We start from the raw sequence: 288,358 nt of genomic DNA on the forward strand, positions 1-288,358 counted from the left end.
TATCAGGAATGTGTTACAATGATATTTATTTCAGACTGTTACACTTATGAAATCATTGATCGACAAGTTTCAGGTGCTTTATTTGCTTCGAAATATTAAATATTAAGCTATGCAGAGCTTTTGCATGAATCCCTCTTTTCCAACAAACGAAGCGGTCTTGCTGCACTGGAATTGTTTTCCTGAAATGTATGTCGATCTTTGAAACAAAGTGTGCTATCAGAATCCCCACACTTTCAAAATTGGAGAATGGTATCCTAGTGAAGACGGAAACTAGCAAATTTTCTGTATTTGTATGTGCATACTTCCAGTCCTAAGCAATTGTGTAGATATCGCTGGTCAGAGACTATTATGTGTAGCGTGTTGGTACGCAGTTTGAATTGCACTGCCGGTAGTTTAAGTTTTAACGCCACTTTGTGCGTCGTAGTTACTTGTTTATGTTATTGTTTGGGAACTTAATGTGTTTTGTGAATTGACCATTTGAAAATGACTTCGACTGCATTTCAGGTTAGCTCTAAAACAGTAGTAAAATCTTAAGAGGGAAAATGTTCCAAGATTCGTCAGTTAAGAAATATTGTAAGCGAATGTCTAACCGAAGTTACTTGAATTGACAGGTCGCAAACTGATACATAAATGTGCTTTACAATGATTTGTATTCAGTTGATATTTTAGCATTGCCTCTCGTTTATATATTTATTTGTAATTTGCACCCATTTTCAGCAGTCGTTAGGTACTAGCTTCCAGTAGCTAATCTTTTTGAATTATGCTCACATGGTGAGGGATATAATTGTTCAGAGGACGCAGGAGGAGTAATCATTGCCATTCCCTGAACAGTTATGCATTTATATATGTCTTGTTTAGGTGTCACTTGTTTTAACCTGACAGAAAAGACAATACAGATTAGTGAAGACACTTTTATTTCAGGATTTACCCGTAATCCTCCATACACCTCTTTTTCACTCTATCAATATTCTGCTGCTTCATGTAACGTTAATTACAGTAACTGTTATTTCTCAATACAAAATGATTAGGCTAAATTTTTTCTTCGTCAACATTTTCTCCGCAAATTCGTTGCTGATGCTTACTGTTAATAAACCAGATGGAACATTTGTATTGTGGTTCCAATGGTAATGTAATGTCATAGTAATAGTAGTAGTAATATATTCATCAAAGAATCGTTTTACAATGATATAGGACTGGATATGCTCTGTTGTATGTGTTTAATGAGAAGAGACCAGATGGCCCACTATGATTTTGTTGAAGGAGACATCCTAGCGTTTGCCTGATAATGTGATTTAGGAAAACCTAAGCCAGGATAGCTTGATAGGCTGTGCTGTAACAAATGCACATCTCATTTAATTATATCTAATGAGCAATGGACTTTAAGTTTTTAGTTAATTGTAACAAGTTGGATTAATAAGGTGAACATTAATTACACACAGCTCATTTAGTCTTTAGACACTTGTTGCTGTGTGTGCACACACCTGTGTATGTGACTTCTGAACAACCATGCTTTCTTACCATTTAATCCCTATGCCCTCTCTCCTTTTTGATGAGTGAGATGCTGAGTTCAGGAAAATGGTATGACATTAGTGTTACCCTGTACCTGCTTAGATGTACGAATTTCCAGTAAAAAAGCGTTAGGCTTATGTCGTGAGTGTATATTATGACAGGTGGTTAGATGTCATTTTTGTTTTAATAACACGTTTGAATTATGTAAGTAACCTTCATGTAGTATATGTATTTTTAAAAGCTATAATTCAACTTTCTTTTCAAATAAATGTATGTCAGTTATTTCATCTTGCTGGGCAAATTATGATTTCAGTCTATGTTACAAAATGTGATGCAGAGTTTTTTGTTGGGAAACAGAAGTCCAAGTTGGCTCCTGTTCCATGATTGTGGATAATAAACTTGTGACCTGCCTGCAATTGGTTTTTGTGCTGTGCACAACAACTGATGAACTCACTTGCTGCTGTATGGCTATTCTGCTGCTAAAATTTTCCTTACAATGAAGCTCACTTCTGCTTATTGTTACTCTTATTGTCATTTTCTGCAGTTTGGAAATAATATCCAGGTGTAGTGTATTTGGGCCACATGAAAAATATCCCATAGCAAATAACTGTGGGTACGTGAGACTTGTATGTCCAAGGCACTGGCTGTTACATGTTGATGATACAACCTAAAATGCTGATGCCATTGTCTTTGTATGTTCATTCAAAGTGAGCTGGCAATTAATATCCACTCTTAAGGACTTAATGCTCGCAGTGCTGCTTAGGCCGCTAGGTGGTTTATTTATGTCCAATGAGACAATTATTTTCCCATTTACTGCTGTATTTTGTGTTATTTCTTCTATTTAGATTTAGTACAATTGCTTGGTATTAAAGTGACAACTCTCAATGAAAATAGCAGGCTCATTTGTACGCCCTGATTTAGTTTTATGCTCTGCAAATAACTACCAAATTGTCAGAAAAAGTACTGTTTGTTGTGACTGAATGGAGTGAGAAATGTCATTACATCAATGCAATCAGTTATTCTAATTTGAGACTTTTTGTGAACAATACATAAGTTGTTGAAGTGCTGTTCTATTCCCAACCAGAAAATGGTCCTTCAAAATTTAAAACTAGCTTAATCCCAGGGCTTCTGCTGACATGGTAACTTGTCGTGATCTATCTCACTCCAGGTGTTGCTGATGAGTTAGTGTCCCTTCTTTGTATTCCTTCACCAATATTAATAAGTCAACTTGGGCCTCCTTGCTGGTTGCTGAGTGCTAGTGATGGGCATCGCTTCCGTTATCCCATAGGTGCACCACAACTCCAACAGCAGAGTGCTGTTGACGAGTTCACGTGTACAGTGATATTTCTACCCCATATCTCAGTAGCTTTTCAAAGTTCTGGTATCAAGCTGTTTTGGAATACTTTATCTTTTATATCACTTTGTGGCATTATATTTTGCTTTGTTTTACTGTTCATCAGGATTGGCATCAGTGTTTTTCTCGTCTTTTCTACAAAGGAAGGCAAGACATTGTTGGTTGCACTGAGAAAGAGGTCATAGAGATAGGCCTACTTATGAAGACTGGCAGTGAAGATGAATTACTCAGTGTCGATATAAGTGATAATGCCCCAACAGATTCTGACAGCAATAGTTGTAAACAGTCTGGCAGTAGGTGTAACACTAGTCTTATGTTTGAGCAAGATATCTAATAAAACAATGGAAAGTGGAGGTTGGAATAGCAGTGTTATGAAAAGGATAATTGCTACTCACTATAAAGATGACATGTTGAGTTACACACAGGCACAGCTAAAAGAATGTTAGGCCTACACATTGAGTTTTTGGCCAAAGCCATCTTCAGAAAAGGAAACATACATTCTCACAAGCAAGCACACCACATGCGCACATTACCATTACTTCTGGCTGCTCCAGCCAGAATACAGTGCAGTGTCGTGAGGTTGTGGGTGAGGGGTATATAAGTTCCTCTGAATCCAGAAAATCTGGAAGTAACAAATCTTAGAGTGACAGGCAGAGATACAGCAGAGCTTGCTCCAGAATATTCAGCACTGGGTTAGGCAGGCTACTCAAGCAAACCCAGCCCATGTAAACCTCAATACACACAGACTACTTTACACAAAGAGATACATTGCAATAATGATGCAACTCTCAACTTGGCATGTAACAAGCACATCCGCAGCAGTGTACAGGTTCCCCTCCTGATTCAGGATTTGTGTGTTTTCCTTAATATCCCATCCAGTCCTTAATGTAATTCCTCCTTGTTTACTTCTTTTCAGTAAACCTTATCAGGTGTTTAACATTGGCATCATTATAAATTAAATTCCTTAGTAAATATGTTTCTGAATTTGTTCCAGAAAAAAAAAAATGAAATTCAGAACCAGAGTCTAGTTGTGAATTATGAAGTAAAGAATAGATGTACTCCTTGATTGCATTACATTTAAAATGACGATTACATTATTCCTCTCTACCTTAATTGAAAAATAGGTGACACTAGTGCAGTAAAAATTTCCAGTTACTGATATGTGTGATGGCACTTTCAGTAACCACTATTATGTTACAATGAGTTATGCTGTACAGCACACCTTGGTCTCCAGGTGAAATGACGATTGGTTATCTAGCTACTGACAAACCAGAAATGACAGTGTTCGTCATTATTTTAGTTTTTCACCTGGAATGTGAAGGCAGATGAATTGTTTGAATCTGCTTTGTGTTGCACATTACATATCTAGTGTAATGGAAGCTGCAGTAATTTAAATATTCAGGCCACCGTGTATCGCCAAGAAACTGCTCCATAATAATGCAAGGTAGCAATTAGTAATTTTAAGCAGTATTTTTGGTTTAGGAGATAGTATGACAGAAAGAAGATGTAATTTGAAACACGGAGATGCTTGCTAAGATGTAACTTTGCTTCTGAACTGGCACACTGTATTAGCAAACATAAAAATACCTTTCATCAAAAGAATGACATTTTAATAGCTACTCAAGAAAATTCTCAACAGGAACTGTGTTAAACTTGAGGAGAATGAATTTTCAACTATGAATATTGGATGCACTTCTGTCTGTTATTGTCTCAGAAATAGTTATTTTCAGATGACATTCTTTTGTTGAATTTCTCCTTTGTGTTAAAACAAGACAGATTTTGCATTTTCATTAACAGCTTTTTATGAGATTGAATAGATGGTGTGGAGATAGAGGAATTATGGGATGGAAGGTAGAAATAAGAGATGAAACACAAAATGAAGATTTTTATTGAACGGTGGTTGGAGATGTGGGGGAGAGAAAGATCTTGTGGTAGAAACCTGTGGTAAACATGATTTCTGATGTGCGCAAAATTTTCTAATACTTCAGAGTGCTTGTTTCGTAAATAGTGTTGCATTTCTTTGATGATGTCATTACTGTGGACAGGACAGAACAATTTGCCAACATCAAATTTTTGTCACAAATGATTGTGGATGACAGTCCAAGAAAGTTGCATTCAAGGTAATGAAACGATGCTTCATCACCAAGATCAAGAAAATGTGTGTGTGTGTGTGTGTGTGTGTGTGTGTGTGTGTGTGTGTGTGTGTGTGTGTGTAATTAATGGCTGTTCTTAGAATCACAGCATCTGCTCGTTCTCTGCCTTTAGGAAACAAAATTGCGACCACTTTAAGCAACTCTGATTTCTTCCCCGTCCGTTTTGACCTTCCGCCGAAATGGCATTTCATCTCATGGTGGAGTAATGCTGCTCATATGGGGTGACATTCATAGTCAATCCATCTCTCTGACTACCTAGCTCTAAGCTGTTGCTGTTTGCCTTTTTCTTCCTCACCTGACCTTTTCCCTTAGTACCATTTACATCCCTCCACCATTTGATGTCACCAGGGCAGACTTCCTCCTGCTGCCTCATCCCTTTCTGCTAATTTGTGACTTCAATGTGCACCATCCCCTTTGGGGTTCTCCCAGAACCTGCCCTCTTGGCTGACCTTCTCAATCAACTTACCCTCCTCTGCCTTAACGTAGGAGCACCCACATTCCTTTCAGACGCCATGCACACACATTCCCATTTGGACCTGTCCTGTACTGCCCAGCTTGCCCATCATCTCGAGTGGTCCGTTCTCTCTGACACATACTGAAGTGACCTTTTCCTGTCCCTTCGCTGAATCCTACCTCACCTACCTGCACACCCAAATTGCAGCTTACTAAGGTGGACTGGAGGCTTTACTCCTCCCTGGCGACCTTCGATGAACAACATTTCCCCAGTTGTGATGACCAGATAGAATATCTTACAAACATTATCCTTACTGCCGCAGAATGTTCAGTTCCTCACACTTCCACATGTCCTCTTCATGTGCTGTGTCCCAGTCCCTTGTTGGACTAAGGCATGCCGCAACGCAATTCTCACGTGGAGATGTGCTCTCTGCATTTTTAACCATCATCCTACAGTGGCAAACTGCATTCATTAAAAAAAGTTGCGTGCACAGTGTCGTAGTGTTCTTCAGGATAGGGTAAAAGCCAGCTGGGTTTCATTCACAAGTTCTTTCAACAGTTCCGCTCCCGCTTCCTTTCTGTGGGCTAATGTCCGACAGCTCTCTCAGACCGAGATTCATTCCCCAATTTTCAGCCTGATAGTAGCAGATGATGTCATAGTGGACGCTCTTGCAATCTCCAACACCTTGGGCCACCATTTTGCAGAGATTTCGAGCTACCTCCATGACCACCCTGCCATCCTTCATCGGAACCGAGTGGAGGAGCCTCGGGTGATACCCTTCTCTTCTCAGAATCATGAGTGCCACAATGCTGTCTTTACTCTGAGGGAGCTAGAGCATTCTCTCACTTCACCCCCGTCCTCCTCCCCAGGGCCAGATGATGCTCACATTCATATGTTGCAGCATCTTCCTCTTGCAGGCAAGCATTTCCTGCTTCATACATACAACTACGTTTGGGCAGAGGGCAAGTTTCCAGACACTGGCGTGAAGCCACTGTCATACCCATACCTGAGCCCAGTAAGGACAAACACCATCCTTCTAGCTACTACCCCATTTATCTCACCAGCTGTGTTTGCAAGGTGAGGGAATGTATGATTCGTGTCTGGCAGGTGTGGTGGCTCATATTGCAATTTACTAACCACTACACAGTGTTGATTTCAAGTGTGATGTTCTGCAATTCATCATCTCGTCACTGTCCACCTAGGTCATGAATGGCCTTCTGCAGGAATCCCAGACAGTGGCCATGTTTTTTGATTTGGAGAAAGCCTACAATACGTGGCAGAGTGCTCGTATCCTCCGTACTCTCTACACGTGGCGCTTTCGTAGCTGCTTGCCACATTTTATTCAGATATTTTTAAAAGATAGAGTTTTCAAGATAAATGTGGGTTCTGCCTTGTCGGACACCTTTATCCAGGAAAGCAGTGTGTGTAAGAGTTCTGTCGTGTGCGTCATCCTCTTTGCTATCGCCATTAATCCTACAATGGCCTATCATCCGTTGGGTGGCCTGTCTCCCACCGGGCATCTCAGACTCCCTTTTCGTTGACGATTTTGCTATCTATTGCATAGACTTGTCATACTGAGTGGCGTCTTCAGCTATGTCTCGATCGTCATTACTCATGGAGCATTGCAAAACAGTTTTTCTGGCACACAATTGGTTTCTTCCACCATCTTTACATCTTGGGCCTGTTGCTCTTCCGTTCATTGAAACTATGAAATTCCTGGGGCTCTTGCTCAATAGGAAACTTTATTAGTCCTCCCACATCTCTTACCTGGCAGCCCTTTGTACATTCCCTCAATGTCCTACATGTCCTGTGGTACTTCCTTGGTAGCAGATTGTACCACCCTCCTCTGTTTGTACCAGTGCCTTGTCCATCCAAAATTAGAATATGAATGTTTTGTTTATGCAACTCCACGTCCATCCCTCTTATGCTGTCTTAATACAATCCACCATGATGGCATCCGTTTGGCCTCTGGCTCCTTTTACACTAGCCCAGTTGAGAGTGCGTATGGAGAAGCTGCCAAACTACCACTTTCTTACCGCCATGACTTTCTCCTCAGCAGATATGCATGCTGTTTGTCTGCCATGCATGGCTACTCACCTTATGCCTCCTCCTTTGATGACTCTTTTGATTGCCAGTATGGGGCACATTCCTCTTTTCTGTTACCTTCTATAGCTCGCTTTTGACTCTTGCTTCGGCAGCTTAACTGCATGCTACCTGCCACTTTCCTGATGGGTGTGAACCCTTCACCACCTTGGCTTCATGCAGCGGCATGTGTTCACCTTGGCCTTCATTCGCTTCCTAAGGACACTACTCGGTCCTTGCTCAGTTGCCTTTAGTTTCATGACCTTCGTATTGAACTTCACGATATTACCTCTGTGTACACTGATGGTTCTTGGACTGACCTTGTTGTCAGGTGTGCCTTCATCTTTAGCACTGATGTTTTTTGGTATCAGCTTACAGAACACTGCTCAGTATTGACAGAAGAGCCCTTTGCCCTGTATCGAGTCACACAGTACATCCTGTGACTCAGGCTTTTCAATTGAGTCATCTGCTCACACTCTGTGCTCTTCAAAGCTTCTCAGTACTGTACACCATCCATCCCTTAGTGCAACAGGTTCAGGAAAGCCTTCACTTGCTCACTCTTTGATGGTGATTTTTATATGGGTTCCTGGTCACATTGGTCTGACAGGAAACGAGGCTCCTCACTGATGCTGCTGCCGAGGCTGCTGTCCTCGTACCTCAGTCCACTAGTTATTACATTCCCATCTCTGTGTTGCCTTCTGTTTGCAGGTGGTGTCACTTTGGCGTCACCACAGGTCCTCCCTTCATGATAACAAGCTCCGGGTTATTAAGCCTCTCTGAGGCCTGGACGACCTCCTCTCGGCCCTCTCACTGTGAGGAGATCATTTTAGCTATGTTGTGTATTGAGCACTGTCTTTTCAGCCATCACTGTTTATCAAGTGATGTTCCCCCACCACTTTGTGCTTATTGCTCTCCACCTTTGACAGTCCACCATTTCCTGACAGAGTGCCCTTTTTTTTTTAAAAAAAAAACCATTTACCTTCTCATTTGTGCTTGCCATCTGAGTTATCAGCCATTTTAGTGAACGACACATGGAACTTCGACTGTGTTTTACTTTTTATCTGTCTTAGCAATATGATGAAGGACATTCAATTTTAATTCAGAACCTGTCTCTCTATGGTGTATTTATAGGCCTTTTTCCATGGCCCCGTTTTTAGCTGTCTTCTGTTCTGTCGATTGGAACTGACCTGTAGTCATATTTAGCTCCTGTCTTTGTCCTTGCGTTCTACTGTTCTGACGTGGGCATGTATGACCGTGGTTGTTTTTGCGTCCTAAAACAAACAAAACAAGCACCTTTGGCAGAAGCTGTCATGGTGAATTTTATTCTTTAAAACATTGTGTGTACATTCAAAGAATGTAATTCTCCTGGTGTACTTAATAATGAAATAGTTCGTGGATAAACGGGCAGGCATCAGCATCCAACGGGCACAGTATTTTGGCAATTGACCAAGTGCATTGATGAACTAACCATCTTGTGCTTTCAGGTTTTGCCCCTCCCTTTAATCTGCTGTCTGCACTCATTATAATCTCCTGCCCCCATTCCCCTATTTTACATGGTGCTCAGTCCCATGTTCACACCTAGTACATATATTGACTGAACCTCTGCTGTTCTCTGCCTATGTCCGAAGTCATTTTCTTGTGGGATAACTCCTGCCTCTTCATCAGCCTAATTGCGGGTTCCCGGGCCTTACTAAGGATGCAGACATTGTCATGATTTATCAGTGATTCCCTTACTTGAATCTGTATAGATTCCTTAAGGACATAGTCCCAGAAGTTAGATGTATGTGTCAGAACCTTAGTATGGCCGTAATCCAGTTTGTAATTCAGACTGCCAACCCGATAGGGTACTGTTATATGGTGTGCTATTGGTGTTATCAGTGACGATCTTAAACAATATGCACAGCCTGACCACACGTCTTACACAATGGTGAGGTACTCAATAGACTTCTGGATTTTTGCAGACCGAGAGTGTTTTTGACAGTACCAAGCAGTGCCTGTGCTTTAGATGGTGGGTGGTAGAACATTGTCGCTTGATGTTTCTGGAGAATTCATTTTATCTTTTCAGGCAATGTGTCACAAAAAGGAATAGATGCAGTGTCCACATTGTCCTGAGGTTCCTCCTATTTCCACTGGTTGTATAGTGGGTATAGGACATAGGGCTCTCTGAATTTGCCACTCTTTGTTTGTGGAATAGTTTGTTTAAACTGTTGATATTAAAAGATAACTGAAATGTAGACTCCTTTTATCAGAGGGCCTTTACAAGATTCCTTAGAACTTACTGGTCAGAAATTTGACACAGACCACCAGTCTTTCTAGGTATGTCTAGATGTTGACATACTTTCTTTTCAACAGTGGCCACTACAAGCGGAAAGGAGTAGCTGTGAGTAGTTCACCTTCACCGGGTGGAACATTTCACAGAGGAAGCCCTGGAATCAGACCAGTGGAAACATACTACACGATGTGTAGAAAAATCATTTATCATACGGCTTTGTGAACGAGACAATGTGGACGACTTACTCATACATCGCAATTCGATGCACCAGAATGTCAATTTTACCATGGACGTTAAAATGGATGGAATGCTCCATCTATGGATGTTCTGGTTAAAAGAATGGGCAGCATGTTGTGCCACAGTGTGAAATGGAAGAAGACGCATATCAATAACCACCAGGTAAAACATGGCCACTGCTTGGTAGTGTCAAAGACAACTTCAATTAAAGAAATTAGGCATCTGTTGGACGCCCTGCTGATGTGGCAAGATGTAAGTAGGTCAGATTAAGCATACTGTTGAAGACAGTTGCCCAGAACACCAACAGGACACCAGATTGCAGCAGCCGAACAAGACGACAGTCACATAACATCTCCTATCAGAACAATACGAAATGGACGGCGACTATACTAAGGTTCTGACACTGATGTGTAACTGCGGAGACTGTGGCATTAAAGAATGTACAAATATATGAGTAAGGGAATTGATCAGTCATGGTAGCAGCCACACACTAAGGCCTGGGAACTCCTAATTACTCTGATTAAGAAGAGGAAGGAGATGCCACAAAACAAACTGCCTTTGAGGTCAGGCAGAGGAAAAGCAGAGGTTTTGCCAGCACTTGTACATGGGTGTGAAGCAGGGATGGAGCAATGTGGTAGTGGAAGGAGTGGGGGAGGAGATGTTGGGTGTGAATGGTGGTTATAATGACTGATCAGAGAGGGGGAGAGAGTAAAAAGAGAGAAGTGCCGTGCCAGTTCTCAAGCAGTCAGTTCATAAGTGTCCCTGATGATAACAATATGCTTGCCTCCTGAAATAAGGTGCCCATTGGAAACTGACATTGGGCCATTGACTAATGTACTATTTCATCAGAAATAACATACTTTGCACAGAATATAAACTAAATGTAGGAAAAACTAACATGAAAATGATGGGTAGAATTGAAAACAGGTGTGCCCAACACGAAAGTTGGGAATGGAATAGTGGTAAGCCTGCAAGAACGATCCTATGTGGGATGAATTATAATGCAAGATTGCCAAACCAAGGAAGATGTAAGAAATAGATTTGTTCTGGTTAAGAGCTTTCACATGTAAGAGTGTGCTACTGATACAAAATATTGCATTTATGGAGCACAGTTATAAGGAGCTAAAATTCTCTCATTGGAAATTCGGAAGTTGTGAAACTGGAAGTGTGTAAAAAGTGGTCATTTGTTTGTTTGTTATGAAACCTAGTGGTCACTTATTGGCTTTCGTCAGTAAGGCAGCAGCCACCACCAAGAGAGAGCACAGGGAAGTAACAGATTTCGTGACATTTTACGAGTTCCTAACCAGAAGCGAATTATATAGTTTCATCTGTATGCTTTGGTAGCTCAGTTTTTGAATTTCTGCATGTTAATTTAATATTTAATAGACACACTTCTCACATTTTCGTCAGTGTCTACAATAGCCTAGAGTTTCGTAGCATATGTCGATAGTCATTTGTTTGCCACAGTAATGTAGCTTTCTGCCATCTTTAGTGTGAAGAGGGATTGTGATCACCGTGTGCAGATGTGAACTGAATTGGTGACACTTCGCTCTCAGCTCCCGGCTGTGTTGGTTTTCGTCACACAGCTTGATGCAGCATTGGCTTGTCAGCACTGTTATGGACCAGCCATGTGGATCCAGCAGGCATCTAGCAGAACCCATGAGTCCGCCGATTGGTCTACATCAGTGTGACCAGCCCAGTTACTGCTTGGTTGAATGGGAGGTTACCTCGGGGTGTAGAAGGCTGCAAAAAACCTCCCCGCTTAGTCTGACAAACAGGTTCCAGGTGCTATCTGTAGATGACAGTGTCCCTCACCCAGATGCAGTTGCTTGTCCTGTTTCAGAGGAAACCTCTGTCTGCAAGATCTGGATAATCAAAGAGGGTGGGGTTATTGGAACTCCAACGTTAGATGTACTTTGGAGTCGTGTAGGGACATAGCTGCCAAGGTGGTGGAAAAGGCCAATGTGCACTCAGTGTGCATATTGGGTGGAGTCGTTCCAGATGAGGTATGGGTGCTTTTGGATGCCATGGAGAGCAAATGCAGGTGGTGGATCATGTCAATACCAATAATGTGTGTCATTCTGTATCAGAAGAGCAGCTGTCAGAAGTGGTAATGGCTGCCAGTCTTGCTTGCGAGATGAAAGCAGAGCTCACCACTTGCAGCATAGTTGATAGGATGGATTGCAGACCTCTGGTATGTAACTGTAGCTGATTGGAGGGTCTGAATGAGAGGCTCAGATGGTCCTGCAACCATGTAGGCTGCAGAGTCCTCGACTTGGACCATAACGTGGTGGGGTTTTGGGTTCCACTAAAAATCAGGAGTCCATTACACACAGGTTCATGGTGTGGGTTCCTGTAGTCATGTCCTAGTTCATGAACCACGGGCAACATTTGAGTGGCCAAGTAAGTGGTCCCGACAGTCGGGATACCGGTTACTTCGGAATAAGGCTGGGCATCTCGGACATATTCTGAGTCGTGGTCACTTTTGTGCTCATACGGCAAAGACTACCAAATCCACCGGTTAGTCCCTCAGCCGTTAGGGGTAAAACCCAATGGGACTCGGGGCAAGTAAGGCTAGCAACCTGCTTCCCTGGTACTTTAAATATGATGCTGGCAACAATCAGAGCAAAATGCCTCGGACCTTTGGAGGTGACGGAGTCCCACCTCTAACTGACAAATCAGGGACTCCTAAGATACGACTTGGCAAACAAATGGTAATGAGATGGGGAGCTATTAATATCAATGGGGGCTACTCTGGGAAGAAGGTAGAGCTGGCAGAGGCTGCAAGTAAGATGGGGCTGGACATTTTAGCTGTTAGTGACATTCGGGTAAGGGGTGAGAAAGAAGAGGAAGTGGGAGAATACAAGATCTACCTGTCAGGAGTCAAAGCAGGAATAGCACAATGGGGCATAGGGCTTTACATCAGGAAAGAAATGGAACCCAGTGTAGTTGCAATAAGGTATGTAAACGAACGACTGATGTGGATAGATTTGACACTGTCTAGCAAGAAAATTAGGATTGTGTCAGTATATTCGCACTGTGAAGGGACAGATCAAGATAAGATGGATAGTTTTTATGAGGCACTCAGTGATGTAGTTGTTAGAGTAAAGGACAAGGACAGTGTTCTGCTCATGGGTGATTTTAACGCCAGGATTGGAAATCGAACAGAAGGGTATGAAAAGGTTATGGGTAAATTTGGAGAGGATATGGAGGCCAACAGGAACGGGAAACAACTCTTGGATTTCTGTGCCAGTATGGGCTTAGTAATCACAAACTCCTTTTTTAAACATAAGAACATTCACCGGTATACTTGGGAAGGCAGGGGAACCAGGTCTGTCATTGACTATATAATAACAGATCAGGAATTCAGGAAGGCTGTGAGGGACACACGTGTATTCAGGGGATTCTTTGATGACACTGATCATTATTTAATCTGCAGTGAAATTGGGATTGTGAGGCCAAAAGTACAGGAGATCAGGTCCATATGTAGGAGGATAAGAGTGGAGAAACTTCAGGATAAGGAAATCAGGCACAAGTACATAACAGCGATCTCAAAAAGGTACCAGTTAGTTGAATGTAGTCAATTACAGTCATTGGAAAAGGAATGGACAAGGTACAGGGACACAGTACTAGAAGTGGCTAAAGAATGTCTTGGAACAGTAGTGTGTAAAAGTAGGATGAAGCAAACAGCTTGGTGGAATGATACAGTCAAGGCAGCCTGTAAAAGGAAAAAGAAGACGTATCAAAAATGGCTACATACCAGAACCCAGGTAGACAGAGAAAGTTATGTTGAAGAAAGAAACAAAGCCAAACAGATAATTGCAGCATCCAAGAAGAAATCATGGGAAGACTTTGGAAACAGGTTGGAGACTATGGGCCAAGCTGCTGGAAAACCATTCTGGAGTGTAATTAGCAGTCTTCGAAAGGGAGGTAAGAAGGAAATGACAAGTATTTTGGACAGGTCAGGAAAACTGCTGGTGAATCCTGTGGATGCCTTGGGCAAATGGAGGGAATATTTTGAAGAGTTGCTCAATGTAGGTGAAAATGCGATCAGTAATGTTTCAGATTTCAAGGTAGAATGGCATAGGAATGATGACAGAAATAGGATCACATTTGAGGAAGTGGAAAAAATGGTCAATCGATTGCAGTGCAATAAAGCAGCTGGGGTGTATGAAATTAAGTCGGAACTCATCAAATACAGTGGAATGTCAGGTCTTAAATGGCTACACAGAATAATTGAAATGGCCTGGGAGTCGGGACAGGTTCCATCAGACTGGACAAAAGCAGTAATCACACCAATCTTTAAATATGGAAACAGAAAAGATTGTAACAACTACAGAGGTATCTGTTTAATCAGCGTTGTGGGTAAAATCTCAGGTATTGTTGAAAGGAAAGTGCGAGTATTAGTTGAGGACCAATTGGATGAAAATCAGTGTGGGTTTAGGCCTCTTAGAGGTTGTCAGGACCAGATCTTTAGCTTACGGCAAATAATGGAGAAGTGTTATGAGTGGAACAGGGAATTGTATCTATGCTTTATAGATCTAGAAAAGGCATATGACCGGGTTCCTAGGAGGAAGTTATTGTCTGTTCTACAAGATTATGGAATAGGAGGCAAACTTTTGCAAGCAATTAAAGGTCTTTACATGGATAGTCAGGCAGCAGTTAGAGTTGACGGTAAATTGAGTTCATGGTTCAGAGTAGTTTCAGGGGTAAGACAAGGCTGCAACCTGTCTCCACTGTTGTTCATATTATTTATGGATCATATGTTGAAAACAATAGACTGGCTGGGTGAGATTAAGATATGTGAACACAAAATAAGCAGTCTTGCATATGCGGATGACTTAGTTGTGATGGCAGATTCGATTGAAAGTTTGCAAAGTAATAGTTCAGAGCTAGATCAGAAATGTAAGGACTATGGTATGATGATTAGCATCTCCAAAACGAAAGTAATGTCAGTGGGAAAGAAATATAAACGGATGGAGTGCCAAATAGGAGGAACAAAGTTAGAACAGGTGGACTGTTTCAAGTACTTAGGATGCACATTCTCACAGGAAGGCAAGATAGTGAAAGAACTGGAAGCAAGGTGTAGCAAAGCTAATGCAGTGAGCGCTCAGCTACGATCTACTCTTTTCTGCAAGAAGGAAGTCAGTACCAAGACTAAGTTATCTGTGCACCGTTCAATCTTTCGACCAACTTTGTTGTATGGGAGCGAAAGCTGGGTGGATTCAGGCTACCTTATCAACATGGTTGAGGTTACGGATATGAAAGTAGCTAGGATGATTGCAGGTACTAGTAGATGGGAACAATGGCAGGAGGGTGTCCACAATGAAGAAATCAAAGAAAAACTGGGAATGAATTCTATAGATGTAGCAGTCAGGGCGAACAGGCTTAGATGGTGGGGTCATGTTACACGCATGGGAGAAGCAAGGTTACCCAAGAGACTCATGGATTCAGCAGTAGAGGGTAGGAGGAGTCGGGGCAGACCGAGGAGAAGATACCTGGATTCGGTTAAGAATGATTTTGAAGTAATAGGTTTAACATCAGAAGAGGCACCAAAGTTAGCACTGAATAGGGGATCATGGAGGAACTGTATAAGGGGGGGGGGGGGGGGGGGGCTATGCTCCAGACTGAATGCTGAAAGGCATAATCAGTCTTAAATGATGATGATGATGATGATTACACACAGGAGACGACTACAGGAGTAGCGGGGTTTTTGTGGTGTGGATTGGTCAGGTTTTCTCAGTTATAGGGTCTTGGAAAAACACAAAAAGGGTTTCAATCTCAAAGGGTGCAAGTCAGACACGGGTACAACTTAAATCTAGGAACCCTCAGTATAACAGTTGTAAATCGTCACAGCTGTGTAGGAAAAGTGCCAGAGCTCTAAGCGCTAATAGGAAGCACTGACACTGAAAATCGTTGTAGCCTCTCAAATCTGGCCAAAGCAGGAGATAAGTTCAGCCAAATTTTTTGCGAAGGACCTAACGTTATCCAGAAAGGTGGCAGTTATAAATCTGTTGCTCTTAGTATTAGTTTATCTTGTAGCGAAACTGAAATATATACTTCCTGTGAGTTAGTATGGGTAGGGGTTATCCTTGACAACTGGAATAAAATAATAATTGGATCCTTCTACTGACCTCCCAACTTGGCTGATACAATTGCTGAAAGGTTCACTAATTTCAGACATGTACTCGAATCATACAATTATAGTTTGTGATACCCTCGATATGTTGGCAAAAATATATGTTTAAATCCAGAGGTATGTGTAAAACATCATTAAAAATTGTGCTAAACTCATTCTCTGGATATTGTTTCGAGCAATTAGGTTTTGAGCACACTCGAATAGTAAACAGTTGCGGAAACACACTTGACCTCTTAGCAACAAATAATCTGAACTAATAACGAGCACAGGATTGTCGTAGCGAGAGTGAGTACCACCAAAATTAAACCAGTATCTATTCAAGAAAGCAAATAAAAATTTGCTTGACATCTTCCAAGTTAATAATGTAAGTGCAGACAACACGAATTCAGGGAAATAGTTTCAGCAGACTTAGAGATTTATACCAAATAAATTAACAAACACTGGGCTGATCCCCCATGGTATTCAAAACTAGCTACGGTCGCCGGTTCGAATCCTGCCTCGGTCATGGATGTGTGTGCTGTCCTTAGGTTAGTTAGGTTTAAGTAGTTCTAAGTTCTAGGGGACTGATGACCACAGATGTTAAGTCCCATAGTGCTCAGAGCCATATTCAAAACAAGTCACAAAACTGTTGCAGAAACACTGAAAAAAGCATGTCAAATTTGAACGAACGCGAAACGTCCAAGGTAGACAATCATTTACAGAAGCTCAAAGTTTAGTGCGGACTTCAGTGCAAGGTGGTTATAATTGTTCTGCAACAGAACTTTTGTCGTGAAACCTGGCAGAAAATCCAAAGAGGTTCTGGTCATATATAAAGTAAGTTAGTGGCAAGACACAATCAAAGCCTTCTCTCCATGATCCCCCCAATGAACCATGGGCCTTGCCGTTGGTGGGGAGGCTTGCATGCCTCAGCGATACAGATAGCCGTACCGTAGGCGCAACCACAACGGAGGGGTATCTGTTGAGAGGCCATACAAATGTGTGGTTCCTGAAGAGGGGCAGCAGCCTTTTCAGTAGTTGCAGGGGCAACAGTCTGGATGATTGACTGATCTGGCCTTGTAACACTAACGAAAACAGCCTTGCTGTGCTGGTACTACGAACGGTTGAAAGCAAGGGGAAACTACAGCCGTAATGTTTCCCGAGGGCATGCAGCTTTACTGTATGGTTAATGATGATGGCGTCCTCTTGGGTAAAATATTCCAGAGGTAAAATAGTCCCCCATTTGGATCTCCGGGCGGGGACTACTCAAGAGGACGTCGTTATCAGGAGAAAGAAAACTGGCATTCTACGGATCGGAGCGTGGAATGTCAGATCCCTTAATCGGGCAGGTAGGTTAGAAAATTTAAAAAGGGAAATGGATAGGTTGAAGTTAGATATAGTGGGAATTAGTGAAGTTCGGTGGCAGGAGGAACAAGACTTGGTCAGGCGAATACAGGGTTATAAATACAAAGTCAAATAGGGGTAATGCATGAGTAGGTTTAATAATGAATAAAAAAATAGGAATGGGGGTAAGCTACTGCAAACAGCATAGTGAACACATTATTGTGGCCAAGATAGACACGAAGCCCACGCCTACTACAGTAGTACAAGTTTATATGTCAACTAGCTCTGCAGATGACGAAGAAATTGAAGAAATGTATGACGAAATAAAAGAAATTATTCAGATAGTGAAGGGAGACGAAAATTTAATAGTCGTGGGTGACTGGAATTTGGTAGTAGGAAAAGGGAGAGTAGGAAACATAGTAGGTGAATATGGATTGGGGGTAAGAAATGAAAGAGGAAGCCGCCTGGTAGAATTTTGCACAGAGCACACCGTAATCATAGCTAACACTTGGTTCAAGAATCATAAAAGAAGGTTGTGTACATGGAAGAAGCCTGGAGATACTGACAGATTTTAGATAGATTATGTAATGGTAAGACAGAGATTTAGGAACCAGGTTTTAAATTGTAAGACATTTCCAGGGGCAGATGTGGACTCTGACCACAATCTGTTGGTTATGAACTGTAGATTAAAACTGAAGAAACTGCAAAAAGGTGGGAATTTAAGGAGATGGGGTCTGGATAAACTGACTAAACCAGAGGTTGTACAGAGTTACAAGGAGAGCGTAAGGGAACAAATGGCAGGAATGGGGGAAAGAAATACAGTAGAAGAAGAATGGGTAACTTTGAGGGATGAAGTAGTGAAGACAGCAGATATCAAGTAGGTAAAAAGACGAGGGCTAGTAGAAATCCATGGGTAACAGAAGGAATATTGAATTTAATTCATGAAAGGAGAAAATATAAAAATGCAGTAAATGAAGCAGGCAAAAAGGAATATAAACGTCTCAAAAATGATATCGAAAGGAAGTGCAAAATGGCTAAGCAGGGATGGCTAAAGGACAAATGTAAGGATGTAGAGGCTTATCTCACTAGGGGTACGATAGATACTGCCTACAGGAAAATTAGAGAGACCTTTGGAGAAATGAGAACCACTTGTATGAATATCAAGGGTTCAGATGGAAACCCAGTTCTAAGCAAAGAAGGGAAAGCAGAAATGTGGAAGGAGTATATAGAGGGTCTATACAAGGGTGACGTACTTGAGGACAGTATTCTGGAAATGGAAGAGAACGTAGATGAAGACGAAATGGGAGATACAATACTGCGTGAAGAGTTTGACAGAGCACTGGAAGACCTGAGTCGAAACAAGGCCCCGGGAATAGACAACATTCCATTGGAACTACTGACGGCCTTGGGAGAGCCAGTCCTGACAAAACTCTACCATCTGGTGAGCAAGATGTATGAAACGGGCGAAATACCCTCAGACTTCAAGAAGAATATAATAATTCCAATCCCAAAGAAAGCAGGTGTTGACAGATGTGAAAATTACCGAACTATCAGTTTAATAAGTGGCGGCTGCAAAATACTAACGCGAATTCTTTACAGACGAATGGAAAAACTAGTAGAAGCCGACCTACGGGAAGATCAGTTTGGATTCCGTAGAAATATTGAAACATATGAGGCAATACTGACCCTACGACTTATCTTAGAAGCTAGATTAAGGAAAGGCAAACCTACATTTCTAGCATTTGTAGACTTAGAGAAACCTTTGAAAATGTAGACAGGAATACTCTCTTTCAAATTCTGAAGGTGGCAGGGGTAAAATATAGGGAGTGAAAGGCTATTTACAATTTGTATAGAAACCAGATGGCAGTTATAAGAGTTGAGGGGCATGAAAGGGAAGCAGTGGTTTGGAAGGGAATGAGACAGGGTTGTAGCCTCTCTCCAATGTTATTAAATCTGTATATTGAGCAAGCAGTAAAGGAAACAAAAGAAAAATTTGGAGTAGGTATTAAAATCCATAGAGAAGAAATAAAAACTTTGAGGTTCGCCGATGACATTGTAATTCTGTCAGAGACAGCAAAGGACTTGGAAGAGCAGTTGAACGGAATGGACAGTGTGTTGAAAGGAGGATATAAGATGAACATTAACAAAAGCAAAACGAGGATAATGGAATGTAGTCGAATTAAGTCGGGTGATGCTGAGGGCATTAGATTAGGAAATGAGACACTTAAAGTAGTAAAGGAGTTTTGCTATTTGGGGAGCAAAATAACTGATGATGGTTGAAGTAGAGAGGATATAAAATGTAGACTGGCAATGGAAAGGAAAGCATTTCTGAAGAAGAGAAATTTGTTAACATCAAGTATAGATTTAAGTGTCAGGAAGTCGTTTCTGAAAGTATTTGTATGGAGTGTAGCCATGTATGGAAGTAAAACATGGACGATAAATAGTTTAGACAAGAAGAGAATAGAAGCTTTCGAAATATGGTGCTACAGAAGAATGCTGAAGATTAGATGGGTAGATCACATAACTAATGAGGAGGTATTGAATAGGATTGGGGAGAAGAGAATTTTGTGGCACAACTTGACTAGAAGAAGGGATTGGTTGGTAGGATATGTTCTGAGGCATCAAGGGATCACCAATTTAGTATTGGAGGGCAGTGTGGAGGGTAAAAATCGTAGAGGAAGACCAAGAGATGAATACACCAAGCAGATTCAGAAGGATGTAGGTTGCAGTAGGTACTGGGAGATGAAGGAGCTTGCACAGGATAGAGTAGCATGGAGAGCTGCATCAAACCAATCTCAGGACTGAAGACCACAACAACATCAACAACTCTCAATGATAGCAGTGGAAATACTACCGATGATAGTGCTGCTGAAACAACACAGCCTTCCAAAATTCCTTCACCAAAGAAAACGAAGTAAATGTTCCAGAAATAGAATCAAGAATAGCAGCCAAAATGAATAACTTAGAAGTAAATATCCTTGGAATAGTGAAGCAACTTAATTTTATTAAGTCTTGCGGTCCAGGTTGTATACCATTTAAGGTGCATTATCCAAGGGTCAGCACCCCCCCCCCCCCCCCTCCCCCGTGGCATGTGCTGCCTGCTCACTCAAAACGGCAATGCTGCAGAATTTCTTATGCAGTTGCCCTGTTTGCTGAGGCGTGGTTTAGGTGTAGCTGCGACACCAGCACTATGGGCTGGAGAGAAGGGCTGTCAGATTGAATCTGACTTTGAACTACTTCGAAATTTTACTACAAGAAGAAAATGACCAGTCACTATTATTGTGGCTCCTAAACTCAACGCCAATGACGAAGAAGAAGATTAACAGCGTTTTTGCAGCACATATCAGTGAAACTCTTACAATATTTTGAGTAACACGCACCTTGTAAATGACGCAAAATTCAAACTTTATTTCGGTTAGTTTGCGCATATTTCACACCTTACAGAAAGAAGTGCAGCCTATTCAAGAAACTCATCAGTTCAGCTGAGAATCTCACAGTAATGCTTATTTTCTCCTCTAATACACAAATATTTTGCTAAAGTTATTAAAATAATTTTTCTCTTTGTCACAGTTCTAATAGTTTAACAACTGGTAACATTTTAACGAATTATGGAACATTCAGTAGTCCGCCTTTTAGTATAAAGAATGAATGTTTCCAGATGGTAGTTGGACCCTACCTGCTACATGCTGTCACATTTCTCCTTTAAAGTGAAAACAGTGAAACATCTGGAAAACAGCTATTTATTAACGCTCTCGCATTTCATTTAGGTAATAACTTATACACAGTACTGGATCACCGTGATGAAAACCCTTAGTTACTCTCCCATCATTGACAAGTTTACAACAACGAAGAGAGAGAGAGAGAGAGAGAGAACTTAATGTAAACCGTATTCATTAAAATGGCAAGCTGTTTTAGTGAAAGTTAAAAACAACACATAGTCCTCATAAATAAAATTAATGCTGTGCACTCCTGAAGACTGGCCCACGCGTCTGATGCCTAACAGGTGACTGGGTAATGTGTAATTCTCAGCCCTGGGTTGACAGGTAGGATTTGCACGTACCCCCTGGTATAGACCAGGTCCAGGGAGGGGGTGATTGCCTGAGCTGCAACCTTCCCAAATTGCCAATTGGTCCCTCTGTCAGATGTTCGGGAAATGTGACCTCCCTTGTGGAGGGAGCCCCCAGTTGGAAAGAGTGTGCAATTGAAGATGCTGGCAATCACGGGGGAATTTCTCGCGATGAGTCAGTCGTACTCCCTATCGACGTCTGTGAGATGTAAACATAATGAGGCTACTGATTTGAAGACCGTTGCCACTGCACCGTGGTTCCTTGTGGTCTCACGTACTGAAGACGGTCAGTCCTTTGCCACAGTCAATCCGCTTATTATCCAGAAAGGTGTTGATGTAGTTGCTGGCCCTGTGTAATTCTAGTCTTGTTTACGGAATGGCACTTTGCTTTTGGAGACGGCTTCTGATTCTCAAACACAGCTGCTTGCTGCCTTGCTTCTCCATGGCTACCCTGTTCGTGTTGAGGCACATAGAACTTTGAATTCTTCCCGTGGTGTAATTTACATCAGGCTGCTTGATGATCTAATTGAGGCTGAAATACAATCTTACCTCTCTGATCAGGGTGTCATTGCCGTCAATCGTGTAATGAAAAAGGTTCCTTGGTGGCCACCCACACTCGTTTCCTCACCTTTGATTGGGTGGTGCTGCCGCCCAAGATCAAAGCAGGCTATGAAATCATCACAGTCCGGCCTTACATTCCGAATGCGATGCGCTGCTACTAGTGTCGTCATTTCAACCACACTGGAACATCTTTTTGATACCCAGCCAAATGTGTAACCTGTGGCAGGGATGCACACAAGGCAAATGTCCGCCTCCTTCTCCCCGCCGTATCAACTGGAATGGCGGCCATGCTGCCTCGTCTTGGTATTGTCCTGTGTATCTAGATGAGCGGGCTGTTTAAGAGATTCGGGTAAAGGAAAAAATGCCTTACCCAGTAGCTCGCTAGTTACTGGCTATCGCAAACCTTGTGTTCTCCCGTCTGGCACCTATAGTTCTGTTCTTGTTACCTCTCGCTCCATGAAGGACATGGCCACGCAGACATGCGACCTCAAATTCGGCTCCGAGGTTGTGAAATCGCCCAGTGTCGAGGTAGCATTGTCGTCCCCCCATCCCACTGTGCAACAAACCGTCACTCTCTTGCCTCAACTGGTGAAGCCACCCTCTACACAACCAGCAGGCAGGAAAGGACAGGAGTACTCTTGTGAAGACTTCCTCTGTCCCTCCAGCCAAACAACACCCAAGTCTTCCTCTAACCAGAAGGGTTCGAAGAAGTCCACTAAAGATAAACTGTCTTCTTCACCAAGTCGAAGATCCTGCTTGACGGTGTCACCACGTGGTCCCTTAGCCTGGCCAGCCTCTGTCTCGCCGGTGCGTACCACCAACCGTTTTTCAGCTTTGGACTCCACAGACCGACCGCACAAGCACGCCGATGCTTCTGTGGATCCCATGGAGCAGGATCCTCCTGGTTCTGTGCCCTTCAGTGGGTACGCTACACTGGCTGTCACTCGGTGGCTGCTGAGTTGACACCCCTACATCTCTTCCTCCTCATGATTGTTGTCGAGTGGAATGTTTGTGGCCTTCGGTCCCACAAAGAGGATTTACAGCTGCTTTTAACATCGCAGCATTCCCTTGTACTCTGCCTTCAGGAAACGAAATTGCGCCCTCACTACCGCTATGAGCTTTCAGATTACTTAATGATTCGTTTTGACCTTCCCCAGAGGTCGGCATTCCATCTCATGGGGGCGTCATGCTTCTCATATGGGATGACCTTCATAGTCAACCCATGTCTCTGACTACCCATCTTCAAGCTGTTTGTTTGCCTTTTCCTTCTCTGCCTAACGTTTTCTCTCTGTACCATTTATGTCCCTCTGTCATTTGCTGTCACCTGGGCAGATTTCCTTCAACTTCTTGGACAGCTATCCCCTACCCTGTGTTTGCTACTCAGTAACTTTAATGTGCATCATCCCCTTTGAGATTCTCCCAGGGCCTGTCAGAGGTGCCCTGTTGGCTGATCTTCTTAACCAACTTAACTTCTTTTGCCTTAACACTAGAGCACCCCCTTTCCTCTCCGACACCTCATACACCTATTCCCATTTGGACCTATCCTTTTGCACTGCCCATCTTGCTCATCGTCTTGAGTGGTCTGTTCTTTCTGGTGCCTATTCGTGTGACCATTTCCCGTGTGCTCTCCATCTGCTGCTCCTACCCCATCTGCATGCACGCCCAAATGGCAGCTTACTAAGGCTGTCTGGCAGCTTTACCCCTCCCTGGTGACCTTCGAAGAACAAGATTTCCCCGGTTGTGATGACCAGGTGGACTATCTCACCAATGTTATCGTTACTGCTGCAGAACGTTCCATTCCTCACACTTCCTCTATCTCAGTCCCTTGGTGGACTGAGGCATGCCGTGATGCAATTTGAGCACGGAGACATGCGCTCTGCATTTTTAACCGCCACCCTACGCTGGAAAACTGCATTCATTATAAACAGATGTGTGCACAGTGTCATCGAGTTCTTCAGGGTAGCAAAAGAGCTAGCTGGATTTCATTCACTAGTTCTTTTAACAGTTCCACACCTTCCTCTGTCATGTGGGCCAACCTCAGACGGCTCTCTGGAACCAAGAACCATTCCCCAATTTCTGGCCTGACAGTAGCTGCCAATGTCATCGTGGACCCTCTTGCTATCTCAGACACCTAGGCCCGCCATTTTGCAGAAGTTTTGAGCTCTTCCCACTATCACCCTGCCTTCATCTTTTGGAAAAGTGTGGAGGAGGCTCGGGCAATACCTTTCTATTCTCAGAATCGTGAGTGCTACAATGCCACCTTTACTATGAGGGAGCTAGATCATGCTCTCAGTTCATCCCGATCCTCCGCTCCAGGGCCAGACGCCATCCACATTCAGATGTTGCAGCACATCTATCTTGCGGGCAAGCACTTTCGCTTAACACTTACAATGGCATCTGGACTGAGGGCACATATCCTGGACGCTCCCCCCAGGGGGTCCACAACTCTTTTGTGGATACGTGCGTAGCGAGCACGGGACCCCGAGCTAATGTGGCCTTCCTTCCTTTCCGGGCTGCATACCTTCCCATTCCGCATCCTTCCCCCTCCCTATCTTCGCCCCTCCTCCCCTCACCTCTGGCTCTTTCCTTCCCTTTCTCCCCACCTGGGAGTATGGTTTGTGCCTACGTCCGGAGACGGACGCTCGTAAATGTACTGCATTCTTCGCCTTCCTTGCTTTTATGTCTTCTTCCCTCCTTTGTCCTTCTCTGTCTTCTTCCTTCCTTTGTCCTTCTCTTTTCCTTACCTCTTCTCTTTCCCTTTTCTCCGCTGCGGCGTTTGAGACCTCTCTTCCTTCCTTTCCCTTTCTCTTTCTTCCTCCCTGTGCGTGTCTGAAGGCCGACCCACGCCTTTCGTGCGTAGCCGGTGACGGGGTAACGCGTAATTCCCCGCCCCGGGTAGACAGGTAGGACATGTACGTACCCCCTGGTAACGGCCAGGCCCAGGGAGGGGTGATTACCCGAGCTGATACCTTCCGAAAATGCCAATTGGTCCCTCCGTCCGTTTGTCGGGAGGTGTGACCTGAGGTGTGAACAATCACCTAAGGCGGGAGTGCCCTCAGAGAGGGCCCCCACAAGGGAGGAGCGCGCCATCGGAGACGCCGGTAATCATGGGGGATTCTTCCGCAATGGTTTCCTCACCTTCCACTATGTCTGCTCACAAACGTAAGTATACTGAGTCTCAGCCACAGACGATTCTTCCATCGTTGCCACAGTTCCTTGTTGTTTCTCGGACTGATGAAGGTCACGACTTCTCCACGGTCAACCCTTTCATTATTCAGAAAGGTGTCGACGCAATTGCCGGTCCTGTAAAGTCTTGTTCCAGATTACGGAATGGCACCCTGTTGTTAGAAACACACAGTGCCCTCCAGGCACAAAAATTGCTGCGTACTTCTCTGCTCCACACCTTCCCTGTCCGGGTGGAACCGCACCGTACCTTAAATTCCTCGCGTGGAGTCGTTTATACACGCTCCCTCGATGGATTGTCTGACGAAGAAATTCAGCACTATCTGTCTGACCAGGGCGTAACAGCAGTTCATAGAGTAATGAAACGGGTTGACACGAACATCATTCCAACCCGCACTGTCTTCTTGACATTTGACACAGTTCAACTCCCATCGAAAATCAAAGCAGGCTATGAGATAATTTTCGTTCGCCCTTACGTCCCAAACCCTACGCGTTGCTATCGATGTCAGCGGTTCAATCACACCAGCCAGTCCTGTTCCAATCCGGCCAAATGTGTTACGTGTGGCAAGGATGCCCATGAGGGTGCTTGTCCACCTCCATCCCCTCGCTGCATCAACTGTATGGGTGACCGCGCTGCTTCCTCTCGAGATTGCCCCGTTTTTAAGGATGAAAAGCTCATCCAGGAAATAAGAGTGAAGGAAAAGGTGTCGACCTCTGCTGCTCGAAAATTATTCGCCAGTCGCAAGCCCACCGTGCCTCAGACAGGAAAATACAGCACTGTCCTTGCTTCTCCTCGGCCAACAAAGGAGGCAGCCACGCAGACTTGCGACCTCACCTTTAGTGCCACGGTCGTCAGATCGGCCAGCACAAAGATCGCCCGTTCAACCTCACCACTTTCGCCTGCCCACTCTATGGCTCACCCTTCATCGGGTTCTGCTAAATCTCGAGCCCAAAAGTCAGACCCCAAGCCTTCCAAAAAAGAGCATACTCGTGAAGAGTTTTTACGTACCGCAACTTCCCAACCATCGGTTCCACCTTCATCTAAACATCATACTTCTAAGAAGGCTCAAAAGAAACCCAGTTCCTCTCCTTCTCCGCCAAGGCATGTCCCCTCTACAGCACCACCTGGCGGAAATCGCCCTCGGCCATCTTCTGTGTTGCCGAGGCGCACTGCTGGTGGCCGGTCAACCGGCCGATCGCTGGTGGCAGGGACTGCTCCTGACCAACCTATGGATCAGGATCTTCTGCCTTCGGCTGAATGCCATTCCATGCTGTCAGTTGCTAGCTCAGAGCAGTCTTTGAGTTGACAGCAACTTTGGTCCCATTCCTCCATTTTCTTTTCACCCCATGTCCATTATCCACTGGAATATCCGCGGCATTCGAGCCAATCGGGATGAATTGTCGGTCCTCTTACGCTCCTACTCGCCGGTCGTCTTCTGTCTTCAGGAAATAAAGCTGCGTCCCCATGACCGCTTTGTTCTCCCTCACTTTCAGTCCGTCCGATATGACCTCCCCTCTGTTGAAGGCACTCCAGCCCATGGAGGACTCATGATTCTTCTCCATGATACTCTCCATTATCACCCACTCCCCTTAAACAGTTCCTTCCAAGCTGTCGCCGTCCGTCTTTCCCTTTCTGGATACACGTTCTCTCTTTGTACTGTATACATTCCATCATCCACACCAATGGCACGAGCTGATCTCCTTCATCTTCTTGGTCAGCTTCCACCCCCCTATTTGCTGGTTGGGGACTTCAATGCCCACCACCCGCTTTGGGGATCTCCACATCCTTGTCCACGTGGCTCTCTATTGGTAGACGTCTTCCACCAAGCGGATCTAGTTTGCCTCAACACTGGGGTCCCCACATTTTTGTCTGCCTCCACGACAAAATTATCTCATTTGGACCTTGCGGTCGGTACTGTTCCGCTAGCTCGGCGCTTCGAATGGTTCGCCCTTGATGATACACACTCGAGTGACCACTTTCCATGTGTCCTTAGACTGCAGTCTCCACTGCCATATATGCGCTCGCGACGCTGGAAATTTGCCCAAGCCGATTGGACACTTTTTTCGTCTCTCGCGACATTCGATGACCGTCGCTTTCCCAGCCTCGACGATGAGGTCACACATATTACCGACGTTATTCTTACAGCTGCGGAACGTTCAATACCACACACCTCCGAATTGCCCCGGCGCCCCCCAGTTCCTTGGTGGAACGAGGCATGCCGTGACGCACTACGTGAGCGGCGATGTGCTCTTCGCAATTTCCGTCACCATCCTACTTTGGCCAACTGTATCCGCTATAAGCAGCTCTGTGCGCGATGCCGTCGCGTCATCCGCGATAGCAAGAAGGCAAGCTGGAAATTCTTTACTAGCTCATTTAACACCTTTACTCCCTCCTCGGAAGTTTGGAGTCGGCTTCGACGGTTCTCAGGCGCGCCTAGTTTCTCCCCGGTCTCTGGGCTCACTGTCGCGCATGATACCTTAGTGGACCCCGTCGCAATTTCTAACTCGTTGGGTCAGCACTTTGCTGAGATTTCGAGCTCTTCAAATTACCCGCCAGCGTTTCTCCCGCAGAAACGTGCAGCAGAAGTGCGACATCTTGCTTTCTCCTCTCCAAATCACGAAAGCTACAATACTGTTTTCTCCATGCGGGAACTCCAACATGCCCTCTCTTCTTCTCGCTCCTCCGCCCCAGGACCGGATGGAATCCATGTCCAGATGTTGCTGCATTTATCAACCCATAGTCTGCGTTACCTCCTTCGCCTTTATAATCGAATTTGGACCGACAGTACCTTTCCCAGACGGTGGCGGGAAGCTATTGTCGTTCCCGTTCCGAAACCTGGAAAGGACAAACATCTCCCCTCTAGCTATCGCCCCATTTCTCTCACGAGTAGTGTCTGTAAGGTTTTGGAGCGTATGGTGAATTACCGTTTAGCTTGGTGGCTGGAATCCCGCAGTCTTTTAACACCTGCCCAATGCGGATTCCGAAAGCATCGTTCTGCAGTTGACCACCTTGTTGCTCTCTCCACTTACATCATGAACAATTTTCTCCGGAAACGCCAAACAGTAGCAATATTTTTTGATCTGGAGAGAGCATACGATACATGTTGGAGGACAGGCATCCTCCGCACACTGTTCTCTTGGGGCTTTCGAGGCCGGCTGCCCCTTTTTCTTCGCGAATTTATGGCAGAGCGCACATTTAGGGTGCGGGTGAACACTGCTCTCTCCCGTACTTTCTCCCAAGAAAACGGGGTACCCCAGGGTTCCGTGCTGAGTGTTGTACTGTTTGCCATCGCCATAAATCCAATTATGGATTGTCTCCCTCCTGATGTCTTGGGCTCCCTCTTTGTGGACGATTTTGCGATCTACTACAGCGCTCAACGGACCAGCCTTCTTGAACGACGTCTTCAAGGATGTCTCGATCGCCTCCACTCGTGGAGCATCGAAACTGGCTTCCGTTTCTCACCCAATAAGACCGTTTGTGTCAATTTTTGGCGACATAAGGAGTTTCTTCCGCCCTCCTTACATCTAGGTCCTGTCAATCTTCCGTTTTCAGACGTCGCTAAATTCTTGGGTCTTATGTTTGACAGAAAACTATGCTGGTCCTCCCACGTTTCCTATCTTTCGGCTTGCTGTCTGCGATCGCTTAACACCCTCCGTGTCCTGAATGGTACCTCCTGGGGAGCGGACAGAGTGGTCCTTCTCCGCCTCTATCGCACCTTAGTGCACTCGAAATTGGATTATGGAAGCATAGTCTACTCCTCTGCTCGGCCGTCTATTCTTCGGCGTCTCGATTCTATCCACCACCGTGGATTACGTTTAGTGTCTGGAGCTTTTTACACTAGCCCTGTGGAAAGCCTTTATGCTGAGACTGCTGAACCTCCGCTGTCCAATCGGCGAGCAGTCCTCCTGAGTCGTTATGCTAGCCATCTGTCTTCCATGCCTGCTAATCCAGCCCACGACCTTTTTTTCTACGCCTCCTTTGATGTAGGGTATGCAGGCCGCTCCTCCTCCCTACTACCCCCGGGAGTCCGCTTCCGTCAACTGCTCCATTCTCTTTCCTTCCGCTTTCCTAAAACCTTCGTGACAACTTGGGGTACAGCACCGCCTTGGCTCCGTCCCCGGATCTGCCTGCTCCGTGACCTTTGTCAATTTCCCAAGGATGGTACCCCTACACTTGTTTATCGTCGGGCATTTGCTGCTCTATGTGCATAAATGACGGACGCCACATTTATTTACACCGACGGCTCGAAAACATCGTTAGGTGTAGGGAGTGCCTATATTGTTGGCGACACCCCAAATCGCTTTCGGCTTCCCGACCAATGTTCGGTTTATACTGCGGAGCTTTACGCTGTTCTCCAGGCTATCCACTTCATCCGCCGCAATCAGCGGATACAGTACGTTATCTGCTCAGATTCTCTCAGCTCTCTCCTCAGTCTCCAAGCTCTTTACCCTGTGCACCCTCTGGTCCACCGGATTCAGGACTGTCTGCGCTTGCTCCACCTGGGGGGCGTCTCGGTGGCGTTCCTCTGGCTCCCGGGACACGCTGGTATCTGTGGGAATGAGGCGGCCGATGTAGTGGCCAAGGCTGCAGTCTCTCTTCCTCGGCCAGCTATTCAGTCGCTTCCCTTCACCGATATACGGAGCGGTTTATGTCGCCAAGTTGCTCATTTATGGCATGCGCATTGGTCGGCACTCCCCCGTAATAAATTGCGGGAAGTGAAAGCCCTTCCTTGCGCTTGGACCTCTTCCTCCCGAACGCGTCGTCGGGAGGAGGTAATTTTAGCTAGACTCCGGATAGGGCACTGTCGTTTTAGCCATCGACATCTTTTAAGCGGCGATCCTCCCCCACTCTGTCCCCACTGCTCTCAGCTGTGGACGGTAAGACACCTTTTAATTGAATGCCCCTATTTTAATCCGTTACGCTCCCGTCTACAGCTATCGCCTGATCTATCGTCGATTTTAGCAGATGACACGCGCTCAGCCGACCGCGTTCTCCAGTTTATTAGTGACAGTGAAATGACGTCAGTCATTTGAAGCTTTTTTTGGGGACAACCACCCCCTTTCTGTAGCAGATTTTTAAGCATTCTTCTATTTTTAGTTTCTCCAATTTTCTGACTTTGTTCCCATTGCTGCTGGTTTTCAATTTCGGTTTTTTACTGTCTTAAGTCACGGGCTGGACGCTAATGACCATAGCAGTTTTGCGCCCTAAAACCACAAACCAAAAAAAAAAAAAAAAAAAAATATCCTGGACGCTAGCTTGAAGCCACCGTCGTACCCGTTTCCTAAGCCCAGTAAGGACAAAAACCTTCCTTCTGGCAACCGCCCCATCTCTCTTACCAGCTGTGTTTGCAAGGTGAAGGAACGTATAATTCATGCCCGGCTGATGTGGTGGCTCAAGTCTCGCCATTTACTAATGAATGCACAGTGTGAATTTCGAATGCGGTTTTCTGCAGTTGATCATCTCATTACTTTGTCCACCCATGTCATGAATGGTTTTCTGCAGGAATCCGACTGTGACCATGTTTTCGATTTGGAGAAGGCCTACGATACGTGCTGGAGAACTGGTATCCTCTGTACTCTTTACACGTGGGGCTCCTGTGGGCGCCTGCCCTGTTTTCTTCAGGCATTTTTACAAGGCCGAGTTTGCAAGGTGCTTGAGGGTTCTGCTTTGTCAGACGCCTTTATCTAGGAAAATGGTGTGCCTCAGGGTTCCATCCTGAGTGTCATCCTCTTTGCTATTGCCATTAACCCTATAATGGCCTGTCTCCCACTGGGCATCTCAGACTCCCTTTTTGTCAATGATTTTGCCACCTATTGCAGTTCTCCATGGACCTGTCTCACTGAGCGGCGTCTTCAGTGTTGTCTTGATCATCTTCAGTCCTGGAGCATCGACAATGACTTTCGCTTTTCCCCTGACCAAACCATCTGTATGATTTTCTGGTGGCAAATGGTTTCTCCCACCATCTCTCCATCTTGGGCCTGTTGCCCTTCCGTTCTTTGACACAATAAAATTCCTGGGGCTCCTGCTCGATAGGAAACTCTCTTGGTCCTCTTATGTATCTTGCCTGGCAGCCCGCTGTACGCAGTCCCTCAGTGTCCTCACTGGTACTTCTTGGGGTGCCGACCTAACCACCCTCCTCTGTTTGTACTGGTCCCTTGTCTGTTTGAAACTTGAATATGGGTGCTTTCTTTATGCATCTGCATGCCCATTCCTTTTATGCCATCTCAACACTATCCATCATCATGGCATCCGTTTGGCCACGGGCTCCTTTTACACCAGCCCGGTTGTATGCCGAAGCTGCTGAACTACTACTGCCCTACCACTTTCTCCTCAGCAGGTATGTGTGCCATTTGTCTACCATGTGTGGCCACCTCTCCAATGCCTCCTCCTTTGATGATTCCTTTGTCAGTATGGGGCTTGTCCCTCTTCTCTGTTACCTCCTGGAGTCCGCTTTCGCCACTTGGTACGGCGGCTTAACTTCACACCATCTGCGACCTTCCCAGTGGGTGTGAACCCTTCACCACCTTGGCTTGAGGAAACAGCCCATATTAACCTTGGCCTTAATTCACATCCTAAGCACACTACTCCAGCCTCTGTCTATCGCCATGGAACTTCGCGTGTTACCTTTGTATACACTGATGTCTCTCGAACTGATTGTGGGGCCGGGTGTGCCCTTGTCACTGGCACACATCTTTCGATATTGGCTTCTGGCACATTCCTCAGTATTTACAGCTGAGATTCTTGCCTTGTATCAGGCCACGGAATACATCCGGCAACACAGCGTTCCCAATTGTGTCCTCTGCTCAGACTCACTCAGTGCCCTTCAGAGTCTGTGTGCGTCCATCCCTTAGTGCAGCAGGTTCAGGAAAACTGTCAATTACTCACTCTTTGCGGAGCCAATGTCATGTTTCCGCGGGTCCCTAGTCATGTCGGTCTGCCAGTAAACGAGGCTGCTGACGCTGCTGCCAAAGCTGCAGTCCTCGTGCCTCAGCCCACGAGTACCTATACTCCCTCCAGTGATATCTGTGTTGCCGTCTGTCAGGAGGTGGTGTCCCTTTGGCAACGCCAATGGTCCTCCCTTCATGGGAATAAGCTTTGGCTTATTAAGCCTCTCCCAGCGCCTTGAACAACCTCCTCTTGGGCGTCCCACCGGGAGGTTGCGTATTGCACTGCCTTTTTAGCCATCGTCATTACTCTGTCACTTTGTACATATTGCGCCCAAATTTTAACTGTCTGCCACTTCCTGCTGGAATGCCTGTTTTTAACAGTTGATGTTCCAGCTTTGGTTTGCCATCTGATTTATCAGCTGTTTTAGCAAATGATACACGGGCTGTCGATCACATTTTACTTTTTATCTGCCGAAGCAATATGGCGAAGGCCATTAAATTTTTTGTTTTGGACCTCCATTTTTGTATGGCATTTTATTTTAGCCCTTTTCCATGTGCTTGTTTTTAGCTGTCTCCTATTCTGTCCATTGGGACTGACAGGACTGACAGGACTGACATATAGTCATTTCGCTGCTCTCTGTTCATGTTCTATAGTTTTGACTTGGGCACATATGACCCCAGTTATTTTTTGCGCCCTAAAACAAATCAAAACATAACTCTTCATGACATATGGCAAAGGAATTAATTTTTCTCCTACTGCAAAGAACTTGATGATAATTCTGGACCATCTCTTACAATGGACTGAACACACAGCTGCAGTCTATAAGAAGATACCATCATCATTCCATTCACTACAGAAATAAAGAAAAGTTTCTCTTCTCAAGCTTAAAAATAAACTTGTAGAACCACTAAGACTCTCCCTACTTGATTATTGTTTTTAGATTCTACAAGGACTTGCATATGAAAGCTCAAGCTGGCTGTAACAGGTGTTGAATGCATGTTTGTGGCACATTTTCGTATTTCAACCTTATAACTCCTGCTTACGAACTGTTATCATGGCTGATAAAATTCTCTCAAGATTTCAGCAGCATCAAGTGATTTAAAATTCATGAGCTTTCAACTGAGTACAGTTTTATGTCAGGCAGAATGTGCTCGCCACTGAACAGCGCTATGTAGAACACAAGAGATACATTTGATATCCTGAAATATCAGTGGTAGCATAACATGCTCCAGAAAATGGAGATTGTATTTTGTTCAAAGAGACATCAGTTATTCCATTGATTAGTAGTTTGTGGGATATTGTAATTAAAGAAGCGATAAGAGATAAAAATTTGTGAGAACACCCTCAGTAGAGGCTGTGGCCTGCAGCTAAGCACAGTTTGGGACCTGGCCATTGGAAGGTAGAACTGGGCACAGTGGGTATGCAACAAAAATATTACCTCATATGGCACTGCAGAAGTCACATCTGGCGTCACAAAAGACAGCGCGTCTGTCTGAGGATGGACCCATAACAACAACAAAAAATCACCACTTGACAATGACTGTCTAGTACTTGGCCAAAAGCTCTTGGATTTTAAGACACATGATGTGGCTGAAAGCTTGAGAGAATTTTAGGAGTATATACTGCCTCAAAACTGTGCATTCATACATTGTCATGTATACTTGCCTGTAAGTGTAGAGACCATCATACCCTTTGTTTGCTCCAGCTTCTTAAAATGGCACTAACTATCATTTATCTTCAACTCTTAGACTGTTATCTGAACAGCTCAACAGAAATACCTATTCTCAACAAAGAAACATTCTTTGTATATCAGCGCACAACACAGCCTGATTCAGGAATGAACTTCCTTAAAACATCAGGTAAATTAAATGCCTTACAAAGTCCAAAGGTAAGCTACTGATCCACTTGTTATCACAAAAGCATGCTGTCCCTGCGATTGAAACTGAGCTCCATTTTGGGGAAACCTGTTTCGTTCGGTTCAAGAGGAGGCAAATGCAAAAGGGTAGGGGTCTATTAATTTCCGGCATTTCAAATGTACAGCGAATACTAGTACCCCTCTGGGAAATGGCAGTAAGAGACAGAAAGGACCCCAGGTGCATTCAGTGTGTATGCCGTGGGAGGGGGGGGGGGGGGGGGGCGGACTCATTCAACATATTGAAGAGGCTATCTCCAGCAGCCATTGAGAGATCAGTGTGCAACCAACTGCGGATTGTGGCACACATTGGAACAAATAGTGCCTGTTTGTGCTCCGAGGTCATACCTGAGTCATTCCAGTGACTGGCAGAGAAGACCAGCCTTGTGCATGGAGATTCAATGAAATTCACAATTTTGCGGCATTGTCCCCTGAACTGATTGTAGCCCTTTGGTTCTGACTCAGTTGGGAGGACTGAACCAGAGACATTGGAGGTTCTGTGACAACTAGGGTGTGACTTCCTGGACTTGAACTGTAGAATTGAGAACAGTAGGGTCCCCACTAAATGGGTCAGGTGAGCACTAAACGTCAGAGGCTGCTACTCAGGCAGCTGATGTATGGGGTGCACACAAGGGTTTTTCAGATGAGGCGACTGTCTATTTATTCCAGATAACAATAGTTGTAGGAAACTCACAAATATCATTGTAGGATTGAAAGCTATGTCCCCCACAGGTGAGAGTATTAAAATACTGTCAAACTGTCGCAACAAAGTACCACAGTTTGAAGCGCTCATGAAAAGCAATGAAGCTCACATCATACTAGGTCCAGAAAGCTGTTTGAAACCTAAAATTGATAGCAGTGAGAGTTTTGTGGAAAATTTAAGTGTATTTCAAAAGGATCGACAAATGGGAAATGGAGATGGTGTGTTTGTTGCAGTGGAAAAGAAACTCTAATCCACTGAGACAGAAATTGAAGATTCGTGTGAAATTTTTGAGGCAAGAAACACTAACAGGGGTGGACATAAAATGATGATTAGAACCTTCTATTGCCTGCTAGACTCTCATCTGATGTAACCGAAAACTGTAGAGAAAACCTCATTTTACTTGTACGTAAGTTCCCTAACCGTACTGTAACCATTGGTGGAGACTTTAACTATCCAAACAGTTTTTTTTTAGTGTAGAGTGTGATAATGCATTGTGTGAAACAGCACTATATGCCGTTTCGGAAAACTACCTAGAATAGAAAGATAGAAACCCTACTCACGATTGAAATGTATTAGATCTAATGGCAGCAAATAGACCCAACATCTTTGAAGATGAAGATGTCCACGTCGAAACTGTTATCAGAGACCATGACACAGTTGTGGCAACAGTGATTATCAAAGTACAAAGGACCACTAAACCAAGCAGAAAGATATATATGTTCAGTAAACTACATAAAAGGTCAGTAGTGTCATATTTCATTGGGGAATTTGAAACTTTCAGCATAGGGCAGGAGCACGTAAAGGAACTATGGCTCAAGTTTAAAAGAATTGTTAACCACCTATATTTACCTAGTAGAAATGTCTAAAGAAACAGAGAGTACTGCATAATTGGTGTAAAACAAAGCATAGTGCTATAGACAGAGAGAAACGCTGAACGAAACGCTTTTGGCTGTCAAGAGATCAGTGCATGATGTCGTCAATGACTATCATAGCAGAATATTGTTAAGTGATCTTTCACAGAACCCAAAGAAATTCTAGTTGTGTGCAAAGGCTGTTAGTGGCACCAAAGTTAGTGCCCAGTCCCTAGTGACTGGGACAGGAACTAAAACTGAGGGTAGCAAGACAAAAGCTGAAATGCTTAACTACATTTCCAAAAGTTCTTTTAAAAAGGAAAATCCAGGAGAATTGCCCCAATTTAATCTTTACACCACTGAAAGATGAATGAAATAAGTATTAGTGTCAAGGGTGTTGAGGAACAGCTGAAATTGTTAAAATTGAAGAAAGCTCCAGGACCCAATGAAATCACTGTCAGTTTCCTCCTCTTGTAACTGTAATCTATCATAGATCCCTCAAACAAAAAACTATGCCCAGTTCAAGGAAAAAAGCACAAGTCACATGTCTCTACAAGAAGGGTGTAGAAGTGATCCATAAAACTACTGTCAAGTATCCTTGAGATCAATTTGTTGTATAATCATAGAACATACTCTGAGCTCAGACGTAATGAGGTATCTTGAACAGAATGACCTCATCAATGCCAACCAGCCAACATCGAGCACGTGAACCCCAACTTGGCACTTTTCTCACGACATACTGAAAGCTTTCGGCCAAGGCAGTCAGGTAGATGCAATATTTCTTGATTTCCAAAAAGCATTTGACTCAGTACCACACCTATGCTTATGGTCAAAAGTTCCATTATATGTCATATCAAGTGAAATCTGTGACTACACTCCTGGAAATGGAAAAAAGAACACATTGACACCGGTGTGTCAGACCCACCATACTTGCTCCGGACACTGTGAGATGGCTGTACAAGCAATGATCACACGCACGGCACAGCGGACACACCAGGAACCGCGGTGTTGGCCGTCGAATGGCGCTAGCTGCGCAGCATTTGTGCACTGCCGCCGTCAGTGTCAGCCAGTTTGCCGTGGCATACGGAGCTCCATCGCAGTCTTTAACACTGGTAGCATGCCGCGACAGCGTGGACGTGAACCGTATGTGCAGTTGACGGACTTTGAGCGAGGGCGTATAGTGGGCATGCGGGAGGCCGGGTGGACGTACCGCCGAATTGCTCAACACGTGGGGCGTGAGGTCTCCACAGTACATCGATGTTGTCGCCAGTGGTCGGCGGAAGGTGCACGTGCCCGTCGATCTGGGACCGGACCGCAGCGACGCACGGATGCACACCAAGACCGTAGGATCCTACGCAGTGCCGTAGGGGACCGCACCGCCACTTCCCAGCAAATTAGGGACACTGTTGCTCCTGGGGTATCGGCGAGGACCATTCGCAACCGTCTCCATGAAGCTGGGCTACGGTCCCGCACACCGTTAGGCCGTCTTCCGCTCACGCCCCAACATCGTGCAGGCCGCCTCCAGTGGTGTCGCGACAGGCGTGAATGGAGGGACGAATGGAGACGTGTCGTCTTCAGCGATGAGAGTCGCTTCTGCCTTGGTGCCAATGATGGTCGTATGCGTGTTTGGCGCCGTGCAGGTGAGCGCCACAATCAGGACTGCATACGACCGAGGCACACAGGGCCAACACCCGGCATCATGGTGTGGGGAGCGATCTCCTACACTGGCCGTACACCACTGGTGATCGTCGAGGGGACACTGAATAGTGCACGGTACATCCAAACCGTCATCGAACCCATCGTTCTACCATTCCTAGACCGGCAAGGGAACTTGCTGTTCCAACAGGACAATGCACGTCCGCATGTATCCCGTGCCACCCAACGTGCTCTAGAAGGTGTTAGTCAACTACCCTGGCCAGCAAGATCTCCGGATCTGTCCCCCATTGAGCATGTTTGGGACTGGATGAAGCGTCGTCTCACGCGGTCTGCACGTCCAGCACGAACGCTGGTCCAACTGAGGCTCCAGGTGGAAATGGCATGGCAAGCCGTTCCACAGGACTACATCCAGCATCTCTACGATCGTCTTCATGGGAGAATAGCAGCCTGCATTGCTGCGAAAGGTGGATATACACTGTAGTAGTGCCGACATTGTGCATGCTCTGTTGCCTGTGTCTATGTGCCTGTGGTTCTGTCAGTGTAATCATGTTATGTATCTGACCCCAGGAGTGTGTCAATAAAGTTTCCCCTTCCTGGGACAATGAATTCACGGTGTTCTTATTTCAATTTCCAGGAATGTAGATTGAGGACATTTTAGTAGGGAGGACACAGCATGTTATTTTGGATGGAGCGTCACTGTCCAGTGTAGAGGTAACTTTGGGTGTACCCTAGGTGACCCTTGCTGTTCATGTTGTTTATTAATGACCTTACTGACAATAGTAACATCAAGTGTTTTGCAGATGATACGGTAATATATAATGAAACACTATTTGAAATAGGCTGCATAAATAAGCGGTCAGATCTTCATAAGATTCAAAGTGGTGCAAAGCTAAGCAACTTGCTTTAAATGTTCAGGAATCTAAAATTGTGCACTTCACAAAATGAAAATAAATAAATAAATAAAGTATCCTATGACTATGATATCAATGAATCACTGTTACAATGAGCCAACTCCTGCTGATACCTGGGTGTAACACTGTGCAGAGATGTGAAATGTAATTATTACATTGGCTCAGTAGTTGGTAAAGCAGGTGGTAGACTCTAGTTTATTGGTAGAATATTGGGTAAGTGCAATCAGTATACAAAAAAAGATTGCTTACAAACCACTTGTGTGACCCTGCTCTAGAATACTGCTGTAGTGTGTGGTACCTATACCAAATAGCACTAACAGAGGATACTGAACTTAAACAGAGAAGGGCAGCATGAATGATCACAGGTTATGTTACCCATGGGAGAAGGTGACAGAGATGCTGAAGAAACTTAACCTGCAGTCTTGAATATAGATGTAAACCAACCCGAGAAAGTCTATTAACAAAGTTTCATGAACCAGCTTTAAATTGGAATCTAGGAATATGCTACAGTCCCATACATATGGTTCACATAGGGATTGTGAGAATAAGATTAGAATAATTACAGCACACAGAGGCATTCAAACAGTCATTCTTCCTGTGCTTCATATGTGAATGGAACAGGAAGAAACCCTAAGAACTGTTACAATGAGATGTACCCTCTGCCATGCACGTGACAGTGGTTTGCAAAGTATAGAGATAGATGTAGAACTTACCTGATCTAGAACTTCACCCCCGTTGGTCTTGTATGCTGTTTTAAATAAACCTCCAGTAATTAATGGGCTTGATTGGCATTCATTAAAAAAACCGCACAACACTGCAGCAAATAATTCTTGATCCCTTCATATTTATTGACGTACAGCATTCCGTTTCTTATGGGCAACTTACAACTGGTAGGATTCTCAATATTTGAACCAGATTGGTCAGCCACACTCATTAATAAAGTCACACAGTTTATTGGTGGCACATTAACTCAAAGATATACAAATATGATAGACATACTTCTTCAGCGTACTGATCCATAAATACATATTAACATAATGATAGCTTAATTTGGTCTATAAATATACATTTCAACTGTCTACTGACTACAAGGTATACATTTTGGTAGTGAAACAGAAACTCGCACAGTTGTTTTCATTTCAGTTACTTATTGCAGACTGCCTGTTGTGTTGTGCATGATGCCTATTTATAGATGAGTGTAATATGAAAAATCATAAAATGTTCAATTACAGAGATGTTGCCTCTTTAATATTAACGTAACAGATAGCAGCTTTAGAGGACACAAGGAAGTTGCTCTTTTTAACTATGAACTTTAGAATTAAAAAATAGCCAACATAATAGATCCTACTTTATGAGGATGATTTCTGTTTACATGGGGATTCCCAAAGCTTGCTATAAAGTTCAGGTAAAGAGAAATTTTCCTTACTGAATAATTAACAAACTAACAAGTTATTCTAGTAAAATTAAGCATGTCTGGAATCAGGAAAATCTGAACTATAAAATTAAGGTACTGAGTTTTAGAAATAATCTCTATTTAAAATTGGAACTTTCTAAATAGTGCAGATTTTTAATATAAATAGCTTCTAAAATATGAACTGTTTGTAAAAGTAAAACATTTGTTAACCTCTTTACTTTGAAGATAAAAAAAAAATTCACGGGAAATTATCCTTTTTGTATTTCTAGCAAAATGATAAACAAGCATGACACAAATGCAAATGAAATATTTTATGATGATTCATTAAGGCATAAAGGAGGTCCACATATGTGAACAAAGTCTAAATTTTTGTGAAAAAGTATGAGTTGTTGCTCTGTATTTTCTTTCCATTTCCTTCAATAAAAGATTTTATTGAGCATATTTATATATTTTATTTGAAACAGTGAACTGTATATGCTAAAGCACAGAGAAAATAGGGTTTGTAGTGTTAATATTTTTGAAATGTATTATTTCCATTGCAGACTTTTGTTGGTACTCCTAAGCAACTTTGTAAATACAAAAAATAATAATCATACAATAATTTTGGCAATTAATAATTTGCTATTGTCAGTAAATAAATCTTTATGGTAAGTTTTATGATAAGCTTCAAATCAGTAACTTTTCACTATGCATAAATAATTCCACATTTGATGCATATGTCTCTTATCTTGGTATTGCAACAAGGTTTCATGCAGTTTGAGGGATTCCTTGCCTCAACAGTGTTTGGTAGTTGGCCAGCATTGTACAACCTAACTTCGGAAATTAGTTGCCACACAGCCGTTCTTGGCTTTTTATTCATATTTTCTACATCATCTACACCTTCACTGTCAGGGGAATTCCCTGTATTAGGATGTCCTCTTCTCCTAGCTATTGCCACAATATCTTCACTTTCTTATTGTTTACCTTTCAATTTCATCAAGTTCAGCCAACAGTCTCCAGACAAAACTGAGAGATCGTCATCTCCTCAATCACAAAATTCCACGTTTTTGTCACAAGAAGAGCTTACAATTGCTCATCAGTTAACATTCCTCACATTGCTGTAGAGTGTAGAAATAAGTTATTTCCATATTCCATTATCAAAGACAAAATTAAAATTAGTAAATCTGCATTGCGACCTGAGGTCCACATATGAGGACTTCCAAAAATGTATTTCATAGTAGCAAATAAAATATATACAAATGTGACCCAATTTTCAACATCTAGAATAGTTACTAAACATTAGGTAGAAAACTTAGAATTTCAGTATAATGTTTAGTCATAATAATTATTTATATAAGAAACCATTTTCTGCACATGACCAGCTGTAAACTACCACACCCTGGTTTTAAAGCCAAGGCTTTAGAAGGCCCACACTTGTGGGCCATCTGTCTGTAAGTGAAAAAATTTGCCTATTTTATGGAGAAAAAAAATGAACAGAGGTTCACATGTGTGGACCAAGGGAATGAAGAGGTTAAAAAAATGGGGGGGGGGGATTTTAAAATTTTTGGAGAGCAACAGCTAATTGCTTGCTAGAAATTTAATCTCCATGTATTTCTCGTAAATTGCGTATCAGGAATGATTTTTTATTTAAAATATTCCTACAATAACCAAATATAATATTATTAATAATCTGAAAACTATCCTGCAAATAATGGATTTTAATGAGATAAAGACAAAAGAAATCAGGTATTGCGTGTAATTATCATATACACGCTAATAATAAAACTACATCTTAAGATAGGGAAAAAAGTATGTCAACATCAGGAGTGTATAAGTACAAAATAGTCACACCTTGCTATGTTACATCCCTTATACCTGTATGCAGCTCACTCTTGTCTGGCAAACTCACCTCACCTCCCCTCCACCAAGTGAGGTTGTGCAGTGGTTAGAACACTGGACTTGCATTCGGAGGACAACGGTTCAAACCTGCATCCGGCTATCCTGATTTAGCTTTTATTTGATTTCCTAATGCTGGGATGATTGCTTTCAAGGGGCACAGCTGACTTCCTTCCCTAATCCGATGGGACCAATGGCTTTGCTGATTGGTCCCCTCCCCCAAATCAACCAACCAACCTCCCCCCCCTCCTCCCCGTCTCCACATTTCCATCCCCCTTGTTGCATGGTTTTCTATTGAAATAATGTCTTTCTTAACATCTATTGTCACTACCATTTCCAGTCCTCTCCTCTTTCATTATTATTTTTTCGAGTAAATTAAAATGTAACAATGCAACAGAAAATGGAGCAAAATGGTTCAAATGCCGTATCTTTGACACGAAACAAAGGATGTCATTAGGAAAGATAAATATATTAAGTTATCAGGCATCATCCAACTGGGAACTAATTACATGTGTTGCCTCGTGAGGTTCCATCGTAGGGCATTTACTGTTTCTAGTGATACTACCAGAGGCCAAGTTCCTTTTGTTTGCAGGGGATAAAAACACTGAAGTAAATAGCAAATCAAGTATAGTTTTAGAAAGATCTGTTAATGAAATTTTCATGTTTTGAAATGGTTCCTAGCCATTTCCTTCTCACAAAACTTTGAAAAAACAATATGCAGTTTAAAACTTTCAAGAGGTTTCCCACCAGTATAAGCATAAAATATGACATACAGGTAGAAGTTGACAGTGTTAAAATCTTGGGATTAAAGCTTGATAACAAACCCAATGGGGAAGAGGACACCCGAGAACTGCTAAAGTGCCTACGCAAATCTCTATTTGCAATGTGAATGTTGTCAGACATAATTGATATAAAAGTAAAAAGCTGGCATACTATGCTTTCTTCATTTCCATAATGTCAAACAGCATAATTTTTTGGGGTAACTCATGAAGCCTAGCTAATGTTTTACAGGTTCAGAAATATGTGACAAGAATTGTTTGTTGTGTGAAGTCAAGAACATTCTCCATAGATATATTTAAGTAACTAGGGATGTTAACTATTGTTTCTCAACATATTTATTCTTGAAAAATATCAGTTTTTCATACCAACTTCTCAGTTCATGGAATCAGTGCTACAAATAAGAATGATTTGCACAAAGTTAGTCACATAGTTTGGTCAAAAAAGACGTCCATTATTGAGGATCAAACATTTTCAGTAATTTGCCAGCAGCTGTAAAAAGTTTAACTTCATTAGAAGTTCAGTTAAGAGAAGTCTAAAGGATTTATTGATGACCAACTCCTACTTCAATGACAGATTTCTTAGTAGAACTAACTGATGTGTGTATATGTTACTAAAAATATCAAATATATGAGTATTATTACAATCTGACTTAGTACAACTTCATTGCAGTAATGCAGTCATTGTAATTAAGTGTTGTAAACTGATTTTTGTGTTTCATGATGCATGGTTGCAATAGCCTAAGAATTATCATATGCTCCTCGACTGTATTAAACATTTACATGTTTTGTAATAAGTGTGGTATTTCATGTTACGTGAAAATATGCTTAAGGGTTTTTTTTTTTTATATATATATATATATATATATATATATAAAATCCACACCCATGACGACCATTTCACTTGGGACCTGTGGAAGGCACTTTAAAATATTTCTCTTTCTTTCTAGATGTTCATTTTGTAATGTTTCTCTTTTGAGATGTTCTACATTTTGTGGCTCTCCTCACTACGGAGCTACTGGAAGGAAAAGTAAATGTAATCCAATCCATCCCACCTGTTCCTGATGATATTACACATGGGTTCAAAAGTGCTGAGCTAATCAATATGGTTGTATTTGTAATCGTTGCTACTATTATCATTATTAATGCCAGTGTGTGTGAGCTAAAAATAATAATAGGCCTAAATAAATGAAATAAACTGTACTTTAATTTTTTGCATATTCCGTGGTTCTTATTCATAACTTGCTGTGATAAAGAACATATCAGTAGGTTTACAAATGAGACATTTTCTCAGAACAAGTATGGATACATGCTGTGCATTTGTTACTAAATATAGTTCAGATTTTAATCTACAACAAAATTTGATAACTGTAACAAAGCCACATACATACTACGTATTGAGAAATTAGTGGGATGGAAGAAGCTGTCAAGCAGAAATCATTTCAGTTTGTTTTTAAAAGTTTCAGCATCTTCAATTCACAAAATACATGCTAAAATATTTTTATGGTTGCATACTTTCCTCCTTTCTGCACAAAAGTAAGGATCAACTGTAATTAGTGGAGGCTGTTTTTGTTCTTAGTGTTATATTAATGTATGCTGCTATTGTTATAAAATTGTATATGATTATTCTCAGCGAGCTTCATTAGAGAGAAAATATATTTAGAGTGTGTTAGTATACTTAATATTTTAAACAGTTGCCTACATGAAGTTTTGTGATGTGCATCAAATGTTATCCTTGCAGCACATTTGTATGCAATTAATACTTTGTGTCCCTGTGTGAAACTGGCCCTGAAAATTAATTCATATGACATTACTGAAGTGTGCAAAGCAAGCTAATTTTCTAATGCTTTTATTACCAAAATAAAAAATTACATGTAGAGCTTATGTTGATTTGAGACGTAATTCGTGATCAATATGTTTTACACATTTCCTTTCCCCTTCCTGTATTGTTATAGAAAGTGATATGCCGTACTTTTGACAGAATTCTATGAACTGCTTCTTCTATGTTAAGCGATTGTTCACTGAGAACTAATCAGTAATACTTTGGAATATTTCTCTTATGGTTCCTAGAGTTGTTGCAGCTGTTGCTAATGGTGCTTTTGTCATCAGTAAAGAACACTATTAATGAGCTTTCATCATCAGTAAATAAAACTATTTGTACTTTATTTGTGTAAGATGGAAAGTCATTTACATGTACCAAAGACAGTGAATGAACCACGTGGAACTCCAGTAGATATTTGTACCTGCTCAGTGGAAGATACAAAGTAAACCACTTACTCATTGTACTACATAATGCAACCCACAAATTCATGTGACATTTTTTGTTACTTTGGGCATCTAGTAGCAGTGTTCCTGCATTTGTGATGCGAATTCAGCAGAAGTATATGCATGGTGTGTGGTTTCTGTACCTTGTAGTGTGGAGCTGATTCTGGCTAGTATGGCTGCTCACAGATTCACAAGCTGCAGTAGTCATGAATAAAGTTATCCAGAAAGATGAGAATTTCTTTCATCCAGTCAATGGTCACAAAAAATTTTGCCCTCAGATTACAGATTTTGGTCAGTGGTGACCATTTTCAGACCTATAGAAAACTGTAGCACATGAGGGTATGTTTTGAACAGATTTGATGGTCACCACAGATTGAAATAGTCAGAGAATTTTTTTTGTGAGTGTGGACTGGAATAAAACACCCACTGATTATTGTCCAGCACTAAATTGGCGATTCACTGCTCTGTGGCCTATCTGATCAGTTACAATGGGCAAAGTCTACAGCAAACCATGTGACAATCATGTTATTGTACACGGCAGTTCACTAATGTGGCAGTAATTTCAACCAAATTAGATATTTCGAATGTGTGATAATACTATCATAGTGAGTCAAGAGACTGAGTGACGGAAAGATCTGAACATGGTTAATGGTCTTAGCAATAGTAAATATTTCCCAAAAATTTATTTCTGTGTTGCACCTTAAGACAGTGAAATTTATGTATTTATTTTTATATGTTACATAGTGCACTATTATATATAATTGAGTCTGCTTCCTTTTCTCATTAATAACAGATCACTATATCTCCGCAGCAGAAGCGCAAAATAAGTGATGATGACAAAAGTGAAGACTCATATGAAAGTTGTCTCATACTGGCACCATTCAACAAATGCCCGACACTACATTTTGATAATGTGAAACTTGGTACTGTTGCAGTGAGGGTTCTTAAATTGGTGAACCCTTCTCATGTTTCATTGGAGGTAACATTATAGACTACTATGCTTTATTTTATTGCAGTTTTTGATCCTATTCTGTGGTCAGCATGTTTCCTTTTTTTTCCCCAAGGATATAGAATCTTAGTAGCTCTTAGTTTTAACAGACAAATAATAGCCATCCATCGCTTATGTGTGTTACATTTGACAATTCTCTTGGTACTTGTTGCAGGTGCAATTGCAATGTTATGTAAACATGAACAGACATAGGTACAAATGTAATGGATGGACATTTATTTAGAGCATTTGTGACATTGTTCTCACCTTTTTTTTTTTTTTTTTTTTTTCAACTTTATGGAAGAATATCTGTATTCAGAATACATAATGTCAATGTATTTGAAAGTATTAGTGAGAAGTATACATCATATTTTGCTGTAACTACACAGTGAGAATGAAACTAAAACAAGGTATTTCCTCTAGTTGGTTATGGAACTGAACATAGGTAGGCCATTTAAGTACACACACATTAAGCAACAGCAGAGTGGGTAAAAAGTGGGACACCAAATAAGATTAGATATGCTTCTTTTTCAGTAGAAAAGGCAGTTAAAAATAATTCTCCTGTTTTTATCTGGAAAACCTTATATCCATGTTTTCACATATATAACTGGTTCCTTGATTTGATAAATATGAAAAATTTTGTTATCCATTAGGTAAACATACTTGGAACTTCAAATGTATGATTGAGTAAATAGAAAACCTTGTCCCACCCTTCCTCACTTGTGGGAAACATTTTATTGTGAGTGTTGGTACAGATGGAATGGTGGATGTAAATTTCTGCTCTTAGAAGAGATATTGCATAATTTAAGCAGATGTCTTACCTGTTTCATTACTGTGGAACATTTGATCTGTTTCACAGCCATGGGACATTCCACCACCACCTGTCCCCCATCTCCACACTGTTGTGCACCTTTGGATTGAATGGGCTATTAAACTCACTGTTTACAAGTTGTCCGGTTTGTTTTTGGGTTTGCCAGAGGTTGCTGAATTTCCTGTGTTATAGCTTCTGTTTACAGACAGTTGCATCTTCCGTTCAGTACATGTTTGGACTATGTTTTAGCAAATATTTGTTTGTAAAATATTTAGTGTTTGATGTTCCTCCCAAAATTTAGTTGAACTTTGGAAATTCCAAACCAGTTTTGAGACTTTTAGAAGAGGGTTACCAGTAGTACAGTAATTTTTCATTACAAATGACCAATGCATTTCCTTTGAACATAATGTGTAGTAATAGTAGTTGTTAAACAACATAATGCAATAAAAATTTTAGTTACTCTTCTATGAGAAACAGTGTACCAATAGAGATGGGTAATGTGCAGCACTGCTGGGTAAATTAGGATATAGTGCCAAATAAATGAGAAATGTGGGGTTGTGGCATATGAGTGACAGTGTACCTGCAAAAGGACTAAAGTCAAAATCAGTACTAGTTATCTCTGGTTCACATCTCTATTGATTTACACTGTTATGGATTTTTTGTCAGTGAAGCTTGCTAGTAAGTTTATTCTCAGAATATATCTCATTGTTAATATTTAGGGTGGTTGTTGTTGTTGTTTTTGTTGTGGCAGTCTTCAGTCCAGAGACTGACGCAGCTCTCCATGCTACTCTATCCCATGCAAGCCTCTTCACCTCCAAGTGACTACTGCAGCCTATATCATTCTGAATCTGCTTAGTGCATTCATCTCTTGGTCTCCCTCTATGATTTTTTACCCTCCACACTTCCCTCCAGTACTCAATTGGTGATCCCTCGATGCCTCAGAATGTGTCCTAGCGACTGATCCCTTCTTCTAGTCAAGTTATGCCACAAACTCCTCCCCAATTCTGTTCAGTACTTCCTCATTAATTATGTGATCTACCCATCTAATCTTCATCATTCCTCAGTAGCACCACATTTTGAAAGCTTCTGTTCTCTTCTAGTTATCATCCATGTTTCACTTCTATATATGGCTCCACCCCATACAAATGCTTTCAGAAAAGACTTCCTGGTATTTAAATCTGTACTTGATGTTAACAAATTTCTCTTCTTCAGAAATGCTTTCCTTGCCATAGCCAGTCTACATTTCGTATCCTCCCTACTTTGACCATCATCGGTTATTTTGCTTCCTAAATAACAAAACTCATTTACTACTTTAAGTGTCTCATTTACTCCTCAGCATTACCTGATTTAATTCAACTACATTCCATTATCCTCGTTTGCTTTTGTTGATGTTCATCTTATATCTTTCTTTCAAGACACTGTCCATTCCGTTCAGCTGCTCTTCCAGGTACTTTGCTGACTCCGACAGAATTACAATCACTGGCAAACCTCAAAGTTTTTATTTCTTATCCATGGGTTTTAATTCCTACTCTAAATTTTTCTTTTGTTTCCTTTACTGCTTGCTCAATATATAGATTAAATAACTTCGGTGATAGTTTACAACCCTGTCTCACATCTTTCTCAACCACTGCTTCCCGTTCATGCCTCTCAACTCTTATAACTACCATCTGGTTTCTGTACAAATTGGAAACATCATTTTGCTTACTGTATTTTGTCCCTCCCATCTTCAGAATTTGAAAGAGTATTCGAGTCAACATCGTCAAAAGCTTACTCTAAGTCTACAAGTGCTAGAAACGTAGGTTTCCTTTCCCTTAATCTATCTTCTTAGATAAGTCATAGGGTCAGTATTGCCTCACATGTTCCAAAATTTCTACAGAATCCAAACTGATCCCTGAGGCCGGCGTCTATCAGTTTTTCCATATTTGGGGTAGCCTGAGATAATTATCAGACATTTAAATTTTGGGTAATTAACAGACGGCCTCCAAATTCCTGTAGGAATCTGAATTCCTGTCAAACAAATTTTATTTTCTATTAGAACAGTCTTTTTCATATAGTTATATGTATTTTGATTCTAATTGTTTTTGTATACTGGGTGTTACAAAAATGTACAGCCAAACTTTCAGGAAACATTCCTCACACACAAAGAAAGAAAATATGTTATGCAGACATGTGTCCGGAAACTCTTACTTTCCATGTTAGAGTTCATTTTATTACTTCTCTTCAAATCACATTAATCATGGAATGGAAACACACAGCAACAGAATGTACCAGCGTGACTTCAAACACTTTGTTACAGGAAATGTTCAAAATTTCCTCCGTTAGCGAGGATACATGCATCCACCCTCCGTCGCATGGAATCCCTGATGCGCTGATGCAGCCCTGGAGAATGGCGTATTGTATCACAGCCGTCCACAATACGAGCACGAAGAGTCTCTACTTTTGGTACTGGGGTTGCGTAGACAAGAGCTTTCAAATGCCCCCATAAATGAAAGTCGAGAGGGTTGAGGTCAGGAGAGCGTGGAGGCCCTGGAATTGGTCCGCCTCTACCAATCCATCAGTCACGGAATCTGTTGTTGAGAAGCGTACGAACACTTCGACTCAAATGTGCAGGAGCTCCATCGTGCATGAACCACATGTTGTGTCGTACTTGTAAAGGCACATGTTGTAGCAGCACAGGTAGAGTATCCCATATGAAATCATGATAACATGCTCCATTGAGCGTAGGTGGAAGAACGTGGGGCCCAATCAAGACATCAACAATGCCTGCCCAAACGTTCGCAGAAAATCTGTGTTGATGACGTGATTGCACAATTGCATGCGGATTGTTGTCAGCCCACACATGTTGATTGTGAAAATTTACAATTTGATCACGTTGGAATGAAGCCTCATCCGTAAAGAGAACATTTGCACTGAAATGAGGATTGACACATTGTTGGTTGAACCATTCGCAGAAGTGTACCCGTGGAGACCAATCAGCTGCTGTGATAGTGCCTGCACAAGCTGTACATGGTACGGAAACAACTGGTTCTCCTGTAGCACTCTTCATACAGTGACGTGGTCAACGTTACCTTGTACAGCAGCAACTTCTCTGACGCTGACATTAGGGTTATCGTCAACTGCACGAAGAATTGCCTTGTCCGTTGCAGGTGTCCTCATCGTTCTATGTCTTCCCCAGTCGCAAGTCATAGGCTGGAATGTTCCGTGCTCCCTAAGATGCCGATCAATTGCTTCGAACATCTTCCTGTTGGGACACCTTCGTTCTGGAAATCTGTCAGGATACAAACGTACCACACCACAGCTATTGCCCCGTGCTAATCCATACATCAAATGGGCATCCGCCAACTCTGCATTTGTAAACATTGTACTGACTGCAAAACCACGTTCGTGATGAACACTAACCTGTTGATGCTATGTACTGATGTGCTTGATGCTAGTACTGTAAAGCAATGAGTCGCATGTCAACACAAGCACCGAAGTCAACATTACCTTCCTTCAATTGGGCCAACTGGCAGTGAATTGAGGAAGTACAGTACATACTGACAAAACTAAAATGAGCTCTAACATGGAAATTAAGCGTTTCCGGACCCATGTCCACAACATCTTTTCTTTATTTGTGTGTGAGGAATGTTTCCTGAAAGTTTGGCCTTACGTTTTTGTAACACCCTGTATGTTTAAAGCAGCATTTGTTTAGGAAAAACCCAAAACTTTTTAATTCAACAAATTGTAAATTAATTTTTCAGTGTACCAGTACATCAAATGTACATAATTTTCTCGCAGAGTTATCAGTCTACATCAAACACTTTTCCAGACGTTATTGTGGCAGAGAAGAGAATTTTTAAAAACTAAGTGTTTTCATATGCTTTGGGGTAATTTTAAGACAGCATATTGTGGTTAATCCTGCAATATAAACTTGATTTATTCAAAGCAGAAAGAGCTACGAGAGAGAGAGAGAGAGAGAGAGAGAGAGAGAGACTTCATATTAAAGATGTCCCAATCTTAATGAGATGAGTTTCTGCCTAGATACATTGAAAACAAGTGAAAGATCTGATTTAAGTTGAAATGAGATGTTTTAAAGTGGCAAGGATAGGGTAAATATTGAGTGTTGTTGAAGGAACTAGTGGAAGTTGTTTCAAAATAGTTTTTCTTTTGATGCACTGAATCTGGGGATTTCCTCACAGTGATGAATGATTTGTGACGGTAAAATGCTGAAAAGAAATAACTCAAAATATACTTAGGCACAAAATATGTAAGTATGCTTGTATGAGAATAGGACAGGTGCTCAGCCATGGCCTTGGTGAATGAATGGTCTTGCCATTTGCCTGAAATGATATAAGAAAACCTAAATCAGGATAGCTTGACAGACCAGTTACCATCCTCCTGAATATGAAATCAGTGTCTTAACAACTGCACTGCCTCATTTGTTTGGCTCATGTTGTAGAGTGTTCTTAGATTTAGACACAATTTGCTGCAAATAAAAAAAATTACAAAATAATATATAACATAATTCAGCAATTCATAGTTGCACGCTCTAAGGGCATCTGATGATGGCTCCTGGATCCTGAACATGATGCATTGCCACTTGCACCAACTCCATTCTGTTCAGAAAACTTAATACAATACTAGACCTGTGAACATGCAACTATGTCCTGTGCACATCTTCATCTCATACTCAGTCCACCTGAATTTGAGTCAGCATCCCCCCTTTCTCCAGGATGAGTGAGATGTTGAGCTCAGGAGAATGACTAGACATTACTATGATGCAGTATAGAATTTGGCACGTACTGTGAAACAACTCTACATGAATCTCAAAAATATCACAGTGCTCTTTAAAATTTAGAAACATTAAATTGTGGCTATGAAATATTACTTACACATAAAGCTCTGTACCTTTTAATGCTCATTGTTTCATAATTGTCAAATAAATACCCAAATACAGTGACTTGGCAGTATACATTTAGTTTTGCGGTTATCTTGTGCTGTACTCGTAGAAGTCCTTTAAAAAATCCAGACAGCACCTCCCTGAAAACTACTCTGTTAACAACCCACCTCGGCTTTGCATGGGCAATAGTAAGTACCTATCGCTGAATGATTTGCGTAGCGTAATGATAATTTTTTTTATGGACCACTGCTTTGAGTTATGGCTCAAATTCTTGTGTGAGCTGCATCCCCTTGGCTGCCACTAGACTCCAGAGCCAGTCCAGCACAAGATAAATATCACGTCTTCTCTCATTTCTCCCCAGGGGCTCAGCATTCGTTTGTTGGGCATGGGCTTGGTGACACTGCGTTTCTGAGCTGGAGACTGGTAAGCGCTGCCAGTTTTCTGTTATGGTAACCTCTGGTCATACTTCAGTGACCACCGTGTGGTGCAGTGGTGGAATGTTACGTGTTTCAGAGAATGGGGGCCTTGGCTTCACTGCCTGGACCGTGAGGAACGTACACACCTCCAAGTGTGCTGCGTACATAAGGTGAATGGCTGTTGATATAAACAGTCTCTGGGGCAACTGCCATGCTGCAGGTGTAAAGGCTTGCTCAGCCATGCAGGGCTCTGTCTGTCTGTTTCCCTAGCATCTCGTGGTATCCGTATAGAAAAGTCTCATCGGACTACTACTACTGACGGGATGGGTGTAGGTAGCACCTACACCCCACTCATCAAAGAGAGAGCTTGGTTGGTGAGTCATCTTGAGAATAAGTCTTGGAATCATAGTAACAGGACACTAGTGTGCTAGAGCATTTTCATTGTAGTCAAAAGATGGGGGAGGCTTTGAGGTCTCTGCTTTCTATATTCACAAGGTGTTGGAGGGTAATGTTGGGTCCCTAAAAAGTGCCAAACGACTGTGTAATGGAGCACTTCTAGTTGAAACTGCTAAATCAAACAAAGTATCTAAGCTTGTGGGTTTTAAGGCCTTAGGCGAGACTACCCACTTGAGGCTGAGTTACATTACACTCTCAGCTTCTGTAAAGGTGTAGTTGCCTGCTCCAATATAATGGAGATGGACCCTGTGTGTTATGTGAAGAGTGGAAAACTATGGGCATCATGGAAGTTCAGAACTGTTTGAAGAGTGTCAATGGCACATAGGAAAAATCTGCAACGTTTATTGTAATGTTTAGCACTCCAGAATTACTAGAACACATCCTTCCAGGCTATATCCATCTTAAGGTTCACTCATTTGTTCCTAAACCGATGTGATGCTTCAGATGTCAAGGATTTGGCCATACCACTATGGGGTGTAATGGGAGGGCAATGTGTGGAAATTGTGGATGCTCAGCTCATGAATTGGGTAATTCTTGTACACTTCCTCCGAAATGTATAATCTTCTTTGGAGATCATCCAGTATGGAGCAGAAAGTGCGAGGCTTCACAAAAAGGAAGGGAAAATTCAGAGTTGAAAGTCACTAGCTGAATATCCTACAGTGCAGCTAAAAAACCTTTCAAAGCTGTGCAACCTCTGGTTTTTGCTACTTCTTTTGCGTTGGCCCTTTAACAGCGAATCATCAAGTTTGACGCCTCCACACAAACTCTTGCCACAGATTCCTGTATGAGCACATGCACTTCTCAGTGTACTTGTGAGGGAAAAACTACACTTGAACTGGAAATCATTCTGGGTGGAGATTTTAATTTGTCGGATGTAGACTGGGAGACTCAAACATTCATAACAGGTGGCAGGGACAAAGAATCCAGTGAAATTTTTTTAAGTGCTTTATCTGAAAACTACCTTGATCAGTTGAACATAGAACTGACTCGTGGCGATAACATATTAGACCTTCTGGTGACAAACAGACCCGAACTATTTGAAACAGTTAACGGAGAACAGGGAATCAGCGATCATAAAGCGGTTATTGCATCGATGATATCAACTGTAAATAGAAATATTAAAAAAGGTAGGAAGATTTTTCTGTTTAGCAAAAGTGACAAAAAGCAGATTACAGAGTACCTGACGGCTCAAGACAAAAGTTTTGTCTCAAGTACAGATAGTCGTGAGGATCAGTGGACAAAGTTCAAAACCATCGTACAAAATACGTTAGATGAGTATGTGGCAAGCAAGATCGTAAGAGATGGAAAAGAGCCACCGTGGTACAACAACCGAGTTAGAAAACTGCTGCGGAAGCAAAGGGAACTTCACAGCAAACATAAACATAGCCAAAGCCTTGCAGACAAACAAAAATTCGCGAAGCGAAATGTAGTGTGAGGAGGGCTATGCGAGAGGCATTCAATGAATTCGAAAGTAAAGTTCTATGTACTGACTTGGCAGAAAATCCTAAGAAATTTTGGTCTTATGTCAAAGTGGTAGGTGGATCAAAACAAAATGTCCAGACACTCTGTGACCAAAATGGTACTGAAACAGAGGATGACAGACTATAGGCCGAAATACTAAATGTCTTTTTCCAAAGCTGTTTCACAGAGGAAGACTGCACTGTAGTTCCTTCTCTAGATTGTCGCACAGATGACAAAATGGTAGATATCGAAATAGACAACAGAGGTATAGAGAAACAATTAAAATCGCTCAAAAGAGGAAAGGCCGCTGGACGTGATGGGATACCAGTTCGATTTTACACAGAGTACGCGAAGGAACTTGCCCCCCTTCTTGCAGCGGTGTACCGTGGGTCTCTAGAAGAGTGTAGCGTTCCAAAGGATCTCTAACGTCGATCAGTTGTAGAATTTTGGAACACGTATTATGTTTGAGTATAATGACTTTTCTGGAGACTAGAAATCTACTCTGTAGGAATCAGCATGGGTTTCGAAAAAGACAGTCGTGTGAAACCCAGCTAGCACTACTCGTCCACGAGACTCAGAGAGCTGTAGACACGGGTTCACAGGTAGATGCCGTGTTTCTTGACTTCTGCAAGGCGTTCGATACAGTTCCCCACAGTCGTTTAATGAACAAAGTAAGAGCATGTGGACTATCAGAACAATTGTGTGATTGGATTGAAGAGTTCCTAGATAACAGAACACAGCATGTCATTCTCAATGGAGAGAAGTCTTCCGAAGTAAGAGTGATTTCAGGTGTGCCGCAGGGGAGTGTCATAGGACCGTTGCTATTCACAATATACATAAATGACCTTGTGGATGACATCGGAAGTTCACTGAGGCTTTTTGCAGATGATGCTGTGGTGTATCGAGAGGTTGTAACAATGGAAAATTGTACTGAAATGCGGGAGGATCTGCATCGAATTGACGCATGCTGCAGGGAATGGCAATTCAGTCTCAATGTAGACAAGTGTAAGGTGCTGCGAATATGTAGAAAGATAGATCCCTTATCATTTAGCTACGAAATAGCAGGTCAGCAACTGGAAGCAGTTAATTCCATAAATTATCTGGCAGTACGCATTAGGAGTGATTTAAAATGGAATTATCATATAAAGTTGATCGTCGGTAAAGCAGATGCCAGACTGAGATTCATTGGAAGAATCCTAAGGAAATGCAATCCGAAAACAAACAAAGTAGGTTACAGTACGCTTGTTCGCCCACTGCTTGAATACTGCTCAGCAGTGTGGGATCCGTACCAGATAGGGTTGATAGAAGAGATAGAGAAGATCCAACGCAGAGCAGCGTGCTTCGTTACAGGATCATTTAGTAATCGCGAAAGCATTACGGAGATGATAGATAAACTCCAGTGGAAGACTCTGCAGGAGAGACGCTCAGTAGCTCGGTACGGGCTTTTGTCAAAGTTTCGAGAACATACCTTCACCGAAGAGTCAAGCAGTATATTGCTCCCTCCTACGTATATCTCGCGAAGAGACCATGAGGATAAAATCAGAGAGAGAAGAGCCCACACAGAAGCATACCGACAATCCTTTCCACGAACAATACGAGCCTGGAATAGAAGGGAGAACCAATAGAGGTACTCAGGGTACCCTCCGCCACACACCATCAGGTGGCTTGCGGAGTATGGATGTAGATGTAGAAGCTGTCAGCGATGGGCTTACAACCTAAGCCACATACAGTTGCTCACCATCAGAAGTCCACTAAGCCATCCCAAGCAACCAGCTAACTCCTCCCATACGTAAGAAAAAACATTCCTCAAAAAATAGTTCAAAATTTTAAAATTGGCAATTAAACCTTCAGATCGGTGAGCTCTCTCGCTCTCAGGTGGGGATTTTCTCTTTAGGATGTGAGGATATGGAGTTACACTTGGAGGAACTGGAGAGCCAGGCACCTGCTAACATTCTCCCTGACCTCTCGGGTAAATCTCTACCTCTGAGGGAGAAAGAAAAGACCAATCATTACTAATCAATGGCTCCCACAGGGACTTCTGTGTTTCAGTGGAATTTAAATGGATACCAGTCACATGTGGAAGAATTACAGCTCCTGGTACAGGAGAAACCGTTCTGTGTCTGCTTACAAGAAATTCATTTTAAAGTCACCAACACACTTGCGGTAAGGAGTTACCACCCCTACATGAAGAGTTATTACAGGAGGCAGGGCTAAAGGTGGAGTGGCTGTTTTCATTGAAGACAGATGTCACTCTTATCCTATCTCATTTACCACAGCCATACAAACAGTTGCCATGACAGTTATATCATAATTTAACATCACAGTGCTTTCTTTATACCTTCCAACTCATGGTCCTTTGTATGCAGGCGCACTGACAGAATTCTTCCAGGCACTCCCACACCCATTCCTCCTTGCGGGGGACTTCAGTGCACACAATGTGCCATGGGGCTCAGCTACTACTTGCTGCAGGAGTCCAATTATCAACTGACTCAGTGTTTGCTCCTCGGCTATTGCAGACTCTGTACAGTGGGAAGTGGCTACAGATATTCACATTCTAGTGACCACTTCACAATGTGGATCCCATGTACTGACTTGGGTGATGGTCGACAGGAGCCCAAGAAGATGGATGATTCAAAGGGCAACTTGGTTGCAGTACAGTCGACTGACTATTTCTGAACAAAAGGATTGTGCACAGTAGACGGTGGCCCATATGGTTCTGGGATCCAATGGGCTGCCTCAAAAGTCCATCCCCTGGTCTGCCTGTACCTTGGTGGAATGGTGACTGTCGCTTGGCAGTCAGAGCCAGACGAACAGCTCTGTGGAACTTCAAACACCAACCAACTACAGAAAACCTACATGCCTTCATATCTGCAAGAGCACATTCAAGGCAAGTGATAAAAGTTTTGAGTTTGGGAATCAGTAGGGTGGATTTCAGGTAAGGGCAGTACACATCTCCTTACGGACTTGTCGAGAAATGGGGCTTGATGGACACATTTAAAGACATGGCTCAGGTTTTAGCTGAACCCTTTTTTGCAGTCACTGCGTCATCCAGAAAAGCTCCTGCATACGACCATGGAGATGAGGAAGCCCCATTTCCTTTCACTATATGAGGAAGGCTACAACTTTCCATTCTCCATGTAGGAACTGGAATCAGCTCTGTCTGTGGCCAGACACTCTGCTCCAAGACCTGATTGAGGTTCATTATGCCATGCTCCTTCATCTGTGCCCTGAAGCAAAAGGACAGCTTCTCTCTTATTTCAATCAGATCTTGTTTGATGGATAGTACTCCATGCCTTGGAAGAAGGCAATATGAATTCCATTATGGAAACTGGGCAAGGGCTGTAGCATCCCTAACAGTTACCGGAGTGCAGCACGGTGTGTGGGACACAGTAGCACTCAAGAGTGGTAATTGCTAGCTTGAGCCTTGTTTTGGTCACTAATTTTTTGTTTTGATGTAGTTTGAGTACCTGTCATTTAAATATAAATTTCATCAAATATATTGTAATCAACACATATCTAATTGTTACTCTCCATGAAAACTGTGTCTCATCTTATTTCTATTACATATCACTAACGAAATTCCAGATTTCATTTTAAATATAAATTTGTTATTGCCTATCTTTTGTAAAAGGTAGTTCATAAAGACCATCTATATTAAAACAACATTAATAATTGTTTTATTTCATCTTAACGTATTTTAGACTTCATGCAAATTCTCATAGAATATGCACCTTTTGTAAAAATTTCCATCAGCTGGGAACCAAACATCGGCCACCCATGTGGCAGGTGATCATTCTATCACAGAGCCACGTGGCCCACCAATAACTCGTCCTATATTTTGGAAATTGAAGGTGCTCGGGAAACTTCAAAAGTTGATTTTATTCAATTCTTGAGAGTTGCACCAAACAGCTTTGGGTGATCAATATTTGAGGGCTGAGCTTCCCATATCATAAGTATAAAAAAATTACAAAAATCCAATGTCCGTGTGGTCCCCTTTTTAGATGTAATAATCCACATCCTATTTCTAATCTCCAGCCAGAGTGGGTGACTTCCATTGTCTTGGAAGTCGTACAAGTAAATTTATTATACATCTGACTATAATTACCATTTAGTGCCTGCTTTGGCAGTGAGATTCTGAAATTGTGATAGTTTTAACTTTATAAAGAATGAGTACCCTCCTTGTTGTTTCTCAAATGAATAAAGAAACTGTTTTATAGCTTCCCGTAGCCTGAGAAAGTCCTGTTCATCATTATTTTATAACAAAGTGCAAATTTATATCAACAAAAATAATTTATGAAAATATAATATAATTAGATTGATAAAAAGTCTCTCACTAAGCGGTACCAGGAGAAAACACATATATAACTTAAAAGTTGTGCAAGCTTTCAGAGCCTACAGCTCCTTCTCCTGGGTTGAAGGGGAAGGAACAGGGATGAAGGAAAAGGACTGGTGAGGTTTAGGAAATGGGGAGAATTATGGAGAAGTCACCCAGAACTCCTGGTCTGGGGAATCTTATCAGATAGAATGAGAAGGAAAGGGAAGAGTCTTCCTTCTTATACTGTTCTGTAAGACTCCATGACCCATGCTCCAGGCCACTTCTCCATAACTCCTTCCATTTCCTAAACTTCACCAGTCCTTTTCATTCATCCGTTATCCTTCCCCTTCAGCCCTTCTGTCAGAACAAGCTACTGCCTCCAAAACCTTGCACATTTTCTTAACCTATATGTACGATTCGTCCTTCAGCCACTTGGTGAGTAGATTCTTTTTGTCTATCCAGTTATCCTTATATATAAACGCCAGTGTCCTGGCTCACTCACTCACTCACTCATCATTGACCATCCCGAACGAAACGTTGAAGATAGAAACTTGAAATTTTCAGAGAGTGGTGATTTCACACTGTAGGTGTGTTTAAGAATGGATTTTTCGAAATGATGTATGAAACTTTCATTGTGCAAGCATTTTTGAAGTTAAAGCTATAAAAAATTGAATTCGGGCTTCTTGATTAGAAATAAAATGTTTTTCCGTGTTTTTGGAAATTCAACCCCCAGTGAGTGAGGGGGGGGGGGGGGGGTTGAAATAAGTGATGGAAAATTTTTAACATAATATTTCATTATATTAAAAAAAGCTAAGTCCATGGAAACTTCTATTTCACTTCTTGGTTAGACATAAAGAAATGTGCGTAAGGGGATGAAAATTTATATGGAAAAAGCACTACAAGAACGCAGATGGCATGATTAACAAACACCTCGGACTCCCGGCTACCAGAATCATATTTTGGTCAGAAGTACATTCAAAAAAGACCATGCTTTAGAAGCTTTAATTAGTGTGAAAAGTGTAGAAAGTGTTACAATTTGTGAACTAAATCAAAAAAGCTATTTGACAGACACCACAAGAAACTGACTTTGTCAGAATTGCATAGAAAAAGAAATACTTCATTAATACATTAATTTTTAGTAAGCATAATAAATGTTTATGAAATTATTTTAGATGTAATCAGTATGCAGACGTGAGCAAACCAACGGGTCCTAACTAAGAATATAGGCAGTTAATAAAGTTAGCACAGCTTGCTGTGTCTAGTCGAAGTAGATCAATCTAGGCATTCAACACGCCATTGCCGATAGTGTATTTGTAGTTGTTACTGTTGTGCTTTCAAGCAATTGGCCATGTGCATTTTTCATTCCTCTGTCATTCCTACTAATACTATGTTACTAACATTTATATCAGATAATTTGCAAAATAATCTTTGACTTAATAATTATGACTGACTTGATTGCTTTGTTCTAGGTTAAATTACTGGACATTCCTGAAAGAAAATGTGGACTTTTATTCAGTGCTGACAATTTCACTTTGTTGCCCTCAGAAAAAATCTGTGTCAATATTTCATGGGCTCCAATTGAACATGGTTCATGGCATCACACAGTGAAAGTAGTAACTGACAAAAAAGGCAGCTACAGCCTTAGAATTGTCTGCAGCTCTGCAAAAATACAGGTATTAAATTTGAATCACTGCTTTGCACGTAGAGTTTATTCTGTAAGATGGTTCACTATGAAAGCACTATTTATCTTTACAGAAGAAGAAGAATGCGTACAAACCATTAAGAGATCATAACCAGTCAACAGTTATATCCAAAAAAGTAAAAAAACCTTGGGTTTCCATTACTCATACAAGATATGAAGATCACGTAAATAGCAGATCTGAACAAAATATGGCATCGAAACAAAATAAATTTAAACCTGCACAAAGCTTTAATTTCAGCTCTACTGAAGTGCCTCAGTTTTCAGGTGTAAGGACACCACGAAGAGATACATATGTACTGAAAAATATGAAAAACAATGAGGGAAAGGAGAATGTACTTTATGAAGATAAATTTAAGTTACCCTCCAGAGTGAAAGTTCCAAAATCTGGAGTTAGACTGGGTTCCACAAACGATTTGTGTCTATCTCCATTACATTCTGTACTAACAGATGATGTATTTAAGTCAAATACTTCAGTTTCGCCTTCATTTGATATAAAACTTAAGAATTTCTGTTTCACCCCAGATTTTAACCTTAAAAAACATGTATCTCATGGATTTAATCAAAATTGTGTTCCTCCAGGCAAGAGACAAGACTTCTCAATGTGTAAGAACACGGTGACGACAACGACGACAAAAACAACAACCAGGGAATGGTACAATGGTAATGATTCTACATTTTCCTTTACAAAATCTACAAAGCTGAAAGAATATAGTTTTTCATTTGCCAGTACCCCTAGAAAAAGTGGCTCTTCATGCTCTGAAACATTTGATGATAGTTTAGAAGTCGATCCATCAACAGCTTCAGTACATTTTGATAAAGTTGTCACCCAGAGAAAATGTTCTGATGAAGTTAAAACCCCTCCAGGATTTTACCTCACGAAGAGAGATTTAAATACGGATTTTAATGAACAACCGTGGGGTGAAGCTACTTCAGCTGATTTAAATTTCGATTTTGAATCATTCAATGTACAGCCCATGTCGTGGCCCCCTGACTTGAGTTTTCAGAGCACACCACTAAAAAATCCCATATTGAAATTATCACCAATAAAACATGCCAAAATGGATTTTAGTTTTCCATTGGATTCAAAGGAATCTGAAATTGATAAGGGTAAAAGTAAAGACTCGTATGAGCTTGTTGAAGATGAAATGAATACCACCTATCTACTAGAACAGAAAGCAACACTCTCTGTGGTAGATGAAGCAATGGAAGATGAATACAGTGTTGCTGAAAAAACTGCAGAACCTGTTATAAAAAAAGAAATATTCGATGACTTTAACTTCAGTTTCCTAAATCATCAGAAATCAGTTTTCTCGTGTGGAGAGACTGGATTGCAAAATTCAAGCAACATATTTACTTCAAAAGTACTGAGTAATTCCCCATCCGAGAAGCCAGAGACTAATGTGCTTGGGTTTGAAGTGCTGGAGGAGACGGATGAAGAAACTTCAAAAACATCAAATAAAGGTGAGTATAAGTACTGCAAACATCATTGCTGACATAACTGAATAGCTGAAAACCGACATTGTTATACATGTGTGGACCATTTTCCTTATAGAGCATAAATATGAAAGAAACAGTGCAGCTGAGGAATGTAAGGGACCTCCAAGCAGATCTCAAGCAATTGCTTTACATTTTTCACCACCAAAACCCACCAGTGAAAGCAAGTTACCGACAAAAATGAGAAGTCCAGTAGGATTTAAATCTGGTGAGTGTTTTCAAACTTATCTAACATAATTATTTTTACTAATACTTGTGAAAATAGTACACCAAAGAACATAAATCTGACTGAAATGAACTTAATACCACCATTAACTACGTGGATATATTCGAGATTAAGATTAGATATCAGATTATGATTAGTTTTTCCCTGTGTTAGAGTATGATATTGTTCTGCAACTGTAAACTGAATAAAGCAGTAGCTCCTCTAGTTGCTACAGTGAAACCACTATTTTACGCTTTTGTGGGGTCCAGACTTAAAAACCCTTAAATTGAGGAAAATGTAGAATTAAGACCCCCAAAATACAAATAAAAACATGTGTAATTGTCATCTGTGATTAAAAATTGCAATCCTCACCAACTGCATAAAATCTTTTTTAGGGAAGGAAATGAATGTAATGAGTATACAATAATAGGTGGTAATGAATTTCATAAAGTGTGGGTCAAAGGACAGAGATATGATGAATGAAATGAGTTTGGCTGTCAAGAAAGCAATGTGTGATGCCTTCAATGACACCGTAGCAGAATATTGTCAAATGACATTTGTCAAAATCCAAAGAAATTCTGGTAATACGTAAAGGCTACTAGTGGCACCAAAGTTAGTGTCCAGTCCCTAATGAATGAGATAGGAACTGAAATTGAGGGTAACGAAGCAAAAGCTGAAATGCTCAATTCCATTTTCAGATGTTCCTTTACAAATAAAAACTATGGAGAATTGCCCCAATTTAATCTTCATACCACTTCAGATTTGGAGCCATGCCATATCCAGTGCCTTTTCCAGCTGCGCTGTGTTTCTTGGTGGAGGAGCCGTGCCGTGAACAGCCTGATTGAGAATTTCCCACAGATTCTTGATTAGGTTTAAATCTGGGGAGTACTGTAAATTCATCCTGGTGCTCTTTGAACCATGCACATAAACTAGAGATCAGAAGGAAACCCCGTATATTCGCTCTAAACTCGCCACCAAGTTTGATGGCATCATCTCCAAACACTCTGTCTCTGAGCCCATTGACTCGACTTCTGAGTCTCCGCTGCAGACCTGAGTCTGTGTCGGGTACAAATGGACTTCACTCCCTCAGATAGGAGAGGCAGTATATGAGTTTGCACATATAACTGCAGATGGGTGGTACACAGTAATGATTTTAGCTTTTTAGTCATTTTAAAATGCAAGTTGTAATCCCACAAAATGTCCAGTCTGTCTAAATGACAAAAGCAAGCATTGGGCATAATTATTTTTCTGTAGCATTATAATGACTGATCAGTTAGCAGTGAATATTCTTACGTTTGTACATCCATTTATGTAGATAACTTTTTCGAAGACTGCTGCAGATTTATTGTAATGTTCAATATCTAATCAGAGACTGTCCAACAATTAACTGACATATACACACTTTCTGGCATTACGGAGCCTGTAATGACAGTACCAGAAAACATAATACTAGGGGAAGTGCAACCCCTGAATAATGGTAATTAATTACAAAAATAAATTACTGAAACAAATGATACGCTACACAACTCACAACTGGCAAGTAAAGTGCACTTTCCATCACAGGGATATAAAAGTGCCATTACTCAGTGCCCAGTTTTTGTTTGACGCAGCACATGTGTTTTCTCTTGGTGGAGGTGAAATAAATAAGAATACAGTCTTTTGTTTGCATCGTACGAAATTAGTATGCTTTTCATTTGAAGCATGGACTATAGTATGAAACTTATTCCTAATATCACTCCTCCTCTCAGGGAACACATTTGCAATTTTGTACTTCCGCATCAATTCATCATTCTCTTATTTCCTCCACAGTCTCATAAAACACAGCTTTGTTAAAGGCCATCTGGTCCTGATAATTGGTCATTTTGCCTTGTCTGCTATTTTACAGCAGCAAGATCATGTAAACATCTTCCGTACTAACAGTAAGTCACTACTAGCCTTTCGCTTCTGTGTGCTTCAGTAAGAGAAAACAAGTGGACAAATATAAAATGACTGCAGTGCCACAGTTCTTGGGCTCGTCATACTCGTGGAATACAGTGGGAATGAAGGAAGCCCATTAGCACTGAGGTAATGATGGTACCTTGATTTGTGAAGTATGAAGTATGTAGCCCGCAACATTAGGCTCGTACTTACTCTGTTTCTGATGTGTAACATGCATTGTGGACTGTGTCCTCCTGGTAGGTGGCATCATGCTGAGAAAAAACAAACTGCATGTAGGGGGTGGACATGACTCCTAAGGATAGATGTGTACCTGGATTGATCCACTGAGCCTTCCAGAATGACAGGGTCACCCATGAGTGCTGTGAAAACATTACCCAGACCATAACACTCCCTGCTACAGTGTGGACCCCTCCAAAGATTGTTGCAGGGTATTTGCTTTCATTTTCTTCAAAGAAGGCAAAAACACCACTTTGGCAGTAGGATGTTTTTATTATTATTATTATTATTATTATTATTATTATTATTAAAACCACATCCAGTTTCTCCATAGTTCAGATGCATCCTCAAGAGATCTAATCAGGGATTAGAAAGGAAGTATTTTACATTTTTTTTTTTCACCGGCTTAGTAAATATTGTTATATCGGATAGGTTAATCCTATACATTCGACACTTGCATAAATTGTGTCTACAACATTATTTTATACAGTCCTGAAGCCTCTCCTTGTCCTTGATGTCACTAAAACCCATTAAAAGCATTTGTCAAATTTATCAAAAGGGCATGTCCCTAAAAGAAAATAAAGCAAGTATTTGGTGTGGAGATAATAAAACAGGCCATGAGAGGTGTGTAAAAATGTATATAAGCATGAATAAAAACAAGACATTTTATCAGCTGGAGGCAATGCAGGCACGGTCATAAGGAACACTGAAGTAGCTAAAGTCCTATGCAAGCAGGCAGAAGGATAACCGCCTTGGCTATGGTATCCAGACACCCAGTAAGATGGCTCTAAAGAAAGTGGGACTCCTGCAGCAGATGTTGAAGCATAAGAGCGGGAGGTGCTGTACATAAAAATAAATTTAAATTTAAATCATCAAGTGATAGAAAATGTGGACGATGCATGGGTAGCAGGTTACCTTTTTCAACCTCTTGTGGATGTTTCCCTTTGTCTCGTTTTCACAGCACAGGAATTCTATGAGAGCATGTTGCTTCTGACGAATGTCAAGTGTAGCAGCCATCTTGAAGACATGATGTGACGGTGCCACTCACAGGAACAGGTTGAACTAAGTTTGAAAACAATTGGGAAGGATGTATCTACACACTGTAAAACTTTCACACATGCAGAATGAAAACTGTATTTTTACAAAAATAGTGTGCACTTCTTTTGGAGTGACCCACTGTTTCTAGTGGGTCTGACAAGTGTGTTGATGTAATAAAGTCAAATGTAAGTCACTCCTGACTGAATATTCAGTAAGATGTGAATCTCCATGTGCTGCAGAACTTATAAATATCATGGCATAGAATTAGAGAACAAGGAAATATTCTTATTGGACATTCCATTTTGCATTTTGTATATGATTACACAAAATGTCAACATAGGTCACTCTGTGAGTTTGATGTTTCCAAACAATTACCTAGGCATGTTCAGTAGGCAACATAAATAAGGAGAGCAGTGGGACATGTGACTCTTCTAAATGTCTTACACATTCTCAACTATACATGACTAGACAGTGCACTACTGAGTATGGCACATGGAGTTGCTGAAGGTGAAAGTGTGCTTTGGACGCTCAAACCTGTCAGATGTACTGATTGCTTCTCGAATTCCTCTCAATAAGTAGGATTAAATATCACATAGTGTGATGAGGACCAACCAAGAGTAAGTGAAACTAAAGTAGTAAGTTACCAAGAGAGAAGGAAATTGGTGACTTCGTAACTGGTGGAGAGCACCACCAAAGAGTACGCTACTATGTTAGTAACTTAAGAAGGAAATAAGGTCAAAATTTACCCTAAAGCTGTAGCAGGAGTAAAGTTAGAGAGTAAGGTGTGTTCTTTGGTTTTTGTGTTTAATATCAAATTCTATGGATTACCTGGACTATGAAGAATATATGGAGGTGGAGCAAGAGGTAGACATTCCAAGAATGAGGGATTTAATTGAAAGGAGACCCATTAGTGATATATAACGTCAGTGACTTCAAAAAACAGTTTGTTTCGTAAGGAATCTTTTGAATCTCTGCTTAGTACACTGTAGCTGTTACTACAGCATAATTCGGACAGAAACTTTGCTTAATCTCCTAGGCTGCAACTTATTTGTAGACTATGGATCTTTAGACCTCATACATACCAAATCGTAGCAGAGGTTCTCATTATCATCAATCATATTTCTGCTGGTATAGCCTTTAACAGTGTGTCGAACAGTTTAATTACCTTACAGCCACTGTATATGTCTATTCCACAGACCAAGAAAATATATCAAGGAACAAAAGGGTGTTCTGTTGAATTGGTGGATTCCTAAAAGTCGTACAGGCCATAAATTGTGTACATATACCCATACTTTGTCTTTCTGGAACACAAACAGATCTATACAGAAATCCCAAGCATTTCTTTTTTATAAATACAAAAGTCATCTCTGATGCCAATATGAAGATTTGGAACATGGTAGCCATTGGCTGGGTTACGTGCACGGTGCATGCGTATCGGACAATAGCAGTTTCTGCGGAAGTTGAAAATGGACAATATGATGGTTTGTCTGCTGGACATAGTGATATTCTCTCTTCAAACATCTTATGACTCCTGTGTTTCAACCCACACAAGAGCCGAAGGGCACTACAATAGAGCCAGTATTGCTGCTGGAATTCTGCACAACTTCGGACTAGAAGTTGGAGATTCATTTTACACTGATTCTGTGAAGGTGGGTCGCATCAACGATTACACATTTCAGCCAGAAGCAGAAGCTGCGGGCCAAGCTGTCAGAAGATTTATTATACAATTATTTTAAGTAAAATTGTACCTAATTTGCTAATAACATAACAGGTTAGCGAAAAATCTTTTCCTCCTTAATTGAGTAAATAAGGCACTGGATTGTCACTAATGCAGTGAAATGTGACTCATTTTATTTATGTATAATTTTGTAGTTTTGTTTCTCTCTCTTGTTTTTTTCATTTTATTTTTTTGGTCCATGAAGCTATACTATAAATATATTTTGATTAGTTCTAAGAAAAACAAAATACCTGCTTTTATGATTTTGCTAATTCAAATAAATATTGGTAACTATAAAAATTAAATGTACTCATGCTGAAATAATAAAGACAAATATTATGTCATATGAAAAACAAGTACATATTAAACATTGGAAAAAATTCAAGAAAAATAAAATGTTTTATACATATAAAACTATTCCTATTCGTTTAAGAAACCTAAATTTCTTGATTTCATTGCCTGAAGAACCAGTATGTGATGTTTGCTTCATTTTGTTCTTGAATTTACAACTTCCATTTTAAGGCTATGCTCAGTTTCCAGTGATTTCTCTTGGAATTTCAATTATTTTCCTCCCATATTAAATGAATTTTTAAGAATGAAGATCGTCAGCTTTCTGCAGAAACTCCATTTTCTCCACGACAACTGCATGTTGTCTGCCTTTTTTCATGGGTGCATCTTCTGAAAAGTTCCCACCAGAGATTTAAGCCGAGATTCATGACAATGGGATAAAATTTTACCCTCAGCAGTTTCATTGCAATCTTCATAGTAGTTATAATCTTCAGTATTGCTTGAAAGGACCACATTATCTTCATATGTGTCATTACTATTAACTTCAGTTATCCCTTGAAAACTTGCGGGATCATAATGACCATTTGGCATATATAGTCCATCTTTGTTTCGGTTGCTCCACTGCCAGTTTGAAATTGTTCTCAATTACGTTTTAACTTTCATTTGCTTTGCTTTCACTTCCATATCTGTCCAGATTGCTTTATGCTGCTCTTGTGATCTTTCTACAAGAGGTTGTGTGTTGTATTCAAAATGTATTTTTTTCCCAGGCATCCTTGTTAGCATGTTGACAATATGCTTTTCAGATTAAGAAGTAATTATATACTTCATCATTATTTCAGCAAACTTCTATTTTTCACTTTCTGGCATATTTTCTGATCTTTTCTTAACACTTTAATTGACCTTGGCTACCTCCATGTTGCTGTTAGCTCATACATCAAGCTGCGAAAATATTATATGGAGCCATTTAAATTACCATGTGTCACCCACCAATAATGGTTGGTAGTAGATGTAGATGGTGCGGTTTAGAATTGAACATTAGATTCATCCTTTAATAGCATGTTTTTGTTTCATAATACGCTGATCTTATCATTAATACAAAAGCCTTTAGCTTCCTAGAATTTTAATTATGTGTTGTATGAAATGAAGTGTGGATGGTAAGCAGTTCAGACAAAAAGAGAATATAAGCTTTTGAACTGTAAGGCAATAGAAGATTGCTGAAGATTAAATGGGTAGATCATGCAACTAATGAGGAAGTAGGTAAAGCTAATATCTTTTCTTTTTTTTCTTTTTCTTTTCTGCTATCGGACTTTCGGATCCCAGTATGGGAGCTTCACATAAAGAACACACTCTGTTACAAATTAAACTTGGTCATGTGCCTAAGAATATGTGTTCCTTGTACTTTACAAATATTCGAGTGATTCAGTTAAAACAATGGAAGATGTTGCTTTGAAATAATAAAATATAAGACAAATTATTTTGTTTTATTGTCCCTTTAGCATTAACAGAGTTGCCTAATGATGCCTTCATTCATTCATTCTCGTTAAGTTATGCTTGTTTCCGATTCACAGTGAAGTAACCATTGCTACATTGAGTTTCCACACTAATTAAACAGATGATCACTGATCACAGAAGCCTTTTCATTTTGCACCATACTATCAGTAAGTTGGTCCTGACAATTACTGACTCACAAACAAGACATAATTTGAGCCATAAATTTCTTAATTAATCTCACACACCTTTCTGCAAATAAATAAATAAATAAATAAATTGGAATTATTGAAACACTTTTTTTCTACAATGAAACTTAAGACTTTCAACTCTGTTATCTTTCTACCAAATTTTTGATACTATTTATCTGCGACCACTCTGTGCTGAAGGTCAATGACGACTCTTCTACACACATCAAGGCAGCACATGACCACTAGCTCTGGGGTATTGTTGTCAATATATGGCAAGATAATGCTCCCTCAGAGAAAAGGTGCACTTGGCTCTGAAGGTCCCAGATGTCAGTGTTAAGTAAGGAGTATAATATAGGTACATTACAACATCCAAGATAATAGTATTCCTACAAGTACTAAACTGGACTGAGAAAAACGCAATGTATGGCACTGCTTGACTAAAATAAGGGATTGCTTGTTAGACACATTCTGGCAGTTTGGTTTTGAGGGGGAAATGTGAGGGTGGCAAGGGAGGGATAAAAATTGTAGAGGAAGTCCGAGGAATGAATACAGTAAGCAGGTTCGAATGGATGTAGGTTGCAGTAGCTGTGCGGAAGTGAGGGAGATTGCACAGGATAGGCTAGCGTGGAAAGCTGCATCGAAACAGTTATTGGACTGAGGATGACAACAACAACAACAAGGAATACATTTTGTGTCAAAGTAGATGTGTCCAAAAATGAATTGTCTCAGACAGCTTACTGCACTTACAGGTCAACTGCAACATTCACAAACAGAATGCTGCTGAACTTTGCTATGGCTGGTTAGAATGGAAGGAAGGTCGGGTAGGGTAGGTCGTGTTGTTGGCAACAGGGTCACTAAAGACTGAGCACAAGCTTGAATAGAGATTGAATGGGAATTGAGCTCTAATGTCTTTTTCAAAAAACTCACCTGAGTATTTAACTTATGTGATTTATGAACAATGGATATCATTCCTAGACTGGAAAGGTATTGCACTGTACAGATCACGGCATCAACACAAAAATTGAAATAGTATGTGAATCACTGGTGCCAAATAAAAATTTCAAAATTTCTATGGTTGTTACTTTTGATATTTTGTTTTTTATCATCATCATTATCACAATTATTACCTGTTCATACCATATGAGTACTTTTATTTAGCTTATGCGTTTGTAAAATGGCATTTGTTTTCGCAAATCCTTGAGCCCTGTATGCCCTCGCCAAAACCCATGCCCACGTACAGCTATCCAGTTATGGAAAAACAATTGCTGTTAGCAAGTTTCTCAAAATGCACAAGTCCAGAGCTAATAGTAGTAGGGTAAAGAATAACACAGGAAATGTGAGAAAAGTGCTACCTGACAGTGGTACATTGTTTAATTATGATGGCTTGTACAGTAATATAAGTACCACATTGCCTTAAATACAAAATTTAACACAAGGCATTCCTCTTTCAACTGAAGGCCATAACTGAAGGTTGTTCAAAAGTTTTCGAAATGTCGATAGTAACTTTAAAACACACATGCTTGTCAGTTGTTATCTTTGATAGCTTCTCATATATATTAGTTTTTGCATAAACTACAAATAACAATGAGTTCAGCAGAAACAAAATTAAAAGATAAAGAATGCAATAATTCTTCAATTTGAAATGAAACAAAGGATGATTGTTTATTTATATTCGGCAACAGCATAAAAGTGAAGGTGCTGAGCCTCACTTTTCATTTATGACAAATGCTCAAAAAAAAAAACTAACTTTTAGCTCTGGCTAATCTACATTTATGTAAAAATGTTTATCCCTTCTATGCCCAGCAAGCAATAGTTTTATTGGCCTACAAATAGTTATTTCAGTTCATTCAGAAAAGACTTAAAAGAAAAAGGTAAAAGTGATATGATTCTGAGCTTTGTACATGACCTGAGGATACATATCTGCCTCGTATCAGCAGTAAAGGGGTACCGGGTTAGATTGTGACAGTAGACGATTAAAATGTTAATGATAAGTTATAAGTGTTTGTGATTTATGTGCAAGTCCTAGTGTGGTTATTTTTAGATCTGCATATGCTGCCAGAGAATAGCATAACTTCTGTGTTTTTGTTGGCCAAGCAATTGGCCATTGTCAGTGCATTACTCTCCAGTAGGTAGTTCAGCTTCATCGGCTTGCATTTTGACTATTTGCCGTACATTGGCTCCTCACTTTCTACTTTCTTTGAAAATTCCATTATGGTAATGAATAGCCACAAAAATGAAAATTTTATACAATGGTGAATTCTGCATACTGACCTGAATGATGTAGACAACATTGTTTCTTTAAATGTTGTACACGGTATTTGTCACATTACTATTCTTATTTTGCACAATTTCTGTACAAAAGTACTGAGAAAAGTTTGACTTGACACTCCGTAAAAAGTATAATGAAATTTCTGAACCTAAAATAAATTTGTGTATAGGACCGACATGCAAAAGGATCGCCAATCTCTCTCTCAAGAAGCCTTTCAAATCACCCTTGAAGATGAAGAGGACATATGAGGCATCTCTGAAATCAGGTATGTAATGCTTGGATGATAAGTGTTAAAGATCTGCAGATTTCACAAAATGCATGTTGTCTGTTATGGGTATTTGTAATTTTGAGAATATTTTAGTGAACACGTTTAGTAACATTTTTCAAATTATAGTTATTATATTAATGAAAACAATCAATTATTTTCAAAATTATTTAATTGGATAGATAAAAATCTAGTCACTGAGCATCGGCAGAACACACACATAAAAGATGGTTGTAACTGGCCAGCTTTCGAAGCCAGTGGATTCTTTTTCAGGCAGAAGGGTTGAAGGGAGGGAAGAGGGGGTGAAGGAAAAGTACTGGAGAGGTCTAGGAAAAGGGTAGATTTTAGGAAAGTCACCCAGAACTGCGGGTCATGGGAGACTTACCATACAGGATGAGTATTTCCTTTTCCTAACTTAGATGATACAGTTTTCATAATTTTATTCAAATTAAAAAAAAAAACTTCACACTCAGAGACAGCTGGTATAAAACGCAGTGATATGTGAAGATCTCTGGAAAACTTCGGTCTCTTCGGCATTGAGCAAAGAAACCATTTTTAGAAACTCTTATTGCTGGCGTTCCCTCTGTGATAATGCCTACAAGCTTCACAGTAAGTATTTCTCAGATAGGATGAGTTTCTCCATGGGAAAAAGTACGTCTCCAAATTTACTTTCAAAAGTTATTTTTCGACAGCAAAGTTACTAAAAATCATCCTTACAAACTCTGGCAACTTGAGCATTGCCTGTTGCATTACTGGACTCATGCAATTGCTCGGGGAGGGGGGGGGGGGGGCATAAAAGTCGGTTTTCAGTTGAGAAAAAACATCATTAGACATTGTTTCAACTCTTCTTGTGACCGTCCTTGATTAAGTTGAAGGTGTTCGGTGGTAGCCACTATTTCACACTTGTTTTAGAAATTCTGAAGCAACTCATCAGCAGCTTATTGAAACGCATCTTTTATGAATTTACAATGGAAAATCCAGGATGGAATGTAACAGTATTAGAGAAGAAAAGTTGCTACTCACCCTCACCATATAGCGGAGATGCTGAGTCGTGATAGCCACAACAAAAAGATTCATACAGTTATAGCTTTCGGACATTAAGGCTTTTGTCAACAAAACACACACACACACACACACACACACACACACACACACACACACACACACACAAACAACACAGATGCAGCTCGCACACGTCTGCAGTCTGAGGCAACTGAAACCAGTTGCCAGAGATGTGTGTGAGAGTTGCGTTTGTGTGCATGTGAATCTTTTTGTTGTGCCTATCACAACTCAGCATCTCCGCTATATGGTGAGTAGCAACTTTCCTTCTCTAATATTGTTTTATGAATTTGCCATCTTCAAAAGATTAGCGCCTTTTCACCGATGCATGCAAAACACAATAAGAAGGAAGTGTGGCAGCAACAGTTTAGTGTACTGGTTTTGTGAATGGATTTTGCAGAAAACTTAATGGATTTTTAAGTTTCTTGATTTTCTTTTTTATTTCCTCAGTTCGTGGTATAAAGAAAACTTGTGATTCTCAGTTATGTGCACAGTTTTGAAATGTGTCTCAACGTTCGTCTTTTTCACAGATGCATAGGCCGTTTCTTTCTGTTGAGAAAAATTTGCGTTCTCGTTTGGAATGGACTGATAATTTTCTTATTTTTTTGTACATACGCAACTGATTATGCATGAAGTCGTTGCACTACATATTATTTTGTTGATATATGATCACGTTTGAAGATCTTAGTCGCAAAATCTCCCTGACGACCAGTCACGAAATTTGAGATAATATTCAATTGGATGTGGCAAATTGTGACAACATTCTTACAAAATGTCTCATTGCTGACAGCATACGCAACCTATTTACAGTATTTTACTTACATCTGTTCCATGCAGTATTACATTGCAGGAGTTGATAGTGCACTGTAATGTTATGAAACTCTGGGCTCCTCCCAAAAAGTTCTGAACCTATAATGTGTAAAGACACAGGAAATAATGCAGCAATTACTAGCACACAGATGGCGTCCGATTGAACTAATGTGAGAAATGTAGTTGAGTATTTCTTGAACTTTTCCCAGGATATTGCATATTCCATAATTTTTTGGTAGTGCATCCAGATATTATTAACTCTGGTACAGATATTTTGGTATGATTAACATGGTTTTAGGGGTTTGGTACCATTTCACATTTGTTAAAGAATAAAACAAACTTATGTTGAAAAAGTGCAGAATTTCAGAGCTACGAAAAACAGTTGTCGCTCTTATTCAACATTTTTTTCTTTTGCACTCTTACTACCTGCATGATGTACCAAATAAGCACTCACAAACTATCAGAAGTTAGCAATCAACGTGTTGCTAACCTCTGGATTAATGATTCCTCAGGAACCCAAAGCTGTTGACAGCATAAAAAAATGTAGACTTTCACGGCTGGAAATATCATGTCCATTATAATTATCCGGGCTGTTATGCCGTGGTTGGTTGATGAATTCAGTGTCAATGCCCAACGGAGGAACTAAGCCGGTTCCACGAACATGTGAACAGTATAAACTCGAGAATCCAGTTTACAATGGAGGAGGAGGTAGACGGCAAATTAAATTTCCTCGATGTGCTTGTTTTTATAAATGAAAATGGTAGTTTGGGCCACTCAGTATACCGCAAACCCACGCACACGGACCGTTATTTGCACCGGGATTCGAACCACCACCCACAACAGAAGCGGGGTGTTATCAAGACGTTAGCGGACAGAGCTAGAAATATTTGTGAACCTGAGTTGCTCGACGATGAGATGGAACATCTCCACAATGCACTAATGAAGAACAGATATTCGTCCGCCAAAATAAAACGTGCGTTGAGGCAGCCACACAGAAATCATACTGACGTACAGGCTACTGCAAAATCTAAGGTTTTCCTGCCGTTTGTTAAAAATGTAACGGAAAGAATAGGGAGGCTGTTGAGGAAGCGGAATATTACCGTTATTTACAAGCCCACCAGGAAGATACAGGAATACCTTAAGCCTGCCAAGGACGCTCGCAAACCATTGGGAAAAGCTGGAGTGTATAGGATCCCATGCAGCTGTGGTGATGTTTATGTGGGTACCACTAAAAGAACTGTTTCTAAACGTTTGGAAGAGCACAAGGGAAATTGTAGAAAAGGAGAAACGTAACGATCAGCTGTTGCGGAGCATGCTTTCCAGCCAGGGAACCACAATATTCGTTTCGAGGAGACGCAAGTACTAGCGGCCACAAGCGGATATTACGAAAGGCTCTACAGGGAGGCAGTCGAAATCGCTAAACACCCAACTAATTTCAACCAAAAGGAGGAGAGTGTGAAATTAAACGGTATATGGATGCCAGTGTTAAAGAAGATGTGTACCATTCGTCCTCTACTGGGTGATGGCAACGGCGATCGACGGCGACAGACAGCGGCCAATTGCACTGACGTTTTCAAAACACGTGACGTCATGCCGTGGCGCGGGAGCGCGCGGGCACGGAATTTAGCGGCAGTCAGTAGCGAGCCAGTGGGTGTGTTGGATCTTCCATTGAGCTACGGACCCCCTTGAAGATGTCTCCCGCAGTCGGAGACGAAACGTTGGGAATCGACACCGAATTCATCAACCGACCATGGCATAACAGGCCGGATAATTATAATGGACAGCATATAAAAAAAATTGTGTTATTATTTCTAGATGATCTTTTACTCGAATTACCAGTTCATCCTCCATGACCCCCCTGCGGATTCGGGGGTTAGAATAGGCCCGCGGTATTCCTGCCTGTCGTAAGAGGCGACTAAAAGGAGTCTCAAACGTTTTGGCCCTATGTGATGGTCCCCTGTTGGGTTTGACCTCCATATCTCAAAATTTTTCCGAAGAGCGAGCCGATTGGGGAAGGGCGCCTTACTTGGTGCACTGTGTCCATTTTGCGTTGAGAACTTTCGCCAGCTTATTCGTCGTTGCGTTGCAGTCCTGCCCGCTCTACATCTCTTGGGCATGGATACGCTCCTGCGTGCACTTTCTGCTGAGCAGTGTGCAGGGCCACTTTCTGCACTGACAGCGACCATGGACCACGTGTCACGTAACATCCAGCACAATAGCCAGTCCGTTGTGGTGGGGCCGCCATGTACCCTGTTGGCTGTAGCCCCCTGACAACACAGGGATCGCTCTATTGATGCCTGCGCCGTTAACTCCCCACGAATGCCAAGGAGTAGATGCCCATCTCCCTGGGGCATCAGGACTCCCGGCAATGGCCATCCTGCCAGGTGGCCCTTGCTATGGCTGGGTGGCGCCCGTGGGGAGGGCCCTTGGTCGGAGTAGGTGGCATCAGGGTGGATGACACGCAATGAAGCGTGGCACATCTTCTCTCGCTGGTGGCCAGCCACCAGCAGTCTCTAAGCGTTCGAGGGCCCATTTTAAAGGTAACGTTTATGACCCCAAATCGTTCCCCTCCCTCGCCACACCATGAGAGGAACAAAAGGCATTGAATGAAAGTGAGACGTATTCGCCCAGGTATCTTGTATGTACCAGAGCTGATGGCGAATCCTTTATATCCATGAAACCTCAGTTCTTTGTCGAGCATTTAGAGGACAAGTTTGGGGAGGTGGAGGGCTTGTCGAAAATGCAGTCCGGATCGGTGTTGATAAAAACGGCATCTTTTGCCCAATCACGAGCCTTGCTCGCTTGTAATAAGCTGGGGGATGTCTCCGTTACTATCACGCCCCACAAAAGTTTGAATATGGTCCTGGGCATTATCTTCCACAGGGATCTCCTTTTACAGTCCAATGACAAGCTGTGCGCCAACTTGGAGCGCCGAGGTGTCCATTTCGTTCGGCGCGTTCACCGGGGTCCGAGGGATCATCAAGTTGCCACTGGAGCCTTCATCTTGGCCTTCGAGGGTGACACATTACCTAAGAAGGTCAAGGTGATGGTGTACCGTTGTGATGTCAAGCCATATATCACTCCCCCGATGCGGTGCTTCAAGTGTTGGAAGTTCGGACATATGTCTTCACGCTGTGCTTCCGACCTCGTATGCCGCTATTGTGGTCGACCCTCCCATCCTGATACTCCCTGTACGCCGCCTCCCATCTGTGTGAACTGTGGAGAACACCATCCTCCTTGCTCGCCGGACTGTCCGATTCTACAGAAGGAACGGAAAGTCATGGAAATCAAGACCCTGGACCGACTGCCGTACACTGAGGTGAAACACCAATATGAACGGCTTCATCTGGTGCGTATGACATCTTCTTATGCCGCAACTGTCACTTCTGCTACAGTTCCATCAGCTCCAGTCAGCTCTCAGAGTCGAAGGACTACACCTGCCCCCTTGATGGTGGGGGGCACTAAACTCCCTGTTGCTCCTGCTACATCTACTTCAGGAGCAACACCCCCCCAACCATCGGGGACGGGTTCCCCCTTCCCAGCCGGAGAAGCGTAAGACTTCTTCGGCTCCTCTCCAGGAAGGGGTCCCTTGGGGACCTCCCTTCGCAAGTTACGACCAGTACAAAAGCTGACAGCCACAAGTGGCTAAAACGACCACCGGTCCCTGGTCGTAGGGACACACGGTCGTCGTCTGTCCCTGAGACCGACCCAGTGAAGCCCTCCCAGCCTGAGCTACCGAAGGCACAGCGAGAGAAACAGAAGAAGGAGAAGAAGAAGAAGAAGAAGAAAGTCCCCAAGGCTAATGACATTGCGGTGGCACCCATTGTTGTGGCGTAGCAAGACAGCCACGCCACTCAGAAGTAGCCGAAATGCACGCGTTACACACGCCGGCTGGCGTGAGGTCTGAAACAGGATACGTTATGAATGCTATAAAGAAAAGTCCGTAGCTCCATGAATACTTAACTTTAATCCATCATTTGTGTACAGCATTCTTGATGATACAAGTGAGACTCTTTAAATACAAGCACTGTAAGGCTAATGGCGCCTTGCTAGGTCGTAGCCATGGACTTAGCTGAAGGCTATTCTAACTGTCTCTCAGCAAATGAGAGAAAGGCTTCGTACGTGTAGTCGCTAGCAAAGTCATCCGTACAACTGGGGCGAGTGCTAGTACGTCTCTCTAGACCTGCCGTGTGGTGGCGCTCGGTCTGCAATTACTGACAGTGGCGACACGCGGGTCCGACATGTACTAATGGACCGCGGCCGATTTAAAGCTACCACCTAGCAAGTGTGGGTCTGGCGGTGACACCACACTCATCCCACCGCTTCCTACAAGCTCTGCGTCTGAGGATGAGGTGGAGATTCTGGCGTCCGCTGAGCACCTCGATCTCGCCAGTCCCTCGGACACAATGGATGGCTGTTGTACAGGTGGTGACTCAGTAGCAGCAGGGGCCCAGGAGGCATAATCTGCCTCCCCAGTCCCTTCACGCCTTTCCCATCCATGGACAATACCATCCTCCAGTGGAACTGCAGCGGGTTCTTCCACCATCTAGCTGAGCTCCGCCAACTTCTCAGCCTTCATCCTTTCCTCTGCATTGCTCTGCAGGAAACTTGGTTTCCAGCAATGCGCACCCCCGCCCTCTGTGGCTATCGGGGTTATTATAAGAACCGGGCAGCTTATGAAAGGGTGTCTGGTGGCGTCTGCATCTATGTCCTTAACTCTCTCTTCACAGCGAGTCTGTCCCTCTACAAACAGCTTTAGAGGCTGTCGCTGTTAGGGTGTGGACGCCACAAGCTGTTACTGTCTGCAGTCTTTACCTTCCACCGGATGGTGATGTCGCGCTCCATGTCCTGGCTGCACTGATAGCCCAATTGCCGCCACCTTTCTTGTTACTGGGCGACTTCAATGCCCATAACCCTCTGTGGGGTGGGTCAGTGGCAACAGGTCGAGGCGCCACTGTTGAGCATTTATTGTCGCAGCTCGATCTCTCGCTGTTAAATGATTGTGCGTTCACACAGTTCAGTGTGGCGCATGGCACATACTCCGCCATTGACCTTTCAGTCTGTAGCCCTAGCCTCTTACCGTCTGTCCAATGGAGTGTGCATGACGACCTGTGTGGTAGTGACCACTTTCCGATCTTTCTGTCACTACCACAGCGTCACTCTTCTGGGCGCCCTAGCAGATGGGCTATGAATAAGGCTGAAGGGGATTTGTTCTCCTCCACTGCCGCTATTGAGCCTCTCTCTAATGATGATATTGATGCGGTGGTTCAATCGGTCACCACTGGCATCGTTGCTGCCACCGAATCTGCCATTCCCCGTTCTTCTGGTTCCCCTCGGCGGAGGGCTGTGCCTTGGTGGTCGCCTGAGGTCGCTGATGCGATTAAAGATCGCCGGCGGGCGCTCCAGCGTCACAAGCGACATCCCTCCATGGACCACCTTATCGCCTTCAAACGGCTGCGTGCGCGGGCCCGCCTCCTTATCCACCAAGGCAAGAAGGAGTGCTGGGAGCAGTATGTGTCCATCATTGGCCTCCATGTCACTCCATCGCAGGTCTGGGCCAAGATTCGACGCGTCTTCGGCTATGACCCCTGCCAGCTTCCCTGCGCTCTCACTGAATGTAGCAGTTTGTACTGACTCCGACGTCATTGCAACCGCTTAGCAGAGCATTTTGCTATGAGTTCCGCTTCTGCGAATTACCCCCAGGCCTTCCGCTCCATTAAAGAGCGGATGGAACGTCGGAGCCTTTCTTTTCGCACCCACACTTCTGAATCGTACAACGCTTCATTCAGTGAGTGGGAATTTTACAGTGCCCTTGCTGCTTGCCCTGATACCGCTCCCGGGCCAGATCGCATCCACTGCCAGATGCTGAAACACCTTTCAGTGGACTGCAAGCGACGCCTCCTTGACCTTTACAACCGTTTCTGGGTCGAGGGTGAGTTTCCGTCGCAATGGCGGGAAAGTATTGTCATCCCCGTTTTGAAACCTGGAAAAAACCCTCTGGAGGTGGACAGCTACCGTCCCATTAGCTTCACCAACGTTCTTTGCAAGTTGCTTGAAAGGATGGTGAGCCGGCGCTTGAATTGGGTGCTGGAGTCTCGGGGCCTTCTGGCTCCGTCTCAAGGTGGGTTCCGTAACGGCTGCTCCGCCACCGACAATCTGGTGAGCCTGGAGTCGGCCATCCGGACTGCCTTTGTCCGCCGTCAGCACCTGGTCGCTGTCTTTTTCGACATGAGGAAGGCGTACGATACGACATGGCATCATCACATCCTTTCTACGCTTCATGGATGGGGTCTTCGGGGTCCTCTGCCGATTTTTATCTGCAATTTTCTGTCATATCGTACCTTCCGCGTGCAAGTCGCGGCCTCATGTAGTTCCTCCCACGTCCAGGAGACCGGTGTGCCACAGGGTTCTGTTTTAAGTGTCTGCCTGTTTTTAATAGCCATTAATGGGCTCGCTGCGGCCGTGGGAAATTCTGTCTCCGCTTCCCTGTATGCTGACGTCTTCTGCCTTTACTACAGCTCTACTGGCATTGCAGCTGTTGAACGTCAGCTACAGGGCGCTATCCGCAAGGCGCAGTCTTGGGCTGTAGCTCATGGGTTCCAATTTTCGGCAGCCAAGACCTGCGTTATGCATTTCTGCTGGCGACGTACTGTCCACCCCGATTCGCAGCTTTCTCTTAACGGCGAACTTCTTTCAGTGGTGGAATCACACAGGTTTCTGGGGGTGGTTTTCGATGCCCGGTTGACTTGGCTGCCTCATATCCGGCAGCTCAAACAGGCGTCTTGGCGGCATCTCAATGCTCTGCAATGTTTGAGCCACACCCGCTGGGGCGCCGACCGATCTACCCTGTTGCGGCTCTACCAGGCATTAATCCAGTCTCGTCTGGATTATGGGAGCCTGGCTTATGGCTCAGCTTCCCCATCTGCGTTGCGGGTGCTGGACCCAATCCTCCATAGCGGGATGCGCCTTGCCACTGGTGCTTTCCGCACCAGCCCTGTGGACAGCATACTAGTGGAGGCAGGTGTCCCTCCACTGCGGTTACGACGCCAACAATTACTGGCTGCTTATGCTGCCCATGTTTTTAAGATGCCCGGGTATCCAAATTACCGTGTCCTGTTCCCGCAGTCAGTCGTCCATCTGCCAGACCGTCGGCCCCGGTCGGGTTGTCCGATCGCCGTACGCGTCAAGGAGCTTCTCTCCGGGCTTGGGTTTTTCCCTGTTCCACATCCTTTCCGGGCACCTCTGCGTACACCCCCATTGTGTGTTCCTCGCCCTTGCCTTCGGCTCGACTTGGCACAGGGCTCGAAGGACTTAGTCCCTCCAGAGGCCTTCCGCCGCTGCTTTTATTACATCCTGGCCACATATCAGGGCTCTGGAATTGTTTACACTGACGGTTCAATGGTTGCTGGTCGTGTCGGGTATGCGCTAACTCTAGGGGACCATTCTGAACAACGTTCTTTGCCGGATGGCTGCAGCGTTTACACTGCTGAGCTGGTTGCCATCTTTCGTGCCCTAGAGTATATCCGCTCCTGCTCAGGTGAGTCCTTCGTTATCTGTAGCGATTCCCTGAGCAGTTATCTACATGTTATCTACATCTACTGAATAACGGGCTCTCGACGAGTGTTTCCCTCATTCTCGTCTGGTGATGGCTATCCATGAGTCCCTGCATACTCTTGCGCATTGCGGCCGCTCTGTGGTCTTCGTGTGGACCCCAGGCCATGTTGGGATACCTGGCAATGAGAATGTTGACCGCCTGGCGAAAGAGGCCACTAGTAAATCATCTCTGGAGATTGATTTGCGGGCAGTCTTACGCCGCGAAGTTCTTTCAGTTTGGGACCCTGAATGGCGCAATCTGCCCACGTCCAACAAACTCCGTCCAATCAAGGCGACGACGACTGTGTGGCGGTCATCCAAGCGGGTCTCCCGCAAGGAGTCTGTTGTCCTCTGCCGGCTGCGCATTGGGCACACTCGGCTTACGCACGGTCACTTATTGCGCCGTGAGGACACACCTCTATGTCGCTGCGGCTCTGTTTCATCTGTGGTCCATATTTTATTGGAGTGTCCACTTTTAGCTATGCTCAGGCAGTCGTTCGCACTGCCTGACACACTCCCTGCCCTTTTAACAGATGACTCTGCTACGGCTGACTTAGTTTTACGTTTTATTCGGGCAGGGGGTTTTTATCATTTAATCTAAGTCTTTCTGTTTTATCTTCTTGTTTTGTGTGGATTCTGGCCTCTGATTTTTAATGTGTTTTAAGTGGTTGGCTTTTCCTTTTTTATTTCTATGGTCGGCCACCCACCGTCACACTCTGTGTGATTTTAGTTCGTTTTGTCTGGTCTTTGTCTCAGTTTCTCTTGTTCTATGTCATCTGTGCTCTATTCTGTTAATCGTTTTTATTCTCTGTGGGTGTTTTTAGTACTTGGAGAAAGGGACCGATGACCGTAGCAGTCTGGTCCCTTTAATCTCACAAACCAACCAACCATCCTCCATGAATGCTTTTATTGACTAGTAGCATTTCTCCGAAACAATCTGCTGTAGTCATATTTTAAATGTCATGTCATTGTGTACTTCAACCAGTGCTACTAGATTGTGGGGTATCTCTATTCCAGTACAGGGATCTACATCTATTCCCTGCAAACAACAGTGAAGCGCATGGCAGAGGGTATGTTTTATTGTGTCAGTTATTAATGTTTTTTTCCTGTTCTATACACATATGAAGAGTCAGAACAACAATTGTTTAAATGCATGGGTGGGTGCTATGATCAATCTAATCTGTTGTCACGATCCTTGTGGGAGGGATACGTAGGGGGTCGTAGTATATTTCAGAGTCATTTATAGCCAGTTCTTGAAACTTTATAAGTAAGCTGTCTTTGAACAGTTCATGATTATATTAGTCTGTCAGTTCAGTTTTTTGAGCATCTCTGCAGTACTCTCCCATGGGTCAAATAAACCTATGACTCCTGGCAGATCAAAACTGTGTGCCGGACTCAGACTCGAACTCGGGACCTTTGCCTTTCGCGGGCAAGTGCTCTACCAACTGAGCTACCCAAGCACGACTCACACCCCGTCCTCACAGCCTTACATCTGCCAGTACCTCGTCTCCTACCTTTCAAACTTAACAGAAGCTTCTGTCTTCTCCTTACATCTGCCAGTACCTCGTCTCCTACCTTTCAAACTTAACAGAAGCTTCTGTTAAGTTTGGAAGGTAGGAGACGAGGTACTGGCAGATGTAAGGCTGTGAGGACGGGGTGTGAGTCGTGCTTGGGTAGCTCAGTTGGTAGAGCACTTGCCCGCGAAAGGCAAAGGTCCCGAGTTCGAGTCTCGGTCCGGCACACAGTTTTAATCTGCCAGGAAGTTTCATATCAGCGCACACTCTGCTGCAGAGTGAAAATCTCATTCTGGAAACCTATGACTGTTCGTGCTGCCCTTTTCTGTATATCGTCGCTAGGCAATGAAAACCTCGTAACTCAAATTGGTCAAATTTTACAGGAGAAACAAAAAACTAATTATAGAAATCACATGGGTACCTGATTAGTCAAATGTAGTGGTTTCTGCTACACAATATGGATCCGGTAATTGGTACATAAGATTTTAGTATGCACTTCAAATTGTCTGCCGGTTTTTGGAGTTACGAGGTTTTCACAGTTATTTTTTGGGTAGTGATGGAGATAAGAGGCATGTAACGAGTGCACGGTTAAGAATTGAAATGAATGAATGAATGTTTAATTTGTTTTAAAAATACTTACTTAAACTTTGCATTATTTGTGTATTGTGAAACATCTGTAAGGATACATTGTTACAGATATAAAGTGAAATGAATAATTTCACATTGATGAAAATATTGGAATCTGGATGTTAATAAAGTACAGTGTTTAAAAAAAAATAGAAACAATGTCGTTAGCTTTAATTAAATTTTTATTACTGTAAACATTTGTGCAGTTTATTAACATTTATTATTGTTAATATTACTGCTACTATCACAGTCATAGGTGGCTGTAAACAATCATAAGTGGCTGTAAACAAGTTTATTTTCGGCTGCAGTTTTTTTAGGCACAGACATGTTCTCTCATTATAAATGTGAGGCAGTGTGTCATAAAATGAATGTACATCCTTAGGAAGGACCAGCTTTAGTTGTTGCAAATGTGTAAACTTTTCTGCACTGATCTTTAGTGGTAAACTGTAGAGAGTTGGGTATGTTTGACATCCTTCTTGGAAGTGGTTCCCATGTATCGCTGAATTTCAATTTATATTCCATTTTTCCGGAGGGATCATACTTGAGACACCGGATATCAGTCACTGTGGGATCCCCAGTTTTGGATCCTGGCTGAATAAACGAATACAACGAGAGTTTATCATAGGACTTGAAAAACGTGTGGTCCAAATAATTGACAACATAAGGTCTAGGACTTTGTCTTGCGGTAGCACCAACTTCTACATAGCCAGCAGGAGTATAAATGTGTCTGTTTTTTAACTTCCTTTCTATGGTGGAGTGCATAGAATCACACTCCATTTGAGTGTGACCTTTCTTCAGAAATTTTTGCACTATTGTAATGCCTTTGTGATTGGCGAGATGAGCAAGTGCATTACTCATGACTGAGTTTCGATCCTGGTATGTGTATCCGTCGCTATAGAAAATAGCTTCTGAATCATTTTGGATGTACCTTTCTATAAAATGCACGAGTATACTGGCAAATTCCAAAGCTGTTAGTCCACCTTCACTCTCGTGCCAAAGGTAACAATAACCATCGTTACTTTTTAAGTGATAGATGGTAAAGTTGTGGACCTTCAGTTTGCTTTTATAGTACAGTGCAGATGCTTTTAGTCTGGGAGAAAGCAGAAGTGCTAAAGGTCCATAGTAAACAGTCAAGCTGGTCCTAATTTATCACTATTTTTCGCTCCCCTTGCATAAGTTTTTCGGGCCATATGCAAAGAGTATTCATTGGCTGAGAGATTGCCTGTCTGGTGAGAACAACAAAGATCGCACTGGTCCTTTTTAGGTGAAAATAAGTTAAGATTATTTTCATTGAATACCTCGCAGAACTGTTTGTAATCAGCTGGGATTTGTCCTCTTTTTTCTTACAAAATTCTATATATTCCCTATGTAGTTCTGATTTACTCTGCCAGTTAGGTTCCAAGTAGAGTTTTGTGGAAGAACAACGATTCCAGTTTCGGCAACTCTGCAAAAAAATCTGATGCTGATTGTCGTCCACCTGAAACTTCCGTTGGTCTGTCCTGCATTTGAGGTCCTTTTGCAAGCGTTCTTTCTGATGCATTAGATGCCCATGTTCCGACACTCCATTCGCCTAAGCACAAAGTATTCAGAAACATAGTCTTGCAGACAGTTTTTCTCTGTCGTCCTATTACAAAATTTTAATATAGTGTGTTAGAACGGTGAGATTATTAGATTCTGAATTATTTCTGTGTCTTTTAACTGGAGCGTAGTAGACATGGCTTCTAACAAAAATTTTTCTTTCACCCCAAGACATATCCTCCCAGAAATTATTAAATATTAGCTGTCTCTGCTCTTCTGTAATATCCTTGCAATTCCTGTTCCGATTTAAGGAAGAACGTTCACAAGTACATCGTGGTTTCATTTCCCTCCTACTTCTGCTCACTGTTGGTCTCTTTTTGCCAAACTCATCTTTTTGCATTCCTAAATAATCCTGTCCCCTCATACGTTTTTCTTTCTGCAAACTTTGAAGTGATTGATTACTTTTCCTTTTATGGCGCGCTTAGTACTTTTTACTCCCACATCAACTTCGTCATCGTTGTCTTCTGTGCTGTTGTTCTTGCTATGGTCATTTTTGTTTTTACCTGGATCATACGCATCACTACTGCCACTGGAGATATCATCCTTGCTGCTGTGTTCGAAAAGACTTTCAAACTCAGAAGTGGAATTCGCCTCTGTATTGGCTTCTTTTGCGCATTATCTGTAGTGTAAACAATAATGTCATCAGTACTATTTAAATAATTTAAGCACCTCAACTTTCACACAAGGATCTTACTTGAAGTTACAACAATATGAACTACGGTTTACCTTCATTTTGTAGGTCTACTCTTTCTTTTGGTGCAGGACAAGGAGGAACCTGACTAGAATCTTCTTCCGGTGATTTTATACGATATGATCCGTTGTCTGCTTGTTTCAGAAGGTGAAGAGTGAATTTACTCTTTTTACCCATAGCTGAAAACAAAGTATTTACTGTAGAATGTATAGGATTCTGTTAAGTTCTAAAATTAGAACCTCGTATGTACCGAGTGCAGTCTGCTTTACACACGATGAAAAACTCATAAGTCAACATTGTATTTAACGAGGTCATTATTAATTATGTATACTAAAACACAATACATAAATACCTAGAAATACTAACACGTAACTGTAGCAATAAAGCAGTGTTGGGTCCATCAGCCAAAAAGGTTACTATCACATCAAAAAACGTTTTAATCTCGGAGCATGCGTTCGCCCTGCACACTAACAATGGCGATTACCGGAGATGCGAGGTTTGCAGCACAAACTACAGATGGCTGGGGATGTGAGTTTTTCAGAATTGCAGCTAGATGGCGACACCATTCAAATCGAAGAAGGAAGGTTTGAACAGGCTATGTGGCATAATTGTCTACATTTGGTAATGGAGTTACGTGGATTTCATTGTCAGATGGAGCTACGAGGTTTTCATTGCCTAGCGACGATATGTTCGATATCGCCAGTTAGTTCTATTTGGTGTGGGCCACATACACTTCAGCAGTATTTTATCATGAGTTGCACAAGATATTTATCTTGTCAAAATCCAGCTTCTTTAAGACATGACTTCACTATAGATGTGTCATCTGCAACAAGTCTGAGGTTACCGTACTATTAATATTGTCTGCATGGTCATTAATATACAATATGAACTGGAAGAGTCGCAACACACTTCTCTGGGGCACACAAGAAGTTACTTCATCCAAGATAACCTGCTGCATCTTCACTATCAAAAAAATTCTCGGTGCAGCCACAAATTTTGCTTGATATTCGGTATGATTATACTTTTAATGGTAAGCATTAATATGGTAGTGTGTTAAATGCATTTTGTATTCAAGAAGTGCTGTACCTACTTGACAGCCATGATCCAAAGCTTTCAATATGTCACATGAGGAAAGTATGCTCCCTTCTGTAAAGAAGAAACATCAAGTTGCAGACAGGCACAATTAAGACACTTACATATAGCTTTCGGCAACAGCCTTCAATGTAAGTGTCTTTTAATTGTGCCTGTCAAAAACTTGACATCTCTTCTTTATGGTAAGTAGCAATCTGTCTTTTTCTTACATTGTTGATTTTCCTACCTATAGTTTCCATTGTCTGAAGAGTGTGTGTTGGGTACACATGATTTGATGTTGTTGTAATTGTGGTTGTTTGGCATGGAGGAGGTCATTCTGTTAGACACACCTCATTATGTTTGGGCTCAGAATATCTGTCATGACTCTACAACAAATTGATGTCAAGCATACTGGCTGGTGGTGTTTTGTGAATGAATTCTGCTACCCTTCTCGTAAATGGGTGTGACCTGTGCTTTCTTCCAACTCCTTGGTATGGTTTTTTGTTAGAGAGATGTAAAATAGATTATATTTAACAGAGGGGCTAACTCAGCTGCAAATTCATTATGGAATCTGACAAGGATTCCATTGGGCCATGGAGCTTTGTTCAGGTTTAATAATTTCAGCTGTTTCTCTCTACCACTAAGTTTAACACTTACTTCAGTCATCTTTTCGGTTGTACACGGATAAACTGGGGCAATTCTTTTGGGTTTTCCTTTGTAAAGGAAGATTTGAAAACGGAGTTAAGCATTTCTGCTTTTGTTCTGCTGTCCACAGTTTCAGTTCCTGTCTTGTCCATGAGGGTCTGGATGCTAACTTTGGTGCCACTAACAGCCTTCACATACGACCAGAATTTCTTTCCATTTTGTGAAAGATCATGTGAAAATATATTTCTACTCACTTGACAAACATGTTTCAGTCCGTATCTCTCTCCCTAGAGTCCTAGGCTCTGCTTTACACATATTATGCAGTAGCCTCTGTTTCTGTAGAAGTTTCTTTACAGTGACTGTATACCGTGGAAGGTCCCTTCCATTATGAACTGTTTTGCTGGGCACATATCTATCCAGTGAATGGTCAGCTAGTCTTTTAAACTTGAGGTATAGTTCCCCTACATGCTTTTGCCCAGTACTGGAAGTTTAGGGTTTCTCATTGAGATACAAATGTATGGCTTTCACACCTAGTCTGTTGGACACACAAATTTCTACTTTTTTTAGTAGCAGTTTATACTTTGGCAATCATTTTACCGTAGGCGCCTCATGATCACTGATACCAGTTTTGATGTGGACATCCTCAAAGAGGTTAGGTCTGCATGTTGCTGTTAGATATATTTCCGTCATGAGTGGGGTTCCAAACTATTTATCCTATGTAGTTTTCAGAGAAGGCACTTAGTAACATTCCTCAGGGTGTCTTGTCACACCCATCACTATCATAACTGTAATTTTCTGAATTGATAGTTGGGCGCTTAGTCTCCACCGATTAATACAGTGTGGTAGTAAGTGGCCGGGCCTGTAGGAGTGAACAGTCTTGTGAGAGTGAGAAATTGCTCTAAAGAGATGATACAGGGTGGGGCAATCAAACGGGAAGATAAAAAAAGACTAAAACAATGGAAACTCCAGGTTGGAATATCAGCAATGTAGGAAAAGACATATTTTTACTTACTGCTAAGACTATATGTTAAGTTTCAGACAGGCACTTAACCTTTTGGCCACAGCCTTCATCAGAAAATAAAAGAGAAACACACACCATTCATTCACACAAGCAAGCACACCTCATGCACACGACTGTCAACTCCGGCAGCTCCGACCAGAACACAACTATTACATGGAATTGAAGCAGCAATCTGGAGGGGGCAGGGTAGGGGAAGCGATAGCAGTTACAGGTGGGATGGACGGGGGATTGGGGGGGGGGGAGGAGGAGTGCTGTCTGGTAGTGTGTGCAGGGACTAGAATGCCAACAGGAGGTTGTGTGCAGAAAGGTGGGGAAAGCTGAGAGGAGCAGGGAAGGATGGGCGGACATAGTTGCAGAGGACCGCAATCAAAGAGCGTGGGAGACAAGAAAGGGGAAGAGGGAGGAGACAGAGGGGTTGGGAACTGTAGGGTGGAGGGTATGGGAATAGTATGTTGTTATAGAACGAGGCTGGGGTAGTGACTGGAGCAGAGAATGTGTTGTAAGGATAACTCCCAACTATGAGAAGTGAAGGAATTAGCATATTCCCTCAAAATATAAGAGGTAATAGAGATAAAGTTAGTGAACTGATGTCGACTCTGATATTATTGGTAGATTAGAGCATCACTTAAATAATTTGACCATTCAGAGGCGTCCTTTACTAGGATAGCTGGCTGTTTTTCAAGGAGTTCTTTGCAGAGTGGGGGAGTGGCCATGTATGTATGTATGGATGGATGTATGTTAAAAGAGAGAGAGAGAGAAAGAGAGAGAGAGAGAGAGAGAGAGAGAGAGAGAGAGAGAGAGAGAGTGAGTATCATTTTTGAGTCCACAGACGTATCATGACACTGCACTGAACAAGTATTTGAATGTTGAGTGTGGGCAGTTGAATTTCATGAAATTAAACTTTTAATTGTTGTTTACAGATACCCTAATTCTGCCTTCAGAGCATTTGTGCTCAAGCTAGAGAGGGTTTTTCATTCACTTTATGGGAAGTACCAAAAATTAGTTACATGTGATGACTTCAATATTAATTTTGTATATGATTGTGCAAGATAAAGGGTGTTGGAAGATCTCCTAAATTCATGTTCTGATGCGGACTGTGTTTTTTTCCAACCAGGGTGCAGGGGGACAGCAGCACAGCCATGGACAATATTTTGATTTGTACTTCATTACTAGATGGCTATTCTACTAGTAAAATGGTGAATGGCCTTTCAGACCATGATGCATAAATTGTAACTCTAGAAGGTTTTATAATCAAACAAGTGTTATATGTGATTACAAACTATGTATAAAAGCTAATCCTGTGGCAATAGTGCTTTTAAACCTTCTTAAGGAACAAGAGTGGCAGGATGTTTGTAGTGCAGATGACATAAATGACAAATATAATGCATTTCTCATGCTCTTTGAAAGTTGCGCTCCGTTAGAACCTTCTAAACAAGATACTAACAGTAAAAGCAGTCTGGTTGGCTGACTACTGAGATAAGGATACCATGCAGAACAAAATGGGAATTATATGAAAGCATTAGAAGTAGCCACAATTGAGCTACAGTAGCTCATTACAGACAGTATTGTACCAGGCTTAAAGATGTTACTAGGAAGGCAAAGAGTATGTGGTACGCAAATTAAATAGCTAATTCACAGGATAAAATTAAAACCATATGGTCAGTCGTGAAGGAGGTCTCTGGTCAGCAACACAAGGTTGACTATATAAAGTCAGTTCATAGTGAAACTGTTTCTGTTACTGGTAAGTCAGATATATGTAAAGTATTTAACAATCACTTTCTGAGCATTGCTGCTGAATTAAATAAAAACTGTTTCTACAGGAAATCATGTAACTCTCTTGGAAAATGCCTTTCTGAGTCTGATGTCTGAAATACTCCTCTGTGATATTGACTAGGGGCAGACTGAGTCAACAATTAAATCACTGAAGATTAAGGACTCACAGATATGACGGGCTGCCTGCACATGTTAGCCCTGTATGTAGCCATATTTGTAATTATGCCCTTAAGAATGGTCAGTTTCCTGAACGATTGAAGTACTCACTAGTGAAGCCGCTTTATAAAAAGGGAAGAAGGAATAATGCAGACAATTTTAGACGTATTTCTATGCAATCAGTATTTGCTAAAGTTATTGCAAAGGCTGTGTGTGTGTGTGTGTGTGTGTGTGTGTGTGTGTGTGTGTGTGTGTGTGTGGGCGTGCATGTGTGTGTGTGTGTGTGTGTGTGTGTGTGTGTGTGTAAGAATAATTCATCATTTTATTTCACATAATTTGCTATCAAATGTTCAGTTCAGTTTTAGAAGTGGTTTAACAATTGAAAATTCTATATTCTCTTTTTCTCTGTGAGGTACTGGGTGAATTAAACAAAAGGTTTCGAATACGAAGCATGTTTTTTGATTTAAGTAAGGTGTTTGAGTTGATCACAAAATATGGCTCCCAGTTGGAACATTATGGAATTTGGAGAGTAGCTCACAGTGGGTTCACCTCTTACTTTAACAACAGACAGCAAGAGGTCATTATTCACAGTGTTGAAAATCGCTGTGGTGTGGGGCCTGAGTGGACACGGTCAAATGGGGGGTGCCCCAGGGATCAGTACTGGGTCCATTCCTGTTCCTTATTTATATAAATAATATGTCCTCTAGTATTATAGGTGATTCTGAAATATTTCTGTTTGCTGATGACACTAGCTTGGTAATAAAAGGTTTTGTGTGCAACATTGGCACTGTTGCATATAGTGCAGTTCGAGATGTAAGTTCATGGCTTGTAGAAAATAAACTAATGATAAATCACAATAAGACTCAGTTTTTACAGTGCCTAACACAAAATTAATCAAAACTCAGTGTTTTAATTACACCGAATGGACATAGTGAAGCCGAGCAACTGTAATTGCTAGGTGTTCTGATAGATAGTAAACTGTTGTGGAAAGCCCACATCCAGAATCTTGTTCAAAGACTTAATGCTGTGATTTTTACTATTCAAATGGTATCTGAAGTAAGTTATTGTTCGACTTGGAAAATAATCTACTTTGCATATTTTCAGTTTTTTTACAATCGTATTGACCAACTAGGATCACGTTAACAACTTCAGTTCCTCTTCTTCCTTTGTTGTTTCCTATTTTTCCAGTATTCCCTCATTTTCTCCCCATGAAGTCTCTTCCTTTCTTGTGTCCATGTTGTTCCCAATTTTTTATTTCTTCTGCTTTGAAAGCCTTCCAAATTTAGTATTTTGTTTTTAAAACGGTTTCTTTCTGCTATTTCTGATTCTTCGATGTTGTTTATTTCAAGATCTTTTCTTACTTCTGTAATCCATGCTGGAAATGAAGTCCCATGCTTCTTTACAGAGCGTGGGGGAATGATGCGGGAGACCCGCACCGCCTTACTAGGCAAGGTCCTAATGTGGGTGGGTTGCCGTTGCCTTCCTCCGACCGTAATGGGAATTATAATGATGAAGATGACACAACAACACCCAGTCATCTCGAGGCAGAAAAAATCCCTGACCCCGCCGGGAATCGAACCCGGGACCCCGTGCTCGGGAAGCGAGAACGCTACTGCGAGACCACGAGGGGGCGGACTAATCCATGCTATTGTCGATTTATTCTTCCAGAAATATAGGAGTATTTGTTTTGTTAGTCTATTTCAATCCATTCAGTAGAGATGTCCAAAAAAGGTTAATCTTCGTTTGGCCATTACTTCAGATATTTTCTCTCAATTTTTGTAGATCTCCTCATTACTTCTTATTTTCCAACCATCTGCAGTTTTCATTGCACCAATTATTTTTCTAATAATCCTTCTTTCCAGTACATCTAGTTTGTCCATCTTATAGTTCGTTAGGCATTCAGATCCGTATAAACATTCAAAGGGAAGCAGTGGTTGGGAAAGGAGTAAGACAGGGTTGTAGCCTCTCCCCGATGTTATTCAATCTGTATATTGAGCAAGCAGTAAAGGAAACAAAAGAAAAATTTGGAGTAGGTATTAAAATGCATGGAGAAGAAGTAAAAACTTTGAGGTTCGCCGATGACATTGTAATTCTGTCAGAGACAGCAAAGGACTTGGAAGAGCAGTTGAACGGAATGGACAGTGTCTTGAAAGGAGGATATAAGATGAACGTCAACAAAAGCAAAACGAGGATAATGGAATGTAGTCAAATTAAGTCGGGTGATGCTCTCGGAATTAGATTAGGAAATGAGACACTTAAAGTAGTAAAAGAGTTTTGCTATTTAGGGAGTAAAATAACCGATGATGGTCGAAGTAGAGAGGATATAAAATGTAGACTGGCAATGGCAAGGAAAGCGTTTCTGAAGAAGAGAAATTTGTTAACATCGAGTATAGATTTAAGTGTGAGGAAGTCGTTTCTGAAAGTATTTGTATGGAGTGTAGCCATGTATGGAAGTGAAACATGGACGATAACTAGTTTGGACAAGAAGAGAATAGAAGCTTTCGAAATGTGGTGCTACAGAAGAATGCTGAAGATAAGGTGGGTAGATCACGTAACTAATGAGGAGGTATTGAATAGGATTGGGGAGAAGAGAAGTTTGTGGCACAACTTGACTAGAAGAAGGGATCGGTTGGTAGGACATGTTTTGAGGCATCAAGGGATCACAAATTTAGCATTGGAGGGCAGTGTGGAGGGTAAAAATCGTAGAGGGAGACCAAGAGATGAATACACTAAGCAGATTCAGAAGGATGTAGGTTGCGGTAGATACTGGGAGATGAAGAAGCTTGCACAGGATAGAGTAGCATGGAGAGCTGCATCAAACCAGTCTCAGGACTGAAGACCACAACAACAACAACATAAACATTCTGGTCGTACCACTGTGGTGTAGTGTTTTAGTTTTGTTTTTCTAGATATACATTTCTTGTTGTAAATATTTTTGGTCAAACCATATGCTCTTTCCATTTTGTTAATTCTTACATCTATTGCAGATTTTTTCTAGTCCGTTCTGTTGTATAGTTTCTCCAAGATATTTAAATTTATTTGCTCGCTCTATTTTACCTACTTGTGTTTCTATGTATTTTGGTGCATTTTTTGTATTTGTAATGAATTTTGTTTTTTCAGCTGAAATTTTGAGACCAGTTCTGTTTGCTAATTTTTCCAGAATGTTTATTTGAGCAACTGCTTCTGTTAGGTTTTCTGAAAGTATTGCGAAATCATCCGCAAAAGCCAAGCAGTTTACCTTAATTCCATTTGTTTTCCTTCCCAGAGTTATTGGTTCAATTTTGTGATTTTTTAGCTCTGAATTCCAGATCCTTACAATTTTTTCTAGAATACAGTTAAACAGTAAAGGTGATAAACCTTCACCTTGTTTTTCAGTTGTTTACAATTTATGGTATTATATTTTGAGGTAACTCTTGCCATTCTTAAGGGATATTTTTTTTGGCTCGGAAATGGGTGGTTCGAGCGATAAGTGGTGTAAGTTCTTGAATCTCTTGTCAACTCTTGTTTATTAGTCTGGGTAATCTGACATTGGCCTCTCAATATATATATATACTGTTGTTTCTTGTTGACAGTATCAACTTATTCCAAAGAAATAACAGCTTTCACTCAGTTAATACCAGGCAGGAATCCAATCTGCATTTGGATTGCACTTCCTTGACTCTTGTGCAGAAAGGTGTGCTGTATACTGCTGCATCCATTTTCAATAAGCTACCTCAAGAGTTTAAACATCTTTGCAGTATTCCACGTGCTTTCAAATTGAAACTGAAGAGTTAACGCATGGGTCACTCCTTCTATTCTGTCAAGGAGCTCCTTGAAAAAATTAAGCTGATTCTTGTGTTATTTTGTTGATTGCATTTACATAAACTTATGGCTTGTCTTTCTTGGGTTCATAAACATTTTATCTTATCTGTTATAACTTTTACATTGTAATTTCATGTACTGACAAATTCCATGAACTTGGAGATATGCTCCTCAATTTGGTCCTATGAAACTAAACGTGTAAAATAAAAATGAAATTCAGAATAGCTGGAGGAGGATAGTATCCAGATGCTTCAGGTAGTGCAGCAGACATTGAAGCCAAGTTTACATTCAGCTGCATGTTGTACCACAGAGTGGTCTACTCTGCTCATGACCACAGTATGTCGGTAGCTGTTCATTCTGGTGGACAGCTGATTGGTAGTCATACAAGTATAAAAAGATTTGCATTGATTGTACCAGAACTTTTAAATGACATGTGTGCTCCACAGGTGGCCCGGCCCCTAATGGGCTAGTATACACTTGTGGCAAGTCTGGAATTGGAAGTGCTGGTTGTGTGGATTGGACAAGTTTTGCACTTGGGTCTTCCGCAGGTATATGATCTTTGTGGCAAGGAGTAGAGACTGGGAGTGGCATAAGGATGGATCAGGTCATTGTTGCGGTTGGGTGGGTTGTTGTTGTTGTTATTGTGGTCTTCAGTCCTGAGACTGGTTTGATGCAGCTCTCCATGCTACTCTATCCTGTGCAAGCTTCTTCATCTCCCAGCACATACTGCAGCCTACATCCTTTTGAATCAGCTTAGTGTATTCATTTCTTGGTCTCCCTCTATGATTTTTACACTCCACGCTGCCCTCCAGTACCAAATTGGTGATCCCTTGGTGCCTCAGAACATGTCCTACCAACCGATCCCTTCTTCTAGTCAAGTTGTGCCACAAACTCCTCTTCTCCCCAATGGGTTACGAAACACCAATTTAGAAGGGACGGGAAAAATCTCAGGTAGAATGTCCCTCATTTCAGGCATGATGATAGGTAACTGCAGCTCTGGTGAAGAATGTGATTCAGTTGTTCCAGTCCCGAGAGGGTATTATTGGGTGATGAAGGGGGTAGGCATTTGTGGCTGGTTCTTGGGGTGGTGGGAGGATTGCGGGTGTGAGGGTAAATGGCATAAGAGATATGTTCGTGGCCTAGGTATGGGGGATACAGCCTATCTGTGGAGGCCTTTGTGAGATCATCAGTATACTGGGCAAGGGAGTTCTTGTCACTGTACATACGTGGGCCCTGGGTGACTATACCTATCAAAAGGCCTCACCTTCATCCCTACACACAAGTTTAACCACACTGGACTTGTCAGAAAGCTACTTGCCTTTTCCTGATCCCTGCAATGGAAACACTTCTGTGCACCAATCCCTCCAACCAAAGCCAACCTAATTCCAACATCGAACCCTGCCCCTCCCAGTTAATACCACCATCCAACTGTGATCCTCCTCTGCTGCCACCTAACCAACTGCTGGTTGCCTTCCAGGAATTCTTTACATGCAACTTAGCCTCCTCTTTCTTCACCAGGTCCCTCTCTCAGAACACCAATCTTTCAGCAGAAGAAGGAATTTCCATACACAACCTCAAAACAAATACTGTCCTAATCATCCTACCTGGAGAAAAAAGTCCCACCATTTTTGTCATGAATTGCAATGACTACCTCATAGAAGGCCTCTGCCTGTCATTCACCATACCAGGAGTCCACCATAACCACCGATCCCTTCCCAGAACCTCTCACCTGAAGCTGTTTTCCCTCCTCACCTTCATACCCCGCACATCCATCTTCTACATGCTCCCCAAAAACCACAAACCCAACAATCTTGGATGCCACATTGTGGCTGGTTATTGTGCCCCACTGAAAGAATTCTGGCCCTCATTGACCAGCACCTCCAACCAAATGCCCGTAATTTAGCCTCCCACATCAAAGATACCCACCACTTCCTTCACTGACTCTCCACCATCCCCACCTCTAGTATTCCTTCTTGTCACTCTTGGCACCACCTCCCTATACACAAACATCCTTCATGCCTATGGTCACTTCAACACTACCTTTCCCAATATTGTTCAGACTCCAAACCAAGTACCTCATTTCTCATACACCTTACTAACTTTATCTTAACCCATAACTACTTCTCCTGTGAGGGGAATGAGGAACATAAACAAATCTGTGACACAGCCATGGGCACCCATATGGCACCCGCATAGATAACCTGTTTATGGATCATCTATAGGAGACCTTTGTGACCTCCCAAAATGCCAAACCCCAAGTCTTTTCAGGTTCATTGATGATACCTTCATGGTCATGCCAAGACACCCATCTTCATCCTTCACTACCTCAGCACCTTATCTCTTATCCAGTTCATTTGGTCCTCCACAACCTGGTGTGCCACCTTCCTAGATGATGACTACTTTCTCTCTGATGGTTCCATGAACACCTCTGTCCACATTTAACCCTCCAATTACCAGTACTACACTCCTGGAAATTGAAATAAGAACACCGTGAATTTATTGTCCCAGGAAGGGGAAACTTTATTGACACATTCCTGGGGTCAGATACATCACATGATCACACTGACAGAACCACAGGCACATAGACACAGGCAACAGAGCATGCACAATGTCGGCACTAGTACAGTGTATATCCACCTTTCGCAGCAATGCAGGCTGCTATTCTCCCATGGAGACGATCATAGAGATGCTGGATGTAGTCCTGTGGAACGGCTTGCCATGCCATTTCCACCTGGCGCCTCAGTTGGACCAGCGTTCGTGCTGGACGTGCAGACCGCGTGAGGCGACGCTTCATCCAGTCCCAAACATGCTCAATGGGAGACAGATCCGGAGATCTTGCTGGCCAGGGTAGTTGACTTACATCTTCTAGAGCACGTTGGGTGGCACGGGATACATGCGGACGTGCATTGTCCTGTTGGAACAGCAAGTTCCCTTGCCGGTCTAGGAATGGTAGAACGATGGGTTCGATGACGGTTTGGATGTACCGTGCACTATTCAGTGTCCCCTCGACGATCACCAGTGGTGTACGGCCAGTGTAGGAGATCGCTCCCCACACCATGATGCCGGGTGTTGGCCCTGTGTGCCTCGGTCGTATGCAGTCCTGATTGTGGCGCTCACCTGCACGGCGCCAAACACGCATACGACCATCATTGGCACCAAGGCAGAAGCGACTCTCATCGCTGAAGACGACACGTCTCCATTCGTCCCTCCATTCACGCCTGTCGCGACACCACTGGAGGCGGGCTACACGATGTTGGGGCGTGAGCGGAAGACGGCCTAACTGTGTGCGGGACCGTAGCCCAGCTTCATGGAGACGGTTGCGAATGGTCCTCGCCGATACCCCAGGAGCAACAGTGTCCCTAATTTGCTGGGAAGTGGCGGTGCGGTCCCCTACGGCACTGCGTAGGATCCTACGGTCTTGGCGTGCATCCGTGCGTCGCTGCGGTCCGGTCCCAGGTCGACGGGCACGTGCACCTTCCGCCGACCACTGGCGACAACATCGATGTACTGTGGAGACCTCACGCCCCACGTGTTGAGCAATTCGGCGGTACGTCCACCCGGCCTCCCGCATGCCCACTATACGCCCTCGCTCAAAGTCCGTCAACTGCACATACGGTTCACGTCCACGCTGTCGCGGCATGCTACCAGTGTTAAAGACTGCGATGGAGCTCCGTATGCCACGGCAAACTGGCTGACACTGACGGCGGCGGTGCACAAATGCTGCGCAGCTAGCGCCATTCGACGGCCAACACCGCGGTTCCTGGTGTGTCCGCTGTGCCGTGCGTGTGATCATTGCTTGTACAGCCCTCTCGCAGTGTCCGGAGCAAGTATGGTGGGTCTGACACACCAGTGTCAATGTGTTCTTTGTTCCATTTCCAGGAGTGTACTTGCATTTCGACAACTGTCAACCCTTCCACACCAAAAAATTCATCCCATGCAGCCAGGCCACCTGGGGATAGTGTATCTGCAGTGACAAGAACTCCTTGCCTAGTATGCTGAGATTCTCACCAAGGCCTTCACAGACAGGAAATATCCCCGAGACTTAGTCTGCAAACATGTCTCCCATGCCATTCCCCCTCAACCCCACAATCCTCCCACCACACCAAGAACCAACCTCAAAGAAGTGCCCCCTTCATCACCCAATACCACCTCGGACTGGAAAAACTGAATCACATCCTTTACCAGGGCTTTGAAAACGTACCATCATGCCTGAAATGAGAAACATCCTACAAGAGATTCTTCCCACTCCCTCTAAATTGGTGTTCCGTCACCCACCCAACCTCAACAATGTCCTAGTCCAGCCTTAAGCCACTCCCAGTCCCAAGCCCTTGCCACAAGGATCATATCCCTGTGAAAGACCCAAGTGCAATACTGCACAATCCACCCAATCAGCACTTCCAGTTCCAATCCTGTCACAGGTTTATACTAGCCCATTAGGGGCTGGGCCACCTGTGAAAGCAGTCATGTCATTTAATAGCTCTGCTCCATTCCCTGCACAGCTTTTTATATTGGTATGACTACGAACCAGCTGTCAATGATGACTGGCCACCAAACGAACTGTGGCCAAGAATAAGTAGACCACCCCACCGTGTGTCACAACACAAAGCTGAACATAACAAGCTTCATTTAAACAGCTGCTTCACTACCTGAAGCACCTGGATCTTCCCCTCCACCACTGGCTTTCCTGAACAGCGCAGATAGGAGCTACCCTTAAAGCACAGTCTCTGCTTCCGTAGTTATGCCGGCCTCAATCTACAATTACATACTGTCCTCGCACTCTCCACCCAACAGTTTCCACCCCCAGTGTCCTAACATTTCCCCTCCTTTCTCATTTCCCGTCCTCTTTTATTGCCACCCTCTGCCAATGTAATTGCCCATTTTTTACCTCTCCTTTCCGTTTTCACTTTGTTTTCCCCACCTCCCTCACCTACAACCTCCTGATGCTGAGCCTGTAGATATTCTATTAATGTAGGTTGATTCTTACAAAGAAGAAGACAGCAACTGGCCACTATTAATAATGGTATTTATTTAAGTAAATAATGCTGTTAATAGCATTATTAATAGTGGCTGGTTGGTGTCTTCTTTGTAAGAATCAACCTACATTAATTCTACACAGCCATGTGCTCACCATGTCAGTTTTAGACAAAATAGCATGTTGGCATTGTAGTCCCCCCTAGTTCCTGCACACTCTTCCAGACAGCACTGTTCTCTCCCCCCACTCATATACTGTTATCCCTTCCTCTTTCATGTCCCTTCCAGACTGCTGCTTCCATTCCATTCCATGTAGTTACATTCTGATCCAAGCTGCCGGAGTTGGCTGTCATGTGTGTTTAAGGTGTGCTTGTTTGTATGAATGAATGGTATGTGTCTCTCATTCTTTTTCTGGCAAAGACCAAAAGCTTATGTGTAAGTGTCTTTTAATTGTGCCTGTCTGCAATTTAACATGTCATCTTTATGGTAAGTAGCAATCTGTCTTTTCCTCCATTGTTATATTTACATGTACATCTACATATATATGTATGAAAATACATGTACTCTGCAAGCCACCATTTGGTGTATGTTGGAGGGTTTCTTGCACTGCGAAAAGTCATTCCCTTGCCTATTCCACTTACAAATGAAGTGAAGGGGAACAACAATGTTTGTATGCCTTCTTGGGAAAACTAATTTCTCTTGTTTTTGTTGCCCATACACAAAATGTTCATTGGTGGCAGTAGAATTGTTCTGCAGTCAACTGCAAAGTCTGTTCTCTAAACTTTCTCAACAGTAATTTCTGAAATTTCAATATCTTCCCTCCAGGAATTCCCATTTGAGTTCACGTAGCATGTCTGTACCATTTGGGTGGTTACAGATCCTACTGGTAACAAATCTAGCAGCACACCTGTGAATTGCTTCAATGTCTTCCTTTAATCCGATGTGGTGTGGGGATCCCAAACACTTCAGCTGTACTCTGGAATGAGCCACAAAAGTGTTCTGTATGTGATCTCATATATGGAATAGTTATATTTGTCTAAAACTCCATCAATAAACTAAAGTCTACTATTTTCCATCCCTACCACTGTCCTTATTTGCTTTTTCCATTTCGTAGCATTTTTCATGAGTGGAAATTATTAGTTGCTCTGAAAGTTATTTATTTATTTATTTATTATTTTTTTATTAATACGGTGTTACTCAGAGGTGTCCTTGGTTTTGCACACAGTGTCAGAGAATATGATCCTTCAGATCATCTCTGGTGGTTAAATGGTCTTCCAGCAAAGCTTTACAATTTAGGTAAACTCAAAGAAAAATGAATAGAGGTGATAATTCTGCCGAATGGGAGGTTACAGAATATCTCCATTTCCCCTGATGAAATGACCAGGAAATGTGAAGCTAAGCAGATCCACTGACACTGCAGCAGAATGGCTTGTTGTGCTGGAAAGTGTTTCTTCATCTGGTTGATAGGCACAGAGTTCAGAGAAAATGTTCCCAACATGTCAGCATAATGTATAGTGTTTACCATTACCATTGTCAGCTTCTAAAATATAAAGTCTGGTTATTTCCATAGATGATGTAGCCTAACAAACTGTTAGTTTTTATGACTGGTGAGAGATTTCATGTAGACGATTTGGGTTTTCATGAGACCAATATCAAAAGTTCTGCTTGTTGACAAAACCACTAAGCTAAAAGTGGGCTTTATCACTCATTCTTTAAATGTTAATTCTCATTTTATCCCATAACATTCAATGTCAACTGGCAAAAGTGTATCTGGTTTATTGTAATCTTGATGTTTGAGTGCTTGCACAACCCTATCTTGTATGGATGATAGTGGAGATAATTTGTCAAAATCCTTCTTACTGATTGCTGAGACCAAGTTCTATGCTGTACAATCTAGCTGGTTTTGGCAGAAATCTCCATAAAGCTTCAAGCACACAGTCAGTATTCTCCTGGGTCTGGCTTGTGACTATCAGTGGCTTCAAGGTTTCTCACCGAAACGTTGATAGTGTTAGAAGATGGCATGGGAGACAATGGAGTTAAAATGAAACACACATTGTGCACTTTACAAACACTCCATGGCTACTAAAACTTTCACGTGTCTACATGCCCAAGATCTCACTCCCATAACCCCCTACCATGACAGCCAGCCTGTGCTTAACTTGTCTCGAACTGCATTTGAGACCCTCAATATTCAGTGGCCTTATGCCAAAAACAAAATTGAGAATGCTAGTAGATGACTGTTACTTGCTGAATGGATTAAAAGACACTGCCATGAATTAAAAACACTACTAATGTACAACAAATAAAATGGCTGCAAATTAAGAGGCTTCGCACAGAATATACCTATTCAATGGTAATCAAATGCAAATACTTCACAGGTGATTCTGAAAACTGGGAAAGCATGAGCCTTGATAGGCTTATGGGTCACCATAAGCTGTGAGCATGCCAAAGCCTATGGTGTTATATCCATAGAAAAGGAGGGGGAGAAAGGAGTATCAGAGGCAAGGCTAAAGAACCCCAAACAATTTCTTGCTCACATACCACATATGTATCATGCCTTCTGTTTGAATCTGACATAAGAGGAAGGAGTTAGTGAAGTAGACAGGTGATATATTGATGAAGATGATCAGTAAACCAACCTACCAGTGCTGGTAATGAAGGAAATGCTGTCGTTCCGTAAATGTTGCGGTACACAGCCAGTTTTAGGCATTTGCGTCAAAAACTCTTGGACTGAAAATGTGTAGTCTGCATGCGTTGCAGTCTTCAAGCCCAGTTACGACACAATAAGTCACAACTTCTGTCTACCAAAGCTACTCCTAGAATACAATTTTCACTGTAACAACCATTTTATGTCGTTAATGACATGCTGAAAAATGTAGTATAAAAGTTTCGTGATCATTGAAAAAAATAAAAGAAATTTATTCTATAATACAAAATGTTTTCATGTAAGCTGTTTGCATTTGTCCCTAATGACCTCGATGCTGCCGGGCATTAATCTCTTGTATTTGCAATAAAGAAAAATAGTTTTATGAGAGGCCCATTTTTTATTCAAGTGGCCATGTGTTACAACGTGTAAACCTCTTTGATATTTTGTATGGCAAAAACACCTCTGTGGATAGATTTCAGAGCGCCTGTGCTGCACACTATGTTTGTGTGCCGTGCTGGACATATTCACCCATTATGCTTCTTTTTATGTACTTTATCTTAAGTGTCAAGCAATATTTTCAGTTAATACTATCCATTTTATATGAGGTAACAGTTGTCTTGTTTTTTTTCAGTAATTGGCAGTATTCAAACAACTCAACGATGTGCTTTGAGAACAATGCTCTCATCACATTTAAAAAGTTAGTTCATGAGGTTAAAACACTAAAAAGTTTAACAACACAGTTGCAACATTCACAAAATAAAATGTAATAAAAATATATACCATTGATAAACGATAGAAAAAATAAGAAAAAATTGCCTCAAATACAGTAAAACTTCCAGGCAAGAGACCATTCAGTTCACTGAACTCTTACAGCTGATTACAAATTTTAACTATTACACCTTTAATAATTTTTATATTTGAAAGAATGGTTTAGCCACAGGGTCCAGCATTTCAGGAACTATGGCTGATATTTTTATCAGTGACCCAAAATATAAAGTTTTAAAATCTGACAAAGCCATTATGGGTAAAGTTGGGTGTTAGAAATGTTATGTAGGTGATACGTTGTTGCTTGTGGAGAGTTCTGTGGAAGATATAGAAGAAATTGTAAAAAAGTTAGATGCCCAGAGGAACATTGAGTTTACCACGGAGCATGAAACTGACGGCAGTTTGCAATTCCCCAATTTGAATATTAAAGGGGGGGGGGGGGCAATATGCACATATTTATCATTCACAGGAAACCGAGAACAACAGCTGGTGTAACTCGTGCCATCCTTGGCTTTACAAAAAAGCTGCCTTTCGTAGTTTAGTTCACAAGGCTGTCACCATGGCAGAGGGTAGGAAGGATAGAGACAGTTAAGAATGTAGTGATTAATTATGGTTACAATGTAAATATCATTAATAAATTGCTGTGTGAAGGTAATAAGAACAGAAATGAATAAACTGAGTGAAGAAATAATAAGGGTCTTCATGCTGTATTATGGAACAAAGAAATAATAAGGGTCTTTATGCTGTATTATGGAACAGTCTCGCCAAAGGTCATCAATATTTTTAAACTGCATCGTGTTAAGTGTTCCAGACAAACAGTCTAGTGAGGTATTACCTGAAACATGTCGGTAAAAATGTAAAAAAAAGTTTAAAAAATTGGGAGTTCATAAAACTCAGTGTATATCCTTTGATGCAAAGTATGTTGGACAGACAAGAAGAATATTTTCGATCAGATATGACGAACATTAAGCTACATTCAGACTGGGCAATTACGATAAATCAGCTGTTGTGAACCACATATGCAAAACAGGTCATCCCCTTAAGCGAATTGAAGAAGACTTGGAAATCTTGCATTTAGAAAAGGAAGGGAGGAAACTTGACTTGATTGAAGAATTGGAGCTATCACCATTAATGAAAAGAAATATGACAATATTCTGAATGCAGAAGGTAATGACAATGGGATGAGATTTCTTAATGTCTTCGTAGAATTTTTTTAAGGTTGATACATAATCATACATTTGCAATGCTTCTGAAAAAGTACCTATAAGTTGACTATAAACTTAAGAAATGAGGAAAACGTAGGTGACCAGCAGAGTAGCATTATGATTGAGCAAATAACTGTGCTTATGCTGTAATGCAGTAGACGTGTCAGTTCGCAGCAACTCCTTGAGCTCTGCATTAGCGTCAGCTTGGCAGTCCTGGAGCCCACAGCAAATCAGCAGGACACGGTCTGGTGCAGTGTGGGGTGAGATGGGATGGCCATTGACAGAAATTGTCAATTTCAGTGTAAGATGAGGACACATAAACCAAAGTGTTGTTATTCCACTTCATTTTGTGAATTCTGCAATTGCGTTGGCAGACTTTTAGCATTTTAAGCTCAGGAACCAAGTTCTACAACCTGATGATGAGAGCATGTATTTGAGTTGTGTGTTGGACAAATATTGCTGTTGAATGCTACCAATTATTACTGTAATATTTTCGTGTCATGAAACACATAATATTACCCAGTATGAAGGTACAATATTCGTGAGCTGTTCTTCAGTTTCGAGATGATTGCTAATCCATCAGCATTGATAAATGGCCTGGTTTTCTAAATATGTTGGTATCTGTAATTGTGTGCTGAATGTTAAGGAGATGTTAATCTTGTGTAACTTCTCTTTTGCTATCCTGTCATCTGATCTGATTGTGCTTGTACTTGTCATGGAGAGACTGTGGATTTGATTCGTACTAATCTTCGTTTTGTGCAAAACATGGTATTCAGAAGACCCCACTACCAGGTTATTCAGAGTATTAATAATGCTTACTACATTAAGCTTATGTACATACAATAAAAGAAAATATTTTCATTAAAGGAATTTAATAACCTTTATGCTATATCCACTGCACTGGTATTACCTGAACTGTGTGCAGAGTCTGTCAAAGTGGAGACATGATGCCCATGGTGCTATAGGACAAGAAAGAAACCACATTGGCCAACCTAAGCTTTTTATTATATACCATGTTTATATTTTTAATGGGGTTATTGGAAACGTTAAATGTGGGTGAAATCTTTCAATTACCAGCTGTTACTCTTTAGTTGGATTTGAGTCACTGTGTCAGGCGTGGTTATGATAATACTGTGTTAATTTTTTAACTGAATAATTAATTTGAATGTTTATTATTTATATAATGTTTATTTATGAAATAATGAAGTGTACTCATGGTAACAGTTGTTATTGCTCTAAGGTCCCACATGTGTGCCCAAGAGTCATCTGGGATATTGTGTACTGTAGTGGTGTCTGCACACATATACATCATTCTTTTGTCAGCAACATTTTATAACCTCATCAGATACATCTGCTGCTAATTCTTATATCTAAATTACTCATCAAAGTGGTTTATTTTTTGTTCCTTTTCTTTCCTTCAGTTTGTCTTGTCTTCTCCCCCTTCTCTTTTTTGAAGAAAGTTCGTACACTACACAATTTTTATAGATATAGATAATTTAGAAATATAAATGATTTTGTTGTAGAACAATTTTGTAATGGAGGAAACATGTAATGCATACCATTTTCCACACTTTGTTAAAAAATTTGTAGTATAGATGTCTTGAGCATTCACAAATTTGCTGTTTAAAATTAGTTTATATAGTTCTTCTTCATAAAATGTTTGTATAGTTGCATAGTGTATACACAGCTTATTCAGTCTGTAATTAGATAAATTGCCATAGTGCTGTACTTGCATATCTACTTCATATTCCATAAGATCCATACATCTGTATCTGTACATCTAATCCACTTCCTTTCTGTCGGTACATTCTCTCCCGTAGCATGCCCAATCAGTTTCTTAAACAACTGTATAATTAACAAATTGCTCAATTAAAGCAATCGTAAATGGGGAGGGCCAGTGCATGACATGCGTAAGGCTTAGGCACATGAGTTGTTTTATGACAGTTACGTGAATAAAAGTTTAAGCCCATTAAAAAGGTTAAAAGATCTGTCCTACCAAAAAGAATTATTATTCAGTTAGATGTTGGGAATATTGTGCATGCAGCCATTGCCACAAATGAAGACCTTTCAAATTCTAAATATAATAATTAAAATAAAAGATTAAAACTGTGGAACAGCCACAAGCTGAATGTAACTTGTGACTGCTACACAGTTTCATTTTCTTACAGTTGCTGTTCCCTTGCAGGCAAACACCTGCACTCACCGAAATAGAATAATTATCACCACAAATGTGTAGTTACTTAACATTAATATTTTTTGAAGTTTTCGGTCTACTTAACCGCACCTGTCAGTTCTGTGCGTTGTGTGTACATTCTGTAGTCCTGTAGCAATTGAGTAAAATATGTCTGATGTTACTTATGCTTCTGATTAGGTTTCTGTACCATTCCGTAATGAATCCTACTTAACTTCAAATCCATGATCCAGTGGGATTTTTTATCCAGTACTGCCTAAGCTTTGAACATACTGGGTTAATTACTAACGCAGAACTGTATCAGAAGCCACACAGATTCATGCAGCATGCACATGATTGCCATTATATTCTTACTGTTTTGCACTTTGGAAAAAGGACTAATAAGCTTGATTTCACAGCAGGCATTTCTGAAATCCACACAGATTTTGATAGAGATGACTGGAAGTAGAAGTGACTTTGGCTGTCTCATAACTGCACGGGTTGCACCTCAGTAAATAGCACGATTAGTTTCATGTAGTGATAGATAAAACGGTTAATATATAGTTTTTCTTTTTGTACACTATGTAAAAGTCAACATAGTAGTTCATTTTAAAATACATTATTGCAAGTTGCTACTTCAAATTAGTCTGTGACAATATTAGGAATATTCATAATATTGTCATTATTCCATCCTGGATTTTCTATTGTCAGATTAATCTGTTTTAGAGACAGTGTGATGACACTTATTTGTTGTTCTTCAGGTGTCAAGCAAGCCCTGAAAGAAAGTACTGGCATACATCGGGGTCATGCAACTACAGAAAATAATGTTGCTGGAGGTGTTATTGTTGTGGATCACAAGAAGAAGGTGCCACAGAAGAGAATGAAATGTGAAGACATAACTAACATGGCAACGTTTATTAGAAACGCTGTAAATACAAATATTTCTGTTTCTTCCCTTGATCCATTTCTGACATGGAACGCATATTATGACCAACAGTGGGTTGATGCATGTGAAAGACACTTCATAAAATGGCTGAATTCACTGCTAACACCACCAGCCACTTTAGCCTGCAACTCTGAATCAGTAACAGGTATGAATAAAAGCATCCCATTGTTCTTTGATACTTTCTGCATAGATGAGACTATTGTTGATTTTTTTTCAGTAGCACACTCAGTGCCAGTACAATAGCTTTACTTTCTCTATTGCTCCAACATAATATACAAGGAGAAGAATAACTTGTATTAAATAGGAAACACTTCCTGATGTCCTGCAAAATTTTATTTGGTTCAAACCAGTTTTTGGCTTCTTAGGCGATCTTCAGGTGAGAGATGTTGCAAAAACAGGTAAGGTCATATGCAGCTTACAAGGAAGGTACAAAAATGATCATGTAGAGTGTGTACATAGGAATGTATTACATTTTTTGTCATGCAGAAATAATTACATTAAAAAAGAAAACAGTACATTTAACAAATGATGAAAAATAATTTTAAATTTACAATTTCAATCTAATAATTATAACTTGATTTAAAATCGCGGAAACTGAAAATAGTTTGATCATTTAGTACTAAGCTAACATTTTGTGATGTTGGCTGATTTCAATATTTCCAGAAGTGTCACCTTGCTTTACAGAATGTGAAACTTCGCGTTCTACATCCTATGAGTGGTTTTCTGTTAAAAGATGATCTGCAAAGGTTGAGTCTTCCTTTCTTAATCTCCAGCTTATCACATGTTAAGATAATCTATTAGATACAGTTTTGCATGACTGACCAATATATAGCTACTCACAATGCTTCCATGTGATTTTTTAGACGCAACTCTATGCCAAGGGTTGAAATTTGTCCTAATCATTGAATAAAAAATTTTATATACTGCTAGTATTATAAAATGCAGGTCTGTTATTGAGAGCCTTCAACTTTTTGCCGGCAAATGGAATGATGGCTTCATATTGGCCACCATATAGAACTGGTGTAATTTCACACATTTTCTTTTTTTTGTGGTATATTATTATTCAGGGAAAACCTGTAGCAATTACTTCAAGTGATATCATCCCAGAAGAAGCTAAGTAGCTAGTGGTGTAGTGGTTGCATGGAGGGTCGTGAGTTCAAAACTCACCTGAACTTTAAAATTTTAATTTCTGTATTCGGTTTGAGTACATTCTAGAAGTATCCACAAATGTGAAGAATCATTGTACTGGAATGTCCTGTTGCTGTATAAATACTGTATGTGTTCTAGCTGGAGGCAGTTCGCTCCACTCCCTTGTATGTGTAAGTGCCGAATAAACCTTCGTTAAGTGAAGTTAGTGTTTGTCATTCATCTACTTGCACCTTCTTCTACATGACATTATTCTGGTGGAGGCGCTAGGTTCTGGAACCTGTGATAGCGCACATTATCGACGACACAGTGGCTCCCATCAGGCCACTACAGAGCCGCTGTTCACGTGGCGAGAAACCAGAGTCTGAGCCATATTCAACAGATTGCAATCTATCAGTGACAGAAGAAGAAAAGGACATTATGTTGACAGCAACTGTGTGCCACCACATTAGACATCCTCCTGGGTTCTATGGTGATGATGGCCAAGACCCAGTCAAGTAGCTGAAGGTTTATGAGCATATAGCCAAATTTAACAAAGGGGGTGATGCCGTGTGTTTGGCTAATGTATTTTTCTACTTGGAGGGCACTGCCAAGCAATGGTATGAGAACAACGAGGAGAAGTTCACAAGCTAGGAAGTATTCCAGGCGGAACTGAGCAAGTATTTTGGTGACACACGACGACAGAAGTACAAGGCTGAAGCTAAATTAAAATGCAGGGTGCAGCATCCAGGAGAAACAGCAGCATCCTACATTAAAGACATATTGGAGCTGTGTAAAATAGTGGATTCTAGGATGGAGTAGGAAGATATGGTCACACATCTCTTGAAGGGTGTTGCTGAGGACATGTATCACGCCCTACACCTGAAGGAGATTTCAACAGCAGACGATTTCAGAAAATGGTGCCAGTATATCAAGACAATGCATCAAGAAATAATTACATGCAAAAAATTTGAATGGCTTCCAAACATTCTATTGATGTCTGTGATGGAGGAAGAAACTGATTTCACAAGTGTTGTTCGTTAGATAGTAAGTTCAGAAGGCACTTGGATTGCACGGCGAGCAAAAAACTGAGACGCTTCAAGAGATCATAAGGGAGGAAGTGGAACAGACATTGAACCCGATCTTTCGCCTTTCATTTCTCTTTAAAACGGTAAAATAGTTGAGACCCAGGTGAAGTTACGTTCCTACAATGCTGCATGAGGAACATTTTTGGACACCAAGGAAGACTGACGTCTGGAGGACCCAGGATAACCAACCAGTATATTTCCACTGCAGATGACTGGGACATATGGTGCGCTATTGTCAAGAAAGGCGGCAGATATTTGATGACGCCTGCACCAGATGACAGCAGACCAATCTTAGCCGACGCCAGTTCCGGGACGACGAAGATGAACAAGATGATGTGAGTGCAGGGTGACAAAGGTCACCAAAGCTGCAAGGTAGCTGCTGGAGAGGACACTCTCCAACATGCTGATCGAGGTCTCCATTGCCATTTAGAAGATCCAGCCGATCATATAGCTGCTGCAACCAGGAAAACTAAAGGGTGCTACCTTCCTTGGAGGTGAGGCCGCTGAAGAGAAAAATCCTCTGCAGTTGATCGCTACAAAAATGGTAGGGAACTATGTTGATATCTTCATGGCTGGCTGACCAGCTCAAGCTCTTGTGGACTCTGGAGCATCATATTCAGTCATTTCGGAGAAGTACTGTCGCCAGTTGCAGGAAACCATATTCGTCGCCAACAAAACATCTCTGCTGAAGGTGGCTAATGGGAAATATGTAAAACCTACAGGAAGATGTCATTCGTGTGGTTATAAGTGGCCATACACAGCCCTTAGAATTCATCGTCTTGCAAGAGTGTAGTCATGACGTCATTCCCGGATGGGACTTTTTGAAAGCTTCTCAGGCAATTATAGATTGTGGTCACTCGAAGATTATGCTCAGTGAGATACAGAGGTAACTGTCATGTGTCATGTCATGCATCAGCCCATGGATCTTGTAGCGGAATATAAGAGAAGCATACCACTGAAGAATAATTTGGTCATTCCAGCCTCTGTCGTCTCGTTTAAGAACAGATTCGGTGAATTGTGCATAGTTAACTGACACCAAGAACTGCAGATCCTTCCAAGATGCAAGTGCGTAGCAAATGCTGAGCTCTGTTAATTGCAGAACAGCTGAACATCATAGAAATCTCCCATGCCGAGTGTGTGGGCGAAATTAGCGCTACCACTACGAGACAAGATCTTCTAGTTCGACTATCACCATACCTCACTAAAGAACAACAGAAGAAGCTACTTGCCATTCTTCAAGAATTCTCTGAATGCTTCAATCAACAGCTGAAGAGCAAATTAGACAAATTGACGGTGAAGTAACGAATTAGACTGGAGATCATCAACCAATAAGCCAGAGAGCATACCGTGTGTCAGCAATGGAACGTTGAATAATTTGCGACGAGGTAGAGAAAATGATGATGAGTGACATCATTCAGCCTTCGTAGAGCCCATTGTCGTCACCAGTGGTTCTCGTCAGGAAGAAGGATGGCAGTTGGCGCTTTTGTGTGATTACAGGAAGCTTAATAAGATAACTGAAAAGGAAGTTTACCGTCTTCCTCGAACTGACGATACACTAGATTTCTCAACCATGGACATGTACCCGGGATACTGGCAAATCGAAGTTGATGAGGCTGATCGTGAGAAAACTGCATTCATCACCCCTGAGGGCCAGTATGAATTTAAGGTAATGCCGTTTGGTTTGTGTAATGCACCAGCAACTTTTGAACGGATGATGGATAATCTTCTAAGTCACCTGAAGTGGACAATGTGTCTTTGTTATTTAGATGATGACATTGTGTTCGCAGAGACATTTGATGAACACACAAAAAGACTGAGGGCTGTTCTTAAGTGTCTCCAACAATGCGGACTGAAACTTAATCCAAGAAAGTGTCTCTTTGGAGCAAAAGAAATCAAAATACTTGGACACCTAGTGTCAAATGAAGGTGTGCGACCAGACCCAGAAAAGTTGAGATCTATAACGGAATTTTCTATTCCTAAAAGTACAGGCTGACACACGGGAGATGGACGGTTTTTAATGAAATAATACTCAGCCAACTTTAAAATTAATGCATGTTTATTTACATGAAATCAAAGTTCATTATTTGCCATTTTAGTTAACAAAGTTATTTGGGAAAAATAATGTTGTCAAGGTGATGTCCATCATTTTGAACGCAGGACTCAAGTCTCTTCTCAGAATCCTCCATCACACGGACTAAAATCTCTGCAGGGATGGCAGCAATTTCTTGAGTGATTGCATTCTTCAACTCGTCCAAATTTTGTGGTTTGTGGTTATAGACACAGTTTGTAAGGTACCCCCACAGAAAAAAAGTCACAGACTGACAAGTCGGGAGACCTGGGAGGCCAAGGAACATTGCCAAAACGTGATATAATTCAGCCAGGAAACATGCGTCTAAGAATTGTCATTGAATTGTCATTGAAGTGTTTGTGATGTGTGATGTTTCCCCATCCTGCTGGAACCAAATGCATTTTAAAGGGATTCGTCGTCTTCTTAGTTCTGGTTTCAAGAATGTTTTCAAGCATACAAATGTAACTAACCGAATTAACAGTAACTGTGGCCCCGTTCTCTTCAAAAAATAAGGTCCAATAATGCCAACAGAGCCAAGAGCACACCAGACTGTTACTTTTGGCGAGTTTAGAGGACGCTGGTGGATAAGGTGTGGATGCTCTGGATCCCAGTGACGTAGGTTTTGCTTATTCACAGTCTCATTTAAATGAAAATGAGCTTCATCGCTCATCAATAAAATTTCATTTTCATTCTATCCCTAAATCACTTGCATTCTGTAAGCGAAGTCTTCTCGTACAGCAAAATCAGTTTCCTTAAGTTGTTGGACAATGAGCATTTTGTTGGGATGGAATTTTAATTCTTCATGCAAAATTCGTCTAACCGATTCAAGATTGATTCATAACTCACTAGCGTGACATCTAGCTGACCGTCCTGGGCTACTGACTGCCGCTTGCCTTACCCTTTCAACATTTCCTGGTGCCTGGTGCCATTTCCTGTATGTTTCCAGTTGCTCTGAAATTTTTCCACCCATCTGAGGATTGTTTTACGGCTGGGAACAGCTCCATGTCAACAGACATTAAACCGCACTCGAAACAATCGCTGGGTAGCAATAATAGACTCACCATTTTTCACGAAACTGTCATAAACAAACACCCGATGTTGCAAGTCCCACTGCTCCATAGCGACTGAGTAATGGCGTCTTGTGTGGATCAGTTCTATTCCCACCACGACCACGTCCCACCACTGCGCCCTCAGTACTATGCAGTTCAAAACCGTCCGTCTCCCGTGTGTCACCCTGTATTAGAGATGTGAGAAGCTTCCTCGGATTACTTTTGTATCAAAGTCAGGTCACTCCAAGAGTTGTTACAAACCGATGCTAAATTTATCCGAGGTGGTGCTCAACAAGATTTTTACTATGTGCTGCAAAAAGCTCTGGCGACAGACCTTGTACTTGGTCCGTATGATGAGAGAGCACCTACAGAACTACACACAGATGGCAGTGGGTGTGGGATCGGTGCTGTTATGGTGCAGATTTTGGATGGAAAATAGAATGTTATAGCCTATGCTTCTAGGACACTTAGAGAGCCGAGAGAAACTACTCAACTACAGAAAGAGAGTGTCTTTCTGTGATCTGGGCCATGTGCAAATTTCGACAGTATCTCTATGGAAGGCCATTCGCAGTTGTTACAGACCATCATTCACTTTGTTGGTTGACGGGTCTTAAGAATCCAACAGGACGACTCGTCAGGTGGACACTACATCTTCAAGAGTATGACATTACCATAGTTACAAAAGTGGGAGAAAACACCAAGATGCTGACTGTATCTCAAGAAACCCTGTGCAAGACCATAAAGACTTTGATTAAGATAGTGACTGTCTCGCTGCACTCCAGGATCTCTCTGCTGAGCAGGATGCCAAGGTATCTCAAATTATGCTTGCCGTAAAGTGGTCAGAGGATGTGAAAGGACAGTTTAAGGTAGTAAATGGATTACTTTGGAAGGAAAACTTTGATCTGTTTGGAAAGAGGTGGCTACCAGTAATTCCTAAACACATGCACTAAGATGTTCTACAGAAATTCCATGACGCACCTTAAGCCGGACATTTAGGATTTATTAAGACATGCGATAGAATCCGCAAGAGATTTTTCTGGCCACGTTTATTTAGGAGTGTCAGTCACTGTGTGTCGCTGTCGAGAGTGCCAGAGGAGAAAGGCAGTCCCTCAGAAACCACTTGGCCGACTCATTCCACCAGCCGAAATGCCTTTCCAGTGTGTCTTCGGACAATTTCCAACGTCTGCTAGTGGTAGTAGATGGATTATTGTTTGCACTGATTATCTGACACGCTATGCCTTTACAAAAGCCGCGAAAACAGCCGAAGCATTTGAGGCAGCCAAATTCATCGTAGAAGACATTGTATTAAAACACGGTGGCCCAGGGTCATTAATTATGGATCGAGGGAAAGTTTTTAAATTGAATCTTGTGACAGAGATAAACCGTCAGTGCAACATTGCTCATCACATGATGACTGCCTACCATCCGCAAACTCAAGGGCTTACTGAACGCCTTAATAAGGCCTTGGACAATATCAATATTCGTCAGTGTTGAGCAGCGCAACTAGGATGAGGTGCTACCTTTCGTGACGTTTGCCTACACCACCACCAAACAAGACACCACCGGATTTACGTCATTTTTCCTGGTGCATGAGCGTGAAGCGCCTATAACAATAGACACTGTGTTTCTGTTACATCCTGATGACGTGACTACATCAGATAGGTGTTAGCCAGACCTGAGGAAGCTCGGCAGTTAGCTTGACTCTGCACGCTGTAGGCTCAAGAAAACGATTGCCGAAAGTATGAGGTGGTCACCGCCCTGTTGCCTACCAGCCTGGTGACCTTGTCGGGATCTTCACTCCTGTTCGGAAGGTTGGTCTCTCTGAGAAGCTCCTCAGGCGCTACTTTGGACCTCATAAGGTTGTAAGACAGTTGTCTGATGTTACTTATGAAGTAGACGATATCGACCCTGACACAGGGCGATGAAAGATCAGAGATACTGTCCACGTCCTTCGAATGAAGCTCTACAAGGATCCTGCCACCCAGGGTAAATTCAAAGCTCCAGAGACAGGCAACAAGCGGAAAGGTGATGAAGAGCTCAGCAGCAAGGGAAGTTCTAAGATCACCGCCACGGCGAACATCAGTCATCGGGAGTCAGAGTATGCAGGACCGATGACTCGTTCCTGAACTAGGATGACGTAACACCGAGACACTGTTCTCTTAAGGAGGGAGCAATGTTGCAGAAGACTGTTGCATGGAAGGTCGTGAGTTCAAAACTCAACTGAATTGTAAAATTTTAATTTCTATATTCGGTTCGAGTACATTCTAGAAGTATCCACAAATGTCAGGAATCTTTTTACTGTAATGTTCTGTAACTGTATATCTACCGTATGTGTTCTATCCAGAGGCAGTTCGCTCCACGCTCTTGTATGTGCAAGTGCTGAATGAACCTTCGTTAAGTGAAGTTAGTGTTCATCATTCATCTAATAACACCTTCTTTTAAGTGACGGTATGTTTCATGGTTTGTAGTTCTGTTTGAAATGCAGATTCAGATAATGGGACAGCTATGAGGTGAAGCACCATTCAATGGAAAGCTGCATATTTAAGACTGTGTGGGTAATGAGAACTTGGAGGGATTACTACACTTGTAGTTATGGTTTTTCTGTAAATGCTGAATAAGTGTGTCTTTATGCTAAAATATATATATATATATATATAATACAGGGAAACATTCCACGTGGGAAAAATATATTTAAAAAGAAAGATGATGAGACTTACCCAACAAAAGCGCTGGCAGGTCGATAGACACACAAATAAACACAAACATACACACAAAACTCTGCTTTCGCAACCAACGGTTGCCTCGTCAGGAAAGAGGGAAGGAGAAGGAAAGACAAAAGGATTGGGTTTTAAGGGAGAGGGTAAGGAGTCATTCCAATCCCGGGAGCGGAAAGACTTACCTTAGGGGGGAAAAAAGGACAGGTTTACACTCGCACACACACACATATCCATCCACACATACACAGACACAAGCAGACATATATATATATATATATATATATATATATATATATATATATATATATATATATATATATATATAAGGCCCAGGAAACTTGCAGAACAACCCTCCAGCTCCCTTGTGTACTGAATTTTCTTATGTTGGGAGTTTAAATATTGTAGTTATGTATCTAATTGTTTAGTTGTACCAGTTGATAAATACGATATGTTATCCACATATCTGAACCAACTTGTTGTGTTGAAATTCAGTGGTGCTTTCTGTAGCTCATTTTGTTCAAAATTGCCCAGGAAAAAATTTCAGATAATATAGGACCAGGAGAAGAAACCCATAGCTAGGCCATCGGACTGACTACAATGTGTGTTTTGAACTGGTTACAGTAGTATTAAATGTTCTTGTTGCAGTTGCAGGCTATTCCAATGTTGTATCAAAATTTCCTTTGTTTGCTGAAGCTTATTACAACTTTTACTTTATAGTGGATATTGTTGTACTTTGGAAACAAACATCTAAGCAACAGAAAATTGACTTGGCACAGAGTCGTGAAGTGGTTTCCTCTTTGTACAACACCAATGAGAGGCTGAACTCACTGCGCAAAGCTGCTCGTTTACTGTTCAAGTCGAATGAAGTTGTGGAAGTCTTGAGTAAAGTAACTGCAGGAATAGAGAAAAAAGTACTATGTATCCGTGATGATAAAGCACTCTTACAGGATATCGGTAAGTATGCTTCTGAAATTTAAAAAAAAGCTTAAACGTAACACACTTTTTGCTCTGTGAAAACATGTTTTTGCTCATTTTTTAGGTCTAAAGCAGTATATCTTAAAACTGCTTCTATGCTACAATCCTCTGTGGCTGCGAATAGGCCTAGAAACAATTTACGGAAAAAATATTTTACTATCATCCAACTCTGATGTGCAAGGCTTAACAGCATTTCTCGTGCACAATTTTCTGGAAGACCGTTACATCAAACAAAAATACAACCATTCTAAAGCTCTGCATATGTATGATACAGCATATGTTCAAGCTATGAAAAAGTTCATATTAAAGAAGTTTTTCTCTCTTGTGTACGTCCTAGATCGAGCAAAAGAGACAAAACTGATTGGTCATGATCCATGTTTGTTCAACAAAAATGCTATGTACAAGGTATGTATCTATAAACATGTAGTATTTTAATTTGTAAGTTACCATTGCCACTGTAGACTGCCTGCAACTTACTGCCCACATGACAAATTATGTCTTAATGTCTTCTCTCTCTATGTGGTGAGTAGCAGTCTATCAACAAACCCCAATGACTGTTGCTTTCCCAATACTTCCAAAGACTTGTCTCACTGTGAGGAGGCATTACTGTGTTTTGAGTGGTGGTTCATCCTCTGCACACAGCCTCTGAACTGGCTTGTCCAATTAGAGCATGTTGACCAGCTGCTGGCCTCATAATGATCAATATAGTATACACAGCTTATGATGAACCATTAACTGCATCACCATAGTTAATTCAGGACTTTACAAATGCTTGTTTGATCTGCAAAAGTGAAGATCTGTCAGAGCTCCAGGTTTGTCAGCTGAAACTCTTCAAAATGTATAGTGACTTTATTAAATTTGTTCTTAGGTCTTTTAGGTAAAGTGTCCATATATTCTTCAGGTTTCAGTTTCTCTATATGCAACTGCTGTCTGTTTGAAGTTTGAGAATCACAACATCGCATGGGATTTGGGAGATTGGGTTGTGCATAGAGACTGAGCTTACAGTTCAGAGACAAACCCATCACTGAAAATACCAAAGGGTGAGCTTTCACTGTTGCAGAATCATAAGGCTGACGACCTTGGTGACAAATATGGATGTAGTTCATAGACTTTTTTTGAGAAATCCAATTCAGGTTGCCACAGTTCCCATTCTCAAAGTTGTGTGCTAAGAAACAACTACCGTATTTACTCGAATCTAAGACGCACTCGAATCTAAGCCGCACCCGAAAAATGAGACTCGAAATCGAGGAAAAAAATTTTCCCGAATCTAAGCCGCACCTGAAATTTGAGACTCTAAATTCAAGGGGAGAGAAAAGTTCTAGGCCGCACCTCCAAATCAAAACAAAGTTGGTCCATTGTAATATGAGACACAATTTAGGTCGAATGAATGACGATACAGCTACAGGAGTTTGGTTCGAGTCGTAAGCTTAACAGTTAAGTTTTACCAGGTAGCCATTGCTATACGTCAGGCGCTCCGTCCGTATTTATACGGGTACCCTTCCTTTTCACGTGCTTCGTCCGGTTTGAATCGATTGCTTATTTTGCTTTGGTCTGATAAGTGCCGTTTTCTTTGTTATAGGTGTTAACGTCACTCTGAGCTGAAAATGCATTACTGTACTGTGTAATGCATTGTTTGTCTCATTCTGATAGTGCGTGTTTATGGCCTGTCGCCGCGCGCGGCATGGCTTGCTTTTGTGCGCGCTACCGCCGCTTAAAATTTAAAAAAAAGAAAAGAGAGGAATCGTCTCACTAGCGAAACAATGGCAAGAGACTGCTATTTGTTGTTACTTACACTGCTTTCTTTGATAATGATCAACAAGAACCAAATAATAGACTGCATATGATAGAATATGTTCTGAACGAGAGTTAGGCGAAAATTTTTCTCCGTTTGAAAATCTTTGCGGCCGCTTCTCTAGTACGTCAAATTCTGCACAGGAATTAGTCATCTTAGATTTAAAAATCTAATCAGTTGCCGTGCTTAATTTCTGACTGTATCACTATTAGGCATAAGAAAAATACGAATGTAAACATGACACGATACGTATATTCTTCCGCGTTTGCTGTTGTCTCACTCTAGTTTCGTAGTTTATTAGGCAGATAGGATTTAAATGAAATAGCAGCAAACACGAAAGAATATGTGGCATAATGTTTACATTCATATTATTCTTATGGTGAAGAGAATACTGCATGTGATTCACATTTCGTCAGGTTCCTATTAGCAACCACCTCTTCTCACAGGTAGTAAAAAATTCAACACGTAGAGTTGGCCATATTGACAAACATCCCAAACAGTCTTGCCAGTCGGATTTTTGTAGTACATTGAAATTCTGCTACATTCGAAGATGAACAATATGGAATTTGTATTTACTTCGTTGGATAATGTACGAAAATGCAGTGGTCGAAACTCGGGGCGGAGAAAAAAGCTCGTCTTCCACCTTTTTTTTTTAATTTATTTACTGACGCAGAGATTTTGCGCCAGTATTTATCTCTGTGCCTACAAAGCATCCCCTTGTAGCGCTACATATATTCGACGGCAGAAGTTAGTTGTGGCTGCACGTACCAACATTTTTCATAACTTCCGCCTGCTTTGCACTCGATTCTAAGCCGCAGGCGGTTTTTTGGATTACAAAAACCGGAAAAAAAGTGCGGCTTAGATTCGAGTAAATACGGTAAGTTTGATTTTACGATAAATGCTAAACCATTCGGCTTACACTGCCGTCTTCGAGAACTACAGTGTGTATCCATCCAAAGAGGACAATAGTGTCATATTATCCTTCCTGTGAATAGTTCTGAAGCTGCAAACATATAGAAAATTGGTGCAAATTTCGCAAGAAGAAAGCTTTCTTGATGTCTTACTACAGTCAAATACATAAAGCATCCACCTGCTTTTTGATAGGCTGCTTGAGGCTTCATACCTTTGAATTCTTGCACATGTAGATATTTCTCAATTGGTGTTGAGACAGCATTTGCGTCTGCCATATTAAGTTGGAGAATACGTACTAAAAGATCTCCGTGACTGATAAAAACTGAACTGTCTTAACCGTGTTTGGCATTAATATTGAAGAAGAGTCAAACAGCTTCTGCTTTAATCTAGAATTCCGTTTGCAATGTGCTCATAAAACCATTGCTGATGCTCTTTCCTTTGTTCGAGTAACAAGTCAGAAATTATCATTGTCCTCTGCATAATCTAATTTGTAGTAAATTGGCATTTGTCATTTAGTTACTGTAGCAGATATTGTAACTAACGTATTGTTACATTTAGTCTTGCCTTAAGAGGAATATAAATTATCTACATTCATTGTAAATTAAATCTATTTTTGAGTTTCGTAACAACTATAATTATTCTCAAAAAGTTTTAGGAAACCATTAATTTTTACCACTGATTTTTCTGTTGCCTAAACAGAAATCTCATTTTGTGTGTGCTTCAGTTCTTATAGCGAATTAGTAATTTTTTAGCTCAACAAGATTAAAAGATTATCAGCAGGCTTAAAGTTATTTGTTCACTGTCCCATAATATGTGTCAGTGGCCAAAATGCAGCCCCACTGTGAATGCTGTTCTTGAACATAGGACGAATTGGTTGACATTCATAAGCAGGTGGAAGTTGCCCCGACTGCCGTCATACGATTCACAACCGATGCAAACTGGTATATGTTGGAAGATCTCCAGAGTGTCATGTACCTGTGGTATGGGTACCAAAGGTATCCCAAGTACTCTGTGCATCCTGTCTCCTGTGCAGAAAGTGCAGGATTTGTCTTTACTTGTCCACTTAACTGTGAGTGATTTGTCAGTGGTATATCTAGGGATCCTGTACAGGGTAGATGAACAGGAAGAACTCAGGGTGTTAAACCGATCCTTGTACCCAACAAGTTCAAGGTGCTGTCTTTCACTGAAACTGAAACTGAGCCAGTGGAACTCACTTCACCTCTTTTGTGGAAACCTGTTCTGTCCAGCATCAGGAGCAGGCAATTGCAAAAGGGTAGGGGTTATTAATTGTTCGCAGTTGAAACATGGCAAATGACGGTACCCTTTATGAAAATGGCAGCAAGGAACAGGAAAGGACACAGGTGCACTCAGTGTGTATGCCTGTGGCTCTCATTCAACATGTTGAAGAAGCTATTCTGTCTGTCATTGAGGGAACAGGATGCAGCCAACTGCAGATTGTGGCACACATTGTAACAAATGATGCCTGTCATCTGGGCTCAGATGTCATAGTTGTATTGTTCCAGTGACTGGCAGAAAAGGTTGAGAGAACTAGCCTTGTGCACAGAGTTTTAGTGGAACTCACAATTTGAAACATTGTCCCCAGAACTGATTGTGGCCCACTTGGTTCTGTGTTGAGTGGAAGGACTGAAACATAGACTTTGAAGGTTCTGCGACAAGCTAGGCTGCAACCTCCTGGACTTCACCATAGGGTTGAGAACTGTAGGGTCCCTCTAAATCGATCAGGTGTTCACTACACATCAGAGGCTGCTACCCAGCTAGCTGACCGTGTGCATGGTGCACCCAAGTGTTTCTTAGAATAGAAGACTCTCCATCCAATCCAGATAACAATAGTTGCAGCAAACACAGAAGTATCAGTGTAAGGTCGAAAGAATTGCCTCTGGCAGGTGAGAGTATTAAAGTCCTAGTGGTTAACTGGCAAAACATTCACAACAAAATGCCAAGAGTCTGAAGAGCTCCTGAAAAACAATGAAGCTCACATAGCACTAGGTACAGAAAGCTGGATGAAGCCTGAAATTGATAGCAGTGATATTTTTGGAGAGAAGTTAAGTGTATATCAAAAGGATATGCAAATGGAATATGGAGGTGGGGCATTTGTTGCGTTAGACAAGAAACTCTAATCCACTGAGATAGAAATTGAATCCGCACATGAGACTGTTCGGGCAAAAATCAGCATTGGCTGGGCATAAAATGGTAATTTGACCTTCTGTCACCCACCAGACTCATCTCCTGATGTAACCGAAAACCTTACAGAAAACCTCAGTTCGCTGATACTTAAGGTCCCCAGTCATACTGAAATCATCAGTGGAAACTGTAATGACCCAACAGTCAATTGAGAAAGGTAGAGTTCTCTTTGTGCTGTAAGTGATAAGATATCCCTCTGTTAACTACAATCTATTGTTAATGAGGTATCTTGAACGGAACGATCTCCATGCCAACCAGCATGGATTCTGAAAACATTAATCATATTCTCATTCTTGAAAGAAAAAACCTTGTTTCACAAAGCGCCTAGCATCCAGCGCATGTTGGTCCATCGATTACTCATATGATTTTGAAAGCATTTTAACATTTTTGAACACCTAAGTTGATTGCTGAATGAATCATAAGTTGGGCTATGGGAGCTGAGGGGAATGAAGCAAAACGGATGACTGCCAATCACTGTCTGATTACATGGATGATTGGGTTTGTGAATAATTAGCATTGTTATATTTACTAGCGAAATCTATAGATTCAGACAACCAGAGTGGAAATAAACGACTAACAGGAATAACAGGTAAGAAAGATTACGTATTATCTTCTCGGTGTACCCAAGAAAATGAAATTTTGACAGAAAATTTTTGGCCACATCGCTTCACTTGTAAGGGCCAGTTGTACAGTCCCAGGCTAGCAGCTGCTTAAGTTCTCTTCTGGAAGCAGCATGGAAAACGTGTTCTATGAACATTTAACAACGCCTGACCGAAGAATAATTGCTGGGTAATGAAACCGATGATTCTGACAGGGTTAGTGAAGTTACCCGGCAATTAAGTTTTGACAATGGCAGGAATAGTTACAGAATTAGTGATAAGATTGTTTGTTAGAACAAGGAAAGAGAAAAAACGGGGACATTACACAAATTACGGAAGAATATCACGATTCCAAATTTATATAAAAATTTCGTACTACTACTTTTCACTGTTGTGCTTGAGAAACTGGAGCGTATAAATGAAATGTGAAACTGTTTCCTAACATAGGCCTAACAGGCATTTGATATTGGTACTTTGTGAATTATATTATGTCGTGTTATAAAAATGAACATTTGTGTCAAAACAGTCTCATCTACATCCATACTCTGCAAGCCACCTGATGGTGTGTGGCGGAGCGTACCTTGAGTACCTCTATTGGTTCTCCCTTCTTTTCCAGTCTCATATTGTTCGTGGAAAGAAGTATTGTCGGTATGCTTCTGTATGGGCTCTAATCTCTCTGATTTTATCCTCATGGTCTCTTCGCGAGATATACGTAGGAGGGAGCAATATACTGCTTGTCTCTTCGGTGAGGGTATGTTCTCGAAACTTCAACAAAAGCCTGTACTGAGCTACTGAGTGCCTCTCCTGCAGAGTCTTCCACTGCCGTTTACCTATCATCTTCGTAACGCTTTCGCGATTACTAAATGATCCTGTAACAAAGCGCGCTGCTCTCCGTTGGATCTTCTCTATCTCTTCTATCAACCCTATCTGGTACGGATCCTACACTGCTGAGCAGTATTCAAGCAGTGGGCGAACAAGCGTACTGTAACCTACTTTGTTTGTTTTCGGATTGCATTTCCTTAGGATTCTTCCAATGAATCTCAGTCTGGCATCTGCTTTACCGACGATCAACTTTATATGATAATTCCATTTTAAATCACTCCTAATGCGTACTGCCAGATAATTTATGGAATTAACTGCTTCCAGTTGCTGACCTGCTATTTTGTAGCTAAATGATAAGGGATCTATCTTTATATGTATTCGCAGCACCTTACACTTGTCTACATTGAGATTCAATTGCCATTCCCTGCACCATGCGTCAGTTCGCTGCAGATCCTCCTGCATTTCAGTACAATTTTCCATTGTTACAACCTCTTGATATACCACAGCATCATCCGCAAAAAGCCTCAGTGAACTTCCGATGTCATCCACCAGGTCATTTATGTATATTGTGAATAGCAACGGTCCTACGACACTCCCCTGCGGCACACCTGAAATCACTCTTACTTTGGAAGACTTCTCTCCATTGAGAATGACATGCTGCGTTCTGTTATCTAGTAACTCTTCAATCCAATCACACAATTGGTCTGATAGTCCATATGCTAAGTCAGTACATAGAACTTTACTTTCGAATTCATTGAACGCCTCTCGCATAGCCATCCTCACACTACATATTGCTTCGCGTAATTTTTGTTTGTCTGCAAGGCTTTGGCTATGTTTATGTTTGCTGTGAAGTTCCCTTTGCTTCCGCAGCAGTTTTCTAACTTGGTTGTTGTACCACGGTGGCTCTTTTCCATCTCTTACGATCTTGCTTGGCACATACTCATGTAACACATATTGTACGATGGTTTTGAACTTTGTCCACTGATCCTCACGACTATCTGTACTTGAGACAAAACTTCTGTGTTGAGCCATCAGGTACACTGTAATCTGATTTTTGTCACTTTTTCTAAACAGAAAAATCTTCCTACCTTTTTTAATATTTCTATATACGGCTGAAATCATCGATGCAGTAACCGCTTTATGATCGCTGATTCCCTGTTCTGCGTTAACTGTTTCAAATAGTTCTGGTCTGTTTGTCACCAGAAGGTCTAATATGTTATCGCCACGAGTCGGTTCTCTGTTTAACTGCTCAAGGTAGTTTTCAGATAAAGCACTTAAAAAATTCACTGGATTCTTTGTCCCTGCCACCCGTTATGAACGTTTGAGTCTCCCAGTCTTTATCCAGCAAATTAAAATCTCCACCCAGAACTATAACATGGTGGGGAAATCTACTCGAAATATTTTCCAAATTATCCTTCAGGTGCTCAGCCACAACGCCTGCTGAGCCAGGGGGCCTATAGAAACATCCAAATACCATGTCTGAGCCTGCTTTAACCATGATCTTCACCCAAATTATTTCACATTTCGGATCTCCGTCAATTTCCTTCGATACTATTTCACTTCTTATTGCTATAAACACGCCTCCCCCTTCACTGTCCAGCCTGTCTCTACGGTATACATTCCAATCAGAGTTTAGGATTTCATTACTGTTTACGTCTGGTTTCAGCCAACTTTCTGTCCCTAGTACTATATGGGCATTGTGACCGTTCATTAATGAGAGCAGTTCTGGAACCTTTTTATAGACGCTCCTGCAGTTTACTATTAGCACATTAATATTGTTATTCCCTGTTGCATTTTGCGTACTCCTGCCTTGCCACGTCTCAGGAGGCGTCTTGTCGGGCCTAGGGAGGGAATTCTCTAACCTAAAAAACCCACATGTGCACTCCACACGTACTCCGCTATCCCTGTAGTCGCTTCCGGCATGTAGTGCACGCCTGACCTATTCAGGGGGACCCTACATTTCTCCACCCGATAGCGGAGTATTGTTTATTTTGTGTGTGCTAAAATTGATGCAATATTACAAAGGCCTATTTTGTTTTATTGAGCAGACAGTGACAAAATAGACGTAATCAGATTGAGAAACCATACCAAGTCTTGGGTATTATTTGTGTTAACAGCTTTTTCAGTATTAGACAATGACATTTCAATTTTTCATGTAGCAAAACATTTGACGAACTTTGATGAGGTAACAGATCCTTTTGCAGAAAGGAAAGCACACCGTGTACAGCTGTAGCAAGATTAGAGAGAAAAAAATGCTAGGAGCTAAGGTTTGAAGAAATGTGTACTGTCTTATTTGTCTCTTATCTTAACTGTTTTTATGTATCCTATATTTAATTTTATGTCACACAAAACAGCAAGTTATTAGTTAATAGGCAACAAAGAGTGCAAATTCCCTGAAGAGTTCTAGTTCTCCCGGTTACAAATAATCCCATCCAATATTAAATGTGAGGCGAAGGATGTCAAACCTGCTGACTGGGAGTAGGAGAGGCACCACAGGGCATTTTAATTGCCACTATCCTGAACATACATTACAAAATATACACATTTTAATTCCACAGAGCGAAATACAGTGACGTGCGATAGAAGAATGCTGTCTGAAGAGGTGTGGCACTGCACTTTGTCACAGTTAAGATCAAATAACATGTGTTACAATTCCTCGCACACATGTGTTTTATGTATCAGACTCTTCAGAAAGATATGCGCTACAAAATTAACATATTTTTGAAAATTCGATTTTTAAAATATTTTTGACCTATCTCAGTTGCTCGTTACAGGGGGGAGGGGTTGCTATAAAGCATTGTCCCGGTTCGGAAATATCGTAGATCTAGGGCTGACGCATAGAGCAGTCTGAGTTATAGTGCAAAAGTGGGTAGTCTCCACGTGATCCGTGTTTACATCATTTACTGTTCTTGCTGCTTCCTCTTCATTAATGCTCTCATGTCAAATGAAAACAAAATGCATTTCTATGGCCGGAAGCTATCAAGTGAATACAATACATTCACATAATTACAAAAGGCAAAAATTTGTTCTTAGTTTCAACTGTTCGCTGCATTTCAAGTGCACGTTTTCATCTTCTAGCGTGTATGGCATTATGCCATAATAAAGAACCAAATATGAGATAATACAGTACTGGTACTCCTAGAAAATTAACATCCCGAAAACCACACTGAAAAGCTTAATATCAGGTTGAGGAATACTTCATTGGGAATCTGGACATATGAATGTGCACTTTAAATGTGCACCTTTTAGTATGGTTCACGAAATTCTGATGCTCTTGGAGTATCCTCTGACATCTTGTTCCTTTTATGACATAATGTATGATCTTTCAATGTTTTACACGTACATACATATGGGCTTCCTACGTCATGGTAGCTGCGCAAGCGCGGTGTCGCCTGTTATCTGTGCTCTCTGGCAACTGCTGAAACCAACCTATTTCTAACAGGTCGCGGGAAAATATTGTGAATGGTGATTTGAAAAGCGTTACTTTCAAAGTAAGTTTGCTTTCATGCAAGTTGAACTATGTGCGAGACTGTGCAATGAATTTCTTAAACCAAACAGCGTTTGACTCTCGTTAAAAATCAAATTTTTAATGACGAGCCATTTAGAAGAATTTAGAGTCCATAAGATCAGACATTTATCTCGTTATTAAAAATTTTACTGACACATTCGTGTGATATATATATATATATATTAAAGTGTAACGTGCCCAAAAAGATTACATTCTATGTGAAAACTTAGCTTCTCTCGCAGCTTATTAACCTTAGAGACCAATATTATATGTGAAAGCTTTGCTTTTATTGTAGTAGCACTGTATATCAATTTAAATCATTAAATTTGCTTGTTTGTGTGTTTGCACTACTTACAGTGATGTTGCTGATCAGCTGACTACATCACTTGTCCTGTGCTCTGAATATCTGCTGTCGTCAGCTGGCGAGATCATGTCACATGAGCTATGACAGGCTTACAAAAGCACATCGCAATCTCGTTTTCAATGCTTGAGAAAGTAACATGCGGTGTTTGATGGAATTAGAAATTTATACTTTCGTAATATGAAAATATGCAGGCTGCATGTTACTTCACATCAAAGATCTTCCTAAAACCTGTATTTTTCCCTGAGTTTCGGGAAATTCTATGTCCGTGTATAAAACCATAACCATTCAAAAGATAAGTTTACAGTTCCAAGGGAAAATATACTATCACTTAACACGGAAAAAGTGTGTTTTCACCTGGGAGAAAGTGTATTTTTAGCTGGGGAATCCGGGAAAAATCCTGGAATTTTTTTCATGACTGGTACAGTGGGACGTGTGCTCTGCCATGCAGTTTACAGTGATCTGCAGAGTATACATGTATATGTAGTTTTCAGGAGAAAATTACAAGCTTACCATAATTAAAAATGTGATAAAATAGACGTGGATCTTCACTACTTTTACAGTTAATCCAAAATTAAGCAGCATGAAATTTTTCAGACCATATCCTTGTGGTGTTATAATGGAATCGTTCAGGCTGTTCACTGTATGTTTCTTTCCTCGGCAGGTCATTTAGAAATGTTGACTTTGTTAGGCTACACCAGCTCTAAACTAATAGCAGCAATGTTCAACACTGCTCTGATCTTTTTTGTGCAGATTGTTCAGCATGACTTACTTGGGAACAGTGCCACAAGTTGAAATTTTGTTTTCAAATATCACAACCAGATTCAGCCACCGAGGCCATTTTCAGGCGATTATGAGTCTTTCGTTTTGGGGCTACCGTATTTACTCGAATCTAAGCTGCACTTTTTTTCCGGTTTTCGTAATCAAAAAAACCGCCTGCGACTTAGAATCGAGTGCAAAGCAGGCGGAAGTTATGAAAAATGTTGGTACGTGCCGCCACAACTAACTTCTGCCGTCGAATATATGTAGCGCTACGCAGGCATGCTTCACAAAGATAAATACTGGCGCCAAAACCTCTGCGTCAGTAAATAAATTTTTTTAAAAAAAGTGGAACACGAGCTTTTTTTCTCCGCCGCGAGTTTTGACCACTGCATTTTCATACATTATCCAACGAAGTAAATACAAATTCCTTATTGTTCATCTTCGAATGTAGCACAATTTCAGTGTACTACGAAAATCTGACTGGCAAGACTGTTTGGGATGTTTGTCAATATGGCCAACTCTACGTTCTGAATTTTTTCCTATCTGTGAGAAGAGATGGTTGCTAATAGGAATCTGATGAAATTTGAATCACATACAGTATTCTCTTCACCATAAGAATAATACGAATATAAACATTTTGCCATGTATTCTTTCGTGTTTGCTGCTATCTCATTTAAATCCTGCCTGCCTAATAAACTACGAAACTAGAGTGAGACAACAGCAAACGCGGAAGAATATACGTATCGTGTCATGTTTATATTCGTATTATTCTTATGCCTAATAGTGATGCAGTCAGAAATGAAGCACGGCAAATGACTAGATTTTTAAATCTAAGATGACTCTAATTTCTGTGCAGAATTTGATGTAATAAAGAAGCGGCCGCAAAGATTTTCAAACGGAGAAAAATTTTCGCCTAACTCTCGTTCAGAACATGTTCTATCATACTCAGTCTATTATTTGATTCTTGTTGATCATTATCAAAGAAAGCAGCAGTGTAAGTAACAACAAATAGCAGTCTCTTGCCATTGTTTCGCTAATGAGACGATTCCTCTCTCTTTTTTTTTTATTGTACGCGGCGGTAGCGCGCACAAAAGCAAGCCTTACCGCGGGCCGCGACAGGCCGTAAACACGCGCTATCAGAATGCGACAAACAATGCATGACACAGTGCAGTAATGCATTTTCAGCTTAAGAGTGACGCAAACACCTATAACAAAGAAAACGGCACTTATCAGATCAAAGCAAAATAAGCAATCGATTCAAACCAGACGAAGCACGTGAAAAAGGAAGGGTATCCGTATACATACGGACGGAGCACCTGACGCATAGCAATGGCTACGTGGTAAAGCTTAACTGCTAAGCTTACGACTCGAACCAAACTACTGTAGCTGTATCGTCATTCAATCGACCTAAATTGTGTCTCATATTACAATGGACCAACTTTGTTTCGATTTGGAGGTGCGGCCTAAAACTTTTTTCTCCCCTTGAATTTCGAGTCTCAAATTTCAGGTGCGGCTTAGATTCGGGAATTTTTTTTTTTCCTTTATTTCGAGTCTCATTTTTCAGGTGCGGCTTAGATTCGAGTGCGGCTTAGATTCGAGTAAATACGGTACATCGGCAGATTGCTCTAACAGTATCACACTGAACGGCGTGGCTGAATGTTTCATGGTAGTCAATACTGTTGCTTTGGGTGTAGCATCAGATAACAAGTAGAGCTTAATAATCAGAAATTTCCAGTAACATCTCATTTTAAAAAAAATTATAAAGATTGCCTTGCACTGTGCTGGTAATTCTGTTAGTCTATGTGAAATTTTCCACCTCCAACACAATTTTGTCTTTCATTATTCATTTCCATCTAATGAAGTTTGGAGACCTGATTGCTTCAGAATAGTTTCTGAGCTCAACCTCATGGACGGATGTCAACTTGGCCAGGGTGCGTGAACTCGTATGATCTGATCGAAGATAATCCGTGAAAATGATTGCAGAAGAACTGAACATCAATCAAGAAATGGTTCATCTAATAATAACTGAAGATCTTGGTATGTGAGAGATTTGTGCAAAAATGGTCCCCAAAAATCTCACACAACAACAGCGAGAAACACGGAAAAATGTGGCAGCCAATCTGTTAGAGCAAACGGAAATCAATCCAGAATTGTTGAGCTGTGTTATCACTGGTGATGAAAGATGGTTTTTTCAGTACGATCAAGAGACAAAACACCAAAGTTTGCAATGGTGCTCAAAGGGATCATCCAGACCAAAAAACCTTGCATGTCAAAGTCAAAAATCAAATGCATGCTTGTGTGCTTCTTTGATTCCAAGAGAATTGTTCATAAATAGTGGGTGCTTCCTGGACCAACAGTTAACCAATATTGCTACAAAGAAATTTTAGAAAGAGTTCTTCGTGTCCGTGCCAACATTGCTGATAATTGGATTCTGCATCACGATAATGCGCCATCCCATACTGCTCTGTCAGTACAGCAATTTTTAACCTCAAAACAAATTTCAGTACTACCACAACCACCTTATTAACCAGATTTTTAAACAAGACAAGATGTCCAAAAAGCTTTGATGAGGGTCTTACAGGATATTACAGAAGATGAGTTCCAGAAATGTTACCATCAATGACAGAAGCGCTGGAAAAAGTGAGTGCAGTCAGAAGGAAACTACTTTGAAGGAGACAACACTAAACTTCACTAAAATGGTAAGCAACCTTTTTTTTTCACATCAGTCTCATTACTTTATTGTCGCACCTCGTATGACCTGTGGACAACAAGGCTAAAACAACATCCTGAACATACATTACAAAATATACACATTTTAATTCCACAGAGCGAAATACAGTGACGTGCGATAGAAGAATGCTGTCTGAAGAGGTGTGGCACTGCACTTTGTCACAGTTAAGATCAAATAACATGTGTTACAATTCCTCGCACACATGTGTTTTATGTATCAGACTCTTCAGAAAGATATGCGCTACAAAATTAACATATTTTTGAAAATTCGATTTTTAAAATATTTTTGACCTATCTCAGTTGCTCGTTACAGGGGGGAGGGGTTGCTATAAAGCATTGTCCCGGTTCGGAAATATCGTAGATCTAGGGCTGACGCATAGAGCAGTCTGAGTTATAGTGCAAAAGTGGGTAGTCTCCACGTGATCCGTGTTTACATCATTTACTGTTCTTGCTGCTTCCTCTTCATTAATGCTCTCATGTCAAATGAAAACAAAATGCATTTCTATGGCCGGAAGCTATCAAGTGAATACAATACATTCACATAATTACAAAAGGCAAAAATTTGTTCTTAGTTTCAACTGTTCGCTGCATTTCAAGTGCACGTTTTCATCTTCTAGCGTGTATGGCATTATGCCATAATAAAGAACCAAATATGAGATAATACAGTACTGGTACTCCTAGAAAATTAACATCCCGAAAACCACACTGAAAAGCTTAACATCAGGTTGAGGAATACTTCATTGGGAATCTGGACATATGAATGTGCACTTTAAATGTGCACCTTTTAGTATGGTTCACGAAATTCTGATGCTCTTGGAGTATCCTCTGACATCTTGTTCCTTTTATGACATAATGTATGATCTTTCAATGTTTTACACGTACATACATATGGGCTTCCTACGTCATGGTAGCTGCGCAAGCGCGGTGTCGCCTGTTATCTGTGCTCTCTGGCAACTGCTGAAACCAACCTATTTCTAACAGGTCGCGGGAAAATATTGTGAATGGTGATTTGAAAAGCGTTACTTTCAAAGTAAGTTTGCTTTCATGCAAGTTGAACTATGTGCGAGACTGTGCAATGAATTTCTTAAACCAAACAGCGTTTGACTCTCGTTAAAAATCAAATTTTTAATGACGAGCCATTTAGAAGAATTTAGAGTCCATAAGATCAGACATTTATCTCGTTATTAAAAATTTTACTGACACATTCGTGTGATATATATATATATATATATATATATTAAAGTGTAACGTGCCCAAAAAGATTACATTCTATGTGAAAACTTAGCTTCTCTCGCAGCTTATTAACCTTAGAGACCAATATTATATGTGAAAGCTTTGCTTTTATTGTAGTAGCACTGTATATCAATTTAAATCATTAAATTTGCTTGTTTGTGTGTTTGCACTACTTACAGTGATGTTGCTGATCAGCTGACTACATCACTTGTCCTGTGCTCTGAATATCTGCTGTCGTCAGCTGGCGAGATCATGTCACATGAGCTATGACAGGCTTACAAAAGCACATCGCAATCTCGTTTTCAATGCTTGAGAAAGTAACATGCGGTGTTTGATGGAATTAGAAATTTATACTTTCGTAATATGAAAATATGCAGGCTGCATGTTACTTCACATCAAAGATCTTCCTAAAACCTGTATTTTTCCCTGAGTTTCGGGAAATTCTATGTCCGTGTATAAAACCATAACCATTCAAAAGATAAGTTTACAGTTCCAAGGGAAAATATACTATCACTTAACACGGAAAAAGTGTGTTTTCACCTGGGAGAAAGTGTATTTTTAGCTGGGGAATCCGGGAAAAATCCTGGAATTTTTTTCATGACTGGTACAGTGGGACGTGTGCTCTGCCATGCAGTTTACAGTGATCTGCAGAGTATACATGTATATGTAGTTTTCAGGAGAAAATTACAAGCTTACCATAATTAAAAATGTGATAAAATAGACGTGGATCTTCACTACTTTTACAGTTAATCCAAAATTAAGCAGCATGAAATTTTTCAGACCATATCCTTGTGGTGTTATAATGGAATCGTTCAGGCTGTTCACTGTATGTTTCTTTCCTCGGCAGGTCATTTAGAAATGTTGACTTTGTTAGGCTACACCAGCTCTAAACTAATAGCAGCAATGTTCAACACTGCTCTGATCTTTTTTGTGCAGATTGTTCAGCATGACTTACTTGGGAACAGTGCCACAAGTTGAAATTTTGTTTTCAAATATCACAACCAGATTCAGCCACCGAGGCCATTTTCAGGCGATTATGAGTCTTTCGTTTTGGGGCTACCGTATTTACTCGAATCTAAGCTGCACTTTTTTTCCGGTTTTCGTAATCAAAAAAACCGCCTGCGACTTAGAATCGAGTGCAAAGCAGGCGGAAGTTATGAAAAATGTTGGTACGTGCCGCCACAACTAACTTCTGCCGTCGAATATATGTAGCGCTACGCAGGCATGCTTCACAAAGATAAATACTGGCGCCAAAACCTCTGCGTCAGTAAATAAATTTTTTTAAAAAAAGTGGAACACGAGCTTTTTTTCTCCGCCGCGAGTTTTGACCACTGCATTTTCATACATTATCCAACGAAGTAAATACAAATTCCTTATTGTTCATCTTCGAATGTAGCACAATTTCAGTGTACTACGAAAATCTGACTGGCAAGACTGTTTGGGATGTTTGTCAATATGGCCAACTCTACGTTCTGAATTTTTTCCTATCTGTGAGAAGAGATGGTTGCTAATAGGAATCTGATGAAATTTGAATCACATACAGTATTCTCTTCACCATAAGAATAATACGAATATAAACATTTTGCCATGTATTCTTTCGTGTTTGCTGCTATCTCATTTAAATCCTGCCTGCCTAATAAACTACGAAACTAGAGTGAGACAACAGCAAACGCGGAAGAATATACGTATCGTGTCATGTTTATATTCGTATTATTCTTATGCCTAATAGTGATGCAGTCAGAAATGAAGCACGGCAAATGACTAGATTTTTAAATCTAAGATGACTCTAATTTCTGTGCAGAATTTGATGTAATAAAGAAGCGGCCGCAAAGATTTTCAAACGGAGAAAAATTTTCGCCTAACTCTCGTTCAGAACATGTTCTATCATACTCAGTCTATTATTTGATTCTTGTTGATCATTATCAAAGAAAGCAGCAGTGTAAGTAACAACAAATAGCAGTCTCTTGCCATTGTTTCGCTAATGAGACGATTCCTCTCTCTTTTTTTTTTATTGTACGCGGCGGTAGCGCGCACAAAAGCAAGCCTTACCGCGGGCCGCGACAGGCCGTAAACACGCGCTATCAGAATGCGACAAACAATGCATGACACAGTGCAGTAATGCATTTTCAGCTTAAGAGTGACGCAAACACCTATAACAAAGAAAACGGCACTTATCAGATCAAAGCAAAATAAGCAATCGATTCAAACCAGACGAAGCACGTGAAAAAGGAAGGGTATCCGTATACATACGGACGGAGCACCTGACGCATAGCAATGGCTACGTGGTAAAGCTTAACTGCTAAGCTTACGACTCGAACCAAACTACTGTAGCTGTATCGTCATTCAATCGACCTAAATTGTGTCTCATATTACAATGGACCAACTTTGTTTCGATTTGGAGGTGCGGCCTAAAACTTTTTTCTCCCCTTGAATTTCGAGTCTCAAATTTCAGGTGCGGCTTAGATTCGGGAATTTTTTTTTTTCCTTTATTTCGAGTCTCATTTTTCAGGTGCGGCTTAGATTCGAGTGCGGCTTAGATTCGAGTAAATACGGTACATCGGCAGATTGCTCTAACAGTATCACACTGAACGGCGTGGCTGAATGTTTCATGGTAGTCAATACTGTTGCTTTGGGTGTAGCATCAGATAACAAGTAGAGCTTAATAATCAGAAATTTCCAGTAACATCTCATTTTAAAAAAAATTATAAAGATTGCCTTGCACTGTGCTGGTAATTCTGTTAGTCTATGTGAAATTTTCCACCTCCAACACAATTTTGTCTTTCATTATTCATTTCCATCTAATGAAGTTTGGAGACCTGATTGCTTCAGAATAGTTTCTGAGCTAATCCAGTTCTGTTAACATACATCCTGTAAAATACATCAGTTTTCCAGTTTTTCCTTTTTCAAAGGTCAATCTTTGCTCTTCCAGACCCATCTGGTTTAACTGCATTTTCCACTTGAGGACTTAATGATCCACTAACATTTCTAACCCATCCCTGTTTAAGTCATTGTAATAGAAGTGTCCTTATCAGATGCTGTCTTAATTTCCTCATGTAGGAATATTATCAAGGTTTCTCCTGGAAATCCTGTCTCACACATCTCTGCTCAACCAGTTTTTGTCCAGAAGTGAGAACCATCAACATTTTCAGCATAGCCAACTAAGACTGCTTGTTGTCCCTTGGAATCCCACTTAAATATTACTCTTTTGGAGCATGTATATAACATGTGGTCCCAAAATTACAGTCTCTTCAGATGAACATTCTCTCCATGAACAGTTGATACGAAGTATTTCGATCAGCTCTGGGTGGCCCAGTTTGATTACGAATGTACACAGCAGTATCAGCTGCTTCTGCCCATAAAGCTTTCGGCAGATTCTTTGACAGCAGAATTGCCTGTGCAAGTTCAACAGTTCCATTTATACATTCAGTGCAGCAATTTTGTTATGGCATATAGAGGTTTACAGTAAGTAACTTTGTACCACTCATTTTCAGAAAACCTCGAACCTGTTTATGTCAAATTGGTGACCACTGCTGAACTCACACTTTTAACAGGACTCCGTAGTGTATTTTAAGAGTATGTAGGATTTCTTTATTCTTTCTGACTGCTTTATCCTTTTCTTTCAAACTCTGCAAATTCTTGAATAGTCACATATGAAGCAGATGATACAACTCAAACCTTTTATTTTCTATAGGTACACACAGATCTGCATGAATTATTTCCCAGGTTAATTGAAACACTGTTGGTGTCACTGGACACTCATCTTGTTGCTTCCCCCTCAACACATGAACCACAAAAGTAACTATCAAAATTAACATTGTTTCCATTTCTTGTCAAGAATTTGTATACATGGGGTTCATTTTGATAACCCTGTCACTGGAAGCCGGATTAGTGTCAGAAACACATGGTGTTCCAGGCTGGTTCACTTGAATTTCCACAGAACATACACCTCGTGCCTAAACAATGCCCCTTTTTTTGTGACTTAACAACTGTTTCAATGAATTGAGTGGCAACCCTTCGTCAATTTCTGATGTCACTCGAAACAAATTATTTCTAGCAGTGGGTGTAAAAAACAGACTGTACACATAAGTTAAATGCATTTCACTATTTACTAGGGTTCTGAAGTAAATTCTTTTTACAGTAACATTCATGATAGAATTCTTACCAAAACGTACTTCAACTGGTGCTGGAAAAGTGTAGAACATTTAAAACTTTTCACCATGATGTGTTGAGTGAGACATGGCCTCAGAATTGATGATGCAACCATTTGTATAGAGCTCAACATTTAGACATTCACTTATAAATGCTTTACTGGAAAGCGTAGAAAGCAGACGTAAATGCATCACCTTTAGTCTCTTCACTGTTGTGTTTGAACAGTCCCTTCTGATATGTCCTTTTTTTCACAACAACTGATGCAATTACAACATGACTTCTGGAATTCCTCGTTTGCTACTTAGGGGGATCCTTTCAATTCTTTAACCCCTTAACTGAAAAGGCAGAGAATACTTGCGACTTTAATTTTTACAAAAGCTTAAAAGTGCAAGAATACCTGTCTTGACAATATTCTGCTTAGAAATTTTAATCCTCGGAGAAAATTTTTGTATCGAGTTAGTCACAAATGTGGTCACAACAGAGCACAACAATGCAGCTTTGCTCAGTTTCCCAGATTCTGTTGGTCATCTGTAGTCAAGGTTAGATGGAGACAGAGTCTAGTTGCCACTTGGTCATGCTGTGTAAATATAATCTGGGTTGTTTTTCCCTTTGTCTTTTCGTTATGGAGAGTGACGAAGAGTTTTATATAGAATATAGTGGGACAGAAAGTGACACCTCAGACACCGACAGTGTCTGCGAAACGATGACAGATCAAGAAAGTGTTTCAAGCAATGTTAGTTTTTCCAGCCCCAGAAAATGTTATGAAATAGACATGACTGCAGAATTTCCTCCTGAATCACCAAGATTTCTGTTCACTGGAACACTTTCAGACTTCACAAAAAATGCCTCTTCAAATGTGATGGAATATGTAAGTAAAATAATTAATGACAAGTTAGTAAATATTGTAGTCACCGAGACTAGTAGATATGCTCGAGATAAGACAGTTGCTAGTTGAAAGGACACAGTGATGAGATACAAATCTTCTTTGGTACAATACTGTTACAAAATATAAAAACCAAGTTACCAGCTGTATTGGTGTAAACAGCCACTACCTGCAATGTGAATATTTCGCCAGTTACACAGCTACAAATAGTTAAAGAAATGCCTTCTTTCAGGCAGCTCAAAGTATAATCCTGCTAGCCATCCACAGCCAAAACTAAACAGAATCTGGCGTATTTTACAACATTACAATAAGAAATTCAAAATTATTTGTACTTCTGAGAGGGCTGTCACCAAAGATGAATTTATCGTAAGTAAATGGAGATTAGTTTGGGTTCAGTATCTGCCACTAAAGAGAGCAAGAATTATTATAAACACATATATGTTGTATGGGTACAAGTCTGGTGATGTATGGTCTGTAATTATATACACAGGTAAGAGCACAGTATTTTTAATGAAACCCCTTCTCAACAAAGGCTACTGCCTTACAGTTGATAATTTATACACTCTTCCAAGCTAGCATATCTCCTAATTGCTAAGAAGACTGACATATATGGCACTATGCAACCTTCTAGAAAATATACCACCAAACCTTTGCAGTAAGAAATTGAAGAAGGGTGATATTGTTGCATTTCAGAGGAGTAAATTTACAGCAATGAGATGAAAAAACAAGAGTGATATGTATATTTGGAACACTGTCCACAATGCAGAAGTGTAAAATATAAATACAAGGGGTAAACAGGTAGCAAAACCAGCAGGAGTCATATCATATAACGACACAATGGGAGGAGTGGATCAAGTTGACCAGCGTATATCAGACAATCCAGTAACACAGAAAAGAGGGTAAAAATACTGAAAAAAATATTTTTCCATATACTTGAACTGGCTGTTTAGAATTCATTCAATTTGTACAAGAAATGTGGAGGAGCAAAGGACGTTCTTGATTTTTATGTGGCAGTGATTGAGATGATGACAGCCGAACAGCACAGGAAGGAATTCTCCTTGAAAGTAGATGGTTGTCCATTCACGAGCACCAAACCCATTTGCCTATCTGACCGTCATTTCCCATCATTCATTCCACCTGCTGCAAAGAAGCAGAATCCTACCACAATATGTGGGATGTGGAACAGAGTTTGAGACAGGAATGGGAAGAAAAAATAGGAAGGACTCGTGCTATATTTGTGAGGATTGAAATGTAGCTCTGTATATTGTACCATATTTGAGAATCTTTTACACAGCCACAAAAATATGTGAATGTGTATTATTGAAATTTTTGTTGTTTATTGGAAACAGCACAGTTTCGAAAGAGATTGAACTAAAATGTTCTGTCCTAAGACATTTTATTCTGTGTGGAATTATGTTTCAAAAGCATCAACTGTACTTAGGGTTTTAATATAACATTTTTTCAACATTCTCTATTTACCCTTTAAGTTAATAATTTGTCAAACTATAGTTTGAAATAACCTATAACCATAATAAAGTTTAAAATTAAACAATAAAAAAATTGGAAATTTTTGTACCCACTTATACAGAAAAATTGTTAAATTAGGAGTTAATTTGATCCACTTTAGCTCTTGTTGTCATCAGTGCAGACAATGAATTCTAAGCTATGTTCCACTATTGATGTTGCTCTCTTTAGATGTGAAAACAGTCATAAACATATTGAGTGTGTGTTAATCATCTGACAGTGCCCACCAACCCTGTAGGAGATTTATGTAGCTATACAGCCATGTGCTCAGGAACTTAAATGTTGTATAAGTAAAATGAAGCCTTAGAGTTTGACTATGTACCTGACCATGTCATTGCCTTCATTAAAATTAAAACTATAACAGCAAAACAATTGCTCTTCCACCATATCTATGATGCATGATACACAGTAACATTAACGTGTTTTAATTAGTATCTAGCAAGTTTACATGCTACATGGGTGTGTACGCAATACGAGGTGCTACAATAAAATAATGAGACTGATTTTCTTTGCAAGATGTGGCAACCCTGCAGGCTTGCATAGGCACAATATCTTTGACCTTGCTCTATAAACTGCTTCTAATTCAAGCGGCACATCGATGCAACTGCTCAGTCGTTAGTTGTGCTGTAATAAATTAACACGTGTTTCTGTCACTCGTGACTGAAATGGAACCGCATAATATTGCGTAACGTTATGCCATTTCTTTTTGTGTTAAATTGGGTGAAAATGTGATGACAACATACGGTAAGCTTCAGAAGGCTTTTGGAGAGGAGGTTATGTCAAGAGCTCAAGTTTTTCATTGGCATAAAATGTTTAGTGAAGGCAGAACGAATGTTGATGATGAAGACCGCAGTGGACGACCGTCAACCTCATGGACGGATGTCAACTTGGCCAGGGTGCGTGAACTCGTATGATCTGATCGAAGATAATCCGTGAAAATGATTGCAGAAGAACTGAACATCAATCAAGAAATGGTTCATCTAATAATAACTGAAGATCTTGGTATGTGAGAGATTTGTGCAAAAATGGTCCCCAAAAATCTCACACAACAACAGCGAGAAACACGGAAAAATGTGGCAGCCAATCTGTTAGAGCAAACGGAAATCAATCCAGAATTGTTGAGCTGTGTTATCACTGGTGATGAAAGATGGTTTTTTCAGTACGATCAAGAGACAAAACACCAAAGTTTGCAATGGTGCTCAAAGGGATCATCCAGACCAAAAAACCTTGCATGTCAAAGTCAAAAATCAAATGCATGCTTGTGTGCTTCTTTGATTCCAAGAGAATTGTTCATAAATAGTGGGTGCTTCCTGGACCAACAGTTAACCAATATTGCTACAAAGAAATTTTAGAAAGAGTTCTTCGTGTCCGTGCCAACATTGCTGATAATTGGATTCTGCATCACGATAATGCGCCATCCCATACTGCTCTGTCAGTACAGCAATTTTTAACCTCAAAACAAATTTCAGTACTACCACAACCACCTTATTAACCAGATTTTTAAACAAGACAAGATGTCCAAAAAGCTTTGATGAGGGTCTTACAGGATATTACAGAAGATGAGTTCCAGAAATGTTACCATCAATGACAGAAGCGCTGGAAAAAGTGAGTGCAGTCAGAAGGAAACTACTTTGAAGGAGACAACACTAAACTTCACTAAAATGGTAAGCAACCTTTTTTTTTCACATCAGTCTCATTACTTTATTGTCGCACCTCGTATGACCTGTGGACAACAAGGCTAAAACAAAAACCCACGTTCTCTGTGATGAATCTAAACAATACACACACACACACACACACACACACACACACACACACAGAGAGAGAGAGAGAGAAAGAGAGAGAGAGAGAGAGAGAGAGAGAGAGAGAGAGAGAGAGTATATCCAAAATGCCTTATATGAGATATATTATGAAGGCAAAGAATTGGCATTCTGCTGCAGAGTGATAGGTAAACAGGAAAATAATTCAGCTGGCAAAGCAATCAGAGTTGTGCGTAGACGAGTCTCTGTAATGTGAGGTGCCATCTGGCAGCAAGCTGTCATTTTGCTGTTCAGTAAAAGGAATATGTGGTAGTTGGAAAAAGGGTAGTTGCAAGTAGGAAACAAGAAGCTGCTGACAATCAACACCATGGTGAACCGGTTATTAAACACACTATTGGAAAGAAGTTACTCCTGTTAGGTTGACAATAGGACATAGCCCATTGATGAATAGTTTCCTCCTCCAGAAAGGTAAACTTACATGGAGATATCCTCTCTGTTTCAACTAATAATAGGATAAGTGTATCATGTGAAAATGTTAAGGCACTACTCAGTATAAATGGCGGTCTTATGGTTCAATTATATAGACCAAAAGGTTGACTGACAGATGTAGCCGAAAACCTTAGAGATGACTTCGGCTTGCAAATGTCTATGTTCCCCAATCATACTGTCATCATTGAAGGATACTTCAATAATCTAACAATCAATTGGGATAATTAAAGTTTTGTAAGTTTGGGACATAAAAAGATATAGTGCAAAACATTACAAAATACCTTTTGTTGAAACTACATAGACCAAATGGTTTGAAAGTTGAATCACATTTAGAAAAACAGCATGCAGAACACACAAACTCACAGCACATAATAGTTGAAAGAACACGAATATGTTAACATACATACAGATTCCCAGTTTCACAATACATCATTGAAAGAAGATAATAGTGTGTACTTTGAAGTTCACAAGAAAGATACCGGACATCACTGAGCTCCCCTCTCCCCTTCAACTTCGAATGAGTTTCCAACTGTAGTCAGTCAGTTGCTTTTATCAGTCAATCAGACAGTGACATTGTTCTCACTTGCAGTATATTCCAAACTTACACTGTTGGCTCCCCTTGCACAAAGAAAATCTTTACAGCAGTATGCTTGATTCTTTCGAGCCCACGTGTCTAATGCGTAACAGGTGACTGGGAACGGTAATTCCCAGCTCCGGATTGACAGGTAGCATTCCACATACCACCTGGTACAGGCCAGGGAGGGGCAATTGCCTGAACTGGTACCTTCCCAGATAGCCGGTTCGTCCATCTGTCAGGTTTTTAGGAGGTGTGAACAATCACCGAAGGCAGGTGCACCCCCTTATGGGGGTGGGGGGTCGCAATGAAAATGGTAGATGCGTCCTTAGTACCCACATGCACTCTTTTTCTCACTTTTGGTTCAGCGGTGCTTCTGTCAAAGATCAAAGCAGGCTATGAAGTTATCACAGTCTGACTGTGCATTCTGAACCCTATGTGCTGCTAGCAGTATCATTGTTACAACCACACTTGAATGTCCTATTGACTCCCGGCCAGATTTGTAACCTGGGGTAGGGATGCTCATGTCCTTCCAATCAACAAATGTTGGAGTCTTCCTCTGTTAGCCGGAAAGGTTCCAAGAAGTCAAAAGCAAACAAACTTCTCCTTCGTCGACTTGGAGATCTTCTTTCACGGTGTCGCCATGTGACACACTCGCCAGCCGACCACTGTGTCGCAGGTGCACACCACCTACCATTTCTCTTGGCACCTTTGTGGATATCATGGAAAAGGATCCTCCAGCCTTTGTGACCTGTAGCAGAGTCTCTGAAAGCTGGCACTCGGCAGCAAGGTGACTACCCTTCATTTGTTCTCTGCTTCCCATTCCCCATTATGACTCTTCTCCAGTGGAAAATTTGCGCCATTAGATCCGACAAAGAGGCTGCTCTTGAAATCGCAGTGTCCTCTTATTTTCTGCCTCCAATAAACAAATTTGCGTCCTCGCGACTGCTTCGACCTCCAGCATTTCCTTCTGGTCCGCTTTGACCTTCCCCCAAGAACATCATTCCATTTCATCGGGGAGTCATGCTTCTCATCCGGGACGACATTCATACCCAAGCCATCGCACCGAACACACACACTGCAAGTTAATGCAGTATGCATTATCCTTCCTCATTTCACCTTTTATCTTTTCAGCATCTGCACTCCCCCATCATTTGATGACACCAAGGCGGACTCCCTCCAGCTTATTGGTCAAATTCCTCACCCCTTTTTGCTGCTCAGTGACTTTAATGTGCACCATCCCCTTCGGGGCTCTTCCAGAATCTGTCCAAGAGGTTCTGTTTTGGCTTACCTCAATCAGCTAAGCTGCATCTATCTTAACACTGGAGAACCCATGTTCCTTTCAAACTCCAAGTGCACCTACTCCCATTTGGACCTCTCATTTTGCACTGCCCAGCTGGCCTGTCATCTTGAGTGGTCCGTTCTCTCTGACAAGTACTTGAGCAACTATTTCCCTTGGCTATTTGTTTGCTGACCCCCTACCCCACCTATACGTAAACCCAATTGGCAGCTTCCTAAGGCTGACTGGCAACCTTCAACAAAAAACATTTCCCCAGTTGTGATGACCAGGTAGAGTATCTCATGAATGTTTGCACTTCATTTTCAGCATGCCATGTCCCAGTCCCCTGGTCGACTGAGACATGCCACGATACAATTCATCCGGAGACGTGCAGTGTTTTTGACAGTCATTCTACAATGGTGAAATGTATTCATTATAAACAGCTGCGTGCGCAGTACCATCGCATTCTTTTTGATAGCATAGAAGCTAGCTAGATTTCATTTACTTGTTCTTCTAACAGTTTTACTCCCTCTTCAGTTGCAGGGGGCAACCACCGTTGGCTCTCTGGCTCCAAGGTCCATTCTGTGATTTCTGACGTACTATAGAAAATGATGTTGTTGTGGATCTTATTGCTATCTCCAGGGGAGGGGTGGGGGGGGGGGGGGTGTCTGCTGTCGACTGCATTTTACTTTCTATCCATCGTAGCAGTATGGCAAAGGACATTCAGTCTTTGGTTTGGAACCTCCACTGTCTCTGCAGTGTCTTTTGTGGACCTTTCTCCAAGAGGTAGACCTTGTTTGTAGTTCTCTTTCCTTCTGTCTATTGTGCTTAACTTGTAGTTGCTTTTAACTTTTTTGTTTTAGTGTTGTAAGGTTATTACATGGAAGCTAATGACCTCAGTTGTTTTTGTGCCCTAAAGCAGAATGAAACAGTCTCTTTCGTCAGCCATCAAATATGTCACGATGACATCTAAATGATGAATTTTCCAGTTTCATTCAACTGCTATTCCCATTAGTAGTCACATACTTTCCATTTTTACCACAGGACTGTAACATTTCCCAGAATTAGTTCCTGGGCTTTGCTCATTACCTAAAGCTACCACTCATACTCTAGCAGTTGTCCTATTTTAATAACATTTGCACATGAAAACCCATTTTGTTTGTATCTTCTGGTTTTGTTAGTTTGTGGTACAAATGTCCACATTTGCTCACCAAGCAGCAGCAGCAGCAGGAGACAGCACACATGAAAGATATGGAACTGCCCATCTTTCGGAGCCAGTGACTGCTCCTATTAAAGAAAAGAAAGAAAGAGCATTGAAGAAAAGGACTGACAAGGTTTAGGAAATGGTAATAGGTACAGAAAAGTTGCCCAGAACCCTGGTTCAGATGAGACTTACTGGACGGGATGAGAAAGAAAGGCTGACTGTTGGTGGTTACACGGGGTGAGATTTAAAATCTGAGAATGTAAAGGTAGGGTAATAAGCAAAAAATTAATGAGTACTGAGATTACTACGTTGCTTATTACGTATTGCCCACCATTAAGTTCTCAAATCTTGTACAGCGCAGACACCAACAATAAGTCTTTTCCCTCATCCCATCTAGTAAGTGTAAGTAAGGGTTCTGGATGACTTCTCCATAACTCTCACCACCTTTTTAACTTTGACATTCCTTTCCTTCATCCCTCTTCGTTTCCCTTTGAGCCTCCTGCCAGAGGGAGCTACTGGTATCAAAAGCTTGCGCATTTTCGTATTTTTTTGTGTGTTCTCTACTGCTGCTTCTTGGTGAGAATATTTTTATCTACTCATACTCCATTTTATGTAAACATTGATTATTTTTGTTGATATAAGTATCCAAGTTTTGTTTTGTTTTGTGTTTCCCAGTACTTCTGATTGCTTCTTGCCGTTTGGTTTTATCGCCAGCTGGCACAGCTTTCTGTGTGTCTGTGGATCTTTTTCTCTCTGTTTGCTCTCCTTCTCAACTACACACACATTCTTCTTTTATTTGTCTTATAGTCAGTAGCCATTTCGGTGGGTTGACTTGTTGCTCAGAATGTGTTCTGTAGTTTTCGTTTATTGCAAGCATTTGTACTTCAGAGTTATCATCTGTTGTGAAGTAATCACTTTCAGCACTTTCACCCTGTCCTCCATTCTCATTTTGTGTGTCAAAGTGTGTGGAAGTCATGAATGTATCCCAATCTTCACTTTGCTAGTTGTCTGGTGCTTCTCTCGTTTCCATAATTTATATATTCTTTAATGCACAATCATTTGTGGTGTTTCTGATCTTCAGATCAACAACTTTTGTAGCACTTCTTTCAGTTTTGCTTGAAAGATATTTTCATCATATACATTATCTCTGGCAATTATTAATCAGCAGAATTTAACAATTTCTGAATACCCAACCATTACATGAGGTTGTCCTTTTGGTTCCAATTTGTTATGCTGGTTTTTCATTTTTGCCCCTGCACAACATGTGAATAACCACAGATGATCAGTGTTTGGTTCTCGTTCGTGTCATTGTTTACAGGGACTTCCTCCATCATTTGCTATTGTTGGCCATAGTGTTCACAAGTAATTTGCTGCTGCTATTGCTTCATCCCAGAAATTTTGTGACATTCCATGCTCCAAAAGCATACAGCACACAGTACTTGGAAGCATTTGGTTGAACTGTTATATATATTGCATTCCCCCGTTACTCATACACTCACCTGCTTTGTCCAGGTGATCCACTCACTGTAGTGGAGACATATCAATTCCTAGGACTTGGCTCCCTCATCTTTGTCAGCTTAAGCAGAAGTGCTGGCAGCACTTCAATGCCCTCCGTTGCCTCAGCAACACCAATTGGGGTGCAGATTGCTGTACGCTGCTGCAGCTCTACAGAGCCCTTGTCCAATCCTGAATTGACTATGGGAGTGTGGTTTATGGTTCGGCAGCGCCTTCAGCATTGCATTTACTTGACCCGGTGGACCACTGTGGGGTTCGATTAGCGACAGGAGCTTTTAGGACGAGTCTGGTGACCAGAGTGCTGGTGGGGGCTGGTGTCCCTCCACTGCAGATCAGACATGCACAACTGCTCACCAGTTACGCAGCGCTCATTCAAAGTTCCCCTGCACATCCGAATTACCGTGTCCTTTTCCTGCCTGTGGAAGTCCATCTCCCGCATCGGCGGCCCAGATCGGGGCTAATGATTGTGGTTCGCATGTGGTCCCTTCCCTCCGAACTGGAGTTCGTCCCTTTACCACCTCTACTTGCGGTCCATTCACGTACGCCTCCATGGTGTACACCTCAGCCACAGCTTCGTCTAGACCTTTTGCATGGCCCTAAGGACTCCGTTAACCCCGTCGCTCTTCACTGTCAGTTCTTCTCGATTCTTGACATGTTCTGGGGCTTTCGCTGGGCCATACTGTTGCCACAAAATGGCCCAAAGTGAGCTGATGGATGTGAGTTGTGACTCTCCTGCTTTTAAATCGCACAAATAATAAATTTGTTAGAAAGAACAAGAAGAGGAATTGGGCTTTCTGGATGCATCCATTCTTAATTAGTCAGAATGAATCATATAATTCAACTTTTCAATTGATGCTGGATACATGTCTGTCCCAGAATTTTAGTAAAATGTTAAAAAAAAAGATTTCAAATATCTTGTCCAAGCAATTCATAGAAAAATTGCAAACCTCAATAACAAGAGTAAAACGGCATAGATTTTTGCTCAGACATGTGAGTGCAATGATGTTAGTGAGAGAAGTAGGAGATGGAGGTGAGAATTAGAGAGAAACATTTACTGACAAGAACAGAGAGAGGTACTGCCCGGCAATTTGAAATACTCTCCACTCTTGGTGGGCAACATAGCAACCTGACTGCAATATGTCCACAGCTACCTGAAACATCAGATGTATTGCCCATCCATATTGCAAAATTGCCTTCTATTTGCAGTCACATTGCAGCAATGTTGAGAGTAACATTATTTTGGCCAAATATTTCCATAAAATATGGCCCATCTAATTGTACATTTAGCTTTATCAAAGTGGACGTGGCCTAGCCATTCGTGCCATAAATTCATTTCCTGACCAGTGATAAGATTTGCAACAGGGCCATGTTCATGCATTGAAATGCTGGAGTTGTCTTCACTAATGTAGTACAAATTGCCTTTGTTTGGATCTTCCACAATTATTTCCCCACTTTATTTTATGCTACTAGTGCAGCTATTTTGTTAAAGATTAATTGCCTGAGGGACTTTAATCAAATTACACATAATGCCTGGAATGTAAAACTTCTTACAATGCCAAAACCAGTACTTTTAAATATCCACCACCAGCTGCGTTTACTGACCTCACCTTTGATGAAAGTGACAAATTTTTCACGTTGTTAACTCCAGTGGTCTGTTGCTCCACTGTCCGAGATCCACACATTGCCCCTTTTGTTTTCCCATAATGTTGTGTACGTTGCCTGTGAATATGTAACAGTGTCCAACATGATCACATTTAATTCGTTTGTAGGAGGACATTTTGTCATTGTGTTTTGCTGTCAGTAATGAACGTTCACTAGCAGTTATTGTTACAGTGTTTGAAGCTCTTTTGTCTGCCTCCTTTTTATGGTTTGTTAGCTAACTGTTTGAAATGTGATTACCAAATGGTAGTCAATATTTTCCAGTAGGTCTGTGCCCTTGACAATCAAAACATCGTGGACCATGGTCATATGTTTTTTGTGTGTAATTGCTATGACTACTGTCACACTGACTATTTCCATATCCTTGTCCTCTTTCAACACTTTCACCCTGCTGTGTTTGGCCTCTTGTAGCCATTGAAACTTTTAATGCGCTGTAAGTCATTCTTCTTCTAAAAGACTGTGTTTGAATTTTCTGAGAGAGAGATGTGTCTCATCATAACACAATCCATCTGTGATCCTCCCTGCTCCCACCTAACCACTCCCTAGTCACATTCCATGAGTTCCTTACCTTCAACTTGGCCTCAGTATCTTTCCTCAGGTCCATTCTTTAGAACACCAACCATTCAGCAGAATAAAGGAGAGCCATACACAACCTCAAAACAAATTCTGACAGTCATCCCACATGCAGATAAAGGTTCCACCACTGTCGTGGATTGCATTGAATATCTTGCAGAAGGCCTCTGACAACTATCTGACTCTTCTACCTATCCTCTGTCAGAGTGATCCTATCCCTGAAGTCCAACGTAACTTCCAGTCCCTACTTAAAGCCTTAGACCCTTCCCAGAACCTTTCCTTTGAATCCATTTCTGTTGTCACATCTATAACACACAACGCACATCACACCCACCCTCTACATGCACCCCAAAATCCACAAACCGAACAGTCCTGGATGCCCCAATTTATCTGGTTATTGTGCCCCCACTGAAAGCATATCGGCCCTCAGTGACCAACACCAGCAACCAATTGCCCTTATTTGGCCTCCCATGTCAAAGATATCTATCAGTTCCTTCACTGACTCACCATCATTTCCATCTCTTTATCTCGTGTATCCCTACTCACCACTGTTGACGCCGCTTCCCTGTACACCAACATCTCTCACCCATGATCTTACCGCTATTGAACACTACCTTTTCCAACGTCCTTCAGACTCCAAACCCACTACCTTTTTCCTCCTTCACCTTATTACTTAATTCACAACTACTTCCCCTCTGAAGGGAAAGTATACAAACAAATCCATGGCATAGCTATGTTCACCCACATGGGACCTTCATTTGTCAACCTGTTTATGATCCATCTAGAGGAGACCTTCCTAGCCTCACAAAATACCAAACCCTTAGTCTGGTTCAGATTCATTGACGATAACTTCATGATGTAGACTCAGGTCCAAGACACCCTACACTAATTCCTTCACAACCTCCACACCTTCTCTCCCATCTGTTTTACTGGATCCTCCTCAATCCAGTGTGGCACCTTCCTGGATGTTGGCTACCTCCCTCCTCTGACAGTTCCATCCACACCTCTGTGCACATTACACCCGCCAACCATCAACAGTACCTGCATTTCGACAGATGTCATCCCTTCCATGCCAAAAATACCTTCCATACAGCCTGACCACCTGGGGATGGCATAACTGCAGTGATAAGGATGCTGAGGGTCTCACCAAGGCCGTCACAGACAGGCATTATCCCCCAGACCTAGTCCACAAACAGCTATTTCCCTCACATCCCCAAACCTCCAACCACCTCTAAGAATCAGCTACAAAGGAGTGCCTCCTTGATCACCCAATACCTCCCCAGACTGGAACAACTGAACCATCCTTTGTCAGGGCACTGATTACCCATCATTATGCCCTGAAATGAGTGATATCCTACCCTAGATCTTTCCCACCCTCTCCTAAAGTGGTGTTCCATCACCAACCAACCTCCACATCATCCTAGTCCACCCTTATGCCGCTCCCAATGCCATTCCCTTTACACAGGGATCATAACCCTGTGGAAGACCCAGGTGCAAGACCTGCCGAATCCACACACCCAGCACTTCCTATTCCAGTCCTATCACAGGCTTATCCTATCCCATCAAAGGCCGGCCAACTGCGAAAGCAGCCTTGTCATGTACTAGCTCTGTTGCAATCATTGCACAGCTTTTTATATTGGTGTGACCTTCAGCAAGCTGTCCACCAGGGTGGACAGTCACCATCAAACTGGCCAAGAGTAAAGCAGGCCACACTGTGGCACAACATGCAGCTGAACATAACGTAGTTGATTTTAACAGCTGCTTCACAACCTGTGCCATTTGGATCTTCCCCTCTACCACCGGCTTGGACTATGTGGAGAGAAGTTACCTGTACAACATGTTCTCTGCTCCCGGAATAATCCTGGCCTCAACCTATTGTGTGTGTGTGTGTGTGTGTGTGTGTGTGTGTGTGTGTTTCCTCTTCTGGAGAAGGCTCTGGCTGGTAGCCAAATGTGTAACTGTCTTTTTGTTACGCCTCTCTACAACTCAACATGTCATCTTTACGGTGAGTAGCAACCCATCTTTTCCTTACAATTACAAGTCTGGTATATTTAAAATTGTGCTTGTCTAATGATGATGTGAAAATATGGTTGTCTCAAGACTATAATTTATTACATTACAATTACTCTTTGGGTTTATAGAGACTTATGGTTTGACATGTTCGAATTTGCATGTTGTATAAGTAAGAGGCTGAACATCGTTGCAGCAGATGGAGCATCCAAGTCAGCTACCAAGTTACACTCCTAGAGTCCTAAAGTTGAAATGCAGAGGTTGTCAATATAGCTTGGATTGCTGATGAGAAATAGCTGAAATAGCTAAATGTTAGCAAAGCTCCAGGAGTCGGCAGAGCCTAGGTCAGATTATCTGTAGAAATGATTGATTTAGTGCTCGTTTCAGTCGAAGCATAAAGTAGACCCCTCAAACCAAAAACTGCAGACAGAGGTCGGAAGAAAGCAAGATGAACTGTTGCTGAAGTAATCTACAAAACCATCAACCAGTATCATTGACATCCCTCTGTTGTAGAACCATAGAATGTGTTATGACCTCAAATATAATGATATATTTTGAACAGAGTGGCTTTTTTCTGTGCCATTCAGTGGGCATACCAAACCTAACTCCTTTTTCATTCTCACGAGGTGTCTTGAAATCTGTGGAAGGAGACTGCCAGGTGGATGCAGTATTTCATTACTTCCAAAAGGTAAAGTGTTACATCAACATTCATGATCAAAACTAGAATCATAACAGTAAAACTGTCATCAATGCAAAACTTCATTTTAAACACCACAGTTCTTTATTAGACATGGTCCTATTGGAAGTAGTATATTGTTGCCTACCTCAGAACTTTGAACTGACTTATCCAGCCAGAGGTGAAAGAAGTGGTAAGTGACAGATGAAAGTTCTATGACTGTTCAGGAATTGAACTCTTCAGGCCTTTGAATCCAAAGTCTCGCACTTCACCATGGAGTCACACCTACAGGTATCAAACAAAATTTGTGACTGGTTTGAGTATTTTGTGGTAATTCAAACACAGTATGTTATGTTTGATGGACTTACTGGAAGTAGTAGTGTGAGGTGTGTCAAAAGGAAGTGTGTTAGGGCTAGTGTGTGTTTATAACCTGCCAAACAATATTAATAGTAACCTAGAGTTTTTCATATGATGGAGTTACCTATAATAAAGTACTATACAAAGAAGCTGCACAAATATTCAGTTAGGGCTTGATAAGATTTCAAACTGGTACAGAGACTGGCTACTTTCTTTAAATGTCCAGAAACACAAATATGCTCTTCACCAAATGCAGAAACTTGACTCCTGTAACTACAATATCAGTGAGTCACAGTCTATCAGACAACTTGTAAATAGTCTATCAGACAACTTGTAAATATATCTGGGTTTCAAAATTTGTGGAAATATGAAATGGAATGTTCATCTTAGTCCAATAGTAAGTAAAGTTGGCAGCAGACTTCTACACACAGTAGGTCACTATGCAGATAACAGGTCTGTGTTGCATTGACTAGGCTGGTTTTTTAGCTTAGAGTGTCTTGGGGAAAACATAAAAAGGGTGCAGGTCGAACAGGGAGAATGTAGATACATGAACCATTGGTACAACAGTTGTAAATTGTTGTAGATGTATTGAGAAAGTATCAGAGCTCCAAGTGCTAGTAGAAAGCTCTGATCCTCAAATTGTTATAGGCAGTGAAATCTGGCTAGAGCCGGAGATAAGTTCAGCTGAAATTTTTGTGAACAATTTTACAGTGTTCCGGAAGGATAGGCTGTACACCGTTGGCAGTGGCGTGTTTGTTGCTGTTACAAGTAAGTTTATCATGTACTGAAATTGAAGTAGATATTTCATTGATTTAGTATGGACAGAGGTCATTCGTGGCAACCAGAATAAATAATAATTGGATCCTTTTACTGACCTCCCATCTCGGATGATACAACTGCTGACAAAATAACTTGAGTTTGATTTCAGACATAGACACGAGTCATATGATTATAGTTGGTGGTGACTTTAAGTTACCCTTGATATGTTGGCGTAAATACACATTTTAAATATAGTCGTACCTATAAAACATCATCCAAAATTATGCTAAACGCATTCTATGATAATTATTTTGAGCAGTTAGTTCATGAGCCCACGTGACTTCAATGCAGGATGCTTATAATAGTTTCCACAATGGAACTTTGTTGTGAAACCTGGCAGAAAATCCAGGGAGATTCTGATCATACATAAAGTATGCTAGCAGAAAGATACAAATAGTGCCTCCTCTGTGTGATAGCAGTAGAAACATGGAGGCAAAAAAAAAGAAGGGAGATGGCTTTACAGACTTGTGCTGTATGATGTTTTTAAGCTAGAGTGGGCAGGGCCTGCCAGCATTTTAAATGGACCAAAACATATGCAGACTACTGTTTACGAGTGCTTCTTGTTCGTTATTTCTGTCATGTGCATGCAACAACTGTTTTAAACGCTAAAAGTTACAGACCTTACATGAATAACAAAGTGTCAGGAAAGCAATTTTGAACATTTTCTGTTCTTAATTGCATATTTGCTCCAGTAATATGACACAGTCAATGACATCATGGGGAAATGGCACCGTGGTTAACTATGGGGATGTGAAGGCAGTGAACCTTATGTTTTGGGCTTGTTACGATGCAAACATTGGTTTCTAGTTTGTGACATAATGCCACCACTCTTCTCTTTTACCTCAATGAATGGCAGTACTATCAACGACAGTGTTGCGAAAGCAGAGTTACTAAAAACAGCCTTCTGAAATTGCTTCACCAATGATGACGAAGTAAATATTCCAGAATTTGATCAAGAACAGCTGCCAATATGAGTACTTAATAGTAGAGATCCTCAGAGTAGTGAAGCAACTCAAATCACTTAATAAAAGTAAGTCTTCGAGTCCAGACTGTATACCAATTAGGTTCCTTTCAGAGTATGCTGATGTAGTAGCTGCGTACTTGACAATCATATACAACCGCTCGCTTGACAAAATATCTTTATCCAAAGACTGGAAAGTTGCACAGGTCACACCAATATTCAAGGAAGGCAATAGGAGTAATCCACTAAATTACAGACCCATATCATTAAAGTCGATATGCAGCAGGATTTTGTCCATATGTTGTGTTTGAGCATTATGAATTACCTCGAAGACCCCCCTGCGGGTCCGGGGGTTAGAATAGGCCCGAGATATTCCTGCCTGTCGTAAGAGGTGACCAAAAGGAATCTAATATGTTTCGCCCCTTTATGTGATGGTCCCCTGTAGGGTTTGACCTCCATTTTTCAAAATTTTCCCGAAGAGCGAGCCAATTGGGGAAGGACGCCTTACATGGTGCATTGTGTCCATCTTGCATTGAGATCTTTAGCCCACTTTCTCGTTGTCGCATTTCAGTCCTGCCCATTCTCCGTCTCTTGGGCGAGGATACCTTCCTGGGTGTGTTTTCCACCATGCACTATGCAGTGTCGTGTTTTGCGCCTTCGATGACCACAGACTTCATTGCACCTCATATCAGCACGGTAGCCAGCCCATAGTGGTGGGGCCGCCATGCACCCTGTTTTTTGTAGCCCCCTGACCTCACAGGGATTGCTCTGCTGATGCCTGAGCCATTAACTCCCCACGTATGCCAAGATGTAGATGCCCATTCCCCTGAGACGTCGGGACTCCCAGCAATGGCCATCTCTTGCTGGTGGTGAAACACCATCAGTCTCTAAGCATTCACGAGCTCAATTCAAAACACAGAAGTAAGACTCCAAATCGTGCCCCTCCCTGGTCATACCATGGGAGGAACGTATGGTTAAGGGTGGCAGCAGATCTTACTCGCGCCGGTACCTTGTATGTTCGAGAGCTGATGGGAATCTTTCATGACGATGAAGCCTCAGTTTTTTGTTGAGCATCTAGAGGACAAGTTTGGGGAGGTGGAGGACTCGTCCATAATGAGATCTGTGTCAGCCTCGATCAGAACAGCACCCTCTGCCCAGTGACGGACGTTACTCGCTTGTGACAAGCTGGGGGATGTTTCTGTAACCATCTCACCCCATAAGACCTCAAATATTGTCCAGGGTATCATATTTCACAGGGACCTTCTTTTTAGTCTGACGATGAGCTGTGTGCCGATTTAGAGCAGCGAGGTGTACATTTCGACTGGCATGTCGACTGGGGTCCGAGGGATAATCAGGTTGCAACTGGTGCCTTCATCCTGGCCTTCGAAGGTTATACATTATCCGAGAAGGTCAAGGTGATGGTCTACTGCTGTGATGTAAAGCTCTATATCCCTCCCCTGATGCGGTGCTTTAAGTTCTGAAAGTTCGGCTATATGTCTTCCCGCTGTACTTCCAGCGTCACATGCTGAGATGCAGACGCCCATCACATCCCAATACTCTATGTGCCCCACCTCCCATCTGTGTCAACTGCGGAGAGCACCATTTGCCTTGCTTGGGAGACTGCAGGATTCTCCAGAAAGAAAGGAAAATCATGGAGCATGAGACCCTGGACCGACTGACCTACACTGAGGCTAAGAGGAAATGTGAACACCTGCAACCTGTACATATGACATCGTTTTACGCTGCGGCTACAACAGTTCTGACACCATCAGCTCTGCCAACCCCAGTCACCTCTCAGAGATGGAAGACTACACCTGCCCCCATGATGGTTGGGGGCATTTTCCTCCCTGTTGCTGCCGCACCACCTACTTTGAGAGCATCATCAGAGACATCTGTCCCCACTTCTAAGGTGGAGAAGCGCAAATCTTCGGCTTCTTTTGCTAGGAAGGGGTCCCTTGGGTCACTCCCTTCCTAGGTTTCTGCGAGTGGGAAAGATGAAACCCGCCATTGGCTGAAGAACTCAAAAGCAGCTCATCATAGATATTCATGCTCATCCTCAATCCTGGAGACTGAGCCAGTGAAGTCCTCCCAGCCAGGGAAACACAAGGAGCAGCAAGAGAAACCCAAAACGAAGACCTTTAAGCTCAAGGAGGTTGCGGTGGCACCCACTCCACCGCTACGTACAAGCTCTGTGTCTGAGGATGCGGTGGATATTCTGGCGTCCACTGAGGACCTAGATCTCGCCAGACCGTCAGGCACAATGGATATAGACTGCTCAGGCAATAAGTTGGTGGCAGCAGGTGACCCTGAGGCGTAAACTGCCTCATTGAATGTTCCATGCCTTCCTAGTAACACGGTGACGTCATCCTCGGTGCAATTGCGGCGGTTTTCTCCACCACCTGGCTGAGTTGCGACAACTGTTAAGCTTTACACCTGCTTTTTGCATTGCCCTCCAGAAAACCTGGTTCTTGGAAATGCGGACCACTGCCCTCTGCAGCTATTAGGGATATTGCAAGAACCGTAGCGACCATAATCGAGTGTCAGGTGGAATCTGCATTTATGTCCTAAACTCGGACTGTAGTGAAACTGTGCGCCTTCAAACCCCTCTTGAAGCTGTGGCTGTCAGAATAAGGACGACATAAGAAATAACTGTCTGCAATGTATATCTTCTTCCAGATGGTGAAGTACCCCTGAATGTATTAGCTGCACTGATGATCAGCTCCCTAAACCTTTCCTACTTTTGGGAGATTTTAACGCCCTTAACCCCTTGTGTGGTGGCACCGTGCTTACTGGCCAAGGCAGAGATGTCAAAGCTTTACTGTCTCAGTTCGACCTCTGCCTCTTAAATACTGGGGCTGCCACACATTTCAGTGTGGCTTGTGGTAGTTACTCAGCCATTGAGTTATCCATTTGCAACCCAGGAATTCTCCCGTCTATCCACTGGAGAGAACATGATGACCTATGTGGTAGTGACCATTTCTCCATCTTCCGGTCACTGTCCCGGTGTCAGCCCAACGGACACCTGCCCAAATTTGCTTTAAACAAGGCAGAATGGGAAACTTTTACCTCTGCTGTCTTTGTTGAATCCCCCTCACATGGTAACATTGATGTGATGGTTGCGCAGGTGACTACAACAATGAATTCTTCAGCAGAAAATGCGATCCTTCACTCTTTAGGGTTCCCCTGGTGTAAGGCAGTCCCTTGGTGGTTGCCAGAAGTTGCTGATGCAATTAAGGAGCGTCGCCAATGTGTCAAACGACGGAAGCAGAAGTGTTGGGAGAGATACGTCTTGACCATTGGGTGTCATATATTTCCTTTCCAAGTCTGGGCAAAGATCAAACGTTTTCAAGGTACCAGACACCAACAGGTGTTCCCGGTGTTATCTACTGTCGCAAAGACGATTGTTGAACACTTTGCTCGCGCCTCTGCGTCGGAGAATTACCCCCCAGCTTTTCGCACTCTCAAACGGCCACTGGAAGTGAAAGTCCTCTCATTCACTATACGCCACAGTGAATCCTATAACGCCCCATTTACAGAGTGGTAGCTCCTCAGTGCCCTTGCACATTTCCCTGATCGGATCCAGGGCCAGATCATTAAACATCTCTAATCTGACTACAAGTGACACATCCTCATCATCTTCAACCGAATCTGGTGTGATGGCATCTTTCCATCACAATGGCGGAAGAGCACCATCATTCTGGTGCTCAAACCTGGTAAAAACCCACTTGATGTGGATAGCTATCGGCCCATCAGGTGCTGGAACATATGGTGTGTCGGCGGTTGGGTTGGGTCCTGGAGTCACGTGGCCTACTGGCTCCATTTCAGGGTGGCTTCCGCCACAGTCGCTCTACCACTGGTTATCTTGTGTCCCTCGAGTCTGCTACATCCGAACAGCCTTTTCCAGACGCCAACACCTGGTTGCTTTGCATACGCCACTACTTGGCGACATCATATTCTTGCCACATTGATTGTATGAGTGGGGTCTCTGGGGCCTGGTCCCGATTTTTTTATCCAAAACTTCCTGTCGCTCCGTACTTTCCGTGTCTAGGTTGTTTCCTACTATAGTTCCATCCATATCCAGGAGAATGGAGTCCCGCAGGTCTCTGTATTGAGTGTCTCTCTCTATTCTTAGTGGCCATTAATGGTCTAGCAGCAGCTATCGGGCCCTCCGTCTCACTTTCTCTTTATGCAGGTGACTTCTGCATTTCGTACTGCTGCTCCAGTACTGATGTTGCTAGTGTCACCTACAGGGAGCTATCCACAAGGCACAGTCATGGGCTCTAGCTTATGGCTTCCAGTTTTTCGCCATGAAGACGTGTGTCATGCATTTCTGTTTGCGTCGAACCATTCATCCAGGACCAGCACTTTACCTTAATGACAATACACTCACTGTAGTGTAGACATATCGATTCTTAGGTCTGGTTTTCGACTCTCGTTTGTCTTGGCTTCCTCTTCTTTATCAGCTTAAACGGAGGTGTTGGCAGCACCTCAACACCCTCCGCTGCCTGAGCAAAACCATCTGGGTTGCAGATCGCTCTACGTTGCTGCAGCTCTACAGAGCCCTTGTTCAATCCCCACTTGACTATGGGACTGTGATTTATGGTTTGGCGACGCCCTCAGCATTGCGTTTGCTTGACACACAGTTCACGTGCGATCGCTACTGTCTGAACTGGAGTCCTACCCTTCACCACCTCTCCTCAAGGTCCACTCATGTACACTTCCGTGGTGTAGCTGTTGACTGAAGCTTTGCCTGGACCTTTCGTCTGGCTCTAAGTACTCCGTTAACCCTGCAACTCTCCACTGTCACTTCCTATCGATTCTTTAAGTGTTCTGCGGCTCTGAAGTGCTTTGCACTGATGGCTAGATGGCTGATGGTAATGTTGGCTTCGCCTTTGTCCACAGAGGCCATATTGAAGAGCATTCCGTGCCCGATGGCAGCAGTGTATTCACTGCAGAGGCGGTGGCCATATCTTGTGCATTCAGTATATCCGTTCATGCTCTGAGGAATCGTGTCTTCTGTGTACTGACTCCTTGAGCAGCCTACAAGCTATTGACCAGCGCTACCCTAGCCATCCTTTGGTGGTGTCCATCCAGGTGTCTGTCTATGCCCTGGACCGGTCCCGTCGATGGTGGTGTGTGGACCCCAGGGCACATTGGAATCCCAGGCAACGAACTTGCCAACAGGCTGGCCAAACAGGTTACATGGAAATCACTTCTGGAGATGCGCATCTCTGAACCTGACCTGCGTTCTGACTTACACCGTAGGGTATTTCAGCTGTGTTAGATGGAATGGCATAACAGTACACACAACAAACGGTGTGTCATTAAGAAGACTATGAATGTGTGGAAGTCTTCCATGCGGGCCTCTCACAGGAAATCAGCTGTCCTCTGCCGGCTCCGCATTGGCCACACTTGGGTGACCCACAGTTACCTCTTACACTGTGAAGACCCTCCTCAGTGTCTGTGCGGCACCCAGTTGACAGTGGCCCATATTCTGATGCACTGTCCACTTTGACTGTCGAGCGACAAAATCTTGGGTTATGAGACTCATTGCCACTCATTTTATCTGACAACATTTTATTGGTTGATTTAGTTTTGTTTTATTCGTGAGGGTAGGTTTTATCATTTGATCTAAGTTTTAGCACATGTCTTTTGCCCTTCTGTGTCCTCCACCATAGTGTTTTTATGGTGGACTTTTAATGTGTTGCGGAGTGGCTGGCTTTTCCTTTTTATTCCCGTGGTAAGCCAGCCACTGTAATCAGCTTTCTTGTTTTACTCTCTTCTGTTCCTAGCATCTCTCTGTTGTTTTCTTGTCCTCTTCTGTTCCTTGTGGTGTTCGTTGCCTTTCCTTCACTCTTGTGATTTTTCCTTTGTTTCTGTTTTGTATTATATGTCTCTTCTGTCTTATTCTCACACTTGTGACATTGTTTTATTAGGAACAAGGGACCGATGACCTCGTAGTTTGGTCCCTTCCCCCCTCTTTTAAACCAACCAACTAACTTTCCAAAAAGAGAACGGTCTGTTGATACAGTCATCTACGCACACAAAAACTGTTGAGTGCTATTGGGGAGGGATTTCAAATTGATTCTGTATTTTTAGATTTCCAGAAGGCTTTTGACACTATACCACACGAGCAACGTGTAGTGAAATTGCATGCTTACGGAATATTGTCTCTGTTACGTGACTTGATTCATGATTTCCTGTTGAAGATGTCACAGTTCATAGTAATTGATGGAAAGTCTTAGAGTAAAACAAGTGATTTCTAGCATTCCCCAAGGTAGTGTTATAGGGCCTCTGCTGTTCCTTATCTGTACAAACAATTTGAAGGCAATGTGAGCATCTGTCTTTTCATCAGAAGGTCAAAACAAATTGCAAAACAATTTAGAAAATACATCTGTGTGGTGTGAAAATCGGCGGTTGATGCTAAATAATTAAAAGTGAGAGATCATCCACATTATTTCCAAAAGGAGTACATTAAACTTTGGTTACAAGATAAATCAGTCATATCTAAATGCCATAAAGTCAACTAAATACCTAGGAATTACAATTATGAACAATTTAAATTGGAAAGAACACACAGAAAATGTTGTTTGGAAGGCAAACCCAAGACTGTGTTTTATTGACAGAAATGTAACAGATCTACTGAAGAGACTGCATACACTGTGCTTGTCCATCCTGTTTTGGAGTACTGCTGTGCGGTGTGAGATCCTTACCAGATAGGACTGATGGTGTACATCAAGAAAGACCAAAGAAGAGCAGCATGTTTTGTACAGAAATAGAGGAGTGTGTGTCACCGACATGACACAGAATTTGGGGTGGACATCATTAAAACAAGGACGTATTTCATTGCAGCAGAATCTTCTCATGACACTTCAGTTACCAACTTTCTCCTCTGCATATGAAAATATTTTGTTGATGCTGACCCACTTGTGGAGAAGTGATCATCATAATAAATTTAGGGAAAGGGAAATCGGAGTTAACACATGGAGATGCAGGTGTTCACTTCTTCCACACACTGTTCGAGATTGGAATAACAGAGAATAATTGTGAAGGTAGTTCATTGTAGTAAGTGTAGACGTAGATAGATAGGGTACTGGGACAATGCGACCAAATCATTCTACAGAGAAGAATAAATAAAAAACATTAAAAATGTACCTCAAATTTGTGGAACCTATTCCAGACAAGACTAGGGGGGGATATTGTATAAATGGTCATTAGCTTGTTTGACTCACTGTAAAACATCGAGGAGGTAATGGAAAACCTGAACTGATAGATGCTTGAAGGAGGAAGCCAACTATTCTACAAAACCTTACCTAAATATTTACAAAAACCGGTGTTAAATGAATAAATTAAGAGTATACTACAGCTTGCTCATAATTTTACACCCATAGTGTTAGAGATGATGAGGTTAGATCAGTTAGAGCATTCACAGCAGTTAAACAGCATTCTTCCTGCACTCTTTATGTGATTGGATACCCTAATATTCAGCACTATTGGAAGTACTCTCTGCCGTACACTTCAGTGGTTTGTACAGTATGTATGTAGATGGAGATAGAGACAGGGTTAGGGAGGATGGGTTCATCCTGTACTTTTGCATAGAAAGGTAACCTGCCTCACCACCATTTTAAAATGGGGACTGTGGATTGCAGTAATATTGCCTGAGGATGAGGGTTTCATTGCTGAATTTACTAAACTTGTATTCATGTATGGTATGAAGTTATGCTCATGAGATGACATGCATGTATATAGTATTGTCCTTTCTATTATTTAATCTAAGTTCAGTTTATTGAAAATGTAGTACTTTGCTGCCAGCCATTTATTGAGTGTTTGTTGATTGCATACTTCCTTCATCTTTATACTTTCAGTCAAGTCGTGATGTGTTGCTGGCGTTTTCTAGAGAATTTTTATCAGCTGTTGGTGACGTCACAAAGTGTCTGCGACATTTTGGTTACATTGTAACTCATGAACAGTCATATCTGAATGAGTTTGATTATGCTGTGACCAAGCTTCTTGATCTTCGGGATGGTATTCGCTTGTGGTAAGTGCTTCATGCAACTGAATGACACTGCGACTGCATATATGGATGGTAAAATCAAATTTATTATTGTTTCAATTTACTAAAGGCCATGATTTCACTTGATTTCACTTCATTCCCAGTCGTGTTATGGAAATAATACTGCAAGACGAAACCATCATGTCAAAGCTTAGAGCACCGGCTTTGTCAAGGCTGCAGAAAATACACAATGTAGGACTTGCGTTTGCATCTCTAATTTCGGCAGGCTTTGATATAAAAAGCAATATTACATCACGTGACATTGTAGATGGTCACAGAGAAAAAACGCTTTCGTTACTGTGGCAGATACTCCTGAAGTTTCAGGTAAATAGTCAAATCATTGTTTAATAAATGAATTTGAGTCTATATGTTCTAACTCTATTGTTATGTTTTTTGTTTTTTTAGCTACCTAAGTATGAGGCTGCTGCAGTGAAGCTACAACGGTGGTGGAGAAGAAATTTGATCAGAACTAGAGTGAAGAATATAAGAAAAATAAAATCAGCTATTACAATTCAGCAGAAATTTAGAGCAACAAAGTTAATGAAGTATGAAAGAAATATTTTTCTAATGAAAAAAGCTGCTGTAGTGATACAAAAATGGGCCAGGAAAGTACTGCCTGTGAAACAACAGAGGAGAATTTTTATTAGACAAAGGGAGAGTGCAATAGTTATTCAGAGGTGGTGGAGAGCAATTTTAGTACAGCAGCATCGTGAGGTCTTCAATAAAAGAATGGTAGCTAAAGTACTTTACATTCAGAGATGGTACAGATCACAAATGCATATGCGCAAACAGAGGACTTGGTATCAAAGATTGCTTTTGTCGGTCAGATTGGTCCAGCAGAGATTTCGAGCCAACAGAGCAATGAAGCAACAGCAAGTTGCTTTCCAGCTCCAAAAGGCTGCTGCTATAAAAATACAGTGTTGGATTAGAGCTGTCTATTTAATGAGAAAAGAACGCACATCATTTCTAGAGCAAAAACAAAGTGCAATTGTTATACAACTATGGTATCGAAATATGTGTTCTACAAAAATACAACAACATGAATATCAAAAACTGAGATTCACTGTTCGATTAGTTCAGCAGAGATTTCGAGCCAACAGAGCAATGAAGAAACAGCAGGTTGCTTTCCAGCTCCAAAGGGCTGCTGCCTGCAAAATACAGTGTTGGATTAGAGCTGTTTATTTAATGAGAAAGGTACGCACATTATTTCTAGAGCAAAAACGAAGTGCAATTATTATACAACAATGGTATAGAAATGTGCATTCTACAAAATTACAACAACATGAATATCAAAAACTGAGATTCACTGTTCGATTAGTTCAGCAGAGATTTCGAGCCAACAGAGCAATGAAGCAACAGCAGGTTGCCTTCCAGATTCAGAAGGCTGCTGCTATGAAAATACAGTGTTGGATTAGAGCTGTTCATTTAATGAGAAAAGAACGCATATCATTTCTGGAGCAAAAACGAAGTGCAATTATTATACAACAATGGTATCGAAATATGCTTTTAACAAAATTGCAGCAACGTGAATACCAAAAACTGAGATTCACTGTTCGATTAGTTCAGCAGAGATTTCGAGCCAACAGAGCAATGAAGCAACAACAGGTTGCCTTCCAGATTCAGAAGGCTGCTGCTATGAAAATACAGTGTTGGATTAGAGCTGTTCATTTAATGAGAAAAGAACGCATATCATTTCTGGAGCAAAAACGAAGTGCAATTATTATACAACAATGGTATCGAAATATGCTTTTAACAAAATTACAGCAACGTGAATACCAAAAACTGAGGTTGACTGTTCAGTTAGTTCAACAGAGATTTCGAGCCAACAGGGCAATGAAGCAACAGCAGGCTGCTTTCCATCTCCAAAGGGCTGCTGCCTGCAAAATACAGTGTTGGATTAGAGCTGTTTATTTAATGAGAAAGGAACGTACATCATTTCTAGAGCAAAAACGAAGTGCAATTATTATTCAACAATGGTATCGAAATATGTGTTCTACAAAATTACAACAACATGAATATCAAAAACTGAAATTGACTGTTCGATTAGTTCAGGAGAGATTTAGAGCCAACAGAGCAATGAAGCAACACAAGGCTGCTTTTCAGGTACAAAAGGCTGCTGCTATGAAAATACAGTGTTGGATTAGAGCTGTTCATTTAATGAGAAAAGAACGAACATCATTTTTGGAACAAAAAAGTAGTGCAGTTATTATACAACAGTGGTATCGAAATATGCGTTCAACAAAATTACAGCAACAAGAGTACCAAAAACTGAGGTTAATAGTGATACACATTCAGCAGAAATACAGGGCTACATTGTTGATGAAATATGATAGAAATATTTATCAGAGGAAAAGGTGGGCATCTGTTATTATTCAGAGATGGTTTCGAGCCACTCTTAATATGAAACGTCAGCGTGATTTGTATTTGACACAGAGACGTTATGTTATTACTATACAGAGATGGTTCAGGAGTGTTTGGTCCAAAAGAGAAAGAGAAGCAAAACGAAAAGTACTAGTTCCAATATCCCAATCAGAAATTGAAAATAGTGCTGCGGTCAAAATACAGGTACATTATGTTACGTTACCAGTAGTTTATATTGTTCATAAATGTGTCCACATAATTTACAGGACTGTAGGTACTATACATTTCTATTCTGCCTATTTTTACAGGCCCTTTGGAGGGGTTTTGCTGCACGAAAGCGGCTGCCTAGTAACTGCTTAAGTCTGAAAAATAGAGGTGTTACCAGAAACCCCTCGCAACCTGTTCAGACATTGCGGTGGAAGTACACAAATTATCTGAGGTGCTTTGAACAGAATTCCCTGGGACAGATGATCATGCTCTTCATGTCTCTAAGTAAGTTCACTATTCAAATGATGTACGCTTTCATGGCCAGTAACGCAGCATTTTTGTTGTCCTTCCTAATAGATAACTGCAGTGGCCACTGCCTCCGGTTTTATCTGTCAACTGACTGGATTTGCAGTTCCTTCCTCACAACTTTATAGTGGTTGAACATGAGAACAACTATTGCATCATTATATAACAGGATTACAAATCAGACCTAGCTGTAAATATAGGGTTGAACAGCACAGAACTGCACTAGGTGTGGTCGTAATTAAAAATATATGCCCACACGTTCCAGGTGGTGAACCAACTCCAATTGACGTACTCAAATTGACGTCTGTGTTCCATGCTGGTACCATATTCATATTTTCGATATCATGTTTATTACTAACCGGCTAATGTGATTAATGGTTCACAGTCCCAGTGGCAGGTGGCCTACCTAACAGCTTTCAGGGGCAAGAAAAATTTGACTTTTCAATGCTTTATATAATTGGTTGAATTTAAAACACCATTGTAATTTAATCATTAAGAGGCGTAATCTTATGTTAAAAGAAGAGTGTAACTTAGTAAGACAAGTATTACAGTTGGAAACTATGTTTGTCTTGAGGCAGTATAGCTCACTAAACTTATAGTTCCCACTATATTCATTCAGTATTTGAGAATGAGAGCACATGGTGTTTTCCAATGAACTTTAAACCTAATTTCAAACCTTTAATAAACTTTTTCTCACATACTGCTATATGCTTAATGTCAAGTATTTAACACAGTTACTCATTTGTAAAATAAACACATGTCTGGAGCTGTTTTATATGTGGGAGTTGAGTTCTTTAAAGAATCGAGGTTTGACTGTTAGTATTCTGTTATATTGGTAATTGATGAGTTGAGTGAAACATAAGGAAATGCATTTTTTCTGTTTTATCTTTTTGCAGCTTCTTTGACTGAACTGTCTAGAGAGATATGTAAAGATTTTTCTGCAAGTGAATACCTACCAAAAGTTTTCGGTGAACTTAAACGATCAAATCGTTCATTTGCATATCAGAGACTCTGTTCACTTGGAACACAGTTACTCTTGAATCTGGCAAAATACCCAGAAAACAGGGACAACATTTGGCAGGTAATATTTCTTCATATGGTGTGTATTCGCAAAATAAATGTTCATCTTTTGGTAAATAAACTATGTTTCTGCAAATTTTGTGGTTATTTGTAATTCTAAATTTTTATACAGGTTGATGAGGCCCTAGAAATTATGTTTCAACTGATGACGCAGTCTGTGGGAACACAGTTCACAATATTCTCCAATTGCTGCAAAGTACTTTGGTTGCTTGCTGATGATCCTTTGAAAGCACAAGTAGGTATTCACTTCTTAACTTTTCATAATGTCTTCTCCTGGCACCACTGTTTGCTTTGCTTTCCATTTCTCTTTTCTTGTTGGACTCTTTTGTTAGTGTGCTCATATTCATGGGCTTAATATGCACTATGTATTGAAGAGCATTATTGTTACGTATTTTTTATTATTGAATCAATTTGTAAAGGGTGTTAATATAGTAACTTACATGTAGAACAATTAAAAATTAAGACAAATTCAGTTTGTACTCAATGTTTTAAAGTAGCATTGTCATCTCACATAAACTCCGAAGAAAAAAGAATAGAATATTTTAACTGTCAAAATAAATCATTAGTAGACTGTAAATTTTGCGAAAATATTCTGTATACATTTGGGATTCAAAGAAATTATTTCATGTGGAGAATGAAGTCTACAAAACAATAATCAGAAAAGTATCTAGTTAGTGTCAGATGCTTGAAAATGACTGATTTTTGGCCATTGCTCTGTTTTGAGCAGGACTACTTACAGGGAAGCTCCATATTAACAAACCTGCTTTGAAGGAATTCTGACTTTCAATGAAAATCTTCGTCATTCTTCCTGAAATTGTCACAAGAACAATGTGAGTTTGCAGAATGAGATTTTCACTCTGCGGCGGAGTGTGTGCTGATATTAAACTTCCTGGCAGATTAAAACTGTGTGCCGGACCGAGACTCGAACTCGGGACCTTTGCCTTTTGCGGGCAAGGTTCGCAGGAGAGCTTCTGTAAAGTTTGGAAGGTAGGAGACGAGGTACTGGCAGAAATGAAGCTGTGAGGACGGGGCGTGAGTCGTGCTTGGGTAGCTTGGTTGAGCACTTGACCGCGAAAGGCAAAGGTCCCGAGTTCGAGTCTCGATCGGGCACACAGTTTTAATCTGCCAGGAAGTTTCAATGTGAGTTTGGTTTGCTTTTAATAAACCTTGCTTTAAAAAGTGGGTCTTTAAGGAATTAACACTAAACGGTCTGCAAATTGAAGCCTACTAGTGCTGAAATTCCTAACATGTTTACACTGACAAGATATTGGCATCACATTTCTGAATGCTTGCTGCTGTTCCTTTAATTTTCAACCAGTCAACTGTAAGTTGTTAATAGTTATCACAATCAATTCTTGTCAGTTGGTAGGTTGCAGTTTTTGGTTGATAATTTTGAACTCTCAAGTCACCCATGTTACCAGATAAAACAGCTGCAAGGCCTATCCACTTTTTGGCTTAAAAGATATCTGTTTTAGTACAATTAAGATGGCAAGTTGAGAAAAAAATTCACATTATTTCTCATTTGGCCACAAATATGTAAATATAAGAAGATAACGAAACAGATAAGAATACAGAGCATGAACTATAGATTTCTGCACGCAGGTGATGTGATTTAATGTCGCGGAAAATGTTACGTTTATGGCCAATTGCGCATGAACTGGTAATATTGTGATATTTACCCAAGTGTTGGATTCTGCACTGTAAAAGAGTGGAAATTTTGTGTAGTTACAGCCAGTAAACCTAGAAAGCTTACAATTCAGCAGAAAACAGTAGTTCTTATTGTTGAAGACAATCATAACATTAAAATCTTGCATGGCAGAGAAATACGAGGGCAGTTCAATAAGTAATGCAACACATTTTTTTTCTGAGACAGGGGTTGTTTTATTCAGCATTGAAATACACCAGGTTATTCCCCAATCTTTTAGCTACACAACACTATTTTTCAACGTAAGATGGGACCTGGATAAACTGAAAGAACGAGAGGTTGTAGAGAGTTTCAGGGAGAGCATAAGGGAACAATTGACAGGAATGGGGGAAAGAAATACAGTAGAAGAAGAATGGGTAGCTCTGAGGGATGAAGTAGTGAAAGCAGCAGACGATCAAGTAGGTAAAAAGACGAGGGCTAATAGAAATCCTTGGGTAACAGAAGAAATATTGAATTTAATTGATGAAAGGAGAAAATATAAAAATGCAGTAAATGAAGCAGGCAAAAAGGAATACAAATGTCTCAAAAATGAGATCGACCGGAAGTGCAAAATGGCTAAGCAGGGATGGCTAGAGGACAAATGTAAGGATGTAGAGGCTTGTCTCACTAGGGGTAAGGTAGATACTGCTTACAGGAAAATTAAAGAGACCTTTGGAGAGAAGAGAACCACTTGCATGAATATCAAGAGCTCAGATGGCAGCCCAGTTCTAAGCAAAGAAGGGAAGGCAGAAAGGTGGAAGGAGTATATAGAGGGTTTATACAAGGGCAATGTACTTGAGGACAATATTATGGAAATGGAAGAGGATGTAGATGAAGATGAAATGGGAGATACGATACTGCGTGAAGAGTTTGACAGAGCACTGAAAGACGTGAGTCAAAACAAGGCCCCTGGAGTAGACAACATTCCATTAGAACTACTGACGGCCTTGGAAGAGCCAGTCCTGACAAAACTCTACCATCTGGTGAGCAAGATGTATGAGACAGGTGAAATACCCTCAGACTTCAAGAAGAATATAATAATTCCAATCCCAAAGAAAGCAGGTGTTGACAGATGTGAAAATTACCGAACTATCAGTTTAATAAGTCACAGCTGCAAAATACTAATGCGAATTCTTTACAGACGAATGGAAAAACTGGTAGAAGCGGACCTCGGGGAAGATCAATTTGGATTCCGTAGAAATGTTGGAACACGTGAGGCAATACTAACCTTACGACTTATCTTATAAGAAAGATTAAGAAAAGGCAAACCTACGTTTCTAGCATTTGTAGACTTAGAGAAAGCTTTTGACAATGTTGACTGGAATACTCTCTTCCACATTCTAAAGGTGGCAAGGGTAAAATACAGGGAGCGAAAGGCTATTTACAATTTGTACAGAAACCAGATGGCAGTTATAAGAGTCGAGGGGCATGAAAGGGAAGCAGTGGTTGGGAAAGGAGTAAGACAGGGTTGTAGCCTATCCCCGATGTTATTCAATCTGTATATTGAGCAAGCAGTAAAGGAAACAAAAGAAAAATTCGGAGTAGGTATTAAAATTCATGGAGAAGAAGCAAAAACTTTGAGGTTCGCCGATGACATTGTAATTCTGTCAGAGACAGCAAAGGACTTGGAAGATCAGTTGAATGGAATGGACAGTGTCTTGAAAGGAGGATATAAGATGAACATCAACAAAAGTAAAACAAGGATAATGGAATGTAGTCGAATTAAGTCGGGTGATGCTGAGGGAATTAGATTAGGAAATGAGACACTTAAAGTAGTAAAGGAGTTTTGCTATTTAGGGAGTAAAATAACTGATGGTGGTCGAAGTAGAGAGGATATAAAATGTAGACTGGCAATGGCAAGGAAGTCGTTTCTGAAGAAGAGAAATTTGTTAACATCGAGTATAGATTTAAGTGTGAGGAAGTCGTTTCTGAAAGTATTTGTATGGAGTGTAGCCATGTATGGAAGTGAAACATGGACGATAACTAGTATGGACAAGAAGAGAATAGAAGCTTTCGAAATGTGGTGCTACAGAAGAATGCTGAAGATAAGGTGGGTAGATCACGTAACTAATGAGGAGGTATTGAACAGGATTGGGGAGAAGAGAAGTTTGTGGCACAACTTGACTAGAAGAAGGGATCGGTTGGTAGGACATGTTTTGAGGCATCAAGGTATCACAAATTTAGCATTGGAGGGCAGTGTGGAGGGTAAAAATCGTAGAGGGAGACCAAGAGATGAATACACTAAGCAGATTCAGAAGGATGTAGGTTGCAGTAGGTACTGGGAGATGAAGAAGCTTGCACAGGATAGAGTAGCATGGAGAGCTGCATCAAACCAGTCTCAGGACTGAAGACCACAACAACAACAACAACAACAACAATCTCCATTCAATGCTACGGCCTTACGCCACCTTAAAATGAGGGCCTGTATGCCTGCACGATACCATTCCACTGGTCGATGTCGGAGCCAACGTCGTACTGCATCAATAACTTCTTCATCATCCGCGTAGTGCCTCCCACGGATTGTGTCCTTCATTGGACCAAACATATGGAAATCCGACGGTGCGAGATCGGGGCTGTAGAGTGCATATGGAAGAACAGTCCACTGAAGTTTTGTGAGTTCCTCTTGGGTGCGAAGACTTGTGTGAGGTCTTGCGTTGTCATGAAGAAGGAGAAGTTCGTTCAGATTTTTGTGCCTACGAACACGGTGAAGTCGTTTCTTCAATTTCTGAAGAGTAGCACAATACACTTCAGATTTGATCGTTTGACCATGGGGAAGGACATCGAACAGAATAACCCCTTCAGCGTCCCAGAAGACTGTAACCATGACTTTACCGGCTGAGGGTATGGCTTTAAACTTTTTCTTGGTAGGGGAGTGGGTGTGGCGCCACTCCATTGATTGCCGTTTTGTTTCAGGTTCGAAGTGATGAACCCATGTTTCAGCGCCTGTAACAATCTTTGACAAGAAATTGTCACTCTCAGCCACATGACGAGCAAGCAATTCCACACAGATGGTTCTCCTTTGCTCTTTATGGTGTTCGGTTAGACAACGAGGGACCCAGCGGGAACAAACCTTTGAATATCCCAACTGGTGAACAATTGTGACAGCACTACCAACAGAGATGTCAAGTTGAGCACTGAGTTGTTTGATGGTGATCCGTCGATCATCTCGAACGAGTGCGTTCGCACGCTCCGCCATTGCAGGAGTCACAGCTGTGCACGGCCGGCCCGCACGCGGGAGATCAGACAGTCTTGCTTGACCTTGCGGCGATGATGACACACGCTTTGCCCAACGACTCACCGTGCTTTTGTCCACTGCCAGATCACCGTAGACATTCTGCAAGCGCCTATGAATATCTGAGATGCCCTGATTTTCCGCCAAAAGAAATTCGATCACTGCCCGTTGTTTGCAACGCACATCCGTTACAGACGCCATTTTAACAGCTCCGTACAGCGCTGCCACCTGTCGGAAGTCAATGAAACTATACGAGACGAAGCGGGAATGTTTTAAAATATTCCACAAGAAATTTCCGGTTTTTTCAACCAAAATTGGCCGAGAAAAAAAATGTGTTGCATTACTTATTGAACTGCCCTCGTATGATTTGATGCTGTCGTCTTTATGTGGTATGATAAAAAAAAAATGAGGCCTTTGACTGCTGAAACTCGTAGTTCTTGTGCATTAAATAGGAAGAACATTCATGCTTCATTGTTTTCTGACTTAGAAACCATCCTTCCAAAATGCAAAAGTAATGTGTGTTTGGCCCAGCACAGTTTGTACTCGTTGAGACATTTTGCTAGCACCATGAAAAGGGTGTGGTGTCTGTCACTTTTCTCACCTTTATTCACCTTTTTCAAACTTTTTTACTCTTTTTAGGAAGCAAATGTTGTTTACTTTTATTTCCAAATTTCTCTATTCATGTTAGTTTAACTTTTTTTACTATGACTTCCAAATTGTAAAAACTCCATTAAGACAATTTTTATTACTCTGTGTGTTAGAAATTGAGCTTATGTCTCCCACAAACAGAAATACTATCAGCACAGGACACAGATTAGTACTCTCACACTACACATAACATGTAGCACATATTACTAACAATACAGATTAATGATTTACAGCTCAAAACTCAAGAAATTCGTCCCCACGTCAATTGCCATGGTAATACAAAATTCTCATTTCAAAGAGATACTCTAAACCAATAGGAAATTGGCCATTACTATTACACCGTTATTTACTAATATCATCAAACAAAATTAAATTGAAAATAATCATGTCAGAAAATAAAACTTACCACCACATAAAAATCACTAGAAATTCCTAAACTAATATATCCTTGTTGCTCAGCTCCTTGAATGAAACTTTCATTAACTTGTATTACTGTTCTCCATAAAAATCATTACATCGTAATGCATACAGCAGCATTGATATTTCATTAATCATTATCTCATTTACGTTATGTGTTAGTTCATTATGAGTCCCACCTGCGGGTTTGGGGATTAGATTAGGCCCGAGGTATTCCTGCCTGTCGTAAGAGGCGACTAACAGGAGTCTCACACGTTTCAGTCTTTATGTGTTGTTCCCCTGTAGGGTTTGACCTCCATTTTTCAAAATTTTCCCAAAGACTTAGCCAATTGGAGAAAGTCGCCTTACATCGTGCATCGTGTTCATCGTGCCTTCAGATTTTCAATCCACTTTCTCATTGTCACAATGCAGTCCAGCTGATTCTCCATCTCTTGGGCGAGGATACCTTCCGGGGTGCATTTTCCACCATGCACTATGCAGTGTTGCTTTTTGCACTACCAATGACCATAGACTTCTTTGCACCTCATATCCAGCATGGTAGCCAGTCCTTTGTGGTGGGGCCGCCATGTACCCTGTTGGTTGTAGCCCCCTGACAACACAGAGATCGCTCTGCTGATGCTGTTAACTCCCCACGAATGCCAAGGAGTGGATGCCCATCATCTTGGGGCATCGGGACTCCCAGCAATGGCCATCCTGCCAGGTGGCCTTTGCTGTGGCTGGGTGGCAAGTGTGGGGAGGGCCCCTGGTCAGTGTGGGTGGCATCAGGGCAGGTGACTTGCAATGAAGCGTACTACGTCATCACTTGCTGGTGAACAAACACCAGCAGTCCCTAAACATTCCAAGTCTCAGTGCAGTGCAAGAAAGTACGACCCAAAATCATTCCCCTCCCTGGCCACAACATGGGAGGAATGTCAGGCTAAGGATGGCAGTGAGCCTTATTCACCCAGATACCTCGTACATACGAGAACTGATGAGGACTCCTTTGTTTTGATGAAGCCACAGTTTTTTGTAGAGCTTTTAGAGGACAAGTTTGGGGAGGTGGAGCGCTTGTCCAAAATGCTCTCTGGGTCTGTTTTGATAAAAACAGCATCCTTTGCCCAGTCACGGACTTAACTCGCTTGTAACAAGTTGGGGTATGTTTCTGTTACCATCATGCCACATAAAAGCTTAAATATGGTCCAGGGTATTATCCTCCGCAGGGACCTTCTTTTGCAGTCTAACGACGAGCTGTGCGCCAATTTAGAGTGGTGAGGTGTTCATTTCATGCTGCGCGTCCATCGGGGTCCGAGGGATAATCTGGTTGCCACCAGTGCCTTCATATTGGCACCTTAGCAGAGAAGGTCAAGGTGACGGTCTACCACTGTGATATCAAGCCATATATCCCTCCCCTGATGTGGTGCTTTAAGTGCTGGAAGTTAGGCTACTGTCTTCCCTCTGTATCTCCAGCGTCACATGTCGAGATTGTGGCCGTCCATCATATCCCAGTAATCCATGTTCCTCCACCTCCCATCTGTGTCAACTGCGGAGAGCACCATTCACCTTGCTCGCCAGACTGCAGGATTTTACAGAAAGAGAGGAAAATCATTGAATACAAAACCCTGGACCGACTGACCTACATTGAGGCTAAGAGAAAATATGAGCATCTACATCCTGTGGCTATGACCTCCTCCTACACCGCTGTTACAAGAACAGTTATAGCCCCATCAGTTTCACAAATTCCAGTTGGCTTTCAGAGCCAGAAGGTTACACCTGCCCCCTTGATGGTGGGGCGCACTTCTCCTACTTCAGGAGCACTGCCCCCCCCTCCCCCCCCCCCACCCCCAACTTCTCAGCCGGAGAGGCGTAAGTCTTCTTCGGCTCCTCTCGCCGGGAAGGGGTACCTTGGGTCACTCCCTTCCCAGGTTTCTGCTAATGGGAAAGATGACGCACGCCAGTGGCGTTGCACCCACACCACCGCTACCTACAAGCTCTGCATCTGAGGATATGGAGGAGATTCGGATGTCCACTGAGGACATAGATCTCGCCGGACCCTCAGACACAATAGATATAGACTGCTGAGGCAATAAGTCAGTGGCAGCAGGTGACCCTGAGGCGTAAACTGCCTCATTGAATGTTCCATGCCTTCCCAGTCACACGATGACATCATCCTCCAGTGGAATTGCGGCGGTTTTCTCCACCACCTGGCTGAGTTGCGGCAACTGTTAAGCTTTACACCTGCTTTCTGCATTGCGCTCCAGAAAACCTGGTTCCTGGAAATGCGGACCCCTGCCCTCTGCATCTATAAGGGATATTACAGGAACCGTAGCGACCATAATCGAGTGTCAGGTGGAGTCTGCATTTATGTCCTAAACTCGGACTGTAGTGAAACTGTGCCCCTTCAAACCCCTCTTGAAGCTGTGGCTCTCAGAATTAGGACGACATAAGAAATAACTGACTGCAATGTATATCTTCCTCCAGATGGTGAAGTACCCCTGAATGTATTAGCTGCACTGATGGTCAGCTCCCTAAACCTGGAGATTTTAACGCCCATAACCCCTTGTGGGGTGGCACCGTGCTTACTGGCCAAGGCAGAGATGTCAAAGCTTTACTCTTTTAGTTCGACCTCTGCCTCTTAAATACTGGGGCTGCCACACATTTCAGTTTGGCTTGTGGTATTTACTCGGCCATTGATTTATCCATTTGCAGCCCGGGACGTCTCCCATGTATCCACTGGAGAGCACATGACGACCTGTGTGGTAGTGACCTCTTCCCTATCTTCCTGTCACTGGCCCGGCGACAAGCCCACAGACGCCTGTACAGATGGGCTTTAAACAAGACAGACTGGGAAACTTTGATCTCTGCCATCACTGCTGACTCTCCCCTCATGGTAACATTGATGTGATGGTTAATCAGGTGATAACGACAATTATTACTACAGCGGAAAATGCAATATCTCGCTCTTTAGGGTGCCCCTGGCGAAAGGCAGTCCTTTGGTGCTCGTCGAAAGTCGCTGAGGCAATTAAGGAGCATCAGCGAGCTCTACAGCGGCATAAACGGCACCCTTCCCTGGAGCATCTCATAGCATTTAAGTGGCTCCGTGCCTGCGTTCACCAGCTTATAAAAAGACAGAAGCAGGAGTGTTGGGAGAGATACGTCTAGACCATTGGGTGCCATACCTACCTTCCCAAGTCTGGATGAAGATCGGACACCATTTTGGGTACCAGACCTCAACAGGTGTTCTTGGCATTACCATCAATGGCGTGTTACCTTCTGGCGCATACACAATTGCCAAGCGCTTCGCTCGAGCCTCTGTGTCGGAGAACGGCCCCCCCAACATTTCGCACTCTCAAACTGCGGATGGAAAGGAAAGACCTCTTGTTCGCTACACGCCACAGTGAACCCTATAATGCCCAATTTACAGAATGGAATCTCCTCAGTGCCCTTGCACATTACCCCAACACAGCTCCTAGGCCGTATAGGATCCAGGGTCAGATGATTAAACATCTCTCATCTGACTACAAGTGACTTCTGATCATCTTCAGCTGGATCTAGTGCGATGGCATCTTTCCATCATAATAGTGGGAGAGCACCATCATTCCGGTCTTCATACCCGGTAAAAACCGCCTTGATATGGATAGCTATCGGTCCATCAGCCTCACCAACATTTATTGTAAGCTGCTGGAACGTATGGTGTGTTGGCGGTTGGGTTGAGTCCTGGAGTCATGTCGCCTATTGGCTCCATGTGAGGGTGGCTTCTGCAAGGGTCGCTCTACCACTGATAATCTTGTGTCCCTCGAGTCTGCCATCCGAACAGCCTTTTCCAGACGCCAACACCTGGTTACCATCTTTTTTTGTTCACAAAAAGCGTACGACATGACCTGGCGATATCGTATCCTTGCCACATTATACGAGTGGGGTTCCCGTGGCCCGGTCCCGATTTTTATCCACAATTTCATCTTGCTTTGTACTTTCTGTGTCCAAGTTGGTGCCTCCCATAGTTTCCCCAATCTCCAGGAGAATGGGGTCCCGCAGGGCTCCGTATTAAGTGTATCTCTATTTTTAGTGGTCATTAATGGTCTAGCAGCAGCTGTAGGGCCGTCTGTCTCACCTTCTCTGTATGCAGACGACTTCTGCATTTCGTTCTGCTCCACCAGTACTGGTATTGCTGAGTGGCACTTACAGGGAGCCATCCGCAAGGCGCAGTCATGGGCTCTAGCCCATGGTTTCCAGTTTTCGGCCGCAAAGTCGTGTGTTATGCACTTCTGTTGGCGTCTTACCATTCATCCAGAATCAGAACTATACCTTAATGACGATCCACTCACCGTTGTGTAGACATATTGATTGTTAGGACTGGTTTCGACGCCCGATTGACTTGACTTCGTCAGCTTAAGCAGGGGTGCTGGCAGCACCTCAATGCCCTCAGCTGCCTGAGGAACATCAACTGGGGTGCAGATTGCTCTACACTGCTGCAGCTCTACAGAGCCCTTGTTCAATCCCACCTTGACTATGGGAGTGTGTTTTAATGTTTGGTGGCACCCTCAGCGTTGCGTTTACTCGACCCAGTGCACCACTGTGGTGTTCGCCTAGCGACAGGAGCTTTTAGGATGAGTCCGGTGACCAGCATCCTGGTGGAGGCTGGAGTCCCTCCATTGCAGGTTAGGTGTGTGCAATTGCTCTCCAGTTACATTGCACATGTTTGTAGTTCTCCTGCTCATCCGAATTACCGTCTCCATATCCCGTCCACGGCGGTTCATCTCCCTCATTGGCAGCCAATGTCAGGGCTTACAATTGTGATCCCTTTTCTCTGCACTGGAGTCCTTGCCTTTACCACCTATACTTAAGGTTCATTCACGAACACCTCCATGGTGTACACCTAGGCCGCAGCTTTGCCTGGCCCTTTCACATGGCCCTAAGGACTCAGTTAACCTTGCGACACTTTGCTGACACTTCCTCTTGACTGTCGACATGTACCGGGGCCATGAAGCGGTTAACACCAATGGCTGATGGTCACATTGGCTTTTCTTATGGTCATGGAGGACATATAGAACAGCCCTCCTTACCAGATGGCTGCAGTGTTTCCACTGCAGGGCTGGCGGCCATATCTTGTGCTCTTGAGCACATCCACTCATGCCCAAGCGAGTCATTTCTCCTGTGTACTGACTCCTTGAGCAGTCTACAAGCTAGTGACCAGTGCTACCCTCATCATCTTTTGGTAGGGACCATACAGGAGTCCATCTGTGCCCAGGAACGGTCCAATCATTCAGTTGTGTTTGTCTGGACCCCAGGTCACGTCGGCATCCCAGGCAACGAACTTGCCTACAGGCTGGCCAAACAGGCTACGTGGAAATCGCTTATGGAGACTGCTTCTCTGAATTTGACCTGCGTTCAGTATTATACTACAAGGTTTTGCAGCTTTTGGAGACGGAATGGCATAACCTCAGTACACACAAAAAGCTGCATGCCATTAAGGAAGCTATGAATGTGTGGGAGACCTCTGTGAGCGCCTCTCGCAGGGGCTGTGTGGTTCTCTGTCTGGTCAGCATTGGCCATACGTGGCTGACACAGGGTTACCTCCTCCATTGTTAGGACCCACCTCGGTGTTGTTGTGGCTCATGAATGACGGTCGTCCATCTCTTGCTGGACTGCCCACTTCTAGCAGCTCTGCGGCTGACTTTTAACTTTCCCAGCACCCTACCTTCAGTGTTGGGCAACAATGCCTCAACAGCAGGTTTAGTTTTAAGTTTTATTCGTGAGAGTGAGTTTTATCATTTGCTCTAAGTTTTAGCACATGTCCTCCTGTTCACGTAGTCCGGCATTCTCTGAGAGATTAATCACAGCGTCTCTAACCTTTCCCATCAATTGAAAATTCACTGTCGATATCTTGGGCATGTTATCTATCGACTCGTTCCGTTCTTCTTGATGAAACATCAGTTCTGCTGGTGTGAAATTTGTGGTGGTAGTGGGCAAATGGTTCATGATCTCCTTAAATTTCCCCAGGTAGCCAGTCTATGTGTTTTGTCTGGCATGGCAACATGTACGCATAAATCTATTTAGTCTCTTAAAAGTCAATGCTGTGGAATTCCCTTCAGGGTGGTACCTTGAGGTATTTGTTTATACCCACTATGGCTAATCCCTTTCTCGAAGCAAAACAGGTAAAATTGAAAGCATTATCCGACAGTACTGCACGTGGCTTGCCCATACATCGAACGAAGTCATTAGGTAATCACTTTGGAAATGGTGCACACATTGCCGTCCTTAACGGGTACACCTTTATACATGTTTTGTGAAGACATCAAAGAAAGCAACCATATACTTACAGCCGCCATTGGCCCATAAACTTCCACACAAGTGACTGTTAGGGACTTGTCTAGCACTAATGAATGCAGTGGACCTGTACTGCCTTGATTGTTTGGCTTCATCTTTTGACATAACTGACAAATGGCTCCATACATCGTGTATGCACAATATAAGCTTCTTTTCAAAGTCACTAGGAATCCAAACCCACCAATTCTTTGCATTTTCTCTCCTCCTATGAAATTATACTTCATCTACAATATTATATAACTTGTTTATTTTTTATTTGACACGTCTAGTTCCATCATAGCCATTGTCATCAGCAAATCTCAAAGGTCATGGAACATGTCAGTACATGAAATTACAACATAAAAAGAATAACAGATAAAATAAAATGTTTATGGACCTAAAACAAGGCAAGTCAGAAGTTTAAGTAAATGTAATCAATAATATAACATAGGAATCAGCTTAATTTTTCAAAGAAGTCATCATCAGAATAGGAGTAGTGACCCATGAGTAACTTATTCAGTTTTATGTGAAAGCACACAGATTACTGCTAAGATTTCTGAATTCTTGTGGTAGCTTATTGAAAGTGGATGCAGCAGTATTCTGCACGCCTTTCTGCACAAGAGTCAAGGAAATGTGATTAAAATGTAGATTGGTTTTCTGCCTAGTATTAACTGAGAGTGAAAGATGCTATTTCATGGGAATAAGCTGATACTGTTAATAAGAAACAACAGAAAAGAATGCATATATTGAAAGGCCAGTATCAGAATACTCAGACTAATGAGCAGGGGTCGATGAGAGGTTCGGGTTCTTGGGTTCTTACACCACTTTTTGCCTGAACCGCCTGTTTCTGAGCCAAAAATATTGTTTGAGAATGGGAAGACTTACCTCAAAATGTAATACCATAAATCGTAAGCAATTGAAAATAAGCAAAATGGACTTAATTCAGAAACCGTTTGAACAGTAAAAGTCGCAGCATTAAGTCTTTGAACAACATTCTGAACGTGGACTTTCCATGACAGTTTACTATCTGTCTGAAGACCTAGAAATCTGAACTATTCAGTTTCACCAATCATAAGCCCATTATGTGAAATTAAAACGTTGAGTTTTGTTGAATTGTATGTTAGAAACTGTAAAAACTGAGTCTTACTGTGATGTAGTGTTTGTTTATTTTCTACAAGTGATGAACTTATGTCTTGAACTGCTCTGTTCGAAACAGTGCCAAGGTTTCACTTAACATCCTTCACTACCAAGCTAGTGTCAGCAGCAGACAGAAATATTTTAGGATCACATGTAATACTACAGGGCATATCATTTATATAAATAAGGAACAGGAGTGGCCCCAGCAGTGATCCTTGGGGCATCCCCCAATTAAACATGGCCCACACAGACCTCATGCCATAGCCATTGTCAACACTTTGGAGAAGGACCTTTTGCTGTCTGTTATTAAAGTAAGAGGTGCATCAGTTGTGAGCCACTACCCATACTCCACAGTGGTCCAACTTCTGGAGCAACATTTTGTGGTCAACTCATATGCCTTAGTCAAAACAAAAAAACAAAAAAAATGCCTAGCATTTGAAACCTTCGGTTTAATTCATCCAGTACATCACAGAGAAAAGTGAATATAGCATTTTCATTTGATAAACCTCTTGTGAAACTGAACTGTGCATTTGATAGCAAATTACGTGAAATAAAATGATGAATTGTCTTTGCATACATACCAATAATTTTAGCAAACACTGATGACATTGGAATAGGTCTAAAATTGTCCTCATTATCCCTTTCTTCATTTTTGTATAATGGCTTTATTAGTGAGTACTTCAAGCATTCAGGAAACTGACCGGTCTTAAAGCAAAAGCTACAAATAAGGCTAAGTACAGGGCTAATATGGGCAACATGGTACTTCAGTGTTCTGCTAGGTATTCCATCATATCCACGAGTGTCCTTAGTCTTCAGTGATTTAATTATTGACTCAATCTACCCCTTGTTAGTATCACAGAGTAGTAGTTCAGACACACAGCTAATTTTTGGATCTTCCTGTAAAGTGAACCAAAAACCCTCTCTAGTACCGTTTTTTACGTACATGGCCACTCCCCCACTTTGCAAAGAACTTCTTGAAAGCAGTGTGGCTTCAGCTGCCAGAGGCTGCAGTTTGTGTGTGTGTGTGTGTGTGTGTGTGTGTGTGTGTGTGTGTGTGTGTGTGTGTGACAAAGGTCTAGATGGTCGAAAGCTTATATTGTGACAGTCTTCTTGGTGTGCCGATCTGCGACTCACCATCTCCACTATATGGTAAGTGGCAACTTTCCTTTACATAATATTGTTACATTCCGTCCTGGATTTTCTATTATTCGATTTATCTCTAATACCTCTTCTATTTTGATGAAATATGCTAATTCTTTAACTGCTTGGATACCTGACTTCCTTTGAAGATGATTCCTTTGTTAGAGACTCTTTCTTTAAGCAGGGATACCTGTCAGCCGACTTCAATCTAAAAAAGGTGCAGTCCTAACACTAACTATTACAGAAGTTTTCCCATGAGTAATGAGTAATTCCATCGTCGCCCACTGCACTGTCACCTATAAGCATTGCTAGCCCCCCCCCCCCTCCCCTTTTCCCATACCTATTGAGGTGCAGGGCATGCCCAGTGAAACCCGATCTGTTGATAGACTCAACTGGCACCACTGTAATATGAGCCATGCCCTCCGCCATCAGTGACTTCTCCAGCCTATTGTTAACAGCCCTAACAGCAGCATTAAGATGCAGCTGATTGTGGCACCAAAACAGTTATGCGAAGTGCATGTTTGTGCCTCCAGTTTGAGTAGCTATCTTTACCAGGTCACAATTTACAGCATACTCCCCGACCCTCTCAAGAATATTCCCACCTCCATCCAAAATCACTACCTGATCCTCCTTTATAAAAATCCCTACATAACTCTCCTATGTTAACAGACATCTGAGGCAATCCTGCACTAGGATTCAAAATGTTGGTGACTCAGTCCCCAACACTTCCCGCAACTGCTGGTCCACACCTGTGTCATGCGAACTACCTAGCATCAGAATCTTTTTCTTTCTGTTAGAATTTGCATTTGACTCAGGCTGAGGACTGCTACATGTTTCCTACGCCTACACCTACAGCTACAAGAGACTCCTCCTCATTAAACTCTGACTTCTGTGTAAGTGGTGATCCTGATGCCTCTGAAGTAATTTCCAAACTTCTGACCGATAGTAATCATGTTCTGGTGCAATCGAGCCATACTATGGAATAATTCCAAGTAATATCTTCGATTCAATTTATCTTGCATTAGCAAAGTAGTAAAATCCCCTGTTTGTTCTTCTACAGTTGTTTCACAATTTAGCCCTTCTGATAATTGAAATAGAGCTTCTTGCAAGACGTGAATGTAACAACTTAAAAGTTTGCAAAAATGTTAATGCTTGGTGATAACAATATACAGTTGTATGCGATCCATATGGATAATAGTTGAATTTCTGGGAAACCAAAATCACAGCCAATACTTCCTGCTCTGTTGTCATATGAGATCACTCACATGGAAACAAGGTCCTACTGGCGAATGCTTCGGGACAAAATGTCGGTATTCCATCAGTTGTCCTTGTTTGAAATAGATACACACCCAATCCGACCAAGGATGCGTCTGTCATCATACCAAACTGCAATAACAAATTTAGATGATATAGTAATCTTGAATTCACTAACACTCTTCCATCATTGACTGCTTCTTGACATTCATTTGCCCACTGTCATCTTATGTTTTTGCAAAGCAGGTTCAATAATGCTTTGGCGTTCAATGACTGATCTGGAATGAATCAGCGGAAAAATGAAGCAAGGCTGACAAACATTGTAAATTGTCTCTTAGTCTTTGGTGCTGGAAAGTTTTCAATTACACGTACGTTTTCTGAATCTGGTAAAATTCCATGTGAATCAAATAAGTGACCTAAGAACTTCATCTTTGCAAGTTAACAATTACTCGACTTTTTAAAAGCTTCCACTACATGAGCTAATAATTCTACATATTATTGCCAAGTCGATGTGTGTATCAAGTAAAGTAAGCATTCACAAATAAAGTCGGCCGACTTTGGAAGGTAGTTCGAAATACCTAGTCCCGGGTCTGTATAAACACTCCAGCAATCACATTAAGGATGACTGTAAGAAGTTTGAACAGATAGCTTCTTCCTGCATAAAGGAATGCTGTTCACTTCCTTGAGGTTTGTCCAAGGTTTATTTGCCAGTAAGAAGTATGAATGTCAATACTGGTCAAATTTTTGAATCAACTTGTCTTTATTCTCTGATTATGTGCATACAGGAATAATAATCGCACTCACTACCTGGGCATCAAAGACAAGGCGAATCTTGTTTCACAGAGGAAGACCGCACTGCAGTTCCTTCTCTAAATCCTCGCACAAACAAAAAAAATGGCTGACATCGAAATAAGTGTCCAAGGAATAGAAAAGCAACTGGAATCACTCAACAGAGGAAAGTCCACTGGACCTGATGGGATACCAATTCGATTCCATACAGAGTACGCGAAAAAACTTGCCCCCATTCTAACAGCTGTGTACCGCAAGTCTCTAGAGGAACGGAAGGTTCCAAATGATTGGAAAAGAGCACAGGTAGTCCCAGTCTTCAAGAAGGGTCGTCGAGCAGATGCACAAAACTATAGACCTATATCTATGATGTCGATCTGTTGTAGAATTTTAGAACATGTTCTTTGCTCGAGTATCATGTCGTTTTTAGAAACCCAGAATCTACTCTGTTGGAATCAACATGGATTCCAGAAACAGCGATCGTGTAAGACCCAACTCGCTTTATTTGTTTATGAGACCCAGAAAATATTAGATACAGGCTCCCAGGTAGATGCTATTTTCCTTGACTTCAGGAAGGCGTTCGATACAGTTCCGCACTGTCGCCTGATAAACAAAGTAAGAACCTACGGAATATCAGACCAGCTGTGTGGCTGGATTGAAGAGATTTTAGCAAACAGAACACAGCATGTTGTTACCAACGGAGAGACGTCTACAGACATTAAAGTAACCTCTGGCGTGCCACAGGGGAGTGTTATGGGACCATTGCTTTTCAAAATATATATAAATGACCTAGTAAATAGTGTCAGAAGTTCCATGCGGCTTTTCGCGGATGATGCTGTAGTATACAGAGAAGTTGCAGCATTAGAAAATTGTAGTGAACTGCAGAAAGATCTGCAGCGGGTAGGCACTTGGTGCAGGGAGTGGCAACTGACCCTTAACATAGACAAATGTAATGTATTGCGAATACATAGAAAGAAGGATCCTTTATTGTATGATTATATGATAGCGGAACAAACACTGGTAGCAGTTACTTCTGTAAAATATCTGGGAATATGCGTGCGGAACGATTTGAAGTGGAATGATCATATAAAATTAATTGTCGGTAAGGCGGGTACCAGGTTGAGATTGGTTGGGAGAGTCCTTAGAAAATGTAGTCCATCAACAAAGTAGGTGGCTTACAAAACACTCGTTCGGCCTATACTTGAGTATTGCTCATCAGTGTGGGATCCATACCCGATCGGGTTGACGGAGGAGATAGAGAAGATCCAAAGAAGAGCGGCGCGTTTCGTCACAGGGTTATTTGGGAACCGTGATAGCGTTACGGAGATGTTTAGCAAACTCAAGTGGCAGACTCTGCGAGAGAGGCGCTCTGCATCGCGGTGTAGCTTGCTCGCCAGGTTTCGAAAGGCTACATTTCTGGATGAGGTATCGAATATATTGCTTCCCCCTACTTATACCTCCCGAGGAGATCACGAATGTAAAATTAGAGAGATTCGAGCGCGCACGGAGGCTTTCAGACAGTCGTTACTCCCGCGAACCATACGTGACTGGAACAGAAGATGGAGGTAATGAAAGTGGCACATAAAGTGCCCTCCGCCACACACCGTTGGGTGGCTTGCGGAATATAAATGTAGATGTAGATGTAGATCTTGCTATGTTACCACCAGTAGCAGGATACTATAGGGGCTGCTGGAGGGTTTGATCAAATCCCATGAAATTATGTGATAATATTCTCTTCTACTGCCAATTTGGGCTTCCAGGGTATGGGATAAAATTTATGGCAGACGCGTTTGGTGTGGGAAGCTTTTGAGGTGACAAGTGTGTCCTTTTAAGAGACTTGGCCTTTCCTCAAAGAAATTGTAATAATTATTAATTAATTGCTGTTTGACTCTTCTGGTCGTGTGTGATATTCTTGGACCCTTCTGATTTCTTACAGAGTTGATCATTCAAGCTGCATATTTTTTCCTTTTGTTTAGTTCCATGAACACCTTTGGTTAATGTTAGTAATTAGTTATATGCATGACCCTCTGCAGTATTTCTCATGCTTAGTCTCCCTTATCAACAGGTCTACTTTAACTTTGGCACCATCTAACCTAATTATAAGCTTTCCAGTAGAGAAGTCAATTTTTCCATCCTCGCATATGCTTTCCCATCCTATGAATTAAGATTGCCAATATTGAATTACCAGTATACCTTCATATATCAACCAACACAATATGCCCCTGTTGAAGCACAAAAAGGCAGGTATGTCCTTTTTAAAAGATTCTGACAGAAAAGTGAAGAACCAGCTGCCTCAGTCCTCATTCTGACTTCCTCACCAACAATTTTGGCATACAAACATGTTACCACTCTTTTAACACAGAGCATTCTAAATCCTTTTACCCAATCTCTCTTTGTAATTACACCTGCCTACTTGACACCTCCATCTCACTGCTATATTTTTATATCCCCTTGTTTCCCGTTGATTTATAGTATATCCCAAAGCCATTGCATTCTCTCTCACTTACACTGTCTCCTTTTTTGTCTTTCATTCCCCCTGCCACTGTCTCCACCATACCTCGCCAGCTCAAAAATTCTGGGAGGTCCAAATTATTTTTACCCCTATACTCAATGTGTTCCAAATTTGAGCCAAAAATGCGCTCTCCCCATGACCTATAAGTTAAAGTTCACTGGTCTGGGAGGTTAAAGACACCCCAAGCCTATGGATGGTATCCACTCATTTGTAGTTTCCACTTCCACTGTATCCTCTCTCTTTCGTTCCAACTGTTTCTATCTCCAGCCATATCTCTAGCTCTTTTGCTGCTACTCCCTCTCACTGACCATCAATATCTCCTCTCTCTTTGGATCCCACTGCTATTGTCTTTATCTATCTCTTTTTCTTCTTCACTGCCACTTTCCCTCTGCTACCAATGACTATCTCCTCTTGGTTGCTTATATGCGAATATGTTCACATGGTAAAGCTTTAGGTGAGGGAAGTGGAATGGAAATTGATGCAGCTGGTTCTCCACTTTCCTGTCAGTCATTTAAAGAGGAATACATTCGCCTCTTCTGTGCTCCGACACGAACATTTTTCTGCTGGTTTCCTTCTTTTCCCTGCTACAACTGGGTGCTTTGCTTATATAAAATGAATTCATTAGGTCAGTAAAGTTTTGACAGTTAATTTATATACTTGACACTTTTATATACTTTGACACCTAAAACTTGCACTACAAATATTGTGGAAACGGAAAGCGCTATTGACGTGTGGTTTACATAGAATGTATTGGTAGTGAGGGGCTCTATTGTTATCCAGTCAACAGATTTTAACAATACTAAGAAAGTGTATTTTTTGTGCAATCATACATTTTTTTTTAAAGTGGAACAATGCCTATTGACATTGACAAACTAAAAGTGGTGTAAATTAGAAAGTCATTCATGTTTGTTGCAGGACTCTAATGGGAACATTTATGAGATATTGTATTTTGAAACACTTTCACACTGACACTTGTTTGTGCGTCAACTGGTATAGCTGCAATGTACAATGTCGTTATATTTGCTTACAGTGTGGTTGTGTGTTTCTTGAGTGCATTGCAACTTGCTAGACAATCAGGGTGTGACAGTCCAAGCAAAGATTGTGAGATGAAAATGTGATTTCACAATGCAGAAAAACATGACATGCTCATAGTGTGTGGAGAGCGTAGGAAGAATGGAGTTCGTTCTTTGTACGGTGTATGCTGCAAGATATCCCAATAGACACTGACCTTCATGGCAATTTTATATCAAAATCTTCAACCAGTTACGTGAAAGTGATAGTTCAGCATGTAGAAAACAACAAAAGAGGGGGAAATTAATGTTCTTGATGCTGTTGCAGTTTATTCACACGAGTCAGGAAAGTGTCCCACACATTCCTCATCAATATAGGTCCCATCGCAACCACATGTCTCTTCATCAAGAGCTACATGGAAATGATTGAGAATTGTGTTACATGGGCATAAAGATTGGATACTCCATATGTATCATATCTTGTTTAGTGATGAAGTGACACTTACCAATCATGGCCAGATAAACTGTCAAAACAAGCATTGTTGGTCTGTTGACAATGCCCACTGACTTCGTCATGTGGATCGTCAGTGTCCATGGACTGTAAACGTGTGGTGTGGGATAGTGAGCTATCAGCTCACAGGCCCATTTTTCATAGACGGAACACTGAAGGTGCACAAGTATTGCAGCGTCTTAAGAGACCATCTTCCATGGGTGCCAGATGATGATCCTCTTGGAACTAGGAGGAACTTTCGGTACCAATATGATAGCTATCCGAGCCCCTAGTGTACAAAGTATTACAGCATGTCTTCATGCAGTGTTTCTAAATCGTCAAATAGGGCACAGAGGACCTGTACCTTGACCCACTTATTCCCCAGATTTGACGCATGTAGACTTTTTTCTGTGGGGAAAGCTGAAAGACGCTGTCTACAAGGACAAACTAAGTACACCCAATGATATGCAATGACTTAATACTGCAGCCTGCTTGGATGTATCAGCTAAAACGCTAGCATGTGTGCAACAATCGTTCCATACCAGATTGGAAGTGCGTATTGAACATAACTTGTGATTGTCAGTTGTCTCAATACTTGTCAGAATCCACATAACTAATGTATGCACTTGCATTGTTCTTGACTGTGCTACCACAGATGTTGTACAAATATCAGTGTGGGAACTTTGCAAAATACAATATCTTGTAAACAACTTGTTCTAGAATCCTGCAACAAACACCACTGACATTCTGATTTACCCTACTTTTAGTTTGTTAATGTCAATAGGCATTTTTCTATTTAAAAAAGTGTGTGTTTGCACAAAGCATACACTGCCTGTGTACTATCTCTTTATTGGCTAACAATACGAGCTCGTGACTACCAATCCATTCTGTGAAAATTGACAGATCTACAGCACTTTCTATTTCCGCAATATTTGCGTTGCAAGTTTTAGGTGATTCACCCTGTAAACTTACACACATTTGTACACTTTGATACATATAAACAGGAAAAAAGTAGTCATAATATACGGTTAACGCAAAATCATTTGCTTTAAATTTTTTCTGAATACTTCGTTCATAAGTCGCAATTCGTCACTAAATGGTCAGCTTATGATTAGTGATAATATTTTTAGAAATAATTTACTGAATTTGCCATCTTTCCAGTTTTACATAATTTTTAGGTCATTTTGAGTTCTTTTCAGGTATGTTAAAACCCTTTTAGGCCAATTTGTGGAGTTCACTACCACTTTGGGCATATTTGTACAGATGTGAAGTGCACATTATACAGAGGGAGCACGTCACTAATTTCTATTGGTAAAAAAATGGCATCTTAAAAATGTAGTGTCATGACCTGAGAACCCTTGCAATGACCCTAGAATGCTCGCCATGTGTTCATTATTTCAGTTAAAAACTATATTTACACTTCAGACTGGACCTTACATGCTTAACGATGGTAACTTTTAACCACTAGATCTGGGTAACGAATAATTGTATCAAAAAAAGTTCCCTGAGAACATCATAAGAACACATGATAAAAATTTTGATGATTTGCCATGAAGAGAACTGATACGAGACCATCCCCACAACAGATTTTTTTCTTCTTCCCCCTCCCCTCTCCAGGAACTGCTCATGAACAAATGGTGCTTTCATAAGCTGCCTAAGATCCACTCCACGCGCCACACCACACCTATGCAAAAGAACCAACAGATTAGCTCAGTTTGTTTGGGTGGAGGAAGTATGTAATGTTTAATTTTTGTACTGTAGGATAGCTACAGTATGCCCATTCTTCTGTTGGGTATACAAGTAGTCACTATGCCAAGGGGTATCCAAAGCACTTGACCTCTTACCTCTGTGATCAATAGAATCCTAGATATGACACCCTTGGAAAAATCACATTTTGGCACATGGCTTTTTGCAGCACAGTGTACGGACCAATACATTTGTGTGAAAGGAAAAATGGCCACACCCCATCCAGGATCAGAACAGAGAATTTATTATGGTCTTAATCGGCGTCTTTGGTAGGATAGTATCAAAAATGAAATCAATTCATTTGTGCCATATCTGTTTATTGAAATAACCTGGCACATTTTAACATCTTTTTAAAACATTCTATCATTTTTAGTCACCTTTATAAAATATTGTCACCTTTCTCAAGCCACCAATACTCCTCACCCTGCATGGGCTTCATATAAAATATTTAATTGCTAAACCAATGTTTGGGAATAGAACCTATCATCAGTAGCATATATTATGTAGCTCTGTATCAAATTATTAGAATATAATTGACATGCACATAATTTAACGTAGAGGCAGATAATATATGCCGCTGGCGATGGCCCTCATGCCTGAATACCAGTATGGCAAATTAATATATTACATGATGTGTAGAATGTACGAGTCTGGCGACATACCACCTGACTTTTAGAAAAGCATCATCCACACAATTCCGAAGATGGTAAGAGCTGACAAATGCGAGAATTATCGCACGATCAGCTTAACAGCTCATGCATCCAAGTTGCTTACAAGAATAATATACAGAAGAATGGAAAAGAAAATTAAGGATGTGCTAGATGATGATCAGTTTGGCTTTAGGAAAGGTAAAGGCATGAGAGAGGCAATTCTGATGTTGCGCTTAATAATGGAGGTAAGACTAAAGAAAAATCGAGACATGTTCATAGGATTTGTTGACTTGGAAAAAGTGTTTGACAATGTAAAATGGTGCAAGATGTTCAAAATCCTGAAAAAAGTAGGTGCAAGCTGAAGAGTGAGATGGGTCCTGTACAATATGTAAAACAGCCAAGAGGGAATAATAAGAGTAGACGACCAAGAACAAAGTGCTCATATTAACAAGGGTGTAAGACAATGATGTAGCCTTTCGCCCCTACTGTTCAGTCTGTACATCAAGGAAGCAATGATGGAAATAAAAGAAAGGTTCAGGACTGGAATTAAAATTCAAGGTGAAAGGATATCGAGGATACAAATCACTGATGACATTGCTGTCTTAAGTAAATGTGAAGAAGAATTACATGATCTGCTTAACATAATTAACAGTCTAATGAGTACAGAATATGGACTGAGAGTAAATCAAAGAAGTAATGTGAAGTTGTAGAAATGAGAACAGTGAGAATCTTAACATCAGGATTGATGGTCATGAAGTAGGTGAAGTTAAGGAATTCTGCTTCCTAGGCAGTAAAATAACCAATGATGGACTGAGCATGGAGGACGTCAAAGGCAGGCTAGCAATGGGAAAAAGGGCATTCCTGGCCAAGAGAAGTCTACTAATATCAAATATTGACCTTAATTTGAGGAAGAAATTTCTGAGAATGTACGTCTGGAGTACAGCATTGTATGGCAGTGAAACATGGACTGTGGGAAAACCGGAACAGAAGAGAATCAAAGCATTAGAGATGTGGTGCTACAGACGAGTGTTGAAAATTTGGACTAGTAAGTAAGTAATGAGGAGGTCCTGTGCAGAATCGGAGAGGAAAGGAACATATGGAAAACATTGATAAGGAGAAGGGGCAGGATGATAGGACATCTGATAAGACATGAGGGAATGGCTTCCATGGTACAAGAGGGATCTGTAGAGGGCAAAAACTGTAGAATAAGAGATTGGAATACATCCAGCAAATAATTGAGGACATAGGTTGCAAGTGCTATTCTGAGATGAAGAGATTAGCGCAGGAGAGGAATTCGAGGTGGGCCACATCAAACCATTTGGAAGATTGATGACAAAAGTGGTGTTCACGAGATGTCTTTTAACAAATTCTCCTTCAATGACTTCATGAAATGAGAAGTGAAAACATTCCTATAGGGAGAAATACATTTTAACGAAGCCCAAAGTATGGACTGGAAGCACAGGATTGAAGATTTCTGTGGATCAGACATCTGGCTGGATCATTAGAATAAATGTCAGAACCGATGTTAATCAAACTTAAAAGGTGAAACTGAGCAGTGGACAAGGGAAGTATTAAACATTGGAAGAATAATATTTTACCAGAGTTGATACACAGACTCAATCTTGGAAACACATTCTGGTAAGGGGAAAACATGTCACTGAGGCAAAAAAAGATAAGAAAGAATGACTGCCCTGCTATTAAGTGGTTGCAGTGGAGTTGCCTTCAATAATATTTAGAAAATTTAAACATGTATATTAGCAATGCATGGACGACGGCTGAAATGTTCACAAAGTTTCTGAGTAGTTTTTATGCCAGCATATGGGTGTGGCATGAGGAAAGACCATTGTTATTATTAGCAAATGAACTACACACCCGAAGGTCATAACATTTCTCAGGAATGTTAATGTTGTTTTGTCCTGCAAATTGCACAAGTCATCTGCAACTTGTAGACTTTGATACAGTTCATTCCGTGAAAGCTAATACAGAATGGCTTTCCTTCCCATGATGACAGAATTTGCCGGCAATTAATATTTTACAGCCTCTACATATGTTGTCGTTGATCCTATAACCCAAACTGATTGTGCTGCAGTGTTTCACAAATGCTAATCTTTGTTCAGAATCAGTCACTGAACATCATGATAATGATACTTTCTCTGAATAAGAGTGGAATGCTGTCAAAGATATTGCAGCAAATGTGATATTTCAATGCTTTGTTGTGAGATCATTCTGACAACTGAATGCAAGACATACATCTGTGAACAGTATGATGCTTTTTTAAAGGAGCAAGAGAACTAGGTGGAGGTGTTGGTGATTAACGGTGATGGAGAGGCAGAGATTTCACCCGTAGCACTTCTTGATGCTGCTCTACAGAGCTTTGGCACAGTTAGAAATTATTTTTCGTTCTTGAGTGTAGATGTCAGTGTACTATGCTAGCAGGAAAAAGCGAACTATATTTCTCAATTTTTTACAAGAAATAAAGTTCAACATTTAAGGTTATTTTCTTGTGCACTATTAATGAATATATATAATTTTTTTTCATGTAAACTGTTTCTCTTCTTTCTATGTGCTGCCTTTAAAGACATCTATTCCAGGTTTTACATATGACTTAAAATTGAATACAGTAGGGCTACAGTAATCGAGCCTTGGTATTTGGAGGTTCTTTGTAATTTGAGCTGGTCGTAAGAAAATTAAAATTTTACATAAAATGAGTAAAAACACAATTTTCATACATTGTCAGCATATATCTTCTATGCACTTTCAAATGTGTTACATTTTGATCTTGCTTTCAGTTTTCCACATACAATACGGGTAAAGCTGTCCCATTTGATGTTGTTGTTCATAATGCACAGAAATAACATTGGCCTCAGATTGCTAATGCAGTTCTGTTAGAGATGGACAGGTACCATTAGGTTTTGAAGAGTATTCTTGCTCTTTCTTCGTTGACCCTTCACTAACTGGGACTACCTGACAACCAGTTCTACAGTGCCTACCATCCTTATTGTCATCCCTGTTGTTGTGCCTACTCAGCAACAGTGCTCATCAAAATGCAGTATGCCTGAATAACAATACAGTGCAGATTGTACAGTGTTGGTTGACCTTTGTTGTATGTACTGTAGTTGGTTGTGTACTGTAGTGATGCCACATGTCTCATGTTAATTTTAAAGTGTTGTATGTACAGTGTAATGTACATATGTAACTGTGTGTTTCTTAATGTTTTAATTCATACATTAAAATGAGTGGCAGGAGTAAGAGAAATTTGTGCCATTGAATGTGAAACTAGAGGCTGTGAAATAACTTTACAAAGGAGAAATATTAAAATACTTGCTGCTGAGTATGGGGTTGGTGAAGCGACAGTTGGAGACTGGCATAGAACAGAGACAAAACTGAGAAGTTTTCATCAAACAAGTGTTCTATTTCATCATTTGAATGGAAGTCAGTGAAGAAATCAGAATTTGGAAGATTGAGTGAAGCTTTGTTAGTATGGTGTAGTCAACAAAGACAAGAAAAAAATCCAATTTCAGTACCTATTATGCAAGAAGTACTTTTTAGAAATGAGTTAAAGGAAGGTGAGGACGATCTACAAGTTCAGGATGGTTCAATAGGTGGAAAAGGGATACGGTGTAAGGCAGCTTGAAGTTTGTGGTGGAAAACTTTGTGTGGCTTCTCAAACTGTTACACAATTTGGTGAGAAAATAAGAGAAATTATACAAGAAGAAAATGGTACTACTGATCAACTGTATAACTGTGATGAAGCAGGGCTAAATTATAAAATGCTTCCGTCTAAAACTCTAGCCTCAAAAGAAGAAAAGGCTGCTCTGAACTACAATACTTTAAAGTGAGGTTAACAATTCTTGCTGCAAAGAATGCAAATGGAGACCAAAACAGAAAATGATGGTAATAGGGAAGTCTGCTAAGCATAGACGTTTAAAAAATATCACTGCTTCTGCACTGCTTATTATGTTTCCACCAAAAATCTGCTTGTATAGAGAAATGGTTTTTTGAAGATTTTGTTCCAGAGACCAAAAGATACCTAAAGAAAAAGTGCTTACGTTTGAAAGCAATCTTTACACTTGGCAACACTGGTTCACACACTGATGAGGGAGACAATATTAGATTATTGTACTTACCTCTAACATGGCAAGTTCAATACAGCCTAGGGGCCAAGATGTTGTACAATACTTAAGAAAAAAAAATCTACAATAAAAGATGCAGTTTACTGGATAGCCGATTCATGGTCTTAAATAAAGGCAGAGACACTAAAACGGTCATGGAACCAGATTTTATGGAATGAAACGGATACCTCCAGTAGAGTTGAAGATGACCTACTGTTGCCAGAACTGATGAAAAAGCTTTCTGGATGTGAAACTGCAAATGCAAGCGATGTTTAGAATGGATGTGATCAACAGTTTGAAGTAACTGATCTTGCATTGTTGAAATGGTTAGTGAACCCACTGAAGTCAGTGACAATATGGAATATCCTGAAGAAATTGTACCAGTGATCACTAACACTGAGGGTTTGGCAGCACTGGATGTGGCATTGCATTATATTGAGCATCAAGCAGAAGCTACTCCAACTGACACCATGCTTCTTACAATAGGGTTGACGTTGCTATTAAAAAAGAGGTTCTATTTTTAAAAAAGGAAGACTATGGACAATTTCTTTAAAATGTAACCTGTATTTTTGCAACTCAGAAATGTGTGCCGATGTATGTACATACAACACAGATATGTACTACATTGGTTTATAGTTACTTTTTAATCATTATTATGCTCATTTAATATTTATTCATTTGATTTAATGATATTTCCATATTATCTGAGTTTTTTGTAATTCAAGGTAGCCTCAGCCCCAATTAGCTTGAATTACCAGAGCTCTACTGTATCATCAGAATTCCATGAAAAATCTGTGGGACTAATATGTATTAGGGCCAAGTCCATGACCTCATGATCGTGGAATACTATATATTGTAAGGTTACAGATGTAGTTAGTCTTTGAGATAATTATTTTTACCTTACACGTAGCATCCTAGTGCTGCAGCACTGCCACCAAGTGAAATCCCAGTGATTGAGAAGATTGGTTTGGCATCAGCTGATATGCGTGGCAAAGAAGGCAAGGAGTAGTGGGGAGTTGTGGCTGGATGTCAGATGTTGTTGGACAATAAATGGCCATTTGCCATGAGAAGTTTGATAAATCCGTTAAATGGTAAAGTGTTCATGGACGGAATTGAGAACTCACCATTATTAGAACTTAGTTGTTAACAAAGATCGCTAGGAGGAATGATTACCTCAGAAAAGTAATAACAAGCTGAAATAGGACTGAACATCAGTATGTGTGTGTAGAAACATTGAGAACGTGTATTGTGCCTTGTACTAGAGCCAGTAAACCTTTGAGTTTTAGGAAGTAAGTGTCTTCTTGCGAAACCTTTTCACATTTGCTATAGCTAACTGAGTGTGAAGATTTCTAACAGCAAGTGTGGTGATCTTGATAAGGCACTTACTGGTACACGGTCCCATTTTTAGTCTTCAGGTGCATGTTCATTGGGAGTAGGATGCCCACTGTAAGCTGTGTAGCATAAACATTGATATGATCGCTGTGGTTATATCAGCACAGCTGGTTTTAGGAAGAAACTTGGCTGTGGTAGGTATGAATAAGGAGTAGGCATCTTCCAGTATATGGCCTAAAAGTCTCTAACCCTGAAAATTTCACTTCTTCAGCATACTTAAGCTAAACCCCTGTTTAAGGAAAAACCTCGTTTATGGGAAACATTGTATCCCTGGACATTAGCTAAAAAGAGGTTTTATTGTGTAACTTTTTCTCCTGTTTAGAATAACTGTGGTGTCACCGCCAGACACCACACTTGCTAGGTGGTAGCTTTAAATCGGCCGCGGTCCATTAGTACATGTCGGACCCGCGTGTCGCCACTGTCAGTACTTGCAGACCTAGCGCCACCACATGGCAGGTCTAGAGAGGCAGACTAGCACTCGCCCCAGTTGTACGACGACTTTTCTAGCGACTACACTGACGAAGCATCGCTCATTAGCCGAGCAGATAGTTAGAATAGCCTTCAGCTAAGTCCATGGCTACGACCTAGCAAGGCGCCATTAACCGTATCTGAAGATAGTCTAATTTGTATAGTCAATAGTCATGTACCACAAGGATAAAGTAAAAGTTGAGTATTAATTTATATACGTCCTTTTCTTTAGTGCATTCATACTTATCCTGTTCCAGACTTCACGCCAGTCGGTGTGAGTTTACGCGTGCCTTTCGGCTACCTCCGAGTGGCGTGGCTGTCTTGCTACGCCACAACAATAACATCTTAACAATATTGTAGGGAAAGAGATTGTCTGAATTTGTTCTTTGCAGTTTCGAACTCACTCTTCTCTCAGTGACAAGTTCTCAGGGATCAAATTGATCAGCAGTGACATGTTTTTATACATTTTTGATTACAGAGAACATAAACAAATAAAAAATGCCGATATTCTGAAATAATCTGGCCTTCTTTTCATGGGAAACTTGGATTAGTGGCGTAGTGGAGGTGGAATAAGATGCATAATGTTGTGTTCTAGTCCTTAGTTTCCCAGTAATATCAGGAAAAAGATAAGCAGTTTTGACAAGAAGTGAATCAAAACTTTTGCAGTGTTATTCTGCAGAGGAATCCTGAAGATCAGGTATCTAGATTAGCTGTCTAATGAGGAGGTACTGAATTAAATTCAGGAGAAATGAAATGTTGCACAGCTGGACTAACACAAGAGATCAGTTGATTGGAAATGCCATGAGGCATCAAGAAATCATCAGTTTGGTAATTGAAGGAAAAGGCGGGGGAGGGGGGACATTTTGTAGAGGAAGATCAAGGCATGACTATAATATGCAGGTACAAATAACTGTAAATTACGGTAGTTATGCAGAGTTTGTCTTGTAGAGGATAGACTACCGAAGAGAACTCCATGAAGGGGGTAATGAAAACAGATCACATTTGAAGAATTGCCTGAAAATACTAGTAAAATCAAATAAATAAGTGAAGCTGCATCAGAAGTTGTGATTATAATGGTATATAGTCTTTTGTTTTGAACCGCATGTCTGGGATGGTCTTGTAGGAATGTTTCCCCAACCCACCTTAAAAGTTTGAAATAGTAAAACAAGACATGGTGGGCACTGCACTAAGAACAATGTCCACATGCAGTGAAGAAACACATTTGTTCAATGACAGTTCTTCTACAAAACATGAAACTGTCTTGAAATTAACAAATGCTGACAGGAGTCACGTGCTGATGTGATGGCACCCGACAAAGGCACAACGCAGGAGAAATAATTACATTAAGTGAAGTCGCAACTTTGTCCCCGGGTATCACCAGCACAACACTGGCAGTTTACAAGACGAGGTGCGGAATTAATCATATCTGATTGGAGATGCAGTGTCAAACATAGGGGCACACTTCTCCTTTGCAGGTACATGCTCGGCTATTAGGGTGCCCTAGCCTTCACATTGCCTTCCTGTGCTGCAAGCCTATTGTTGCACTATCCCTTTCCTTCATATGGGCTTTCTGGTGCAGACTCTGCTTGTACCAGATATATAATTTAGAACCCTTGTCTTCCATTCACTTCTGGCACACTCTACACCTTTTCATTAGTAGAGACATGGTCCCAGTTGGTGGGTTCAACCTGCCTACACTTCTCAAAATATTTCAGAAATGTGGATCGTGCAGGAAATTCCTCCAATACGATATCACTTACGCTCCTCCCAGGCTTTCTGCATTGACCTTCAGTAAACTGGGGTTCCAGCAACATGGACCCCTGCCGTTTGTGGCTACTGGGAACATTTTAAGAATCACAACGAATGTGATACGGTGTTGGATGAAGTTTGCACATTTGTACGGGACTCTGTATATAATGAACTTGTGCCTGTTGATACAGCTTCAAAGGCTGTGGGTGTTCAGGTAAGGGCATTTGAGGATCGTACTATATGCAAGGTTTACCTCCCTCCAAATTGTGAAGTGTTGCATTGTTCTTTCAGCTCCTCCTGCCATTCCTAATTCTCGGGGACGTCAATGCCTATAACCCTTTGTGGGGTGGGACCACGGTTACTGGCTGTGGTAAAAATATCAAAAACTTGCTGGATCTTGACCTTTTTGTCTTTTGAATACTGGTGCCCCCACACATTTCAGTGTGGCACATGGAACTTACTCGCTCATTTATCATTCTATTTGCAGTCCTGATCTTCTTCCATCCATCCACTGGAGCTCAATGATGACCTGTGTGGTAGTGACCATTTCCTGATATTCCTGCCCGCCCTCAGTGTCACTCCCCATAACACCCACCCATATGTTATCTCAATACTTTCAATTTCACTGTTCTTACTTCCCCATACATGGAGGTATTGACCCACTTGTTCAGAGTACAACAGCAACCATTCTGTCACCAGCCGACTTAGTGATTCCTGGGGTGCCCCCATTAAAAGATAGTACCTTGGTAGACCTAAGAAATCGGCGAGCCCATAAGAGATCGCAGGTGGACTCTCCAATGCCACAAGCAGCATCCATCGATGGTGCGCCTCATTGCCTTCAAATGGCTCCATACTCAGGTCCATCATATAATGAAATGACAGAAGCAAGAATGCTGGGAGCAGTACATATCAACCATTGGACCATGTACCTCTATGTTGCAGGTTTGGGTGAAACTCGGATGCTCTATTGCTACCAGTCCCCTGCAGGTGTACCTGATATGTCCTTGAGAGCTCTGGCTTTACTGACTCAGGCATGGTTACCGAACATTTTGCTCTGCATTATGCTGAAGCCTTTGCATCTGAGAACTATCATCCTACCTTCTGTGTCCTCAAATAGCGGTTGAACTGAATGCGCTTATCCTTCACTACAAACCACCTGGAGCCATGTAATGCTCCATTCAATGAGTGGGAATTCTTCAGTGTCCTAGACCATCGTCCTGGTAACAGCCCTAGGGCCAGACCACTTCCACGACCAAATGTTCAAACACCTATCGGCAGATTGTCAGCATCATCTCCTTACATCTTCAACCATATCTGAGCAAGGGTGAGTTGTCATCTCAGTGGCAAGAAAGCAAGCATCATCATCCCTGTCCTGAAAAATTAGGTGAGCATCACCTAAAGATGGATCGCTATTGCCCAGATAGTCTCACTGATGTTCTCTGTAAGTTGATTAAAGGCATGGTGAACCAGCAGCTGTGTTGGATCATTGTGTCTCAGGGCCTTTTGGCTCTGTCACAGGCTGATTTTCGACAAGAAAATTCCACTGTTGACAGATTTGCTTGAAGTCTGCCATCTGGATAGCTTTTGACTTACGTTAACACTTTATAGTTGTCTTCTTTGACCTGCAAAAGGCTTTTGGCACCACATGGCAACACCACATCCTTGTTGCTTTACCCAAGTGGGGTCTCGTGGGCCTCCTTCAGATTTTTGTCCAGAACTCCTTGTCTCACAGTACTTTCCAAGCTTGATTTGGCACTACCCACAATACCCCCTTTCTAGTGGCCATCAACGGTCTAGCAGCAGCTATAGGTTGTTCAGTATCACCCTCCTTATGTGTTGAAGTTTTTGCTTTTACAACTGCTGCTCTAGTGTGGGTGTCACTGAACACTGACTTCAGGGCACCATTCAAAAGGCACAGTCATGGGCCCTCACCCATGGTTTTTGGTTTTCAGCCATCAAGGGTCACATCATGTTCTTCTGTTGACGTCATACTGTTCATCTACAACCAGGACTTCACCTTGATGACCAGTTGCTCAATGTGGTGGAGACTGCTTTTTGAGACGGGTCTTCAGTGACTGGAGGATGGGGCTTCCCCATCTTGGCCAACTTAAGCAAAAGTGCTGACTACACCTTAATACACCTTGCTGCCTCAATAACACTAGCTGGTGTGCAGACTGCACAATCTGTCTGTGGCTTTACAAAGCCCTGACCCTGTCCCATCTTGATTATGGGAGTCTGGCAAATGGTTCAGCATAGCCTCTCTAGAACCAAATACACCATTGGGAAGTCCGTCTAGCCATAGGTGCCTTTTGCACAAACCTTGTGAAAGCCTAATTGTTGAGGGTGGACCCTTCCACTGTGAAACAGGTGCCAGCAGTCCAGGAAGCAATTGTGCACATCCCCATGGCATGTACCCCAGCCTCAGATCTGTTTAGATCTATCCTTTGGGGTGAAAGATTCAGTTGACCCCATGGTTTTCTGCTGCTTGTTCCTGGCTGCCCTTGAAGCATTTCCAGGTTTGAAAGTGGTATACACTGATGGCTCCTGCACAAACCAGTTTTGCATACACACATGCAAGTAGCAGTGAACTACGCTCCCTGCTGAATGGATGCAGTGTCTTCACTGCTGAATTGGTGTCCATCAAACGAGCTCTTAGCCATGCTGCTCCTCACACCAGCAAGATGCTTCTAATCTGCAATAAGTCCCTGAGCAGCCTTCAGGCTATAGACCGGTGCTACCCTTGTCACCCATTAGTCATGACTGTCCAAAATCTTTCTGACCTCCATCAAGCTGGATGGCTATTCATCTTTGTTTGGACCACTGGACACATTGGGATCTCAGGGAATGTACATGACAACCAGTTGGCAAAGTTGACTCCGAGGACGCTGACCTCAGAAATGGTGGTCCCAGGACTGGACCTTTCCTTGACTCTGCACAACCAGTTATTGGAGGCCTGGAACTCTGGGTGGTCTGTCCTGGACTCCCCAAACAAACTGAGGGCAGTAAAGGAGGCCAGGAACATATGGCAGTATGTCATGCTTATCACAGGGGATCCACCATTGTTTGACAGCTTCACTTTGGTCACTCTTGGCTACAGCTTTGTATTGGCCACTCTTGGCTGACCTATAGCAACATTCTCCAACGTGAGGACTCACCTTACTGCCAATGTAGTACTGACCTGACATGGTCCCAGATACTGCTAGACTGTCCAAATTTGGCTGCTTTGTGGTGGTATCATAAACTTCCTGACACACTACCTCTGGTGTTAGTGGAGATGCCAGAGTGGTTGGCCAGGTTTAATGTTTCACCCATGAAGGTGGTTTCTACTCATCTCTGTAAGATGGGGCACTTTGGGCTCAGTGACTGCCTGAGGGCTTGGGGGGGCACCCCTCACCTGCTCTGGCCCAGGGGACCTATGGTGGCCATTGTGCTCGATGGGCCATCCTGGGCTCCTTATCCTTCCCACCTTTTTATTCTCTTTATTCTTTTCTATTTGGTGTTTTAATGTATTGCCTGTCCAAAAATTTTATCATCTTGTACGTGCTACTCATTTTCTTGGGGTAATAGAGGGTGAGGTAGTGCTGGTTGGATGCAGAGGGTATGTCTTCCACTACATACCAGGCTCTGGGGACCCTCAACTGCGTTCAGGCCATAATGACGTGCCCACCTTACTCCCTCTCACTCTTCTGTTACTTCTTCTTGCATTAATGTCTGTCTTATTGTATCTAGATCACAATCAGGCTTCCCAGGATTTGCTTCTTGTATCCTTACTCCTGGTTTGATACATTAGGATACCCCCAAGAAAACCATCCAACCAATGAGATATTGATTTACATGCCCGGCTGCGTAGCAGGCATAGAGCCGATGCGGATGTCTTGAATTCCATAATAAGTGTCACCACTTGGTGTGTCCATTGTGATGTGAACACAGACTAGATGATGTTGACGGAGCAAGGAGCAGGAGAAGACTGAGTGAGGCTTGGTCAGCAGAGGCCTCACGTGGGACTGAGCTATTGCAAGTAGCCAGTGACCATAGTAAGCAGGCATCCAGTGGCACAGCAGGGTTTGCAGCTGATGTACATTGAGGACAGAGTCCAGAAGCGATGTACATGCATAGTTGGGAGCGTTCTGGGACATGGTTGAGGGTGGTGCTAAGTGCCTTGTAGTCCAGGGAAGATTTGATGGTGCCAGTGGGGTTGAGGCAGTCAGCGATGACATCAGTTCTGGTGACATGATGTATTTCAGTAGTAAATTCGGAGATGGCTGACTGCTATTGGAATTGATGTAGGGAGCACTACAAAGGCAAACATTATAAACTTGTGGTCAGTGAAGACCGTGAAGTGACACGTGTCCATCGACGATGAGCAGTATTTGATTACCTTGTAAATGGCAAGGTGCTCTCTGCCATATGCACTCCATCACTGTTGAGCATCAGAGAGTTTGCTGGAGAAGAAAGCAAATGGCTGCCAGGTGTCACTGGTGTGCCGCTGCAGGATAGCGTCAGTGACCATCTGGATGGTGTTGACCACAACAAGCGTGGTGGTTGTGGTATTGAGGGTGGACAAGCAGGGTAAAGTCCACTAAGTCACACTTGGCAGCAGAGAAGTCGTCTTCCATTCGCAATGCCCGTGGCACCAGGTTTGTTTCGCCACCATGAAAGATGTTGGTGAGTAGCTGCTGCGTAGCAACAGCATTCCTCAGATGGTGCGGACGTAGGTTAACATGCCAAGGAAGCAGCAGAGGTCCTTGAATGTCTCTGGGTGTGGGAATTCAAGGATAGCTTACCCCTTGGCTAGCAGGTGACATGAGCTGACAGTGGAGGTGGTATAGCCCAGAAATACCACTTCACTGGCATCAAGAACACGGTTTGCTTTATTGTTATTGATTCTGACATTCTGGAAGTGTACAGAAATACTGCGGAGGTGCTCATGGTGTCCCTTGGGCTTCACAAGATGTTGTCCAAGAAACATTGCTACATTGTGGCAGCATTGTGGAGGCCATAGGTCTTGAAGGCATTCTTGTAGAGCCCAAATGTAATGGTGGTGGCAGTTTTCTGGATGTCTTCAGCTGCAACTTGAGTCTGAGTGAAAGCCTTGACACAGTAGATTGTGCTGAAAATAGCAGCCCCAGCCAGCACATTGTCTTAGTTGTGTAGCAGCGTCACCATGTACCTGTTGGAGATCGCTAGGTGCCAGGAACCATCCTTCTTGGCAGGGTGAAGGGTGGAAACCTATGGGCTCTTCAAAGGATGCAACATGCAGGTGGCATGCAGCTTGTCAAGCTCGGCCTTGGTGGTCTTGAGTTTGTGTGGTGGAAGTGGCTGTGGCCGGCAAAAGATGGGTGGTTCGGGGGTGGTGGCAGTTAAATGACAAACCACCTAAGGCATGACAGATGTGTCAAATAGGAAATTTGGTAAGGTGGTCAGGATATGGGCCGGAATACACCACCTGCTTCATGCGACTAATGCAGTCACTCCCAGTATCGCTGTCAATGAGGCATTGGCTGGCAACGTCAGGGATCAGGCAGTAGTGTCCAGTGAAGTCTACTCTGATAAGGTCAGTGACAGCGGAATGGTGATTCTGCTGGGGAGATCCTGTTGCAGGCTGAGGTCGAGTACATGGCGATTTGTGTGACAGGTGGCGATGGCTAAGTTATTTGCTGCTGGTCAGGAGATTGGGTGAGGTGGTAGTGTGGTCCTGTAGGAGCCACTGTGGGAAGGTAGACAATCCGGAGTGTGTGTTGATCAGGCATGGCATGGCAGAGCTGGGAGACTGAACGACAGCTGGGCATGCCTAATCCTGGCAGCTGTTGGCATTTGATACTAAGAACAGAGCTCACAGCGTCTGGGCCAAAGTGCTCGTGGTACCAGCAGAGACCAGCTGTGTCACGGGAGGTATTGGCAGGGTGGCTAGAACTGTGACAACAGCAGCTGTTGTGCTGGTAGCTGGTGCTGTGTGGAGGGCAGTGGTTGGAATCGAGATGGGCCATGGTTGGTTGCCTGCAGAATTAACATGCCAGTGCTGAGGCAGGGGAGTTCCCAGCTTCTGGGCTCGTTGCTTCAGGTTGGTGGGGAGGAGAGCTGCCACTGACATCATTAGAGGTGTGTCAAGTGGTGACAGGGAGCACTCGGCGAGGTGGCTGCCAGTGTGATGACCAGTTGACTGCCAGGTGAGAGTGAAGCTTGCACCCAACACTTGTGGTTGCAACCAGTGAGGCCATCATCTTGTGCATCATCAATGAGTTCGGTGGGATCAATGAGAGAGATTTTTGTATGATGTCACAGCTGTCGGTATTGGAGCCGGAGAGGAGCTAGGCAGATGTTGTATAGGTAACTGTCTAAGACCATATGTCGATCCATCAGGCTTCAGAGGTGGCACAGGAGTTGTGAGGGTTACCGGTCCCCCACACTGCTATAGGGAAAGCAGGAGCTAGACACACTGCATTTCAGACGACTTTAGTTGCGCCATGAGACAGTGCAGGAGCGTCTTGTAGCTATCGGTCGCTGGGGGCTACGAGGTGATGGGTACCTCCATTGCATGTGTCTGCTCGGAATAGCTGATCACCATAGCGAACTTTATGGCATTCTGTGTGATGCAGCAGCTCTCGAAGCTAGCATTTGTTGAGGAAACCCACAGGTACAGGTCCCTCAGATTGACGGGCAGCAGGTGGGGTCACAGCACGTCCCAATGGATGGAGTTGTAGTGTGACCAGGCGGGATGGCAGTGGCGGAAGTGGGGGCTGGTAAGGGCATCAGTGTGGAGTCTGGCACCAGGGCCTCTGCCAGTGGTCACAAATTCATATAAACCTTGTTTCACAAAGGGCCTAGCTTCCAGCGCACATTGGTCTATCGATTATTCGTATGACTTTGAAATGTGTCCCTGTCGGTTTTTGAACATTGTTGAACACATTCTAAGTTGATTTCTGAGTGAATCATAAGTTGATTTGTGAATGCGTGCATAGTGTACGTGATGTCTCTGTCAGTGGAATCCTCATCACATCTAGAAATAAACTTTCCTGCAGACAAAAGGGGCTATACGAACTCAGCAGAGTATAGCCGAACGAAAGAAAGCCGACCACTGTCTGATTATGTGGTTGATTGGGTTTGCGAATGATGAGCGTTGTTACGATTACCAGCGAAATCCATAGATTCAGACTACCAGAGTGTGAATAAACAACTAACAGGAATAACAGGTAAGAAAGATTACGTATTATCTTCTTGGTGTATACAAGAAAATGAAATTTTGACAGTAAATTTTTGACCAGATCGCTATACTAGCAAGGGCCAGTTGTACAGTCTCCAGCTAGCAGCCGCTTTAAGGTCTATTTTGGAAGTAGGGCAAAAAACGAGTTGTACGAACACGTAACAATGCCTAACCAGAGAATAATCGCGGCATAACTGAACTGGCGATTCTGGCAGAATAAGCTTTGACATTGGCAGGAATAGATACAGAATTAGTGATGACAACATCGTTTGTTTGAACAAGGAAGGAGAGGAAACGGGGACATCACACAAATTATGGAAGAATAAGACGATTCCAAATTTATATAAAAATTTCGCACTACTACTTTTCGATTTCATGCTTGAGAAACAAGCGTATGAATGAAGTGTAAAACGATTTCCTAATGTAAAGCTTTTTGCTTATAGCAGGCCTAATAGGCATTTGATATTGGTACTTTGTGAATTATATTCTGCCGTGTTATAAAAATGACCATTTCTGCCAAAATAGTCTCGTTTATTTGGTGTGTGTGTTACAATTGCTGCAATATTATAAAGGCCTATTTTGTTTTATCTACATCTACATTTATACTCCGCAAGCCACCCAACGGTGTGTGGCGGAGGGCACTTTACGTGCCACTGTCATTATCTCCCTTTCCTGTTCCAGTCGCGTATGGTTCGCGGGAAGAACGACTGTCTGAAAGCCTCTGTGCGCGCTCTAATCTCTCTAATTTTACATTCGTGATCTCCTCGGGAGGTATAAGTAGGGGGAAGCAATATATTCGATACCTCATCCAGAAACGCACCCTCTCGAAACCTGGCGAGCAAGCTACACCGCAATGCAGAGCGCCTCTCTTGCAGAGTCTGCCACTTGAGTTTGCTAAACATCTCCGTAACGCTATCACGGTTACCAAATAACCCTGTGATGAAACGCGCCGCTCTTCTTTGGATCTTCTCTATCTCCTCCGTCAACCCGATCTGGTACGGATCCCACACTGATGAGCAATACTCAAGTATAGGTCGAACGAGTGTTTTGTAAGCCACCTCCTTTGTTGATGGACTACATTTTCTAAGGACTCTCCCAATGAATCTCAACCTGGTACCCGCCTTACCAACAATTAATTTTATATGATCATTCCACTTCAAATCGTTCCGCACGCATACTCCCAGATATTTTACAGAAGTAACTGCTACCAGTGTTTGTTCCGCTATCATATAATCATACAATAAAGGATCCTTCTTTCTATGTATTCGCAATACATTACATTTGTCTATGTTAAGGGTCAGTTGCCACTCCCTGCACCAAGTGCCTATCCGCTGCAGATCTTCCTGCATTTCGCTACAATTTTCTAATGCTGCAACTTCTCTGTATACTACAGCATCATCCGCGAAAAGCCGCATGGAACTTCCGACACTATCTACTAGATCATTTATATATATTGTGAAAAACAATGGTCCCATAACACTCCCCTGTGGCACGCCAGAGGTTACTTTAATGTCTGTAGACGTCTCTCCGTTGATAACAACATGCTGTGTTCTGTTTGCTAAAACCTCTTCAATCCAGCCACAGCTGGTTTGATATTCCGTAGGCTCTTACTTTGTTTATCAGGCGACAGTGCAGAACTGTATCGAACGCCTTCCTGAAGTCAAGAAAAATAGCATCTACCTGGGAGCCTGTATCTAATATTTTCTGGGTCTCATGAACAAATAAAGCGAGTTGGGTTTCACACGATCGCTGTTTCCGGAATCCATGTTGATTCCTACATAGTAGATTCTGAGTTTCCAAAAACGACATGATACTCGAGCAAAAGACATGTTCTAAAATTCTACAACAGATCGACGTCAGAGATATAGGTCTATAGTTTTGTGCATCTGCTCAACGACCCTTCTTGAAGACTGGGACTACCTGTGCTCTTTTCCAATCATTTGGAACCTTCTGTTCCTCTAGAGACTTGCGGTACACGGCTGTTAGAAGGGGGGCAAGTTCTTTCGTGTACTCTGTGTAGAATCGAATTGGTATCCCGTCAGGTCCAGTGGACTTTCCTCTGTTGAGTGATTCCAGTTGCTTTTCTATTCCTTGGACACTTTATTTCGATGTCAGCCATTTTTTCGTTGGTGCGAGGATTTAGAGAAGGAACTGCAGTGCGGTCTTCCTCTGTGAAACAGCTTTGGAAAAAGGTGTTTAGTATTTCAGCTTTACGCTTGTCATCCTCTGTTTCAATGCCATCATCATCCCGGAGTGTCTGGACATGATGTTTCAAGCCACTTACTGATTTAACGTAAGACCAGAACTTCCTAGGATTTTCTGTCAAGTCGGTACCTAGTATTTTACTTTCGAATTCACTGAACGCTTCACGCATCACGCATAGCCCTCCTTACGCTAACTTTGACATCGTTTAGCTTCTGTTTGTCTGAGAGGTTTTGGCTGCGTTTAAACTTGGAGTGAAGCTCTCTTTGCTTTCGCAGTAGTTTCCTAACTTTGTTGTTGTACCACGGTGGGTTTTTCCCGTCCCTCACAGTTTTACTCGGCACGTACCTGTCTAAAACGCATTTTACGATTGCCTTGAACTTTTTCCATAAACACTCAACATTGTCAGTGTCGGAACAGAAATTTTCGTTTTGATCTGTTAGGTAGTCTGAAATCTGCCTTCTATTACTCTTGCTAAACAGATAAACCTTCCTCCCTTTTTTTATATTCCTATTAACTTCCATATTCAGTGATGCTGCAACGGCCTTATGATCACTGATTCCCTGTTCTGCACTTACAGAGTCGAAAAGTTCGGGTCTGTTTGTTATCAGTAGGTCCAAGATGTTATCTCCACGAGTCGGTTCTCTGTTTAATTGCTCCAGGTAATTTTCGGATAGTGCACTCGGTATAATGTCACTCGATGCTCTGTCCCTACCACCGGTCCTAAACATCTGAGTGTCCCAGTCTATATCTGGTAAATTGAAATCTCCACCTAAGACCATAACATGCTGAGAAAATTTATGTGAAATGCAATCCAAATTTTCTCTCAGTTGTTCTGCCACTAATGCTGCTGAGTCGGGGGGTCGGTAAAAGGAGCCAATTATTAACCTAGCTCGGTTGTTGAGTGTAACCTCCACCCATAATAATTCACAGGAACTATCCACTTCTACTTCACTACAGGATAAACTACTACTAACAGCGACGAACACTCCACCACCGGTTGCATGCAATCTATCCTTTCTAAACACCGTTTGTGCCTTTGTAAAAATTTCGGCAGAATTTATCTCTGGCTTCAGCCAGCTTTCTGTACCTATAACAATTTCAGCTTCGGTGCTTTCTATCAGCGCTTGAAGTTCCGGTACTTTACCAACGCAGCTTCGACAGTTTACAATTACAATACCGATTGCTGCTTGGTCCCCGCATGTCCTGACTTTGCCCCGCACCCGTTGAGGCTGTTGCCCTTTCTGCACTTGCCCGAGGCCATCTAACCTAAAAAACCGCCCAGCCCACGCCACACAACCCCTGCTACCCGTGTAGCCGCTTGTTGCGTGTAGTGGACTCCTGACCTATCCAGCGGAACCCGAAACCCCACCACCCTATGGCGCAAGTCGAGGAATCTGCAGCCCACATGGTCGCAGAACCGTCTCAGCCTCTGATTCAGACCCTCCACTCGGCTCTGTACCAAAGGTCCGCAGTCAGTCCTGTCGACGATGCTGCAGATGGTGAACTCTGCTTTCATCCCGCTAGCGAGACTGGCAGTCTTCACCAAATCAGATAGCCGCCGGAAGCCAGAGAGGATTTCCTCCGATCCATAGCGACACACATCATTGGTGCCGACATGAGCGACCACCTGCAGATGGGTGCACCCTGTACCCTTCATGGCATCCGGAAGGACCCTTTCCACATCTGGAATGACTCCCCCCGGTATGCACACGGAGTGCACTTTGGTTTTCTTCCCCTCCCTTGCTGCCATATCCCTAAGGGGCCCCATTACGCGCCTTGCAGACAGTGACAAAATGTAGGTAATCAAGTCGAGAAACCACACCAGTCTTGGGCCTATTTGTAATTAAAGCTTTTTCAATATTAGGCGACGACATTTCGATTTTTTCATATAGCAAAGCGTTTGATGAACTTTGATGAGGTAACAGATCCTTTCGCAGAAAGGAAAGCACGCCATGTAAAACTGTAGCTAGATTAGAAAGCAAAAATTGTAGGAGCTAAGGATTGAAGAAATGTGTACTGTCTTGCTTGTCTCTTCTCTTTAGTGGCTTTATGTATCCTGTACTTAATTTTATGTCACACAAAGCAGCAAGTTGTTAGCTAATAGTGAATAAAGAGTGCAAATTTTCTGAAGAGTTTAGAGAGAGAGAGAGAGAGAGAGAGAGAGAGAGAGAGAGAGAGAGGGGGAGGAGGAGGGGGGGGGGGTGCAGGATGTCAAACCGGTCGACTGAAAGCAGGAGAGGCACCATAGGACATTTTAATTTACACTGTCCTGAATATACCGTATTTACTCAAATCTAAGCCGCACTTTTTTTCCGGTTTTCGTAATCCAAAAACCCATCTGCGGCTTAGAATCGAGTGCAAAGGGGTCGAATATATGTAGCGCTACGCAAGCATGCTTTGTAGGCACAAAGATAAATATTGGCGCCAAAACCTCTGCGTCAGTAAATAAATTAAAAAAAAAGTGGAAGACGAGCTTTTTTTCTCCGCCGCGAGTTTCGACCACTGCATTTTCATACATAATCCAACGAAGTAAATACAAATTCCGTATTGCTCATCTTTGAATGTAGCACAATTTCAGTGTACTACGAAAATCTGAGTGGCAAGAGTGTTTGGGATGTTTGTCAATATGGCCAACTCTTCGTTCTGAATTTTTTCCTATCTGTGAGAAGAGATGGTTGCTAATAGGAACCTGATGAAATTTGAATCACATACAGTATTTTCTTCACCATAAGAATAATACGAATATAAACATTTTGCCATGTATTCTTTCGTGTTTGCTGCTATCTCATTTAAATCCTATCTGCCTAATAAACTAGGAAACTAGAGTGAGACAACATCAAACGCAGAAGAATATACGTATCGTGTCACGTTTATATTCGTATTATTCTTATGCCTAATAGTGATACAGTCAGAAATGAAGCACGGCAAGTGACTAGATTTTTAAATCTAAGATGACTCTAATTTCTGTGCAGAATTTGATGTAATAAAGAAGCGGCCGCAAAGATTTTCAAACGGAGAAAAATTTTCGCCTAACTCTCGTTCAGAACATGTTCTATCATATGCAGTCTATTATTTGATTCTTGTTGATCATTATCAAAGAAAGCAGCAGTGTAAGTAACAACAAATAGCAGTCTCTTGCCATTGTTTCGCTAATGAGACGATTCCTCTGTTTTTTTTTTTTAATTGTACGCGGCGGTAGCGCGCACAAAAGCAAGCCATGCCGCGAGCCGTGACAGGCCGTAAATACGCACTATCAGAATGCGACAAACAATGCATGACACAATGCAGTAATGCATTTTCAGCTTAGAGTGACGCAAACACCTATAACAAAGAAAACAACACTTACCAGATCAAAGCAAAATAAGCAATCGACTCAAACCAGACGAAGCACGTGACAAAAGAAGGGTACCCGTATAAATACGGACGGAGCGCCTGACGCATAGCAATGGCTACATGGTAAAGCTTAACTGCTAAGCTTACGACTCGAACTCAACTACTGTACCTGTATCGTCATTCAATCGACCTAAATTGTGTCTCATATTACAATGGACCAACTTTGTTTCGATTTGGAGGTGCGGCTTAAAACTTTTCTCTCCCCTTGAATTTCGAGTCTCAAATTTCAGGTGCGTCTTAGATTCGGGAATTTTTTTTTTCCTTTATTTCGAGTCTCATTTTTCAGGTGTGGCTTAGATTCGAGTGCGGCTTAGATTCGAGTAAATACGGTAGTTTGATGGCATCCAGTACAAAATATACACATTTCAATTCCACAGACCGAAATACTGTGACGTGTGATAGAAGAATGCTGTGTGAAGAGGTGTGGCGCTGCACTTTGGCATACTTATGATCAGATAACATGTCTTACAATCCCTTGGATACGTATGTTTTATGTATCAGAGTCTTCAGAAAGATGTGCGCTACAAAATAAATATATTTTTGAAAATTTGATTTTTTAAAATTTTTTACGTCCTATCTCAAACACTCGAGGGACGCCACTATCTACTATTGCCCCGGTTCGGAAATATCGTAGATATGGGTCTGATGCGCAGAGCAGTCTGAGTTTTAATAGGGAAGCAGGTAGTCTCCATGTGACCCGTGTTTACATTTGGTGATTTTGCTGTTTCCTCGTTGTCACTCACATCAAATGAAAACAATTGATTTCTTTGGTCGGGAGCTATCATGTGGATTAAAATACATTCGCATAATTACGGAAGGCTGAAATACGTTATTAGTTTCAGATTTTATTTTATTTCATTTCCATCTTTCTGACAGTCGAGCATTAATTGTCATGCAGAACAATGAAGTTATTTTTATCGATTTGCTGAAGAAATTTTCTTTTATTAATCTTTTCCACTGAGGCAGTGAATATATTTGAAACAAAGGGTTTAATTTCAAACTATTGGCTAGTTTCAACTGTTCGGTGCATTTCAAGTGTACGTTTTCATCTTCTAGCGCATATGGCATTATGCCATAACAAAGTACTGGTACCCAAGGAAATTTACATCCCGAAACCACATTTAAAAGCTTAATATCAGGTTGATGCCTACTTCACTGGGAATGTGGGACTCATTTAAAAATCAGATCTTTGATGACGAGCCACTTAGAAGAATTTATAGCCCAGAAGATCACACTTTTATGTCGTTATTAAAAAATTTACTGGCTCATTTGTGTGATATATCTTAACCCATTATATCCCAGAATTTTTTTAGATTTTGATAAAATTTCAGATCCACTACCCATATTGGTTAATAGTCACATTATGGATGTTAATTTATGATTATGGCCTTAAATTCACAATTTTTTTTTAACGTATGGTGTATCATACGATGGGCAGTAAGGGGTAGAATTCCTTACACAATTATACCACAAGTAGTATGTAGAATTTTTTGTGATTACCATTTATTACATTATCCCAGAGCTTTCACCTACAAACCAGGAACAGTCGCAGGGTGTCCTACAACCTGCATCATCTTTATCAATGTCCTCACCATCATTTGGCGGAACAAGTACACATTCAGGCTCTTGACATGTATCAGATATGTCAGACAAAGTGTCATTATCTTCTTCTGTCAAGAACAGGATATTTAGAACCTCTTCTAAGGCCCTCTCCTTTTCCAAATTACATCTGAAATAAATCGGACCAACTGCGTGAAAATGACCCTTTACTGCTCACCGTATGATATTTAATACGTAAAGATCTAAGCCTGTACCACAACAAAGCAGATAAAGTACCGTTTTCCAATTTGTGCTTATGTATTGTGCTTAAGTATTCAGATTACTAATCTGTAATAATATGAGTGAAATTATGAACCTGCACATCATAATTTTACAATTACTGAGTGCCTGTCCATGACGAGAAGCAGCAGAGTCAGTAGCACTAGAACAAATGGTTTTCACCAGGAAATAAACAATCCTGATCTCCACTCCTACTGTCAGTTTCAACAATGGACTTTCAAACTAACAATAAAACATAAAAGAAATATTTCAGTTGTTGACAAAAAGCTTCTAAAGACAAATATGCCTGAGAAGAGCAAGCGTATGATAAGTCATATGATGTGATATAATGGGTTAAAATGTAATACGTGCATAAAAGACCAACATTATATGTGAAAACTTTGTTTTTCCTGTAGCAGCATTATATATATTAATTTAAACCTTTAACTTTTCTTGTTCGTGTGTTCACGCTACTTAACAGTGATGGTGGTATCGGCTGACTACACCATGTGTCCGAAGCTCTGAATATCTGCTGTCATCGGCTGGCGAGATCACATGACATGAGCTATGACTGGCTTACAAATACGCATCACACTCTCGATTTTGACTTCGGAAAGTAACATGTGGGGTTTGGTGGAATTCGAATTTATACTTTCGTAATACGAAAATATGCAGCGTACATGTTACTGCACATCAAACATCTTTCCAAAAGGTGTTTAGTTTTCTAAAGTGCTGGGAAATTCTACGCCTATGTACAAAACCATAACCATTCAAGAATTGATAAGTTATACAGTTCCGAGAGAAAATATACTGTCAATTAACAGGGAAAAACTATGTTTCCACCTGGGAGAAATCTGGGAATTTTTTTCTCCTTGTCTGTGTATACACCCTGCTGTCACAATATAAGCTTTTGGGCAGTAAGGCCTTTGTTGAAAACACACACACACACACACACACACACACACACACACACACTGCAGCCTCTGGCAGCTGAAGTCACACAGCTGCCAGAGGCTGCAGTTTTGTGTGTGTGTGTGTGTGTGTGTGTGTGTGTGTGTGTGTGTGTGTGTGTGTGTGTGTGTGTGTTATCTATTTTTGACAAAGGTCCTGTTGACCAAAACCTTATGTTGTGACAGTCTTTTTGTTGTGTCTATCTGCGACTCAGCTTATCTGCTGTATGGTGATTGGCAACTTTCCTTTTCATAATATTGTTACATTCCATCCTGCATTTTTCATTGTTTAATTATTGTGTTTGGTTTGATACCAGTATTGTTGGTAGAGCCATAAGTAGTTTCCTTAACCACTGTATTTAATGTATTGCAGACCACATGGTTGTCATGGTTTAATTTCATTTGCAGGTGATTCATGGAAATCCTCAGTCCATAAACACAAAGAGACTTTTTAATTTCTATTATCAAGAGCAAAAGAAAATTAATTCACGCAGACCATCCTCTGCCTGTGGTGGTTCTACCAGCAAGACAAGCAATACTAGTGAAAGGAAATGGCCCGTTAGTGGTGGGTGTGCCAAGAAGACATACAGTGCTAGTAGAAGACAAGGTCCTGTTAGTGGTGGCTCAGTTAACCTTAATTACAGTGCTAGTAGAAGACTGTGTCCCGCTAGTCATTCATCTGTGAACAAAAGAGCAACCAATTTAAGCCAATTGGACAATTCTCTCAATGCTATTAAATACTTGCTTGAGAAATTAGGTTTATTGTAATCTGTTTGTAATTATGTTAATCATCTTTACACTAATGACTTCATTTATATCTGTCATTTGTAAAATGCTGCGCATTTCATACTTCCCCTCACTTGCAGGTGCTCTGCAAGTGGAGTTTTCCCCCCAGGTGTTACATTTTTATTGGCAAAGCACCCTGAATGGTAATATTGTAAACGTTATAAATACAAAATACTTTTTGATCTTTCAAATAATGTATACTTAAGAACAGTATTGCATATCAGTGAAACATTTTATGTAAAGTAATTGCTGCATTAATGGTCTTTAAGTGTTTTGACGAAAGTTGCTTTTTATTTTCATTGTCAGCAGAGATGGAAGTCAAACTTGTAGTTCACATTGTGGATCATTTCTTTGCATATTTTAGAAGCCCATTTTCCTATCAACTTCATATGATTTCTTTTTACATTTTATTTTTTGATTTATAAGTTTATACTGCACACAGTTTAAAAATCCTTAGTTACCATTCATGTTTTGCAGTAACTTCTGTAAAGTGTTTTGTGATTATTGTGCTTTGTTTCTACGAATGATGAAAAGGTGTTACGCATTTGCAGTACTCACAAACAAACAACTGAGAGTACATTGCCAATAAAGACAAAAGAAAAAGGTTCAGTAATAGTTTTTTTTTTTTTTTTTTTAAAGGAGATAGTGTGGTTTATGTTCAGTTTACCTTAATTCCCAATGCCCACTTTTTTTAGTGGTTGTGAGTAATAATTTACTTAGGAGCTTGTGTTAGTGCATGAACATTTTATTCATTATTATTCTGAAAACTGCAGTTTATTTAGCCTTTTACCCTTGTGTTTGATACGTCGTGTGGTGTACAATAGTGAACATGTAAGAAACTGTATATAGTGTACTTAGTACTATTTCATGTACAACAGACACATTTTAATAAATAAAATGTAAATTTTATGCAATGTAGAAACTACTTTTTTCTTTTAAAACTGCATTTTATTATTGTAAGTCTAATTTGAAATATACGAACATTTGTCAGGTTGTAACCCTACAGTGCACTTCACACAATGAAATTAAACAAATTTACTACAAGATGCTCCTTGACACAGAATACATTGCTCAGTCATCTTGGCGTTAGAGCATTAAGTGTACCTGTCTTCAGAGCTGTAATAATGCCATTATTATTCGTCAGATGAAAATTAAGAAAGAAATGCCTGATGAACAGTTTCTCTACAATATCATTTTGTTCTAAGCTCCATTTTGCCATAATCTGGAGAACTACCACCTCTTTGACATGATGTGAATTATGTAGAGGCGTCACCATGGGTCAAAGGATTCTTCTACTCCCAAACCATGTTTAGAGTGATGAATTGTAGTTGGCTGCGGAATGCTGAAACACTTCCTAAATTTTTCCATTCCAATGCTATCACTGTGTATAGGTTCGACTTAAAGCATCTTCTTGTCTGTCTGCACCAATCGTCAGCTGACTCTTATCATTCCCCCTAGGAAGAGTAATTTTTTATATAAAAGCTGTACTGTGTAAAGAAAATCCTGTATGAGTTTTGATGAGGTTTCTAAGTGGAGGTTATTTTTTTGTGGTCCTGCTTCATTGTACCAATAAGAAATATATTGTGCTGTAACATAGGAACTGATGAGGCAAAGACTTGTATTAGTGGTCCAGAAACATTCTACTTGCTTCCTTGTGGAACAAAATTTATGCAAAGCTTCTCAGTGACTGAAATTCTTAACATTTCGCTTTCAGATTTATCCCATATTCCTGAGAAAGATGAGAATTTTACTAATTATCCATTGGCTTTGCAAGGCACTAAAATTTGAAACCAAATTTCGTCAGTTTTTTTCTAATAAACTTGTTTATTGAATACCACCAATGGTATGGTTCCATGTCCTCATCCGAAGAGAGCATGGAACCCATAGATTCAGAAAATTCAATGAACATTCAGTTTTGGGTTGAGGTCATCAACCTGAACGTTTACAGGCTGGTGTTTATTTAATTTTTTATACTTTGGTTGCTAGATTACCTTTATTATTAGTTTTATTTAGGGTTTATGATTTTTCTAATACTTTATATTTTCCTTTATTGGTTGATTTTGGTTCTTATTATTTTATATTTTATGTATTTATAATTCTTGCTTTTTTAGTTAAGATACCAATATTTTTGGTTCATTTATGGCTTCCTAAGGCTCATGTTGAGGCCCATATTTCAGGTAGAATAATTCTTGCTGGTGTTTTATTAAAGTTAGGTGGTTATGGTATTTTTCGTGTTGTGAAGGTTATTTCTTTTCTTGGTTTAAAGTTTAATTATTTTTGATTGTCTTTAAGTTTATCTGGCGGGGTTATTGTTAGATTTATTTGTTTTTGTCAGGTAGATTTAAAGTCTTTAATTGCATATTCTTCTGTTGCTCATATAAGAATGGTTATTGGAGGGGTGATAACCATGAATTGGTGGGGTTGTATAGGTTCTCTTTCTTTAATGGTTGGTCATGGTTTATGTTCTTCTGGATTGTTTTGTTTATCTAATATTATTTATGAGCGTTTAGGTAGACGAAGATTATTAATTAACAAGGGTATAATTAATTTAATACCAAGAATGGCTTTATGATGATTTCTTTTGAGATCATCTAATACGGCTGCCCCTCCTTCTCTAAATTTGGTAGGTGAACTTAGATTATTAAATAGAATTATGTCTTGATCTTCTTTTACATTTTTTGCTTTAATTTTTTTTGTCTTTCTTTAGAGCTGTTTATACTTTATATATGTATTCTTATTCTCAGCATGGTAATTATTATTCTGGTGTTTATACTTGTTCTCTTGGTTATTTTCGTGAATATCATCTTTTACTTTTACATTGATTGCCTTTAAATATTCTTTGTTTAAAGGGTGAATATTTTTTTGTTTAAGTTGCTTAAGTATTTTAATTAAAAATGTTGTTTTGTGGAATCAATGATATGAATATTTTTCATCTTAGGCCGTGAATTTATTTTCTATTTGTTCTTTGAGTTTTTTTTCTTTATTTTTTTCTAGAACTATAATATATATATATATAACATTCAGTTTTTCAAACTGAAGGTTTATTTTAATCATAAACTTGCTTAAAACTTTATTTCTTTCTGTCCTTATCTTAAAAAAAAAAGTGCTGCTCTGACATCAGCAACTACTGTGTTTCCACCCTTAAATGTTCTGCTTTTGGCCCTTTTTCTGTAAAGGGCATTCCTAGTGTAACCTCATGTAATGTCTGAATCAACAGGAACCCACCAATAAGTGACCCTGTGCGTAACAAAAGCAGCCATTCCAACTCCAAATTATCTCTTCTGACAAAAAGAGGTTAAATGACGTCGGTTACGGCATCTCAAAACAAACACAGCACCGGCATATTTCAATGCTCATGCAGTCTTCACCAGACAGCACTCTATATTGTACCAGAACCTATGTCAGTACTATTGCCCAACCCACCCACTATAACCAGAGTGTCTACCTTGGTGAAATCATTACAAAGTGTTCCTAAATACTCTGTCATGTCACCTGTCACAGACTGACACTAGGTTAAAAAATTTGGTGGCTTGGTGTTCTGATTCTGGTTCACCCTACAAAAGTTGGCCTACACATCAAGCATGAAAGCTACCTCACAATAATACTTTACTGACTTTCCTACATTTTTACTTTTCAATTTATTGCTGCAAGTTTTCTGTGCCCTGTCTATAGTTATGTCTACCTGATGTTAATCAGTTTTTAACTAAACCAACAGGTCAAACTAATATTTAATATCCATCACATAGTTGTCAGATGAAGTTGTGAGGGGGGTTTCTTCTGTTACTTTTTGCCCATCCCAACCTCTCCTTACCCTTATCCCTCCTGAACCTGCCCATGTCTTACCTAGCCTTGTCTAATTCAGCCTGTAGGACTGCAATTTCACCTCCTGTTCTGCTAACTTGCTATCTCTATTATATATCCTACAAAATCACTGAAGAACCTCACTTACTTCACCAATTATCAAACCACTGTAGTTGCTCCAGTGGAAAAAAGGTAAAAATAAGCCCATTAAATTATTGTTGAACAAGAAACTGTTGGCCTATATGTCCATTCCAGTAGAATAATGGAACATGTTTTGTGTTCTCGTATTATGACGTTCTTAGATAATACAAATCTCCTTCATCATAACCAACATGGATTCCGCAAACAGAGATCATGTGAAACTCAGCTCGCCCTATTTGCCCAAGAAATTCACAGTGCCGTAGACACTGGCGAGCAGATTGATGCCGTATTCCTGGACTTCAGGAAGGCATTTGATACGGTTCCGCACTTACGTTTAATGAAAAAAATACGAGCTTACGGAATATCGGACCAGGTTTGTGATTGGATTCAGGATTTCCTAGAAGAAAGAACACAACATGTCATTCTTAACGGTTCAAAATCTGCAGATGTAGAGGTAATTTCGGGAGTACCGCAAGGAAGCGTGATAGGACCTTTATTGTTTACAATATACATAAATGACTTAGTTGACAACATCGGTAGCTCCGTGAGGCTATTTGCAGATGACACGGTTGTCTACAAGAAAGTAGCAACATCAGAAGACTCGTACGTACTCCAGGAAGACCTGCAGAGGATTAATGCATGGTGCGACAGCTGGCAGCTTTCCCTAAACGTAGATAAATGTAATATAATGCGCATACATAGGGGCAGAAATCCATTCCAGTACGATTATGCCATAGGTGATAAATCATTGGAAGCGGTAACGACCGTAAAATACTTAGGAGTTACTATCCGGAGCGATCTGAAGTGGAATGATCACATAAAACAAATAGTGGGAAAAGCAGGCGCCAGGTTGAGATTCATAGGAAGAATTCTAAGAAAATGTGACTCATCGACGAAAGAAGTAGCTTACAAAACGCTTGTTCGTCCGATTCTTGAGTATTGCTCATCAGTATGGGACCCTTACCAGGTTGGATTAATAGAAGAGATAGACATGATCCAGCGAAAAGCAGCGCGATTCGTCATGGGGACATTTAGTCAGCGCGAGAGCGTTACGGAGATGCTGAACAAGCTCCAGTGGCGGACACTTCAAGAAAGGCGTTACGCAATACGGAGAGGTTTATTATCGAAATTACGAGAGAGCACATTCCGGGAAGAGATGGGCAACATATTACTACCGCCCACATATATCTCGCGTAATGATCACAACGAAAAGATCCGAGAAATTAGAGCAAATACGGAGACTTACAAGCAGTCGTTCTTCCCACGCACAATTCGTGAATGGAACAGGAAAGGGGGGATCAGATAGTGGTACAATAAGTACCCTCCGCCACACACCGTAAGGTGGCTCGCGGAGTATAGATGTAGATGTAGATGTAGAATTGTATTTAAACAAACTACTCATGCAAGTTTCTGAATAAAACAACTTAAAATTTACACTTCCTCCTGAAATGTAAACTAAATGGACAGATACACACTACTGAAATTTCTGGAAAGAAAAAACAGTTAAATGAGATTGTTCACATTTATTGTTTTAAAAGGCAAACAAAATTACAACTGCAGCCCATCTTTATGATCTTTTTGTATTAAGAAATAATATGCAAAGAAAAGTGAAACCTTTAACAGTAGGCTTGAAAAAAGCTATAATACGAGTATTTACATGTAATCTGTAATAGACTAACTGTTACTTCGATCTAAATAATATATCTTTATGACAGTGTCTCACGTGGTGCAGAGCTATATAACAATGGGAGTCCTTATTGGGGTAAAGGTGGAAAGAGGAGATGAGGGAAGGAAAAGGTCTATGGAGGTGAGGTGGCAGAACACACGAGGTGGGTGTGGAGCTGGAGTTGGAACAGGGACTAAAGAGTGAAATTTGGGGCCAGAGGGGTTACGGAAACAAAGGATATGTTGCAGGGACAGTTGCCACCTGCAAAGTTCAGGATGCTGGTGTTTGTGAGAACAATCCAGGTGGCGCACAGGCTGTGAAGCAGCTGTTGAAGTCAAGCACATATCAGGTGGCATGCTCAGGAATTGGGTAGTTACATTGTCTCTTGGCAACAAATTGGCAGTGGGCATTCATGTGGACAGGCAGATTGTTAGTGGTCTTGCCTACCTGCAATACCATATAGTAGGTGCAGCTTTAATCTGTGTGATGAATGACCGGTACTGACTTCACGTGAAAAAGAAGACAGTGTTGCTGGACATGGCTAGCAGCACCATGTGCCTTGTCACTGCTGTTTGCATTTTGTAGCAACAAAAACAATTATCTCAACAACACAGAGATTGTATTTGTATGCCTGAATTTAATTACAGTTACTAATTGTAATATATAAACTCATAAAATTGGAAAGAACTATTTAGTATTTATAAGGGGCAGTCAAATGAAATTGTGATAGATGGAGAAAAGTAAGTATACTGATTACTTTCGAAAGAATAATCACCGTAACTGTGCTACATTTATCCCGCTAAGAGATCAGTTGATCAGTACCTTAATGAAAAAATATTTGTGGTTTCCTACAGAATCATGATTGTACCCAGGCATGCAGCTCTTCATCGGAAGCAAACCGATGACCACAAAAGACTCGGGTTCAAAAAATACAGAAATCACCTGGGGGAGAGGTCAGTTTTATATTGGTGAAACTTCCTCAGTGTACTTGAATCAGCTTTGGTAACGTGGGTGGGTTCCCGTGTCTGGGTTGCATTGCAGAACCGTTACAATGCTTGTGTCAGCAGTTGCTGGCAAGTGCTTGGATTTTGGCTTTGGGTCTTATGTTGAGCTCACATCACAACACTCCTCTTTGTCTCCTGGAATAGTTTCTGAAATCTGGCTGAAACAGAAGTGCTGATTCCTTTATATTTTATGCTTTCCAAACTCCCGATCCAGAATAAAAATTCTAGGTTAGCTGTCATATGCTTATATTCTTCGTTCCCCTTCTTATACTTACATTATTTCATTGTAATGAATTCCAGTCACTTGAGTTTTTTATTCTTTATGTCTGCACTCTCTCACTTGAGTTCTCCACACCTAAGTCTCTTTGTGGCCCAATCACCGCTCACTGAAACACTTGCAAAGCTGTCTCACAGAGGCGTTCGAACCTTCTTTTAGCCTATGGCTGTGACTCATTCATTTTGACAGAAAAGTCAAACTGTCTTGCAGGAATAAGGGTATAGGAATTTGCGAAGCATCCTACAGCATAATTTCACTAGTTTTTCCCACGTAACAGTACTCCTATGATAATGTTACTGACTTTCCATAAACACACACATGAATTCGCTAAATACAAGGAAACATAAAAAAAAAGAAAAATGTTACGTATATTGCTCATCCGTACCCCACGTTATCATACACAGGCAACATTATACACTCAAAATCAAAACCAGGCACTTCTCAGCCTGTTTGCTCATCCGTACCCCACGTTATCATACACAGGCAACATTATACACTCAAAATCAAAACCAGGCACTTCTCAGCCTGTATTTACTTATCTACACGAGCACTCTCTCGTGGTCATATCACTATGAGATAATAAGAATGATTATTTATAAAAGAAGGAAGTGTGAATACTTTTTCGGGCATAGTGACCAGGGAACTATCAAAACTCCATTCACTAAATTCATCATCATACGATATTTCAGTACTATCTCTAATACCTAATAATGTTTCATAATACAACATAATCACAACTCTAAATATACCACATTCACAATAGATCCTCAATACTTCATAATAAACCTCAAGATCTCAACTCATGATTATTTCTCACCTAGGGAGACTAGTCCAGTAAATCTCTCAGAATGAACTCCTTGATATCACTGACTTACTTTCTGGGTCACAATCACTTTCAGGCATGCACTTATTCCATGTTCTCCTTTGTCTGCATTGTACCACTGTTTACATCTATCTTATCACCTACGTTGCATCTGCGAACTATATAGTATACACTATTGCCCTTGCTATACATTCTACACCAACTAATAGTTATCCTGTTTCCTTAACTATTAACAGCGCTCACCGACATCCTACTTCTGTTGCACATTGTACAACTACTTCTACATAAATCACTGTGTCTGTGACAGGTACATACTTCACAAAATAAGTAACATGTTACGATACATAACATAAATGTTTCCTAAATTCGCTCCTGTCATCATATTGCAAACAGAAATTTTATGCAACAGTTCCTCTAATTCATTGCATAAGCAAAAAGTGTCTGTTATGCTCACTTGTAACCCTCTCACATGAATACAGTACAAACATAACATTAACATACATACACATCTATGCTGAGTAACTAATAAGACAAAACACAGATACAAATTCATATATGTATTCCACTCCACTTTCTGAAGACATATCATCCATACTAGTGCAAACTAGTAATTTCCTACTTTTCTATTTACAACACTCTGTGCCTGCAATCACCTCCAATCTACACTGCCTTTACCGCCTTGGAATCCATGGGTTTCCTGATATCAACCACACACTTTCCTAGCATTGTCTGGTGAAATGCCCTCTCCTTCAACATGCACAACTCACTGTACTGTGGCCCTATGACTGGGTAGGTTACATTGTGTACACACAACTAGCATCACTGGCTCGTCCCTTAGGCCCCTCTCAGGTACTAGAACTGTGTCCACACTGGACACAATGACAAACAGGACAGTAAGTACAGGCCAACTCTATGAACAACAGATACAAGGACCTACTAACTTTCTCACACTGTCGATGACAATAGCAGCTTTACCAATTCTGGTTCTGCCTCCAAAATGTAGCAGGTCGGATGCGCAATGATTGCTATTCTATTAGGGGCAGGTGTGTGTGGAAGAGCTGCTCTTGTAGTTGTTAAGATGATGTGGCTCTATCACCCTGGACGTTGAAGGTCTGATGGGTTGGCAAGGGCTGCAAAAAAATGTGAAGAGAAGGTGGTTGCAGCAAGACAGTGCACATGAAAACACTTTATTTTTTCAACAATCTATAGCAGTTACAGGTGCATGTTCCCATCTGGTAGTGCAGTCTGGAGACAACTCAAGCCACCCCTGTACCACAGCATGTTTAGACGTTGATCTCATGTTCCACAGAGGAGGCAAGTGGTGTCACAAGGACAGCAGTAACTACTGCCCCAGCAGTGTCAAGGCCTTGCATGACCAGCATACCACAGCAGTGGTGTTATTATGTTGTTGGCGCCACTGAGAAGCCTTTGTGCATTCTTTTCAACTGTTCACATTTTGTTTTAATCTTTCCTGAGCTGTGGATGGTCGGATGGTCTCACTGTCCTTTTTCAGTGAGATTTAAGGCCTCACATGGTAGCCACAGTTTAGGAACCTGAAAAGATGCTTCCTAGAAGCAGTCAGTATCTTAAAATCTCTTTACCTAAAATTAAGGGTGAGCAAATAGAACTTGTCTGCTCCATTTCTACGGGGCCTTCATCTGATCTCGACTTGAATATGATCTGCATGATCCTCTTACTTAAAAACATTGGATGTGTTGCACCATGAAGGAATTCAACTGGCCAATTGGGCATTTAGAACCAGCTCCATACTGAGCCTTTGTGCTGAGGCAATGACTACTCATGATGTAACAAGCCTATAAAACACTGCACACACATGGCATATTGCTGGTGAACCACTAATGGAAAGAGTTTTTAATAATCAACAACTAGCAGTGAAGCCATATGGCATTCGCACAAAGGATTGCCTTGCCTTAGAGATAAATGTCGCTGATTTTCAAGTTTACACCAAGGTTGAATATGTACTGTAACATGAACAAACAAGAGATCGGAAACTGCAATGCAAATGGGCTATTACTTCTTGGTCTATACTCTATGTGCTGAGCACGAGCTCTTCATCATCAATACGAAATTCCGCTTGCCTAACCGCTATAAGATCACATGGATGCACACACGCTCCAAATATTGGCATCTTATAGACTATACCATCACTCGACAGCGTGACAATAAGACATTCTCCTCACAAAAACAGCTCGAAACATCGATGATTGCTGGACTGATCATAAGCTTCTAGGTACCGTCTGAGGTTACCAAAGTATCATAAGCCACGATCCCACTTCCCAAATCCACGCCGTGCAGTATTAGCCGAGCGGTCTAAGGCGCTGTAGTGATGGAATGTGCGGCTGGTCCCGGCGGAGGTTCGAGTCCTCCCTTGGGCATGGGTGTGTGTGTTTGTCTTTAGGATAATTTAGGTTAACTAGTGTGTAAGCTTGGGGACTGATGACCTTAGCAGGTAAGTCCCATAAGATATCACACACACACACACACACACACACACACACACACACACACTCAAATCCACCATGCGAAAAATTAAACATCAACAACCTGCAGAACAAAGACATTCGCTCACACTTCCAAGACGAGCTGTCAGAACAACTTCACAAATCTCCAGCAATCACAGATGATGTCGAACAAGACTTGACCACATTAAAGAACATCATCAGAGAGACTGCAGAGAATATAATTGGTTTTGGTGTGCAGAAGAGAAGTGACAGGTTTGATGACAGCAGTGAAGAAATCCAAGCCATCATTAGTGCAAAGTGGGATGCTTACCTAACCCTTACTCAAGATCCGTCCTGAACAGAAAAGAAAACACACTTTCAAGAGCTCAAGCAGAAATGTCAGAGTGAAATACGAGCAATCAAGAACAAATGATGGCAATAAAAAGCCTCAGAACTCCAAAATCTTTCCGATTCGAGGAACCTGCTTGGCTTCTATGCTGGAATTAATGAGCTTTATGGACCCATCCGCTCCTCATCAGGAACACTGAAAGCTGCTGACAACACCAGCATCCTTACTGAAAGTCAGTACATCTTCAATCGTTGGAAAGAACATTTCAGCTTTCTATTGAACCGCACTTCTACTGCCGCTAGAGACTTTCTCAAACATATCCCACAGCATCCTCCACAAACCTGGATGGCTGAACCTTCAACTCTTCAAGAATTCAGCAAGGCACTCGATAGTATGAAACCAGGAAAGGCTCCTGGACCTGACAACATCCCGTTGGAACTTATTCAGGGTGGCAGTTTAGCTCTAAATCTAGGCTCTTCTCACTCATACTATTAATGTGGGAAACCCACAAGGTACCACCCAACATGGAGAGCTCCACAGTTGTCACCATCTTCAAGAAAGGCTATAGAAGCATCTGTGATAACTACCATGGAATATCCTTGCTCTCTGTCGCTGACCTTTTAAATCACCTTCAGAGACTGTACTTCCTGAGTCTTAATGCGGGTTTCGCCCATCAAGAAGGACGATTGACATGATTTTCTGTGCACCACAACTGCAGGAGAAGTGCAGAGAACAACAGAGGCCTTTTCTATTAGTTTTTATCACGTAGAAAAGGCCTTTGATACAGTTCCCAGAGAAGCCATGTGGATGGTCTTAAAATGTTTCAGCTGCCCTGAACATTTTGTTGACCTGATTGAAGCTCTCCATGATGACGTGACTGGGGAGTGGGCTCGAACAAGGATGTGTTCTTGCACCAACATTATTTGTCTTGTACCTGGCAGCTATGCTTAATGAGACATCTGTAAACAATGCTGGGGTAGAACTAAAGTACAGGTTCGATGGAGGATTATTTAACCAATCCAGTCTCCACTCAAAAAAGTTCACAAGTACCACTTGTGCAACAGATCTGCAGTATGCTGACGACAATGTCTCTCCAGCTCATTCACCTGCTGAGATGCAGCAGTCTGTTAATTGTTTCAGCAAGGCGTACAAACTATTTGGTCTTTCCACCAATATTCAAAAGACAAAGGTGCTAGCACAGCCAGCTCCTGGCTCTTCCCTTCCCGATTTCAACATATCCATTTCTGATGCACCGTTGGAACAAGTGGACCATTTCCTTTATCTAGGAAGCATATTGCCATCTAATTGCTCATCTGAAAAAAACCTGGGTAACAGAATGTAGCATTTGGACGTCTCAGAAAACGCGTTTTTTTTCTGAATAAAGACCTAACATTGTACAGCAAGCTGATGGTGTATAAAGCTGTTGTCATTTCAACACTGCTCTACAGTTGCGAAAGCTGGACGTTATACCACCGCCGTCTGAAGAAACTAGGACGCTTCAACCAACAGAAGCTAAGATACATCATGAACATGAAATGGGATGACTTTATATCAAGTACCACTGTTCTTGAGAAAGCGAAAATGAATTGTATAGAAGCTCTTATTATTGGGCACCAACTAAGATGTGTTGGGCGCGTCCAGCGGATGAGAGATGACAGACTCCCACGTCAAATGCTGTACAGTGAAGTGAGCACAGGTATAAGGCCGCGAGGTGCCCCTCTTAAACTCCATCAGTACACGAAAAATCTAGAAATCTTGAACATCGACCCGAATAACTTGTCCACCATAGCAGAAGATCGCAGTCACTGGCGCTCAACTACCTCAAGTGTTCTTCAGAACTTTGAACGGGAACGTCGAAGACTGGAGAATGACAAACGCCAGAGATGTTATCTCCTCCAGGCCCAGTCATGTCCTCCACCTTCCATTATATGTAATTTCTGTGGGTGCAGGTTCCACGCTAGGATTGGACTACTAAGCCATCGAGGACATTTCCACGACTGAACCGTGACAAAGGAAATCTCAGGGGAGAAACGAAAACTCGGATACGAGTATCAGCCGACGAGGACGACACCAAGGTTGGAGCAGATATCCAACTTGGCTTTTACAGAGGCCCTCAATTATTTTAGGCTTAAAGCGTTATAAGAAAGATTGCACTCCAGATTTTACATTCCAGTCTCTGGTTTTGAACATTTTAGATAGGTATCATAGTATTAAAGTTCGGTGTGTACGCTGATAGCTCTAAACTAGAGGACTCTCTTGGCTGATCAGTAGTGTTCCCCAGCCATGTATTCAGGATTTGCCTTCCCCATTAACACACTGCATTTTCTGTAGAGTTTCAGGCAAACCTGAAGGTACTCGAGCAGATGAGGTATCTTTAGGGCAAACAGTTTCTCGTCTGCTACGAGTATCCTTAGGTTGTTGTTGTTGTGTTGTCTTCATCATCATTATTCATCCCCATTACGGTCGGAGGAAGGCAATGGTAAACCACCTCCGCTAGGACCTTGCCTAGTCAGCGGTGCGGGTCTCCCGCATCGTTCCCTACGCTACTCGGAGTATGGGACCTCATCATCATCATCATCATCATCATCATCATCATCATATATACATACTATCCACTTCTGCTGATGTCATTTTCTTGAAGACTTTTCAAGCCCGCCTTTTCGGTCATTGTGTATGGATTTCTTGCATAGTAGAATTTCTTAATTAGAAATTTTGTCACTTTATACAGGGCGGTCCATTGATAGTGACCGGGCCAAATATCTCACGAAATAAGCATCAAACGAAAAAACTGCAAAGAACGAAACTCGTCTATCTTGAAGGGGGAAACCAGATGACGCTATGGTTGGCCCGCTAGATGGCGCTGCCATAGGCCAAACGGATATCAACTGCGTTTTTTTAAATAGGAACCCCCATTTTTTATTACATGTTCGTGTAGTACGTAAAGAAATGTGAATGTTTTAGTTGGACCACTTTTTTCGCTTTGTGATAGATGGCGCTGTAATAGTCACACACGTGTAAGTAGTGGTATCACGTAACATTCCGTCAGTACGGACGGTATTTGCTTCGTGCTACATTACCCGTGTTAAAATGGACCGTTTACCAATTGCGGAAAAGGTCGATATCGTGTTGATGTATTACTATTGTGATCAAAATGCCCAACGGGCGTGTGCTATGTATGCTGCTCGGTATCCTGGACGACATCATCCAAGTGTCCGGAACGTTCGCCGGATAGTTACGTAATTTAAGGAAACAGAAAGTTTTCAGCCACATGTGAAGCGTCAACCACGACCTGCAACAAATGACGATGCCCAAGTAGGTGTTTTAGCTGCTGTCGTCGCTAATCCGCACATCAGTAGCAGACAAATTGCGCGAGAATCGGTAATCTCAAAAACGTCGGTGTTGAGAATGCTATATCAACATTGATTGCCCCCGTACCATATTTCTATGCACCAGGAATTGCATGGCGACGACTTTGAACGTCGTGTACAGTTCTGCCACTGGGCAGAAGAGAAATTACGAGACGATGGCAGATTTTTTTGCACGCGTTCTATTTAGCGACGAAGCGTTATTCACCAACAGCGGTAACGTAAACCGGCATTATATGCACTATTGGGCAACGGAAAATCCACGATGGCTGCGACAAGTGGAACAGCAGCGACCTTGGCGGGTTAATGTATGGTGTGGCATTATGGGAGAAGGGATAATTGGCCCCCATTTTATCGATGGCCATCTAAATCGTGCTGATTTCCTACGTAATGTTCTACCGATGTCACTACGAGATGTTTCACTGCATGACAGAATGGCGATGTACTTCCAACATGGTGGATGTCCGGCACATAGCTCGCGTGCGGTTGAAGCGGTATTGAATAGCATATTTCACGACAGGTGGATTGGTCGTCGAAGCACCATACCATGGCCCGTACGTTCACCGGATCTGACGTCCCCGGATTTCTTTCTGTGGGAAAAGTTGAAGGATATTTGCTATCGTGATGCACCGACAACGCCTGACAACATGTGCGAACATTAACGGAAGGCGAACTACTCGCTGTTGAGAGGAATGTCGTTACACGTATTGCCAAATGCATTGACGTTGACGGACTTCATTTTGAGCATTTATTGCATTAATGTGGTATTTACAGGTAATCACGCCGTAACAGCATGCGTTCTCAGAAATGATAAATTCACAAAAGTACATGTATCACATTGGAATAACCGAAATAAAACGTTCAAACGTACCTACGTTGTGTATGTTAATTTAAAAAACCTACCTGTTACCAACTGTTCGTCTAAAATTGTGAGCCATATGTGAGCCGTGGTAAAATTTGCTGTTTTGAAGAGCGCGCCGCAGTGCGTAGTGTAAAGCGGTCGCCCTCCGTTTCTGGCAGTGGGGCCGCTGCGGCTATCGCAGCTTTGGTGTCTCCATCCTCCGGTGTGGTAGGAGATGCTTGTGGCGGTGGAAGGTGTAGTTTCTTCTCCTTTCATCTTATCAGAAGTAGGAATCGGACTTGCAATGCAAACTTTTGCTGAGTCGTTTTCTTGAAGACTTTTCATGCTCGCTTTTTTCGGTCATTGTGTATGGATTTCTTGCATAGTAGAATTTCTTGATATGAAACTTTGTTACTCGTAGCTTACAAAGTCTCTTGTTGACTGTGGCATCTGCTGAATCAAGTAATTGTAATATAATGATTAGTGTTGTACGTATTTGTATTCGCACTCAAGAGTAGTAATTATAGTTAAATACACACATAAAAAAGTTTTGCATCACCTTGGTTCCGGAACCTGTACAGAAAATTGGAATAGAGAGAACATAAACATCATTTCCGCCCTTTTTATTGCTTATGAAAAGCACACTTTGCATGTTGTACCACCACACAGCGGGGCCTTCAGAGGTGGTGGTCCAGATTGCTGTACACACCGGTACCTCTAATATCCAGTAGCACGTCCTTTTGCATTGATTCATGCCTGTATTCGTCGAGGGGTACTATCCACAAGTTCATCAAGGCACTATTGGTCCAGACTGTACCACTCCTCAACGGCGATTCGGCGTAGATCCCTGACAGTGGCTGGTGGTTCACGTCGTCCATAAACAGCAGTTTTTAATCGATCCCAGGCATGTTCGGTAGGGTTCATGTCTGGAGAACATGCTGGCCACTCTAGTCGAACGATGTCGTTATCCTGAAGGAAGTCATTCACAAGATGTGCACGATGGGGGGTGTGAATTGTCGTCCATGAAGACGAATGCCTCGCCAATATGCTGCCAATATGGTTGCACTATCGGTCGGAGGATGGCATTTACGTATCGTACAGCTGTTACGGCTCCTTCAATGACCACCAGTGGCGTACGTCGGCCCCACATAATGCCACCTCAAAACAACAGGAAACCTCCACTTTGCACACGCTGGACAGTGTGCCTAAGGCGTTCAGACTGACCACGTTGCCTCCAAACACGTCTCTGACGATTGCCTGATTCATGGTATATACACTCCTGGAAATTGAAATAAGAACACCGTGAATTCATTGTCCCAGGAAGGGGAAACTTTATTGACACATTCCTGGGGTCAGATACATCACATGATCACACTGACAGAACCACAGGCACATAGACACAGGCAACAGAGCATGCACAATGTCGGCACTAGTACAGTGTATATCCACCTTTCGCAGCAATGCGGGCTGCTATTCTCCCATGGAGACGATCGTAGAGATGCTGGATGTAGTCCTGTGGAACGGCTTGCCATGCCATTTCCACCTGGCGCCTCAGTTGGACCAGCGTTCGTGCTGGACGTGCAGACCGCGTGAGACGACGCTTCATCCAGTCCCAAACATGCTCAATGGGGGACAGATCCGGAGATCTTGCTGGCCAGGGTAGTTGACTTACACCTTCTAGAGCACGTTGGGTGGCACGGGATACATGCGGACGTGCATTGTCCTGTTGGAACAGCAAGTTCCCTTGCCGGTCTAGGAATGGTAGAATGATGGGTTCGATGACGGTTTGGATGTACCGTGCACTATTCAGTGTCCCCTCGACGATCACCAGTGGTGTACGGCCAGTGTAGGAGATCGCTCCCCACACCATGATGCCGGGTGTTGGCCCTGTGTGCCTCGGTCGTATGCAGTCCTGATTGTGGCGCTCACCTGCACGGCGCCAAACACGCATACGACCATCATTGGCACCAAGGCAGAAGCGACTCTCATCGCTGAAGACGACACGTCTCCATTCGTCCCTCCATTCACGCCTGTCGCGACACCACTGGAGGCGGGCTGCACGATGTTGGGGCGTGAGCGGAAGACGGCCTAACGGTGTGCGGGACCGTAGCCCAGCTTCATGGAGACGGTTGCGAATGGTCCTCGCCGATACCCCAGGAGCAACAGTGTCCCTAATTTGCTGGGAAGTGGCGGTGCGGTCCCCTACGGCACTGCGTAGGATCCTACGGTCTTGGCGTGCATCCGTGCGTCGCTGCGGTCCGGTCCCAGGTCGACGGGCACGTGCACCTTCCGCCGACCACTGGCGACAACATCGATGTACTGTGGAGACCTCACGCCCCACGTGTTGAGCAATTCGGCGGTACGTCCACCCAGCCTCCCGCATGCCCACTATACGCCCTCGCTCAAAGTCCGTCAACTGCACATACGGTTCACGTCCACGCTGTCGCGGCATGCTACCAGTGTTAAAGACTGCGATGGAGCTCCGTATGCCACGGCAAACTGGCTGACACTGACGGCGGCGGTGCACAAATGCTGCGCAGCTAGCGCCATTCGACGGCCAACACCGCGGTTCCTGGTGTGTCCGCTGTGCCGTGCGTGTGATCATTGCTTGTACAGCCCTCTCGCAGTGTCCGGAGCAAGTATGGTGGGTCTGACACACCGGTGTCAATGTGTTCTTTTTTCCATTTCCAGGAGTGTAATATTGTTCAGGATATTAGCTGTCAATAATGAATGCAACAACTTGTGGTATTTACTTCAAACTTAGTTCGAAGTGAATAAATGTTTCACAGTATAATAGTACTGGTTCATCAATTACTACACCATTCAGCACCATAAATCTCTGTTCAGTAAATACTGTAATTGGGACGCATAGTCTGCATGATAAGTTAAGAGCACTCGTGCTCGCGTCCTTCTTCTTTGAATGTAAATGCCAGACAGACATGGACGTTAAGACTCCTCTCTCGGATCGCAAAGTCACTAAAAGAGGAATGAAATTTAGCCAAGAATGTGGCATATGTGCTGCGGCAGTTACTTAGCTGCAAAGATTACTCACTGAATGAGAGAAAGTATTAATACGCTGGAAAAATCGCGTTAATGTTGTAAGGGTCCTGTCCGAGACATCTACAGTCATGAGGATGGTGCCAAGCAGGGATGTGACGAGGAGGATCTGTTTATGCTCGAGAGCGCCGAGAAGACATTATTCACAGCGACATATTTATTAATCTGAAGTACAAAATTGTCTTTTCAGGGCGGTGGCAGCCCGGTTGGGCTGGTGGTGGGCGGACCCCATCAACAGCAGCAGGCAGGCGTCCACAGCTCAGTACTACTGTGTAGAGGATGGCTCTTGTGACAGCGACAGCCCACTGTCATGGACGGTTGGTCGAGACCCACGCAAAAGACAGGCCGTCGATTGTACATCAGCGCGCGTGGCGTTGCGGATCTTACGAGTGTCGGCAGTCGTCTCCGGTTGGGAGCGAGCAACTATTTCAGACCAGTTTAATAACTCTAGACTGCGTTAAACACATGCAAGCCCTCGACGGCATACAACGAAGTTAAAGACTTTTAGTGGGTACCATTTCAATTACGTATTGATTTCTAGTGAGCCCTATACGGAGCCGAGTGTTCGCGAAGTGTGGCGGACAAGCCGACTAGTGTGACGTCACAAGTTCGTTGCAGGGCCCGCATTTCTCGTGGGCTCCGAGGTCGGCGCCCCTGAGACGTAGTTGGCGAGACCCATGGGGCAGGGCGATGGACAACAGCTCCGCGACCTGATCTCTGTATCACTGTCGTCGACGTCAAAGACGTATGCCCACAAGACTCGCCCTCCAGCCAGCCTCCAGTGCTCGTTGTAGTGTATAGTTCCATCCGCGACCTTAATTTAGGAGACAAGAGACCAGTAGCACCAGCGTTTGGTGCAGGAATGTAGCGAGCAGTAACAGTGGCTCTCTCTCGTGACAGCGGATGGTGAACAACTTCTTGACCCCGCTGATCAAGCCACCACTAGACCAGCAGACTGGTGGCTGTCTCTGCACCCCATCAGTGGTGACCCAGCAATTGGCGCTGCAGTGCGTAGCGGCAGAGTCTCCAGTGAGACTTGCAACTCCATAAAAAAGATCGTAGATGATTAGGCTGTGTTTGTGGGAGGAGGGAGCACCCCTCCCACAAACACAGCCTAATCACAGCAGCAATGATCAGCTCTCTTAGCGCCTTCGGACTCTCGTAATTTCGTCTTTCAGACGCTCTTTTCTGTCGTATTAGTGGATGAATACGCACTGTTGCGTTGTAATTGGGCTTTCTTTGGACACTCTGCTCTGCGACCAGCGTGGCGGCATCTGTCTGTTGCCATGATGTCACTGTCCTTCGTTTGCAGACTTGGGCACTTGACCAGTCCTGCTTGTCGCAATCACTTCGTCCTGCCCGGTATTTCCCCTAACTGTCAATCTGCCGGCCATCGATTCAGGTGGCTTGGTAAGTGAAGTACTGTAACAAATTTTTAGTGTTTGTCTGCGGTACTATTATGAGGTGCAACATCTCCCCCTTCCTCCAGAAGAGTCGCCTCAAATGTTTCAGCTTGGAGTGTTTCAATAAGAATGTCATCATCCACATTTTGCAGTAACAGTTACACATTGTCCAATTTAAATATCCACGGAAGCAAATCACGTTATTTCCTGGCTTGTCCCTTACTCCTGAAGCACTGTATGCTGTGTCCAACACATCGGGTGACCTTATTGAAGCTATTTAGTACTCACTGATACAAATTTTCCATGTAATTACTAGTTTATGTCTTAGTAATATATTACTATTACTTAGCTTTATTTATAAACTAATCAATGAGTATTTGATGCACACGTAAATTCGAGTGCTGTACTGACTTTCGGTTGAAACAGAATTGGATTACAGATATCGCAGTCAGAACACTACAGCGCTGGAAGATTTCATGTTTATAGCTGTGATACTGTGATGTCAAAGAAGGGAGGGCAGAAAGGTGGAAGGAGTATATAGAGGGTCTATACAAGAGCGATTTACTTGAGGACAATATTATGGAAATGGAAGAGGATGTAGATGAAGATGAAATGGGATATTGATACTGCATGAAGAGTTTGACAGAGCACTGAAAGATCTGAGTTGAAACAAGGACTCGGGAGTAGACAACATTCCATTAGAAGTACTGGCAGCCTTGGGAGAGCCAGTCCTGACAAATCTCTACCATCTGGTGAGCAAGATGTATGACACAGGCGAAATACCCTCAGACTTCAAGAATATAATAATTCCAATCCCAAAGAAAGCAGGTGTTGACAGATGTGAAAATTACCGAACTATCAGTTTAATAAGTGACGGCTGCAAAATACTAACGCGAATTTTTTACAGACGAATCATAAAACTGGTCGAATCCGACCTCAGGGAAGAACAGTTTGGATTTCGTAGAAATATTGGAACACGTGAGGCGATACTGACCCTACGACTTATCTTAGAAGATAGATTAAGGAAAGGCAAACCTATGTTTCTAGCATTTGTAGATTTATGTCTAGCTCTGAGCACTATGGGACTTAACAGCTGAGGTCATCAGTGCCCTAAAACTTAGAACTACTTAAACCTAACTAACCTAAGGACATCACACAAATCCATGCCCGAGGCAGGATTCGAATCTGCAACCGTAGCGGTCGCGCGGTTACAGACTGAAGGGCCTAGAACCGCTCGGCCACTCCGGACGGCTTGTAGACTTAGAGAAGGCTTTTGACGGTGTTGACTGGAATACTCTCTTTCAAATTCAGAAGGTGGCAGGGGTAAAATACAGGGAGCGAAACGCTGTTTACAATTTGTACAGAAACCAGATGGCAGTTATAAGAGTCGAGGGACATGAACTGGAAGCAGTGGTTGGGAAGGGAGTGAGACAGGGTTGTAGCCTCTCTACGATGTTATTCAATCTGTATACTGAGCAAGCATTGAAGGAAACAAAAGGAAACTTCGGAGTAGGTATTAAAATCCATGAAGAAGAAATAAAAACTTTGAGGTTCACCAATGACATTGTAATTCTGCCAGAGACAGCAAAAGACTTGGAAGAGCAGTTGAACGGAATGAACAGTGTCTTGAAAGGAGGATATAAGATGCACATCAACAAAAGCAAAACGAGATGGAATGTAGTCGAATTAAGTCGGGTGATGCTGAGAGAATTAGATTAGGAAATGAGACACTTAAAGTAGTAAAGGAGTTTTGCTATTTGGGGAGCAAAATAACTGATGATGGTCGAAGTAGAGAGGATATAAAATATACACTCCTGGAAATTGAAATAAGAACACCGTGAATTCATTGTCCCAGGAAGGGGAAACTTTATTGACACATTCCTGGGATCAGATACATCACATGATCACACTGACAGAACCACAGGCACATAGACACAGGCAACAGAGCATGCACAATGTCGGCACTAGTACAGTGTATATCCACCTTTCGCAGCAATGCAGGCTGCTATTCTCCCATGGAGACGATCGTAGAGATGCTGGATGTAGTCCTGTGGAACGGCTTGCCATGCCATTTCCACCTGGCGCCTCAGTTGGACCAGCGTTCGTGCTGGACGTGCAGACCGCGTGAGACGACGCTTCATCCAGTCCCAAACATGCTCAATGGGGGACAGATCCGGAGATCTTGCTGGCCAGGGTAGTTGACTTACACCTTCTAGAGCACGTTGGGTGGCACGGGATACATGCGGACGTGCATTGTCCTGTTGGAACAGCAAGTTCCCTTGCCGGTCTAGGAATGGTAGAACGATGGGTTCGATGACGGTTTGGATGTACCGTGCACTATTCAGTGTCCCCTCGACGATCACCAGTGATGTACGGCCAGTGTAGGAGATCGCTCCCCACACCATGATGCCGGGTGTTGGCCCTGTGTGCCTCGGTCGTATGCAGTCCTGATTGTGGCGCTCACCTGCACGGCGCCAAACACGCATACGACCATCATTGGTACCAAGGCAGAAGCGACTCTCATCGCTGAAGACGACACGTCTCCATTCGTCCCTCCATTCACGCCTGTCGCGACACCACTGGAGGCGGGCTGCACGATGGTGGGGCGTGAGCGGAAGACGGCCTAACGGTGTGCGGGACCGTAGCCCAGCTTCATGGAGACGGTTGCGAATGGTCCTCGCCGATACCCCAGGAGCAACAGTGTCCCTAATTTGCTGGGAAGTGGCGGTGCGGTCCCCTACGGCACTGCGTAGGATCCTACGGTCTTGGCGTGCATCCGTGCGTCGCTGCGGTCCGGTCCCAGGTCGACGGGCACGTGCACCTTCCGCCGACCACTGGCGACAACATCGATGTACTGTGGAGACCTCACGCCCCACGTGTTGAGCAATTCGGCGGTACGTCCACCCAGCCTCCCGCATGCCCACTATACGCCCTCGCTCAAAGTCCGTCAACTGCACATACGGTTCACGTCCACGCTGTCGCGGCATGCTACCAGTGTTAAAGACTGCGATGGAGCTCCGTATGCCACGGCAAACTGGCTGACACTGACGGCGGCGGTGCACAAATGCTGCGCAGCTAGCGCCATTCGACGGCCAACACCGCGGTTCCTGGTGTGTCCGCTGTGCCGTGCGTGTGATCATTGCTTGTACAGCCCTCTCGCAGTGTCCGGAGCAAGTATGGTGGGTCTGACACACCGGTGTCAATGTGTTCTTTTTTCCATTTCCAGGAGTGTATATTGGCAATGGAAAGGAAAGCGTTTCTGAAGAAGACAAATTTTTTAACATCGAGTATAGATTTAAGTGTCAGGAAATCGTTTTTGAAAGTATTTGTATGGAGTGTAGCCATGTATGGAAGTGGAACATGGGCAATAAATAGTTTGGACAAGAAGAGAATAGAAGCTTTCGAAATGTGGTGCTACAGAAGAATGCTGAATATTAGATGGGTAGATCACATAACTAATGAGGAGGTATTGAATAGGATTGGGGAGAAGAGGAGTCTGTGGCAAAACTTGACTAGAAGAAGGGATCGGTTGGTAGGACATGTTCTGAGGCATCAAGGGATCACCAATTTAGTATTGGAGGGCAGCGTGGAGGGTAAAAATCGTAGAGGGAGACCAAGAGATGAATACACTAAGCAGATTCAGAAGGATGTAGGTTGCAGTAGGTACTGGGAGATGAAGCAGCTTGCACAGGATATAGTAGCATGGAGAGCTGCATCAAACCAGTCTCAGGAGTGAAGACCACAACAACAACAGCTGTGATGTGCCTATCACGATGTCCCTGCATGTGCCGGAGCATTTGCTCTGCTGTTATTCCGGCTCTATGTATTGACACTATTTCATCATGCGAACGTATGATGTCGGCGGTTAGGATACAATATAGAAAGGTTATGTTTTGGATAGGCAGCATCTCTAGCAGCTTCTCCGGCCAGTGCAACGTAGGTTTGTCCACTTAACGATGGTTGTTCCAGTGACCGTAGCTTCAGAAGAGATGTCGTGCCTGCTGTGTCGCAAGCCACATCGCTTGGTATTCCGCTGCTCCGTAACTCCATTCTGTATATGTCGTTTAGTTTTCCGTGTTCATAACAGTTTTACAATTACTATTTACGGCAAAAAGTTGAATTCTTTCTGGAAATGAGGACGCGGCATTTACAGCTCACTTTGACATTCTCTCGCTTCAGCTTGTTCCCGGAACAGCTGTACCCCGCATGTCTGTACGCCTGTCTGTATCATCCTATTCGTGCATATCGTTAAAATTTCCCTTTGTCAGCGCTGTAAGTCTTCAAATGACAACAGAGTGTAGCTCTCCATTTGCTCCAAATTGTTAGCACTGTCTTCGTTTGTACCTGTACCAGTCTTCCTGCAATTTCCTACTCCACTGGGTAGGGGTGTACTTTGCACCAGGATCGCCACTGCCCTATGGCACCTGAGAAAAAGGAACATTTATCCATTCCTCTCCCACCTCAAAAGGTGGGACAAAACATTTCCTTGGCCACTTTTCCATCCGTTGTCCTATTTGCTCCTGGCTCTCTAAAGCTTTCGTATTTGTCCAGTTCAGCCATTTCGAAACGTCTCGCAACCATTTCGCGAATTTTTCAAGTTTGTCACTTCCAGGTTTCCGTTTTATCCTCTGAAAGGCGAAGGCGTTTTTCTTCCACATACACTCCTGGAAATGGAAAAAAGAACACATTGACACCGATGTGTCAGACCCTCCATACTTGCTCCGCACACTGCGAGAGGGCTGTACAAGCAATGATCACACGCACGGCAAAGCGGACACACCAGGAACCGCGGTGTTGGCCGTCGAATGGCGCTAGCTGCGCAGCATTTGTGCACCGCCGCCATCAGTGTCAGCCAGTTTGCCGTGGCATACGGAGCTCCATCGCAGTCTTTAACACTGGTAGCATGCAGCGACAGCGTGGACGTGAACCGTATGTGCAGTTGACGGACTTTGAGCGAGGGCGTATAGTGGGCATGCGGGAGGCCGGGTGGACGTACCGCCGAATTGCTCAACACGTGGGGCGTGAGGTCTCCACAGTACATCGATGTTGTCGCCAGTGGTCGGCGGAAGGTGCACGTGCCCGTCGACCTGGGACCGGACCGCAGCGACGCACGGATGCACGCCAAGACCGTAGGATCCTACGCAGTGCCGTAGGGGACCGCACCGCCACTTCCCAGCAAATTAGGGACACTGTTGCTCCTGGGGTATCGGCGAGGACCATTCGCAACCGTCTCCATGAAGCTGGGCTACGGTCCCGCACACCGTTAGGCCGTCTTCCGCTCACGCCCCAATATCGTGCAGCCCGCCTCCGGTGGTGTCGCGACAGGCGTGAATGGAGGGACGAATGGAGACGTGTCGTCTTCAGTGATGAGAGTCGCTTCTGCCTTGGTGCCAATGATGGTCGTATGCGTGTTTGGCGCCGTGCAGGTGAGCGCCACAATCAGGACTGCATACGACCGAGGCACACAGGGCCAACACCCGGCATCATGGTGTGGGGAGCGATCTCCTACACTGGCCGTACACCACTGGTGATCGTCGAGGGGACACTGAATAGTGCACGGTACATCCAAACCGTCATCGAACCCATCGTTCTACCATTCCTAGACCGGCAAGGGAACTTGCTGTTCCAACAGGACAATGCACGTCCGCATGTATCCCGTGCCACCCAACGTGCTCTAGAAGGTGTAAGTCAACTACCCTGGCCAGCAAGATCTCCGGATCTGTCCCCCATTGAGCATGTTTGGGACTGGATGAAGCGTCGTCTCACGCGGTCTGCACGTCCAGCACGAACGCTGGTCCAACTGAGGCGCCAGATGGAAATGGCATGGCAAGCCGTTCCACAGGACTACATCCAGCATCTCTACGATCGTCTCCATGGGAGAATAGCAGCATGCATTGCTGCGAAAGGTGGATATACACTGTACTAGTGCCGACATTGTGCATGCTCTGTTGCCTGTGTCTATGTGCCTGTGGTTCTGTCAGTGTGATCATGTGATGTATCTGACGCCAGGAATGTGTCAATAAAGTTTCCCCTTCCTGGGACAATGAATTCACGGTGTTCTTATTTCAATTTCCAGGAGTGTATTATCTCGTACGCAAGGCAGGTCTAATAAACAAGGGACAGAAGCCGCCAGTTGGGGCTCCAGCCTGCAACGGGTGCCAAAGGCACCATGTCTGTAAGATTTCTGTACGGGTCATGTCACAATTAGTAGAGGCCACTTGGTGTGTCATGCTTAGAGGGCCGCCAGGGGCGCACAAACACAAGATTTGCGTACACTGCGTATAAAATGTAATAATGAAAACTAATACAGGTGAAAGCTTCCTAGGGAAAAGGGAGAGGTGGAGGGCGCTAAATGATAAGTTGCCTGTATGGAAAAAATGTCCTCAAACCGGCCCTGCTCGTATAGTGAGAGACCGGTGGCCGCGTCTGTCTGGAACTGTATGCAGATGTCAATTAATTTGCATATACATCCCAGTTGTCAAGATTACTATTAACATAGCAGCTCAAGATCTTCGAAACCGTGTGATCAACTTGCTCTTTTCTCTCATTGGCTTGAGGCTGAAAGGGGATTGTCCGCAATTTGCGAATGGGGAGCAGTCGACTCAATTCCTTCGTCAGATCTAACATGAAATTAGTGCCCTGATCTGTGATTACGGTACCTGCAACAACAAATTTGAGCAACCAGTTGTCCACCATTGTTTGGACAACTGTACTCACATGTTGGTCAGGGACGCAATCATCACAATAAATCTTGACCTATTGCATTCCTAACATCTGAAATGGCTGAGAGGCTTCTGGCAACCTGTGTAATGGAATCGGTCAGTTTCTGAGATCAGCCCGTTGTGCACATGGTACACAACTGCTGAGATGATTTTAGACATGTCCAGACTAAGCGCCTGCAACTCTCGCTTCCCGCGAAGCAGACCGGTACAGTGGGCCCCGGACCGAGTAGGGGTCAGCCTGGCCGGGCGTCCCGGAAACACAGACTCTTCCCAGAGACCACCAGGAGGCGTCCACGGCGCCGCAAGAGGTCGCTACAGCCGCGGACCTCTTTCCTTCCGCTCGACACTGCAAATAGAGCCAGCCATATTCATGCGCCAAGCAGTATTTAGGCTGGCGCAGGAGCCTGGAGAGGTGCCTACCCGGATACCCTTTCCACCCAGGTCGATAGCCACCCCTTCACTTACCACCACCCTGACGATGTCACCCACGTCGCCTCCTTTCTCCAGCAGACCTTGTCTGAAGCCGTGGAGGCCCACGTCCCTACAGTCCCCGTCCACCCCCACCGTCCTACCTTACCCGCACAGGCCGTCCTCCTCCTCCGTGAATCCCGTCGTCTCTACCGTGCCTTCCTCCGCACGCGTGACCCAGACACACTACGACGCCGCCGGCAACTCCAGCGTCACATTCGTAGTTTGCTCGCGGCTAAGAAACGCCGGGACTGGCGACAGATGTGCACCCGTTTAAATGCTACCCTACCTATCAACTCGTCCAAGTTCTGGTCAGCCTTCCGTCGCCTTACCGGAACTAAACCCTCCCCCTACTATCCTCTTCTCCATGATGATCACCCTTTCCCTGACTCCCTTAGTAGGGCCAATCACTTTGCCTCTTACCTCTCCGATGTCTTTTCCATCCCCGATGATCCCCAGTTCGATTACTCCCTCTTCCCGGATGTCGGCGACCGAACTGACATCTCTGTCCCTCCCCTCGCTCCTGGTTTCCAGTACTTGGACAACACTGCACAAACGGAACTCAATGCCCCTATCACTACACAGGATCTCATTGCTACACTCCGCACAAAACGCAACACCGCTCCTGGTCACGATCGTGTCACCTACCGTCACCTTCGTGAAGCTCCTGTCTCTTTCCTCTCCACCCTGGCCAGGCTCTACAATGTAGTCCTGTCCACCGGTTACTACCCTGACCTGTGGAAAACCTCCCGTATCCTCATGTTCCTTAAACCTGGCAAACCGCCGTCCGCCGTCTCCTCCTACCATCCCATCAGCCTTACCTCGGTCTTCAGCAAGGTCCTGGAATCTATCCTCACCCGCTGCATCCATCAGCATCTCCGCCAGCACCACCTCCTTCCCGTTACCCAGTGCGGCTTTCGGCCGTCCTTCTCTTCCGACGATCTTCTCCTTCACCTCACTCATCTCCTTTCCGACCAGCTTAATTCCCGTCGCTCCGCAATCTTCCTCTCCCTGGACCTCGAACGCGCTTATGACCGCGTATGGAATTCCGGTCTCCTCTTCAAGCTCCAAACCTTCGCCCTTCCCGTTAACTACGTCCGCCTGATCGGATCCTTTCTCTCCCGCCGTCCTTCCTATGTCACCATCCATAACGCAGATCCCTACACCTTTTTCCCCTCCGTCGGTGTGCCCCAAGGCTCCGTCCTCTCCCCCCTTCTGTACCTTTTGTACACGGCGGACATGCCGCCACCGTAACCCCCCGTCCACCTTCTCCAGTTTGCCGATGACACCGCCTTCCTTGCCCTTGCCCCCACCCTGCAGCGCTCCCAACACCTTCTCCAATCCCATCTTGACCGGTTCACCGCTTGGTGCAACCAGTAGTTGCTCAAGGTCAATCCCTCCAAAACCCAGGCGATCATTGTAGGCAAAACCACCCCTTCCTTTCGCCTCCTTGATTTCTGTCTCACCATCTAGGGCCGTCCTATCGCCCTCACTCCCACCCTTAAGTACCTTGGCGTCACCCTCGACCGTCGCCTCTCCTGGACTCCCCATCTCCGGACAATCCAAGCCGAGGCACGCTCCCGACTCCATCTCCTCAAGCTCCTTTCCGGCCGTATGTGGGGTCTGGACCCCTCCACAATCCTCCACACCTATAAATTCCTCATCCGCCCTATCCTTTGTTACGCCCATCCGGCCTGGGTCTCCGCCCTCCCCCCTACCTTTTATAAATCCCTCCAAATCCTTGAGCGCCATGCTCTCTGCCTCACCTATCGCATCCCTCCCCTCCCCCACGCGGATCCTGTATGATCTCATCCCCTTCCCCCACCTCCTCCTTTTCCTTGAAAGGATACGGATCCTGTACACCTCCCGCAAACTCGATCCTCCTCATCCGCTTGTCTCACCCATCCTCTCCCACCCCCGCCCGCTGCCGCGCCTGTGTTCCCACGTCCCACCCGGTCTCCATCTCTCCACCCTCCTCACCCTCTCCCAAGGTGGCTTCCGCCAGCTCCCCCTCCCTGATGATGTCCTCCTCCCCTCCATCTACCCCTCCTATCAACATTGATCCTCCCCCCCCCACATCCTGTGTCCTTTCCTTTGGGCACCCTCTCTCCCTTCTCTTTCCTCTTTCCCCATCCCCTCCCTCCTTACCTCTTCCCCCGAGCTTCCCCTCCCCTTCCTCCCTCCCCCCTATCTCCCCTGCCCATGGCGTCTGCTCTCCCCTCTCCCTCTCCCACCCCCCCTCCTCCTCTCTTGGCAGGTCCCCAGACTCATACACGGATAGTGAACATTCGCGCGCCGGAGATCAACGCCTCGTGTTCTGTGTGTGCCGTCGTTTTGTGCTTAAGTGATTCAGTGTTATTCGTTTTGTGCCCCTACGTTCACGTGTGACAATTTTCGTCTCTGTCTCGACGTGTCTGAACAATTTTATCTTGGACTCTACGCCCGTGAACGGCACCTTGTATTTTAAAAAGTGTTTGTCTCCGTTTATATGTCCACCATGTTTTTTCTTTAAATGTCTTCATTTGTATATTTGTGTTCTCTGCGGCTAAAGAGCGGCGTCGTCTGCTTGCTGCATGGCCTGCCTGTAATACAGGTTTCAAAATAACAATAAAGAAAAAAAAAACCTGGAGAGGCAGTTCACGCCGAGCGAGCCCACTGGTGTCATCGTAGCCGCCGCGTCATCGTCCACCGCCGCCAGCGTACCGGAGCCTTCCTCGCAGGGTCTCTACTCGTCCTCGGACTCAGGTGACGGCAACGTGGACTCCGCGCCGCTCTTCACGAGACGCCCGGGGCTTGGTTTGGTGAGTTGTATGGTTACTACATACAGTATGTTTGGAAGAATCTCTGACTTAGTTATTGGTAGGCTTGGAGGATCAGTCCTACCTCACGAATATTGTTTTGTAAATTTTGAAGAAAGACTTTAGTTTAAATAAAACGCTATAACTCACACTCTGAGATTTTCCTATCCGCGGACGGCGGATATATTAATGTGATTTTTTGGTCCTGCAGCAAAATTTGTCAGCGACTCACCTGGCCACTGCTTTCCACCTCCCACGGCATATCACCAATTTGGTGATGGGCTTGTTTCAGAATTTCGTTCCAGAGCACTGTTGCTGCTACCACTCATAGCCCTTGTTTTGTCATTCTGCACCTAAATCGTCATATGGAACGAACTATGGTTCCGACTTAATATCTCACAGTCAGCGTCACCTCCTATGCCTTTTGCCTCTCAAGCAATGCATTTGCCCAATGCATTCAGAACTGCAGTTTTCCTACTCAAACAATCTGTGTCGCTATGCCACTTCCCTGACTTGTACACTACTTCGTAATGGAAATGGAAATGAAATGATCGGCGGCATTGTTGGCGGGGAGTCCCCATTCTGGGATGTTCGGCCGCCGTATTGCAAGTCCTTTTTAGTTGACGCCACTTCGGCGACTTGCGGGTCAATGATGATGAATGATGATGAAGGGGTCACAACGCCCAGTCCCCTGCAGGGAATCGAACCCGGGCCCTCTGCGTGGTAGGTGGTAACGCTACCGCTACGCTACGGAGGCGGACTTCGTAATGAAATTCGCTCTTTCGTATGGCCTGCCTTGTCATTCTGTTGGAAGGGTCCTCCAGTTCTAGTAATTATGTTAATGAGACGTTATCTGTAACTTTTAGCCATATAAATATCAGCGGAACTAATAAAAACCACAGATAACTGCCAACATTTCCTTCTCACTCATGGTGGTGGTAAGTTCCTATTGCTTACACACTACCTAATCTAACTTAAATAACTGACGCTAAGGACAACACACACACCCATGCCCGAGGGACGACTCGAACCTCTGACGAAGGAAGCCGTGCGAATCGTGGCAAGGTGCCTCAGACCGCATGGCTACCCCGTGCGGCTTCTCACTCATGTACTAATTTCACTTTGTTCAGCTGTCGGGACATATATGCTGCAGGAGGATGTCCCCCATTATCTGTACTCTGGCTAAGGACACAACCAACTACTATATTGCTCACATGACAAGACAGAATGAACTATTTATCAGAGTTTGGAAGTATCAAAACTGGGCCTGGTGTCAGCGCCTGTTTCAAAGTATGGAACACTGTTTGACATTCGGTAGACCAATCAAATTTTGTTTCTTTTCGTAACTAACAGTTCAAAGGTTTGGCAATTTCTGATCAATTCTTTCACAAAATTTCGATAATAGTTACAGAGACACAAAAAAAATGCAACTGTTGAGCTTTTTACTGTGGCAAGAAGTTCCGGACTGCTGACATCTCCAGAATGACATTAATCAATGCTTAGCGTTAGTCGTGCTGTACTCAGTTTTTTGAACACTTCCTCCAGCTGTCGTACATGCTCTTCCATGTCCTTCGAAAAAGCTAAGTCATCGAGATAAACTGCACATTATCTCGGCTTCATTCCTTGACGTACCCCGTCCAGTAACCTTAGGAAAGTGGCAGGTGCATGCTCGAATCCGAATGGCATTCGACGATGCTGGCTCCAGTGGATGGTGAAAGTTGTCTTCGGCTGATATTCAGGCGCTATCTCCAGCTGATGATACCCGATCTTCAAACTGATGGAGAAATATTTCCACTAACTCAAGCTGTCCAGAGTCTCTGTTATGTTCGGTATGTGATGTCCATTGGTGTTTCGTGCATCCAGTCCCAGACCCCTACAATCATCAGGATCGTGCCGAGCAAGGATGCAGTGAGGAGGGTCTGTTTACATTAGACAGCACCTGGAAGACATTATTTACAGTGGCATGCTGATTAATCTGGAGTACAGAATTGTCTTCCCAGGACACTCAGTTGGGCTAGTGGTGGATGGACCCCGTCAACAGTAGCAGACAGGCAGCCGCTCAGCAAACCGCTGTGTAGACGACAACTCATGTGATAGCCGTTACATCATGGTCAGCCTGTGTCCCTCAGGCGTCGTAGGCAGCACGGTCCATGGAGGATGGCGATGAACAGCAGCTCTACTCGTACGAGCCGGTCTCTGAGGTGCTCTTGTTGACATCAAAGATGTGTGCTGAAGAGTCTCGCTTTTCAGCTCAACCTGAAGTACTCTTTGTAGTGTAGAATTCGGCCTGTGGTTTCCAGTTAGGAGACAGAGGTCGGCAGCATTGGTGTTGGTTGCAATAATGGCACAAACAGCAACAGTGGCTTCCCCTCACGACAGTAGAGGCGTGATAGTCAAGCCTTCTATAGGCCAGCAGGCTGATGGCTGTTTCTGCATCCTTTTAGCGATGACCCAAAGTTGCAACTGCAGAAGTTAGTGGCAGGGTCTCTCCAGCGAGACTTACGTCTAGGTAGAAGGTCATACGCGAGGAATGCAATAGTAATGAAACACTATTTTTTTTGAAAACATGTTGGTTTTGTTCACGATTCCAGTACACCATATTATTCCACACTCCTTTGGCTATGAAATCCTATTTTTCAATGTAATCTCCGTTCAATGCGACGGCCTTATGCCACTTTATACTTGGAGATATTGTATGCTCACGTGGTACCACTCTGCTGATTACCATTGGAGCAGACGTCTGACTGTATCAATAATCCCCTTATCATTCACGTACTGCTCCCCCAACATCAGAGAAAAATGCGCCTGACAATACGAGAGACACCCGGTACATGTGCACAACATAAATTATTTCAAATGAGTTTTGACAGAAATTTTGCTACAGTCAATGTCCTGGAGAGTACATGATATTTTATTCTCTGCTGCCAAGGATTGGGGGCCTGGTACTAAGCTGTGTTAGTTATGTCCCAGCATTCACCCAAGCTCTACAGGAAACCAGAGTGCCGGCCGGTGTGGCCGAGCGGTTCTAGGCGCTTCAGTCTGGAACCGCGCGACCGCTACGGTCGCAGGTTCGAATCCTGCCTCGGGCATGGATGTCTGTGATGTCCTTAGGTTAGTTAGGTTTAAGTAGTTCTAAGTTCTAGGGGACTTATGACCTCAGATGTTGAGTCCCATAATGCTCAGAGCCATTTGTACCAAACCTGAGTAAACTATGCAGAGGACGCTCCAATGTGTAACTACTTGTCTCGTACATCGTAGCGAGGTGGAAATATAACCACCTTATCCCTCATCCTAAACATTAGACAGTGGCAAGAAAGCAATATGGTGCATGAAACAAACAACATGCGTGTAGCAGAATTGATAGGATATAAACCTCCCGCTTTCTCAGGGATGCCGTCACGGCTGCTAAGCTGTGGCCAGCAACATTTGCTGACCACATTGCTTACATCTGTACGATCACGCTTTGATGCCAAGAAGTATGGCGAAGCTGCCGCCCGTGGAAATTTAATACCGCTCACCTGACGTCACCGGAACGTCAAGCCGCGGTGGAAGACACTTGGACACTGCCTACAACGACGAGGAGCGTATACATCTGCTTTACGGTGGTAGTTGGAACGTGCATAGTCGAAACTTCGAAGTACATTAATACTTTTAGTAGGGAAGCTGTGGCATGGAGGCGCAGAACTGCAGATTTGTACTACGACATCCTCAGGGAGTGTTCCGTTATGCCACCATCACTGGACTGCCAGATGACTGTTAACCGTGCAAAAGCGAAGATTTTGACGTTGACACGTAAACACCTGGTAGGGACCACTATTCGTACACGTCGAACGGTCGGAATTGCCAACGAACGGCCCTCCATGTAAATATAGCCATAAAAGAAAGCGCAGACACAGTACGTTGATCCTTGAGATGACGACAGAAAATGACATCCGTCACGTCTCGCAAAGAGATAAAAGCAATGCATACTTTATCCATTATTCTCTCCTGTACGCGGAGAAGCGAACTGATCCAGAGATCATTACTGTCGTCGATGGTTTAACGTACGACATGGTTACTCCGGAACTCCAGCAGGAGCTGCTAGAACCGTTAACTGAAGTAGAAGTGTTGGATGAAATAGGAAGAGGGGCAACCAATAAATCACCAGGACTGGATGGATCAGCCTTGGAGTTTTATAGGACGTTCCAGAGGTTATTGGTGCCCTGTTGGACTACTATATGTCAAGAGCTCATGACTCCAGAGGTGCAACTTCCGACTGCCTTTGTGGAAGATATCATCATCCCAATCCATAAACCTCGCGGAGGATCTCATATTACGGAATACCGACCAATAAATTTGCTGAACTGTGGTATGAAACTCTTCACACGTCCACTGGCAGCTCGAATTCGGCGTACATCTCGTGTCCTATCAGTGGATCAGGCATCTATGCTAGGGAGCTGATTGCCCTCGCTAAGACACGTTGTTTACCAGGAGCGTTTGCTGCGATAGACTCAGTCAAGCATTTGATCGCGTCAGTCGTATGTACTTAACAGTTGTTCTTCAGAATATGTATTACCCTGCATTACCTGGGCACTTTCTTTTAGGTGGTACTCGGTATCTTACAGAGCTCAACATCGAAACTGGTTGTCAACGATAATAGACTGTCGAATACCTTGCACGTTCGCCGCTCTGTTAGATAGGGGTGCCCATTATTGACAATACTGTACGCATTAGGATTGGAACCTTTGCTGTGCGGTCTTTGACAACGCCTCACGGGTATGTCTCGGTGGCTTCGGTTTTAGGTGCACTGCGTTTGCAGATGATCTTATGTTAACTCTTCGTGACGAACATTTAGAGCCTTGGATTGATTAGCCACTTATGGTGAAGCTTCGGCGAGCAGTATAAATGTACATAAATTGGCAACCTTGAATACTGGCACTGAGATGACACCTGCAAGCGTCGCCCAACTCAGACTGTGCGATAAAATCCGCTGTCTTGGTATCGATTTCATGTACATCTCGCTCATGACGACCCTTAATTATCGGAGCCTCTTGCAACACATCCGTACTGGACTTGTGGATCATCGTCTCCGTGCTATGGACCTTCATCAACGTGTAACGCTACTGCCCGCTCGGGCGTACGTTAGCTCTTTAAAGCCTGTACTGTAATAAGTTCACGGGCTTCACCTTATAAACAAGGATTTTAGTACATAAGTTGACCGCGTGTACCTAATTGGAAGCAATTCGGACTTATATCCCGTCAGTAACTACAGTGATGGGTTAAGCAAATGTAAAGTATAATTACTCGTTCGCATGGACAAGAAGTACACACAGTAGATACTACCAATGATTAATAATTCGGTCGCCAGCCTATTAGGCATTGAGTGAGTTTTTCCTTGTACAAGTGAGTGCATGTACAAGCATAATAACACGTAGTAATGTTGCGTTTTATGGCAAAATTTGGAACCAGAAGGAATCTACTGAACTAAGGTTTTCTTCTTTTGTACTAATTTGGACGAGCTAAATTTACACAACACCACACAGCAATGATTACTACTAACTGCATTTTGTATATTGATCAGACTGAAATCGGGCATAGATTACCCTAGAATTAGCAATTTTGAAAGCATACATACAATGTCACTATTAAAATTGGAAAAACACTAATACACTTAGGTTTAATATAGAATTTAACTTTGCTGTTCAAATCTGATCAGTACCCTTCAAGATTTGAAAGAACAGACAAGAAAAAAGGGGGGCCCTGAAACTGTTATGGTCGTTATACTGAAACTATTAAGTACTGAAGGTAAATTAACACTCAAAATTATCAATCTATGGATAACTACTCTTTTATCTTACTTCTGAATTATTTAACTGTCACTATTTCTGTCTCAAATTAATTAAAGAACATCGCTAACTCAATTCAAAAAAACTCTCTTCCAATTTAGTCATACTTTTGTTCTTTATCAACATTTGCAATAACACACAGAACTTTAAACTTCTTTATAGCATAGATTTGTCTGCTGATAATTCTCGTTAACACTAACTTTAAACTTTCAGTTCGGGATACTCGGGTTGCACAATATGTGGTAAGGACCCTGTCTAGGTCAGTGATCAGGATAAGTAATGGCTGAGGCAATTCTGGTAAAAGTCACGTTATTATTGAACAGTTAGAAACAGTTTCGACACTGGTCCACACAGATACAATTCTAAAGATGAAATAAATGTTTGACCTGTGCACGTCGGTGCGGCGGATGGCGGGCAGCGAGATAGCGAGAAGCACAGCACACATACAAGCACGGCTAAGGCCCTCACTGCATCGGCACTTTCCTTCTTCTTAGCGTCGTAATCTTTCCAATTTTGTGCCTAAGATTATAGCCATGCCATGTAGTCGTCGGGATCGGCACATCTGAGGCTCAATGGAACCCACTTTTCCTGGATAGCCTCCTCGATAAGGTACGTGTTCCTCTGACTGATGCCCAACTCCGACTGTAATACTGAGCCCGTTGTGCCGAACCGCGCCAGTGTGCGTTTTCCCGCACTCGCCTGCCTCCACCTTTTCCCGCTCCCCTACAGGTAGGGTATTCACCACAGGTTTTCTACTCAACATATATTAATACCTTTCCTACGTATGGACCAGGCGTATAAAATACAATTTTCACATCTTACAAGAGTTTCAACATTAAGTAAACTTCCCTTTGATTACCACATTACTTGAAATCTAACATAATAATAATATTCATTTCAAAAGTTGCTTATAGTTTCTTTAACATAACGATACGAAAAGAAAAAGAAATTCAAAACATTGCTTACATTAATCTCTCGAAATTCAGAAAGAAAAAAATTTATAATATGTACAGTTATTGTTGTTACAAACGGACCGAATTTATTAATGTCTATCAGGCATCACGAATTCCCCATGTAGCCCAAACACTAGCGATGCCTAAACACATAGCTTGGAGCATCATGGCAGCATTCGGTTCATTTGTTAGCGCCGGAATGATATTTAAGGTTCGATACGATTCCCTCAGTCTCCCTAAAGAACAGGGACGACTTGGCCCTGTCAGTGTTCATGATCGAGCAGTATGTCTATACGTTAGTATGCACCTCAAGCTTTGGCAGCGATGTCCGACCAGCCTCACTGGCTTACTGATAGAGGCTCTGGCATCATCTTTACTTGACTCTCTGGTGGGGCTTATTGATATACCGGTGCTATTTTCTTACTTTGGGAGGTTTCTATCTGGAGTATAGCTACCTACGGGACTTTCTCCCCGTCTCTCAATTACCAACGGTCAGTTATATCTATCGCACACTACTTCGTCGCCAACCGCCTAATGTCTTTGAACTGACATGTCCTATCGTGCCTCGATATGTAGTATAGCGCACTGTCAACGCGGCAACGCTGGATTCAGATGTACGTTCGACCTGGTACTTGACGGTGAACTGAAAACAAATTACTCGAGAGGGACTTCATAGAATCCATCTCGCAGATTCGGCTTTATGTGTGGACTGCAACGTCGAGGATACAGACGAACACCGACTATATTGCAAGCCGGCTGAAGAGATCTGCTATTTTGTGCGTCAAATTTTGGCTCTCTTTTTACGGATGTTGCCGCTTATGTCGATTCCCGTTCTCTCCTCTACCCGGACGCTGTATATTACTCGAGGACGAAACACGACACTGTCACGTGAATCAGAGGTCACGCTATACATTATTTATTTGGAGGTGGTGTCGTAGGACTCATGGGTTTTGGAACTATTTCAACAATCATAATTGTGCTGTTGTGAAGAACCCTAAGTATAGTCAATATTTTTCGAACTTTTCGCGGAGCATCTTCCACGATCCGCGCCGTAGACGGATTATTCATCGCAGGAGATAAATTTGATACATTCACAGAAGGAGATGAAAAGATAACGGCGCTTACATAACAGTGCGAGAAAACATGCCATGAGGATGGGGCAGCGGCGTCCGTGGAGTATCGACGCCGCATGTATGTGTTACGGAAGTGTAGCTTCGTGTTTGTTTTTCTTTTCCGGAGACAAGTCACGGAAAAGGCGGATTTATTTTTTTGTCAGTAAGTAAATGAATATTCTCTTGTGGCCATTTATTCATTCTATATGTTCCGGTTTGGCGACTGAGACATCGTGGTCAGGCCTCGTAAACAGTTGTTTGTAAACTGGTTGCCTGTATAATTCCTGTGTTTTACTAATATGGATGTTTCAGCATGGATCGATTCCTGGCACTTCGGGACCACTTGTGCTACTGATATGCAAGTGTAATTAATGATTTAATGTATTCGATATGCACTGTCGCAAGAATTAACTTTAAATGAATTAGAAACCTCTAAAAGAGTACTTTTTTTTCCAGCAGTGTATATGAATATATATGTAATGTAACTTCATTAAACTTTATTTTGCCCCACCTTAGCTGCCTGATTTGTGTATATACCGGGTGATCAAAAAGTCAGTATAAATTTGAAAACTTAATAAACCACGGAATAATGCAGATAGAGAGGTAAAAATTGACACACATGCTTAGCATGACATGGGGTTTTATTAGAACAAAAAAAAACAAAGTTCACAAAATGTCCGACAGATGATTTCGAAGTTCGAAGCCACAGGTTGTTTAGACGATAGACCCCGTAGTGGCCGACCGATCACACGGCGTAATGCTGCTGAGTCAGTTCAGGAACAAATGGAGACTGCAGCGGGTTTGTCTATGCACGGGAAAGTCAGCGCTCGTGCAGTCGCACGTCGCACCGGCATTGCATACACTACTATTTGGTTGGCGCTTAGGCGTACCCTCCGATGCTATCCGTACAAAATCCATCAGCATCATGAACTGTTACCTGGCGATTTAGTGAAGCGGAGGGCATTTGCTGTGTGGGCGTTTCAAAAGATGGCGCAAGATGACGATTGGTTGAGTAACGTGTTGTGGACCGACGAAGCTCATTTCACGCTCCGAGAGTCTGTCAACGCCCACAACTGCAGAATTTGGGCTACCGAAAATCCTAGAACTGTCGTGAAAACTCAATTGCACGACGAGAAAGTCACGGTATGGGTTGGATTTACCATATCTACCGTTATCGGTCCTTTTTTCTTCGAGGAAATGTGCGATTCTGGTTTTGTAACTACTACCGTGACGGGTGAGAGGTACGCCGATACGTTACAGAATCGCATCATCCCCAGCCTGGCTGATAAACACCTGCTGGAACGTACGATGTTTATGCAGGATGGCGCTCTACCCCATATTGCTAGACGCGTGAAAGATCTCTTGCGCGCGTCGTTTGGTGATGACCGTGTGCTCAGCCGGCACTTTCGTCATGCTTGGCCTCCCAGGTCCCCAGACCTCAGTCCGTGCGATTATTGGCTTTGGGGTTACCTGGAGTCGCAAGTGTATCGTGATCGACAGACATCTCTAGGGATGCTGAAAGACAACATCCGACGCCAATGCCTCACCATAACTCCGGACATGCTTTACAGTACTGTTCACAATATTATTCCCCGACTACAGCTATTGTTGAGGAATGGTGGTGGACATATTGAGCATTTCCTGAAAAGAACATCGTCTTTGCTTTGTCTTACTTTGTTATGCTAATTATTGCTATTCTGATCAGATAAAGCGCACTCTGTCGGAAATTTTTTGAAATTTTGTATTTTTTTGGTTCTAATAAAACCCCATGTCATTCCAAGCATGTGTGTCAATTTGTACCTCTCTATCTACACTATTCCGTGATTTATTCAGTTTTCAAGTTTATAGTGACTTTTTGATCACCTGGTACATCACACGTGTCTTGAATCGCAGGAAACAGTCAGTTTCTCCCTCTACCAACATGCTAAACCCCTGTACAGAGCGCACGCCAGGTGACACAGCAGTAACATATCATGCTTTAGGAATAATTCGTGGTCTTTAAAAAAGGAGCGTGTTCAAATGCACGCATTTCATGAAATCAGCTAACATGCCTTAAGTGATATTGTAGTGACACTGGCAGCAACATAAGTGTTTCGCTGCACAACACATATCACAGCTGTTGACCAAAGAAAATCAAGGGGAGCAGAAGGAGAAGGCAGAAAACGACGTGGAACACGTGTTCCAGTGAAGCAACGAATAAACACGGGGACAAATTTTCGGTAATATAAACTATTTATTAAGATTAATAAAACACTACATTTTATTTAACAAAATGAAAAGAGTAATATGCGTTCTATAAACAATTTAAAAGCGACTTGCACAGCGGAAGTTCTCAGTTTATTAGCTCTAGTAGAGGAACAAACACAAGTTTGAAGTGTGTAGGCGAAAACTTTCACTAAGATTTACACAAGTTTGAAAGTTCAGTGTAACCGCTAAATGTTCTTTCCTAGTAGGAGCCGTGCATGATGACGAACAAAAGTATGGCGGAAAAAGTATGGGGGACATTGTAGCGAGGCGCCGTCGACCGCGAAGGAAGATACATAACTGTGTGATTACTGAGCGACATGGTCCACGTCAGAGCCCGGCCCTGCCACAAAGCAGTACAACATACAGTGTGTTTACATGTGTCACTGCCTGGAAATCAGAAGGCGGCTGTCTAGAGTGACTCGGGAAAACTAAAGGCTAAACGACAGCCGGCCGGGGTGGCCCAGCGGTTCTAGGCGCTACAGTCTGGAACCACGCGACCGTTACGGTCGCAGGTTCGAATCCTGCCTCGGGCATGGATGTGTGTGATGTCCTTAGGTTAGTTAGGTTTAAGTAGTTCTAAGTTCTAGGGGACTGATGACCTCAGAAGTTAAGTCCGATAGTGCTCAGAGCCATTTTAGCTAAACGACAGACGACCATACACCCTTTGGTTGCGACTGGTCCTGCTCAGGAAGCTGTGGCACACGCATGCTATCCACCTGAAGCATTGCACAAGGCTGATTCACCAGACTTGTCCTCGAATAGTTATTGTGTGGTGGTCCTAGGATCCTCGGCCAAAGTGCTGGTCAAAAGGAAAGCACTGGATTACAGATGGAAGCGGCCGCCCGTTGTGACCCAGCGGTTCTAGGCGCTTCAGTCTGGAGCCGCGGTGCTGCTGTGTTGGTAGGTTCGAATCCTACCTCGGGCATGGACGTGTGTGATATCCTTAGCTTAGTTAGGTTTAAGTAGTTCTAAGTCTAGGGGACTGATGACCTGAGATGTTAAGTCCCATAGTGCTTAGAGCCATTTGAACCATTTTTGAACAGATGGAAGCAATGGTTCGCAAATGGTAGCACATGGTCACAGATGAATGGAGGAGCATTCGCATGAATGCTGCATCAACCGTTCATCACTCGCACACGCCGAAGAATGCCTGCCTCGCACATGGACGACAATTCTGGGCGGAACCACCGGTAGGCAGATTGCGGTAATTGGGGGAAAGACATTCCTGTTGGTAGGCGCCACTACGGCGCATGTGCGTCTAGGTGCGACTGTGACGGGAAAGTCGTCTGCTAGGGCAGACGGTAGGACTTGCGAAGTTTTTGAAATTTATGGAGGCGACGCACAGTTCCTCCTCTCCCCCCTGCAAAAGGAGGGTGATGGGGAAACAACACCGAATGCATCTTCAGTGCGTCGAATGCTAGTGTGGGTCGGCATTGGTGAGCGTTGGCGATAGTGTCATGGACAGGCGAAGGGCGAGGTCCACATCTGACAGCAACTGTGTTTGAGGCCACTGTGTTAACAGTTGCTGTGACGACAGCGAGGTGTGGAAGTGCAGCTTGTGGTGGGGAAGGCATCTACATGCTGCCAGTGGCTGGAGTGGTGTGGCAGCGATGATGCTGTACAATGGCAGCGAAACGTGTGTGGTGGCAGGTAGCAGATCGGAACTTGCAATGGACGACCTTCAGGATGCCACAGTGGACTGCACGGCCAAAGGAATTCCTGGTTACGTGGCTTGGGCTGCAACTGAGTATGGAAGGTGTTGTGTGAAGTAATGACAAGCATGGAGCATATGTTGGGCAGCACAAGGAGCTGCAACATGGTGTAGTCTCCCTGAGTATGGAGTGGCAGAGCAGCACTCAGGCAGCTGGGGAACATACAGCTATGCACTATGACGTGAGCACTTGCAATGTAGTGTTCACTAGAGTGCATGTGTGGTGGCATGAGCTGCCATGGCTGTTGTTGCTGGCGTCCAGCAGATGCTTTAGTGAGATGCTGGCATGGTGGGAGGCTATGACATTGACTCCAAGATGTTGGAGGAGTGTTGCTTGGGACTCCATCTGGTGACTGTGGCGAGGCGTCAGGTTTGGTGTCATGTGCTGTGTGCTCTGTATCGCACCCCACATGCTGAGAGGTGGTAGTGGGAGGGAAAGCAAAGGGGAATGAGGTGGCTGTCTCTGGGTGCCAGGTGCCACCCAGTGGTTCAGCGGCACTGGCAGGAACTGTGTCGGCAGCAGCATAGGAGACCTGGCAGAAGCATCGATGTTGGCACTTGTGGCATTGTCGATGGGTAGGGGGACCTCAAATGTCGGTGGTGGGTGTGCGTTGTCGAGGGTGAGCACACAAGCTACCTTTAACTTGTCGATGGACATAACTGAAGAGTTCTGTGGAGGCATGTGGTAAATTTTTTGACATTTTGTTGTGAAATGAGGTGAGACGCAGGTATTTTGGGCAGAGCAGGAGCTGGTAGATGTCAGTCGCGTAGCATTACATGAGTACACAAAATGAAGTTGTGGCGGACAAAAATCTAGCACTCGCCATGGCGTCAAGGAGGTCATTGAATTCATTATACGACAATTATATCAGGAACACAACAGATGAGGACTACAAATGAGTCTAACAAAAACAGTATCTGGTGGTGAATAGTGATGCTAAATTTGAAGTACACATCAATGACAAAGGAGTTATGAGACACGTAGAGAAATTTAAATATCTCCGGGCATATATTGATCAAAATGGTTTGGGCCATACAGAGGTAAAATATAGAATACAGCAAAGCGGAAAAGTGTTAGGGTGTATGAATTCTTTTTGGGGGGGATAAGAATATTTCCAACAGCAATAAGAAAAGAGTAGATAAGATAATAGTTGAATAAATGCTATGCTATGGATCAGAACTATGGATATTAAATGTGGATCTCAAAAGAAGACTAATAGCTGTGGAAATGGATTATTTGCGTAGGAGTGCTAGAATATCAAGAATCGAAAGAAAAACTAGTGATGAAGTAAGAGCTGGAATGAAGGCAAATGATGCAGTGATAGATAGAATTGAAAGACCATCATTAAAGTGGTACGGACATATGATGAGAATGCCAGATCAACGGTGGCCAAAGAAGGTTTATGAATGGAAACCACTCAGTAGACGTAAGTGCGGAAGACCACGACGTTCTGGGACAGACCACATAAATGGAGTAATGGAACATTGCAGCATCAACAAGGAAGATGCACTGGATAAAGAGGTTTGGCGGAGGATAACAGTAATACAACAAAATGTTGTTATTAATTAATCTTTGTATTGATTAATCCTGTAATAGTAGTAGTAGTAGTAGTAGTAGTAGTAGTAGTAGTTGCAACAAAACCTATATGCTTTTCTGCCAGCTGATAATTTTTTTTGGGCACAACGACAAACCAAGCACCTCAGGTGCCATTCACAAGGTAGTCGATCTATAAACTCTTCTACTAAAGGCTTCAAATGCTGCGGACCTGTATATAATTTTTTATAGAAACGCAGTTCATTCCTGTAGGAGGTAGGGAATATAATGTTTTGTTAGTGGCGTGGCGGACAGTGGTCCAGGAGTATCAGATAATTCAGGATATCTTTCAACAGTCCATGTCCTCCTTAGCCTATCCCATGAAATGCAATACTTTGCACCTCAGTGTAGTTAAACAGACAGACCATAGGGGTATACTGCTCGCTGGACCAATGGCTCTCGATAAGTGACACATGGCTCCCAGGTCATGTTAAATGCGAGTACCTCAGGTGAGCTCAGCATTCATTTGTTGGATAAGGGCTTGGCGAATCTGGATTTCATGAGCTGATGAGCTGGAGGCTGGCAAACACCTCCACTCCTCTGTCACTGTAAGCTCTGGGCATACTTCAGCTGCCACCATAACGCATGAGGGTGGAACTTTGTGTGGTACGTGGCCTGCGGTGTTGGTTTAGGCAAGAAATCACGAGCATGGGACATCCCTCCATAAAAAAAAGGTGTGGTGTGTGGTGATGAGATACATGGCTGTTGAGGAGGAACTGTCGTTAGTGGGCAACTTCTAGAGGAACCTTCTTCATCTCAGTTGTATAAGGCTTGCCCAGGCAAGTGGGGCTGTATCTGGATGGACCTATGCGTCCCTAGCTATTCGTGATAACACCACGGCGAATACAGTTATACTTCCGCTTCCAACATGGTGGGAGTACCATCTAAGAGTATTCACGCCTACTCATCCAAATGAATGCAGGAGGCTAGTTCTCTAGATAATAAAATTGTTTTTATTAATGTGGCTCAAGGAGTCATACATTAGAGTGTGTTTGCAGAATCAAGAGGAATGAGGGGACGTTAAAACTGTCCTATATTCCTGAGGCATTATAAGTGCTTGCTGGTACCTTAAAGGCTACCAACTGTTTACGAAATTGTTGAGACTAACAAGGCAATGGAGGTGCAACATCTTAAGAAGTCACAAAAGTTGGGTGATTGTTGGATACCATAACTTCCTGCCAGCCGCTGTGACCGAGTGGTTCTAGGCACTTCAGTCTGGAACCGTGCTGCTGCTATGGTCGCAGGTTCGAATCCTGCCTCGGGTATGGGTGTGTGCGATGTCCTTATGTTAGTTAAGTTTAAGTAGTTGTAAGTCTAGGGGACTGATGACCTCAGATGTTAAGTCCCATAGTGATTAGAGCCATTTGAACGATAACTTCCTCAAGTCAAATAAGGATGTGATCATTTGTCATGATATTATGGACACAGACATCTCAGAATTTCCGAGAATGGCCATCACGGGGGGTAGTGGCTGTGGAGAAAATGACATGAAGGAATAACGGAGACAGCGAGAAGACTGGCACCTTCATCACGAACTTCAGTTCTCCAACGCTGGCTGAACACATAGTGGCAAGGTTCCCTTGACTAAGGGTTAGGCCTTACATACCGTACCCTCTGCAGTACACGTATGCCAGAGATTTGATCATACAACGCTGAGTTGCAGAGGCGGAGAGACTAGTAACAAGAAGCGTCTAATGGCAGCACATGAATCTAGAACTGACTACCTGTCTCCAACAATATGTATCAATTGTTCTGAGAGCCACCCAGTCTGTAGCCGAGACTGCCCTATTTTTGTTGAGGTATGCCAAATTTAGGAATTAAAAGTGATCAAGTGGATCTCCTACACAGAAGCCGAAAAAGAATGTAAAACGACGAAATCCTCTTTCTTTCCCACTTCTTATGCTTCCCTGGTGCACAAACCTGTTCACAAGGTGAACACTTCGAAACAGACAAGGTCCAGTGCACCACTATCCACCACCAGCAACTGTACTTGCACCAACACATGCCAAAGCAAAGTGTGTAAAGATTTACCGATCCATGCAACTACGATATATGAGACCAGCAACATCTTCACAGTGAGAACCGAAAAGTCACCCAAAAAGCAAAGTGTTTCTCAACGTCCCCTTTCCCCATCATACTTGAAAGGGAGCTGGTAAAGGTAATAATGTTTGGGTAAAAAGCTGTCCCAGGCCATCAGATGGCATTCTGGCACATCTGACTAATGAGGTCACCAGAGATCTAGATGCCTCATCACCAGATCCAGACAGCCCCACCATACCCCTCGCTCTGTAAATGCCTAACCACGCAGCGCAAGGATAGGGGTAAATCAAAATCATACTGCTCAAAGCTCAAATGACTTCCATACTCCAGTGGAATATGAATTGATACAGAAACTGCGTGGAGAAATTGAGACTACTCATACAGGACAGGCCTTTTTGCCTCTGTCTCCAAGAGACATGCCTGTACTTGCAGGCTATCGCCTCTACAGAGAAGACAAACGTACTTGTGACAGGGAAAAAGGTGGGTAGCAGTGCTTGTGAAGAACACATTCCATAATTACAATGCTACAAGTGATCGCTGTTCTGATAGTGGCTCATGTTACTGTCATGTCCGCGCCTGGTAGCTGAGTGGTCAGCACGACAGTCAATCTTAAGGGCCCGGGTTCGATTCCCGACTGGGTCATTTTTTCCGCTCAAGGACTGGGTGTTGTGTTGCCCTAATCATCATCATTTCATCCCATCGACGCGCAGGTCGCCGAAGTGGCGTCAACTAGAAAGACCTGCACCCGACGGGAGGCCCTAGCCACACATTATTATTATGTTACTGTCATGGTGTGCTGTGTGTACCTATTTCCCCATTAGCCCATTGACAGTGAAACTCTCAAACGTCTTCTTGATGAACTGCCCACTCCCTTTCGCCTTTTAGGGGCCTTTAATGCACTAACACCACTTGCTTCAGTGATCAGATACTTGAGGATCTGACACGAACTATAGACATGATATTGATGAACACGGCGCAAGTTATGCATTCTAGCACTATTACAGATTCATCCACAGCCTCTCTTTCTACTCGCCTGCCCTTGCAAACACTGCTCAGTGAGTGTATGACAACCTTCAATGAAGCGACCACTACCCTATCTGGATCAACTGCCAGATGGAGTAAGCCGTAAAGGAAGCTGTCGAGGTGGCTAATGAGAAAAGCTTACAGGTTGCTTTACATGCCGTTAGCTGTTTTCGAGCAATCTGAAGGTGTCCAGGACTGGGTGGATCACATTACAGCAATGATTCACCACGCCGCTAGTGCATCCATGTCAGAGTCAAAGGAAACAGTTTGGAGATAGCCTGTCCTTTGGTGGAATGATGACATCGTTCTGCAATTAAGAACAGGAGGGCCGGAATCCAGAGATTCAGTCAGTGGCCTACAGATGCGAATCTTGCAACTTTCGAATAGCGATGGCAAAGGCACCAGGTCCACATCCGCAAGCAAAGTATGGGAAGCCAGCAGGAGGATCTCGAGGCAATACTCATGACTGCCACTAGCAACTGTAAGAGAACAGCGGTGTCTCCTAACTTTGCTGAGAGACATTGCTCAGAGAATGGCTGAATCTTATGAGAGCATTACAGATGATTCTAGCAGCTTTCCGTCGTTATCAGGAGACACAAGAGAGACTTGGTTTCTATTTTCTTTCCACCAACATTGAGGAATACAACTAGCCTATTTCTCTGTGGGAGATGGATTCTTCGTTGTCTGTAGCTCATGATACCGTGTCCAGTCTCAGCCTAAGAACAGCTGGACCTGTGGCTGAAGGAGGTCCTCTCTCTACTGTTTAGTGAAATTTGGAGATGGGAAACTTTCTCAGCTCATGGAAAGAATCTGTTTTATTATAGTTTTTTAAACTACGGAAGGATCGAACTAACCCCTGTAGCTATCATATCGTTAGTCTCACAAACTGCATAGCAAAGACACTGGGACGTATTGTCAACTTAAAACAATTCAACAAATCTATTGTATGAAGCTCTCTACAGTGGATGATCAGTCCTTTTCGTTAGATCAGATATCTCATGTTTCTGCTTCAATTAAGTGTGACAATCGCGACTATGTTTAACTACAGGTCATGGTTGAATGTACGAAAGAAATAGGAGAGACGGAGACGACTGCAGTTCTGAATGTCGACTGAAAATCACTTGCTGGCGTAGCGTGAGTCGATGTTTTTATCTTGCGTCGACGGTGGCAGTGGTAGCTGTCGGCGTGAACTGTGAACACGAGAATCTATTCTAAATCTCTCCAGTAGGATACATTTCCTATGTATTTGGCGAATCTGAGACACCTAGTTATTCCATAGCTAAGTTAATGGGCATGGTACACGTTATTTGGCTGGAATAGCTCATATGTCATTGTCCTCAAATTACTCGCAAGCGTTAACTGTCACTGCTCGGTGTAATTCTCCATACTACGAGACTTTGCAGTTTAACTCCTTACGAGTTACGATGAGCCCATGAACAGGAGTCCGCATAATAACTATCGAAATCTTCTCAGTGCAGCATGAGTCACCTTGTCAAACACTTGACGATTTTCTGCAGGAAAAGAAGTCAATTACTCTATCTGCAATTTGCCTATATCAAAGCAGGTGGCCACGCGTTTTCTTTCTAGCCAATCAGCGTGTTCATACTTGTTATAACTCCACCCACTAGAGTTTTTGTAGCCTATCACAGGCATCCTTTCTTTCATAGGGCAAAGTTTAACTTCTACTACGTAATACTAAGATAGAAAGCTTTTTCTTTCATGTGAGATTTGATGCAGGTTGCTACAGTGAGTCACCAATGTTTTGATTTGGGTTTCTCTGGACGTTTATTTTGCGTCTCCCACTGTGTTCCTGTGAAATGCTTTCTCAAGGGTCGTCATTAAAAGCGGGGACAATGGGTGGCTTTTGCCGGCGGCCTACATAGTGGCTGCGACGTCTCATTGTGTCCGCTAGGTTCCCCCGCGTGGAAGGTGTAAGCCTACATGGGATGGGCATTGCCATCGTAAAATTCCCCTTCCCTCCCTTTCCCTGTGTCTCATAGCTCGGGTCGGGGAAATTACTTGCGTGCAATTACTAGAGTTAGTGTTAGTGGTTTATATTCATGAAATGCTGGTTTATTTATTAGGTCTGCATATTAATAAAATTCGTACAATTTCATGTAAGTATTTAGTGTGACATATCGAGTTAACTGGAATTGTTTCAGGAATTCAATGTAAGGTGTGTCATTCCTTTGATACCTTGGCTTGAATACAGATGCCAGTTCTATGGCTCAGCAAGGCCTTCTTACCTCGAAATTCTGGATACAATTCACTTCAAGGGTATTAGGCTATCAACAAGGGCTTATCGCACAAGTCCAGTTACTGGCCTGTTTGTAGAGGCTGGTGAACCTCTGCTGTCTATTCGACGTCTTCTTCTCATGGTAACCATGTACACAGGACTTTGTCCTTTTCTAAATCGCTAGCATCCATCTACATTGTACAACCGCCATTTGAACATCTGTTCCGTCACTGTCGATGGGAAATGAGGCCATTTGGGATACATGTGAAGGAGAACTTTGAGTTATTACATGTGATGGCATTCAGGTTCAAAGCGAGGACTGGAGTATGGGATCCCACTGGTCGAAGTTACCTTTTTAACTGACTGCTTGCAGAAAGAATTGTATCCCAGAGTATATTTTTAAAATTAAATTTACCGAGATTTTACATCGCCACTCGTAGTTTGTTATTTTGTATATGAATAGGTCTAAGCAGGGGAGTTTTATTGGCTACTCTGTCGTGTTCCCCAGCATTGTCCTCAGTATAGAGCTACTGCAGCAGTTTTCAGTATACTACATGGAATTGTTTGCTATCCTGAGGGCATAGATGGGAAGGGCTCATGGTAAGAAATTCTTCATCTGCTCAGACTCTCAAAGAATACTTCTTGCCGTTTGTCAGATGTACCCAGCAAATCGGATTGTGCAAAAAGTGTAGGATGCCTCCTTCTCTTACAAAAACAGGGTATAGAAATAATTTTGTGCTGGATTACAGGGCACATAGGGATCCAGGGCAATGAACTCACTGATGCGTCTGCCAAGGGGGTCTGATCCTTACCACCTTCTGGTCGCTGTTCAGTCCCACTGCTGACTGTTACAACATTTGTGACCCAGAAGACTACGTGTTGGAGGGAGGCTCAGTGGATGAAAGTGACGAGCTATGTTCAGTGAAACCTTCAGTGCAACCGCGGCTTACCTCTTTTGGACCATGACGAGCTGAAGAATTAGTCCTTACAAGGTTTCGAGTGGAATATTGCCCATTGACACATAGGTTTCTCTTACATTGCAAAGAGACCCAGTGCATGACAGATGTGGAACACTGCTGTCTGTCCGACATATTTAAATTGAGTGTGTTTTATATGATGACCCGTATCTAGGTCTTCCAAAGACTGTCCCTCCATTTTAACTGCTATTGAGGCGAATGTGGTTTGCATTTTAAGATTTTTTGTGATCCCAGATTATTGAACGTGTCATTTTAATGCGTCGAAGAGTGACTCGGTCACCCATTCTTTCTAAGCGGTCACCCAGTCACAGTCATCTATCCCTATTAACTGTATCTTTCCTGGTATTGTATCCTTGATTTTATCTCGTTATTCTGCAGTGTTTTTCTGACTTTTATAACTCTAATTTTGACAGGGTTGCGTTCTCATTACTAACGTGAGGATAACATGCAGATTTAAATTTTATTGTTATTTTTTCATTATTTTTCACCACCCTCATCTGTATTTGTTCCAACCAAGGGCACTGAGGATCTCGCCGTTTAGCGTCATTTAACATTAACCAGCAGCGGGAGTAGCACTGCATGGGCTGATGTGAAGTGCATGTACAATTTATCCTCGTCCAGTACCTCTGAACTGTTTATCAGTGACCCATATGATAGCTTTACTTTTATAGAACTAATGTTATCAGTACTGACAGGCACTGCCCTCAGTTTCTCATACATAGGACAAACTGCATCGTGCTTTATCTAATTCTTCATTCTCTGGCAAATACACCATATACGAAGAGTTAACCAAGATATCAGCTCCTATGTCTACCCAGATTGATTCTCCTAAACGTTTCTCTATGATATACTGCAAGTTGGCTTTAAAGGACCTTGTGTGTGGTTTAAGGGGCCAGCTGTGGTCTTTCGCTGATCTTTGCGACAGTGCTGGGCTTACAGCCACAAAACCAAGATGTAACAGTGTTACAAGCAGTTCTGTTATAGAGGGTGTATCACCCAAAACATGCACCACAAATACTGCGGAAATGGAAAGTGCTATTGATGTGCACTTTTCACAGAAAAGTCAGGGGCTCGTATTGTTAGCCAATAAACAGTTGTAGTAATACTTAGAAATTGTAAATTTTGTGCAGACTTACACTTTTTAAGAGGAACAATGCCTATTAACATTAACAAACCAAAAGTACGGTAAATTAGAATGTCAGTGATGTTTGTTGCACAATTGTAGTGCGAGGCGTTTACCGTGTGTTGAAAAGTTATTTGTTTGCGCCATTCAACATGCGTAGTTGCTAGGTAGAATATTGTTATGTTTGCTTACTGTGCGCTTGAGCGTTCCTTGAGTGCACTGCGGCTTGGTAGTCATTTACTGTGTGACAGTCCAAGCCATACGCCGTGAGTAGACGATGGGATTCAGCAATGCAGAAAAAGCCGACATGTTCATGGTGTATGGAGGATGCAGCAAGGATTCAGTTCATTCTTGTAAGGTGTATGCGGCAAGGTATCCCTATAGACGTCAACCATCTCAGCCATTATTTATCAACCTCTGTTACCAGCTACGTGAAAGCGATAGTGTAACACTTAGAAAAGGCAACAGAAGGAAGCAGGTGACGACACAAAAGGGGGAAATTAATGCTTTTGCTGCTGTTGCAGTTGATCCTCACGTTAGCTCCCGCGCAATCGCACGAGGAGGTGGCATGAGTCAAGTGTCCTACGCAACCTCCATCGACATAGATTTCATTCCTACACATGTCTCTACGTCAAAAGCTGCGCAGGAGCGATTATGAGACTCTTGTTAACTTCTGTGCATGGGCGTACCGACAGGATTCTTCAGACGTATTGTGTATCTTTTTTAGTAATGGAATCATATTTACCAATAATGGCCAGATAAACCATCGAAACATGCACTATTGGCCAGTTGACAATCCCTTCTGACTTCATCAGTGGAACGTCAGCGTCTATGGAGTGTAAACGTGTGGTGTGAAATAGTGGAACATCAGCTCACAGGCCCGTTGTTCATAGACGGAACAATGAACGCGCACAAGTAACGCGGCCTTCTAACAGACCATCTTCCAGGGATGCTAGAAGACGTTTCCCAGCAGTATAGGAAGAAGCTGTGGTGCCAATATAATAGGTGTCCAGCCCATAGAGCACGAAGTCCTAATTGTTTCCAAATCATTCGACTGGACGCAGAGGACCTGCATCTGTGACGGCTGTACAATTTTTTCTCTGGGGAAAGCTGAAAGGCGCTGTCTGCGTGGACATACCAACTACTCCCGATGATATGCCACTACGTGTTACTGCAACCTGTTCAGACATCTCTGCTGAAATGCTAGCGCCTGCGCAGCAGTCGTTCCATACCAAACTGGAAGCGTGTATTGCCAATGCCGATGGTCAATCTGAACACAACCTGTGATGGTCAGTTGTCTCGTTACTTGTCAGTATACAAATAACTAGTGTAGGCACTTATGTTTCTCTTAAGTGTGTGCTCACACAGGTGTTGTACAAGTATCGGTGTGCGAGCATTTCAAAATACGATATCCCATAAACGACTTGCACTAGAATCCTGCAATAAACACCACTGACATTCTAATTAACCGTACGTTTAGTTTGATAATGTCAATAGGCATTTTTACATTCAAGAAAGTGTACCTTTACAGTTCCAATTTTCAAAAATTTGCGATGAAAGTTTTAGGTGATTCCCCCTGTAAGTCAGTTTTGGCGTGATGCGCAGTCAGGAAACCGAAACAAAGCAGAACTTCAGAGCTGTTAAAAGCTATAGGGAGTATTTCCACACGAGCCCAAAAGTTGCTTCTTCCACTTGGAATTCCAGCATTGTTGAACCAAATGAGTTAACACTACCCCCACCTATACCGCTTAATCTCCAGTGTGGCTGATTCAGATCATCTTCACCACGTGTACTCTTCCATAACACCAAAAGAATTTTCAGAACTTCCCTTTAAATTACCTCATCAGAAAAAGTCTACCCCTGATTCTGCAAAAGGGTGACCCGTGATAGCCTTCATTGGGAGCAGAATGAAATTTTCACTCTGCAGCGGAGTGTGCGCTAACATGAAACTTCCTGGCAGATTAAAACTGTGTGCCGGACCGATACTCAAATTCGGGCCTTTGCCTTTCGTGGGCAAGTGCTCTACCATCTGAGCTACCCAAGCACGACTTAGGCCCCGTCCTCACAGCTTTACTTCTCCCAGTATCTCGGGTGCGAGGGTTTGAGTCTCGGTCCGGCACACACTTTTAATCTGCCAGGAAGTTTCATATCAGAACACACTCCACTGCAGAGTGAAAATTTCATTCTGGAAACATCCCCCAGGCTGTGGCTAAGCAATGCCCCCGCGATATCCTTTCTTCCAGGAGTGCTAGTTCTGCAAGGTTCGCAGGAGAGCTTCTGTGAAATTTGGAAAGTAGGAGACGAGGTACAGGCGGAAGTAAAGCTGTGAGGACGGGGCGTGAGTCGTGCTTGGGTAGTTCAGGTGGTAGAGCACTTGCCCGCGAAAGGCAAAGGTCCCGAGTTCGAGTCTCAGTCCGGCACAGAGATTTAATCAGCCAGGAACTTTCATTGGGAGCTTTGTACGGTGGACGCACCGTCACCTGGCCCTTTTAATAGATTCATGCGAGTGACACTCTGTGAGCATCTCCCTGTTAGTGCATACATCTGTACGTATAGTTGCGTTTGGAGTGTCTGAACTGTTTACGGGCTTGGACAGTGTTGCTCCCTACAGTTAGGCTTAATGTGACCTGCATGACCACATTTAATATTTTTGCCATATGCGTTAGATGTAATTTTCTTTTTACCTGATATGGTGACCGCATCGTTTTCAGCTAGTATTGCCGCAATGTCTACCACATCATCCAAAGTCTTTGGGACTCCATGCATACCTTACGTGACATTTCAGTTGGTAAACAACACAAAAATACAAGAGCTTTCTGCCTGGATGCCTGTAACACACACATCAAAAAAAGTTTTGCATCACCCGAGTTCGCAAAACTCCTGAAGATAGACGTTGACTGTGGATATTTTATCACAGATACATTCCCTTTGACTGTTCAGAGGTGTCACTAAACTCGCTCAAAGATGTAAACAACCATGCATGAGCAGCGCCTATTAGACGGAGGAGGTGCGACAGCCGATCAGTTCCAGTCATTCCACCAGGAAGGACGTACACGGCTAGTGTTGTCTGTAGTTCAACCATGCCTAGACGTCAATACTGCGGTTCGGTCGCGTCCGCATTGTTACTCTTTGCCAGGAAGGGCTCTCAACAAGGGAAGTGTCCAGACGTCTCGGAGTGAACCAAAGCGATGTTGTTCGGGCATGGAGGAGATACAGAGAGCCAGGAACTGTCGATGACATTCCTCGTTCAGGCCGCCCGAGGACTACTACTGTAGTGGATAACCGCTACCTACGGATTATGGCTCGGAAGAACCCAGACAGCCACGACACCATGTTGAATAATGCTTTTCGTGCACCCACATGACGTCATGTTAGGACTCAAACTGTGCGCAATATGCTGCACTATGCCCAATTTCACTTCCGATGTCCATGGCGAGGTTCATCTTTGCAACCACGACACCATGCAGCACGGTACTGATGGGCCCAACAGCATACTGAATGGACCGCTCAGGATTCACGTTCTCTTCTCCAATGAGTATCGCACATGTCTACAACCAGACAATCGTCGGAGACGTGTTTGGAGGCAACCCGGTCAGGCTGAACGCCCTGGACACACTGTCTAGCGAGTGCAGCAAGGTGGAGGTTCCCTGATGTTTTGGGGTGGCATTATGTGGGGCGACGTACGCCGCTGTTGGTAATGGAAGGCGCCGTAACGGCTGTACGATACGTGAATGCCATCGTCCGACTGATAGTGCAACCGTATCGGCAGCATATTGGCGAGGAATTCGTCTTCATGGACGACAATTCGCGACCCCCATCGTGCACGTCTTGTGAATGACTTCCTACAGGATAACAATATTGCTCAACTAGAGTGGCCAGCATGTTCTCCAGACATGAACCCTATCGAACATGCCTGGAATAGATTGAAAATGGATGACGTGACCCACCAACCACTCTGAGGGATCTACGCAGAATCGTCGTTGAGGAGTGGGACAATCTGGACCAACAGTGCCTTGATGAACTTGTGGATAGTATCCCACGACGAATACAGGCATGCATCAATGCAAGAGGACGTGGTTCAAAATGGTTCAAATGGCTCTGAACAGTATGGGACTCAACTTCTGAGGTCATCAGTCCCCTAGAACTTAGAACTACATAAATCTAACTAACCTAAGGACATCACACACATCCATGCCCGAGGCAGGATTCGAACCTGCGAACGTAGCGGTCACGCTGTTACAGACTGTAGCGCCTAGAACTGCTCGGCCACAGCTGCCGACTGAGCCAGAACCTGCTTACTCATATTGCTTACTTACCACCACCACAAATACACAGCATAACTAGAATAAGGGAAAAAGGACAGGAAAAGCAGCCATATAGACCAAAACAAAACAAAAAAACTCTAAAATCGGCAAATACCTACGTAACTGCTCAGGATGACCCTGTAGCAGAACCATGGAACTTTCTGCTAGTTGTTGTCCACCTTCACCTGTAGTATTTCTTCTGACGCCAAATACAATCGGGCTTTTAGGATGGCTTGGTGTGGGCATTCATTCTCTACCGGAGAATGATATGGGTACAGCAGAAGAACGCGTTTCACGCATGCAAGAAACTCTTTATTGCTGTTTATTTACATTCGTCAGTCTTCGATGCGGCTAGTGATGATCCCTGAAGAGGGCGGTAGATGCAGTCCTTTGAAATTGCATCTCACGGTGTGTTGCCCTACCAGCCCTCCTTGTCAGTCAGTGGCAATGCAGGCACTGCACCACTGTTGCTATTTGCTGTATCAAGGGAAATCTCGAGTTATTGACCAGTAGCTGGACGCCCCAGCTCCGGCTGTTGTCACAGTAAGTGTAGCAGACTATTTATTGCCACTGTGGCACACGGTGAAGGAGTCCTCCGTTTGAGCCTCGGCAAGTTCTAGGTTGAATGGGCCCTAGTCGTATGGAGTTGGCAGTTTGCTGAGCTGCCCTAGTGCCAAGGTGGTCAGGTGAAGGAAAGAGATTCGAGGCCCGATGTAGGTGACGGTAGCAGTATCATCAGTACGACGCTGACGGCGAAGCCTGGTCGTCATACTACTGTCCAGCGATGACGAGCTGTCCCTGAGGGTTTAAATGCAGCTGTCCTACGCTTACTGTGCGGAAGCTGTCGCTTTTCAATGGCACTCAGAAGCCTCTTGAACGGGGACCAGTGACATACTCTTGGCTATTGGTACACCATGGTGGATGGGATCGCAGAACGCCTCGTAATTGCTGGGTGCTGTGTTGGCAGGTCAGCAACTGCAACTTGCAATATAAATGTTATAGATTTGATACGTGGCTGCAGATACAGCTCATACCTTTACACCTTACTCAGGCAAATTTTGTATGTAGAGCATGCAGAGCATTAATCCAGGTCGACCAGTAAGCATTTCTGAATGAATCTGCAGAGACGATCCTCACGTAATTGGCCTCATGTGTCACACATAACCAAAAGTGCGTGTAGTCTTGTCAAAGGTACAAGTGTGATTGCATGTGATGCCGTGGTGACTCTTATACGCAGACGAAATGAACGTTTCAGTAGTTTGAGGAATGGAAGCAGCACTCCGTCTTCAAGCCACAAGTGGCCTACCGGGACCAATCGACCGCCGTATCATCCTTAGCTGAGGATGCGGATAGGAAGGGTGTGTGGTCAGCACACCGCTCTCTCGGTCGTTAAGATCGTTTTCTTTGACCGGAGCCGCTACTATTCGGTCGAGTAGCTCATCAATTTACATCAGGAGGCTGAGTGCACCCTAAAAAATGGAAACAGTGCATGAGGCCAAGATGGTCACTCATCCAAGTGCCGGCCACGCCCGACAGCGCTTAACTTCAGTGATCTGACGGGAACCGGCGTGTCCACTGAGGCAAGGCCGTTGCCTCGAGGAATGGAAAATGATGTACAGTAAAAAGCTTTATAATTTAATGGCATCGCGTTTAACAAAACGCCGCTTAAAGGTATTTAAAATTTAATTGGAATAAGAACCTATGTCCAGTGTAGGATAGTATCTCCATTTTGCGTAAAGAGCAAACATCCTCCATAAAATATACTGTGACTGAATTGACTTAATGCAAGTTGCACTCATTTCTTAAGACATGGTATCTCGACGGAAAATAAATAGGATATCTTGCGGTATTAAGTGCTATTTGTGGTGGAATGTCGGATCGCAACTGTTTTACAGTCTCCATCTGTATCCTTGCGCTGTGAAAGTTTCGTCACGATCGATATGCTAAGCATTAGGCCTACCGGGATAATGCATAAGCGTTTTACTGCAGATGTGACCTTGCACACGGCTGGAAGACAGAAACAGCAAAGCATCTGTGTAACTTCACAGAAAACGAATGCGGGAATATTTCAAGCAGAGAAAGAAATCAACGCAAATCCATGTAACTAAATAATGACTAATGAAGGCAACAACCAGTGATAGAACATTAGATAATCGCGCAAACTGGTGGCATCAAATTTGATTCTTTTGTATTAGACCTTCTGGTGACAAACAGACCCGAACTATTTGAAAAAGTTAACGCAGAACAGGGAATCAGCGATCATAAAGCGGTTACGGCATCGATGATATCAGCCGTAAATAGGAATATTAAAAAGGGTAGGAAGATTTTTCTGTTTAGAAAAAGTGACAAAAAGCAGATTTCAGAGGACCTGTTGGCTCAACACAAAAGTTTTGTCTCAAGTACAGATAGTGTTGAGGATCAGTGGACAAAGTTCAAAACCGTCGTACATTATGCGTTAGATGAGTATGTGCCAAGCAAGATCGTAAGAGATGGAAAAGAGCCACCGTGGTACAACAACCGAGTTAGAAAACTGCTGCAGAAGCAAAGGGAACTTCACAGCAAACATAAACATAGCCAAAGCCATGCAGACAAACAAAAATTACGCGAAGCGAAATGTAGTGTGAGGAGGGCTATGCGAGAGGCGTTCAATGAATTCGAAAGTAAAGTTCTATGTACTGACTTGGCAGAAAATCCTAAGAAATTTTGGTCTTATGTCAAAGCGGTAGGTGGATCAAAACAAAATGTCCAGACACTCTGTGACCAAAATGGTACTGAAACAGAGGATGACAGACTAAAGGCCGAAATACTAAATGTCTTTTTCCAAAGTTGTTTCACAGAGGAAGATTGCACTGTAGTTCCTTCTCTAGATTGTCGCACAGATAACAAAATGGTAGATATCGAAATAGACGACAGAGGGATAGAGAAACAATTAAAATCGCTCAAAAGATGAAAGGCCTCTGGACCTGATGGGATACCAGTTCAATTTTACACAGAGTACGCGAAGGAACTTGCCCCCCTTCTTGCAGCGGTGTACCGTAGGTCTCTAGAAGAGCGTAGCGTTCCAAAGGATTGGAAAAGGGCACAGGTCATCCCCGTTTTCAAGAAGGGACGTCGAACAGATGTGCAGAACTATAGACCTATATCTCTAACGTCGATCAGTTGCAGAATTTTGGAACACGTATTGTGTTCGAGTATAATGACTTTTCTGGAGACTAGAAATCTACCCTGTAGGAATCAGCATGGGTTTCGAAAAAGACGGTCATGTGAAACCCAGATCGCGCTATTCGTCCACGAGACTCAGAGGGCCATAGACACGGGTTCACAGGTAGATGCCGTGTTTCTTGACTTCCGCAAGGCGTTCGATACAGTTCCCCACAGTCGTTTAATGAACAAAGTAAGAGCATATGGGCTATCAGACCAATTGTGTGATTGGATTGAGGAGTTCCTAGATAACAGGACGCAGCATGTTATTCTCAATGGAGAGAAGTCTTCCGAAGTAAGAGTGATTTCAGGTGTGCCGCAGGGGAGTGTCATAGGACCGTTGCTATTCACAATATACATAAATGACCTGGTGGATGACATCGGAAGTTCACTGAGGCTTTTTGCAGATGATGCTTTGGTGTACCGAGAGGTTGTAACAATGGAAAATTGTACTGAAATGCAGGAGGATCTGCAGCGAATTGACGCATGGTGCAGGGAATGGCAATTGAATCTCAATGTAGACAAGTGTAATGTGCTGCGAATATACAGAAAGATAGATCCTTTATCATTTAGCTACAAAATAGCAGGTCAGCAACTGGAAGCAGTTAATACCATAAATTATCTGGGAGTACGCATTAGGAGTGATTTAAAATGGAATGATCATATAATGCTGATCGTCGGTAAAGCAGACGCCAGACTGAGATTCATTGGAAGAATCCTAAGGAAATGCAATCCGAAAACAATGGAAGTAGGTTACAGTACGCTTGTTCGCCCACTGCTTGAATACTGCTCAGCAGTGTGGGATCCGTACCAGATAGGGTTGATAGAAGAGATAGAGAAGATCCAACGGAGAGCAGCGCGCTTCGTTACAGGATCATTTAGTAATCGCGAAAGCCATACGGAGATGATAGATAAACTCCAGTGGAAGACTCTGCAGGAGAGACGCTCAGTAGCTCGGTACGGGCTTTTATTGAAGTTTCGAGAACATACCTTCACCGAAGAGTCAAGCAGTATATTGCTCCCTCCTACGTATATCTCGCGAAGAGACCATGAGGATAAAATCAGAGAGATTAGAGCCCACACAGAGGCATACCGACAATCCTTCTTTCCACGAACAATACGAGACTGGAATAGAAGGGAGAACCGATAGAGGCACTGAAGGTACCCTCCGCCACACACCGTCAGGTGGCTTGCGGAGTATGGATGTAGATGTAGATGTAGATGTAGATGCGGAAGATAAGAATTGTCTGCAGTAAACTGATTCCCTGACAATGATTTGTCTACTGATGATACTTGGCACCCCACAGAGTTTGCAATTCAGGGTTAAAAAGCAGTCATGAAGTAATATAAAATGACAAGTAATTCATTCCTAATAACGACATCATTGTCACCTTTGATTGTAAAAATTATTTTGGGTCATGTTGCCATTATCAAGCGGTAAAACTGTGTTTTAGCACGTGTCAGAATTTATTGTTCTTTTGACAGTTGTACATGTCGTCGTCGTAAACATACGTTGAAATTTTCTACATTGTTAAGTTCTTTAACATGAATCGCAGCATATCACTATTCGTATACATTGTCTATACGATCAACCGTCTTATGAAACCTAAAAGAAAGGAAGTTCTTTATTAAGAAACACAGTTTAATGTAAAACACTAACGGAATTCAGGGCGCGACTGGAATTACGTATTTTGAATCACGACGTCCGTAAACAGCCCTTTTATATCTGTCCCAGGAATGATCGATAGTGTTCACGTCTGGAGAACATGCTTGTCACTGTAGTCGAGCCATGTCGTTATCCTGAAGGGCTACTACTTTTCTTAAAAAATTTAAGACAGATTAAGCTTACAGTCTATGTACATTTCCATAGGAAATGGAACGTACAACTAGTTACGTGAATAAAATAATCACTGTTATAACGAGCTCACAGACTATAAGGATAAAATACATGTTTAGAAACAATAACAATTAATGGTTTGTAAGGGGTGACTTAAGCAGCGAATTGCAGAAACCCGTTCTAAGCGTCATTCACTGACTTGCGAAGGTATCGCTGAAGGTTCCCTTTTAACTCGTAATAAAAAGTTCATAAGAACTTTCGTCAGTAGAATCATTGTCATCATCATTATCATTATTAATCATAAATCATATGTATCATCAGTACAGTACTCCTAAAACCCCGTAAAAGAATAAAACATCCTCAAAACAGTAAAACTCTTGATTCACATCTGGTATCGTATCTCGAAGTCGTACTGAAACATCTTGCATATTTAATCGGCTGAGATATCATGTTTCCAACGCTGTATACTTCAGCTTACATCTTCTCTTAACTCATCGCTAAAAGCGGTGTGTGCCGGCCGGTGTGGCCGTGCGGTTCTAAGCGCGTCAGTTTGGAACCGCGTGACCGCTACGGTCGCAGGTTCGAATCCTGCCTCGGGCGTGGATGCGTGTGATGTCCTTAGATTAGTTAGGTTTAAGTAGTTCTATGTTCCAGGGGACTGATGACCTCAGTAGTTAAGTCCCATAGTGCTCAGAGCCATTTGAACCATTTTTTTGAAAAGCGATGTGAGTTACTGTTCCACACACAAGAAATTGTCCTTTTTGCACTACAATTCGGCAGGTCACACAGCATCCTGATGATTTCAGGCACTGCAACTGCGAGATGTAGTTTCACGGCTGTGTGCATTCAGGCCTACAGTCGCTTACTTCACGTAGTAATCTGAAAGTCTCTGCCGAGGTCGCTAAATCTAGTGGTGTTACGGCGTAATGTGAAGCACCGGCACGCCAGTCGGGAACGAGAGAGCGGAGAGGGCTGTGAACAAGACCTCAGCCAATTGCATGCTGTGCGACCCCTTTCCAGGACGACAACGCGGCAGCAGCGGCCTCTATGCGAAGACGGCATAAGCGCCACGCCCGACTAGTCGCGAGCTAGTCGACAGCAGCCTGAATACTAGCGACATGCTTAGAACTGTGAAAGCGCATTACTTTGATCGTATATTCCATGTCGCTTTAACTTTGATTTGTTGTTCTAAAGAAGCGTGATTATTTTGTCTGTTGCCTTTTGCTTGCAACACATCTATGTAATTCTCAAAGTTAAGTTCTAACACGAATTGTTTGAACTGTTTGTCTAGCGATGTGAGAAAGCAAGTTTCCTAGACAATCCACAGTTTGACAATTAGGCAGGATTTAACAAGTGGCATGGCAGATTTTATGTGTTGTAACTGCGATCGGGACGGACGCGGGGTTGAAATGACGGAAAGCGCGGCGGGACCCTCGGTGAGGCCCGCGAACAACAACACAACGAGAGTGGACGGACACGACCAACGAAGGACAGAATGAACAACAACAAGATCGTACAACGGAGTCACAAGGAAACCTAACAACACGTCCACTCGTACGCAGAACAAGTAAGCAAGCTGTCTAACGCGAGGCGATGTGTCAACAGACGTACGCGAGATTAGACTGGCTGGCTGAGTCTTTTTTTTTTTTTTTTTTTTTTCCTTTATTGAGTTTCGATTCCCCCCCAAGGGGGCGAACTGGCAACAGCTCAGCATGCCGCTCTTCAGCCTACAGAATTTGTTTTAAAAAGAGGAAGATAATAAATAATAAAAACAGGCTATAAAATCGGAGACTTAAATGGTAACAAGGCGGAAAAAAAATCGTGGAGCTTAAAACATAGAAGCAAAGGAATGCTGATGCTAATAAAATACACATGAAGCAGACAGCTAAAAAAAATAGAAAGGCAATTAAAAAACATGGCTACAGTCTGGTTTGTGTTTGCAAGAGACATAAAATTCACACCCAGCGACAGCATGATTTCTGTTCACAACACTTACGAAAGACGAACAACACTGAACATTCACTTGAACACTGTACTAAAAAGTTTCAAATATGACATACCACAGCCGAGGGCGGGGGGGGGGGGGGACCTGGACAGATGATGCGAAAATAAAAGGGGGGGAAGGAGAGGAAAAACGAAAGGGGGAAAGGAGCCGATGGAGGACCAGGAGCCATAAGAGGGGGGGGGGGGTGCTGGGCAGACGCGATAGGGAGTGGGGAAGGCAGAGGAGGGGAATACAAAAGGATTCAGAGGGGAGAAGGGAGGTAGGGAGAGGGTAGGCAGGGAGAAAAGAGGATGGAAGGGGGGAAGAGGGAGCCCAGGGAAAGGACAGAGGAAAGGAGGGGGGGTGAGGATCAGAGTTGATAGGAGCAATAAATGGAGGGAGAACGGGCATCATCCGGGAGAGGGAGTTGATGGAAGCCACCTAGGGAAAGGAGATGAAGGGTGTAGAGATGGAGGGTAGGGGGGACACAACAATGAAGGCGTGGCAGGGGGTGGGGATGGTAGAGCGGAGGAGCAACCAGGGGGTCAGGGGGATCAAGGCAGCGGGAGGTGTAGAGTATGTGGAGATGTTCGAGGATAAGGGAAAGGAATGAGGTCATAGAGGATCCGCGTGGGGGGTGGGAGGCGTATACGGAAGGTGAGGTGGAGTACATGATGCTCAAGGATCTGGAGGGACGTATAGAATTTGGAGGGGGGGCAGAGATCCAGGCCAGACTGGCATACCAGAGGATGGGATGGATTAACGATTTGTAAGTGTGGAGGATGATAGAGGGGTGCAACCCCCATGTCCAGCCAGAGAAGAGTTTGAGGAGTTGGAGACGATTGTGGGCTTTGGATTGGATGGAGCAGAGATGACTGACTAAGCTTTTTTTTCCTTTATTGTGATTTCATTCCCCTGCCCCAGATGGGCAGGCGAGGGCTGTTAGCGGCACAATCCGCCGCTCTTCAGCTGAGTGACATGACAAATAAACCAAGAATACAATGTTACATACATAAGGCGATAAAAAAGGGGAACATAGAACAGAGTAAGGGGAGAAAATGGAGGTAAAAATACACTGACATGGAGACTTTCATGGGGGACAGTTAAAAAAATCACCAGAAAGTTAAGAAAACACAGTTTGCGATTCTTACAACACAGAGAAGACACTGAATGCACATGCACAGGTTAAAAGTCGGCCACAGTATTAAAAATACTCCAGAACAACACACTTAAAACCCACTTGGAGCTCACACGATGGAGAATAAAACTACCAGGTGGGACCTGCCGAGGGAAAGGTCAGAGAGGATGGAAAAGGAGGGGAGAGTATGGGGCAGCGGGGGAAACGGCGGGATGAAGAGTGGAGGGGCAACCGTGGGTTCACGAAGAGGCAGGAGACACATGGGGTAGGAGATGAAGAGGGAAGACAAGGCAGGAGGGAGTGCAGAGACACTGAAAGGGCACATGAGAGGGAGGGGGAGTAGGTGGGGGAAATCGCTCAGGAGGACAGAGGTGGAGGAGAGGAAGCCCTGAGGAGGAGTCAGGAAGATGGGGTTAGAGTTGGTAGGAAGGGTAGATGTCAGGGCGAAGCTCATCATCCGGGAGGGGTAGTTGGTGGAAGTTGCGTTGGGAAAGGAGATGGAGGATGTGAAGATGGAGAGAGGGTGGGACACAACGGTAAAGGCGTGGCAACTGGTTAGGGGTGGAGAGGAAGGGAGACATCAGGGGGTGAGGGGGATCAAGGCGGCAGACAATATATAGTGTGTGGATGTGTTCAATGAAAAGGAGAAGGTGGGGGAAGGGGATGAGGTCGTAGAGGATGCGCATGGAGGATGGAAGGCGGACGCGAAAGGCGAGGCGGCGCTCATGGCGTTTGAGGACTTGGAGGGCTTTATAGAACAGGAGAGGGGCGGAAATCCAAGCTACGCTTGCATAACAGAGGATGGGGCGGATCAAGGATTTGTAATTGTGAAGGATGATGGAAGGATGCAGACCCCTCATCCGGCCAGACAGGAGTTTCAGGAGGTGGAGGCGGTTGTGAGCTTTGTTTTGGATGGTAAGGAGATGGGTAGTCTAGATGAGGTGGCAATCAAGTGTGAGGCCAAGGTATTTGAGGGTAGGAGTGAGGTGGATACGACGGCCATAAATGGTGAGGTAGAAATCATGGAGGCGGAAGGAGTGGTTAGGCGGCCTATGATGATCGCCTGGGTCTTGGAGGGATTGATACAGAGGAACCACTGGTTGCACCAAGCAGTGAATTGGTCAAGGTGGGTTTGGAGGGTACGTTGGGACCGTTGAAGGGTAGGATAAAGGGCTAGGAAGGCGGTGTCATCAGCAAACTGGAGAAGATGAACAGGTGGGGGAGGTTTGGGCATATCAGCAGTGTACAGGAGATAGAGGAGAGGAGAAAGGACAGAACCTTGGGGCACGCCAGCAGAGGGATAGAAAGTATGGGAGTTGGAATTGTGGATAGTCACATAGGAGGGACGATGGGAGAGGAAGGAAGCAACGAGACGGACAAAGTTGATGGGGAGAGCAAAGGTCAGAAGTTTGAAGAGAAGCCCGGGATGCCATACATGGTCATAGACGTTCTGCAGATCAAGGGAAACAAAGATAGTGGATGCGATGGGAGTTAAGCTGGAGGGAAAGAAGATTGGTAAGGTTAAGGAGCCGGTTGGCGACAGAGAAGGAAGGCTGGAAGCCACATTGGGTAGGGGAAGGAGGTGGTGCTGGTTATGTGGCGGTGAATGCGGTGAGAGAGGATGGCCTCGAAGACCTTACTGAACACGGAGGTGAGGCAGATGGGACAGTAGGAAGAGGTACCAGAGGGGGGTTTGTTAGGTTTAGGGAACAGAAGGACAGGGGACATCTTCCACAGATCATGGTAAAATCCAGTGGAGAGGAGGACATTGTACAGGGTAGCAAGTAAAGACAGGAAGGTTGGGGGGGTGGGGATTCCTTGAGGTGGCAGTAGGTGACGCCATCATGACCAGGGGCGGTGTTGCATTTGGAGCGGAGGACAAGTGTGATGCCTTGTGCGGTGATGGGAGTGTTGATGTCTGAGTGGGGTAACCGATCCAAGTACTGGAAGCTAGGGGCGAGTGGGGGCACAGAGGCGTCAGTGCGGTCAAGGATGGTGGGGAAGAGGGAGTAATGAAAATTGGGATCATCACCTCGGATAGGTGGGAAGCAAAATGGTTAGCCTTACTGAGGTTGTCAGAAAAGGGTCGATCGTCATGGAGGATGGGGTAATGCGAGGTGGGATGGCTACCTGTAAGGCAGTGAGAGGCTGACCAGTACTTGGAGGAGTTGACAGGGAGGGTGGAGTTGAGGCGTGTGCATGGCTGACGCCAGTCCCGGCGTTTCTTTGCTGTAAGGAGGTTCCGGACGTGTCGCTGTAATTGCTGGTGGTGGGTGAGAGAATCCGGTCACGGGTGCGGAGGAAGGAGTGGTAGAGCCTGCGGGATTCACGCAGAAGAAGGACGGCCTGTGGAGCAAGCATAGGGCGGTGAGGGTGGATGAGTTTGGTAGGGACATGAGCCTCCACAGTGTCAGTGATGGTCTTCTGAAGGAAGGAAGAGGCATGGGTGATGTCAGCAGGATTGTGAAAGGTGGGAGTGTGGCTTTCGACTTGTAAGGCAGTGGAGTCCCGGTAGGCATCCCAAATGGCACGGCGGTAGTCATGGACAGACTTTGGAGGGGCAGCTGGGCGGGTGGCTGCAGGGGTGGGATGGGTGGAGGAGATGGTGAGAAGGACAGGGAGATGGTCACTACCAATGGGATTGAGGCAGTCAACGGCGATGCGACCAAGGAGGTTGGGGGAAGCGAGGATAACATCGGGGGTGGAGTTACTTTCAGGACAGGTGTGCTGTGGGAGAGGAATGACGTCACCATAGAGGGTGGCAAGGAACTGATGCCATTGCTGAAGGATGGCAGGGTCACGGCTGTGGATGTTGAGGTCAGCAGCGATCATATAGGTGGAGAAGGTACGGTCAACATGGGAAATGAAGTCAAAGGGGAGAGGAGCTGTGGGGCGAATATAGATAGTGGCATAGGTGATGACTGGCTGAGCGAGAGGCAGGCTACCGGGGGCGCCGCTATTGGCCGCTGGAACCACGTGTTCCACTGTGGCGCCCTCACACTAAAAGCGGGCAAGCAGGCGCGCGCCTCCACAGCTTACGGCGTGGTGGTGCAGAGACTTCTATGGGTCTTCGACGTCCATGACGTCTGGCGCGGATTGAAATTCCGCGGTGCCCGGTACCAGATTAAGTACTGAAGAATGCGGTATTTCTTTCATTGCTCGCACTGCGTCTGTTCTGATTCTGAAAGAAAAATTCGCTTCCAACAGGTTTAACGTGACTTGTACATTTATTGGCACTCAAGTATTTTCAGTTTCTGATGTGAGACGTAGTTTAGTGAGTAATATTTTCCCAAAAGTGTTATAGTATGTCTCCAGTCTGATAAATTGTGCACACCATCTGTAATAGTAGGGGAGAGTGGGAAAAGTGGCCATGGTGGGCAATGAGGCCATATAAATTCTATGGGATATAAGCTGTTGTCACGACGCCAATGTCTTAACTTATTCTCCATGGGGCACTCAGTCACCCACCGAAATTTTAATTGTTTGGTGTGTCACTTTTCAGAGTTGTGGGATTCTTGTCATCCTAATGTAAGCTAAGCGATCGGTTTGTGTATTTCTTGTGGAAAGGGAATGTGCCTCAGGTTATTGTAATGAAACTGTGTTGAAAGTGTCGTAGCTTGACTCAGTAATCCTTCTGTGATGGTTCAAATGGCACTGAGCATTATGCGACTTAACATCTGAGGTCATCAGTCCCCTAGAACTTAGAACTACTTATGCCTAACTAACCTAAGGACATCACACACATCCATGACATGGGCAGGATTCGAACCTGCAACCGTAGCAGTCACGCGGTTCCAGACTACAGCGCCTAGAACCGCTCGGCCACACCGGCCGGCGCTCCCTCAGTGTCCAGAAACTCTGTATAGGAGTTTTATTTGCGAAAAGGGAAAATAATTTAAGTCGAGTCATGTTTTTCAAAGAAATATACTCAGTTCTTTGTTAAAACATTTTTATCCTTTATTTTTGTGTTTTTTGTTTACGCTCATATCGGGCAAAGTGGCCATTTTGACACTATGTGAAAATTTTATTGTTTAAAATACTTAATTTGGTCCTAAACTAATTAAACTATTGGATATTACAGTACAGAAGCTGAAGATTATAATCACTCATTTCTGTGCATTTACGTCTATTGCTACTCAGCTAAAAAAATTGGAATACCGTAGTTTGGCCACTCTCCACGTCTCTTTCCTGCGAAGCTTTATTATTATTATTTTTTTTTTCAAAGAAATAATGAAAACTTTAACTAATGTTAGTTCTGGAGGAAAAGGTCAGATTCGACTAGCCGCGGTTTGTGTTTGGGGCAATAGTTTTGTGTCTTTGATAACTGTTCTGCGTTCAGGTGTGTTGTCCTCTTTTGGGTTGACTTGGGACAGCGCTGAGATGTTCTGTCGCTCCCCGACCTGGACTAGCTCTCGCCGCCCGACAAGCTGCTCGAGGCTGCGTGGGTGGACTCGGCGCTGGCAGGAGTTGAGCCGGCGGCAAGTAGGGAGTGCGCTTAAAGTTTCACGCGCAACCAAGGCAGTCCCGGAGTCTCCAGGTCGGAGCAGTCTGCTCGCGGTGGCGCGTCGTTACTAATTTAGCGCGCGAAAACTAGAGAACGTGTTACGAGGTGTCGGCCGAAGCTGCCGAAACCTATGGACCTGAGTTCCCGGCAGCGAGTGAATATTTCAGCGGCGCCGACCGCCAACGGTTTTCCTGTGACTGGGAGGCGCACGCGCAGGTACGCTCGGCGCTGCGCTATCTCATGTAACTCCCAACGAGCCGCGAAAACATCGCGACCAGATGACGAATTTATTTTCTGTTGCTCCTTCCTTTTTCATGCTATACACTATCTGATCAAAAGTATCCGGACACCTGTTCCTGGACACAATTATGGGCTGTGTCCACACTTCGCCCTTATGACGGATTGAACTCTGTTGGAAACAGTTTCATTGAGATGTCTGAATGTCTGTGGAGGAATGCCAGTCAGTTCTGTCCTCAAGACGAAACCAAAGAAGGTAGTGAGGTACGAAGTGAAGTCGATGTTTTAACTCATCCCAAAGGTGTTCCGTTAGATTCAGGTAGGCACTCTGGCCAGTCCAGTCCATTTCAGGAATGTTGATCCGCAAATCATTGGCTCACAGATACTACTTTGTGAAAGGAGGCATTGTCAGGCTGATTCAAACAATCATAGAACTGTTGCTCCTCTGTAGGCAGTATGCACTGTACGAAGTGTGTTCATATCATTCCACATTAACCGTTTTCTTAAGCGCAGTAAGGGTATCATACCCTAACCATGAAAAACACTTCCATACCACATCACCACCTCCTCCATACTACACATGATCGCAGGTTACGTTCTCCGCACATTCGCCAAGCCCAGCCACTTCTATTGAATTGCGACAAGGTTTACCGGTATGCATCACTTCGAATTACTCGTTTCCAGTCATACACTGTATGGTGACGTCATTCTTTACATTACCTAAAGGGTAGCACAGTATTGATCGCAGAAATGTGTGACTTATGAGGAACTGCTCGACCATTATACTCCATTTGCTACTTGGATTAGTGGTTGCTCTTTGGAACTCGCAAGTGATCCCTTCCGCTGATTTTTTGCACACCACTCTCCTCAATTGCAAAGTGAATTAGACAATATACACTATGTGATCAAAACTATCTGGACACCTGGCTGAAAATGAGTTAAAAGTTCGTGGCGCCCTCCATCGGTAATGCTGTAATTCAATATGGTGTTGGCCCGCCTTTAGCCTTGATGGCAGTTTCCACTCTTGCAGGCATACGTTTAATCAGATTCTGAAAGGTTTCTTGGGGAATGGCAGCCCATTCTTCACGGAGTGCTACACTGAGGAGAGGTATCGATGACGGTCGGTGAGGCCTGGCACGAAGTCGGCGTTCCGAAACATCCCAAAGCCGTCCTATAGGATTCAGGTCAGCACTCTGTGCAGGCCAATCCATTACAGGGGTGTTATAGTCTTGTAAGCACTTCGCCACAGCCCGTGCATTATGAACAGGACTTGATCGTGTTGAACGATGCAATCGCCATCCCCGAATTGCTCTTCAACAGTGAGAAGCAATAAGGTGGTTAAAACGTCAATGTAGGCCTGTGATGTGATAGTGGCACGCAAAACCTGGTGTGTGAGCCCTCGCCATGAAAAACATGACCACACAATAACATCACTGCCTGCGAATTTTACTGTTGGCACTACACATGCTAGCAGATGACGTTCTCCGGGCATTCGCCATACCCACACCCTGCCATCGGATCGCCACATTGTGTACCGTGATTCGTCACTCCACACGACGTTTTTACAGTTCAGTCGTCCAATGTTTACGCTTCTTACACCAAGCGAGGCGTCGTTTGGCATTTACCGGCGTGATGTGTGGCTTATGAGCAGCCGCTTGACCATAAATTCCAAGTTTTCTCACCTGTTGTCATAGTACATGCAGCGGATCCTGAGGCAGTTTGGAATTCCTGTGCGATAGTCTGGATAGATGTCGGCGCTCTTCAACTCTCGGCGGTCTCTGTCAGTCAACAGACGACGTCGGCCTGTACGCTTTTGTGCTATACGTGTCTCTTCACGTTTCCACTTCACTAACACATCGGAAACAGTGGACCTAGGGATGTTTAATAGTGTGGAAATCTCGCGTACAGACGTACGACAATAGTGACACCCAATCACCTGACCACGTTCGAAGTCCATGAGTTCTGCGGAGCGCCCCATTCTGCTCTCTCACGATGTCTAATGACTACTAAGGTCGCTGATACGGGGTACCTGGCAGTAGGTGGCAGCACAATGAACCTAATATGAATAACGTATGCTTTGGGGGTGTCTCGATACTTTTGATCAGTGTACATGTATGATGCGAAAAGTGGCAACTCACGCAAAATATTGAAAAGTGTGAAGTAATTCACGTGAGTACCAAAAGAAATACGTTAACTGTAAGTTACGTGTAAATTACACAAATCTAGAAGCTGTTAAGTCAACTAAATACCTACAAATTATAATTGCGAACAACTTAAATTGGAACTATCACATGGGTGCTATGTTGGAGAAGGCAAACCAGAGATTAAGTTTCGTTGGCAGAACACTTAGAAGATGCAACAGATCCACTAAATGTAAGTGTCGTGAGGCTAGGACCTCCCGTCGGGTAGACCGTTCGCCGGGTGCAGGTCTTTCGAGGTGACGCCATTTCGGCGATCTGCGCGTCGATGGGGATGAAATGATGATTAAGACGACACAACACCCAGTCCCTGAGCGGAGACAATCTCCGACCCAGCCAGGAATCGGACCCGGGCCCTTAGGACTGACACTTTGTCACGCTGACCACTCAGCTATCGGGAACAGATCCACTGAAGAGATGTGTTGCAGATCCCTGTGGTCACTTTGCTTTGGAAATGCTTGGGGTGGGTCAGCAAAGTGGACTGGTGGGGAGCGGCAGAGTGCCATCCTAAATACATTCCCGATAGAATGTTGATGCACGAGTGGCACGTGTTTCATGAAGGCGTGTTAGTGCATCCGGTTTTGGCACTGTTGTCCAAGATGTGCATACCACTGTTCTTGAGGCTGGTGCCTCCGACGATGAAGCCAACGCTGCATGTTTCTGTGGTGTTGGCCGGAGTACCTCTTCAAAAGAGACCAGCGTGTTTTGGACACAGTTCAGCTGGTTATGGTTTTATACGCCATGCCTGCCATGTGGTTTCCATCTGGGACTGCTGAAAGAGCTTCTCCTGCAGAACCAGACCAGATACAGACGATGCCTCTAGTGTGGGTAGCTGTGACAAAGGGCGTGCGTACACCATTCGTCCATCCCCAGAGGAAAGATGGGGAAGCAGTCTCGATGTCAGATGGAGATGCTTAGACCCTGCCCCAGGCGGTGCCAACTTGCAGACTCAGATCCTGGCGCCGACTTGGCATCCAAATGGATGAGACGCCTCAGAACAGAAGTTGCTGTCATGGTTGTGAGGGCCTCGGAGGCTGACTCCCTGGCCCTGGTATCACAGACGTGAACCTTCTGGCCACAGGTATCAACGCCCAAGGTGTGCCTGCAAAAACTGGTTCTGGCTCGAATGGGAACTGTCTGGAATGGTTATGGAAAGGAAAAAAATACTGTATCTTTGTCTTCGACAGGTCTACCGCCACTAACGATAAGTCCACGCTCGTGGCCGTACTATCTATTTGCATGTTGATTTCCAGGAAGGGCAGCTGTAGAACCAGGGAATTCCAACTGGCAGCTGACGTAAATTGTTCTGAGGGACAGCTGTGGCCACTCTGAGGGAGGTGAGACGACCCCGTGATGGACCATGTTGTCACCCAGCTAAAGAACGATGTCGTGTAACCAAGTAGGTTTGGCTGAGGGCATGAACACAGGCCGATGGGCTGCATCACACAGGGGCATATTTCTGAAAGTAGTGGAATCGCATGAGACGGGAATTATTCATTGAAAATTGGGTGACTGCGTCTGGTACAAGAAGACGGATGTCTCTGAAGTGCCTGTGCTATTAGAATGGAAAAATTAACTACATAAAACACTATGACGACTAATACCAATGCCCACACATATTCTTTGAGCAGAGACCTAGTCATGGTCAAGTCTGCAGATGGTGCTGGCGGCTCCATACAATGGTGGTTGCTACCTGGTATTCGAGATTGAAGATTCTGATGGTTCCCTATCGAGACTCTGATGAATGAACTGCAACTGTGGTCGACACCGGGCTCACAGGGCTACCTCTTTCTGCGTTGGGAGTCTTCGGTGGAAGCCAGATCAGGAGGCTGCAAAGGAATATAGCAGCGACACTACTTAATACAGAAATTAACATGCTACCAGAGGCGTCAGCGGATAGTGGAGAAATGCCACTATCAGCTGGAGTGTATGCAGACAGGGAGTATGTACGCGTATCAGTTACAGGGAACAAAACGGAAAAGGAAACATTCTGTGGATGAAAGAATCTATACGGAAAAGAAATGAACGCAGAAGTGGTGCCACAGAGGAGTTCTGTAATTTGAAGTGAATATCGCAAGAACACCTTGTTGTGGAACTTTCTGGCATTGGTTATTCTTCTACCGCTGGAATGAGTTTCCAAATGTCCCGCCAGAATGTACTAGAGTACGGTAACTTAAGTATCACCACCTAGTGATAATGTCTCGAATGATTTGAGGAAAAAGCACGCGAAATATAGCCCGTGCTCGAAATATATCAAGTTACTTTAGATTCCTTGCTTGCTGACTGCGAGTAACGTGCGTTATTAGAAAGTTCCTTTTTCTGTGCGTATTTTGCATGAGATTAGTGAGTTTTGCTTTCTTGCGAATCAGCAGCATACCACGTGTTCGAAAACAACACAATATGAATTCAGTGTGTAATTTATCAGCTAAATTTTTGGATCATGAGGTTAGGATGAAAGTGAAGGAGCTTGGTACGCTTTAGATTCGATGTAAACATGAGTCTAGAAAGAAAACAGTGCAAATCCAACAAGGGTATACACTCAGTTTCAACACAGAGATGTACAATGCAGCTGAGTGGTTATGTGGACTACATCAATTAAAATGCACATTTGTGTAATACGGAAGCGTAAATACAACACATACGGTCTGTAAATTTCCATCACGGTTGTTCAGGTTGCTCATCACAGCACAAGCTTCGTGCCTGGAAACATCTGTTTTTTTCAAGTGAAATGGTAAACACTGCATTTTGAGTGCACAATACATTCAATGTCTGGAGTTTAGAAATGAAAATGCCAAAACTATAAGCATGCAACGAAGCTAATATACACCACATTAAAGATCTCTCCAAAAGGCTTGTTTCAGTACGATTTGTTGTGGTAAACTGTAGGAAAATGTGACGATGGGAGATAAATAACTACTTATTGATTTTATCTTGGGGTCAGCTTTTGATGTAATTTACACTACTGGCCATTAAAATTGCTACACCAAGAAGAAATGCAGATGGTAAACGGGTATTCATTGGACAAAGGCACTAGGACTGACATGTGATTATATTTTCACGCAATTTGGGTGCATAGATCCTGAGAAATCAGTACCCAGAACAACCACCTCTGGCCGTAATAACGGCCTTGATATGCCTGGGCATTGAGTCAAACAGAGCTTGGATGGCGTGTACAGGTACAGCTGTCCATGCAGCTTCAACACGTTACCACAGATCATCAAGAGTAGCTGTTGGTGTATTGTGACGAGGCAGTTGCTCGGCCACCATTGACCAGACGTTTTCAATTGATGAGAGATCTGGAGAATGTGCTGGCCAGGGCAGCAGTCGAACATTTTCTGTACCCAGAAAGGCCCGTACAGGACCTGCAACATGAGGTCGTGCATTATCCTGCTGAAATGTAGGGTTTCGCAGGGATCGAATGAAGGGTAGAGCCGCGGGTCGTAACACATCTGAAATGTAATGTCCACTATTCAAAGTGCCGTCAATGCGAACAAGAGGTGACCGAGACGTGTAACCATTGGCACCCCATACCATCACGCCGAATACACACGTCCACTGTGCGTTCACTACGATGACGCGATGACGCCAAACACGGATGCGACAATCATGATGCTGTAAACAGAACCTGGATTCATCCGAAAAAAATTACGTTTTGTCATTCGTGCACCCAGGTTCGTCGTTGAGTACACCATCGCAGGCGCTCCTGTCTGTGATGCAGCGTCAAGGGTAACTGGAGCCATGGTCTCAGAGCTGATAGTCGCGCTGCTGCAAACGTCGTCGAACTGTTCGTGCAGATGGTTGTTGTCTTGCAAACGTCCCTATCTGTTGACTCAGGGATCGTGACGTGGCTGCACGATCCGTTACAGCCATGCGGATAAGATGCCTGTCATCTCGACTGCTAGTGACACGAGGCCGTTGGGATCCAGCACGGCGTTCCGTATTACCCTCCTGAACCCACCGATTCCATATTCTGCTAACAGTCATTGGATCTCGACCAACGCGAGCAGCAATGTCGCGATACGATAAACCGCAATCGCGATAGGGTACACTCCGACCTTTATCAAAGTCGGAAACGTGATGGTACGCATTTCTCCTCCTTACACGAGTTATCACAATAACATTTCACCAGGCAACGCCGGTCAACTGCTGTTTCTCTACGAGAAATCGTTTGAAAACTTTCCTCATGTCAGCACGTTGTAGGTGTCGCCACCGGCAGCAACCTTGTGTGAATGCTCTGAAAAGCTGGTGATTTACATATCACAGCATCTTCTTCCTGTCGGTTAAATTTCGCATCTGTAGCACGTCATTTTCGTGGTGTAGCAATTTTAATGCCCAGTAGTGTAGTAACTTATTATGAATCGGAAAGAAGATACATTATCTAAATGTTTAGCTAGAGTCTGATATTGTCAATCCCTCCATTCCTGAAATCTTGGCTGTGGTGGCCGGGTGATCTGTAGTGTAGCCTGAAATCTAAGCTTGTGCCGATCGATAAATGTCGCAGTCTTCCCTGGTATCAAAACCACGAGCCACGCCTGTAATAAGTCATACGTTCGGTTGGCGCTGGTACCTATTCAGGAAATGCGACAAAGACGAAGTGCACTTCGTAGCATAGTGAAAGCAAGAAGTGGTCACTTAGGCAGTCTAAGTTTCATTCTAGAATACCAGTTCTGAAGCACCGAGCCCACTGGAGGTCAGGTCGGAGGAGGTGAATTTTCTTGGGCAACGACTAGCTGCTAATAGTGGTTATGGTGCGGTAATCTGTGGATGGGGCTGGTGCTGAAAACGTGGCGTCGAAACTAGTGGTCACTCTACTTCGTAACTCCTTGCGCTGGCTCTGCAGATCGGACTGGCAGAGAGCGGTCACGTGATGTCCTAAATACACATCTGGCGGAGAAATATTTTTGTGGAGGCAAACTAGTGACTGGGATTGTGGTGTTTCCTGGGATGCGCATGCCGATGGACTCAAAGTTGTCATTTCTTATGATGAAGCTACCGCTGTATTCATGGTTCCAGCTGGAGTTCCCTTATTTTTTTTTAAAGGTTCAAGGACATCACTCACATCCATGACTGAGGCAGGATTCGAACCTGCGACCGTAGCAGCACCTAGAACCGCTCGGTCATCGTGGCCGGCCCACTTCAAAACGGACTGGGGTGCTTTGGACACAGTCCAACTTGTTGTTGTGGTGTAGCTTCTTCCATTAATTTCTTTTGAATACATTGAATAAATGCTTGAACTGGGAATGCATACTCAACTGGAGTTATCGTGTAGTGTGTTGTAATTGCAAGCGGTGTGCTTACTCTGTGTTATTGTTAGCAAAAACTTAATATGGACTGATTGGGCAATCCAACTCCCAATAGTAATAAAGAAATACAGTCACTGTAAAATACATTCAGCCCCTTAGGTATTGAATCCTCTGTCCCTGTTCAAAACTGATAACTTTGGTTCCTGTGCACACAACAAATAAATAAATCTGTCTTATCTCTAAAGGAGCAGCGGCGACTGTCCATATATTCTGGTCTCTCATGAAGAAGAATGTAATATATTAATTATTAATCATAATCCGGTTATAATATGAGTAAATTATCTCGTAAACAAGGTTGCTGATAAGTAATTCATATATAGCAAAGCCAGTATACAATCCTAATCATCAAGATAATGGTATAGGATTGGGCAAGGGAAAGGAAGAGTCATGGCTGAAGCCTATGAGCATATCGAAGTGACTGCATCATGAAGTCCATGTCCCACATATCTCATTTTGTTTTGCAGGTTCAACAACAAGGTAGTGACCAACGTGGATTGCATTCAGTGTACTGAAACGTCTCCTTAGAAAACTTAATGAATTACTATGCAGATAAACCTCTTACATTATTTGATTTTCAAACAGCTGAGCAGAACTGAAAGTACTCAGACATTTCTCTCCTTACTTATTCTGATCAACACTAAACTGACACACAATATTTTTGGCGCAACGCAATCTGACTTTCAAAAATCCCTACAAACATTAACCTATACGTTTCACAAATCACTTACCTCACAAAAATCTTCGTTACTCGAACTACTGCAACACAGCGAGCGCCAATACTGCTAGCTAAATAAGAGATTCTAACTACTGAAGGCACTAACTACGGATAGGCATAGTTAGCAAATGAAAGATTTTGATAGAGAACGAGCAATGTATTTACCTTAATAGTGTTCAAAAGTCATAATATATATATATCAGTCCATGATATCCAATATTACAAATTTACTCTTTCTGACGGACAAACGTCCAGATCGTCCGCTCTCAAAATTCCGCCATCTCTCTCCCCACATCCACCACTGCTGGCGGCTCACCTCCAACTGCGCAACGCTACGCGCTGTTAACAGCCAACTGCCCACTACAATAGAGAACATTTCAGCAATGCCAACCAGCCACAGACTGCACACAGCACAGTCAGTGATTTTCATACAGAGCGCTACGTGGCGTTACCAATAAAAAAAACCTAAACAGCCTACTTACAGTACAAAGTCATCCGAACTCCTTATTATTTTCCTCTGTCATGTGCGGAGGTACAGTAGATACTCGGCAACAAATTACCAACAACCATAGTTGGCGATTATCGTAATATCAGCAACGTGATGAGCATCATCATCACTGCTGTGCGTAGTGGAGATTCTTCTGAGATCGAAAAGACATGTATATTCACTTATGTTGAGGTATGAATACCAGTGATAAATTGCTCCAATACCATGAACTGAGGTAGGAGACCGGATAATGGAGGGTATGAAGAGGTAGCAAAGGCAAGGTAGTGGAACATAACCATTTATACCCATGTCAACATTAAGTAATCTGTCTGAGCAGAAAAAGTTCAGTGTCCTTATGAAATAAAAGACTGGATGAGGCAAAAATGTTTTTACATCAGACTGAATAGGCAAAACTAAAAGTGAACTCTGAATAAGACAGAATCAATAAGTGAGGCATCAGGCTGCCAGTTAGATATAGAATAGCCTAACATGACAGAGAACAGCACTGGATCATAATACTATACTGCAGCTCTTAGGTGCCTTGTATATGCAATATTGTGACACAATTACTTAACGAAACCTAACAGTAAAATCAGGAACTGAATGGCTCCAGGTGGTATTGTATTTGGAATGCATGTATATCTTAATATCTAAAACAATTGAATAGTAAATATCAATCAGAGGCTCAAAGTGGCCTTATTACATACACACCCCAAAAAAAGTTTTGCATCACCCCGGTTCCCAGAACTACTGGAGATAGACGTTGACTATGGTTATTTTATCACAGACACAATACCGTTGACTGTTCAGAGATGTCACTAAACCCGCCCAAAGATGTAAACAACCATGCATGAGCAGCGCCTATTAGACGCAGGGGGTCCGACAGCCGGTCAGTTCCAGTCATTTCACCAGGAAGGAGGTACACGGCTAGTGTTGTCAGTAGTTCAACCATGCCTAAACTGCCAATACTGCGGTTCGATCGCGTCCGCATTGTTACTTTGTGTCAGGAACGGCTCTTAACAAGGGAAAAGTCCAGGCGTCTCGGAGTGAACCAAAGCGATGTTCGGACATGGAGGAGATACAGAGAGACATGAACTGTAGATGACATGCCTCGTTCAGGCCGGCTAAGGGCTACTACTGCAGTGGATAACCGCTAGCTACGGATTATGGCTCGGAGGAACCCTGAAAGCAACTCCACCATTTTGAATAATGATTGACAGTTAATTCTCATTCGTCTTGGGTCAAGAAATATTATGCCCAAAGCAAAGAAAAAATGTGACCATAGTATATACAAGCATAAAGACAGGAGTCCTAAGTGCAATATGGCTTACTGACTAGGTAAATGTAAGATATTACAGTAAGTCATGAAATAGTGGAACCTGGTCATGTGTGCATCAACCTGAAAAAAAGCAGTCATGCTGGGTAACATAAGAAGGCAGTATCATATGCAGTCTCACAAGGAATGGCGAAAAATTTTTTTAGGTGCAAAGCTTCTGTGACAGTCTCCTACAAACACCTCCAGTCATGTGGCACAAGATAAGACAAATTTTCCTAGAAAGGACACAACACGTACAAAATATATATTATCATCATTGTAGAAAAATCATCAATATATCAATATAATCCTCATTATTGGAGTGCAACCCAGTCGGCCATCGTAATTTAATATATTATTATTATTATTATTATTATTATGTTGATTGTTGCCGACTTACGTGGTGGGCTTGAATAAAAATGATATTTCATTCAATTTTGATTTACGATTAAATGCTTTTGTGAAGTTTTATTTTTTGACAATATTAATCTTAAATTATTTGTTACGTTAATGAATGTTAGACTCGCTGAATCTTTAAACATTAGCATATAAGCTGCACAATGGAATAAACTTTTCATATTAATTTCCTCGGCTAGTCAGTTCACTTTAAAGCAAAAAAATCTTTAGTTATTAATTACAATTGCGGCCCACACACGCGCGAGGGTATTTTTTCTTACCTCCGTTAACCATTGTATTGTAGTCGGAGTCCTGGCTCTGGCTCTCGGCTATGGTACTGAAAATAAGAATCTTAAAGCTACGTATTTTCTGCAACTTCTTGCCGCTGTGGAGAAAAATGAATATTATGTTAATAGCGGGCGAATTTTTCGCTTCCGCTAATTTTTTATAAGTTAATATTGCCACGTAATGGCGCCGTTGGCTGCATCGGCCACTGCGATTGTTAAACTGTAAATTATTTGAATGCAGGTTAATTCAAGGAAAGCCGGCCGCGGTGGTTGTGCGGTTCTAGGTGCTCCAGTCCGGAGCCGCGCTGCTGCTACGGTCGCAGGTTCGAATCCTGCTTCGGGCATGGGTGTATGTGATGTCCTTAGGTTAGTTAGGTTTAAGTAGTTCTAAGTTCTAGGGGACTGATGACCACAGCAGTTGAGTCCCATAGTGCTCAGAGCCATTTGAACCATTTTTGAATTCAAGGAAGGCGGACGTGAAATCGGGATCACCTCTTACAAATTAAAAGTGAACAATAATATTAAATCAATATATTATCTGCTTAATTGGTAGAAATATGCTTACATTTGCCAGCACACGCAAGATGTCCGTCTACACGCAACCACGATAAGAGAAGAAGTGAAGACGACGAAAAAATTAACAAGAGCGTATCTTGTCGTTTCTTTAGATCATTTTGCTATATTTCTTTGCCCTCGAAACTTACACAGAGAAATCATTATAATATGGAGAAAAATTTATGTTCGCCTGAGCGGCTAGTGTCCAAATTTTAAATGTCTCTTCTTTATAAATACTGTTTTTTAAGTCTTTTCGTAATATAGCACTGGGGACGCTGTACCAGGATGTGAACATTCATTAAACGAAATTCCATCATTATTCCAAAAATTTGATCCAGCTCAGGGCATGAACACTCATTAAATATTCTAACAATATTCCAATATTCTTATTCCTAATACAAAATGCAAAAACATATCCTTTATCCTAAATATTTACAGGCAATCTGCCTAATTTTCCTAGCACATTATCAGGAAAATGATTATAAAGGCCTGCCAGGAAACAGTGCGAGAAGTGTCAACAGTGTTTAGTATTCCATATAAGTTGCGTATGTCATAATTTCTATGTAATGTATTTCCTGCACATTTTTATGGGTGCCACATTTCACACTTTCGTGTACTTCTGTTTATGAGCATAACGGCTCATTTGGATACGATGAGTCTTCGGTACATTGGT

General features: G+C 42.7%; 1 protein-coding gene across 1 annotated transcript; it reads left to right on the forward strand.

The window, feature by feature from the left end:
- Positions 1–370: 370 nt before the first annotated feature.
- Positions 371–210,115, forward strand: LOC126100586 (protein abnormal spindle). The gene is made up of 16 exons (XM_049911209.1): positions 371–504; positions 45,376–45,561; positions 59,378–59,581; positions 59,664–61,071; positions 61,163–61,312; positions 70,624–70,719; positions 105,578–105,907; positions 114,527–114,763; positions 114,849–115,189; positions 158,003–158,175; positions 158,295–158,514; positions 158,596–160,755; positions 160,860–161,043; positions 161,961–162,145; positions 162,257–162,379; positions 208,829–210,115. The coding sequence occupies exons 1-16, from the start codon at positions 484–486 to the stop codon at positions 209,186–209,188; spliced, it is 6,378 nt and encodes a 2,125-aa protein (XP_049767166.1). The 5' UTR covers positions 371–483; the 3' UTR covers positions 209,189–210,115.
- The last annotated feature ends 78,243 nt before the right edge of the window (positions 210,116–288,358 follow it).

This window comes from Schistocerca cancellata, chromosome 9 (genome assembly GCF_023864275.1).
Source record: "Schistocerca cancellata isolate TAMUIC-IGC-003103 chromosome 9, iqSchCanc2.1, whole genome shotgun sequence".
Classification (NCBI taxonomy): Eukaryota; Metazoa; Arthropoda; class Insecta; order Orthoptera; family Acrididae; genus Schistocerca; species Schistocerca cancellata.

Coding starts and splice junctions, on each gene's coding strand:
- LOC126100586 (XM_049911209.1), top strand. CDS start 484: ATGACTTCGACTGCATTTCAG. Junction 115,190..158,002: donor ACAAAAATGCTATGTACAAG/GTATGTATCTAT, acceptor TTATACTTTCAG/TCAAGTCGTGATGTGTTGCT. Junction 158,176..158,294: donor CGGGATGGTATTCGCTTGTG/GTAAGTGCTTCA, acceptor CTTCATTCCCAG/TCGTGTTATGGAAATAATAC.